This window comes from Lynx canadensis, chromosome A3, assembly GCF_007474595.2.
Source record: "Lynx canadensis isolate LIC74 chromosome A3, mLynCan4.pri.v2, whole genome shotgun sequence".
In the NCBI taxonomy this organism is placed as follows: domain Eukaryota; kingdom Metazoa; phylum Chordata; class Mammalia; order Carnivora; family Felidae; genus Lynx; species Lynx canadensis.
The window spans coordinates 105,213,201-105,501,558 of NC_044305.1; the positions used below are offsets into that span (position 1 = coordinate 105,213,201).

The 288,358-nt window shown below is 40.7% G+C and overlaps 2 protein-coding genes and 1 long non-coding RNA gene across 11 annotated transcripts in view; all 3 read right to left on the minus strand.

Annotated features, from left to right (window-relative positions):
* Nucleotides 1–11,841: 11,841 nt before the first annotated feature.
* Nucleotides 11,842–173,554, minus strand: EML4 (EMAP like 4). Of its 9 annotated transcripts, none has more exons than XM_030311215.1 (25): nt 173,293–173,554; nt 104,298–104,480; nt 89,887–89,904; nt 86,500–86,629; nt 82,707–82,880; nt 80,690–80,818; nt 80,165–80,190; nt 79,928–79,960; nt 66,495–66,618; nt 64,391–64,540; nt 63,141–63,210; nt 61,923–62,033; nt 61,102–61,197; nt 56,053–56,187; nt 55,806–55,941; nt 44,431–44,582; nt 42,364–42,489; nt 41,926–42,057; nt 41,156–41,223; nt 30,545–30,633; nt 29,116–29,213; nt 18,835–18,922; nt 18,226–18,324; nt 15,483–15,613; nt 11,842–14,622 (listed from the first exon to the last, which is right to left on the minus strand). In XM_030311215.1, exons 1-25 carry the CDS (start codon nt 173,315–173,317, stop codon nt 14,149–14,151), a joined length of 2,997 nt encoding a protein of 998 aa, XP_030167075.1. In that variant the 5' UTR covers nt 173,318–173,554; the 3' UTR covers nt 11,842–14,148. The 9 variants fall into 9 exon arrangements, with proteins under 9 accessions (XP_030167075.1, XP_030167072.1, XP_030167078.1 ...); XM_030311212.1 differs by lacking the exon at nt 173,293–173,554 and adding an exon at nt 114,249–114,330; XM_030311218.1 differs by lacking the exon at nt 173,293–173,554 and adding an exon at nt 95,643–95,716 and having other exon boundaries at nt 104,298–104,377.
* A 65,359-nt stretch (nt 173,555–238,913) lies between these two features.
* On the minus strand, nt 238,914–241,715 carry LOC116738008. Its single transcript, XR_004343479.1, has 3 exons — nt 241,665–241,715; nt 240,383–240,473; nt 238,914–239,354 (listed from the first exon to the last, which is right to left on the minus strand). It is a non-coding gene; the product is annotated as an uncharacterized LOC116738008 (long non-coding RNA).
* Nucleotides 241,716–282,567: 40,852 nt separating this feature from the next.
* The window catches only part of PKDCC (protein kinase domain containing, cytoplasmic), a 9,885-nt gene continuing 4,094 nt past the window's right edge, over nt 282,568–288,358 (minus strand). Inside the window, exons 2-7 of the mRNA XM_030311224.1 lie at nt 287,463–287,585; nt 286,599–286,870; nt 285,866–285,945; nt 285,502–285,609; nt 283,727–283,900; nt 282,568–283,506 (exon numbers count right to left, since the gene is read on the minus strand). Of these exons, the coding sequence (XP_030167084.1) occupies nt 283,418–283,506; nt 283,727–283,900; nt 285,502–285,609; nt 285,866–285,945; nt 286,599–286,870; nt 287,463–287,585 (846 nt within the window). The 3' untranslated portion in view covers nt 282,568–283,417. The remainder of the gene's footprint in view (nt 283,507–283,726; nt 283,901–285,501; nt 285,610–285,865; nt 285,946–286,598; nt 286,871–287,462; nt 287,586–288,358) is intronic.

The following is a 288,358-nucleotide window of genomic DNA, read 5'->3' on the forward strand; positions in this document are numbered from 1 at the left end:
CTCATTGTAATGATTTTGAGGTTCATCTATGTTGTGGCATGTGTCAAAACTTCATTCCTTTTCATGGCTGAATAATGTTTCATTGTATAGACACCCCACATTTTGTTTATCTGTTCATCAGTTGATGGATTTGGGTTATTTCCACTTTTGACTACTATGAATATGCTTAGCTGGAAGTTGATATACAGGTTTTTGAACAGGCCTATGTTTTCATTTCTGTTGGGTACATGCCTAGGATATACCTAGGAGTGGAATTGCTGGGTCATATGGTAACTCCGTGTTTATTTTTTTGAAGAATTGCCAGACTTCCTAAATCAGCTTTATCATTTTACATTTCTTCCAGCAGTGCTAGTTGACTTTTGTTTTTAGTTTCAGGATCCATTCAAGGATCACACATTGTCTTTTATTGTCATGTCCCTTTAGTCTTTTTTGATCCAGAGTAGCCCCAGTGCCCTTCATCAAAGAGTTTGAAGAGTTCAGGGCAGTGTTTTGCAGAACATCCTTCAACTTGGATTTGTCTTACTTTATGATTGGGTTTAAGTTAAAACATTTTTGTCAGGAATTCTTCATATACGATGTATTCTTACTATATCAAGTGGCACTCGATACCAGTTTGTCCCATTATTGGCAATTTGAAGTTAGGATAACTTAATTCAGCTGTTGTCAGATTTCTCCCTTATAAGATACCCTTTCCCTTTGTAACTAGTAAGTAATCTATGGGGTGGTAGTTGAGACTGGGAATATCCTGTCCTCGGCAGTGTTGTACCCAGTATAGGAGTCCTTGGTGATTCTTGACTGAATCATTTATTCCTTAAGGTGGTTGTAAAAAAGTGATTCTGTAGTCTGTCATTCCTTCTACACTGTTGACATTTTCCTGTGAAGCTGGGTTACCCCCACTCCTTTAAGAAGCTTTAGTGTAATTTCCTCATTCACTATAATAACCATCCCTGTCATTAATCATTCCAATGCTTAAATTCAGCCCAGACTTTGCTTCTGTGTCCTTTTGACATGCCCCATCCGTGTTTGTGTGTTTTCTGTACGTTCTGACGCACAAGATGCTTTCTATGCTTACCTTGTTTTTTTCTCTACCCTAGTTTCCTCTGTTTACTTTCAGATATGTTCTATTTTTATATATGGATGCATTTTCCTTCTCTGCCTGTTTTATTTTTGCCTAAATGGTACTATACATTCCTACTAGTCAGTCATAGTCTGGAACTTGTTCTCTGCCTCATTTTTCTGAATTATATTCTATTTTATGAACACACCATAGTTTATTTAGCTAGTCTCCTTTTGATGGGTATTTAGTCTTAAGTTTTTTGCTTTTATAAACACTGCTTTAATATATAACCTTTCCATCTCATTTTACATATTGTTGAATGTATTTGTAGGATAATTTCTAAAAGTGAGACTGTAAGGCAAAGGGGATGTGTGTTTCCAATTTTGATAGCTACTCCTTACTAACAGAATAGTGCTGGTGTTTGTTCCTGTTTAGCTGTGATGAGGGTGCCTGTTCCTCCTCCCTTTTGCCAACAAAATGCTGTATCAAATTTTGTCTTTGCCATCCTGGTAAGTGGTAACGTTTCTTTGGTTTACATTGTCTTTCTATTATAATGAGTGATGTTGAGTATCTTTCTTTTATTTAAAATTTATTTTTAATTTTTAAAATCCTTTTTTTTTTTTTAAGGTTGTTTATTTTGAGAGAGAAATCAGGGGAGGGGCGGAGAGAGGAGTGAGAGAATCCTAAGCAGGCTCCTTGCTGTCCACACAGAGCCCGATGTGGGGCTTGAACTCACAAACCATGAGATCATGACCTGAGCAGCCATCAAGGGTCAGACACTTAACCGACTGAGCCACCCAGGTGCCCCTTATTTTTAAGTAATGTCTATACACAGCGTGGGGCTTGAACTACCAATCTGAGATCAAGAGTTGCATGCTCCACAGCTGAGCCAGCCAGGTGCCCCTAAAATCCTTTCATTTTTCAAGTTGTTTTATTTCTTTTTTTTGTCAACTATCTTTTCGGATACTTTGCCCACATATGTCCAGGTGCTCTTTGATAATGCTGTAAATGTCATTGGTCCATGTGGCTGACTTCTCTGGAACAGACTCTGTTGACCTCTGTGTGAGCCAAACCTCTTCTGATCATCAGTCCCAGAAATTTATTAAAACCAGCCGGTGCAGAAAGAGGGATTTCCTAGAACCCCAGTGGAGCTGGGCCTCACAAAGACTTGCTTTTGGGATCACGGTGCGTGATGTTTCTGTCACTGTTGGCTATGTAGCTTTTTCTTTCTCTGTTTCTCGTTTGTTGTACATGGTAGGAAATGTCTAGTTGTCCAGTCACCGGAAACCAGCCTCAAGTTTCAGTAGAGAGAATATCTTTGGCTCCTTCTGGAGCTTCCCAGGGTGGGGACGGGTGGGATGGGTCATTCGCCTTTTCTGCCTTGGCAGCTGTCACTTGCATAAGCTTCAATTGGGAATCCTGACCTCTGTGTGGTAGCAGGGTGCAGGGGGTGCTGTGCTGGCTCAGGAGGTGCTGGATGCGTGGACTGAGGACAGATGCTGCTTTTGCTCAGGGTCTGGAGTCCGTTAGAACCGCTTTCCAAGGGAGTTGCTACAAAAACTAATGGAAAGGGCCAGCAGAGTGTCTGGGAATGGCGTTTTCTCTTTTTCTCTGAGTTCTGACAAAGCCCTCCTGGGACATCATGCCTTCCCTTGTCCTGACCTTGGCCATGACCTTGAGCTTTGTCATGGTCTCATGGGTGGACCTCAGGGCCAAAGCGATGGCGCTTCACACGTCCCAACACATACACACTGGCAGAATTTGCCAAGCGTAAATAGCGCATTCCAGTGGAAGTGCCGGCCCAGGCTGCGGGACGTGCTGGCGCCCCCTCCTGGTCGGCAGCGGGAAGGCCTGGGAAGGCCGACCCGGAGAGCTCGAGGTTGGGGCTGGGCTGCGGCGCGGGCTGCCGGCTTAGAGGGGGTTCCTGAGGGCCCGTCACGCGCTTCAGCCGCCCCGGGAGCGGGGAGATGTGGGAGCAGGGCAGGTAGGCAGGAGCAGAGCGGGGCTTGGGCAGGGGTCCGCCGTCCGCAGCATCTGTGGGGAAAAGCTGAGGAAGGAGGCAGCTTGGTCGCTCGGCTCAGCGCAAGCCCCTCTCCTCAGGCGCTGGCAGAGGTTACGGAATTGCCTTGCCACCAGAGAGGGTGGGCAAGAAGATGGCGTTCCAGAACCCGTTACTACCTGCCAGTCTCCAGGCCCGTCTCCTGCTCCCCCACAGCTCCTCTGCTCAGGCCACAGAACCTCCGTGTTAGACACCAGATTAATTTGAAAATTGAGTTGCAGCTGGATGAGTTGATGTCAACTTCAAAGTTCAGTGGTGTTTAATTAAAGCCATCCAGAGACGAAACCCGCTCCCAGGAAATTATTCTGACCGAATAATTAAAGAGAATAAAGGTTAGATTTGTATTTCTGGCTGAGTCTGTGTTGCATTCGGCATCTCCAAAACATGAATTCCATTAACCTTTCGTGAACCAACATTAAATTGCTTTCAATTAGTTGTCATTCTAATTAAAGTAGAGTCGCACAGAAGAGCCTTTGTTTATGCTCGGTGTCTGTTCCCTTTTCTCCTCTGGAATTACGTCCTCTTGAAGAAACGGTCATTTGGAAAATTGTTTGTAACTTTGTGTCTGCCCGTCCCTCCTTCAGTCAGGACCTATTCATTGAACGTCTGGAAGAATCGGGGAGGCGGGCCATGGCCGCAGGCTGGGGTAAGTCTTCACTGCTGTGGCTGGTTGAGGTGACTTGCAGATATGTGTCCCGTGGCTTCGGGAGACCAGGTTGAGGAATGGTTAAGTAGTCTGCCCAGCCTGGGAAGTCGGTCTGCCCAGGAGGGCTTGTGGGTTGGGAGGGGCGTGCGCTTGCTGCCATTAAACACAGAAGGGGTGGGGGGTAGGGGGGGAGGCGCCTGGGCGGCTCTGTTGATTAGGTGTGTCTGACTCTTGATTTTGGCCCAGGTTGTGATCTCACAGTTTGTGAGATTGAGCCCCGCGTCCGGCTCTGCACTGACGGTGTGCAGCCTGCTTGGGATTCTGTCTCTCTCTCTCCCTCCCTCCCTCCCTCTCTCTCTCTGTTTCTCCCCTGCTCACTGTCTGTCTCAAAAATAAAGAAAAACAGGGCGGGGTGCCTGGCTGGCTCCGTTGGTAGAGTGAGTTGACCCTTCATCTTGGGGTTGTGAGTTCGAATCCCACGTTTGGTGTGGAGATTACTTGAAAAATAAAATCTTAAAACAGAAGAGACAGCTTGACTCTACTTGCGAAGACAGTCATACCTCAGGCTTTGTCCCCAAGAGCCGCTCAGGCCTGGGGTTTCTTAGTGCTGCTGGTCACCCCCCCTCCCCCCGGCTTCTGAGCTGGCTCTGCGAATCTTGTTCTTTTCTTTCCTGGTTCCGTTGCTCCCTGGGCTGTCTCCGGCTCTTCACGAGTTTTATGTGTTTTTTTTTGTTTTTTTTTTTTTTAACGTTTATTTATTAGTGAGAGACAGAGAGACACAGAGCATGAGCAGGGGAAGAGTAGAAAGAGGGGGAGACACAGAATCCGAAGCAGGCTCCAGGCTCTGAGCTGTCAGCACAGAGCCCGACGCGGGGCTCGAACTCAACGGACCGGGAGATCATGACCTGAGCCGAAGTCGGACGCTTAACCGACCAAGCCACCCAGGCGCCCCACGAGTTTTATGTTCTTAACCTTACGGGCCATCAGGTACCCTGTTGTCCTTTCCCACAAGACTTTGCCGTGAGCAGGTCTGGGCTTATTTGAGGATAGATAAGACACCCTGCTCCCCTGTCAGCCCGATCTTTACCATCACTAACCCTCAGCACAGACTGTTCCTTCTCTAATTGCTGTGTGCCAGATTCTGTGTGGGGCAGGAGAGACCAGAGAGGGGTGACCCTGTCTCTGGTCTCCAGAGTTCACGGAATGATGAGCACAAGCAACGTGCGACAGAACATCTGGAGGCGGAGTCAGGGCGCAGGGTGCGGGGAGGAGCAGCGGGGACGGAGGGGCCACCGTGTAAATTGCGTAGTGCATTGCAGGTGGGGAAGGACGTTGGCCTGAGGGACGAGCACGTGCTGATGTGTGAGAGCGTCTTGCATGTGCGTGACGAGGTGGGGAGACAGGAATGTTAGAATCCGTGACTGAAGAGGGAGGCTCGGGCCAGCTCATGAACGACCCTGGCGTGCGTGTGTGGGTGCGTGTGAGAGCGAGAGAAAGGTTCTGTTGATGACTTCTGGGCGGGTGGAGGTACAAGATGGCGGGTAAACAGCAAGGCATGTTTTGTTAGGGAAAAATGGATGGTCTGTGAGGCCTCTAGGCAAAGAATTCCGATAGGCAGTTGGGTCTGGAGATAGAAATTGGAGAGTGAGGGGCGCCTGGGTGTCTTGGCTAAGTGGCCGACTTGCGCTCAGGTCATGATCTCATGGGTTCGAGCCCCATGTCGGGCTCTGTGCTGACGACTCGGAGCCTGGAGCCTGCTTTGGATTCTGTGTCTCCCTCTCTGCCCCTCCTCAGCTCGTGCTTGCTCTCTGGCTCTCAAAAAATGAATGAAAATGTTAAAATTCAAAAGAGAAGAAAAGAAATTGGAGAGAGAGCGGGATTCAGGGGCAGTGGTGTAAGTGAGGAGCCAGAATGGGGGAAACAGCACTATTTCCGGAGTGGGTGGGGAGGAGAGGGGCTTGTGGTGGCTTGAGGGGCATAGGGGGAGCATGGACACGTTATATGGAAGAAGCCAGACACAGAACATAGCATGTGATTCCACGTATATAAATGTCAAAACCAGGCGAAACTAACCCGTGGTGATAGAGGTCGGCCTTGTGAAGAACATTCCGTGTCTTCATGTGGGTGAGTACACGTATGTGCGCACATAGACCGATACGCTAAGATCTGGGCGCCCTACTGTAAGTTACACCTAAACAACAGTCTTACGGAAAAAAAAAAAAAGATGGAAGTGTAGGGAAGGAAAAATAATTTTCTTTCCCCTCTTCTGACTTCTTGGCCGAGACCCCTGTCATAAAAGATTAACAAGAGAAAAGAGTTTAATAACATGTTTACCTCGTGCGTACATCATGGGAGATGCCCGGGGGGCAGTGACTCATCCCCTGAGGTGGCTTAGAGCTCGGGCTTCAATAGCTCTCGGGAGGGAAAGGGGAAGGCAGGCCTCGGAGGGGGAAGAAGACGGTTTTTGAGGAAGGTGAAAGGGCCCTTGGAAGAACGGCTTGTGACAAAGCTTGTGAGCATGTGGCGCCCCGCTTCTAGTCTCCTCTCCTGTGGTAATGGCTGAAGACCCTCCCAGGGAGGGGATCTGTGACAGTCGAGTTCCTTTGGGAGCATCTGTCTTGAGGCAGGAAGGGGGTTCAGAGAAAGGCTCTCCCTGCATCTGCTGGTTTCCGAGTGCCTCCAGCCCGAAGGCATCACTCTACCAGAGTGGCATATTTTTGGGTGGCGGGTTTTCTGCTACACTTCGGAAGGAAGATGGAAGGAAGGGAGGAAGGAGGGAGGAAGACGGAGGGAAGAAGGAAGCCTGGAGCCTGTGGTGTCGGGAGAGGGTGGATATTCAAGGAAGAATGAGGGCCGGTGTCGCTCACGCCGAGAGGTGCGGCCACGGGCTGGCTCTGTAGGGCGGCGTGCGCGTGACCGTGTCCTCGGAAGCCTCCCTGCCAGCCCTCCCGTGTTCACTAGCGTGTGCTCCTCGCGCTGTCGAACGGGGGGCATAGAACAGACTCTGACGTGGAATCCGAGCAGGGAGGGGGCACGATCCTCAGGTCACAGCCGTACCCGAGGAGTCTCCCGTGCTCTTGTCCGTAGCTCCCACCAGTGCGAACGGCCACGTCTGTGGCTCCCTGCGTGCCCTCCCCGCCGATACCCTGTGTTTAAATTTGATAACGTTTAATTTAAAAAGGTGATTAATGACTGTAATTTAATTTAAAAGAACTGTCTTCTATTTTAATGTGTGGGTTTCCCATAGAAACCACTTCAGCTTCGGCGGCCCTCCATGGCGGCTTTATTAAGGGAGCCATCTGCAGGCTTTCCTGGCTTTCCTGACAATCTGTCGTGCTGTTCCCCGCTTCCAGTGCAAACACTGTTCATTGTGTGGGAGGCTCCAGCCGGCCGTCGGGAGGGGACAGCCTTCCCTCCCCGTGCGAGTAGCACAGCTGGGCTCTTTCTCTCCTGTTCTGTGGATGCTGGGCCTTCACCGGGCAGGTAGGGGCAGAGCCCGAAGCTCGCCGGGTGGGCCTCCCCCGTGCCTCGGATGCTGTGCGTGGGTCTGGCCCTCACTGATGGCACCTAAACTTACCTAAGCCCACAGTGAAAAATGGCTTTCTCATCTCAGCTTTGTTTTCTCTGTCAGATTCCTCACTTGCCCAGAGGCAGGGCCGACCCGTGGTGCCACGAGAACCGGATTGGATCTTCCCGATGCTCCAGGGTCCTGTGAGGGCTGAGTCTTAACACAGTTCCTCCAGGAGGGAGGGGACTCTTGGCTCAGCCCCGAATTAATTCATCTTCTAAATGGAAATGTCAAAGCCTGGCAAACATTCCTGCTAATGATTCTGGTGAGGGGGTATTCACGGGCAGCAAACAGTAGGCCACGTGAAAATGGATTTTGCCCGGGAAGCCGGGCTCTGTCTCTCTCAAGGGAGAAACCCTGATAACCTAATCTCAATTCTGCAGCGGTTTCTGGAGGGCCGCCTAAGGAGTGGAATTTTTTTTCCTTGTCATTTCATTAGTTCTGAATAAGGGAAGGTGATTCAGCTCCGGGCCCGAGGGCAGGAAGCAGCAGCAGGGTCGCTTCAGGAGAGGGTTTCCGAGAAAGGGAGTTTCCAGATCCGAAGAAGCTGGTGAGAAACCAGGAGGGAGGGGTACCGAGTGGCCCAGCCAAGCGGGAGGACACCAGAGGGCCATCTTCCCTCCGTGCCTGTCATCCGAGGGGCGCACCGCCCCGTGGATCCCCAGCGCCCCCAGGTCGCCTCTTGCCCCCTCCCCCCCACTCCATGGCAGATGCCGTCTCCACCTTGCCTGGGACGAGCTAGGAATTCTCCCACAGACCCTGGGAGCCAAGCGCCCCTGACAAGCAGCCTGTCCCTTGGCAATTACTAACCAGTTGTCTGTAGTTTGGTCATTTCAAGAATGTTATAGACATGGAAATACAGTTGATAAGCTTTCAAGATTGGTTTTTTCACTATGAATAACGAATACTCTTAGGTTTCTTCTAAATTTTCACGTATCGATGGTTCTTTTATTTATTAAGTAGTCAATTTAGAGGAAATGCATGTGTGTGGGGGGAGGGGCAGAGGGAGAGAATCCCAAGGAGGCTCCGCCCTTGCCAGTACCGAGTCCGAGACTCACAAACTGAGATGGTGACCTGAGCCGAAATCAAGAGTCAGGTGTTTAACCGCCTGAGCTATCCAGGTGCCCCAACATCATTTTTTATTAAACATAAAAATTTCACCTTTTGGCTGTTGTTAGAGAATTTAAGCAATGGGTGGGTGGTTGCAGTAAATGACCAACCCAAGATTCCGTGGTGAAGGATACTCGTCACGTTTCAGATCATATACTGTTTATAGCATGCAGTTAAGTTTTCTAACTTGGGGGGAAGCCGACTTGGCTATATACGAATCCTAGACTATCCCACCTTTCTTGGTTACGTGCGCCGCGAGGGCAGGGCCGGGTCAGTCTGGCCGTCGGATTCCCTGCTGATCCCGGCACAGCTCCTTGCACGAGGCAGGTGGTGACCAACACCTGGTGCGTGGACGACTCCTTCGGATGTGGTGCCACACACACGTCCCAGGTAGCCCGCTGGCTACCACTTGGAAGGTGCTGGCGGCAGAGGACGTTTTTATCGCAGGGAGACGAGTCTATAGAATCAAGAGGACCCGCCTTGTCCAGACACCCGACTCAGGTTAACTGAACTAGTGTTCGGCGGTTGACATGGTAAGAGAATGCCGGCTTCTGGTTTCCCTGCTCCCAACCAGGTTTCCAAGTCAGCCCGGCCCGGTGTTGGCTAACTGGGCGTCACTGTGCGAGGCAGGCTCCGAGGACCTTTCCCGAGCGCTGTGGCCCGGTGGCTGTGTGAACATCCAGAATGAAGCGGGAAGATCAGGTATGAAGGCTTGGCTTTTTACTGAAAGGTTATTTTTCCCACCTGGGACCATTTCTTCTGGTACCCTCTGTGTTTGCCGTTCCTGTTGTGAGATCTGGGGAAAGTAAACTGTGCCAGGAGTTGAAATCTGCCTCTGGAGCCGGTTTTGTGTCATCCCACTAAGATGTTTGGCCATCAGCACCGTGATTATGCGTATTCATCTCTGTGTCGATGGGCGGCTCCCTAGGAAGATCTATTTTCAGGACCACATGTTTACATTGCTGAGGGACAGGAGGTGCAAGATCAAAGCCCCGTGGCCGAGCAGCCGAGCGGGACCTGCCGTGGGATGGGGAATGGGGACAGAGTCGAGAATGCACTTGGCTAATGACAGAAGTTGCTACGCTCCTTTTTGGGTGTAATGGAAATTGCCCAAAGGTTGGAAAATGAGGGAGCAGCGTCGCCACACAAACAGGTTTAAACTGAACACTAGGGACGGAGGACACATGTGCCTGACTCTGGCCAAAGGCGGCAGGAAGAGCAGGCAGTTGCCGGCTGCAGGTGCAGCTGCAGGATGGTGTAAGGGCCTGGAAGCTTCTCTGCCCTGCGCTCTGGTTACAGGGGCGGCGGGAGAGGGCACCTGTGCATGAGAAGGGTCCCTTCACCTTTGTGACTCTCTTCGCAGCCCTGTGCTGTCTTCTCCGGGTCTGATTGCTTCCTGTGGTTTTTCCTTCTGCTGCTCGAAATGCTTGCTATTCGTTTAACCTAGTTCATCCTTTGTATTAACGGCGACTAAATGGTCACTCTGGAGGCCGGAGGACCTGGCTTCCAGCCTTGGCTCAGCCACCTGCTAGTAGTGTGACCTGACTTCTCTGTTCCTCAAGTTGCCTTGTGTGTAGAATGGAGAGAATGGAGTTTAGGATTGTTGGAAGAACTGAATGAGTTAACACACGGAAAGCACGTGTCATCTGAGGTGCCAGCTGTTACCGTGGAACAGCAATTAGGTATGTGGCGGGACCGGATTTTAGCCACGGAGCATTTGTTTTTTGTTTTTGCCCGTTTCCTGTTTTCGTCCTCTGAGATACAGAAGTAGCACCAGGAAGTTTTTTCTGCCATATTTCAGGATTGGTTAAAAACCACCACCACAAAAACGTGTTCGGTTCAGTAAGCCACGGTCTCCCGAGGATGTCACCCAGGGATGCAGAAGTGAAACAAGCTGACGTTTCCAGAGACGGTGAGACTTTTTTCCGTTTGGGATTCTCTTTATTCTTTTGCCTTCTTTATATCAGAGCATTAAGGGTTATCGTAGGGATTTAGTAACGCACGTAGAGTAGAAATTCAGGTTTTCTTTGGAATAGGTGAACCGGTTAGCACAGAAAGTGTAACATTATGTATGACCCCGTGAAGAGAGCAGGAGCTGCCTCTTTACAAAGAGTTACATCTGTGTTTTTGGGAAAAATGCCTGAGACCTTTCTGTGGTCGAGGACTCCAGTCCTGGGCGTCCCAGGCCAAGGCGGCTTCTCCAGCAGGGACAGGCTTCCGTGCTGGCGACAGACGGGCAGCGGCTTCCCCCACTCACTCCCGCAGCCAAGTCGGAGATGGACACAGGCTCCCAACCTAGGCTGTTTCCCTAGCCCCTTGGCCGATTCTCCCAAGATTTACCCTCCTTCTCTCCTCCTCCCTCCCTGTTCCTAAAGCATGTCTGTCTCCTAGTTTGAGTAGCAGAGGCGCAAGCTTTGAGGTTACAAAACATGAAGTCCTGGCCGGTATCGAAGTCTGGGAACACGGGCCACTTCCCAGTCTCCCAGCTCTTCTCCTCGCCCGCAGGGAACACTCCCGGCACGTGAGGGCCAGGGTGATGGGACCTCGCTGGGCCACACAGGTGCCCCGCCGGCAGCTCTCCTTGCCCCAAGTCCTACGTGTCTGCTCTTCAGGCCTGTCAAGAACAGAAACGTGTTCTTGAACTCTGTTTCAGTGCCAGCTCTAAGCTGGAAACCTAATTCCTTCTAGAAGTTATACCAGCACCTCGGTGTGCTCAGAATCCAATGCATCATCATTTCCCCCTTTGGGATCCCCTTATGTGATTGAGAGGAAAAAATCACATTGTTCAGTGAGTTTGCTCAGATGTGTCAGCCCTTCTGTCTCCGAATCGGTAAGTAATCCCTACCCCACAGTAGCCCCTCAGGGGTTCGTGTCTGTGGGCGGTTGCGAACACAAGATTCAGGGTCAGCGCGGATGAATGAGGGAACGATGAAAACCCCATCATCTCCGTGCCTTTAAAATGGAGGACGGTATGGAATGCTCCCGATCTGACTTTTCAGAGAGAAAAAGTCGTAGCAGCCAGCGTATGGTTGTGGCATACAGAGGCTCTGGGTCCCTGCACAACACAGGGGGACCGGTGACAGCCGGGGCCGCGGCGCCCTCCCGAGCGCGAGGCCTTCACAAGGGCTGAAGCGGGGCGGCGGTGATGGGAGTCCGTCCGGCAGGTAGCCAGGATCACCAGGGTTATCCGGTGTTAAATGTGAGAAAGCGTAGTCGTGAAATAAATGAAAATGAAGCTACTCGCCTGTTCAGTGGGAGCATAAATGAGAAGGAATTTCCTCTAACATAACGAGATGGGAGTTCGTTCCCACCAGGATGGTTGTGTCCACAAGCGGTGGTCAGCTGATGGCTGGACAGCGTGGAGACGAGCAGCACAAGCAAAGAAGAGTCAAGACACAGGAAACATTTTGATTATTTTATTTCATAATCTTCAAAATCTTCTGCCATGAGACAGGAATGCATGATAGAAATGGCTCAACATCTTCACATGAAACACTTGGATTCATTTTCATTCACAAGTTTTTCTAAAAACATCTACAAGTTCATAATCCCACCCACCTGCAACCATTATCACAGATTTAATTGACCATTAAACAGTAGTTGCCAGCAAGAGAGCTGGAACGCTTCTGCGCATTAGTAGTGTCTTTTGAAACTACCACCCAAGAGTATCACCGTCATAAATCTCATTGTACACAGCAACCGCAACGGTGACTGGTGTCCCAGGCACACTCCCTGCTGATCGGAGAGAGCTGTATCTCCCAGGTAAAGAAATGCTTTTTCTTCTAGAACTACTTGTTCATCTCAGTATTTTTCTTGCAGGGAAGGAGCACATGCTGATCTTGATGATTCAGTTACGCTAATAGGCAAGTATATATGCCTGGCATTTATTGATGCTCTCTGATAATTATGTACAGAACATACTGAAAAGTGGATTGCTTGGAATCTAGGTCTCTTCTTTTGAAGAGAACTCCTTTGAGGTTTTTTTTTTGAACTGTAAACAAAAGGAAAGAGATATACGTGGACATATACCTATACACATAGAGATATACACTGAGTATTTTCAATGTGGTGTATATCTTCTATAGATACACACAGAGTGTCTACACTCACCCCTTCACACATACCCACACCCTTACATACAGCATGTGAATATAAATGTTGTGAGTGTCCTTGGGAGTTCACTGGAGTTTGTATATTAATTACCAAATGGTGATGAAATACCTGATTTGTATTACTCCTGAGAAGATACTAGAAGGGAATGACAGTTCTGATGCACTTTGGAATGGCACAATCACGTAAACACTTGCATACTTATACTTAAGACTTCTGAACTCATTCAAAGTTTCTAAACATGGTCTAACAAAAAAAAAAAAACAACAAAAAACAAAAGAACAATTCAGCAAGTTAAAAAATAAAACAGTATTTTATAATCAATGTATAAACAAATATATAGGAAATGCGTATTTGTCAGTAATTATTTTTATAGTAGGAAACATGTACTTAAGAAAAACATAGTTATCTGACAAAACTTAAAACAAAAACAAAACAAAACCCCCCTACTATCCAATGCATAACACACGCGTTGCCCATGACAGCAGAGGGCAGCCGCGTCAGAACTGCAAGGCCTTGCAGCAACTCTACCAGAGAAAAATGAGCATATGTAGCAAGTCTGTTAAGTATGCAGTTTATAAAAAATGACTGTGACTGTTATATTTCTATAAAAAAGAATTTGTAATTTGCTGAGTGTCTTATCCCTCAATGTAATCTGTATAAAAGTTACAATAAAACCAATGAATTTCAAGCACCGATTCAAACTTACTGTATTTGTATTTCTCCTGTTATGAAAGAGACAAATTATGAGGAAGGCTAAGTTCAAATTAGCCAAGTAATTATTACAGTTTTATAGGCATGCGGTTTTTTCTTCCATTCATGTGGATGCCAAACATTACAAAATGTTTCGGCCAGTAAAGGAATCCTTGGAGGAACCCATTATTTCTGAGAATTAATGGTTTAATATACATTAAAAGCTCTTTAACAAACCACTGCTTTCTTAGTTTTCAGATACAACAGGTCTGCACACAAGAAATCAAGGGACTGTTCCTCATCACGACTTAGAAAGGCAGCATCTGGACGCCTACCGCTAGTGGAAGCAAACGGCGCTAGGACTCAAGGCAACACCATCGCTTGTGGCAAGACTGAAGTTTTAACTAAAAAATTTCCACTAGACAATTGGGGTGGGAGGATAGCTCAGTAAGAGAGCGTTTTTTTCTTCCTGATTTCTTTTTCTGCATCAGGGAAAAAAAAGTAGCACGGTCTGAGCCAGTAGATGAGTAACAGTGTTTGTGATGCCTCTGGTTGTTCCTGAAGAAGACTTGTTCAGATAACAAGGGGTTGATTTCAAATCCATACAACTGCTGTTTTTGTTTCCAGTATTTACATCACACCACTTACATACATGGTCATTTCTGAGACATTAATGTTTCTGTCTCTCTTGCTATTAAGAGTTTGGTTAATTTTCAACACACACCAAACAACCGTCATGGTCGGCTGCATTTGAGACTGAAGGTAAGACCACTGAAAACAGATCGTGTGGAAACGCAAATCGCAATCAGTAGTGATCTGCGTCGCTTCCCAGCCTGTTATCTGAACTCTGTCACAAGATCACATGCAGCTGAAGGAGGAGAGCGAATCGCGCTGAAGCCCTGGTGTTAAGACAGGGGTGGGGGGCCTTGCCGGTCCTCGGTAAGAACAGATTCACTCTGCTCCTTGCTTATCTCACTGGACGGGTCCTCAAAAATAGGCTCACCGAGGTCCTCGCTGCCCCCTTCACTCTGTTCCTCGATGTGGTCTTCGCTGGGCTCCATGGTCTGTTCCAGGCTGTTCTCCAGAAGTGTGGGAGAATTGCTTATTCTACTTTCGTCTTCAGCTGCCTCATTTAAGGGCTGGGAAGGAGGCGGTGTGGGAGTATCAGACTGCATGACACTTTCAATGGAAGAGAGGGGGGCTTTGGTCAGAGTACCATCGGCTACGATCTCATTTTGAGGCAAAGATAACTTTTCTACAAGTTTCCACTGGATGATGCTCATGTCTTTTCCACCAGTTGAAATCAGGTGACTGTCACTGTGTGTAAAACTGACATTGGTGACATGGCTGCTGTGGGCGCTGTACTTGTGACTGGGAGCCTGTGTGAAACAAATCAGACCAGAAAATTAGCCTCATTCTTTACATGCCTCCTTACAGCAATGAAAGGGACTAGGTAAGGGAAGTAATTCAGTTTCTGAAACAGTAATTCAGACCAAAGCCACAGTCATCAAATCTGAGGAACAGGACTAGCAGCAATTTCCTTTCAATACCTACTTATACGGGAGAAACAAAACAGAATAACTGGACACACATCCATACTGTCAGACCATATATTTTAAAAAATAACGGTCTGTCTCTTCTGGATATCAGTTTGGTATACTTACCAGACATTAGCAGCTTTTCCGCTGAGATGGCTAAGGGAGAACTTACTAGGCGGGCAGGACTGTAGTTGATTTAGAAAAATGGCCCCACTGGTCTTATGTATTTATTTTTAATATTTTTTTATTGGAGAGGGGCAGAGGGAGAGAGAAATATCTTAAGCAGGGTCCATGCTCAGCATGGAGCCCAACACAGGGCTCGATCCCATTACCCTGGGATTGTGACCTGAGCCAAAATCATGAGCTGGGATGTTCAACCGACTAAGCCACCCGGGCACCCTGACCCCGTAGCTTTATGATGGTGATCATATGTGTAACAAAGTGTGTTAGTAGGTTTAGGAGACATTAAACCAGTTAAAAAATTATTTAAAAAGCAGATGATAAACAATAATAAAACACCAGCTTGACCTTAAAAGGAGCAGGGCCTGCCTGGACACTTACAAGGGGCACTGTTGTCCCTCTGTGCACCTCAGCAGCACGGGTAGTAATGAGTAACTCTGCACATATCTTCTCATCACTGACACAAAATTAGCCTGCAACAAAAGGCCCTACAACACTAGTTTTCATTATATTGATTTTACCTTTGCTTTGGAGCAGGGATATTGAAACAGATGGACTTTGCAGAAGTCGTCAGCAACAGCGATCACCTTCCTGTTGTGGGATCGCACCAGTGCATTGATATCTGTCCCATCGGATCCTTCTGGCCAGACACCTTTGATACGGAAACACAGTGGTGGAGGAAAATTAGTCTAAAATATAACTGTGATACTACATAGGCTTATTTAATTTTAGAATCTTACTTTCATCTGTGTTCAAACTCTTAGCTGCTAACATTTTCCTTACAAATTTCTTAGTAGTGCAATACCTCTTTTAAAGGATGAAGTTTTACCCGAAATCTAATAATAAAATTAAACCAAAAATAGCCTCAAAATGGAAAATGTAAAGACACAAAAGTACTCACTAGTAACCAGCAGGTGGCACTCATTTGTTTTAGTTTAACTCACCTCTGCAAATAAGCTCTTCCTTTCTAAAGTTTCTAGTTGGAGGGGAAATTCTCAGTTGTGTGGTGAGGTACGGAAAGAAAGCCATAGCATTAGTTCTTCCAAGGAGACTCTGGGGAAACTGTGTAAAATGCACACACTCCTTCTCTGCTGTTCCCTTCAGGTGGACACTTGAAGAGAACCTCGAAGAGTCTACCATGCTGCCCCACAGAATTTTCCTATAACTATGATTTATGTCCAGAGACATTACAAATTTAATTATTCTGAATCATTATGAGGCACTGGTGATCATGTCAATGTAATTAGCACAAAACTCTATTAGACTAGATGGAACTTATGGAATGTATAAGGGCTGAGATGCTGGCCTCCTATGGTTCAGTGCTATTCTAAAGAACAAATAAGTTTTCGGTAAATTTGCTGAGTCAAAACACTTTTTTTATTTAAAAAAAAAAGTTTTTTAATGTTTATTTTTGAGACAGAGACAGAGCATGAGCGGAGGAGGGGCAGAGAGAGAGGGAGACACAGAATCCAAAGCAGGCTCCAGGCTCTGAGCTGTCAGCACAGAGCCCGACGTGAGGCTCAAACTCACAAGCCGTGAGATCATGACCTGAGCCACCCAGGTGCCCCTAAAACACTTCTTAACTGACACCTCTTACTAAGTAAATGAGTATTGTTTCATTAGAATAACAAGGTACGGGGGTGCCTGAGTGCCTCAGTCAGTTAAATGACCGACTTCAGCTCAGGTCATGGTCTCGCGGCTCGTGAGTTTGAGCCCCGCGTCGGGCTCTGTGCTGACAGCTCAGGGTCTGGAGCCTGCTTCAGATTCTGTGACTCTGTCTCTTCCCCTGCCCCACTTGTGCTCTGTCTCTCTCAAAAATAAATGAACATTAAAAAAAATTTTTTTTTAAATAACTAGGTAAATTACCAGCCATTGGCTACTGCTTCAGTTTCACCCAGAGTAATGAAACTGTATGTGGACTAGTCCGGATTATTTTTTAAATTTCTCGCTAGTCTAGGCACTCTCCTCCATCTCTATAGCAGTTGTGTTTACTTTTTTTGAGAGAGAGCACGCAAGTGGAGGGACCAAGGGGGTGGGGGTGGGGGGAGAGAATCCCAAGCAGGCTCCATGCCCAGCTCGGAGACTGACATGGGGCTTGATCTCATGACCCTGGGATCATGACCTGAGCTGAAACTGAGAGGCGGATGCTTAACCAACTGAGCCACCTGGGTGCCCCTGCACTCCAAATTTTATCTTTAAATAATATCTACTAAAAATGCCTTTATACTTCAAATGGTGGGGGGACACCTGGACATTCATATGCAAAAGAGTAAGAACTGCTAACAAGGATGTGGGGAAACAGAACCCTCGTACATCACTGGTGGGAATGTAAATGGTGCAGCCGCTTCAGGAAAACAGTCTGGCATTCTCCAAAAGGTTAAACACAAGGTTACCATTTGACCCTTGAATCCCACTCCTAGATATATACTCCAGGGAAACGAAGACATGCCGATACGAAAGCTTGCACATGCTTGTTTGCAGCAGCATTATTTACAACAGCTGAAAAGCAGAAACAACTCAAGAGTCCATCAACTGATAAATGGACAAGCAAAATGTGCATGCATATTGCATGCAACGGGATATTGTTCAGCCATAAAACAAAGTGCTCATACAGGTTACAATGTGGATGAAACCTGAAAATGGTCTATAGCAAAGAAACCTGTTTCAATGCGTCACACATCGTGTGACTGCATTTATACGAATTACTGAATAGGCAGAGGTCATTAGAGAAAAAGCAGATGAGTGGCTGCTGGGGGCAGAGGAAGGGGGAGAGGTGGGGAGTGATTGCCAATGGGTAGAGGGTTTCTTTCTGGGGTGAGGAAAATGTTCTACAAGCAGACAGTGCTGATGGCCACACAACTCTGAATATCCTAAAACCACTGTACTGTATACTTTAAATAGATGAATTATGTAGCATGTGAATCATAGCTCAATAAAGCTACTTTAAAAATTTACAAATTTAAAAAATTCAGTTTTTACTTGGAGGAAAAACATGGGAAGACAATCTGTGCTATTATTGTAAATTTTTTTTCCTTTTAATTGTCTTTCATATTTATTGAGGACCAAAAGTCTGCTGGACTCTGCAGAGAACACACTTCACAATGGTTCAATCGTAATACACTTAATTTCTCTGAGTCTGGCATCAGTAGCGACAACACTGAAGAACATATGCAGACTACTTTTCACTTAGCAATTTAACCAAGTAAGTATTATACATAAAAACCCCACAAACTACCTTTTCCTCATCAGGTGTCATGTTCTTACCAAAGACTTGAAAGCCTAGGACGCAGGTATATGTCGTCCAATCGATGTCCTTACAATCTGATCGATTCCTGATTAGTTTGCAGCCACTTGGAATGTCCCCTTTAAATTTAGAAACAGGAAGTATAATCATAGTGCCTGTGTACAAATGTATCTGAAAGTGCATCTTGATTCAAACTAGCCACGTTTACTTGTATTTATAATCCACACACTGAAAAACATTAAGACACATTTAAAAAGGAAAAGAAAGTGCTCACTTTACCGTTCATAGAACCACAAACTTGTTCCCCACTGAAATTGTTCTTGCTTCTTTAAGAAGCGTAAATGCCTATCCATTATACTCTTTCCTGTCTCCAGGAAAAGTTGTTAAATACAAAACTGTGTGAGAGCAGCAATCTCCCTGAGTAATTTCTTAAGGCTACATATCTACATATTTAAATTAATTAATTCATTACTTTCTGGGAGAAGTGAACCACATTTGAGAGTCTCATTCCTTAGCTCAGAGTAACATGTGCTTTGTCGAATCAGAGAGGCCAGCACGCACTCTCTGCACAGCCTGTTCATCTGTGCCCGACAGACCCATCTCAGCCATATCTAGTCGTTCATACTTACAGTACAATATCTCATAGTCTCCTGAGTTAGACATTATATATTTATTGTCTGGGGACCAGTCAAGGTGTGTGATATAGCTGGAATGTCCCTAGAGAAAAACAGAGCGACGATTAGGAAAGCATTCAGTGTTTTGAAGAAGTCGTTTAATAGTCAGCCAATACTTTCTCTGTGTAGCCATTCATCTGGAATTCCTAAAGTACAGAGAGGAGTATCAGAGCCTCTAGAACTGAACAGGGCTCACAACAGGTCTTTAGTTCTTTCTCACCATCTCTCACTGGCAACTGAAGAGGCAGGTATTTAAGAGTCTCATGCTCGGGGCGCCTGGGTGGCGCAGTCGGTTAAGCGTCCGACTTCAGCCAGGTCACGATCTCGCGGTCCGTGAGTTCGAGCCCCGCGTCGGGCTCTGGGCTGATGGCTCAGAGCCTGGAGCCTGTTTCCGACTCTGTGACTCCCTCTCTCTCTGCCCCTCCCCCGTTCATGCTCTGTCTCTCTCTGTCCCAAAAATAAATAAACGTTGGAAAAAAAAAAAAAAAAAAAAGAGTCTCATGCTCTACTGACTGAGCTAGCCGGGCGCCCCAAGAGGCAGGTATTTAAAGATGCCAGTGATACATGAAGAGTTGTGACGGAACTCTGGAAGACAGAGATCTCACCACAGTGGAAACATGTGGAAACACTTGGAACTTGGGAATATGCTGTTGGCCTTTCCACGCAGATAGCAGCCACAAGCACCGACTACTTGTGTCAGACTTCCAAGAATGAGGAGTCTCTTAAACTTGTGCCTTAAAGGATACTTCACAGATAAACATATCCTCACGCCTTATTTCAAGTCACTGGTGTCCCCATTTAGAGGGACTTCATTTATGAGAATGAAGTAATGGTTCCAGGAGCTGCTGCTTAGTATCCACGGTACACCCCAGAGGCTGGGGAATATGGCACACGTATATGGGCGTATGGAGGGTTCCTAGAAAAACTCTCAAAGAGTATTTCTGGGGAAAACTCACCCAACATGTACTCCTTCAGAACAAGTGGGTCCAATCTAACTCCTTAAGCAGTGATTTTTTTTTTTTTTTAATTTATTCATTCTGAGAAAGTGAGCTTGGGGAGAGGGGCAGAGAGAGGAGAGAAAAGATCCCAAGCAAGCTCTGTACTGTGCTGTCAGCACAGAGTGTGATGTGGGGCTCGAACCCCTGAACCATGAGATCGTGACCTGAGCCAGAATCAAGAGTCAGATGCTTAACTGACCGAGCCACCCAGGTGCCCCAAGACCGTGATCTTTTTCTGCTCTGGTTTTACTAACACTGTGGGAATTAAGACAAAAAAACTACTAAATGCTGTATTTTGTTGGCTTCCTATGTAAGCATCTGATGATTTCTAAGATAAATCACACACAGGTCTTAACGGTTTGCCAAAGTCAATGGAGACTCAAAAGCACTTTTATCTCCTACCATCTGTGGTAAAACATATTTAATTTCTATTGTACTTTTGGAATTACTAGCTTTCTGCACCCATGATTTTATTTTTTAAGTTAAAAAATCCAAAATAACTTAGGCACAGCTTTTAATGTTTCACACAAAACATTCTAATTACTCCATTATCCTCCTGAAGTCTAACGACACCTGCCTGGAGCTAAGATCTCCTTCACAGTGCTGTATGGCAAGTATACATATTTATACATTTAAATGAATTTAAATTATGGGAATTTGAGAACTGTGAAGCTCCTGAACTCACCAGAGACGAGGAGGTATACTGGAAAACAGGTTTGGAATCACTTGCTAAGCACAACGCAGATCTACCAACTTAACAAGAAATCAATTTTCAGAGCCCGAAAGACCCATGTGGTTACTGGATATTTTCTGAATATGGCAGAAGGATGGGGTTCACACAAATCCTCTTCCTGGCGCACACGAGTCTGATGGCACTGGTCTCTGGTGTCAGGAGAAGCCATGCTTCTCAGATAAGAAAACTACATGAAGGACTGATCTCACTAGATTACCCAGGCAAAGTGCAGTCCCCCAAGAAGCATTCACATTAACGTAGAAGTGTTTAAAAATATCATCTGCATCTCTGTGAAAATGCTTTAATAACATTATTTAGAAGAGCATCAATATAATAACATTATTTAGAAGAGCATCAACTGGGTGGCTCAGTTGGGTGAGGGTCCAACTTCGACTCAGGTCATGATCTCATAATCTGTGGGTTCAAGCTCCATGTCAGGTTTTGTGATGGCAGTGCAGAGCCTGCTTCAGATTCTCAGTCTCCCTCTCTCTCTGCCCCCCGCCCCCACCACTTGCGCTCACACGCTCTAACATAAAAAAAAAAAAGAAAAAAGCATTGTATGTATACATAATATTTAAGTAGCTCCATCCGTATTGGACACATAACATATTTAGAAGGTCAGTATAAAGTATTCTCAAAAAGGACTCCTGAGTAGCAAAAGTACCCAAATAAAGGAAAGACCCTGGGGAAGTTATCAATTCATACCAGAAAAACAAAGTGAGTATTTTCTCCCTCATATGGATTCCAATAAATAAAGAAAAGATTAAATGCAACTGTTTGGCATCTGTAATGTTACCTTCCCATACGCCACCTCAGAGTGTCCTTGCCCCACCCAACTCATAGGCCATGGAAGGTACAGGCACAGCTTGGGGGAGGGTAGCTTCAAATACCACCCCAAGGGCGCACACACAGTTGGGAGCAAATCTAGTACACTTGTGGGGTGCCTGGGAGGCTCAGCTGGTTCAGCGTCTGACTCTGCACTGGAGTCTGCATGGAGCCTGCTTAGGAAGATCCCTCCTCCCCTACTCGCTCTCAAAAAAATAAATTTTTTTTTTTCTTTTACTATACTTCCTTGAAAAGAAACAGTAAAGTATTTTCTAAGCTGGAATTTTCATTACTGCTATTAAATAATCACAGTAATAATCACAAGTGATGGAACCCAAGACGACTACTCTGAAAAAAATCAGAGATATTTTAGCTACATCTTTGTCAACGAGAAGACCATCTACATCAGTGGCTTGCAACCCTGGCTATATATTAAAAATTATATGGGGAGTTTTTAAAAAAAGTTCCAAGGCCTAGAGTTAGGGATCTCACCTTTTCCTTGTAAGTAGGTACCAGGCATGACTCCCCCTTATCATCTAGAGCAGTGCTAACGGAACTTTCTGTAGTAATGAAAACGTGTGGACATACACGGTCCAGTGCAGCAGCAACTAGCCACCTGTGGCTTCTGAGTACTTGAAATATGGCTAGTGCTCCCAGGGAAATGAATTGTATTTAATTTCATGAATGGAAAGTTGTAGTTAGTAGCTGTGATATTGGAAAATGCAGAGAACAGTCCATTCTTACCCTACTGATATGAAATATCTCTTATCTAGTAAATTTCGATACAAACAGATACCTGTTTCTGAACTTTCTTTTCTGCTCCATTAGTCTGCCTATCTCCAGTCAACTGTTAATAGTTTTGTGGTATGTGGAAAATTTCAGATCAACTTTAAAACCATTTTATCAAGCTCATAAATAACATGTTGAAAATTTAAATAAGGGGGTGCCTGAGTGGCTCTGTCAGTTAAGTGTCTGACTCTTGATTTGGGCTCAGGTCATGATCTCACAGTTCAGGAGTTCGAGCCCCATGTCAGGCTCTGCACTAAGAGTGTGGAACCTGCTTGGGATTCTCCCCCTCCCTCTCTCTCTGACCTTCCCCAGCTTGTGCTTTCTCTCTCTCAAAATAAACAAACTTAAAAAAATATTTAGGACTGCATCAAATTTAGACAATAATTTGTAGAGAACAGCTATTTTTATCAAATCTTTTGATCCAGAAACATGTTGTAACTATTTTTTCAGCCATGTTTCCTGTGCTTTACTTTGCTAGGTTTATTCTCAAAGCATCTACAGTTCTGGTTGCTATTGCAAACAGGATTTTTCCCCCATCAAAGTTCTGATGTACTTTTGCTGGTTTGAGGGAAAATTATTATTACTATTTTAGTTTTATTTATTTAATTAGTCTCTACACCCCATATAGGGATTGAACTCAAAGACCCCAAGATCAATAGTTGCATGCTCTTCTGACTGAGCCAGCCAAGAGCCCTGAGCGAAAGTTATTCTTTATAGAATAGGCTGCTAGCTCCTATACAATCCAATTCTGCCACCCTTTTGTTAAGAGCCCACCTAAAACACTGGATTTCCCAATTTCTTTTGCAGCTAGAGGTGGTGCAGAAATCACTGAGTGGGGCTTCTAGGGAAACTTTAAGAGAACTGATGTACGAGGAGCAGTGTCTTTTCCCTTTGCTCTGATCCTCTCCTCCTGGAACTAGATCTGATGACTGGAGAATGGCAGAATACAAAGAAAGGAAGATCCTATGTCCCTGATGACTTTTGTTTAAATAGTAACACATCCCTCATTTTGTTACTGCAATATATCCTGTTACACGAACACTGAATCCTAATCCCATACTGGATTAGTTTCTTGGAGATTTTTTTTTAATGTTCATTTATTTAGAGAGGGAGAGAGTATGAGTGGGGGAGGGGCAGAGAGAGGGGAGGGGTGACAGACAGAAATCCAAGCAGGGTCCGCGCTGTCAGCATAGAGCATGATGTGTGGCTTGATCTCATGAACCATGAGATCATGAGCCGAAATCAACAGGACGCTTAACCAACTGAGCCACCCAGGTGCCCCGTTTTCTTGGAGATTTCTAAGCAGACTGTTAAAGACTGTTTTATGCTTCTCTTTTTGATGTATATTTTCAATTACCAAAATCCTGGCAAAAAGGACCTTACTTTTACCAGCATTTCTTTCCTATCAGGACAGACGTTGTAATAGTACACCACTGCACCTTCAATATATTACATTTTCTTTTTTTTTCCCAAGGTTTTTTATTTATTTTTGGGACAGAGAGAGACAGAGCATGAACGGGGGAGGGGCAGAGAGAGAGGGAGACACAGAATCGGAAACAGTCTCCAGGCTCTGAGCCATCAGCCCAGAGCCTGACGCGGGGCTCGAACTCACGGACCGCGAGATCGTGACCTGGCTGAAGTCGGACGCTTAACCGACTGCGCCACCCAGGCGCCCCAATATATTACATTTTCTACGCTAAGGTCTCAGAATGTGTTAAATCCTTTTACCAAGAATTGGAGTCAAAGACAACGCCAGTGTGCTGGCACTCAGGGGCAGAATAAAAGCATCTTAATCCCTGGGGGCCTGGGTGGCTCAGTCGGTTAAGTGCCTGTCTTTGGCTCAGGTCATGATCTTGCGATTCATGACCGCGAGCCCCATGTCAGGCTCTCTGCTGTCAATGCAGAGCCTGCTTCAGATCCTCTGTCTCCCTCACTCTGCTCCTTCTCCAGCCTCTCTCTCTCAAATAGAAATAAACATAAATAAAATTTAGAAAATTTTCAAAAAAAGAAAAAAGAGGCATCATAAAAAAAAGCATCCCACTGCAAACAGAGTAGAAACTTTAGGTTGGTCAGAACACTTAAACTCTTTCAAGGAAAATACACAATTATCCACAATTAGAAAACTATTTTTGAACTTTCATAGATTCATATTAAATGCTGAAAGACACCCTTATGTAACACCCGGGGTTGTCTCATCTAGTTACTGAGAACAATGCTGCTGCTGATGGCACCCAACACTGAGCAGAGAACATTCTATGCACAGGGCATACACGGTCAACTCTCAATCTTCCAGGAGCCTGCAGGAGGACGCCCACTTAGCAGATGAGCAAGTCCAGGAGGCAAAGAGAGGTTACATAACTTTTCTGAAGTCACTATTATGAGAAACAATTGGTGGAGCCAAAGTTTAAGCCCAGGTCAGAGACGTCTGGACCAAATGAAACACAGCATTTAAATCATGCTTATCTTTTACTCATTTCTCTAACAGTGAAGATGAGCAGAAAGTAATTTAAAAGTAGCATTTCAGAAAAAGAATTTATAAGTAAGGACTTTTTCAGTACATTTTCAAAATAGCAGAGGAAAAGCTGAGGTAAAGAAACATTGTATGGAAAGCAACAAAACTATAAAACCTCACAATCCTCAAAGGTATTTCAGATAACCAACCAGCAGTCTTCAAATTCTTCTAAGCTATAAAATCAAGAGAAGCCCCATATACAAAGCAAAGAAAATCAGATCCATACTAGCCCGGCCCAGCCCCACCCCCAAACCCTGGGGCTTTGCAGAAATTAAAAAGAGCTTCTGAATCCAAAGCCTTTTTATAAACTTTTCCATAGCAGCAGTTACAAAATCAAACTGCTTATACAGTGAATATATGATATAACCATGAACCCCTGAATCCCACAGGTTAGTCAGACCACTTTTTCTAGTCTGTATTAAACACTAAGAAGATGGATGCTTTCACGGGAAGTAAAGAAAGACAAAAGGTCATTCTAAATTATACGATCTGAGTGAGAGGCACAAAATGCCACAGATCTGGTCAAGTAGGCCCAGGGTGTGTGCTAGAGGGGATGTGGAGAACCCAAGGGCAGCAGGAAGATGGTGCGCTCCCAGGGGCAAACGCGGGAAGTGAGATGGCAGACAGGCCACAGAAGAGAAAATGAAAGGCTGCCACACAGAAACAGTATGGAGGGATGACTCCATTCCTTTTTTTTTTTTTTTTTTTAATGTTTATTTTTGAAAGAGCAGGGAAGAGAGCAAGCGTGGGGAAGAGGCAGAGAGAGGGGGGACAGAGGATCCGAAGTGGGCCCTACGCTGACAGCAGAGAGCCCGGTGTGGGGCTTGAACCGTGAGATCAAGACCTGAGCCAAAGTGGGACGCTTAACTGACTGAACCACCCCAGAGCCCCAGGATGACTCCATTCTATGTCTCTTCCTCTCTATCCCTCAGCCAGCCCAGAGAGGTCAGGCTCATGGAGAGAAGATCATTTCTTGGAAGATCACTAGGGTTCCTTCAAAGAGAAGTTCCAAGACCACATGTGTAGAAACAAACTTGAGGCGTTTGAGGGGGAATATCTGCTACATAACAGCATGTAAATTTCAATGAAATGGAAGAATAAATTTTGTGTGTTTATGGAAACTACAGTGGGAATTAAACTTTAGAAATGACATCAAATAAGTCAAGGCAGAAAAGAGCAAAGAAACAAGAGCCCTAATAGGTCCAAGGCCAGCAAGTCTAGAGTACAACCTGACCACGCGTATGAATCTGTCCACAGCAAGTGCTGTGCAGGTGGTGGCGGCAGGGTGGTCAGCACGTAAACAGAGCCGCAGAGGCAAATGTGGACAGTACCACCTAAGGTCTAGGGTAGAGGGACCTGAACCAGGACCACTTCCAGGGGAAGCTACTGACCTACTGGGGATCGAGGTGCCAGGCTTGCTCACTTCCTCATGATACTCTGGTTACACATGCAATTTTTGTCTAAAGGGAAGTACTGGCTGGAGGATGTGCATGTCCTGTTCCCTTGGCATTTATAGATCTTATTTTAAATGAATAAACTAGCATTCTGATTACGAGTTGGTTTCCTGAGGCCTGCTTATGGAGAGGAAAGCTGGTTGGCCAGAGGAAACTAGGATTCAGTCCCTTATCAGTTATAGCTCTTGTAAATTGGTATTTTACACAGGAGAACCTGTGTGATATAAGTCCATGTCTCTAAAAGGGTCTTGTTTTGTTTTTTTAGCTTATTACAGTGAGCAAGGCCTTGGCCTGTCACAACCTTGTCAAGCAAGCCACCGATGAGGGACTCACACATCATCAGTTAGCTGCCTTTTACTGAGACATGCTCCTTGGTGTTCTTGGTACCAGTCATCTTCTCATCTGACATTTCCACAAAAAGTGATGCCATCAAGAGGGACAGGCTCCAACTGCTTGCTTAAATTCATTAGAGAGACATTCTCTAAAAATTCTAAATAAATAGGCTTCTGCAGCTATGCTGGTTACTTAAAATATTGACTAGTAATAGGAAAATATTGGAATTGAAATAGAAAACAGCATTTGTATCTGCAACCGTGAATAGTTCCTAATCTTCACAACAATCCTATATAGTAGGAACTATTAAAATGTCCAATTTTAAGATAATAAAATCAAGATTTAAAGAAGTTAACTAACTGGCCTAAAGTCAAATCTATGACCGGCAAAACCAGCATTAGCTCGGTTCTGTCTGTCCTCTACCCTAACAGACACCAGATAAAAGCGGTCAACATGAAACTGTAACACCAGCTGGTGGAAGCAGACAGCAAGGAGAAGTGACAGCTGGAAGCAAAGTACAAAACACAAGATAATTAGAAAAGCAGAATAGCTGAGCCTCTCATTACAGGCTCAAACAGCACTATCAACTTTAACAGTTCCGAAGGAGATCTCAAAATAATATTTTCAAATGCTTTCAAGATAAAAGCTGCTTAACTGGAGAAGGCTAAGTCTCATGCAATTGAGACATTTCTCAACACTCTCAAGGTCATTCTCAGGACAATGAGACAAATACTGAAAAACCCGAGGCATTATCATTACAGTGGAAAGTCTGCCGTACTAAGAGAGGAGAAGAGGGCTCCGGCCCCAAGTTTGCCACCATGTCAAGATGCAACCAAGGCCAAGTCCTTTATCTTTTCTGAAACTCAGTCTCTTTATCAGTAAAATGAGGGCTGAGCCAAGTGTGTGCTACAAGGCTGCCTGGAAAATTTTATGATTCCACCATTAAATTATAATTGATATACTCTGTTTACTAAGACATGGACTTTTTTAAAAGGTTGAGGTAAAAAATAATTAAAAACTTGGTGCCTGGTGGGGTAAACCTCAGTAACCGAAAATTCCTTTCAGCGGAGCATTTCACTTACTCATGTGGTGCAAAGAGGCATTACTGTACTATTCCACATCACGAAGATAATAAATCAATTAAAAGAGATTTTAATAGATTACTGGGTAATGATTCATAATTGTTGTCAAGGCAAAAAAAATAATTTTGGATAAATTCTAAAACTTTGAGGTTGCTTGTAGACTGTTTATAGGCTGGTTTTAGGTGCACATACACAAAATAAATAAACAAGCCTCTTCTCTGACTAGTAAATGGGTTTTGCTCATGTACATGCTTCTAAAAACAAATTCTTTTATTTCTCTCCCTAAAACTATTTTGGATCTGTGCTGCCACTAATCACTAATTCATCAGTTTTCTAGCCCTAATTTCCTAACACACACACCATGCTACCTCATTTTCTATAAAAATAATAGTTACCACATACTGAGTAACCTATTATTTGCCAAGCACTATTTGAAATACTTCATATGTATTAACTTATTTTAATCCAGTGAAGTAGAAAACTGCTATTATCCTCATTTTTATAGATGAGAAAATTGAAACAGAAGGTTTAAGTAACTTGCCCAAGGTCACACTAGCTTGTAAGTGGTGAAATAAGAATTCAAATTCAGGTAGTTTGATCCCAAACATGTGCCCTTGACACTATAGTATACTACCTGCCTTTCTTATCCTGCCCTCAGCTCAAATGTATACTTTTTGAAGAAACAAAAATCTCATATTCCTGGTGTCCAGAACATTTCTTAAATTAGCAGAACACTGTCAATAAGGTAAGTACTCAGTATGTCCACAGAATTAAATCGAATCTTTACCTTACAATGATAACCTACTCAATCAGGACAACAAATTGAAGGAAATATGCTTCTGTTAACTCTCTTAATAAATTACTTTCAGTGGTAAGAGAGGTGACACAGGAAACTGCAGGGTGTTGGGGGTGGGCAAGAATGTGGGACACCGGGATTAAAAGTGAGATTACCCTTTCATTTCTGACTTACTCCATTTTCAAGAAGTGTTATTATTCTAAGGGTTTCCTATGGACACAGCTGTGGTTTAAGAAATTGCCTTAAATCGAGTCAAAAAGAAGTATTAAACTCCCATCAAAAGGAGAAATTTTTTTTTTTTTTTTTTTGAGATGGGGGCGGGGAGGGCTGGGAGAGAGAGAGAGAGAAATTGAACATGCAAGCAAAGGAGGGGGCAGAGGGAGAGGGGGAGAATCTTAAGCATGTTCCATGCTCAGCACAGAGCCCAACACGGAGCTCGATCTCATTACTGAGATCATGACCTGAGATGAAATCAAGAGTTGGATGCTTAACCGACTGAGCCAGGAACCCCAAAAGAAGAAGTATTTCTAAAGCACACAGGAAACTGCAGTATTTTGCTGTCAAGTAATCTTCATTTTCACAGAGTGAGATTAAAGTTTAAAGCAGTGAAAGATAGAAAATAATGGAAACATCAATGTAAACATTTAACTTTTTAACAGAAGTAAAATTTTCCAGCAATTTTCCAGCTTAGTTTATTTTACTTCAACCACTTACAGTGCACTTTCCATATCTGCTATATTTTCTTCCATTTTCTGAGACTACATAGAGGTAAATGAAGTTGTCATGAGATCCTACAGCCAGGAGGGTGCCATCTAGAATGAGACAGGAAAAAGTGTTAACTAGAGAAATGTACTGATGGATTCATTTGCTGCTACTTTATTGGACCTGTATTAAATGCTATTTTAAAAATGTTGCTAAATCTCATGAATTTAACTGGTATTTGGTATTTGATGAATAAATCCTTCCATCACTAAGCGCACTTGAACAACAGTCAAATTTTCAGAGAACTCACAGGCCCTGGACCCTAGCCTCATCTTCTTCTAGGTAGCTACAATATGGCCCCAGGAAGGTTAACCTGTCTTATGGATCTAGGTACCCAGTACTCACAAGCCGAGGGTACAATTGCTCATTTCAGTGGAGCATACATGACTTCTCTAACTATAGTCTCTTGGGAATGGACTATATTCTCTTCTTTCATGGTCTCTTCTATTGTTCTTACCACTTAACAGATGGTCAATAAAGTCTAACTGACCTTTGGATTTTTAACTACTACACTTGCAGTAATTTGTTAGTAGAGACTAAAAAACCAAACAGAATACCTTTTCTGCCTTAAGATAACTTGCCAGGCTTATAGCTTGAAGCAAATACTTTTCCTTCCACGTTCAACTCAGAGAACAGTATTCTGTGGTTCCTTTGAAACAACTTAGAAGCAATCAAAAAAATCCTTTGGATCCCACACTGATCCAACAACTACTGGAACAGATTTTCAAATATAAGCAAAAGTCACTCACACTAACTCCAGGGAAGAATATGAATCAAAACCATATTAATAATGGGGAAAAGGAATTGGACTACTGTGAGAACATAATTAACATTTTGAATAAGGTGTAAAGAATTATTCAAATAAGGCTAAATGAATTTATCAAATTCTTATAATGAGCTGAGTATTTTATCTAAGTAACAAAACCAATCATTACTATGTAGCCAGTAATAATGTAACTAGATTTTAAAGAACCTGAATAGGTTCTATCACAGTGTATTTTGAACATTACTATAATTTCTATTTTCTTACATATAAAAAAAGGTTGCTAAATAGATGTAACAGTCAGTCTAATACCTATCCAAAATTCTAAGTATGTGTGTAATTCCCCTAAAATGGGATTTGACTGTACTATATTCTGCTTTCAATTGCAAAAGCAGTTGTAACAGTTTGTTCTAAATTTGCTTGATGATTTATAATGTTGTTTAACTTTAGAAGTTCTTTTGCAGTCTCCTGCAGAATTTAATCTGATACTGGGGGAAACATATTCAATACTTAACAAGTCTAGAGAGTAGGAAAAAAAATAGTTAGTTTTATTGGAAGTGAAAAAATGCACTTTCAGAGAAATGCTGTGAATGCCAGGATGGGGGTCAATCTGCCTACCTACTGAGTAGCGCATCACAGAGAGCTGTTCATTCCCATCTGTGTGGATAGAAACTAGATCTCTGGTTTCTGCATCCAGAACAAACCACCTATTAAGAAGTAAAAATCAAAATTTTCTTCAGATGTCAGCACTTAAAGAAAAAAAAATTGCTTTTTTCCCTTTTAAAAAACTTTAACGAATTTTAACAATGCCCTGAAGTATGACATGATGACATGTGTCCTTCTAATGAAGGATGAACTCATTTGCAGAGTATTGCTAAATACAATATAAATATGTGGGCCTAGGCATGTTCTCATTTCTATTTAGGTATTCATTGAATGCCAACTGTGTCTCTTTGCTAGGCACCATCTAACCACAAAGTTAAGATGACAGGATTAATTTTTTTCAAGATTATACTCGAGATGGGGAAGAAGAAAAGAGCCAATTGAAACAAAGAACAATTAAGTGCCAATCTCAGTGATGGTGACCATATACAACAGAGGAACTCACAGAATGGAAGTGAATGATAGAGGACACAGAAAAACCTTTAGGAAGGATGTAGGATTGGTTGAGCTGAATGCTGCGGGAAAGAGGTACAGGCAGTTCAAGCAGGAAGAGTGACAGCTGCACAGCTATGGAGATGGGAAGGAGCACAGACAGTATGAAGGTGGGAGGGGAAGGCAGAGGGCCATTCATTTGGTGTGATTTCAAATGAATCACCAGGGGGCGCTCTGACCTTCCAATACCTTCATACATGCACACAGCTCAATTCTTTCAAAAATAGTTTTTCATTCACATTTACAGGAAAAGTCAAAATGTAAAAGCTTTTTGGAGGTTAAATAATGACTTAAATTCCACTATATAATAAATGACTTATCAAACCTTTCTCTAAGAGCACTTGAAGGAGGGGGATGTGTTTCAGAAAAGCATGGCAAGATATGAGGTATAAAGCAAAGACTGGGAACTAAGGACAGACAACTAGAGACTGGGTAAGTGAGAGGAGGGCAGGGTACAGACAGCACACACAGCTAGTTGGAGGAATTTAGAGTTGGGCATTGCCTGGCTCATATCAGTCACTAAATACATATATGGAGAATGAATAAACAAGTATAACATAACTCTTGAACATGACAAAAGACAAGTTTTAGCAAGGAAAAAAGCAACAAGTTTTGTTTTTAAGATGGAAAAATTCACCACTAAAATCAGCCAATATAGAAATCATAATGACAGTTCCTTACAATTTTGAAGTCTTAAAACTAAAACCTGGAAAGAGACCATTTCCCCTTCAGATAAAAGAAATACATTTTTTTAAATATGAAATTTATTGTCAAATTGGTTTCCATACAACACCCAGGGCTCATCCCAACAGGTGCCCTCCTCAATGCCCATCACCCACCCCCCATCAACCCTCAGTTTTATTCTCAGTTTTTAAGAGTCTCTTATGGTTTGGCTCTCTCCCTCTCTAACTTTGAGTGCGTTTGAGTAGCTTGTGAACTAAGGGTGCAAGCTTCTAGGTAGCTAGCCTAATTTATAAGTTTGGATAAGAGAAATAGCTTCTATTTATGAATACTTATGGCCAAAATTAGGAAACTGACTCTGAAGCTCTATGCTGCAAGTTTGCTGATCATTTCCATTTCAAAAGGTGTGTAACTTTACTGCAACTAGACAGTACCCACAGATTATAGGTTTCTTCTGAGAATGTAATTCATTAATCAATTTTTTAAAAAGACTGATTTAGTTATTGAGAGAGAGAGAGAAGAGAAAGAAAGAACACGCTTACGCACAAGCAGGAGAGGGGCATAGAGAGAGAGAGAGGGAGAGAGAGAGAGAATCCCAAGCAGGCTCCACACTGTCAGCAAGGAAGGAGCCCAATGTGGGACTTGAACTCACGAACCATGAGATCATGGCCTGAGCTGAAATCAAGAGTAGGATGTTTAACTGACTGAGCCACCCAGGCGCCCCCTCATTAATCAATTTTTATAGCTACCACCGTGAAACTCATCTGAGCCAAGAAATGCCAAAGGTGAAGCCAAGTGAATTGCCTTTTCAGAGTAAGGGCACAAAATATTCCAACTCAGACTGAGCAGACAGACCTAAAGAACAATGAGATGACAACACTACACTGTAGGTATCAGGTTTCAAGTTTTTAATGAGTTTATGGAAACTTTATTATACTTTCTCAGGCATTTGAAAAATTGCCATTCTTTATTTGGAGAGCCCCAACTACTGTTTTAAGACTGTTTCCAAGTCAGTTTAAACTTCCTAGGAAAACTGCAAATAATTTTCTCTTTTTGTAATTCCCTTAAAAGGTAGTGAAAACAAAACAAAACAAAAACAAAAACCCAGAATGTCTGTTGGTGTAAGATGTAGAAACCTAAAGCTCTGCGTTGTTTACTGATTAGAGATGGTAGCGATCCAAAATAAAATAAAAACCCTGCCTACGTTTTCTATTTCTTTAATTATATACCAAAAGTTAATTAATCTGCTTTAGGCAAGTAATTCAACAACTTTGCTATAGAAAGAATCCAACTTCCAATAGGACCTTAGCAATAATTTTAAAGCTCTTACCCTTTCCATTACATGAATTATGTTCTAGCTTTCAGAAAAGACTTTTGGGCCCAGGACCTCTGTTTCTAATAAATGTACACAGAAGATGAGAAATTCTATAGCGAAGGGAATTTTCAAGAAATATTTACGTTTTCACTGTGCTGAACTGTATGTATTTTTATTCCAGTACGGAATATATACACTGGAACCAAGCTTCTGCTTTAAGATAATTTGGAATCATTATTGGGACTTTTACGTCCTGTAGGACCTAATGGATCCTTCTAAATGTATCACAGACTGGAAATCTTTGGTCATACACTTAATCTGACTTGTGGTCAAGTACCAAAATGTAGTACCATCATTTATCTTTTTAAAAAGATACTATATTGATGTCTTTAGTGGCAAGAAAAGAATCAAGATTTTAGAGATGGACAGTATCGTATTTTAAAATCCCTAAATGAATATATACGTTCCTAATAAGAGTTAAAAAAATATTCATGCTCATATAAAGTGTGTCCTCTGGGTGGCAGGTTTGTAACCCACCCCCCCATGCCCTGCGCTGTCCCCCTCCTTCTTTATGATCTTCTACTTATAAGAATAGGAATATGGCTTTTATAATCAGAAAAATGTAAAGCCACAAAACAGGGGGAAGAGAAGCCCAATTCAACCTTCTTATTTTACAAATAAAAAACAACGACATGCTCTGATTTCAAAACATCTGACCAGTTATCAACCAACCAGTCAGGTGACAGAGCCTCTGACCCTTGGGCTTTTCACTAATATCACACAAGGGAAGGAGATGATGCATGGAAAGTGCTCTATGTCTTTGAGATACACTAACATTCAGAGATCCAGAGAAAAAAGGAGTTAGCAAAGGAGGCAGAATAGTTTATAATCTAATTGAGGAGACAGAATGAGTTCATAAAGTGGTAAATATTTGGAAGTTATACAAGTTATAAGGTTTATGAAGTCTCAGAGCAGGGTGTAGTCACTGTGGAGATGGGTGCTCTAGGATTTCATTGTACCAAATGTGGCAAGAAACAGACAGGTGGAGAGCACTAGACAAGAAACTACAAAAAGGGCTGGCATGTTTATAAAGGACAACAACTTGACCATGCTGGCTAGAGTGCTGCGGGAAAGATTTTTAATGAGCTTTAAAGGCCAGGCTAACAAGCTTAGGGGCTCCTGGGTGGCTCAGTCGGTTGAATGCCCGACTTCAGCTCAGGCCATGATCTCATGGTCTGTGGGTTCGAGCCCCACATCAGGCTCTGTGCTGACAGCGCAGAGCCTGGAGCTGCTTCAGATTCTGTGTCTCCCTCTCTCTCTGCCCCTCCCCCACTCATTCTCTCTGTCTCTCTGTCTCTCTCTGTCCCTTTCCCACTCATATTATCTCTTTCATTCTCTTCCATTCTCTCTCTCTCTCAAAAATAAATATTAAAAAAAATTTTTTTTAAAGGCCAGGCTAACAAGTTTGGATTCCACTGTTTAGGTATCAAGAAGAACTTAGTTATTAGCTACATTGCTAGCTTGCCAAAGTTATAGTCACCATCAAATTTGAGGAGCTGAGCCAGATCACTTAAGTCTCTCCAGGTCAAAGGTTTTATGATTCCAGGTCAACTAAATTCTTTACCCATCTAGTAACCAGGCTCACTTTCCCAGCTTGCTTCCTTGTCAAAGCTGTCACTATCACTGTAGACCAGAAGAAATTCTGGCATCTTCTCTGAAGTCATTTCTCTGAGTCTGTCCACTCTCCTTTCCATCCGTATATGTTATACATTACTATGTATAGTACATTACTATGTATAGAACATACTTGTTCTATATACTGACTCAATTTTGTGGATTCCTTTCTTTGAAACAATTTTCAACTTTAATCCTTGCTTTTTATTCTCCTTATCATCACTTCAGGTCTACTGATTTCTCTAATTCTGTGGGTCTCACCTCCATTTACCAGCCTATAAAATGACTGTGGCAAAAACTCACTCTTTAAATACTGTATGTTGGTTTGGAAATAGAACCCAAGACCAGAGTAAAGTTCTGTGAAAGTTACTTGGAGAATTTTGAGTTGACATAGACCTGACATCCTGATGGGATGGTATCTGTGGTTCCTCTGAGGTCCAGAGGTGGTATAAAGATTAAGTGCCTTTGAAAAACTGGTTTCAAAAAACAGGAAGGGGAAGGATAGTCAACTGGGGTCTTGGAAAAATCAAGCAGAATGTATTTTTACCAATAATTTAGAGATTATAAACTTCCAAATTCATAATAGTTCAGGTTTACATTTATTGTTAGTTCTATGAAAAACTTTAAATCCCATCAAGAAACCCAAATTTTAGGGGTGCCTGGGTGGCTCAGTCAGTTAAATGACCTATTCTTGGTTTGGGCTCAGGTCACGATCTCACAGGTTTGGGAGATTGAGCCCCATGTTGGGCTCTGCACTGAGAGCTTGAAGCCTGCTTGGGATTCTCTCTCTTCCTCTCTTGCTGGTCCTGCCCTGCTCATGTGTGCTTTCTGGCTCTCTCTCTCAAAAAATAAATGAACTTAAAAAAACTAAAAGAAGAAACCCAAATTTAAAAAAATGAGAAAATGAGACAGTGTGGTAAATACACAGTGGAATATTCAACTGCCATAAAGAATGAGACCTTACCATCTGCAACAACACGGATGGACCTAGAGGACATAACATTGTGTGAATTAAGTCAATCAATGAAAGACAAATACCATATGAATTCACTCATGTTGAATTTAAGAAATGAAGCAAACGGGCAAAGGGAAAAATGAGAGGGGCAAACCAAAAAACAGACTCTTAACTACAGAGAGCAAACTGATGGTTACCAGAGGGTAGGTGGGTGAGGGGGTGGGTGAAATAGGTGATGGGGATTAGAGTGCACTTGTTGTGATGAGCACTGGGTGTTGCATGGAAGTGTTGAATCACTACATACGTTGTACACCTGAAACTAAATGTTTTTTTAAATTTTTATTTTATTTTTTTGAGGGAGAAAGAGAGCATGAGCAGGAGAGGGGTAGAGAGGGAGGAAACACAGAATTGAAGCAGGCTTCAGGCTCTGAGCTATTCAAGCACGTGGGGCTCGAACTCACGAACTGTGAGACGATGACCTGAGCTGAAGTCGGGCACTTAACCGACTGAGCCACCCAGGCGCCCCCACCTGAAACTAATACTACACTGTATATTACCTAACTGGAATTTAAAATAAAAACAAACATTTTTGGAAGAAACTGAAGACCTCCATAAATGGAAAAACATCTGTTCATAAATTAAAAGACTTAGTATTGTTAAGATATTGACATTCCCCAAACTGACCTACTGAAAAAAATTCCTATCAAAATGCCAGCTAGCTTCTTTGTAGAAATGGATAAAACTGATCTTAAAATCCATGTGGAAATTCAAAGGATCCTGAATAGCCAAAACAACCTCAAGAAAACAAAACAAAAAAGCAAACCCCCCCCCCAAAGTTGGAGGTTGGAGGACTCACATTTCCTAACTTCAAAATTTACTACAAAGCTACAATAATCAAGGCTGTGGTACTGCCACAAGGATGGACATATAGACCAATGGAATAGTATTTGGAATCCAGATGGAAACAAATACATTTATTCAACTGACTTTCGACAAGAGCATCAATACCATTCAGTGGGGAAATGTTGCTGTAACAACTGGATACCCACATGCAATAGAATGAAGGTGGAGATCTGCCTTACACCATATGCGAAGATTAACTCAAGATGAATCAAGAGACCTAAAGGTAAGAGCTAAAACTCGAAAGTTCCTAGGATAAAACAATGGAGTAAATCCTTATGACAAAGAAACAAGAGAAAGAATAGATGAATTGGACTATATAAAACTTTAAAACTTCTGTGTCATAAATGTTACCATCAAGAAAGTAAAAAGACAATCCTTGGAACAAGAGCAAATATTTGCAAATCATATATCTGATAAGGTACTAAATCCAGAATATATGAAGGATCCTTACAACTCAACAATAGAAAGACAAACCAATTCAAAGATGGGCACAGGATGTGAATAGACATTTCTCTAAAGAGGCTATACAAGTCAAAACCATAACAAAAAAGCATTTCACATCCACTATGATGGCTATAATCAAAATACAATGACAAAAGCTGGAGGTTAGGTGGGGAAACTGGATCCCTCATACTTTGCTGGTGGAATTGTAAAATGACGTAGCTACTGTGGAAAACAAGTTGGTTGTTCATCAAAATGTTAAACACAGAGTTATCACATGGCCCAGCAACTCTATTCCTTACTATATGCTCAAGAGAGCTGAAAACATATGTCCACACAGAAACTTGTATATGAACGTTTATAGCAGCAGTATTCATACTAGCCAAAGAGTGGAAATAAGTTAAATATCTACCAACTACCTGATGAAGGTATATCCTACAACAGAATATTACTTGGCCACAAATAATATAATAATACTTTAAATGGGTGACTTTTATGATATATGAGTTATATATACCTCAATAAAGCTGTTAAAAAGGATCCTTATTATGTGAGGATTAGCACATTAAGGAAGAACTATGTCCCCTTAGGGGTATGCACTTTTGTTTCCCTTAGAAATTGTAACAGTAATACATTATTTAAAAAATTTTTGTTTAATGTTTTATTTTTGAGAGAGAGAGAGAGAGCGCGAGCAAGTGGGGGGAGGGCATAGAGAGAGGGAGACACAGAATCCGAAGCAGGCTCCAGGCTCTGAGCTGTCTGCACAGAGCCTGACGTGGGGCTCAAACTCATGAACCGTGAGACCATGACCTGAGACTAAGTGGGATGCTTAACCGAATGAGCCACCCAGGCACCCCAGTTATATACATTGCTTTAAATCATAATTTTATTTATCACTATAATAATTTATCTACACTTGTGCTTACTTCTTGATTCCAAGAAGTAGATTTCTAGATTTGGACACGAAAAGATCTTTAAAGATTTTGCTAGTCACTTTCTCTGGATCATACACGTGTTGCATTATATTAAAAAAAAAAAAATTCCTTGCCCTAAGTGTATGACTTTTTTTTTTTTTTTTTTCAGGGTGAGGGGTCAGTGATCATAATCTGATCTGGCTACACTGAGGAATTTTCAGTTTAGACACTACAGCCAGGTAGTCACAGACCCAGGTAAAAAATAAAAATAAAAGAGAAAGTTCTCCAGGAATCAACAGAATCTAACTAGATGCGAAACCAAAGACAGGAATAACATACAGAATGAACATGCATAATGACATTTCTCTTAGATTCTAAATAATCTCCAGTTTTTATTTAGTTATCCCATCACTCTCATTTATAAGGTGTTTTCTACTCACACCTCCAAGAGGAAATGATTGACTTTAGTTTATGTCACTTAAATTAAGTGAGTGACTTTTCATTTTAAGCTGGTTAATGACGACTTTGCAGCTATATAAATCTTAGAAAATAACTTTAGTGTATTTAAATCAGATTAGTTTTTCCTTAAAAATTGGGGCTCTGTATATATTGTGCACGCGCACACACACACACCCGGCTCCATTCATTGAATGAAGTGCTGTGTCTCAATGACTCAAATCCCTTTACCCCTTGCACTCTATTCAGTGTTTAATTTCTTTGTATAAATAGTAAATGTTTCTAAAATCTGTCAGCCAGTGATTTAACCTTCAAAGGTAAACTTTCCTTACAATACTTCTAAGTAATGCTACAAACACCATAAGCATGTGTCAAGGAGCATTGATGGAGTAGTGGAAAGAGATCAGCTTTGGAACCATATGGAACCTGAGTTCAAATCCTAGCTCAATTTCAAGTGATAAGCTCTATGGGTCTTGGTTTCCTGTCTGTGCAATGGAGATACTAATAAATATTTTGTTGCACTCTTGTGAAAATTTAAAGAAATATATAAAAATAATTTAGTACAAGGTCTTAGCTTCAGCATTTGTTGACATTTGTTCAGCTGCCCAAAAAATCTGAAGTGAACTCCTTTGTGGTTTTCTGAAAACGAGTTTAATACTTTCTAGCTCAGGTTGTTTCTTATGTGCCTAAGACTTTTTTGTAAAACAAAAAATAATTTCCGTCAAATCCTACAAAGTGACCTGCCATATACCTAAGTTGAAGTAATAATCTAATACCAACATGCATTTTGGAGAAATCTGAGATAGTAAAGCTGTCTATATTTGCAAGTTTCACTTAATCTCCCTCCCTAGCACCCTAATTCTAAAATACAATTATTTCAGAATCAGTCAAATAGCATCTCTAGTACATATCCATGTTTCACAGTTTATCATTGGAGATGTTTTTCCATGATTCTGAAAGTTTTGTAGTGCTATAAAGGAGAAGAAACTTGAATGTTTTGACTTTCTAGAGGTGTTAATTTGTATCCAACAACCAAAGGGGGAAAACTTGCTATAAAAAAAAAACAACAAAAAACTCCAGATGACTAACTTTAGAATTAAATGAACTGGCTGATTTGAAATGTTTATCATATAAACAAAAGTGTTTGTATAAGTGTGTTCAAGATAGTTTCACCTCATCAGAAATCAGCATTCCACATTTCCTATCGGTTTAACTTTTGGAAATTTACTTCATATTTTTCTTCTGCCTTTTTATTTTTTATTTATTTATTTAAAAAATTTTTTTTTTCAAAGTTTATTTATTTTTGGGACAGAGAGAGACAGAGCATGAACGGGGGAGGGGCAGAGAGAGAGGGAGACACAGAATCGGAAACAGGCTCCAGGCTCTGAGATATCCGCCCAGAGCCTGACGCGGGGCTCGAACTCACGGACCGCGAGATCGTGACCTGGCTGAAGTCGGACGCTTAACCGACTGCGCCACCCAGGCGCCCCTCTTCTGCCTTTTTAATAAAGAAATTAAGTTAGTTGTGATGAGGGCTTCTTACTAGCAGAAGCAATAAAAAGGACTCAAGAATATACAGATAATAAATACATGTTACTTATTAAGGTTATTAATGACAGGTACTATGTAAGGTCTGTAAAGACAAGTAATTAGTAACAATTTCAGGAAATAAACCTTTATTATCTATCTGTGTAACATTAAAAAAAGACAGGATGGGGGCGTCTGGGTGGCTCAGTCGGTTGGGCGTCTGACTTCAGCTCGGGTCACGATCTCGCAGTCCGTGAGTTCGAGCCCCGCATCGGGCTCTGGGCTGATGGCTCGGAGCCTGGAGCCTGTTTCCGATTCTGTGTCTCCCTCTCTCTCTGCCCCTCCCCCGTTCATGCTCTGTCTCTCTCTGTTTCAAAAATAAATAAACGTTAAAAAAAAAAAATTAAAAAAAAAAAGGATGACAAAAGTTATAGAGCAATTTATAAAAGCTCAATTGGGTTATTTCAGTTTCAAATCCCTTTCCTTAAAAAAAAAATGAGTAAAGGGGTGCCTGGGTGGCTCAGTCGGTTAAGCATCCAACTTAGGCTCAGGTCATTATCTCAGTTTGTGAGTTTGAGCCCCTCGTCAGGCTCTGACAGGTCAGAGCCTGGACCCTGCTTTGGATTATGTGTCTCCCTCTCTCTGCTCCTACCCCACTTGCATTTTCTCTCTCTCTCAAAAATAAATAAACCAAAAAAAAAAAAAAAAAAGAGATGACAAATTTTCTGACACCATAAAAAGTTCCACCAAGGAGAGTCAAGTCAGCAGAATTACTACTTTCTCAATGAAGCCTATCCTAACCACTCTATCATTTTGCACTGCACCCTCTCCCAATCCCTCTTAATATACTCAGTGCCCCACCCCTACCTTCATGGCTTTTAACATTTTCTAACTTAATTCGTTATAATATTTATTTTTTATTCTGCCTCCACCCACACATAGTAAAACATGGGCTCCAAAGGGGCAGGGATTTTTGTTTTGCACACTGAAGTAGTCTGAATGCCCACAGGAGTGTCCAACAAATGGTAGGTGCTCAAGAAATAATTACGGAATGATTGAATGAGGATACATAGCAGGTAAGAGCAACACGCATATTCATATGCCACTTAAGAGATTAATTCTCTAGATCAGATTGAGAACATTCCTGAATAAGTTAATCATCCCACCACTTCAGATTACTCAGCTCACATTTCCCTTCAAGACCCTACCTGCCTGAGTGCGTTCCTATGGCCACCACTGTGCCACTTGGATGAAAATCTGCACAGTGTCCTGGTTCCTAGAAGAGAGACAGACAGCTGTTGGGGAGTACATGAGAAAGTCTCCCTAGATCTATGGGATAGTGGCAAAGACATCTGAAAATAACTGGTTTCATATAATCACAGAATTCCGATCAACTTTATTGTAGCCAATGAAAAATATCACATGGATATGAGGTAAAAGAATTTCAGAGCAGGAAGGGTATGTGGGCAAAGTGGTGAGGGAAAAGGACAGCCAGCTTGTGGCTAGGCAGTGTAACAATAAGGATAATAACAACAAACATGTATACAGTTCCTTAGTCTGCAAAGAACGTGTATACACACTTAGGCTAGAAAAGGTGGATGTCTGGGTGGGGTAGGGAGAAAATACAGTGAGAGATCAACTCAAAAAGCAGAAAGTAGAGTCTGTTAGTGAGCAGTGCTTACATAGAATCCAACTGCAACACCACCAGAGGCCCAAACATTTCTGTGACAATTAATGCTCCATAAATATGTGAAATTTTTTTGATTTTTCTGAAACTGACAGAAAAATTGAGCTTTTGCCCTAATTTGCTTCTTTAAAGTGGGTTCACATTACACTTTCATCCTTATTTCATCCCCTTTACTAAACTGTATAAATATACTTGGTTTTAACCAATGCTGAGTCCTTTTTCCTTTGCTGCTCCCAACTGCCGTTTGGGGAGTTTCTGTGGGGAGACTATAACACATTTTGTTTTACTCACATCTACAAGCCTGGTCCATTCCAGCCTGTGTTCTACTGAGTTCCACATGCACACCTGTCTGTCCTGAGCACATGTCAAGAGCAAATCTTTAAAGGGATGTGTGGCAAGACCCCAAAGCTCATCTGTATGACCCTGAAAATGAAATACACCCACTGTTATAAGAAACAAAGGGTATCATCAAAAATATTCAGTTAATGATTAAAATCATACATCAGGGAACCTGGGTGGCTCTGTTGGTTGAACATCCAACTTCAGCTCAAGTCATGATCTCATGGTTAGTGAGTTTGAGCCCCACATCGGGCTCTCTGCTGCCAGCGTGGAGCCTGCTTCAGATCCTCTGTCCCCCACCCTCTCCCCTCTTCCCGCCCCCTGCTGCTCATGAATGCGCTCTCTCTAAAATAAACATTTAGAAGAATTGGTTACAATCATACATCTTACCTGTACTTCTATTTGGAAGCCATCATTAAATGTTCCCCGTAAAATGAAGTTTCGTGATGTGCCTACTAAAAATTGATCTGCCTTTCCTTCTGCTACAGCTCTGATTGTTCCATACTGATCAGGAACCTAAAAGATAAATTTGTAAAGTCACCATAGATAATAACATGCATTAATTACTACCTGAAGACTGCATTTATAGCTGTAAGCAATTATGGGGTAATAAATGACAAAATTCCAAAACTGAAAGTCATATATGGTAATATTATACTAATAAGTTTATTTGTTCAATTACATTTTATTACACAGAAGTTATCATGCATTATTATCAACATTCTTTGCTTTAGTCAATTTTTAAAAAAAATATTTACTTTGAGAGGCAGAGAAAACGTGCACATGAGCATACGAGTTGGGGAGGGGTAGAGAGAGAGTGTGAGAGAGAACTCCAAGCAGGCTCTGCAATGTCAGTGAAGATTCCGACACAGGGCTCAATCCCACGATCATGACCTGAGCCGAAATCAAGAGTTGGACACTTAACTGAGCCACCCAGGCGCCCCTGCTTTAGTCAATTATTATATTTATATTTTATATGATCTCAAGAGTTAAGGGCTAGAAGTAGGGGAAAAAGGAAAAAGTTCTATTAGACCACATGAAAAGTGTGGTCTGGTGTTGTTATTTACCAGTTATGTTATTTTGGGTACATCATTTAGCTAGCCTAAGACGAATTTCTTTATCTGTAATATGGGGAAATAATAATATATGCCCTACCTATTCTTAATTGTTGTAAGAATAAAAATGTAAGAATAGCCCGTGTGAAATTTCTTTGTTAACTAAAAAGCAATATATTGTGAAGTGTTATAACTGTCCTTATAGGACTCCTTGGGAGATCAATCTCATATGTGTTACATGGTATATACTCTCACTGAATGGTGTATTAATAATAAGCCCAAGGAATGACCCTGAAATAATACAATTCTTTATAAAGGAGGACACGAATAATTGAATTCTAATGGTAATCCAAACTGATGGCGAGGGGAAGAATGAACTAGATGGTATAGCTTTTGATTACAAAGAATGTAAGTTATCTGTGAAAAAAAAAGAAAGAAATAGTAAAGGAAGTGACATTTCCCTGGTGAACTTAAGGTTGAGATAAAGGGAACCTTTCGACTTATCTTCTTGGAAATAAAACCAAGAGCAGTATTATCAGGATCCTCTTTTTTAGAAAACATTTTGTCTGGAAAACATGTTACATGTTGAAAACACTGAGCCTAAATTAAAAATTTAAATCACAAAAAAAATAGAACACTAAACTGAGTGAAATTTGCCCTTGCTTTGAAAATCACTGACCTATAAAATACTATTCTTAACCATTTCACATCCAGAGACAGACCTCAATTTAATTAGCAAACTTTCACTGAGCACATAATATCTGTGGATACACTTAGTCCATGATATGAAGCAGACACAAACTTAGATAACTAGCAATTATCATTAAGCCCGCTGTTTAAAATTACTTCCAATTTGTTTTAAATGTTTTATTTTATTTTTGAGATACAGAGAGAGGGAGGTGCAGAGAGAGAAGGGGACAGAGGATCTGAAGTGGGCTCTGTGCCAATAGCAGTGAGACCAATGTGGGACTTGAACTCATGAATTGTGAGATCATGACCTGAGCCAAAGTCAGACGCTTAACTGACTGAGCCATCAGGGCGCCCCTAAAGATTACTTTCAAGTTTTAAAATCAAACTGCTTATTTTGTATGCCTTGGAACTGGATAGTTTATTAGATGAATGTCTGAATTTTAAATATGCATGGTTATATTTTTGGATCACTATAAACTAATCTCAGAAATAAACAACTAGTTATTCTGACCAATATATTGTTTTTACTTTTTCAAATTATTAATGAATGGTCCTTTTTCCTTCTTCCTTTTTTTTTTTTTTTTTAAGACAATGAAATGACAAGAATGTGTACCAATTTCCCAGGAAAGTGTGTTATCTTAATGTGGGATGAAAGACATGCATTTAGAGGGCTTAATATTTTAAAATGTTCATGTTTCATTTTCATTCTTACCTCTATTTCTCTTTCAGGATTCAGATCATGATCCCACAGAATTATTTTTCGGTCTTTCCCTCCTCCAGTTAATAACATTCCATTTCTCATCTGACAAAGTGTGAACACACTCCCATCATGAGCTTTGATTTGTTTGCTGATCTGATAAACACCTAGTAAGATGAGAGTAAAAAAAAAAAAACACTAGTGATACATTTTCCATCAGAATTTAGTGTCTTTTTGGAAGAAAACTTTATAGAGTGAATAATCAAAAGTTCCTACTTTTGCATTTATGTCAGTATTTAGTTACTCTGAAAACATTTCAAAATAATTCTTACAAAAAGATAAGCTAAAGTAGTGATAACTCTACAGACAACACAGGATATCTTAGCCTCAGAACTTACTATGTCTTATAATCATTCTGTATGGTAGTTACGGTATTACTCTTCTGATTTTAGGGCTGAGGACACCACATAGCTAGTGACAAAGCTGTGACAAGCACTCCAGTCTTTACTCACCGTTCCTTTAACTTTCCCCAAAAGTCTTCATTTCCTGCTGAGGTAACAGCCATAACATTTAACAACCACTGTTGATATGGAAGCCTTCTGCTCTGCCTTTACTTTACTTGCTATGAAATGGAGGACTGAGAAAGATACTGGGGCAGAAGTGGGCACTGGCAGCCTAGAGCTGTGGCTTTTGATCAACTAAAGAAGTATTTTTAATATATTTTTTTAAGTTTATTTTGAGAGAGAGAGAGAGAATGAGAGAGCGAGCATGAGAAGGGAAGGGGCAGAGGGAGAGAGAAAATCCCAAGCAAACTCCACACTGTCAGTGCAGAGTCTGATGCAGGGGTTCCAACCCATGAACTATGAGATCATGACTTGCACGGAAATCAAGAATTGGATGCTCAACCAACTGAGCCACCCAGGTGCCCCGAGGAGTATTTAAAAATTTTTTTTAAAAAATTTTACAGAGAGAATGAGAGCACACATCAGGGAAAAGGGGCAGAGGGAGAGAATCTTAAGCAGGCTCAACACTCACACAGAGCCTGATGTGGGGCTTGATCCCACGACCCTGGAATCATGACCTGAGCTGAAATCAAGAGTTGGATGCTCAACGGGCTGAGCCATCCAGGTGCCCTCAACTAGAGAAGCATTTTAAAAACCGGTCCAGTTGTACTAATATGATGGCTGAATGACAGCCCAGCTTTCTCATATCTCTACGGAACTTTACATATACCCAGGGAGGGAGAGGGCAGGTCCATAAAAAAATATTTAAGTAAAGTCCATGTGGAGATTAACAAACAAATTATGTACATACATACAACTGGCCCCTGAATAACAAAGGATTTAGGTGTGCCAACCCCTTGTGCAGTTCAAAATCTTGTGTATAGATTTTGGCCTTCCAAAAACTTAACTAATAGCCTATTGCTGACCAGAAACCTTGCTGATGATACCAACAGTCGATTAACATGTATTTTGCATGCTGTATAAATTACATACTGTACTCTTCCAATAAAGTAAGCTAGAAAAAATATTAAAGCCATAAGAAAATACATTTATAGTACTATACTGTAAAAATGTGTAGGGGCGCCTGGGTGGCTCAGTAGCTTAAGCATCCGACTCTTGATTTAGGTTCAGGTCATGATCTGACAGTTTGTGGGATCCAGCCCTGGGTTGGGCTCTGCACTGACGGCATGCAGCCTGCTTGGGATTTTCTTTCACCCTCTCTCTCGCCACCCCCCAACCCCCACCCCCAAGGGCTCTCTCTCTCTCAAAATAAACTTTAAAAGAAAAAAAAAATACCAGGGCGCCTGGGTGGCTCAGTCAGTTGAGTGTCCAACTTCGGCTCAGGTCAAGATCTCACAGCTCCTGAGTTCAAGCCCCACGTTGGGCTCTGTGCTGATAGCTCAGAGCCTGGAGCATACTTCAGATTCTAGGTCTCTGTCTCTCACTTCCCCTCCCCTGCTCGTGCTCTGTCTCTCAAAAATAAACATTAAAAAAAAAAAAAAATCTGCACATAAGTGGACCCATGCAATTCAAAACCCATGTTGTTCAAGGGTCAATTATGTATGTATGTATTATATATATGTAATCAGATATATGTGTGTGTGTGTGTATACACACACACACACACACATATATATATCAGATCCTTTTTAAATTAATTAATTAAATTTTAAATAGGCTCCATGCCTACCATGGGGCTTGAAGCCATGAACCCGAGATCAAGAGTGTCATGCTCCACCTAGTGAGCTAGCCTGGTGCCCCTCAGATCCTCTTTCTTAAGGGTGAGGGTAAGATTTTAGTATTCAAACTATAACCAGTTCATTTCCTGAGACCTTCTCTTTGGTATTCATGATATGTTAACTCAGAGAAGCTAGTGAGGCTATCTGGTTAGTGAGGTTATCTGGCTAGTGAGGCTAGGAGAGCAAGAGTAAAGCTCTTAGGAAGATATCTTGTAGAATTAGTAAGTAGGTTACAAATGGGAAGGTAGAGCCTTGTTTAAATATGGCCCAAATCAGTCAACAGATCTTAAATCGCTTGGAAAAATGAAAAAAATTACAAGTTTAAAAATTATTCTGTGGGGGCGCCTGGGTGGCTCAGTCGGTTAAGCGTCCGACTTCAGCTCAGGTCATGATCTCACGGTCTGTGAGTTCGAGCCCCACGTTGGGCTCTGTGCTGACAGCTCAGAGCCTGGAGCCTGTTTCAGATTCTGTGTGTCCCTCTCTCTCTCTCTCTCTGACCCTCCCCCATTCATGCTCTATCTCGCTCTGTCTCAAAAATTAATAAAAAACGTTAAAAAATTAAAAAAAAAATTATTCAGTGGGAGAAATGGGTGAAGGTGGTTAAAAGGTACAAACTTCCAGTTAGAAGACAAAGAAGTTCTTGGAAGTTAACACACAACATGGTGACTACAGTTAAGAATACTGTATTGTATATTTGAAAGTTGTTAAGAGAGTAGATTTTTTTTTTTTTAAGTTTATTTTGAGAGAGAGAGAGAGAGAGAGAGAAGGGGGTGGGGAGGAGCAGAGTGAAAGAGAGAATCCCATGCAGGCTCTCTACACTGTAAGTGCAGAGCCCAATGCAGGGCTTGAACTTACGAACTGCGAGATCATGACCTGAGCTGAAATCAAGAGTCGAACGCCTAAACAAGTGAGTCACCCAAGCACCCCTAAGAGAGTAGATCTTAAAAGCTCTCATCAAAAGAGAAAAATCTGTAACTATGTGAGGTGCTGGACGTAAACAAAACTTACTGTGATAGTCACTGTGCAATATAAACATAAATCAAATCATTGTTATATATCTTAAATGTATACAAAATCATATCCCAATTATACCTCAATAAAACTGAAAAAAAGTGTTAATTTTCTAAATTGTTCAACTGAAAAATGGATAAACACAATATGTACATTTATAATGTAATATTATTCAGCCACAAAAAGAATGAGGTATTGATATGTGCCACGACATAGATGAATCTTGAAAACATTAAGGGTCTAATAAAAGAAGCCAGTCACAAAGGACCATATACTGTATGACTCCATTTATGTGAAATGTCCAAAGGAGGCAAATCCCTAGAGACCAAAAGCTGACGAATGGTTGCTACAGGCTGTTGGGAGGGAGAAATAGCAAATGACTGCTAATGGACCCAGTGTTTGTTTTTGGGGTGATGAAATGTTCTGAAATTAGATAGTGGTGATGGTTGTATGACTCCATGAGTGTACTAAAAATCAAGTGTACATTTTAAAAGGGTGAGTTTTATGGTATGTGAACTTAATAAATCTCAATAAAGCTGTCATTGAGATTGTTCATTTTTACTTATCTATTTGAGCTGCCACTGTATTTAAGAAATTAACTGAAATTTGTAGGGCTTTGGTATCCTTTAAAAAAATGTTGCAGCTGGCTCTAAAAATTACTCAGTGTGAGGATGCTAGTGGTACAGATACTTAATAAAAAAGTGTATTTGGCAGGGAGCAAGGAAATGGCTTCCCTGATTTGGAGTAGAGCTTGCTTGAATCAGCAGAGCTGGGGGCAGAACTCCAACAAACTTTTATTCATGTCAACTGCCTCAGTGCACATCAACATTCATCACCTAAAAATACTTTAAACACTGAACACTACAACTGTGTCCAGCAGGATAGCCAGCCAATTATTTATCATGGCTCTGATGTGACCAAGAAAGAAAGGACATCTGAGAGATGTAAATTTTTTGAGTATTGTTGGATTTGGGCATTAAGACAAAAAAAAAAAAAAAAAAAAAAAAAAAAAGCAAAGGGCTTATTTTCTCATGCATGGTCAAATAACAAGAGTAGTCTGAAAGTACCATGGTACCATGCAAGAAATTAAAAAAAAACACAGAGATGTGGAATTTCATGGATCTCCATCAGAATGTAGAAATATGCAATACAGTTTTTTTTTTAATTCAGTCTTCCATACTTCCAAACACCACATAAACCTCATTAAACACTTAAGATCTTCCTAGAATGATGGAATGTTAGAAAACAGAAAATAAACCTGAGGAACAAATGCTTCATCAAGAATAAAAATATCTAAGTAGCATAAACTCCATGAAATTTTCACTTTCTACCTCCTACCCCAGGAGAGTTATTTCCTGAGAAGGACCTAATATTAGCTGAGCTAAAGTTTCTGTGTTTCAAATTTATACAAATTACCAAAGCTCCCTTTAGACAGTATTTACTGAGAAAACACATTTTCAGTCAGGGCGCCTGGGTGGCTCAGTCAGTTGAGCGTCTGACTCTTGATTTCGGCTCAGGCCATGATCTCATGGTCAGTGAGAATGAACCCTGCATCAGGCTCTGTATTCACAGGGCAGAGCCTGCCTGGGATTCTCTTTCTCCCTCTCTCTCTGCCCCTCCCCTGTGCACTCTCTCTCTCTCTCTTTCTCTCTCTCTCATACACACACACACTCTCTCTCTCTCTCTCTCTCTCTCAATAAATAAATAAATAATAAACATAAAAAAAAAAAGGCCCAAATTATCAAAGATTTCTTTCTCATGGGCCTGTATTTCTGACATTCCAATTTAAGCCAAATAATTTTTGAAATACCTACCAAGAAAAATAATTATCCTTGAATTTAAAAACCTACTGTACCTTCAGGTATTTAATTTCAAATCTCCCCTTTCTTGTCATCTCTAACAGAAACAAAGTTTCCTTAAAAAGCAGTTTACCTTGACTGCCAAATATGGATAGTCTCAAGGGCTTTCTGTGCCTGTTTAAGAACTATGGAATCAAATGTTAGGGAGACTTTGAAACTTATGTTATATTCTTAGCAACTGGGCAAATATGTCCATGTTGATAATTTGGAGCATGTAAAATGGTGTTTCTTAAAGAAATCCGGCAAAGATTTAAGAAAAATGGACATTTTAATGACCTTGTAGATATTCTCAACTTCCCCTCCCCCCATTTAAAACTTATGAATTATTTCATAGAAGAAAAATCTGAACTTTTTCATATACGTTGGAAATAACAATTACTTTGTACCCAACATGAGAAATACACCCATGTTTCTGTTGTTGTACCCAACAACAGAAAATAACGAAATAGCCTAAGTGGTGATCAGCACTTAGGTGATCAGCGTACACACACATACACATATACAAAGGAATAAAAAAAGAAGATAATCCTGCCATTTGTAACAACATGGATGAACCCTGAGGGCATTATGCTTAGTGAAATTAGACACAGAAAGACAAATACTATATGATTTCACTTACAAATAAAATCTAAAAAAATGAACTAACAGAAACAGGTGGTGGCGGGGGAAATGGGTGACAACGGTCAAAAGGTAGAAATATCTAGTTATTAGATAAATAAATTCTGGGGATGTAACATACAGCATGGTGACTATAATTAACAATACTACATTGTACATTTGAAAGATGCTGAGAGTAGATCTTAAAAGTTCTCATCACAAGAAAAAAAACTGCGAAGCGATGGATATTAACTAAACATTTATGGTAATCATTTGGCATATACATTATGCTGTACACTTTAAAAATTTTTTTTTTCAACGTTTATTTATTTTTGGGACAGAGAGAGACAGAGCACGAGCAGGGGAGGGGCAGAGAGAGAGGGAGACACAGAATCGGAAACAGGCTCCAGGCTCCGAGCCATCAGCCCAGAGCCCGACGCGGGGCTCGAACTCACGGACCGCGAGATCGTGACCTGGCTGAAGTCGGACGCTTAACCGACTGCGCCACCCAGGCGCCCCATATGCTGTACACTTTAAACTGTGCAATGTTATATGTCAATTATAGCTCAATAAAATCAGGAAAAAAATAGAAAATTCTAATTACTTTGAAGATTTCTGTTAATTTAAGGTAAGGAAAAAATGGTTTGGAAGCAAGAAGAAAATATACAAAGAGCTTATGAAGTATAAATACAGTTTTGGTTTGTTTGCTATTAGTAGAGTAAAAAATTAGCTATGGAATTATACTTCAACCATCCAAAATAAAGGGATGAATGTCCCTTTATCAGACACGTTATCAGAGTACACTCAGATCCGGTTGAAAAGACTGCCACGGATGCAGAAACGTCATATTAGGGAATATGCAAAATGGATCAATCTACTGAAATTTTTGGCAAGAATTTAAAAATGGAAACTTTGAGTGTTCACTGCACTCATCAAATCCTTCCTAGCCATACTTACAGAACTGAAACCCTCAAATGTAAAGGAAGGAACAAAATTCTCAACAAGTTTGCCCATAATGGGATCAGTCATATGGCAGAGGACAACATAGTCCATTTTATATGCCCAGCAATTTACAAAGATTAGATTTCCTGTTTCCTGTATGTTCACATGCAGATTTTTGGAAAAAAGCCCAAGCCACAAGTTTTTTAGACAAAAAACAAAATAAAAACAACCTCTCCCTGCCTCCCACTTCTACACACATTAAGGCTAATGAAGGGTACATTTATACCCAAATTCTGCTTAGTGTCAGAGGATAACATGTCACTGTTTTGGTAGACACTGCTGTTCCTTGCATTTCTAATACTGAACAAACGTGCCCAGGAAAAAGAAATCAGAGATAAGTGGGAAAGGTAGCTGATTAATATCACTGTTCTTTTTTTTTCTTTAAAGTTTGCGAGAGAGAGCATGCTTGCGCACACGTGAGCAGGGTAGGGGCAGAGAGAGAGAATCCCAAGCAGACTCTGTGCTGTCAGTGCGAAGCTGGTCGCAGGGCTCGAACTCAACCCTGAGATCATGACCTGAGCCAAAATCAAGAGTTGGGCACTTAGCCTATGGAAACCGCCCAGGTGCCCCCGCCTACCATTCTTTTTTCTTAAGAATCCGTAATCCACTGCTATCCTTATTGTGAGTTTTGAACCTGAATTGGACAAAACAAGCTAAAGAATGCATGGCCAATGATTGAGATCTGGATCACTGGTAGTAAAATTTAAGGATTGACAACTATCCAAGTCACCTGCCAAACTTAAAAATTCAGTTGAATGAATATGGAGAACACTACTGTAGTACATCTCCAAAAAAATATAGTTTAAAATCTGCGCAATCATAGAAACCTGCAGTGCTATAGTCAAATTCCCCATTTCCATGAAAATAGTGCTTTCATCTGTACCACTCAACTTTTATTCCTACACTAACACCCAAAGGTAAGAGTAAAGTCATTTCCTTAATAAAATGTTTAACAAATACTTTTCAAACAGCTAGTAACAGCTGCCAGACATTATCTGAATCCTGGGAAAGTCAGACTTATTAGGGAAGACAGACATGTAAATTAGGACTTTCCTTCTGAGCAGAGAAACAAGGATCCCCTTATTCCTACGTTATTTGTGGTGATTTCCACGGTCTGATGCAGAGACTCCAGAGAGACAAAGGGAAGTTGTTTCAGCGTGTTTAAGGTGAGGGGGATGAATAAGAGAAACCAGGGCATGCTGCTCTCCCAATCCCCAGGGGAAATGTCTCAGGCACCCCAAGTTGGTTCCCTGTCAACCCCTACCTCTCTTCTTGTGGATTCTCAGACTCTGATTGGTATAGCTAGTTTTCTTTCTGCAGTTACCACCTGTTACTGCTAATAAATAAATAATCTCTCTCTGCTCCCAGCCCACTGATTTTAGAACAACATCTCTAATTTTTCTTATAAACTTCTACTCTGAAGGAAGCATGATAGTCTGGATATTTTTTCAGCTTTTTCTTAATAGTAAAAAAAAAGGGGGGGTGTTGAAAAAGGTTATTTTCAATGTTGCTCTTGTAATTTTTTTCACCTACCAGAGAAAAGGGCAAAGTGGACCTACGTGGTACAAATGGGGCTTAAAAATTTATCTTTATTTCTGAGAAAAATCAATTTGAGGTAAAGCTAAAGAAATGCCAAAGCCCATTATGGGGGCTGGGAAGAGGGGCTGTAGTGAGAAAAAGAAGGGGACCAAACTATGAGTTTATTCTCCCCCCCTCCCATTTTATAATATGGCCATGCATATTAAAAAAAAATTTTTTTTAAACATTTATATTTATTTTTGAGAGACAGAGAGAGAGCATGAGCAGGGGGAGGGGCAGAGAGAGAGGGAGACAGAATCCAAAGCAGGTTCCAGGCTCCAAGCTATCAGCACAGAGCCTGATGTGGGGCTTGAACTCACAAACTGTGAGATCATGACCTGAGCCGAAGTTGGACGCTTAACCAACTGAGCCACCCAGATGTCCCTGTTTCTTTCTTTGTTTTTTTTTTTTTTATGGTATTTTTAATTTTTTTTCAAGTTTTTAAAAAATTTATTAGTTTTTAAAATTTACATTCAAGTAGTTATCATATAGTGTAACAATGATTTCAGGAGTAGATCCCTTAATGCTCCTTACCCATTTAGCCCATTCCTCCTCCCACAACTCCACCACTAACCCTGTTTGTTCTCCATATTTAAGAGTGTCTTATGTTTTGTCCCCATTTTTATATTATTTTTGCTTCCCTTCCCTTATGTTCATCTGTCTTGTATCTTAAAGTCCTCATATAAGTGAAGTCATATGATATTTGTCTTTCTCTAATTTCGCTTAGCATAATACCATCTAGTTCTATCCAGGTAGTTGCAAATGGCAAGATTTCATTCTTTTTGATTAACATGGCCATATACACTACCCTCACAGGACCCAGCGCAAGGGAGACTGAACCCTCTAGTCTGTTGCTATGTTGAGAAAAGCAGAGGAGAAAGGTAGGAAATGTGCCACAAATGTAGTAATTGGGACAATCATTCTTTATTACTACACTATAAAGAGCTGCTAGTCATGAGCTGTTAAGATCTTTGGAAACAGCCTTTCAAGAGTTGATAAGGATAGTTTTAATCACTAATTGTTTAGAAAATAATATCTCTAAGTTCACAGGGTTTTGGTTTTATTATTATTTGTTATAGTAAATCTACTATCCACAGAAAAGACAAAGGTTTTAGCTGGATCTCAATTCCAACAAATAGAACTCTGAAGTAATGGAGTCTGACTATGTGATACTTTTACATGACATTACTATTGTTCTTTTTGTATCCATTAAAAACAGAAACTTCAGGGGTGCCTGGATGGCTCAGCTGGTTAAGTGTCCGACTCTTGGTTCTGACTCAGGTCATGACCTTGTGGCTTCATGGGACTGGGCATGTACTGACAATGTAGGGCCTGCTTGGGATTCTCTCTCCCCTTCTCTCTCTGCCTCTCCTCTGCTCACACTGTCCCTTTAAAAACGTCAAGTCTTTAACAAAGTCACCTTTACTGAGAGCAATGTCATCCTGCATGACCCCCCCCACCCCCCATTTACCCACATAGAATATCTCAGCTTCTAAAGCTCCAGTCTCAGAATGAATGGAAGCTCTTGCTCTTTTTCAAGGATAATTCTTCCTCCTATACCTAATCCAGGTATTCTCCTGTCTCTAAGAGTTTTAGTTTCCTCCTTGTCACTGGCAATTCCCATTTTACTTCAGGTTTTAGGCACCCTTCAAAAGACTACTGACTGACTCAGTAACTCTCTACTTCCCATTCCATTTTCACCTTGGATTCTCAAAATTCTCCATTTTCAAACTGGCCATTCTATACTTAGCTGTTTTGGGGCCTTAATCTAAGTTCTGTTGATACTGTAAACCACTAATGGTTGTTTCTTAGTTTTGATTCTTGATAGCACTGATACTCCTAGAAACTCCTCCCTTCTTTGGGGGCACTAAATAAACAGTTCTATCTTGTTAACTTTTTCTTTTTTAAATTTTTTTTTTTATATTTATTTATTTTTGAGAGACAGAGAGAGACATAGCACAAGTCGGGGAGGGGCAGAGAGAGAAGGAGACACAGAATCTGAAGCAGGCCCCAAGCTCCAAGCCATCAGCACAGAACCCGATGTCAGGGATCAAACCCACAAACTGTGAGATAATGACCTGAGCCGAAGTTGGATGCTTAACTGACTGAGCCACCCACGTGCCCCAACTTTTTTCTTTTTACATCTTATTTCTCACCAGGGTCTTTTCTGGTATCTAACTGGGGGATAAAGACCATCAGCCTCACAACTCGTCTCTCATGGTCAACTCAACCAGTTTTAAGGATTCTTTTTTGGTTACAAAAAAATCTGTACCTTAATCCTTAAATTTTTAATTACTTAGACTGTATTAATTAAACTGATAGTAGGAATTATAAAACACTACTCTTTTTTAAAATCAAATTTCCTTCGGGGTGCCTGGGTGGCTCAGTCAGTTGAGCATCCAACTTCGGCTCAGGTCATGATCACGGTTTGTGAGTTCAAGCCCCACGTTGGGCTCTGTGCTGACACCTTGGAGCCTGGAGCCTGCTATGGATTCTGTGTCTCCCTCTCTCTCTGCCCCACCCCCACTTGTGCTCTGTCTTTCTCTGTCTCTCAAAAATAAGTAAATGTAAAAAAAACAATTAAAAAAAATCAAATTTCCCTCAAGTTGGCTATTTCTCATCTTTGTTAACACTTGTACACGACAAATTTATTCACATTATCCTGGATGCCTCACATTCATATCCATCTTTCTGCCTCTGCTTGCACTGTTTCCCTAAACTGGGATCAATGTTCCATATCTTTTGAAGTTTTGTATCATTATGGCTTAACTTAAATACCATTTCTTCTGTGAAGCCTTCACAAAACACTAAAGATCAGGATGATTTCTCTCTCAATCTTTGTACTCTTTAAATTAGTATATATCTTTATCATCTCTAATTACTTTGTATTAACCTCCTAGAAGGAAAGGTTCAATATAGTCAAACGTAGGTTATATACAGTCATGAATAGCTGTGTAAACAATTTAACTTTAAAAAACAGATCATGAAAAACGTTAAAAACAAAATGCATGTTGATGACTCTGCTGGTCTGAGTAAGAGCCGGCCTACAACAGCAAGACGTACACATTAAAAGTGAGGACTTCAGTGTGAGAATACTGTACCTTTAGGCCCTTTCCCTGGTGTCGGTTCTACAGTAGTTTTGCTCCATATAAGTATGACTCCACCTGAGTCACCAGTAAGAACATCTCCGTTTCCCAAGAATGCTAAACACTGCACAAATTTTGGTTTTTCATATTTCTACAATGAAACAATGAGAATTTTCAGTTTTTCCTTTGGCATGATGACTATGTTTACTAAACAATAAAAATTAAAAGTTTTATAATGAAGTTTTAACATTCTGATCCTTACCCCAAAAATTCCCTGTTTTCTTGTTAGTGAATTACCACTCCAGGTCCAGAAAAAAATATGAGATTTACCACATGTTATGATGGTATTTGCGTCTGTTGGATGGAATTCCACAGCCAAAACAACTTCATTTGTTGTCTGTGGATAAGAAATAAAGCTTTAGATGAAGTGTATATCCTTATCTCCAGCAAGTACCAATTATAGCTACTGACAATTGAAGACTAGGAAACATTTTGAGATAATGCCTTTTCTATTAAGATCAATTTTCCTGGAAAATTTTAATAGATTTTTAGAATAATGATTTAAATTTGATATCCTCACACTAGTGTATCATCTTTTATGCTATTTATATATAATAACTCTGCATTAGGAAGACATATGAATTAGTTTTAGATTATTTTAATTTCCTGCACATTCAGGGAAAAGTATAATAATAGTAGCAAATCAAGAGCCATGTACATTCTATCTTAAAGACAGATTGCCATTCTGATTAAAAAAAAAGTCTTATCTTTCTTTGTACTATTATTATTGACCATTCAAGAAAATATTACTGATTTAGAGATTCGTCATGAGGTTGAAGGCTTAAAAAGTAGACACAGAATAGTCACTACAGATTCCTATAGAAATGAAAAAACAAAAAAGAAAGAATTTTTATGCTCTTTCTAGAAAGGACAAGATTTAAAAGAACTGGAGTGAAAAAGGAAGAAAACAGGCAGGAGAGGCACAAAGGAATTACAAATGTAGTGTTTTCACAAAATTACTGAATTGAGGATACTTAAAAAATTGTTTTTAACGTTAATTTTTTTTTTAATTTTTTTTCAACGTTTATTTATTTTTTTGGGGGACAGAGAGAGACAGAGCATGAACGGGGGAGGGGCAGAGAGAGAGGGAGACACAGAATCGGAAGCAGGCTCCAGGCTCCGAGCCATCAGCCCAGAGCCTGACGCGGGGCTCGAACTCACGGACCGGGAGATCGTGACCTGGCTGAAGTCGGACGCTTAACCGACTGCGCCACCCAGGCGCCCCTTTAACGTTAATTTTTGAGAGAGAGAACGAGTGAGCAAGTGTGGGGGAGGGGCAGAGAGAGAACGAGCGAGAGAGCGAGCGAGAGAGAGAGGGAAACAGAAGATCTGAAGCAGGCTCTGTGCTGACAGCAGAGAGCCTGACGTGGGGCTCGAACCCACAAACCATGAGACCATGATCTGAGCTGAAGTTGGACGCTTAACTGACTAGGCCACCCAGGCGCCCAGAGGTTTTATATATATGTGTTTTTTTTTTCCTTTTTTTAATGTTTTTACTTAGTTTTTTGAGAGGGAGTGTGAGCAGGGGAGGAGCAGAGAGAGAGGGAGACACAGATTCTGAAGTAGGCTCTAGGCTCTGAGCTGTCAGCACAGAGCCCGACACAGGGCTCAAACCCACAAACTGAGATTATGACCTGAGCTGAAGTCAGGCGCTCAACTGACTTAGCCACCCAGGCGCCCCTGCATTTTAATAATTAAACAGCCCTTAGTTTTCACTTGGATAAAATAAAAACTAGTTGACAGTTGAATCTCATGCCAAATGGATTAACTGACGGTTATAAAGCTAACTACAAATATTTCCAGTATACAAACCCATTATGCTAGTGGTAAGATATCAAGACATGATTTGAAATAATCTATGAAATTAAATCACTTTGGGTATGAGTGTAGCATAATAGAATATTTTACTTGGATTTTTATTGTTGTATATTTTATATACATATATAAAATATATATATTATATATATATATATACACATACATACACACATTAAAGTACACAAATCCTAAGTGCATAGCTTGATAAATTTTCACAAATCGAACACATCTCTGCATAGAAGAAAAAGAACATTATTACTAACATCGCACAAACACCTTAGATCCCTTTAGAAAAGGGGACACTATCCCCTCCCTCTGTTCAAGCAGCTATGATCCTGATTTGTGGCAGCACAGATTACTTTGCTTTATTTAAATGGAATCGCACAGAATATACTCCTTCGTGTCTGGCCCTGTTTTATCTACATTACATTCATGAGATTTACTTCATATTGGTGCATATATTGTAATTTTTTCCTCCTCATTACTGTATTGTATTCTTTTATATGTAAAGACCACGTTATTGATTTATCCATCCTCCTACTAACTGGCATTTGGGTAACTTCCTTTTTTTTTTTGTTTTTTGCTACCATTATTTTTGATTACTTGTCTTTTGGTCAACACATGTATATACTTCTGTTGGATTTATACCAAGGAGTGGAACAGGATGGTAGAGGGTATGCACATGTGTATGTTCAAACTTAGAAGGTAATGCCAAACAGTTTTCCAAAATGGCTGTGTCAATTTCTATGTCCAACATACAGGAGTGTATGCGAGTTCTGGTTAATTTACACCCTCATCAACTTTAGTTATTTTTGTCCACTCTCATCCCTTCATATTTCCACATACACTTAGCTTGTCAACATCCATGAAAATCATGCTGAGATTTTTGACTATGTTGAAAGTACAGATCAGGGGCACCTGGGTGGCTCAGTCGGCTAAGGGTCTGACTTCGGCTCAGGTCATGATCTCACAGCTCATGAGTTCGAGCCCCGTGTCGGGCTCTGTGCTGACAGCTCAGAGCCTGGAGCCTGCTTCGGATTCTGTGTTTCCCTCTCTCTCTGCCCCACCCCTGCTTGAGCTGTTTTTCTCTGTCTCTCAAAAAATGAATAAATGTTAAAAAAATGTTAAAATGTTTAAAAAATTAAAAAAAGAGAAAGTACAGATCAGAAATAAATTTTTAAAAAGTACAGATCAATATGCAGAGAAGTAACAATTTGTATATCCACGATTATTGTATATTCTATCCACGATTATTGTATATTCCTCCATTTATTTAGGTCTTCCTTAATTTCTGTCAATAAGGTTTTGAAGTTGCCTTATTGAATTTCAAACTTCTATAAATTAACTAGGTATGTACCAGTTCCCAAATTTTTGTGACTTAACAAAAATAGAGCTTACCTACAGTGGAAGAGAATAAGGTCAACACACAAGGGAAAGAGGAGAGACAAGAGAGTCAGTGATCCGGTCCCTGAATCAAGTAATTCCTGAGATAAAATTCCCCTCTGACTTTTATTAGAGGTTTTCTTTTTCTCCCTAAACATGAATAAATTCTCTTTAAGTTATCTTTAGTTGTTTTTCAGTCACTTGCACTGGAAAGAGCTCTAATACAGACATCTGGGACAGACCTTAGGGAACTTCAGTGTGAGAAGCAAGGGGAAAAGAGTTTCTAGCTTGCACAAATAGCTGGAATGTGGTGTTAATCACGGAGAGGCGAAAACTGTTTGGGGTCTAAGGGGGATGACTGGTGCACATTGGGACATGTTGATTTTGACTTGCAGGACAGGACACTCAAATAAATGAGAGAGATCTGGGCTACAGTTAACTGATCCGGGACACAGTAGACAGTAACTAAGGCCATGAGAGAATACATGATACCAGTGGAGGACACAGGATATAACTCTGAAGAATACCAACATTTAAGGTCTTGGAAAGGAGAACACAGAGTGGCCAGTAGGAGGAAAACCACAAGACATCATCTGATAGCCTTTACTACAAAGGATCAAACGCACACATTTTACTTCGGTATAACATCCTTATGTTTCAATGTTAAATTACTCTAAATGATGGCTGAAAGACAATCTATATCTTCATTTATGTTTTTCAAGGTTTGAGGTTTCTGGACATGTTATATTCTTTTCAATTAAAATCAAATCTACTCTATTTTTTTCAAAAGATTAACTCACACTATTTAAAAGAATCTCTTTTTGGTCAACAAGCTGAAAGCTTTAGCTTATACCAAACAAAACTGCTGAGAGAGAGAGTGCTCAACTAAAAAGGAATGTGATGTTATTTAAGAGTACAGCAAATATGTCATAGGCTTTTTTTAGTCATCCTGTCACTCTGAATCCCTCTGAAAGCCTGTCAGAAGGAGGCCATTTCGACCCATATTTGCAGCATTAACCTTATATTCTTCTCTTACAAGTTATAGCCAGATCCACACAAAGGGATCAACCCTATTCTATAGCAATTATAAATACTATAGCAGTTTATGTAATAATCCCATACATGTATTAAAACCAAAAAACTTATCCTTACATATGCTTTTCGGTTATGTCAGTTATATTCCAAAGGATGAATTTTTCCTTTAGATTTTTAATGCTTTAAAGATTGAATAAATGACAAATTTTGTTAAAGAGAAACCAGATAGCGTAGTCAGAGTTAATTTTGAGATTAGACATCCATCTACTTTGGCATTTCAGTAGCACAATATGCCTGAAGTATCACTGAAATTTGGTTGAAGTTGCTTGACTATTTTATCTTAAGAATACTTTGGGGTGCCTGGGTGGCTCAGTCAGTTAAGCATCGACTCCTGGTTTTGGCTCAGGTTCATGATCTCAAGGTTCGTGAGTTCAAGCCCTGCGTTGGGCTCTGCGCTGTCATGGCAGAGCCTGCTTTGGATTCTCTCTCTCTGCCCCTCCCCTGGTCTTTCTTTCTTTCTCTCAAAATAAAGAATACTGGGGTGCCTGGGTGGCTCAGTTGGTTGAGCATCCAACTATTGCTTTTGGCTCAGGTCATGATCTCACCGTTTGTGGGATCGAGCCCCATGTCGGGCTCTGCACTGACAGCATGGAGCCTACTTGGGATTCTCTCTCACCCTCTCTCTCTGCTCCTCCCCTGCTTGAGCACTCCCTCTCTCTAAATAAATAAATAAATAAATAAACATTAAAGAAAAAAGAATACTTTAAGAACTGATCTCAGAATCTATAGATAACTATCACAGAAAGTATAAATAGGTGTTGTTAAAAAAAAAAAAAAGAATACTTTAAGAATGGTATTCCTAATACCATAAAATGACGACAAATCAATAAATCTAATGAATATGGCCAACTGGTATGCTCTTGCAACTTAAGGATATGCAGTATACATCCAAGGATCTGAAAAAAAATAATGTATTCTAAAAAATAATACTCAATTAAAATTTATTTTGATTTACCTTTATTTCTGCTCCCTTTGATTTTTTCTGCCAATCCCAAACAGTAAGCATATGCTCATTGGAGTCATCAATAACACATAAATGAACACCTGAATCCTAAAGAAAAGTCAATTCAAGGCATTTAAAACTTTTCAGATAAGGGTGACTTTCTAAGAAGAAATACCGTATTATTAAAACTGGCAACATTAATATAATCCCAAACCCTTTAAACTTGAAAAGGATATAAACTTGAAATAAAATGATTATACTATTTACTGACTGTATTTTCTTCAGAAATATAATGAAGATTCTTTTTAAAAATACTTCCTGTTTTTAATCTTGTTTCCAAGGTTAACTTCCACTTACTATATAGTTACTTGTATTATTCAAACAGCAATTTAGCTTTCCATGATATACCTGACTTACATTAACACAGATAAATAGGATAAATAAAATGTAAATAACTTCTTTTCTAGGAGAACTGGCCAGCTTTCATGTCAGTAAATTTTTTAAATAAAATAAGATTTCCATGATTCAAGCTGAAGCAAAAGCATATCTTACTTCTTATTTCAACTGGACCATGCTATACATATATTCCTCTAACAATTTCCTGCTATTACACTGGAATCCTAGTTCAAAACAGAACAAAAGTATAACTAAGTATAACAACCTGTATCCCATTTAAACCAGAGTACTTTAGTACCTAGGTTAAAATGCTGGCCACTGCTAAGCAACAGCTAACAATTCAGAGTTATCACTTTCTATGAACACAGACACAGACACAAAATTGAGCTTGACTTCTTTACTGCAGCTTGCTTACTTCCTTAAAAATTGTTACTTACTGCTTTTGAAAAATCCAGGCATCCTACTCCACGCTCAAAGGTCCCAAGTCCAATAATTTGCAGAGTGGATAAACTAACTGAATCCCACACTCTGACATGGGGTTGCAGAGGCTGCAAAAACAAGGGGAAAAATACAATAGCAAGACTAACTGGTATTCAGGTGGATGCAAGTAAATACTACCATCACACAGAACTGCATTCCATCTTTCAAAAGCAGTGGGTCTGGACAAACATCTAATAATAAAATAGCTACTACATTTAGACATGACCCCAAAGAATCTTGAGCAGATATTTTCTTCTCATACCATGAAAACAAGAAAATAACAACAGTGATAACAGTAGCAGCAAATGATTTAGTATTTACTATGTCACACACTATTCTAAGTACATCGCATGTATTGATTCATTTAATCCCATAAACTATGTACTGTTATAATTACCATTTAACCAGATGAGGAAACTTAGATTTGAATAACTTGCCCAAAGTTATACAGCTATTAGAAGGTGGAGTTAGGAGTCTAACCAAGGCCAATTTGCTCTGGATACTCTGCTTTTAACATTACCTTCATTTCTAGGAAAATAATACTTTTTTTCTATAAGTGTCCAATACATTGCTAACCAAACAGTTCTTAAATAGAATTTGGAACTGGAAGGGGCCTTAGAAGTCATCCATTATAACCATTCTGACTCCTTTTCTCTAAATAAACTGAAGCCAGGGAATGTCATGGGTACAGTCACACACACGTTAATCAATCATCAATAATATTCACTGCTGATCCTTACAAATAAGGGATTTATTATATAAGCCAATTTAATAATACTGAATAGGAACTGACATTTTTAAAGTGTTATCAGTTCTAGTCATATATAAAGTCAAGAGGTCCATCAACATAGTGAAAATGTGGCACCTTCTGGCAAACACTGATAAGTTATGCTATGTTAAAAAAAAAAAATCAACAAGCTTACAAGTCCTCCCAATTTTACAAGTAAATAGTTTCCTTAGGGAGAACACTTATTTTTAGAGAAAAATATTAAGTAGTATGATTCTGTTTTTTGGAATCTTCTTACATTCTACTATTTTTTCCCTGCTTATACTAGAAATCCCTTAGCTGCCAAATTTTAAAAGAATGAAATAAATGAGCTGCGGTTAAAATTCCTATCAACTCCATTCTAATGACAATGTCACTGATACAGCATGCAGAACCCTATGCCACTCACCCTTCCATCTTTATCCACTCCAGCAATCTGTCCAGTTGCGATCCTAATTTTGTCAGGATGTATAGCAAGGCTAAAAAGCAGTATTAACAACAGTTTTAAATATGGGAAACATTTCAAGTAGCTGAAAGTATGCCTTAGTATCAACATTTATCAATTTTCAAACATTTTTAATCATTAAAAAAATTCTCATTGTGACCTGTTTTCTTTAGCAAATCAAATAAACATCAATCATCTAGAAGATGTTTTTTCCTAAGTTTTCGGCTGCACTTTTTCTTTCTTTGTTAAATTAAACAAATTAACGGAGCCCTAAATTTGAAGAAAACACATATTCACAATTACAGGGTAAGTTAAAATGTCTTCATCTGTTCCAGCTCCTTTCTAGTCCTGCACACAGGCACGCATACTCAGACGGTTTTATTACGGGGAAGGTGCAGTCGTGCACTGTGCAAACTCTGTGTCAACATCAGCATATTCCCCTTTTGTGACATCATCCGTATGCATCTTATTAACAGCTCTTCTACCATTTCTACTTTTCTACAAAGGAACACAATGAACATCTTCACATAGTACCTCCAACCTTTTAATTAGCTCTTAATGCTGAACCCTTAGGTCAGATGTGGGGCATGAAAATTTTAAGACTGAAAACTGTGTAGCATACATGCCCACATTCTTCATGATCAACATACGAGTGACTAGCAAAGTTTTTTTTTTTTTAAAGATGTCTTCCTGTCCATATTTAGACTCCTTTCTATATCTTGCAACCAAAGGGTAAGCTTATTAAGAATGTAAATTTTTTGGGGCGCCTGGGTGGCGCAGTCGGTTAAGCGTCCGACTTCAGCCAGGTCATGATCTCACGGTCCGTGAGTTCGAGCCCCGCGTCGGGCTCTGGGCTGATGGCTCGGAGCCTGGAGCCTGTTTCCGATTCTGTGTCTCCCTCTCTCTCTGCCCCTCCCCCGTTCATGCTCTGTCTCTGTCCCAAAAATAAATAAAAACGTTGAAGAAAGAATGTAAATTTTTTGCTCTTATGTACTGCTCATTCCTTTCCAGAAGAGTAGTATCAATTAAAATTGTCTTAAGAAAAGATTCCACTACCGCTTCCCCATATTAAAGTGCTTTTTAAAATATATCTACACAATACCCATAATATCCTTAAGATCTGAGCTCTCCAGAAGAAATCATTTCTGAAAAACCCAAATTATAAAGAAATGCAAAAATGACAAAGAAAAACACAAGTATTAAATGATACCAACCATTTCACACAGTCTGTGTGACCCAGGTAGTGTCGCTGAGTTCTCTCCTCATAATTAAACAGTACTACTACTGATGCTATGAAATACACTATTTCTCCGGTAGGAAGAAGGTAAACATTAGCACGGCAGTCCTTTCCTCGGTAACCATATCTTAAACAGGAGTCAAGGTTTTTAATAAATATTATTTTTAAGGTGTAAAGTTTTTCATGGATCCCTAAGGGAATCAGGAAAGTATAAAGAAAACCGGAATGCATCATCAGAACTAAGAAACTCAAGTCCTGCCACTAGCCAGGGTGCAACCCTGAGTTTTTAATGTGCACAAAACTTAGTTCCCTCATTCCGCAAATACATACTGAGTTCTGAACATGTGGCAGGCACAGAGCAGTACACTTCTGAACAAAATGAATGGACACCTGGGTCCCTGGAGCTTAGCTCTGGCAATGATGACAAAAACAGACACTAAATATATCATTAGAAATTGTGGAAAGACAAGGGAAAAAATAGTGGTCGTTTCCTTAAGTGAGAATACCTATTTTCACAATTAAACTAAACAAGGAACACCTAATTTAAATGGAGAGAAAGTGAAGAGAGGGATCAAAAGAAGGGTGGAGAAAATGACATTTATGCTTGACTGAAATAATGAGTGAGACAGGAGTACTTGGGTGGCTCAGTTGGTTAAGTGTCCAACTCTTGATTTCGGCTCAGATCATGATCTCACGGTTTGTGAGTTCAAGCCCTGCATCGAACTCTGTGCTGATAGCACTGAGCCTGCTTGGGATTCTGTCTCCCTCTCTCTCTGCCCTGCTTGCTAGGTCGGTCGGTCTGTCTGTCTGTCTCTCAAAATAAGTAAAAATAAACTAAAAGAAAAATGAGTAAGACAGCCAGGCACAGTTTGGTAGTGTTTATTAAAAAGTCGTAGAGGGCTCACTTCGGCAGCACACATACTAAAAAGTTGTACAGATGGTGCCTGGGTGGCTCAGTCGGTTAAGCATCTGACTTCAGCTCAGGTCATGATCTCATGGTTCGTGGGTTCAAGTCCCGCGTCGGGCTCTGTGCAGACAGCTCAGAGCCTGGAACCTGCTTCAGATTCTGTGTCTCCCTCTCTCTCTGCCTCTCTCCCATTTGCACTCTGTCTCTCTCTCAAAAATAAACAAACATTAAAAAAAAAAAAAGTTGTACAGAATTATGGGATTGGTGAGTTTTCCAAAGCTAATTTGTGTGGAAAGGAGGGAATGAATCAAAGGGCAGGGGAAGTGGGTACAGAATGGAGGCAAAAAGTTGAGTTCAAACTACTGACTCCATTCTGCTTCGTGGACTTTCTCAAAGGTTCTGAGAGAAAAATTTCTAAGTGAAATTAAGAGAGCTCTTTTATATAGTCATTTTTTACCAAGTCTGGCTGACAGGTTAATTCTGGAATTAGAATCACCTTGTTAATTTGATGTCTTTATATAAAATAATTTACATTATTTCACAGGTTACAAAATGCTTAACTGATGTTTTCTTATTTAATTCTTACAAAAGCTCAGTGAAGTAGGAGTTATTAACTTGTAAGTGAAGTAAGGTTCACTGGGGCTGGTGGGGCTGATTCTTCTAATTCCATTCCAATGTCTTCTCTACCACATCGCAAATACCTACCATGTTGTTCGTAGAACACTGTTTGCCCTATCCAAAATTATTATAATTTGGGTGGTTTTAAATTGCTATTGGCAAAATACACGTAATATGTGGAGGATGAGAGGTAACATTTTTCTACTTTCTCAAGTGGTTGCTATACTCATCACACTTTTCTTGTATAAAGAGAATTTTTTTAATAGTTTAATTATTCGAGAGAGCAGGTGTGCGTGCTTGTGAACACGAGCGGAGGAGCTGCAGGGAGAGAGTGAGAACGCAAGCAGATGCTGCGCTGTCAGCGCAGAGCCTGATGCAGGGTTAATCTCACGAATGATGAGATCAACACCTGAGCTGAAATCAAGAGTTGAACGCTCAATCAAGTAAGTCACTGGGACCCCCGTCGTACAACAACAATTTTGACAGAGGTTAGGTAAACTAATTTTTCTTAAACTGAAGACAAAGTGAACACATTTGCTGTCACAGCAGAGGATACACCCACTCCAGTTTCAGCTTCTCAGGAGGCAGTTCTGTTCTGATGTCGTCATAGTTTTCAACATCAGAAGGAATGAACATTGTAATTGGCCGACCTCGCATAAACATTTTAACATATTCTCCTTCTGTTGAAACATAAGACAAAAAAATTAAGTCAGTTTTGTGAATAACCATAGAAAAGTGGATTTTTAAGGTGATATAGTAAGAGCAAGACAAAAATAGCTAGTACAGAGTTTTATTCTTATACGTAATCATTTTTATATAAAGACTTTGTCTAAAACATTGTAGGGAAAAAATACCAGTCGTTTCCTGAAGTGAGAATACCTATTTTCACAATTAAACTAAACAAGGAGGTCAGGAAGGTTGAGGTAGAAAAATGCAGAAAAAAAAAAAAAATTATGATGGAAGTTTTTCCGACAGTTGAAAAGAAGAAAAAGATTATCAGGGCAGATGACAACCGTATCTACCAGACTACCTGATCAACCTAATGATGTTTAATGCCATACAAAAAACATGGCCTGAGAATATACCATAATGAGAGGAGTCACACAGCCTCCCAAGTCAGGATACAGAGAGAAGACAAGAGCTCTGCTATTCACAGTGAGTACAGCTGGAAAGAAGACCAACTTCCCTCACTGCAGGACTGTGCCTACAATCAGGGCTGGGCCTAAACAATTAAATTCAATTACAATATGCTAACATTTTTAAATTCAATTACAATATGCTAACATTTTTAAATTCAATTACAATATGCTAACATTTTTAAAAGGCAGTGCTACGAAACAGTTTTCTAATTAGCAGTATAGGTTCTAAAACATCTTTACATAGACCAAATAGTTGTTTATAAGATCTGCAACAATCTAAAACTAAAAATGTTAGACAAGTCTAGAATAAATAATATTTGTTGCGAATCTTTTACAAAAGGAAACAAAACTTCACTAAACAGATGAGTTTGTTCCTTAAAAACAATGAACACCCCTCCTTGGCCCAGCATTCCAATGACCTACATCTAGGTAAGTTTAATAAATGTTGACAATGATTGTGAAATGGCTACAAGAGAACCTGAATGGGAAGATGAAAGTAAGGGATTCAGTATAAAAGCCTAGGAAATGTCTAGCACCTACCAACTTGTTTGGCTTGCTATGAAAAAACAGCATTAGAAACAGACTGCACATGTGGTCATCAACCTGAGGCTGATACAACTCTAGGACCTCTAATAATGACCTAAGCTACTAAGTAGAAGAGTACATAATAATTCAATAGTTTATATGATGCAAACCATGGAAGAAGGAAAGATAAATTACTTGATGAACGTCTGCAAGTATTTCTTCAGAGTCAGATTAAACAACTGTGTTATGGGTGAGAAGTTCAAGTTATTTTTATTATTATTACTCACTTGTGCTTGGCCTCATGGATTGATCTAAGAACAGGCTAAGACCTCCCACGCCACAGTTTTCACACCACATAATGTAGGTCTTTATTACTTCTGAATCTAAGAGTGGGCTCTGCTTCCTGATGATTTTTAGCACAGCTGGACTCTGATGAGAACTAAATGATTACCAGCTGCGACTATTTCTCTTCTGCAATCGTATTTATCTGTGTCTCCTTGTCCTTTTTTGTATAGTTTATTTTCTTATAGGTATCAATTTGTTATATAATTTTCCCTCAAAGTTTTTTTTTTTTTTTTTAAAGAATATAAATTTAAAAATTTTTTTTTTTCAACGTTTATTTATTTTTGGGACAGAGAGAGACAGAGCATGAACGGGGGAGGGGCAGAGAGAGAGGGAGACACAGAATCGGAAACAGGCTCCAGGCTCTGAGCCATCAGCCCAGAGCCCGACGCGGGGCTCGAACTCACGGACCGCGAGATCGTGACCTGGCTGAAGTCGGACTCTTAACCGACTGCGCCACCCAGGCGCCCCAAGAATATAAATTTTTAGAGGTAGATATCCTGTCCCTTGGAATTTCCCCTAGGATCTTTGATCAGGGGTATATATCATAAATGCTTTCTGAATGAAAAAACAAAACAATTAGTAGATAATTCTATCACCACCTAGAAGAGATCCCATGTCCAGGGAAGGGAATGGGTTAGGGATAATAGTATCAAAGAAAATAAAAGCTCTCTTTTACGAAGAGAGAAAGCTAAGAATACCATATTGATTCTTCTGTCAGTTATTATTTATCAATTATTCCTTTAGCAGCACAAACAACTAAGTAAAAGCAAAGGAACTATCTAGTGCTTGTCAACTTTTCTAATATAAAAATGGCAATACACGTCAGGATGAAAGTGCTTTCCCTTTCTGGAAATTGGCAGTATATATGTTGGAGGCCAAGTATGTCATCTAGGAACCATAAACAATTCCTGAGACTGAGGGACACAATACATTATAGTGGAAAGAACATGAGCTCTGGAAAAAGACTGATTGAGATCTGTGTTCCAGCTTTACCACTTTCTAGTTGTGTGACTTCGGCCTCATTTTCTTTCCTTTTTTTTTTAAAGTTTTTTTTTTTCTTAACGTTTATTTATTACTGAGAGACAGAGAGAGACAGAGCATAAGCATGGAAGGGGCAGAGAGAGGAGGAGACACAGAACCTGAAGCAGGCTCTAGGCTCTGAGCTGTCAGCACAGAGCCCAAAGCGGGACTCGAACTTACAGACTGTGAGATCATGACCTGGGCAAAGTCGGACACTTAACTGAGCCACCCAGGTGCCCCTGGCCTCATTTTCTTATTATATAAAATGATACTATGATTTACCACCTGTGATTATGATCAATTAAATAAGACTTCACACTGTAAAGGATAATATGAGGTCCTCAACAAATATTTATTCCCTTCCCTTTGAGAAGGATTTGAGACCATTCTGAATACTGTCTAGGAACTGCTTATATGATTTAACACACTGGAATATCTCTTCATAAGCCTTAAAATGACTGTCCACAGAATAGTATGTATAGGCAAATAAGCTAGAATTCTGATTCTATCATGTACCTTTTTGTAATGTTTATTTTGAGAGAGAGAGAGAGAGAGAGAGAGAGAGAGAGAGAGAGAGAGAGAATGAACGAATATGAGCAGGGGAGGGGCAAAGAAGAGAGGGTGAGAGAATCTCAAGCAGACTCCACACTCAGTGCAGAGTCCAATGTGGGGTTCGAACTCACGACCTCAAGATCATGACCTGAGCTGAAATCTAGAGTCAGATGCTTAAATGAGTCACTCAGATGCCCCTGCTACTGGAACATTTTAAATTACATATGTGTTATACATTATGTTTCTATTGGATAGTACTTTTCAGACAGTAGTAAGGTCCTCAGGTTGGTCCACAGAAGTCCAAGTACCTGACAATACAGCTTACTTATAATCCAAATAATAGAAGCTTGAGCTCTGGATCCCAAGAGTAGGAAATCAGAGAGTACAAAAGAAGAGGAAGATGTTTCTGCTCTACTATCTTCGGGAAGAGTGAATGCTAGGCAGAAATTTGAAACACTGGATGTTAACACTTCCTTTCTTTGTCCTTCTCACTGCTGGCACTTCCCCTTCTGTCTGCTTAAGTCTTGTTAATTTAATCTTCTACTTTAGCATCTCCCCTAGGCTAGCCTATCCTGCAGCTGTCCTATCTTGCAAAGTGCTCCAAATTGCAAAATGATCTTAATCCAAACTTTTTGGGATAGTTATCTAAGGTGTTCTGAAAAAGCAGTATTGCTGAAATGATTCATACAGATACAAATAACTGGTTATTAAAGTTACTTATATATTAAATGAACCCTACCACCAACATGGGGCTTGAACTCAAGACCTCAAGATCAAAAGAGTTGCATGCTCTACCAAATGAGCTAGCCAGGTGCCCCAAAGTTACTCATTTATTTAAAACATACTTATTAAAATTTATTAACCTTTCATAGACTAATAGTAAAAGGCAAAAGTGAACAAGGAAGTTAGTAGTGGCATACTCTGCTCCTCGATCAGTTCCCCTAAGTGTTTTCCTACAGCTTGCTCTCTTTTTGGACTTAGAGATTAAAAAAAAAAAAAAAAAAAAGAACAACAGAAAGGCTTTCAAAGGCAACAGCAGAGCTTCGGGCTTTGGACAATGACTGTACTTATTTGTATAATGAGTACTGCCTACAGAAAGCCTCTGAACATCTAGAATGCTTACAGTTTAACACATCTTTCTCCCCAAAGTTTCCATTTTAGAAATCCACTTTTATTTGTATTTTATTATTATTTTTTTTTTTAATTTTTTTTTTTTCAACGTTTATTTATTTTTGGGACAGAGAGAGACAGAGCATGAATGGGGGAGGGGCAGAGAGAGAGGGAGACACAGAATCGGAAACAGGCTCCAGGCTCTGAGCCATCAGCCCAGAGCCTGACGCGGGGCTCGAACTCACGGACCGCGAGATCGTGACCTGGCTGAAGTCGGACGCTTAACCGACTGCGCCACCCAGGCGCCCCTGTATTTTATTATTTTTTTAATAGTTTACTTATTTAGAGAGAGAGAGAGAGAGACAGAGCATGAGCTGAGGAGGGGCATAGAGAGAGGGAGGAAGAGAATCCCAAGCAGGCTCTGAGCTGTCAGTGCAGAGCCCAACATGGGGCTCAAACTCATGAACCGTGAGATCATGACCTGAGCTGAAATCAAAAGTCAGATGCTCAACTGATTGAGCCGCCCAGGCACCCCTCACTTTTATTTGCATTTTACTATCTTTAGAACCAAAGAGCCCCCCCTACTAACCCAAATCTGGAATCTGAAATTCATATTTAACTATAATGTAGGAGAGTGTGATGCTATCTAATTCCAGCAAACAGAAAATTGGAAAATCTTTACTTAGTTTGAGCTTTTTCTGTATAACAGTTGTATTCCCCAAAACCATAAAGCTCCAGAACAGGTGATAAACAAGAGGCTAGAAATACTGACTATGCTTTTATAGTAGAAAGTGACAAAGAGCATTTTGGGTAGGCTAAAATCTTTCCTTAAAAAGAATTTATTCTCTAGAGATATCAAGTCCTAGTTAATTATTCAGTTACACTATAGTAATAACTTAATATTTTAAAATTCCAATGAAACAGTGTGATCTTTAAAACTCTTTGGACTTTGAATAGGGAACCTGATTTGTACAATAAAGTCTAAACCTTTTCAAAGGTTTAGCTGTCAAAACAGATAAAATTAGATTCCTAAATAAAAAAGGGGGGTGTGGATTTAGAAGGATATAATGTAACCCTCCTATTTTGCAGATTTAAAAATTCTTAGTTGGGGTGCTTGCCAAGTATTACGTATTACTGTATTATGTGTTATGTTTTACTTGCTAGGACAAGAACTCAGATTTGAAAAATGTGACCAAGTAGTAAAATGTTACCTTAATTTTCTTTGTTCAGACTTACTGGCTAGTAAATTTTATGGAATTCTTTTTTTTTTTTTAATTTTTTAATTTTTAACGTTTATTTATTTTTGAGACACAGAGAGACAGAGCATGAATGGGGGAGGGTCAGAGAGAGAGGGAGACACAGAATCTGAAACAGGCCCCAGGCTCTGAGCTGTCAGCACAGAGCCCGATGCGGGGCTCGAACTCAGACTGTGAGATCATGACCCGAGCTGAAGTCGGATGCTCACCCGACTGAGCCACCCAGGCGCCCCTGGAATTTTTAATGACATGGAGGTAGCAAGGTGAAGTGAGGGTGCACAATGAAAATATAGAAGAAGTGAACCCAGCCTTTTAGGAGCTTACAACAGAGACATAACCAAGTCTTATTTAACTGTGAATCAACTCATATACTAATTACAGTAATAAGCCCACTTGTAGTTAGTTTCTTGAATCTAAACCTCCTTTAATCAGATTTCTCTTTGATATTTTGTTTGCAACTATGATTGTCATTAAAATCACTTCAAGATAATCAGATATGGGTGTTTGCTTAAGCATTTTGGATCATTTTTTACTATCTGAAAAAGGCGTTCTTTGGCAAAAGATGGGAAAGAAGTCTAGTTCAACAATATAGGACACATAAAACTTCTAAAAGACTTGTTGCTGTATTGCTGAAAACTTTTTTTTTAATGTTTATTTTTGAGAGTGCACCAGCGAGCACGTGTGGGGGAGGGGCAGAGGATCTGAAGCCGGCTCTGTGCTGAAAGCAGAGAGACTGATGCGGGGCTCGATCTCACAAACCGTGAGAGTTGGGCACTTAACGGACTAAGCCACCAAGGCACCCTGAAAGCTTTTCTGAACTAAGCAAAATAGGACTGTATTTTAAAAAACTCCCTCAAATCTCTCATTTATATCCTTAGGAAGTTATTTTAAGCATGAAATTAAGGTTTTTTTCATTTTATCTGAATATACCAAGTTAGAATTTTTTTAAAAATAAGAAATTCAGAAAAAATAAGATATTCAAAAGAGAAACTTCAGATATCAAAATATTTACCCCTCTAACTCCTTTTCAATTAACCATAGCAGGAAGCGAACCAGGAGGCCCCAAGGAAACAATAAAAACCTGTATATGAAATTCTACTTAAACAGAATTAAGGAGAGGTTTCAACTTTACCTTTAATGTTGTATTTCTTTAAAAAACAACCTGAGCTGGGGCACCTGGGGAGCTGAGTTGGTTAAGTAACAGACTCCTGATTTCAGCTCAAGTCATGATCTCCTGGCTGTAAGGCTCTGCACTGTCAGCAAGGAGCCTGCTTGGGATTCTCCAGGTGACCCTACCTTGCTAGTGTGTGTGCTCTCTCTCTCTCTCAAAATAAACAAATATTGAAACAAACAAACAAATAAATAATACCTGAATCAAAGCAAAATAAAGATTTAAGAAATCTGAGTCCTTTGTATACGGATGCTTGCTATAGTATTTGTATGTATTTTTAGAAAGATTAAAATATTTCACCATCTTAAAAAAGTTTTAAAAGCTTTATTAAAGGAAATAGTCAACAGAATATTTCTGGTAAAACTGTTCTGTGGAGAACCAATTAGAAGTACAGTTCAGGAACATGGCATGTGATTTGCTACGATTCTTCCTGCAATCTCAGTATGTGTCACTGATAAATTATATCTCTTGCTTGCTAAGCCTAATCACAAGTTCCAGAATTCTTTTCAAAGTGCTTCAGGAAAACAGTAACAAGTGAGAGAGTAAGAAACACATATAGAGCTTAACTGCCATTTCTCGACAGAATGGATTTCTAACCGTGCTATCTCAGTTCACCGACATGCTTGAAGAATGGAGACTTTTCTGGTTAACTGCATTTTCTAGTCTAGACTTTTATTCATTCATTCATTCATTTATTTATTTATTTATTTTAACATTATTTATCTTTGAGAGAGAGACAGTGGGGGGGGGGGGGGAGGAACAGACAGAGAGCGAGACACAGAATCCAAAGCAGGCTCCAGGCTCTGAGCTGTCACCACAGAGCCTGACACTGTGCTTAAACCTAGGAACCATGCATGAGATTGACCTGAGCTGAAGTCGGACACTTAACTGACTGACGCCACCCAGGCATCCTTAGTTTAGACTCTTTAAAAAGCTTATGCCTGGGGGTTGTGAAAATACAATATGGATGAAAAGTCTTTAACCAGAATAAAATAAATATGCACAAGACTATTATGTTCTGTTACGAAAAGTCTTATTCTCCATTTCCAAAAGTGGCAGGTTGGGATGTTTTTCTCAGCTGAAAATAAGGAAAGAGGATGTCAAGAACAAATATTCTCTTTTATAATTATTTTTTTTAATGTTTGTTTATTTTTGAGAGAGAAAGAGAGACAGAGCATGAGCGAGGAGGGGCAGAGAGAGAGGGAGACACAGAATCTGAAGCAGGCTCCAGGCTCTGAGCTGTCAGCACAGAGCCCGATGCGAGGCTCGAACTCACAGAGTGTGAGATCCTGACCTGAGCCAAAGTCGGTCGCTTAACCGACTGAGCCACCCAGTTCTTAAAAGTTGGGATTGTTTAGGGGTGCCTGGGTGGCTCAGTTGGTTAAGTGTCCGACTTCGGCTCAGGTCATGATCTCGCGGTTTGTGAGTTCGAGCCCCGTGTCAGGCTCTGTGATGACAGCTCGGAGCCTGGAGCTTGATTCAGATTCTGTGTCTCCTCTCTCTGTCCCTCCCCCGCTTGTGCTCGGTCTCTATCAAAAAATAAATAAATGTAAGAAAAAAAGAAGTTGGAATTGTTTATATTAAAAATAATAACTGGACAGTCTTTAAACATTTTAATCTAGAAGACTGTTAACAGCAACATCAAGAAATAAGATCTCTGCTTCACAGGACTCAAGGAATCTTTAACAAAGAAAAGGTTCTCCTGTCTGGTTTCCTTTTAAAATATCGAGAATACCTGGAAAAATCTCAGACCTAGGGTTCCAAGTAATGTTTATGCCGCCTACTTAAAATAAGCCAGTATCTAAATTTCAGAAGTGAGTATATTTTTTGGAAATGCAATGTTTGGTTTCCTGCCCTTTGTGCCTATTTACACTGGAACAGACTTAAAGCTAGCACTCTTCTTCCAAATTCTGGAATTGCAAAGTTTTGGATACCACCTTAACAAGGATAAATTCTATCTGTGGCTTAACTAAGGGTTTTTGGCTTATTGGGTTTGTTTCAAACGGCACACCCTCTCAGCAGGTGACAATACACTCCCTCCCTCTTAGTAGGTAACATAACATAAGACAGTGTCAGCGGAACACTGCTATCCTATATATTCGTATAGATAAATTTTAGCTGTTCTTTCAGACACAATGCTCAGTTTACACAGGTGTGATAAGGTTTTAGGACAGACCATGCCCAGAACCAACAAGTCAGAAAACAACACATGGCATGAACAAAAGCACCTACACTGAAACTCTTTAAAGGGTAGATTGAAAGCAAGTTAGTTAAGGTTGGGGGTGGGGAGCTGTCCTCCATTTTCTGTTTGTTGCAAGAAAGAGCTTTAAAAAGTTATTAAAGAAGACTGTTAGCAACATCTAGTCTAAGCCTTACTATATGTGAGGAAACTGAGGTCCAAGACATAGGAAAACTTTATTATCAGATGAATAATGTTTCGCTTCTTTCCATAATTTCCTTTGGCAAATTCCTAACTCACATTCATAATTTCAGTCATTTAGTATATGGATTCTTTAACTTAAAAAAAATTATTTTTAATGTTTATTTTTTAGAGAGAGAGACAAGAATGTGAGTGGGGGAGGGAAGAACAAAGAGGGGGACACAGAATCCCAGGCAGGCCCCAGGCTCTGTGCTGTCAGTATAGAGCTTGACATGAGGCTCAAACCCGTGAACCATGAGATCATGACCTGAGCTGAAGTTGGGTGCTCAACCAACTGAGCCACCCAGGCACCCCAATTCTTTAACCTTTTTTATGGTGCAGGTCATTTCACCCCTAACCAGGACTCATGTTTAATATTCTTGCACTTTTTCTGCTATAACACTTCCTTTTCTAAGTGAGGTGCCTAATGAAGCTTCTGCTACTTATCTGCTCATTACATATCTCAGTATGTATTACCTCCTGACACGTTATTTTTTTCTTATCATGTAGAATTTAAGTGCCACAGAGCACAGAAACTGTAACTGCTATATCCCCAAGTGCCTAAGGATAGGATCTGTCAAAATAAGCACTCAATAAATATTTGTTAAATGAGTGAATGTTTAAAATGTGTATCTGATAAAGAATAAAGAAATGTATCAGAACTATAATAGCTGTTAAAATGACAAGATTACTCCATTTTCCTTCCTTTTCCCAATTTTGTAAATGAGTTTATTATTTTCAGATTATCTGAATAACTGTTTTTGCTACACCAAATTATTGAAGGGTTTTAGATACATATTTCAAAATGACTTTTAAAGTAGTTTTCATCTGCAGTCATTTTTAGACAGATAACTAGCAAGAAATAGTTACTTTTCAATTCCCTAAGATATTGTAATAACTGTTCTCCCATCTAAACACACCTGTAATCAGGACCCTACCGCATTGATTTGGTAGTTAAGCAAGAATGAATCTAAGCTTAGAGCAGTGAGGCAGCACTATGAAAGGAAGTAAGAGTGTGATCTGGTGACTGATAAGTTCCCTTTTCCTCAATTAAGCAGGTATCTCCCCAGTAAGTGGATCTGAGTCATTCAAGTTCTCAACATGATCAGACTTAACTATGTGCTAATTCTAAACAGCATTAAGTTATGTGGTATCCTGGCCTTATGAAGCCTTAATTCACTTCAAATAGATTTGGACTCCAGTCCCCCAAAATAATTTCCATCCAAGTAATTGGAGTTTCCCTAGAAAATAGTGGTAGAAAAAATATTCATCACTTCTGCCCCAGTCACTCATTTATTTAACAATATTTATGGAGCTCCAGGCACTAGGCTAGTCACTGAGAATCTCTAAATAATTTACAAAAGGTGTTTATAGTCCCCTAAGTTAGCTCAAAAGACTTTCTCACCAATAACTTATTGAATGAATGGCACTGTATTAGAACCTATCTGCTACACCTAACAACGAATAACCCTATAGGAAAACTTAGTCACAGTCTAACTTGATGTGCTAAGTCTGTGGAGCAGAATCCAACAGAACTAGTGAGAAAAGTGACTTACATTTCAGGGATTTGAGTGAATGAACTGAGTAAGAGCCTCTTTTGGGTGGTATAACCTATCCTACCTCCCACACCTAGCCTCAGACTATCCTGGGTACATCCCGTTCCATTCCATCTCCTACTCCTTTCAACTACAGTTCTCTTCCTTCTGCTTGAGTGCTGATCGAAATATGCAGTTTAATAGCTCTTCTCGTACTCTACTATGGCTGAAGGACACAGGTCTTTCAGGTCAAGCTTTTCTCTGCTACCACTCACCTAATGTACCAAATGTAAATAGTCTTCTTCCCAAATCAAAGCAGATGGCTTGGAGCAAGTCACACTTGTCATTGTCAAAACATAGCTAAAGAAATTAATAAATCACATTTTTAAAAGATTGTCCAAAAATGATAGGTATTTTGGATTAATACCTAAAGTACAAGAAAATGTGCTGTAAAATATGCCATGCAAAATGAATGCAAACTTTAAAAATATACCTACAGCTTATATCAAATGAAGATCATCTATTTAATGGTTATCTTTTCATCTCACTACACATATTTATTTAAGTGCAAGATTTAGACTGTCAGACTCATATATATATATATATATATATATATATATATATATATATATATATAAATAACTGAAATTTACCTTGTACTATGTGCCAGATACTACACTTTACCTTTAATGTTTGTATGAACTCTTTGAAGGTTTATTATGGTCCCAACAAGAAAACAAAGACTTAGGAAGGCAAAAAAATGTGCTCAAGGTCACATAGCTAAGTAAATGGTGAAACCAGTCTCTGGACTTCAAAATACACGTTTTAACATTGATACTACATTGCTAGCTACGCATCTCTACAAGTAAATTGTCTTACAGAAACTGAATTCCAAAACTTTTATTCTTTTCCACACCTCTCCTTCTTCTCCTCCTCCTCAAATGTTCATTTTAGTAGATACCCCTTACCTAGTTGCTCAAGCTAGCCTTCATAGATTCCCATTGTTCCTTACCTCCTATACCCTACCTATCTTACCTCTTAAACCATCTAGATTCCATCTACTTCTTTCTATAGGCTCTGTCTCAATCACAGTCAGGCCTCAACTACCTCACAGGCTGCAGCACAAAAGTTCTCTATGAAGGGACACTCCAGTGATAGAGTCTATATCCAGACAAAATATAACTGATTGAAGTGGAAAAGTAATAGACTCAAATTCCAAAAATAAGGCTAAATGCAAGAAACGCTTGACATTAATAAATTCCAACATCTGGGACAATCTTTTTGAGCTAAAATTCTTGTAACAAAATTTATTTTTCTATCTCCTTTTCTAGCTTTTCATTCCATCCTTCTTCCTAGACACTGGCTAAAACCCTGCTTAGTGATGCTTCTGTGGCAAAATCCTTACCTCTTAAGTATATTTATTTGCCTGCTTACCTGAATGGCTTTGAAAACGGTCACCAACACAAACCAATCACCTATATACTAATCTTATGTTCTTTTTTCCTTCCAAAGAACATTCTACAACATAAGAAAATGGCAGGCAGCTCTAGGAGGATTTTATAAAATCTGAGCTTTTTAGCAAAACATTGTAATAATAATAGCGCCTTTTTACAGTTACAATGTTTTCTGTTTTTAAAGCACTTTCATATACATTATTTCATTCTTCAGCAGTCATGTTAAGTAAGCCTTAGAGATATTATCTTCAGATCAGAAAACTACACAGAGACATTGTCATTTTGTCTAGATCACAAGGCTATTATGCAGAAGAGCCAAGACCAAATTCTAAACAGAGACTCTCCACTCACAGCTCTTTCCACTAGTTATCACTACCTCTATTTTTAAAAAAATGTTTGATATATAGTAAGAATTGTCTTTATAAATTAAATTTCATTTTTTTCCTTAAAGTATTTCAACCATTACTTAAGCTATACTTATTTCTAAAGAGGAAGAAAGTATGACCTAACATAGAATAATGACAGCAAAAATCAACTTCATTTAGAATTTTTATGCAAAAACAAATGATCCAAAGAAGATTACAAATAAACATTTCTTTTCTTATTAAAATCAAAAACAGGAAAAATCCATAGCAATCAAGTTAATCTCTAACAAAAATTTTAACCACCTTGTATCTGGTTAATGCAATAGCCCAGAAAATAAAGATAACTATGACACATAGAAATGAGCTGTAATGCCCCTCACCCGTTCATGCTCTGTCTCTCTCTGTCCCAAAAATAAATAAACGTTAAAAAAAAAAAAAAAATTAAAAAAAAAAAAAAAAAAAGAAATGAGCTGTAAAAAGCATGCACAGAAAGAACATGCTTTCATTTAGAACAGCATGCTTCAATTAAATTTGCAGGCAATCTAAGGAGAATGTAAAACTGATGTAACAGAACTTACCTACCTTGCAATTAAATTGAATACACATTTACGGAAAGTCTGCTCTCCTTTTTTGGTCAGAACAAGCCAACAACAGCAAGTAGCCAGAAATTACAATTAATATAAAAGAAAAATTCAAGAGGAAATGGATTTGCTAGACTCATTATATATTCAGTCTTAGCTTCAAGAAATGAGTGAGTATTTGCAATGAGGCTGGCAAGACAGGAAATTGAGTTAAAACTGATCAATCTTTTAAATGGCTTTTCTAAGTACAACTTTTATTTTTTTAAAAAAAGGGGAAAATTCTCTTTAGTATTTTATGCCTCTTTGTAATGATGTGTTTATTTCTACTGTTGACCTTGAATCTTCAGAGCTCCCAGAAATAAGATGGATTTTTGGAAAAGTAGTTGGATTCACTAGTCCCAATTACGTACTTCTGTCATTAAGAGGAAAGTCAGAGAGTATAAATAATGAAAAGCCAAATAAGAGATCCAGGAAGAAATTAACTTAGGAGGCGACCAACTGTGTAGCTTATTCTTACCTTGGTTGCTTTTTTCACGGGTTGACATTTTTGCTGGTTGAGACAAAAATGACATATCTTACAATAAAAACTGGGCATTTTCTTAAATGACTATAATAAACATACTTCTCTTTGATTATTATGAGCTGATAAGGTACACTGAATGAAAATAAGTCAATACTCTTAATAATTAGCAAAAACTTAACTGGTGTAGAAAAGCAAGAGAAATACTTTCTTTGAAAAGGATTTTTAATTTACCTTGGTTGATGATGACATCTTTATGCCTACAAAAAAAGAAGACAATCAAAGGACATTTACGTTATAATTTTACTTGGCTTACCATTAGAATCACCTAAAGAAATTGTTAAAAGTTTCAATGCTTAGGCCACACCCAAGATAAATCTTTAGAAATGAAATTCAGACAACATTATTTTAACAAGTCTGTCATTGGTCTCAACTATTAATATATATACTGTTTTATAAGACAATGAATATTCCATAAGATCATCTAAACAGTGAAAGTACAGAAAGAACTTCAAAAAATATTCAAATCTTAGGGGATTAGAGACATTAATTATTTGAGTAGGGAACACAAACAGGAAGATATAGCTGTCTTTCTTTTTTGGAAACACTTAAAAGAAAAAAATACACTTAGAAGAAAAAAAGATACACATTATAATATAGATTTTTAAAAAATGATCCCAAAACAGACATATAATTGGACATGCGAGCATGACAGTCACATAATTAATTTTCAGATAACTGAGAAAGTATAATACTTACTTATCTGTATTTTTTATAACTTTTGATATTAATTTTGATGTTGAAACTGCTCTCAATAATTTATTACGACTCTCATCTGAATTTTCCCATGAATTATGTGACTTTTCAGTTGTCAGTGGTCGTTTTATGCTGGAAGAAACATATTAATTTCTTAGAGAAAAATTCTTTGAGTAGCAATGACATGTAATTGACAGCTTAAACAGAACATAAAAGCAGCAATTAACATTTCCTTAAAGCTAATCCAGAAAAGAGAAGGAAGGATTAGTTGAAAGGTTCCGCCTGGATGAGTGCAGGAGTTAAACAAGGCATTTACCAAGTCTGTTTGTAATTCTCGCTAGAACAAGTATTACTTGATTAAAAAATCAATCTGTACTTTTTTTTGAATAGGAAAAAAACCTATATGCTTAAATCCCTGAGTAAAATATTTCTCATAATTTGTGAAACTGTGTGAGTTTGTGAAAATAACCTGTACTTTTTCAAAGTCATTGCAAGGCTGCTGTTTTCATCTTTTATATCATTGTGTAATTCATTATATATGGTACAAATGACAATTTGTAAGTAAAATGTAGGACTAAAGGTAAAACTCTTGTGACATTCTTTATAGACAATGATCAGAAATAAACATGACTTAACACAAAAAATGTATCATCAACACTGATTCCATGTATTTATAAATGAAATTTTTGAATTATAAATGATATTTTGGTTGCATTGCTAACTATCCTACCACTCATCCAGTCTCCAATACTTCTGGCAATAGTATATCCAAAGAGCAATTTAGAATGGCAAGCACATTTCCACGAGACCTAAGAAGCTGAAAAAAAGATCTGGGACAAAGAAGATACCAAGTCAAATCAGAACCTTAAAGAGATTGATTATAAAAAAGCCACCTTTAATCACACACAATCCAAAGTCATGTAACATTAATAAACTATATCCAAGAAGAACTCCACATGACACCAGGCAAAAAAATTACAAACCATTTAGATAGCAATAAGAATCTGCGTGAGACACACAGACAAAGCAGTTTTTAAAAGTTAAACATGCATCAATCAAATGAAGACTGTTTTGTTTTCCCAAATTTCCATTAGGGATTTGAGACAGAATTATTAAACTGAGCAAATAAAAATACATTATAAATCTTTTAGGAATGGTTGTCATTTATCTTACTAAAATATTTTCCTCGCTAGTTCTGGGAATGGTGTAATATTTTCCTAAGATTTCCAAGCAGAAGTATGATGATAAAATATATCTATACCTAATCATAAAGCTTGGACCTGCATTTCTAAAACAGGCAAACTTCATTAAGTTGGTCTAAATATTTGATTACAAGGCAGCTGTAGCACTAAACTCCCAGCATGCAGGTTTAGATCCCCAATTTAGGCTCACACACATTGTTAGAATGTCTCTCCCTTCTCCCCCTCTCATAACTTTAAAATATTAATTATTACAGACACAGAGAGAAGCCCTCAAGCAAGCCTTTAGCATAGAAAAGACCAGATGAAATGATTTCTCTACTCAAGCAAGAACTTATCCTCCCAAAACCCAAAACTGAAACTGAGATGCAGTCAAAATGAAGAGCCATTTGCTGAGAAGGGCCCTTGCAAGTTCAAGGTTGTAATGATGCCAAAATATGATGAGGATAATTACATGGCAATTTTCTGCCATGGTTATAAATTTATGCATAGTTTATATAAATTTTTAACATTTTGTAATTTTATTGTAAAAATATTGTTTGGTTTCAAAGTAAGTTATTGTAGCCTTCCTTTCATCAAATTGTTTATAACTTAGAGATTTTTTTTTTCCAGTTTTAACTGAGAAATTTTGACCTTAAATCTTCACTCCCCAATAAGCTAAAATACAGATTTTAACAACAAAGAAGGGGCGGGGGGGGGGGGGGACGGGGAGCCACTAGGCTTTTCTATTGGAATCCATGGATAGCCAACATTTCTCAAGTCACAGAATTCAGGTATCATTACAACCATTCCCTAGCTCTGTACTCGGGGACAGTTAAAACCTTTTGGTGGGAGTAGAATTCTTGCTTTCTTGAGTTTGTCTGTGTATTTGGAGAGGCTGTGAAGAGGGCTGGGGAGAAGGTGATGCTCGAATTTGTGGACTTTGATCATTAGAATGAGATTCCTCTTTTTTTTCTCTCTGTCCTTGTGGTTTTTCTTTCTTTTTTTCTGTACCACTGTAAAATAAAGTATAACATGGAACAACACATATTTAAACAAATAGAAGATATATCAAGCGATGGAAAAAGTGGTTATTATATAATTCAAAATGCTAAATTATACAGCTAATATAATTTACACTCCTTTCATATAATGATGAAAATATTTCCTTGAAAGTTCTGGAAGCTATTAAAAATCTTCAGTGAAGAATTTATAAGAAAATCCTATGAAGATTGTCCCTTGAGACCAAAATAGCCCAATGCATTTTGCCATCTTGGAAGATTTGGGGAAGAGCAGCAGCTCTCTTAGCTGACTTCAACTTACCCAAATCAGAGCATCAATGACACTTTCCATTTCCTCTGTAAAACATACTGAATGATGTGCAAGACACTCTAAATGCTATGTTTAGTAGATTATGTTCTAATTCCCATTTCTTCTGTGTATTTCTCCTCCTGCTTAGTTGAGTTTTGAATTTACCAGTTGATCCCCCCACGAATCCAGAGCCTGGTTATGCCAGTTGAACTTGTTATTTTAATTATGTAAATTAATTAAATACAAAGAAAACTGACAAAATATACATAGAAAAGAAAACTGTAATTTCCACAAAAACGAAGTTGAATGCTCTGGAAAGACTCCATAGAAATCAGTTAGTAAAAGAAACTGCTATTAAATTTTATGTAGGTGAGAAAATTAAAAAAAGGTTGAGGAAAAAAATCATAAGGTGGGGGGAGCGCCTGGGTGGCTCAGTCGGTTAAGCTGTTAAGTGTACAACTTCGGCTCAGGTCATGATCTCATGGTTCATAGGTTAGATCCCAGTGTCAGGCTCTGTGCTGACAGCTAGGAGCCTGGAGCCTGCTTTGTTTGGATTCTGTGTCTCCCTCTCTCTCTGCCCCTCCCCCGCTCGCACGGTAGCTCTCTCTCAAAAAATTTAACATTAAAAAAAAAAAAAAAAAGACAGGTTGTTTTGCAAGAGTTTTAAATTTCTTACTCTGTCTTAAAATTGAAACTAACAATTACAAAAAATAATTTATGGGTGTATTTTATGCAAGATAGTCAACAAGGAATCTAATCAGACACGCAATTAGAAAGAGTGTGGGAGGCTCGGCCTTTCATAAAAAAATTGACAAATATATGTCAATATATGACAAATATATGTCAATATATTTACAGTTAAAATATTTAAGATATTTATGTATAAATTCTTGTGCTTCTGCACTTTGACTCTTGATTAATGAAGCACACTCCATTTCTAATCACTGGATAAGAGTCCTTATATTGCACATTTTTGACAATATTACAAACCAGATGGAATCAAGATCTGAATTCCATGGTTAAAAAGGTAGAAAACCATCAACTGTCTACAGTTCTTAATCAAAAGACAGTTTAGAATTTGACTATAAGGTGCATAAATCCACAAGGAGGTACGTTAAGAATATATTAAACAAATATATATAATATATACAATTTATTACAGAGTAATAGTTAAAATGTTAAAATACAATTTTAAAATGACATTTAATTTGATTTAGTTTTGATACCTTCTGACCGCAGACTGGCCCCCAACTTTCTACTTCATGTTCAGTTTTTAAAAGTTTGGGCTGAGAAATACAGTTCTACATCAAAAATACCAGAGTAACTTTGAAATTTAAAACTGATTTAGAAATTCTTTCTTGTTGGTCTTCAAACATTCAAATCCTGAATGTACAGGACACTAGTTATGTGGGCCCAATACAACCTAAAAGAGATTTTCCTCCTGAGTATTTAAAAGCAAAATACAGAGCCTCTGCACCATAAAGTGACAAACTCAGCTAGTCTTAAGATTACCGAGTTACTATTGTGCATAGTACTGATCACTGTGCAGGACCAGTTACATAAGAAAACGGGCTGAATCCAAACCACTACTAAAAACAAGGAAGTTTATTAAAAATATTAAAATTTCCACTATGCATTTATAACTTGTCCTTTTCTCCTAAAAGGGAAGCATAGATAATACATTTTGGCATGTCTGGAGGAGAAAGTCTGGATTCCAAAATGACAATGACTTCAAAGACTGAATTCTACAAGGGGCTTTTAAAAGGCCTAAAAGATCAGGGCCCCTGGCTGGCTCAGTCAGTGCAGCATGCAACTCTTGATCGAGTTTCAAACCCCACATTGGGTACAGAGATTACTTAAAAATAAAAAATATTTAATAAATAAGTAAACAAATAACCTAAAGATCTTGTTATTTCTTTACTATTCCTGTAGCCAAATGTTTGGTTAGCATCTATAAATCCACACTGATGAGTAACTTGTCACTGGCATTAGTTCATTAAGGCAACCATTATCTATCAGTACATTTTAAATATTATTCCATTACTTAAGGTTTTTCCTTAGTTATTCCTTGAAGAGAACAGTTGTAAGATTATGTAGTTGATCTCTTATGGTCTCTCCAAACTCTATGTGGGATAATCTGCTAGGAATTACACAAAAGTGCAAAAATTCTGTAAGCAATTTTATTGAAACAACAGATTAATTCATTGATGAAAAGAACATATAGAATGTAAATCTGTAGTTCACCGAAACTTTTTAGCAATATTTCCACTGCCCTTCTACCTACCATCCCCTAACACACACACACACACACACACACAAAACATAGTACTATATAGTATATATACTATTTGTACATAATACAAAGTATTATGCCTTTTTTTTATAGCATGGTTAAAGAATAAAAGTTATAATAGTGTTCAACCTCCCACAAATGTATATATATGGAAGATTCTATTTCTCCTTTAAAAACTGCTGTATAGGGGCGCCTCAGCACCCCTGGGTGGCTCAGTCGGTTGAGCATCCGACTTCAGCCCAGGTCATGATCTCGCAGTCCGTGGGTTCGAGCCCCGCATCGGGCTCTGTGCTGACAGCTCGGAGCTCGGAGTCCGGAGCCTGTTTCAGATTCTGTGTCTCCCTCTCTCTCTGACCCTGCCCTGTTCATGCTCTGTCTCTCTCTGTCTCAAAAATAAACAAACATTAAAAAAAAAAAAATTAAAAAAAAAAAATAAATAAAAAAATAAAAACTGCTGTATCAAATGTATTCCTTATATAAGCACAGAAAATGTGCTTATATAATTAAATATAGTGATGCTTATCTCATCAACAAATGCTTGTTAAAAAGAAACAAAACCACGGGCGCCTGGATGGCTCAGCTGGTTAAGCATCTGATTCTTGATTTCAGCTCAGGTCACAATCTCATGGTTCCTGAGTTCCAGGAACCTGTTTGTGATTCTCTCTCTACCCCTCCCGCCCCCCTCCCACTAGCATGTGTGTGTGTGCGTGTGCGTGTGTGTGCATGCTTGCACACTCTCTCTTTCTCAAAATAAATAAATTAAAAAAAAATAAAAAGAAACAAACCAAACCAGGAAATGAAAACACTTTCTTTAGTAGGAACCAAAAGTTACCTCACACAACTCGATAGGTTACATGAATGTAAACTAACTGGGTGGGCTGGGTGGGTGTCTACATTCAGAGTTAAAGAATTCAAAGGACATGCTCACTTTAATTCCATACAGTCCTATTTCATTTTTTTTTTCAAAAGTAGAATTATCATATTCAGACAATTTTGCAATGGTAGCTTTTCTTTCCCTTACAAATGGATACCTTTTAGCAGCAGATGAAAGAGTTTCTTTCCTTGCAATTGCGACAGAGCTGGTGTGGCTTGGCTTTCTGTTTGCACCACTCCCGTTGGTTATACAGGACATAGAAATAGCTTCTCGAAGGCCTGGCTGGCCTAAAAGTGGTTAAGAAAAAATTTACATTAAACTTCAAAATATTTCTCAAAAACTGGGAACTTAAAAATTAAGTCCATTAAAATGTGTTTAGAACTAAGTAAGCAGACTGCTTCCTCTGGTAAGCAGAATACAGTATATTTGTCTCAAAACTTAATCTCATCAAATGGATCTATAAAAAGGCCATGCTAAATTGCTACAATGTAGCTAGACTTATTCTCTAGCTAAATAGTTTGCACCCCACACACAGCAGCTTTAAAAAACACCATTCAAAGTTGTGCTTCAGGTAAACCACAAATCTCTACATCATTGATTTTCAGAAATCACTCAGGTTCTACTGAAATCAAATTATTCAGAAATTCTAGAACCATAAATGTTAAGTCTTACAATGTTATTCCATACAAATAAAGCATAAATGTATAAAGCAACCTCTGCTTTCTTAATTTATATTGTAGAAGGACTGGAATAAATATGTGATGAGTATGATCGCTTCTCGGCCTTTTGGCTAAGATCAAGTGTAATATGTGATGAGTATGGGTAAACAGGAGACCTATTTCCTAGAAAAAGTTTCAAATATAATAATGTACAGTAACCCCCAAATTATGCTAATATCACTGGTCATCAAATCTACCACTAGTCTGTCAAACTGGCGACTTCTTGTTGATTTGACCGTTATTTTTTTTTTGATTGTGGCAAAATATAACAAGATTTACCATTTTAAGCATTTAAAAAAGGGTACAATTCAGTGGCATTTAGCATATTTACTACACTGTGCAATCATATTCAATTCCAGAACATTTTGATCACCCCAAACAGAAACCCTGTACTCACTGAGCATTCACTTCCCATTCCTTTCTTCCTCCCCTCAGCCCATGTCAAAGGTTAATTTGCATCATCTCTTTGTATCTGCCTCTTCTGAATATTTCATATACATGGAACCATACAATATGTGCTCTTTTGTGTCTGGCTTATTTTACTTAGCACAGTGTGTTCAAGGTTCATCCATGTGGCAGCATGTATGAGTACTTTATTATTTTTTATGGATGAGTAACACTCCATCGTATGAATATATCACATCTTGTTTATCCATTCATCTGTTGATGGATAATTGGGTAGTTTCAATCTTCAGGCTAATGTGAATTGTATTGCCATAAACCTTTTTATACAAGTTTTCATTTGAACATCTATTTTCAATTCTTTGGGATATATAACTTAGGAGTAGAACTGCTGGGTCACATGGTTATTTTAACTTAATGAGGAACTAATAAGACAGCAGATGCACAATTTTACAATCCCACCATCAATGTATTATTTCACCACATCCTTGCTAACGCTTATTTTCAGTTTTTTTTTTTTTAAATTATAGCCATCTCGGGGCGCCTGGGTGGCGCAGTCGGTTAAACGTCCGACTTCAGCCAGGTCACGATCTCGCGGTCCGTGAGTTCGAGCCCCGCGTCAGGCTCTGGGCTGATGGCTCAGAGCCTGGAGCCTGTTTCCGATTCTGTGTCTCCCTCTCTCTCTGCCCCTCCCCTGTTCATGCTCTGTCTCTCTCTGTCCCAAAAATAAATAAACGTTGAAAAAAAAAATAAAAAAAAATTAAATAAATAAATAAATTATAGCCATCTCAGTTAATATTAAGTGCTATTTCACTGTGGTTTTGATTTACATTTCTCTAATGATGAGAGTATCTTCAGCTTGTTGGCCATTTGTGTTTCTTTAGAGAAATATCTATTCAAGTCCTTTGCCCATTTTTCAACAGAACAATATTATGTAAATTGTTCATAATGCACTCTTACAATTCTTTTATTTCTGAAAGGTTCCCACTTTCATTTCTGATTTTAGCAATTTTTTGGGTGGGGGAGGGTCAGAGAAAGAGGGAAAGAGAGAATCCTAAGCAGGCTCTATACTCAGCACAGAGCCTGACATGGGGCTTGATCTCAAAAAACCTGTGAAATCATGACCGGAGCTGAAATCAAGAGTGGAATGCTTAACCGGTGGAAGTGCCCAGGTGCCCCTCTGATTTCAGCAATTTTTTTTTTTTTAATGTTTATTTATTTTTGAGAGAAAGAAGGAGAAAGAGAGACAGAGACAGAGACAGAGACAGACTCGGGGAGAGGCAGAGAGAGGGAGGGAGACACAAAATCTGAAGCAGGCTCCAGGCTTTGAGCTGTCAGCACAGAGCCTGATGCGGGGCTCGAACCACGAATCGGACTGTGAGATCATGACATGAGCTAAAGTCAGACACTTAACCAACTGAGTCACCCAAGTACCCCAAATTTAGCAATTTAAAGCTTCCCTTTTTTTTTCAGTCTACCTAAAATCTTGCCAAGTTTGTTGATCTTTTAAAACACCAACTTTTGGTTGCATTGGTTCGCTGTTTTTCTGTTCTCTATTTCATTTATCTTTAACCTTTATTATTTCTTTCCCTTTGCTAGTGTTGGGTTTGGTATTTTTCTGTTTCCTTAAAATTAGGTTACTAAATTGAAATCTTTTTTTTTAATGTTTTATTTATTTTTGAGAGAGAAAGACACAGAGTGTGAACAGAGGAGGGGCAAAGGGAGAGGGAGACACAGAATCCAAAGCGGGCTCCAGGCTCTGAGCTGTCAGCACAGAGCCCAACGTGGGGCTTGAACTCACGAATGGTGAGATCAGACCTGAGCCGAAGTTGGACACTTAACTGACTGAGCCACCCAGGTGCCCCAAATTGAAATCTTTTTCAACACAGGCATTTACAACTACAAATTTTCCTCTGAGCACTGCTTTTGCTATATCAACAGCTGGTTTTGAAATGCAGTAAAACCTTGGTTTGTGAGCATAATTCATTCTGGAAACATGCTTGTAATCCAAAGCACTTGTATATCAAAGCAAATTTCCCCAAAGAAATAATGGAAACTGAGATGATTTGTTCCACAACCCCAAAATATTCATTTAAAAATGATAACACAGGGGCGCCTGGGTGGCGCAGTCGGTTAAACGTCCGACTTCAGCCAGGTCACGATCTCACGGTCTGGGAGTTCGAGCCCCGCGTCAGGCTCTGGGCTGATGGCTCAGAGCCTGGAGCCTGTTTCCGATTCTGTGTCTCCCTCTCTCTCTGCCCCTCCCCGTTCATGCTCTGTCTCTCTCTGTCGCAAAAATAAATAAACGTTGAAAAAAAAAAATTAAAAAAAAAAAAAAATAATAAAAATGATAACACAGTAATATAATACAAAATAATAACTACAAAATATGAAGAAGAATAAACAAATTAACCTGCACTTACCTTTGAAAATCTTCATGGCTGGTGTGAGGGAGACAAGAGAGAGAAGGGTTATTGTGTAGGATGACTTTCACTCTCACCAATGTAACCAGTGCTATCTCTTGGCTCAATAGAACCTTTTTCTACATGGGGGCCATTGTATATGCTCGTACGGATGCTGACTACAGTATTAACAAAACTCTTGTCATACATTGTGTTTAATGTAACTGGCAATAAGGCAGGAGAGGAAAAGGGTCTATGTCTGCAGGCAGCCTGACCTAGAATGAAGCAAAGCATTCCTGAGCTTACTCTTGTATGGAAAAGCAAAGGATTGTCTATAGGCACGTTGAAGGGACAAAAACTACACTAGTGCCAGTTGTGGGCACCTTCCAATGTTCTGAAAAATCACTGATTTCTGAGAAACACCACAGCCTGAGACCAGGCATGGGACACAATCACCCACAACCCCAGAGAGAGAGAGAGAGAGAGAGAGAGAGAGAGAGAGAGAGAGAGAGAGCGCGCTTGAGCGTGTGTGCCATTGGCTCAGTTGTGATCATGTGGTATTCGGTGTCACGTACTACCTGTACTGTAGGACGTGACTCATTTTTCAAGGTAAAATTTATTAGAAATGTTTACTCATCTGGGGCGCCTGGGTGGCTCAGTCAGTTGAGTGTCCGACTTCGGCTCAGGTCATGATCTCACAGCTCGTGAGTTCGGAGCCCCGCGTTGGGCTCCGTGCTGACAGTTCGGAGCCTGGAGCCTGCTTCGGATTCTGTGTCTCCCTCTCTCTCTGCCCCTAACCCACTCACATCCTGTCTCTGTCTCTCTCAAAGGTAAATAAACGTTACAAATTTTTTTTTAAATAAAAAAAATAAAGAAATGTTTACTCATCTTGCGCAACACTCGTAGAATAACTTACTCGCAATGCAAGGTTTAGTGTATAATTTTTTGTTTTTTGTTACACACTAAAAAATCCCCATTAACCACTACATAACACACACACACACATACACACACACACACACACACACACACACACACACACACACACACAGAGTCTGCAATCTACTTTCTTCTACTTTCTATGCTCTCTTTCAATGTCCCAAACCTTGTCTCAAAAAGGAGATCATGGGAATGCAAGCTGGTGCAGCCATTCTGGAAAACAGTATGGAGGTTCCTCCAAAAACTAAAAATAGAACTACCCTATGACCCAACAATTGCTCTACTAGGCATTTATCCATGGGATACAGGTGTGCTGTTTCGAAGGGACACATGCACCCCCATGATTATAGCAGCACTATCAACAATAGCCAAAGTATGGAAAGAGCCCAAATGTCCATCAATGGATGAATGGATAAAGAAAATGTGGTATATACATACAATGGAGTATTACTCGGCAATCAAAAAGAATGAAATCTTGCCATTTGCAACTATGTGGATGGAACTGGAGGGTATTATGCTAAGTGAAATTAGTCAGAGAAAGACAAAAATCATATGACTTCACTCCTATGAGGACTTTAAGAGACGAAACAGATGAACATAAGGGAAGGGAAACAAAAATAATATAAAAACAGGGAGGGGGACAACACAGAAGAGACTCATAAATATGGAGAACAAATTGAGGGTTACTGGAGGGGTTGTGGGAGGGGGGATGGGCTAAATGGGTAAGGGGCACTAAGGAATCTACTCCTGAAATCACTATTGCACTATATGCTAACTAATTTGGATGTAAATTTTAAAAAAATAACAAACAAAATTAAAAAATAAATAAATAAAGGGGTTCTGGAGATGATAAAATGATATGTAAATGTGATTTCATGTTGCTCATTTATGAAAATTTTTCAAAAGTTAACAGCACAAATCAAAGTTTGATTATTGTTGAAACCAAAAAAACAACAAAAGAAATCAGGAGATCAACCACACCCATTAGGTGATTACACTATAGCTATTACATCAAAAACAAAAAAACGCAAGTGTTGCAAAGAATGTGAAGAAACTGGAATCCTTGCGTATTTCTGATAGGAATGCAACTCAACCTTCTGCAATCTATCATCTAACCACTTCACAGAAATTTTTCTTGCCAATATCACCAACGGTTCTTTGTCACTAAATTCAAAGGATGCTTTCCAGTCCTTATCTTGCTTAGCTTTCCCTCACCAACTAATACTGCTGACCATTCAGGCAAGGACGGTATTCAGGCAGGAACAATGTCCTTAGTTTCTAGGACACTGCCTTTGCCTGAATTTTGTCTTAACTCTCTGACCATTTTTTCTCACTCTCGTTTGCTGGATCTTCTTTTCCTGCTTACATTTTTTTACTCCCACCCACTCATGGTATAAACCAGAAAACAGGAAATTAGCTTTGATTCTTCCATTTCCATACAGCCAACAATTAATAGGTGACTAAGTCCTTTGCTGCTTCTACAACTTCTTTTTGTTTTATTTTTCCCTGGTTTTAATTGAGACATAACTGGTATACAGTAAGTTGTACATGTATAAAGTGTACAATTTACTAAGTTTTGACATACATATATGTCTGTGAAACAATCACCACAATCAACACAGTGAACATAACCATCATCCTCAAAAGTGTCCTTGTGTCCTATAATCCACCTCTCCCTCCCTCAACTTTGGACTCCAAGCAACCACCACTCTACTTCCTAATCACTACAGGTTAGTTCACATTTTCTAGCATTTTATATAAATGGAATAATACAATGTATATCTTTCTTGCCTGATGTTTTAAATTCAGCATAATTATGCTAAGTTTCATCTGAGCTGATAAGTGCATCAACAGATTATTCCTTTTTATAACCCAATACTATTCCATTACATGGATATATCACAATACTTTTATTCATTTACCTGTAGACAGTGGGGTTGTTTTCATATTTTTGTATTACAAATAAAGCTACAAAGAACATAAGTGTACAAGTCTTTGTGGGATACATGCTTTCATTTCTTAAAGGTAAATACCTGGGTTGTATGGTACCTGAATATTTAGCTTTTTAAGAAACTGCCAAATTGTTTTCCAAAGTGGTTGCACCATTTTACATTCCTACCTGCACTGTATAAAAGTTCCAGTTGTTCTGCATCCTTGCAAATACTTGGAACGACCAGTCTTTTTCATTTTAGCCACCTTGCTGAGCATGTAGTGGCATCTCACTGTGGTTTTCATCTGCATTTCCTTAATGTCTAAAAGTACTGAGTATCTTTTTATGTGCTTGACATTCATATATCTTTGTTAGTCATGTGTACGTTTATATATTTTGCCTATTTTTTAAATGGGCTGTCTTCTAGATAAAAGTTTTTTGAGAGATATGTGTTGAAACTATTTTTTCCCGTTTTGTAGCTTGCCTTTTTATTTTCAAAAATCTCTGGAAGAACAAGATTTTTAAATTTTGATGCTCAATTAATGGCTTTCTCCCTTATTATTTGTACTTGTTTGTGTCCTATTTATAACATTCTTTCCAAACCCAAGGTCATTAAAGGTTCCCCCTGTATTTTCTTACAGAAATTTTATGGATTTAGCTCTTATGCTGAGGTCTATGATCCATTTTGTTCATTTTTGTATGGTGTGAGATAACAGTCAAGGCGGGTTTGTTTTTTTGTTTTGTTTTGGCTTATGACCAAAATCTTGAATTCAATTTTTCCTCCTATCCTTTCTTATACCTAATCTTTAACATTTGTTCTGCTACTTGGAATGTTCTTCACCTGGAAGGCTCATCCTCACCTTTTAAATTTCAGCTGAACAGCACTTCGTCAAAGACGGCTTTTATGATCATCTTACTCTCTTACTACCCCCTTTTATTTCCTTTGCAGTCCTTATCCCCATTTATAATTATGTGTAACTCTATTTGGAAACCTTACTTGTTTTGTGCTTCTTGTATGTATCCCTGTGATTTATACTGTGCTTGGCACACAGAAAGCACCTGATCAGTATCTGAAGACTAAATGAATGCAACTTTACCACGACTGCCTCAAATTTCTGTTCTGGATTATGTTCAGTTTTAGCTCTATTCTCCCTACTTGTTATATTACCCTTCTCTTAAGGCATTGTCAACACTGCATCAGAATCCTCTTTCTGAAACATGCTGTATGTCTTTGAATTTGATATGCCATCAATAGTAACATGCACCATCATCTCGAATGCCCTATAAGGATGTGCTGCTTGTGAGAACTGTAGGCACAATCAATTGTAAGAAACAGGTGCTGTAATTTCAGAGATGTTAAAATGCAAGAAATATAGGGATTTCAGAATTAATGAATTTCTGTAAATCAACCTGTCGCTCCTCAGTTTAAAATCCCTAAATGGTTCTCCAGTGCCCTCCGGATAAGAACTAAATTCCTCAGAAAGGCATAAGAAAACCTTTCACCAAGGGCCCTATCTAACAGTCTAGGTTCATTTCTTAACACTCCCAACCTCACACCTCATGCTTCAGTTTCCTCTGAATTCCTTAACTAAGTACTTTTACTCCTTTGTGCTTTTGCGCCTGGATTGTCCTTTCTGGCATATGCTAGTCATCCCTGCTTGCCTAAATTAACACATATTCATCATCCATCTACCCATGGGTTTACAAAAGACTTAAAAGCCTTGTTTTACAAAAGAGTAAAAGGCAGTTACTGGCATCAAGGAGTTCAACATCTTGCAAGAGAATCACACTGGCAATGAAAATATGTGGTAAGTACAGTAACAGTGATATGAACAGAGTATGAACAAGTACAAAGGAAAGACACATAACTCTATAAAGATGATTAGGAGCACAGAACTCAAAAAAGATTTCCTAGAAGAAATGCAGAACAAAGTGTTAAGCCAAGTAAAAGATAGGTGATAAGATACTTGGAGCTTACTCTAGTATGTGCAAAGAAACAGACTATAATAGCAAAGTGGGGTGTGTGTGAGTGCATGGAAGAGAGGAGGCAGACAAAAAGCTCTTTGTGTGGTGAGAATGTGAAACAAGAGACAGCAGAGTCCAGATGGGAGAGGTAAACAGCAGTTAGATTATGGAGACTCTATCTACAGAGGATAGAGATCACTAAAAGGGTTTGAGCTGGAAAAAAGGAGTTAGTTCAATTTACATTTTAGAGAAAACCCTCTAGTGGCTACGTGAAGAGCAGATTTTAGGGTAGTGATCCAAGCATAGATGATGGAGATATGAAATAAGAGCCTGGTAGCATGAATGCAGGGGAGGAGTCAGTTTTAAGAAGTGTTTAGAAGACTTAAAGAATAAGGAGTTCAATTTGGGGACATTGTACATTTACGAATTCTGAAGGACACACAAACAGAACAATCTAGTAAGATAGACAATTCACGGGGCGCCTGGGTGGCGCAGTCGGTTAAGCGTCCGACTTCAGCCAGGTCACGATCTCGCGGTCCGCGAGTTCGAGCCCCGCGTCGGGCTCTGGGCTGATGGCTCGGAGCCTGGAGCCTGTTTCCGATTCTGTGTCTCCCTCTCTCTCTGCCCCTCCCCCGTTCATGCTCTGTCTCTCTCTGTCCCAAAAATAAATAAAAGTTGAAAAAAAAAAAAAAAGAAAAAAAAAAGATAGACAATTCTGAAGTGCTGAAGCCTAGATCTGGGAACAATTTGGGAACTGGTACTAATAAGTGGCTATTAAAATCATGAAGGTAGATGAGTGCTGATGTCACCTCCTGCAAGGAACCTTCAACTCTGGTTTAATTAAGTATTTATCCTAGGTGCTCCCACAGCACCCTGAATTTACCTTTTTAATACGAATTACCTATAATTTTGTAATACTGACCTATCTGTCTTCTCAGTTTACCTGAGGTCCTTTGGGGGCAAAGTCCGTGTTTTTTATTTCTTTAATCTCCACCACCTAAAACAGTGCCTCGTTCACTGAAAAGATGAAGGAAACAGACACTGTCAATACAGTAAATGGTGTGGAGTAATATTAATTATCAAGTGCTTGCCAGGTGCTAGGCATTGTCCTAGGTACTTCATAAGTGGAATATCCTTTAACCTTACCCATAATCCTGAAAGGGATTTATTATTATCATCCCAATTTTACTGATGAAGAAATTGGAGAGATTATTAACATGCTCAAGGTTCTATTGCGGTAAGCAGTGAAATCAACATTTGAGTCCAGGCAGAAGGAGTAGTTAAGTAAGGAGAAAGAAATAATTCGCCTAACGTAGAGTGACATTTTAAGCAGTGCCAGGATAACACACAGAAACTTACCAGAGGGAGTAGGGGGAAAGGAAATTCTAAGCAGACAATAGTACTAAATCATCAAGGACCCCAGATACTAATGTAAACAGCAAGAGGGGCGCCTGGGTGTCTCAGTAGGTTAAGCATCCAACTTCAGCTTAGGTCATGATCTCACAGTTTGTGGGTTCAAGCCCCACATCGGGTTCTCTGCTATCAGTACAGAGCCTGCTTCAGATCCTCTGTTCCCCTCTCTCTGCCCTTCCACTGCTAGTGTTTTCTCTCGCAAAAATAAACATTAAAAATAATATAAATAAATAAATAGCAAGAAAAGGCCAAAAGAAGGTTTTCATGGTCGCCTTTAATCCTACAGTTTAATTTGAAATAGCTCTTGGTACTGGGAATCCTTAGCATTTGGATGAAAGAGTAAATCATCTCCAAAGGTAGAGGCAATGCATTAAGTAAAGCAGAGGCAGGAAACAAAAAGGAACTGTGGGTGAATGCTTGTTTTTCAGTTGAGAAGTCTAAAGTGTATTCTTTGAAATTCAGAATATTAGGAACTTAACTGGAAGAATGGAACATAAAAATGATTATTGAAGTTACACAGATCCATGACTGGAATGCACCCTTAGTGCTGTGTGTGTGTGCATATATGTATATATGTGTATGCACACACACACATCCCTCTCCTCTATGGCTTAGACATTATAAAGTCTGAGCCATGATCTCAAAGATTAGCCTACAGGACTGGAAGCAGCAGGAACCTCTCCTTTTTTACAAAAGTATAAGTAGTTCTATTTCTGAGCAGGAACCTGGCTGAAATAGAAATTTAGGCTAAAAGTCTATAAACCAGGAAGGTATTTAGTTTTAATTAGAGTAGAAACCATCATTAATGCCAGCTGAAGGCCAACAATAATTTTTATACTTTATGATGCCATAAGAATACTAACCATATGTTTTATATTCCTTGATGACACACCCAAGCATAGGACCTTTCTGATAACTTAGCCTGACAGTTCCTAAATACTAATGACTATACTATACACTAGACTCACACAGTAATCACTAGAAACTGTTCCATATTCAAAATCACAAAATCTAAAATCCTGGCTACCCTAATCCCTAATATTCTCTTAATCTTGGATCTATCCCAATCCCCTCTCTAAACCAGTTTTTTTTTTTTTTAACCACAACTTCCTGCTTCTAAAACTTTCTACTCTCCACGTTCAATTTAACAAGTACTTACTGAGTCATCCCAAGGCTAGCTGTTAGTAATAAACTGTCCCTGCCTTCAAATAGATTATAATCTAGCACGAACATCAAATATACATACCAAAACAGACTTTTAAAACTTTTTAAATGATTCCAAGAAGAAACAAAGAAATAGAAATATTGTCAGGAAATAGTTTGAACCTTAAAAGATGGAAAAATATGGCGGGCACCTGGATGGCTCAGTTGGTTAAGTGTCCAACTGTTGATTTCAACTCAAGTCATGATTTCTCGGTACGTGGAATTGAGCCCTTTGTTGGGCTCTGCGCTGACAGGGCAGAGCCTGTTTGGGATTCTCTCTCAAAATAAATAAACATTAAAAAAAAAAAAAAAAGATGGGAAAATTTTTGATCAGAAGAAGGATAGGGGCGCCTGGGTGGCGCAGTCGGTTAAGCGTCCGACTTCAGCCAGGTCACGATCTCGCGGTCCGTGAGTTCGAGCCCCGCGTCAGGCTCTGGGCTGATGGCTCGGAGCCTGGAGCCTGTTTCCGATTCTGTGTCTCCCTCTCTCTCTGCCCCTCCCCCGTTCATGCTCTGTCTCTCTCTGTCCCAAAAAAATAAATAAACGTTGAAAAAAAAAATTTAAAATAAAAAAAGAAGAAGGATAAAGATGGTCCTTGGAGGAAGAACTCTAGCTGACACTCAAAATTTTTAATTTATCTCAGATTCTCTATCATATGCCCCACAGCTCCAACTGCAGACCTCTTCCACTCTCTTTGTATTTTCAAGCTCCTTTCCTTTTGTCTCACAGGAAGGTGTACTTCAGTCCTTTCAACTCCTAATGGTCACTAGTTTTTTGAAAGTATATTTTGAGTTGAAATGACCAAAGATAGATTTGACTTTCATACAGAAATGGAACTCTAGATTTCTGGAAACGGTAACTGTTGCCTGGTCTGAGGCAATATCTACTCATATACTTCTATATGCAAAGTGCATCTTAGAAGTCTTTGATCTGTTGTCAAATAATAAAACACTTCCATCTCCTACCACAATCACCAGTCACTTTGGCCCAAGGGACCACCAAGGAAATTCACTTTCCAACCAGATTAGTATGATTTACTTATCAACATCATTTACAGCAAACTTATGACAATTTCTGTGTTTTCCCAAATGTTATCTGGAGTAAGAGGCAATGATACAGACCTGTGCCTGTACGTTATCCCAGTTTCTACACAATTAGGATTGTTTTTTTTAAGAAAACAGATACTCTTTACATTTCAATTTTGCCTCTGGGCTCTCTCATTTCTCAAATGTCATCTGCAATGCTTGATACTTTTGGTTTACCAGCAGTTTCCTGGTGTAAAATGACTGATTCTCATCTTCAGATAAATTTGACTCCTTTGCTTATATACCATTGTATACTAACAGCTTGTCTTCACATAATGCCACTGGACTGTATTCTCAAATTACATTCATTTGGTCACCCTGAGAGGTCTTAATGGGTTTCCCAGGCACCAGCTGTGACATAATTTGTCTTCCTGGCAGCTAATCTTGCCAAAGTGTTCCCTGGGCCTTCCCGTTTGTTCCAAAATACAGGTAATTTTTTTTTTCCTTTTGGCAGGAACTCCGTTACAACTGCTACATATATTATGAACATATGCCGTCAAAAGGAAAAAATTCTCCAACAGAAGAGAAGGTATATGAGAACCTTAAATGACTGGCTACCTTAAAAACTACTGGGGGGTGGAGGGGACGCCTGGGTGGCTCAGTTGGTTGAGCGTCAGACTTTGGGTCAGGTCATGATCTCTTGGTTTGTGAGTTTGAGCCCCACATCAGGCTCTGTGCTGATGGCTCAGAGCCTGGTGCCTGCTTCAGATTCTGTGTCTCCCCATCTCCTGGCCCCTCCCATGCTCATGTTCTGTCTCTGTCTCTCAATAATAAATAAATGTTAAAAAAAAATTAAAAAAAAAAAAAAACTACTGGGAAAATTTCTACCTTAGTTAAGTGTCGAGCATAATATACCAAAGAAAAAAATGGGGCTTAGCTTTTAATACTGCTGGCACATGAGAAGGAATAAACTAACAGAAGAGTACTAAAAATACTGAAATGACTAGTTAGGTGTGCTTCTGACTTAGACATCTACTGAATGGTAATATTACTACGAAGTGACACCGTAGAATGTCATTAAACCAGCAGCATACACAACATTTAGTTTTAGTCACACCTAAAGCTATGTCCCCCCCGTATCACCACCATCTAGCAAAATTAGTTGAATTTATCAATAAGGAAGTTAGCCTATACTTTTAACCACAGTTTCATAAAGAGCTTTCACACTTATTTATCCAACAGGGGGTTAGCCTTACTTCTAAAGAAAAATCCTCTAAAAAAGTGTAGCTATCTAAGCAAATGATAGTGAGTATTCTCCTATCAGTAATTTATGTGAAAGTGAATACAATAAATTCTAATTTCACAGAGGACTAAAAAACAATTCATACAGAAGATAAAATTTTCCACAGTATCAGAAATTACTTTTTCAATAAAGAAAAAATATACAAGGGGCCCCTGGGTGGTTCAGTGGGTTAAGTGTCGGACTTCAGCTCAGGTCATGATCTCATGGTTCGTTGAGTTTGAGCCCCACGTCAGGTCCATGCTGACATCTCAGAGCCTAGAACCTGCTTTGTATTCTGTGTCTCCCTCTCTCTGTCCCTCCCCTGCTCGGGCTCTGTCTCTCTCTCTCTCTCAAAAATAAACAAACATTAAAAAAAAATTAAAAATATATACAAAATTCCCACAAAATAATTTTATTCTTTAAAAAGAGCATTTTATGAAAAACTTCATTTATTATAAAATACTTTGCTTAAAATGATCATTACAAATATTCATAATATAAATCCTGTTTAATATCAAAACTGACAGTTGATCTTTATTAGGCTATATACAAACGTCAATAGTGAAGAATCACCTAATATTTTCCCAATAATTTCTATTGTATATTATAAACTCCACGATAAAGCTGTTTAGAATTTCCAATAATAAATTTAAAGCCTTTAAATACATATTTCTCTAAGTATCAATATTGGCAAACAAAAATTAGTCAAGCAAATTTTTCCAATAAAAGGAACCAGAGTAATTCTTAACAATGAATTATGCTCATCTCTAAAATAATATCTCCCCAAATTGTTATATAATCAACTCCCCCTTTAATCTATTTTATAGACAGCATTTCAAAGCCTGCATCTAACTAAGTAACTTAAAGAATAATCACTAGTAGGCTACCTGGGTGGTTCAGGTGGTTGAGTGCTGACTTCGGTTCAGGTCATGATCTCACGGCTTGTGGTTTGAGCCTTGCGTTGGGCTTTGTGCTGACAGCTCAGAGCCTGGAGCCTACTTTGGATTCTGTGTCTCCCTCTCTCTCTGCCCCTCCCCCATTCACACTCTGTATCTCTCTCTCAAAAATAAACATAAAAATTTTTTTAAAAGTCAAAAAAAAGAAAAAAAGAATAATCACTAGTGGACCCCATTTCAGAATGTAACCATGTTGGCACATTGTAAGAAGAGCAGTCATAGTAAGCTTATAAAGTACAATTAGTGGAAAGGAGCTCCCTATCTAATTAATAAGGTTATTAATAAGGATTAGGAGTTGATAGTATGTGGGGGAAAAAAAGTTCCAATGTAGCAGCTGCAGATGGCTCTGTAACTCCAGAACTAGGTTAAGTCGTCACTAAAGAGCCTTAAATAAATCTGATCCTAAATTCACTTCAGAGACAAAAGGAATTATGAGTAAGGACAACTAAACAAAGACTAGAAAGAGTAACTTACAGAAAGTATGTCCCTGGAGAATAGGAACTACAGCTATTTAATTTTATTTGTATTTTATGACATTGGAACAGGTAAGTACGAAGTAACTGATGCATCATACAAAATTTACCACTGTCTATCAAATTTTTAAAAAGCAGTCTTTAAATTTCTCTATAAATGGGTGCCTGGGTGGCTCAGTTGGTTGAGCATCCGACTTCAGCTCAGGTCATGATCTCACACTCCGTGAGTTTGAGCCCGCGTTGGGCTCTGGGCTGACAGCTCAGAGCCTGGAGCCCACTTCAGATTCTGTGTCTCCCCCTCTCTCTGCCCCTCCCCTGCTCATGCTCTGTCTCTGTCTCAAAAATAAATAAAAAAACATTAAAAAAATTTTTTTTTAATTTCTCCATAAATATTTTTTACTCAAATATCTTGGGAAATAAAAAAATCAGAAAAAAGTGTTTAAATTTTTCTCAACACAAAATTATAACGTACTGTTGTTTTAGCATAATAAAAAAATTCTCAATGTTTTCTAACTAGTATGACCTATTTAAAATAAGCTTTCTTTTTTAAAAAAATCTTTTTAACGTTTATTTATTTTTGAAAGAGAGAGCGAGTGAGCTGGAGAGGGGCAGAGCGAGGGAGACACAGAATCTGAAGCAGGCTCCAGGCTGTGAGCTGTCAGCACAGAGCACCTGGGGCTCAAACTCACGAACCATGAGATCATGACCTGAGCAGAAGTTAGACGCTAAACCGACTGAGCCACCCAGGCACCCCTGAAACAAGCTTTCAAAAATATTGTGGATAATAACCAAACACTGTACCATTTTCTCTTTCAGAATTTAAAATATTTATACAGTCAGAAGCTGAGGTTACATGTCAATTATAAATGGTAAGTGTGTTCTTTCTCTACACCAAGTTCACCTTCCCGTTAAAGCCCACACACACTAACTGATCTGGCTCCTCATTCTACTCTAACAACTCCAGAATCCTCTTATTAAAATCAATTTATAACCAAATAAAGTTCTTCCTGGCTTGATTTTGGCAGTCCTCAAAGCTGGTTCTCAAAAAAATTTAAGGACTGCAATATAACATTATTAGCCAAAGTGGTTTCTATGAAATCTTTTGGCAAACTTTCCAGTCCCTTATCCCTTGTCACTGACACATTTATCTTACTAACCACTAATGGAGCAGATCAACCCAGCCACCTGTCTAAGTCTCCACTATTAACTACCCAGGCCTAGAGTGTTTGAAGGTGGGAAGTATAAGAATGGGAATCACATTGTGTGTGTACACACACACACACACACACACACACACACACATATCACATCTTCTTTACCCATTCATTTATTAAAAATACAGCATAGGGAAGGGAATATAGTCATTAATACTGTAATAATGTAAGGTATGATAATGTATGGGAACTATCATGGAGAGCACTGACTAAACAGAATTGTTGAATCATGATACTGTACACTTGAAACTAACGTAACACTGTATGTTAACTATACACTTCAATAATAAAAATTAAAAATAACTTAAAAAAAAAAAAAGAATGGGAACCACACAATCAGAATGCACCACTTCAATGTTTTCAAGGTGACTCAGCACTTCCTTCGTATGTCTATGGTCTCCTATTCTCTAGTCGTTCCAATTACCCCTTTTTTCACCGGTAGGAACTGTCTTACCTTCTTAGAAAGCATCACTGTCTCCTGAGGAAAAGTGGTAAGGAATCGAAGTTCCAGCCCTGACAACTGTGAATATTTAGTGACCCCCACCCACATAGTTTTAGCTCTTTTCAGTCTATCCCAGAAGAAGGAGTCTTCTAAGACCAATAGTTTCTTACCTGTGCTACAGTTCTTGTCCAAACTCTCAGGAAACCTGCCTCATCAATTCCCACTCCCTATTCATGTCGGCATTAATATCTTCCTCCATGCTGTCTTTTGTCCTCAACTTATCTTTATCCTCAAGTCTATAACATCTTAAACAATAAAAATTAAATTAAAGCTGACCTTCAATTTAACATCTTCCTCTAGTTACTACCATCTTTCTTCCCTCAGGCCTATTTTTTGAAGAGTGACTATAGTTGCTACTCCCAATTCCACAATTCTCGTCAACTGTAATCTGATTTGCAATCCTACCACTCCACTACAATTGCTTGTGGAGGTTTCTAGTAACCTCATAAATGCCAAATCCAAGGGTCACCTCTCAGTCTTTGTTTTATTCAATCTCTTTGTAGCATCTGGCAACATGAATCACTTTTTCTTTGCTGAAATACTAGAGCTCCCAAGAGAACTATCCTGAGCCTCGTTCTCATTTTACATCCTCTTCCTATGGCTCCAACTATTATCCATAAGCTGAATATTCCCAAATTCTTCCTGCTAGCCAAGATTAACATGAACACTAGACCTATAATTCAGCTATCTATGTGTCTACCTCCACACCATATAACTTCAAACTCAACATTCAGAAACTGAATTCATAAATATCCTCACTTTGCCCATTGCCAAAATGGGGGATAGTTAGGCCTATGTCCACCTACTCTATCAAAAAAATCATAAGATATATGAAATAATAGATTCAGTTGCTTAACATAAAAGAATTTAAAATTCTTTCTGGGTGGTTGGAGGAAGGGAAAGGCCACACAAGATCTGCTCCAAACTCAGAATAATAGCATTCTAATGACTGTTTCTCTCAACCTGTGAAAACCCTTAATATCTAGAAGTTAAAATTAACACGGTACTGGGGTTGGTAATAAGTTTCAGAGCTTAAATTCTTCAGAACTTTTCTCACTAATGACCACAGAAGGCTTAGAATAAGATTGTTTGAACTATGACTTTTATCATTTCTGTAATGGTAAGAGGAATGACTCAAAAAGTACATGGGTGCCTATCTACTATGTTCAAGATACAATGCTAATTAATTACTATGGGAGACACAAAAAGAAGATTCAATTCCTGTCCTCAGTAAATTTGTTATCTAGTTGGAAAATACTAAATTCACACAAATACTATGACATAAAAGCTGTATGTACAATCAGTGGTATTACAAAAATATTCCTACTTAAAATAATAAATAGTAAACTTTCAGAATTTCTTGGGAATGAAAAAAAAAAGGCAATGTAACAAACTATAGTTACAGCTAATCCAAAAGACAAACTATAGTTTTATATTCTTGGTTTAATGTCACTGATAAAATACACAAGTTTTACACATTATTGCAAAGTAAGCTGCAAAAAGCAAGACTTTTCCTACTTTAACAATTACCTTTACTTGGAACTGATTTTTTCACTGAGGCTACATGATCTTCGGAGATTGCAAGACGCCTCAAAACATCAGCCAAAGCTGCCTTTAGCACGGTGATTTCATCTTCTTGTTGTTGAACTCGTAACTCAAGAGCTGAGAGGCGATCTTGAACATCGGAAGTACTTGCAGCAGAAATACTATCATCTATAAAATGAAGAAGATGGGTTGTTTTTTTTTTTTAAGTAAACTGTTCAAGAAAGAATCTAACAACAAATAAAGAGATTTATTCAGGGGTGCCTGGGTGGCTCAGACGGTTGAGCTTCTGACTCTTGATTTTGGCTTAGGTCATGATCTCACAGTCATGGGTACAGGCCCTGAATTGGGCTCTGTGCTGACAGCATGGAGCCTGCTTGGGATTCTCTCTCTCAAAATAAACAAACAAACATTTAAAAAAACAAAAAAACAAAAAAGATTCTCCCTTTCCCCGTCTCTCCCCACCCTCCCACTCACTCTCATGCTCTTAAAAAACAACAAACAAACAAAGGAACATAAAGAAGATCTATTCAGGTAAGTCTTTTAAAAGATGACAAAAATTGGGGGGAAAAAACAAACCCATCATTTTTACACAGATTAACTTCTGTAAGTATTTTCCATAGCTATTTGAATGAATTAAAAATAGTAAAAGTTAATATATCTGACATAAAACTACAATTATGAAAATTTTCCCCATGGTCAAATTTTCCCCATTATTATACTATAACCTTAACTAGTTTTTTCATCAAAATTTTCTCTAAATAGATCACTTTGGAGACTTCTGGAAACTTGCAAGATAGTCAACTATCCAAAGTATCCTTTAAACTATCACATCATTATCCTACTTCTCTTTTTTTTTAAAAAAATTTTTTTTTCAACGTTTATTTATTTTTGGGACAGAGAGAGACAGAGCATGAACAGGGGAGGGGCAGAGAGAGAGGGAGACACAGAATCGGTAACAGGCTCCAGGCTCTGAGTCATCAGCCCAGAGCCCGACGTGGGGCTCGAACTCACGGACCGCGAGATCGTGACCTGGCTGAAGTCGGACGCTTAACCGACTGCGCCACCCAGGCGCCCCATTATCCTACTTCTCTATGAAAATAAAAAAGGAGTACAAATCACTTCACAGTTTTGCTTTATGTATAAGACTGCGAACCACTCACCTTCAGCATCAATGATCAGAAAGCACTCTTTATTTCTGTCTTTACTATTATACTCCCCAAATGCCACAAGATATTGCTATATATTCTTGTTTTTTCTTACCCGAGTCCCAACTCTTGAAAAAGAAGTGTGGTTTCTATAAAGCACACAGCTAATACTTATTTGTTAGGTATATAACAACAACAACAAAAAGACTAAATAAACTTTAACTATAACATAGCAATTACAAACTACTTCCAAAGCTATGTAACTTTAGAGCACACTGTTAACAGTTGGTCAGTCAGAACCCAAACATATAGAAAGATCAATAGCTGTTGGCTAATGCACCAGAAGCATGAAAATTCAGATTCTTACAAGAAGTATGGTTTGGACCAGAGTTTTATAAACTGGGTCAGTTATTCACACAATAAAGGCATAGTGTGCCATTTTTCTCCTACTGAGAGAATGTGTTATCCATCTTCTTAAAAAGACAATTTAACTCAAAGTTTGAGTTAAAACAATTCAGCATTTAAAAAGCAAGGCTATCACCACTTTGTTATGGAGCCGTAAACAATATTTATGTTTAAGATCACATATGCCAACAGACCTCTCAGGTATACATATGTACTCTCTTCTTTTTTGTTTTTTTTAATTTTTTAAACGTTATTTTTGTGAGAGAGAGAGAGAGAGAGAGAGAGACAGAGCGCAAGAAGGAAGAAGGGGAGGGACAAAGAGAGAGGGAGACACAGAATCAGATGCAGGCTCCAGGCTCTGAGCTGTCAGCAGAGAGGCCGACATGGGGCTCGAACCCATGAACGGTGAGATCATAACTTGAGTCGAAGTCAGACGCTTAACGGACTAAACCACCCAGGCACCCCATACTCTCTTCTGCTTTTAGAGGTATTTCATGCACAATCTTTGAGAAGTACCAGTATAGAATGAAAATTTATCTTCAATTTAGACTTTAATAACGATTAATTGTATAATCTTAGGCAAATTCTCTGAACCTCAATTTCTTCATCTTTAAACAGGTTATGAGGAAGGTGCCTAAACATGTTTGATACCCAACAAATGTTAGGATACAACAGAAAAGTACAATAGTTGTAATTTGAGTGCTTCGGGTGCATTTGTTACATAAAAGGAGTTCTGTCAAACTGAGATGCTTAAGAAAAGGACTAGTAAGAACAATTCAGTCTCTCACTTTAGAAATTTTAATATTTGAGGCCTCTTTCATTTCCACAGTGGCCCAGCTGAATTCTAGCTGACCCACACGCTTCGTGCGTTCTATTATGTCACTATGATTTTTGTCTGCCCAGAATGCCTTCTTATTTTCCTTCTTCTGGTTGGAAGAAAAGCACCTCTTCTCTTTTGTGGAACTCTACCATTTTCTGAAGTCCCATTAGGGCTGTTAATCAATGATGTCTCATTCTCCCCTCTACCACCCTGCACTATTAATAGGTTAACCATACAAAATGGCCTTTCAAGTTGGTAAAAAATATTTACTGGCAATTTCATATGGTTTAATCTACTACTACTTACAGGAGTGGTTGTCAGATGTGGGCTAGGCCAAATGGAATCCTCCCAAGTTTCCCAGAGGCAGAGCTGTAGTCCATCCTTCTTCCTGGTTTGCTAACTAAGGACACAGACCTAGGGCCATTAGTGACAGAGAGTCTTAACCGCCCTGAGATGCAGTTCTAGTCTCTGAAATCCAGGACCTTCCATTCTCAGAGTTGCTCTAATATTCCTCCTAGCTAATTATATCTACTAATAAATTCCCTTTTTGCAAGCCATTTCTTGTAAGCCAAAGGTCCTGATGAAGACAGTAAATAATATGGATGTGCCATTCTACACTGTTCTCAATTTATGAAGGATGAGTTATATAATTAAATTGCAATCACAAACAACATATTTATGTGATTTTTATAAATACATGATCTTAATTATTTTGGGAAGGCAGCAGAGCCTGGTGGAAAGACTATCAGACTATAAGGTCAAGGTTATACAGCATTTTACTACTGACATGGTACTAAGTTTTCATTTTTGTCAAGTCATTTAACTTTTCTAAACTTTTTTTTCTTAGTGACTGAGGTTTTTATTATGTGAAACGTGAAATGAAGGGTGGTTCAGCTTGTAAAAATCCTACCATGACCTGCTAGATACTGTGATAAGACACAAGGACAATTTTTCAAAGGGCATAACAAATACAAGGTTAACTATTAACAATGTCCTGCGTTTATATTGTACCTTTCATATTATTGCCTTATCCCCCTCCTCACACTATCTATATTTGATATTTGAGGAAATAGCTCAAGAAGTTAAATAGCCTTGCCCAAGGTCACCAAATCAGTCTTGATACCTGAGACTCAAACACAGGACTCTTGGCTCACAATTTAAGTGCCCCTTTAGTGTATTTCATGTTACATTCTTAACAATAATCACAGGAGGACCAAAAAAATGTATTTTTTTTTCCCACAAAGCTACTAAAGAGTTATAACTACTGAGTGATATAATCACGTTTTTGTTTGAAAAAGGTAATTTTGGGGGCGCCTGGGCGGCTCAGTCAGTTAAGCATCCAACTCTTGATTTCCGCTCAGTTCATGATCTTGTGGTTTTTGAGTTTGAGCCCTGTGTCAGGCTCTGTACTGACAGCTCAGAGCCTGGAGCCTGCTTTGGATTCTGTGTCGTCGTCCTCTCTCTCTGACCCTCCCCCGTTCACACTTGGTGTCTCTCTCTCTCAGAAATAAACATTAAAAAAATTAAAAATACATAAATAAAACAAAGCTTCATATTTATATATGTATATATTGTACACATAGAAAAAAGTCTAGAGGGATACACATCAAACTGGTGACTGGGTTATTTCTGATTAGGAGAATGAGATTGGAAGAGAGGAGTAAAAAGTAATTTTTGCTTTTCAGTGTAAGTATTTCTATATTACCTGAAATTCACCATAAAAATGTATAATATGTTAATCTTTTTTTAAGTTTACTTATTTTGAGGCAGGAAGGGTTGTTGTCTTTAACACAGCCTCTTTTCTAGCCTTTGTAATCAATGAGTAAAAATTTGCATTAATTGCCTTATCTAGCATGTTTTTAAAAAATTTTTTTTAACATTTATTTATTTTTGAGACAGAGAGAGAGCATAAACGGGGGAGGGGCAGAAAGAGAGGGAGACACAGAATCGGAAGCAGGCTCCAGGCTCTGAGCCATCAGCCCAGAGCCTGATGCGGGGCTCGAACTCACGGACCGCGAGATTGTGACCTGAGCTGAAGTTGGACGCTTAACTGACTGAGCCACCCAGGTGCCCCTTCTAGCATGTTTTTTAATAAAATTGGAATACTGTGCATGGAACAAACTTGCTTTAAGAAATCAAGCTCCAGAAGCAATGCATTTTAGCTTAAGATTAAGTAACATATAGGGGTGCCTGGGTGCCTCAGTCGGTTAAGCGTCCGACTCTCAATTTCAGCTCAGGTCATGATCTCAGTTTGAGACCCACGTAGGGCTCTGTGCTGACAGCGCAGAGCCTGCTTGGGGTTCTCTCTCTGCCCCACTTGCTTTCTCTCTCTCTCTCTCTCCCTCTCCCTCTCTCCTACCGTTTTACAGATAAATAAACTAAGACTCTAGGTACTCAAGTGAATTACTCTTGGTCAAACAGCAAACTGGGGTTAGAATTGCTCCCTGAGATGACTCTAAAAAATCCACTGCTCTTCTCTATTTTGAAAACTTTGTTCTTTTTTCTCTCATGATCTAATGCACCACACTCTCTCTCCTTCACAAGACATATGTGTTCAGTAAATAGAATATATCTACTTTCTGGGAGCTTTTTACACTTCCTTTTCCTAATGTAAGTATACATTAGCTCCTTTTCCTTATACCACAATAAGCTCTCATTTCTTTGTTCCTTTTCAAGATAGTTTCTAGCCTTAAAAGTTACTACAAATGAATCCTCAAGGGTTGTTAAACTCATTGGGGGGGAAGGGTTGAGGGAGGTGAATGGAGAGAGAACGGAGGTCTATAAACCTCTTATCTATCAGTCTACTCTTATTTGTTGGCATAAGTCTCTTTTATTAGTGGTGTAAGCAAATTTATATGTAACTAGTAGACTTCAATATTCAATATTATAGTGTTAAAACTACAATGATAGCTGTTCATTATGCTTTTACTACAATGAATCAGTTAATTTGGCTTCTGAGTTATTCAGAAATACATTACCTTTGCAGAGATAAACATATTCTATTCTAAATATCCAAAAGTTGGCAATCCAGCAACACATCAGAATGAGACATGCCTATATATTCTAGTACCTTTTCAATGCTAATGATTTTGTGTAAATCTTTCTAAAGTAAAATACTTTCTTGCCTTCTTGACTAAGACATACAATTCTAATTTAGCCACTTCTCGATGGCTCAATCTTCATTGAGAATACTAATTACTTTGTGCTACAAGTACTGTGACAGAATGATGCACTAGAGGCTATTATATTTCTAATTAAATAACTCAAAGTATTACATTTTCAAATTTCTAATCTTTCTTGATACCTTTTCTGCTTCACTATTTGCAGTTAGGATTAACTATGGCTGTCTATAGCAACATTCTTTCCCAATCTAACTTCCTAAATTATGGGATACTGGATAACCAAGCTTTTTGTTTATAAGAAAATAATCTTTGAAATTACAACTTCTTCTATTTAAAAAATTATATTAGAATGTATATTATATACACATGCATTATATATATGATTTATACAATCTAAACAGAAAGGGAGGAAAAAAAAAGCAGCCTTGGACCTAATAATAGTGTCACTGGAGACCCAGAGGAAGAGAAAAAGATTCTAGCTGATAAAAATATGTAAATAATGACTAAACTTTCCAAGTTAGATTAAAATTTACAAATTCATTAAAATTAAGTATATAATGAAGTTATTATCTCCACCACACACAAAAATAAAATCCAAGTAAATTAAAGGATTAAAGATAAAATTATAAAACCTTTAGTAAGTAAGAGAGAATATCTTCATATTTTGGAAGTGAAGGAGAGGTTCCTAAATGAGACACAGAAAGCACTACCCATAAAAGTAAAGACTGATACTTATCTACATTAGAATTCAGAATGTATGCACACTAAAAGACACGATAAAGAGAAAAAGCAATTTACAAACTGGGAGAAGATAGTTTTAACACCTATAACTGGTAATGAATTATTATCCTGAATAAAGAATTCCTGCAAACTGGTAACAGAAAAATTGGTAAAAATCTCGACTAAGCATCACAAAAAGGAACAAATGGCCAATGAACATATGAAATGAGGCTCAAGCACCTCATTAATAATTTTGGAAAGCAGGGGCACCTGGGTGGCTCAATTGGTTAAGTGTCCAACATCAGCTCAGGTCATGATTTCACAGTTTGTGAGTTCAAGCCCTGCATCAGGCTCTGTGCTGACAGCTCAGAGCGTGGAGCCTGCTTCAGATTCTGTCTGTCTGTCTGTCTGTCTGTCTCTCTCTGCCCCTCCCCCACTCACACTGTTTTTTCTCTCTCTCTCAAAAATAAGCATTTAAAATAATAAGAATAAATAATAATTTTGGAAAGGAAAATTAAAACCATATAAAATACTATTTTATACTCACCAAACTGGCAAAACATTCAAAGTGTGACAATATCAAGTGTTCCCAGGGATACAGAGTAATGTGAACTCTCCTACATTATTGCTAGGAGATATAAACTGTTTCAATGACTTTGTGGGGGGGGGGGGGGGACCCAACCATGGCATCATCTGGTAAAACTGAAGATGCATACATCTTATGACTCAGCAAGTTCACTTCTAGGTGTATATACCCTATCCTACAGCAGGACTGGCAAGCGTTTTCTGTTAAAGAGCTAGATAAATATTTTAGCTTTGCAGACCATAGAGCCCCTGTAGCAATTCCTCAGATCTGCCTTTATAATACAAAAAACAGCTATATATAAATATGTAAATGATTGGGTATGGCTATGTTCCAATAAAACTTTACAAAACAGGTTATCTACCAGGTATTCCCAGTCTCTGCTCTTGCACACATATACCAAGAGGCATGTTCAAGAATGTTCACAACAGCATAGTTCAAAATAGAAACACTGGAAAAAAATCTAAATGTTCATCAACTGTAAAATGGGCAAATAAACTGTGATACAAACATTCAACAGAATAATACCGAGTGGTAATGCAACATCATGTATGAGTCCAAGGAATATACTGATAAGCATAAAAGGCAAGTCAGATAAACTTTATAAAAATTCAAAAAACACAAAAATAAGTAACATATTATTTAGAATAAAACTATAAAGAGAATAATATACACAAAATTTGTGACAATAGTTACTTCTGGTGACAGAGGGCAAGGGCTAGTATAGGGAGGCATCCACAGATAACATAACATCTGTATCATAAAAAAAAAAAAGAATTTTGGAGATGAGTAATTATGGTTGGTTTCCTCATTTCATTTTTTGGAGAACCATCTTTGCACATTAAATTTTCCAAAACAGATAAAAAGTGGAGTTGTACTTCCAAAAAACTCTGAGGTTTTATGTCATAAAAACAACTAAATAAGATGGTTTTTATGACAGTTTGAGGCTAATGGTAGGACCCTTAATTATTACCTATAAATCTCTGGGGGAAAAAATAGTTCATTTCAGAGAAGTATATTATTCAGTACACAATACCATTCAAAGAACAAATATTAAAAAATGTTTTTAAATGGTCTATGATCTCCCCTTGTTAAAAACACTTATGTTAAGGCACTGGCAGGATTTACTGGGTAGAAAGACAATGCAAATTGGAAGATTAGAGGAGCTAGTAAGGATGAAGAAACATGAGAAAATAGTAACAATACCATGCATTGTTTACAGCTGAAAAAAATATGGCACTAGCTTAAAGGACTATAAATAGGCAACTGATTAAATGGTTGCACTATGGTATACTATGTACTCTTAAAAAGGATGATGTATATTTATAATCATAAACAAGTTTATTAAGAGTGACCACATACTATGAAATAAAAAATATATAGACAAAAAATTTGCAAGGCAACAATTACCATGTATTTTGTGTAGAACTGTATATCTACAGGTATACATGTACATACAGATATAGAGACACTAGAGGTAGGTCTCAGAGAAGTGGGATTTCTGAGGATTTTTGCTGCCTTATACTCTTTTAAATGAATTTTCTGTGCGCACGTGCGTGCACGCACACACACACAATTCTGTGTAAATAAAATTTAAATTATTTTCTCAGGAAAAAAAAGCAAAGTTAATTTAGGCTGTGATGTAGAATTTTCAATGCAAATTTGGTTAATTTATAGATTTTTATGCTTTATAAGAACAGAACCCCCTCATGAGAAGTTTCATGGGGCTGGGAAGAGGATCTGGAAGAAACAATTTTGGCCAATGAAAGCATTTCTGTAAAAAGTATGAATATAAATGAGACTCAAAAAGAATATTCTCAGGCTAAGAAGAGACACAAAAATCAATACAATACATTCAAAGGAAGAGCTGGTCTTTAAAAATTATTTGTTTATAACACAAAACGCAATTACAAATGATTTGCCACGTTAGTAAATTCATATCAGAAGGAATTTAGCAACTTAAATGATTTTTTTGTTTTGTTCTAAATTGGAATTGGTTGTCTTCAAATATTGCATAAAGACAGAAATACTTAAGGACTATATCAAGAAGTAATGCACTATGTGTTCTACAACAGCTAAAATTTATTTGTGGAAATAAACCAAAGAAAATACATTCTAAAAACACAGCCGCTCATAGGAAGATATATTTATATTTATGCAGAAATTAAGGTTTCCTATTTATCATAATATTCTATTTCAAAAGTCACATTTTTCTCTCAAAGTTTTAATTAAGTAAGGCATTTAAATTGCTAAAACCTTGGATATTTTATTTTGCTAGTAAATGACAATATCAATTACCTCCAGTTAGCAATATGATTCTATGAAAGTAAGACTGGCTTCTGGCTTCAATGAAATAACACAAATAATGTTGCTTATTTTCCATTTTTAAAACTAAGTGTTTTTCCTTGTAATACAGTCTTACTAAAAATTCATCTACTAGCATAAAAGAGAAACTGTGTTAAGTAAAAAAACAAAAGAAAAACAAAGCAAAACACACACACACACACACACACACACACACACAAACACACACACACCCCGAAAAATATTTTTGCTACAGTACTCTGAGCATGGTGGCTGGTCCCAGGGACAGACTTTACTTCTTTACTTATTCTATCACCAGGATTAATTCACAATTAAAATGGCTCCCCCCCCCAACTCTTACTTAATTTAACAAAAAAAGAATTAAAAACAGATAATTCTGCTTTTGATGAAATTTTCTGGTTAGACTTCATAGAAGCAAACATCAAGCTTAATTACATAATTTATGATTTGCTATTATTTTAGAGAGGCATTTTTGAATTATTTTCCATTAAAAGCTGCTGTTTTAATTTTTTCCCTCAAGAATAGTGTAATGGCCATCCTTTGTGGGGGGCAGGGAAAGAACAAGTTGAGCAAAGCCCACTCTGCCCTCACAAAAGGATTATATTTATTTACATAGTGGGTTCAGTCTTAAATACTTTGTAAAAGTATGTAAGCAAATATTTATGCCATTACTGACACATATATTTAAAGAGAGGAGGGGGGCGGGGGGGGGGTGAAGAACGGATCTAGGTTCACTCCCAGTCCTCAGACTTCTTTTGTCATGAGTAAAGTCTGTGAGACAGGTTTTGAATTCGCGGGAAAGGAAAGATACGTTACCAGTGCAGAAGTTCGTAAGTGTAGAGGAAACACACACTGAAGCGAGACCAGGCAAGCTGTCTTCCATTCTTGCCACCTACGTTACAAGCAATATAAACCAGTTCTGTCTACGTTTCCTGCTGCCTTCCCAGATAGTTCCAGAGCAAATCCCAGCTCTCTAAATCTCACGACATACTTTACATTCTGAGGAAATCCTCCCGGTCCAGATGGCCTACCACAAAGCACTTCTATGTTGGCACAAATAAAAATTTCTTAAGATAGCTCTTCTCCTGTCCCTTTGCTCTCTGAAGTAAAGTTTTCTACTTATTTATAAAGAGAGACAAAGACACTGAAGGAGAGAGAGCAAACAGAGCATGCAGCCAAAAGGGGGTAAAGATACAGACAAAAAACTTTGGCTGCTTTGGGGAGTGGCTAAACTCCAGGCATAGGCAGAAACACATGAATTAATACACCACATGAATGAATATTCATTACAATAATTTGGTTGTCCTCAGACTTCTCTGATCTTCTTTTAATTGATTAAGCATAAGGTGCAACTGCTTCAAATACAAAACTCAGTTTTTGCCTTTTGAAACTGAAACACAAAATATACTCAACAGTTTCTATAAGTAACACAGTTAAAGCCCCCAAAGTATTTTCCTCTACTAGGAAATAAAAAAATTAAGAATGTGTGTGCAAAGTGGCAAATCTCATTTCCTTTTTTCCTTTTTGTTTTGAATAAAATAAAATCCACCGTTACTTTAAAGAAACTAAAAGAATTATCACTTTTCAATCATTTTTGAAATTTTAGTGTTAAAACTAACATGGCTGATTCATTATAAGCATTGTACTTAAGTGAGATGAATGTACAATGAGAACAGTCATTTTTCTTAATTCACTTAATTTCCCAAATTACTGTAAAATAGTACAACTGCACGAGTAATAAACAATTTTTAATGCTTATTTATTTTGAGACAGAGCGAGCAAGCAAGCGAGCATGAGCAGAGGAGGGGCAGAGGAGAGAGAATCCCAAGCAGACTGTGAGCTGTGAGCACCTTGATCCCACAAACTGGGAGATCATGACCTGAGCCCAATCAAGAGTCTACAATGCACTGAACTGTGACCATGAGGTAGTGAAGATGGAAGGGGGAAATAAATGGGTGAGGGGTGGAGACAATGTTGCGGAAGGATGATGATGGGGTTTTTGCTCCAGATAGAAGGGCAATATATTTTCAGGGTTTGGGGAAAAAAATCAACAACAGAGTGATGTGTACTAATATGAAAGGACATACAGGAAAACTCTAGTTAAAGAAGATGTGAAGGGCTAAAATAGAAAATACAGCCCAGGGGTTCCTGCCTGGCTCAGTCAGAAGACCATGGGACTCTTGATCTTGGGGTTGCGAGTTCCAGCCCCACACGTGGTGTAGAGATTACTTAAATAAATAAAACTTAAAAAGAAAGGAAGAAAGAAAATACAGCCCAAAGAATGAGCCTTGAAAAGGGACACTGTTTTATCTAAGAAGAAAGAGGATGAAAGCAGGCACAGATGTTTGTTTTTATACCAAAATTTTTAATCTGTAAAGTAGGAGACAAGGTTGCCTGCTAAAAAGAGCTGGTTAAAGAGAGCTGAGTGTGGAATGTCTATACCATCTGACACATCATATTGCAGGATATTGTTAATTATCTTTTAATAAAGTTACATTCTAAATTCCTAACTAGATTGCAAAGTCCTCTAGGGGAGAAGCTATTTCGTTTTATTTTTCTCTACACCTGGAAAACACCATTAGCACTGGTAACTCTCCAAACACTGGTTGATTTATTGTGGACACACTGTAGAATCAGCAGCAAAGACAGGACTAAACAAGGGGCAAGATAGAGACCCCTTTTACCTTAGTGACATGCAGAGTACTGGGGTCGCTTTAGAAGAACAGAACCCCCACATGAAAAGTTTCATGGGGCTGGGGAAAGGATCTGGAAGAAACAATTTTAGCCGATGACTGATGGAAAAGACAGGTTATCTCTCATTGCCCTAAATATTTCTTCCTTTTTTGGCTTCTTCTTTCTCTGAATATCCCCTTTTCCTCTTTTGTTCCTGGACTTTGAGATTCTGTCTCTCCCTGCCTTTCTTCCCCTTCTTCCCCTCTCTCTGTCACAATATGCCCATTAAGTATATTTTTGTTATTGCTGTCACAGTTTTAGAGATTTAGCCCAATCAAGAGGTTAGATATTTTTGCACTAAAAGGCCTCAACCCAGGACTACAGACAACTTATTTCACTAATTTTTTTGTTATGAATAAATAAGCTAAAATGCCTATATCTCTCCATTAAAACAAACAACCCACTCTCTTCCCCTTACTGATTCCTTAGACAAACTCAATGCTTTCTTTATGTATTTAGTCCTAAACTTACTCATTCGCAGTTTCTCTCTCCCTCTTCTCCCTGCCCCCCCTACCCCTCCTGGTGAATCATCAGTCCTTGGCAGAAAATATAGTACCTATCTTGCTTTAAGAAAAATATTCTACCATGTATGTTTTTATTAACAAAATTGTTCTTAGAATATAAAGTTCATGTGTAACCAAAATTTTATTTAGTATATATACAGTGGTTAAGAATATAGTGCTGAATTTAGACTACCTGGATTCAAAAACTGGCTCACCATTTACTAATTGTATAACTCTGGTCAAGTTTCTTAACTTCTCCACACCTCTGTTTCTTCATCTTTAAAATGAGTCTAAGAGTACCTAACATATAAAATCAAAGAGAATTTAATTAGATAAAAATCATTAAAAAACACTTAAAAATGACAGCAAAAATAGTGAAAGTCTTATGAATGTTAGCTATTACTAAAATAATTACTAAGATTCTAAAATAAAGGCCTGGTAAACCCACACCTAAATTGACTAAATTCTTAATGTTCAGTAAGATCTGCAGGGTCAGGCACCTAGGCAGTAAAGATTTACTGGAACAGTCTCTGAAAAGTCAGCAGAAAGAGATGCTACATTATTTTACTAATTACTTATTCACCAAATTCCATTTCATCATCAGAATGTTAAACTGGGGGATGCCTGGGTGGCTTAGTCGGTTAAGTGTCCAACTTTGACTCGGGTCATTTGGTTTGGGAGTTCAAGCCCCACATCAGGCTCTCAGCTGTCAGTGTGGAGCCTGCTTCGGGCTCTCTGTTTCCCTCTCTCTCTGCCCCTGCCCCACTCTGTCTCTCAAAAATAAACAAACACTTAAAAAAAAAAAAAGCTAAATTGGAATTAGCAGATTAACATTTAATGAATAATTATATGCCATTCATTGGATAAGATAGTCTCCAAACCTAAAAAGCATGGATGAGTGGGGGAGAAAGAAATGTAAACAAAGTGTAATACAACAATTGTCCTGATAGATTTATACAGAAAATAGTGAGACTCAAAAAAGAAAATCAGTCAATTTTTAATGGGAGGGAAAAATGAAAGTTTGGTCTCTGGAACAAGTTATTTAAATAAAATATTGATGAGAATTTTCAGAAAAATTTAGAAAAGCAATGCAACTGGAGAGCTATGTAAACCTATAAAACATCAGGCAAAAATATAACTTTTTTTAAAGCATTTTTTAAAGTTTATTTATTTTGAGAGAAAGAGAGAAAGAAAGACATCCCAAACAGGCGTCACACTATCAGCACAGAACCCAAAGTGGAGCTCAATCTCACGAACCTCGAGATCACGACCTGAGCTGGTTAGATGCTTGACCAACTGAGTCAACCAGGTGCCCCCCCCCCAAAATAGAACTTCTAAATAATAAGTTTACAGATATAACCCAAACAATATGATTCTAAGTACTAAATATTAAAATGTTATATAAGCTGTAAGTATACACTTTTGTCTATTTTAAAAACAAGTAGCATTATTGCTTTAAAAAATAACACAGATTTTTAGATTTCTGAAAAATACTTATTCATCCTAAATTTTATTGAGTAACTAGTTTCTCAGGCACCTATGTTAACTCCTAAGGACCCAAATTCAAATTCAGTTCTTCCTACTTCAAAAAGGAAAAAAAAATTTAAAGGCACAATTTGGAAAAAAATATTTGGAATCATACAAGAAATATGTAAATATATCAATAAGAAAAGACGTCGACCTGATCAAAAAATGTGAAAGAGATGAATAGGTAAACTTCTGTTTATATGGAAGGTGGGAAGATGGATCATCCTTACTAGTAATTAGGAACATACAAATTAAAATCACAGGCTACTATTTCATATCCATTAAATAAACAAAAGTTGTAAATTCTGGCAACACTAAATGTTGGCATCAGAACTTCCGTATGTTTTGAAGAGAAGTGTACATTAAAAAGCTACACTGAAGGAATAATCCAGCAAGATTCACTAAATATTAAGATCTACTTACTGAGCAATCCAGCAACACTAGTCTCAAAAATAGGTCAAGGACTTGAATAGACATTTCTCCAAAGATACACGAACTGCCAGTAAGTACATGAAAGTACTTTCTCCACAAGTGGAGAAAGAATCCTCGTGCGTTGCTGGTGGAAATGCAAAATTATGTAGCCACTGCATAATACGTCCTGGTGGTTCCTCAAAAAGTTAAACATGTGATCCAGCAATTCCACTTACAGGAATTGAAAGCAGGGACTCAAACATATACTTGTACCCCAGTGTTTAACAGTAACATCATTCACAACAGTGAACAGGTGGAAACCACCCAAATGTCTATCCACAGATGAATGGACAAAATGTGTATATACATACAATGGAGTATGATCCAACCTTAAAAAATAAAATGCGGACACATGCTACAATATGGGTGAGTCTTGAAAATATTATGCTAAATAAAATAAACCAGATACAATGCTGGTGAGAATGTAAATGGTACAACCACTTTGGAAAATATTCTGGCAGTTCTTCAAAAAGTTAAACATAGGGGCGCCTGGGTGGCGCAGTCGGTTAAGCGTCCGACTTCAGCCAGGTCACGATCTCGCGGTCCGTGAGTTCGAGCCCCGCGTCAGGCTCTGGGCTGATGGCTCAGAGCCTGGAGCCTGCTTCCGATTCTGTGTCTCCCTCTCTCTCTGCCCCTCCCCCGTTCCCGTTCATGCTCTGTCTCTCTCTGTCCCAAAAATAAATAAAAAAAAAAAAAAAAAAAAAAAAAAGTTAAACATAGATTACTATAAGACCCAGCAATTCTCTCCTAGGTATACACCTAACAGAAATGAAAACATGTCTACGTAAAAACTTACACATGAATGTTCACAGCAGCATTATGTATGAGAGTCAAAAAGCAGAATAACCCAAATGTGCATCAAATAATGGATATCATTCATGTGGTATATCCAAACAATGGATTATTCAACTATAGAAAGGAATGGGGTACTGATACATACTACAATATGGATGCATCAGGAAAACATGCCAAGTTAAAGAAAGATGCCAGTCACAAAGAGGACTTGTTGTATGATTCCATTTATAGGAGATGTCCACAAGGGGCAAATGTGTAACAGAAAGCAGATTAGTGGTTACCTAGGGTCTGCAGGAGGAATGGAGAGCAACTGCTAAAGAAGACAATTTCTTCTCTGGGTGTTGAGAGTAGTCTAGAACTGATAGTGGTACAAGTTACACAACCCTATGAATATACTAAAAACAAGTGAATTGAGTATTTCAAATGTGTGAACTGTATGGTATACGAATTATATCTCAAACAAGCTGTTGCCAAAACAACAGCAAACTCCTCATTTAATAAGCAACAAAAACTTCCATAATTTAAAATGTAAATTCACTTAGAAGTCTTAAGTAGAATTTAAATTTTCCCAAAAGTATAAATGATGGCAGAAGACAACTGGGGCATAACTGTGTATCTGAAAAGGGCAGATCACCTAAAAGAATAACCTAAATAAGGGTACAAATGAGGGAGAAGAGAAAAGGTGGAGTTGTAAGGACAATTTCACCTTTTTCATAATGTAGCCTAGAGCCAGCATTGCTTAATAAACTATTAATCTGTATTTACTCAATTGTCCAAAGAATAAAAATGTAATGACCTTTGTAACCAAAGATCTTGTTTACTGTATCTAGATGTGTTTTAGGATTTTTTCACATACTGTGAGAGATATGGGCTAAGTAGGACCAAATCTCTCACATAGTACTCTTGTAATAGGAATAGGTGCAGACTTAAAAAAAAAAAAAAAAAAAAAAAAAAAGGTTACTTCCTATAAGTAAGGAGAGGAAAGATAATTGGCTAGAGTAAAATCTGCAGTTGTGACTGCTGGCATTTAAGATCTGTTCAAAAGCAAAAAGAAAACAAATTGTTGAGATGATTAAACCTTACCCTGCTGAAAGCATGTCTTTACAATTACAAATGACTTAGCCTCTTCAGTCAGCAGGACAGAAAATTAAAAACAATTTTTACTGTTCCTATGGGCTAAATAAAAATATGAGAGCAAACAGTAGCTAGGATGTTAGGACACAGGCAGTTGTACTGGTACATTTGTGAACTGCTACAAACTTTCTTAAAAGTAATCTGGTAATAGCTATTTAAAATTACACACACACTCTTTGATCCAACAATGTATGTAGTAAGGAGAGAAGGGACTATATAAACAAGACTTAAAGGTCTATCAAAATGAGAACAGGTGAACGAAATGGCTCCTAAATATGAAATATTATACACTATTAAAAGAATGTATCATATGTCTATCAATGTGGTGTGAAGGTTATCCATGGGAGATACATTAAGTGAAAAAAGCTAGTTGCCAGTAAGCAACAGATAATGCACAGCCATTGTACACACAGTGTTATTTTATGTCCTGTTTTTGAAACAAACAACAAAACCTGTTCATGTAGAACAGGGGTCAGCAAACTTTTTCTGTAAAGGACCAAAGAGTAAATATTTTAGGCTTTGCAATGTCAAAAGAACTCTGTCCCAACTATTGCACTCTATTGTAGCAACATGTCTACAAACGAGCTTGGCTATGTTCCAATAAAACTTAATAGACACTGAAGTTAGAATCTCATATAACTTTCATGGGTCATGAAATATTCTGTTGATTTTTTTCAACCATTTAAAAATATAAAAACACACTCTTGGCTCACAGGATGTACAGATACAGTGGATTTGGCACGAGGGCCATATTTTGTCTACCTCTACCACAGAAGGATACAAACTAAACTATTAACAAGGGTTATCTTGTACAAAGTTTGATTTGTTAAAATGTGCAAGTACATATTTATAATTTACAAATACATAATTTTTAAAGTATCTCTTCTAAGACAGGAATCAGTTTTACTGACAAAGTAAATTTTATTAATAAGGCTGAGACCGGCCTCCATAATCAGAATTGGCAGTGTATTAATTTTATGACTTTATTTCTCCATGGCTACAGAAAGAGAATAAGAAGGAGACAATAAGCAAAATAACTTTAAATTTTTGTTTAGTGCCAAATTAGAGAATCCAGCATTTTATTGTCCTTCTTGCTGCACAATCTTTGCTTATGTATAGTGAAGGTTCTCAAGCTGGTAGATATGATACAGAAAAGACTACTCAGACTTCTAGGTGAGGGCAGATAGGTTTACATTTTCAGAAAACCTCTCCTATTTCCACATAAAGAATATTTTTTAATAAAATCACCAACACATTGTATCCCAAGGATTTGATATTGTTGAATAAGGAACTGAGAGACAGGAAAAAAAGTTATTTTCTAAGCTTTTACCATATGTCCAACACTTTATTAGGTATATGGTAGGATATAAAAGTGATGTAGGTTAAGACGTGGTCCTCTCAAAGAACTTTCAAAGATGCAAAAATCCTAAAAAAGAATTAGCAAACCAAAAGCAGTAACATATAAAAAAGATAATAAATCACAACCAAGTTGACTTTATTGAAGAAACTTACATTAACAGAAAAAAATCATTAATTTCAAACAAAAGGCATTTCATGAAATTTAAAATCCTTCAAAACAAAAACATTAAATACTATGAATAGAAGGGAACATCCTTAGTCTGATAACAAAGGCATTCAGCAGATCACATTTTCTGCATTTCTCTCTTGCACTAGCTGGATACATGCATACATAAACATAGATGTGTTCTTATACTATGACGGACAGACATTCCTTTCAGCAAAAAGCAGGGTCTGTGCTCCCTTTCTCTTGCATCTGGTTGGGGGCTTGTGACTGCTCCAATCAGAGTATAGCAAAAGTAATGCTTATATGACTTCTGAGACTAGGCTGTAAAAAGGATACAGCTTCTTTTCTCTTGTTTGGGAATGTTTGCTTTAGGAGAAACCAACCACCATGCTGTGAAGAAGCTCACACTAGGCCACATGGCGGAGACCACCTCTCCACAGGTGGAAAGGAAAGGAGGCTCCCTGCAAAGAGCCAGCATCAACAATCAGACATATGAGTAAATGAGTCTTCAGATGGTTCCTCTCTCCCTCTGCCTTTGCATCTTGCAGCCAAGGCTTCAGACAACACAGAATAGAGATAAGCCTTCCATGGTGTGCCCTACTTAAATTCCTAATCCACAAAAACAATGATCATAATAAATGGTTGCTCTATGCTATTAAAAATTTTTTTAATGTTTATTTTTTGAGAGAGTGCAAGCGGGGGAGGGGCAGAGAGAGGGGACCCAACAGTAGCAAGCCCTCTGTGGGGCTCAACCAACCCAGCCACCCATACACCCCATAGGCCATTAAAATTTTCTTAAATGAGGGGTGCCTGGGTGGCTCCATTGGTTGAGTGTAGGACTTCAGCTCAGGTCATGATCTCGTGGTTTCTGGGTTTGAGCCCCATGTCAGGCTCCATGCTGACAGTGCAGTGTCTGCTTGGAATTCTCTTTTGCTCTCTCTTCTTCTCTCTCTGCCCCTCCCCCCACCCGTGCTTTCTCTCTCAAAATATACTTAAAACTTCTTTTCTTAAATGTGTGTTTATCTATTTGGGGGGGTGGGGAGAGGGAGACAGAGTATTCCAAGCAGGTTCTGTGCTATCAGCACAGAGCCCATTGTGGGGCTACATCTCATGAACCATGAGATCATGACCTGAGTCGAAATCAAGAGTCGGATGCTTAACCAACTGAGCCACCCAGGCATCCCATATGCCATTAAATTTTTAATTGATTATGCAGCCATAGTAAGTGCAACAGGCAAACAACAAAAATTAAAAAATGACACCATCATATTTAATGTTGGAAATACTGAAAGCTTTCCTTTTGAGGTAGGGAACAAAATAAACAAGGATACCTACTCCCACCACTTCTCTTTTATACTGCAGTCCTACTCAGTTCAGTAAGACAAGAGAAATAAATTAGACATTAGAAAAGAATAAAACTATCATTCACAGACAACATGATTATGTATATAAAAATACCAAAAATATATAGACAGCTGATTAGAATTAATAGCGAGCTTAGCAAGGTTGATGGATACAGGTCAATACACAAAATCAACTATATTACTCTATCCTAGAAACAAACAGAAAAACAGTGGCTTTAAAGAATATCATTTACAGGAATACTAAAAAAATACCTAGTAATAAAAATAATAAAATGACGTTCAAGACTTCTGCACATAAAACTAGTAAATGTTGTTGAGAGAAATTAAATACCTAAATAATTGGATAAATATACCAAATTCATGGATTGAAGACTCAATGAAAACATGCCACTTTTACCCTGATTTGGAAATTTAATGCAGTATGGAAAAAATTTCAACACTTTGTGTGTGTTCATGCACGCATGTGTTCCTGTGGATGGAATTTGGTAAGCTTATTCTGAAGTTTACACAGAAAAGCAAAAAGTCAAGAATAAGTAAAACCCTCATGAACAAAAGGAAAAATGTAGGTGCACTTGCTCTACTACATAGCAAGACTTATTATGAAACTACAGTAATTAAGACAAAGGTAGACAAATAAACCCATAGAACTGAAAAGAGACTCCAAAATTAAGCACACTCATATACAGACCAAAGGTGGTACTTTGGAGAGCTGGGGAAACAAGATCCATGCCAATAAATAATGCTGGGTCAGGTGGATCTGCATATGGGGGAGGGGAGGGAATAAAACTTGACCCTTACCTCAGAGCATATACAAAAGTCAATTCCAGATCTAACTGTGAAAGACAAAACAATAAAGCTTTCAGAAGACAGTTAAACAGATACGGAAATCACTATTGATAAGGGAAAAGATTAATATCGGGACCAACCTTAAAACTGAGAATGTCCATTATAAAAAGACACTATTAAAAGTGAAAGGGCATGCCAGAATAGGAGAAAGCAGTTGGAACATAACTGACAAAGGGCTCATATCCTGAATATACAGAGAATACTTATAAATCAACCAGAAAGACAGTTGTCCGATACAAAAATGAATAAAAGAGTTGAACAGGAACTTTAAAAAAGAGGACACCCAATTGGCCAATAAATATGTGAAAAGATGCTCAACCTTATTGGTATTCAAGAAAACGCAATTTGAAACCATAATAAAATACCACTACACACTCATTGGGTGGCTTAAATTAAAAAGACTAACAATACCTAGTGTTGGTGAAGATGTAGAACAACGCAAACTCTTAGAACTGCTGATGGAACTATATACTAGTACAGCCAGTATGGAAAACTATTTGGCATCACTATTAAAGTGGGATATGGGGCGCCTGGGTGGCGCAGTCGGTTAAGCGTCCGACTTCAGCCAGGTCACGATCTCGCGGTCCGTGAGTTTGAGCCCCGCGTCAGGCTCTGGGCTGATGGCTCGGAGCCTGGAGCCTGTTTCCGATTCTGTGTCTCCCTCTGTCTCTGCCCCTCCCCCGTTCATGCTCTGTCTCTCTCTGTCCCAAAAATAAAAATAAAAAAAAAAAAAAAGTGGGATAAACACATTCCCTACAACTCAGCATTCCAATCCTAGGATTATACTCAACAGAAATATGTGTACCAAAAAATATGTACAGGAATCAGAGCAGTATTATCTGTAACAGTCAGACACTGGAAACAAATCAAATCCATCAATATTAGAACAGACAAATAAACTGTGGCATATTCATATAACACAGTATCATTCAGCAAGGATGCTGAACGAACCACAGCTACACAACATGAATGACTCTCAAACAGTACTGAGCAAAAGAAACCAAACACAAAAGAGTGTATGTTTTAAGATTCCACTTACATAAACCAGGTAAAACTACACAATATTGTCAAAAATTAAGATAGCAGTTATTTTTGGAGATATTGGGGGGGGTAATAATTGGGAGAAGAGGAAAGGTGTAGGGTGTTCTGGGGTATTGGGTATGCTCTCTTTCTTTTTACCTGGATTATGATTACATGTATTAAGTGTCAATAAAAGGTTTTTAAATGTGGAGCTCACACCCTCAATATATGTAAATTCTTTATACATGTATTACTCTGCTAATATGTTATGAACATTATAAAACATGTAAAAAATAGAAATCTGGAAAGTATGGATAAAAATAAGCATCTTAGATGTCCTGCTAATTACAGCATCAGTTTCATACTTTCATTAGAGTTTGGTGTATGTATGTGTGCTGGAAAATAGCATTTTCATTTCTTTCAAGTGAAGGAAGTATTTTAATCTTGATGTTATAACTTTTTATTACTTTCACAAACATTGCCTTATTTTCCCACTTGGACTTAATCACCAAGATGCTTATAATATTTAAATTTTATGCAGGCCTAGAGTGGTGAATAGTAAGACCTGACAAACTACTTTTTGCTTTTTCTATCATTAGCTAATATTTTAAGGCACAATATATATATTTAGGGAAAGAATCAAACATATTTCAAACAAGTCACCTGAGTAATTTTGACTTTGGAGAGATGACTTCTTATCAAACCTGACTGGATCACTAATTTTAAACCTATAATGTGTCTGAAAAACAACTTGAACAAAAATATAAAACGGTCTGTGCCATTTTCTTCTTCTCCTCTGCTTATTGACATCTCTTAAATCTCTCGTTTCTTCAAAGAAATCTTTTTTAAGACACTTATCTATTTTATGAGAATCAGATAATACATAAACATACTTAACAAAGTACAAGTAAATGGCAATATGATGCAACACACGGAGAGCGAATGGGAGAGAGCTCCACTGTAAATTCCTGCGTGGGACTCCCACTCCTTAGGTGACAGAGGACAAACTGACAGACTGACGAAGCATGTGAATCGTTCTATCAGATATTGGTACGGCTTAATTTCTTTCCTCTATCTTAGGTCTAAAAGTAAATACAAAAATTCTGATATTTTTTTTCCCCGCATCAGCAATAAATCATTTTACACACTTCACTCTGAAGAATACTGTCTTGGAGGGCAGCCAGGGAGTGGCCAGATCAAATTTGCAATTTAAGCAGCTCATCCCCTGGTGGTTACGTGGAGGATGGATTTAAGGCAAAGAAACTGCTTGAGAGAGATAAGACTAGAAGGAAGCAACAGATAAGAAGTTGTGAGACCTGTTCAGGTTAGAGGTAATGGTAGCGTAAACAAGGCAGTGGCAACATAAATATGGCAAACTATGTATTTGATATGGACAACTGATACTTTTTCAGTTATACGGGTGACATGTGCATTATATGTAAATAAGGTCATTTTTATAGAACTCTGATGATTTGAATGATCTAGAACATACAGTATGAGTGAAAATAAAATGACTATTCAAAAGAAGCTTCAAAACATATTTTCATGACATCCCTCACCACCGCCCGCCCCCCCCCCCCCCACATACACACAAACTGCCACCTCTAAACTCTTCTTATAATAGAAATTACGAAGCAGGCTATCCCTGGCCACAAAGAAGTTTAAAATGCTCCTGTACCAAAACAAAGCAAAAATCCAAACACATAAACACAGATTTGATTTTTTAAAAAACTTTATGTTACATGAAATCTGTTATTTTTTAATTTGGGAAAACTAAAAGAAAAATCAAAGATAAAAACTAAAGCAAGTTAGGGATGCCTGGGTGGCTCAGTTGGTTAAGTGTCTGACTTCATTCAGGTCATGATATCACTGCTCGTGAGTTTGAGTCCCATTTCGGCTCTCTGCTGTCAGCACAGAGCGCGCTGTGGATCCTCTGTCACGTTCCCCCCCCATCCTCCCCCCCTCCCCTGCTCTCTCTCTAAACTAAATAAAAACATTTAAAAAAATTATTAAAAAAAAAAACTAAGTTAAAGATTTGCAGAACTTGGAAATTTATAAAGGAGGCCTTTTGAAAAGCTTTTCATCTATTTCCTTATGAAAATGGTCTCTTCAACAAATGGGGTTGCTGCTGTAATTAATCAATTCAAGATCTACAACTAAACTTCTTGGCTTCAGAATTCACCTAATTCACTGTGAGTTCCTTATTGACAAGAGCCATCACTGTTTAAATGATGTCACTGATCATTTAAACGTTGTGTCTCAGGTAATTTTTAGGAAAATACATACAAACATTACCCAATTGCATTATACCTATATTAAAGGTTTTTGGGTTTTTTTTTTTGTTTTTTTTTTTTAAGTTTTCATTGACTGAAAAAAACAAAGGCAAAACCATTACCATTCTACTGGTTGAAATCCAAAACTCAAATATTCTTATTGTCAAAGTAAAGCATCCTCAAAATTTAAAAGAGCACCCATGTACTTCTAGTATGGAGTTTTATTGTGCTATTTAGACAGGAAACAAGTGTGAGAGGCTGACACCAAGTAAATATGATATGGCAAACTTAAATCTCCTTTCCTGTACCCTTCTACTCTCTTCAGATCAACTCAGGAGGATCCACATAAATGAGAGATACAAGTAGTAATTCTTAAGTGTAGAATACATGGGATATCCTAAAGCCCACTCTGCAAGAGGATGATACAATCTGGATCTCCCCAGATCTGGCTCAAACCCATAAAATCATCCCAGGATCAACTTAACATTCTAGGAATTTTCTAAAAATCGGATGAATAGAGCCCAGATCAAATTCCTCACGTCTTCCCCAAAGTAAATCTACATTTTCAAAAGTCAGATCAAGCCCAGATCATTTTTTCTGCATTCATTTTGCTATAATATTTGTTGATAGAGCTGATACTTGGACATATGCTCCCACCAATGTAGCAATCAAGCAATGTAGTTCAAGTTACCTAACTGCTCATTAAGACCATGAATATATGCACACACAAACATGACCAAATGTCCAGAAGCGTATTTTAAGAATCCCCAGAGTGCATCTTTTTCATGGGCAGAAAGCTCTGTTTAGGTCTGTATTATGTAAATAACTTAATTCAAGCACAGTAAAGCCTAAAAGATAAATGTTAGGTTTCAGGTATCTAAAGTTACTATATGAAAAATAGTAACCATCTGTTTCCACAGAGGCCAAACAAGATGAAATATACTCACTATACAACATGAAGAATGTAGGCTAGATGGGATTTTTTTTTCTACAATAAAGGTTAATTCTAGGAAGAATGAATCTTGACAATCAAGAACTGCTTTCTCTGAAAAATCTATTAATAAAACAAGAGACTCAACTAACTGCCTTGATGGATTAAGTATAATTCTCTATCACTGTAGAAGGACTCAAAAACTATCTTCTGTAAGACTCTGTATCCCTACAATTAGAGAATTCAATTTGTTTGACCAGCTAATTATGCTCCAGCTAGGAGAAAAATTTGCAACCACCACTTATGTAAGTATACATTATATCAGCAAGTGGTAGTGCACTGGCTACTGCTTTTTAGAATCCAAAGGAATTACACAGCAAAGAGGAATAAAAATCAGAGTAAATATATAACACACATACCTAGTCTTTCTACTTGACATCAAAGGTTTCTCATATGCTTAAACTTGTAGGTAAACTTTAAATAGGAAGTTTACTCAACTCAACTCTGAGAATATCTGTCAAAATACTGGTAAAAAATGAAAATTTACTTAACAAAAATGTTTCATCACAATTGAATGTAACTTTTTCCCTAACTTCCTAATCTGTTCCTGATACAGAACTAAAGTCAATCTTTATTCCTTTCAACTTCTTTCTCTGCAGTTTTAACTAAGGTTGTGTGAATCAGAGGGATGGGGTAATGAACTTTTCATATAACCAATTTCAGGCAATAAGCAATAACATGTGACTGGGTTCAATAGCTTTCCTCAATTGGGAAGCAACTTACTTGCCCATGGTTAAAAACAGTGGTCCTGTCATTCAATTAAATATCAAATACTCATTAATTATCAGGCTATTATATAATAATCTGAACACTTCACATGTTTTAAAAAAGATTTTTAAACTATATACACTAGCAATTATTGCAAAAATATATGAAATAAAAAATAACAGGAAATATATTAATAGTTGTGCTTATGCTGGGGTTGTGGATGACTTTTTATAATTACCAAAAAAAAAAAAAATTCTCTTTTTCCTCTGAAGATCTTAGTGAGACTATTAGGAGTGAGAGTTGTGAAAACTGGGGCACCTGGGTGGTTCAGTCAGTTGGGCATCTGACTTCGGCTCAGGTCATAATCTCGCAGTCCGTGAGTTCAAGTCCCACATGGGGCTCTGTGCTGACAGCTCAGAGCCTGGAGCCTGCTTTGGATTCTATGTCTCCCTCTCTCTCTGCCCCTAGCCCACTCACACTCTGTCTCTCTCAAAAATAAATAAGTATTAAAGAAAAGGGGGGGGGCGCCTGAGTGGCTCAGTCTTGTAAAGCGTCCAACTTAGGCTCAGGTCACGATCTCACAGTTCATTGGTTCAAGCCCTGCGTTGGGCTCTTTGCTGACAGCTTGGAGCCTGGAGCCTACTTCAGATTCTGTGTCTTCCTCGCTCTCTGCCCCTCCCCTGCTCACATTCTGTCTCTCTCTCTCTCAAAAATAAACCATTAAAAAATATTTAAAAAGGAAGAGTTGTGAAAAACTAAACCAAAGTGTGACTGGATAGGTGACATTATATAAAGCAGGTTGAAAAGGTCCACGCAGGGAACTTCTCAGATAAGATATGCTAATAGGAATTCTTTACATTTTCTGACTATCCTTTAAGGTAAAAGGATCAGAAAGAAAATTAATTTAAATCTGTATCTGATTACCTGCAACTTACTTTTAAGTTTATCAGAAAATAAGACACTGATGATGGATAAACATGGGAAAACCCAATTATAGCAAAATGTTAATTACAGAATCTAAGTGGTGGATAAATATGTGTTCACTGTAAATTCTTTCTTCTTTTCTGTATATTAAATGTTTTTCATAATAAAACAGAAAAACTATCTGAGGTAGACACTTCTACAGGAAAACATAAATTGCAGAGTACTCTGGAAGTTTTGTAGGGAAATAAAAATATTATAGTAGCAGAGTTTTATGAAAATCAGCTTGAATATATGATTTGAATACCATTCTGTTAAAAAAATTTAATTTTTATATATACTATTTGAAGTTACAGATTCTTAGATCATGTAGCATGGCGAGTCTTCAAAGTTGACTCCCCTCCCCCTGCAGTAATCATGCCCTTGGGGAGCCCTGTCCTTTGAATTTGGGCTGGCTCTGTGACTTGCTTTTGACCAAGAGCAGCTGCATAGCTTCCAAGACTAAATAGTAAGTCTTGCAGATTCTAAAATTCTGGTGGTTTCTTTCTTTAAAAGTACTGAGATGCCATTTAACAAGTCTGATGACTCTAAACCACCATGCTGGAGAGGCCACCTATAGGTGCTTAGTTTGACAGTCCTAGCTAAGCCCAGCCTGCCAGCCATCCAGACATGTACCAGACATGTAAATAAAACTGTCTGACCTTCCAGTTGAGTATCACCAAGTGACCTCAATGGAGAAGAACTGCCTGATTAAGCTCTGCCCAAATTTCTGACCCACATTAATGTGAAATATAATATGACTGTTGTTTTAAGCCACTAAATTTTGAGGAGTTTTAAAAAACCAGAATAGATAAATAAGGCACCTTAAACAATAATTATTTAGTCCAAATTCTTCATTTTATAAACTGATCCATTCTCAATGAACTGAAAAATAAAAAAGAACTCTAAACTCTGGCTTAGGAGGAAAGGTTAAAAAGATAAAAGAAAAGGCTAAATAGGAATTATCTCTGCCTAGCTATTCAAATACACAAACTCCAGTGTATATTAAAAACTCAGCTAAGCAACAAGTAATACACATTATATCAAACACCCATTAAAGTTTAAGACCATTTCTTAAAGCATTACTGTTTTACGTTTTGTGTGATATTTATAGAAGTGTTAGATATAATTTTTGCTATTTAAATTCATACTCAATCTATTCCCTGACATTGTTAATGATCTGCAACTCCCTCCTAAGTTGTTGCCTTATTAAATAGTAGAGAATGAACTGAATCTAAATGAGAAAATGTTATAAGCCTCTAAAGTTTGGTTTTCATTTACTTGGTGGGAAAATTTTTAGGGATCACAAACTTGGGTATTACCTATCACTTAACACAATACTTGATACAGGCAAAAAACCAAAGTTCTAGGACTACACACACAATAGACACTTGATAAACACTGATGGAGTAAATATTTTAAAAATCCTGTATTCAGCTTATAAATTATAATTGTGTGAGACAACCTTAAATTGGCACACCTAAATAACAACATAGTTATCAATACCCCTAAATATATATTAGTTTTAAGAAAAGGCAAAAACACCTTCTAACTAGTTGTAAGAATTAAAACTAATTTTTACATCTGTCCTAGAACTAAAAATTTAGAAGGTATTAAATTACTGCCCTTATTAATCTTCTATTTCCTTTATATGTATGTTTCTAGAATTTCTGCATGCTATTAAAATGATCAAACTATTCCTTTCTTCCAGTAAAGGCAGCAAGAGAAAAGTGAGTCATTAGGCTACTTTGACTAAACTGAAGCACCCATTTGTATATAAAAGTATAAATAGGAAAGATTCAATTTCCTGGAGATTAAAAAGCTACCACAATTTCTTAACTTTAATGTAGTTCAATTTATCTTTTTTTTTCTTTTATGATACGTCTAACAGGAGACCAGATAAATCAATTATGTATTTATACAAAGGAATTTCATATAGCAATGGAAATGAACAAACTACAGCTCTAAAAATCTTGCAAATATAATGCTGAGCAAAAGAAGCCAGACACAAGAGCCATACGGAATGATTTCAAAAACAGTCAAAAGTAATCTACACTGTTAGATGTCAAGATGGTTTCCCTTAGGGGAGGAGGAGGAATAACTTAGAGTCACTAAAGGCTTCTAGAATTCTGGTAATGTTTTGTAATCTGTGATGTGTTTTCATCTGTATACTTTATGTATGCTGTACTTCAATTAAAAGTTTACATTAAAATGGGAGGGTGCCTGGGTGGCTCGGTCAGTAGAGCGGTCTGACTCTTGGTTTTGGCTCAGGTCATCATCTCATGGTGTGTGGGATCAAGCCTCACATCAGGATCCATGCTAACAGCATGGAGCCTGCTTGGGATTCTCTGCCCTACCCCCCCCCCACCCCCCGCTTTCCACCTCATCCCCTGCTTGTACCCTCTCTCAAAATAAATAAACTTTTTAAAAAGTTTACATTAAGATGGGAGAAGGAAAATAAGATTTTAATATTTTTACACCTGAAGAAGAGGTATTCCACCACTTTAGTCATGGTATTTTCCAATATGCTCATTTGTTTGCACAACCATGACACAAAATGATACAATTTATAGAAGGTGGCTTGAAGATCACATAAGCCAAATGAGAATGCAGAACGTGACTTCCAAGGTCACATAAGACAAGGCAGCACCAGGACTAGAAAAGAGCTCCAAACTCCTATTCTAGTGCTTTACTACTACACAATACTATCAACTCCTCTTTCTCTAGTAGGTACTTTTAAAGTTATCTTGCAGATACACTGTCCTATTCCCAAACCCTGAACAGTACAGTGGTATGATGTTGCCCAAAAAGAAACACTTGAAAATTGTTATGAAGACACAGAAATGAAGGAAAAAAATAATAATCTGTCTTACTATGGTATATACAAATACAGTAAATGTATCTGTCAACTTCATATCACTGTATCTGTTACTGTTTAGAAAAAAAGTTCTAATGGAAAGAAAATTAAGATGAAACTTTACCAGTGACTTATTAGGGAGGAGATATTAGGGAGGAGATCTAAAAATGCCCCCCCCCAATAGTCTCAAACATTTATAAAATATTCTGATTTCTTATAATAAAACATACATAGCATAAATATATAGTAAATATTTTAATATATACTGCAGAGTCTATTTTTTAATATATTTCCCTTCCTTCTCTTTAAAATGCTGGAAGTAGTTATATAAAAATTATAAATGGTTATTGAAAGGTAAATTTGGAAATATAGTATTTAATTCATTAAAAGTGACTTTAAATATATACTACTACAATTTTCAAACACCATATATTACTCTGTAAACAAAATATGCAATAAATTAAAATTTTTTCATTAAGAAATTAAAACCACAACAAAACATTACAATCTTAATAGATGATCAAAAAAGCCCCAAAGTAGTCAGGTACCATGATAACTAAGGAAAGCCATTATGTATGTTTACATACCATTTTTAAGTGGGTTACTATATGTCTGGGAAGAAAATAACTACTGTTTGCTGCCAGTCTGTTTATATCACCCACCAGGGGAAAGGGTAAGTCTTACCCTAGTCAGAACACTGGCAACACATTACTAAGGTATTAGGAACAAAGTTATACAACTTAAATTTCATTGTTTCAATGAGAAACCTCCTTGGAAAGATAAAGATTTCAATGTCTCTATTAACATTTAATTTGAATAGCCAAGTCCTTTAATAATTAGAACTAACCCCTTTAGGCATGTCATACATAAAGCAATGACTTTCAACTTTGTTACAAAAGACAAAGGGAATTTATCCATTGGTTCAGATATTTTCAAATTACTCCAGTATATAACAGTGTAAGATTCTATCCAAGCCAATTTCCTCACTGTTCTGAAGATATTGCTGACTTTGTTGCCTGAAATGACTTCACCCACCTTTAGGACCCCACCATAGGTCTCACCTCCAGAAAGTTCTTCCTTTCATTCAACAATGAACCTTTTCTTCCTTAACTCTTGTAAGCCTCACCTCTCTCATTTAGTACTTAATATCTAGCGGTATATTATGGGCTTTTTTCAACTGTTCTTACAGACTGTTAACCAAATACAACTGTAAGTCTCTTCATGATAGATGATATTTCATACTCTTCAATCTCCCACAGTACCTACTATGGTAGGTAAACCAAGCACATTATAGACATCCTAATAAGTGTTGAATACGAAAAAATAGTTGTACTGTAGTTGTGGGGAAAAAGCAGCACTGCTCTAATGTATGAAGTATATGAGAGTATGAAAGACAGAGTTTTACATGGCCTTCTTTTAATTACTTCAGGGAGAAAGTCTGTTTTTTAATACCTAACACCATCCCAATATTTAAACATAATTCAATTTTAAGATAAATTTAAGAATTTTCCTTAACATAATTTTCTATCTATTGAGGGATACAAAATTTTATTTTAAAATAAGCTTATCTAAATCTAGGTCATTTTGTAGTGTAGAGAGAAAAGACATTCTCAAAAAAAAAAAAATGATGGGGGTATGTCAAAAGGACAAAAGAGCCACTTAAAAGAGCTCTCAATGGCCAAAGTTGAAATAATCTAAGCAACAAAATTAAGTAGTAATGGATTACAACCCAAAGTATAAAATACTCAGGAGTCCGTACCGATACAAATGACTAACTATACTAAGTTACGCAGGAGAAAGGACAAATCTCCTAGACAGAAGAATTCCAAATAAATTATGCAGATACACTGCCTTCAAGGAGGTAGAGCATAATTACTCCCCATTCCTTAAGTGTGGGTTGTACATAATGACTTCCTTCCGAAGAGTACAGTATGGAAGGGTGGAAAGGAATAATTTTACAGCAGAGATCTGACAAGCACTACCTGAGCCAGGTGACTGGGGTCAATATCAGGTTATAAATTACATTACTACTATGTACACATGTTCCCACATATATATGCAGCTACGTATGATGTTATGAAAATGGTACTTACATCTTTGTGGTCTTCCTCTCCCAACCTATAACCCTGGTCTAATCATGAGAAACAGCAGACAAATTCTAGTACAAGGACATCCCATAATATACCTAACCAATACTTCCCAAAACTGTCAAGGTCATCAAAAACAAGAAAAAACTGAGAAACTGTCACAGCCAAGAAAAGCCTAAGTAGACATGATAAATGGGTGTGATGTAGAATAGAAAAAGAACATTAGATTACTAACTAAAGAAACCTGATGGGCTTTAGTTAGTAATAATGTATCAATACTGATTTGTTCCTTGTAACAACTGTTACTAATATAAAATGTTGATAACAGGAAAAGCTGTGGGGAGAGTGGGGAAATGTGGAAACTCTTGTACTGTTCTATTTTTCTGTAAATTTAAAACTATTCTAATAGTCTACCAATTTAAAAAGGTCATTCTAAATAAGATTATTAAGTAAAATAGTACCAGGTGTGGAAGAATAGGAAAAATCATGAAGGTAGTACTCAAATGACTAAAGTCTGGAAAACGAACACTTACAAGGAAACATTTTGGAAAACACAAGGTTTTCACAAAGTCTCATCATACTAGTTACAGCATTTCCTCATCCATAAAATGGAAAGAATATACCTACACCACAAGACTGTTGTGAGGATTAAATCAGATCATGAATAACTGCTTTATAAATTGTATAGCTCTGTACAAATGTAAATCCTTTTAAGAAGGAATATAACACATACTTTTGGAAAAAAAGATGGATGTTGAAGGAAAGTTAAAGCACTATTCTGCTTTGTGGTATTTGTGTAAAAAAAAGCCACATAAAAACTAAGCATAAGTGTCTAAAATTACCGTTTTTAGCTATGTAGTCTTGAGTTGCCAAATAACTGCTTTTAATATTTTAGTGATTATATTTTTATTATTGTAATTTCTCACCTTTACAATCAAATCATAATAAAGATGTATTTTAAGTACTTAAAAAAAGGAGTAAGACCGAACTCTAGTGCCTAGGAACAGACACTTAGGAGATAAAACCATAAGGAAAAAAAGGAAGCGATTACAGTAGTTTCCACCTTATCCACAGTTTTGCTTTCTGCGGTTTCAGCTACCGCAGTCAAATATTGTCTGAAATATTTAATGGAAAATTCCAGAAATAAACAATTCATAAGTTTTAAATTATGCGCCATTCTGAGTAGCCTGATGAAAAATCAGGCCTTCCTACTTTGACCAGCCGGGAATGAGAATCATCCCCTTGACCAGCATATCCATGCTGTATATGGTACCCACCTATTAGTCACGTATAGTGAGTATGTATATACTAGAAAAAACATAGTATATATGTGTTTTGGCACTGTTCGTGGTTTCAGGAATCCCCAGGGATGCTTAGAACCTATCCCCTGCAGATAAAGAAGGACTACAGTACTACAAAGTCAGAGTCGAGAGATAATTTTGGAGGTAACAAACTGTGATTGGGGTGGGCATCAGGAAGGAGCTTCTGGTGTGGCTGACAGAATTCTATTTCTTGTTCTGGACTGAGGTTACAAGGGCGTTCACTTCATAATAATTTACTATGTGTAAATTTGTGTGTTTTTTCTGAATCTGTTTTAGTTTTATAATAAAAAGGCAAAAAAAAAAAAAAGAGAGAGAAAGGAAATTCCAAAATAAATACAGTGTGAAAAGAACACTTAACAATCTAAATACAAAATCTTAAAGAGAAATCTTAGTTCTTTTATTATAAAAATCAGTACCTCAAAAAATTCTGGTTCTAAATGATGTGAGACAAAACTACCTAAGTTTCGAAACAGGTATGAAAATGAATGTTTACCTCAAAATCTGAATCTCCACTCTATAATTTGCCAACCTTATATTCTTAAATCACTAACTCTCTACTCAGAAGATAAAATAAGACCTCCCTCCCAGGGTGAAAGGGAAGAATAAATGGAATAAATACAAACATGGGTTGAAAACCAAAATGTTAGACAAATGTAATTTGTATCTGTCCACTGAAGAAGAGATGAACCAGAAATCTGAATTGCCATCACAAAGCAGGCTCCTGCATGTTGTTCTCTGACTTCAGAAGGTGTCAAAGCTCATTTCCAAATACTGCCATTTTCAGAGGACTCTCCATTACAAGTCAGTACTGCAACATTTTGAGAGAGCACATGAACAGGGGAGGAGCAGGTAAGTGAGGGAGAGACAGAATCTTCAGCAGGCTCCAAGCCCAGGGTGGATGTCACAACCCTGATATCATGACCTGAGCCGAAATTAAGAGTCAGACACTTAACCAACTGAGCTATCCAGACACCCCTGTAGTGCAACATTTAAGTTAGGGAAAAGCTTCCTACAGAGAAGATAATACATGATTGTCTAACACATAGAACAACTGGAAAACTAATGAGTCATCAGGAAAGCAAAGGTGAATTCACATTTTATTTATATTATGCCAAACCTAGAGAAGTCATGTCAACTTCAACCAACCAGAACTGAGCCAGTAACCAGAAAATAACTACCAAAAAAAAAAAAAAAAAAAAAAAAGCTTTTAACAGTCAGAACTTAAACCACAAAGTTAGAAGTACTAAGTACAAAAATCACTTGTTTTCAGGAAGTTTCCCCTGGCTCTTGATTAGAACTGTGAATAAACCAAAGTAATCTGGTTTTCCAATTCGCAGAAAATGAAAGGCAATAAATTAAAAAGTGATTCAGGTGAAGCTAAGGTAAGCAAGAACAACTCATCAATAAGAAAACAACTATTTTTAAAAAGACAAAAAGTCAAAGAGCATAGGGTTCAAGATCATTCACTGTAGAGGCAAACAACCCGAAGACATTTCAATTACCTTAAAATTATTTATGTGAGGGGCACCTGAGCAACTCAGTTGGTTAAGCGTCTGACTCTTGATTTTGGCTCAAGTCATAATGTCATGGTTCGTGAGATCGAGCCTTGCCTTGGGCTCTGCACGGGCAGCGAGGAGCCTGTTTAGGATTCATTATCCCTCTCTCTCTCTGCCCCTCCTCTGCTCCCTCTCTCCCTCTCTCTCAAAATAAATAAACGTTAAAAAAAATTTTTAATTACTTATACGAAAATTAGGTATACCTGATATTATTTTATTACCATATATTTGGAGGTTGTACTGTATACATATATATAGTTACATATAGTACTTATAAAAGTTTTGGTCATGTTTGAATACTACTTATATAAAACTATACATGATATTATCAGATAGAGGAAGTGTTATATATCTGACTCCAAAAGTTACTTCATTTTAGAATGTGATCAGTAATCATGCTGACATATTTATACATTTTTACATAACTATATTGAAAAACGGTAATGAATAAATATATTACTAACGTGTATTGAACATTTATTCAGTGCTACATGCACTTAAACTCACTTAAACTTCACAAATTTAGAAATATTAGATAAAACCATATGAAACTACCAACACACAACTGTTTTTGACCTACAAAAAAGGTATTTAAATCATCTGCAGATAATTACAGATGGAGAAATTAACCAAAGAGAAGTTGGTTACATAACCAATAAACGGTAGGTTCAGAATTTGAACCCAGGCCTTTTTTTTTCCCCCCTTAAATTCCTGGAAGTAGGAATAGCCTCCCCAACCCCCACCCCCATCCAGTCCTCTTAATGATTTTGCCATTTAGTACCACGTAATAAATTCCTTTCTGTTCAAACTAGCTAGAAAAGATTCTGGGTTTCTGCAACTAAATGTGATACATAATTGTTCTAACTATTTTTCCCAAACATAATTCATTAACTAATCCATCCTCTTCCCATTAATTTGAAATGTGACCTTCATCATATGCCAAATACTTTATATATTTAAGTCTGTTCTTTTAAAAATATTTTCCCTGTTTATTCAACTGCCAACACCAAACTTTTTTGATTACTATAACTTTATAGTAATCGTTAGTATGTGTTTGGGTAAATGCCCAGGCCTGTCTCAATCACAGTTCTGTTCAAATTCACCAGTTGACTATTATAATTCACTGTGAGGATTCAAATTTTATTATTTGCTAAACTAAACAGAAGTTGATATCCCTCAAGTTAATGCAGGTAATGCCCTCAAATGTTTCTTATATTAAATAGCTCCACCATAGAAGAGCCCTTAGGCTCTGTTAAGAAAAAAACCACTTTATCCAAATGATCAAAGAAAACATGACAAATAATATAACAAATACCTAGCATGTGTCCCTCATATGATGCACTCTAAGGACACAATATCACTCAGTATACATGCCAAAAACACATATCCTAAATCTAATCATGATGAAGTATCAGATAAACCCAACTGACAGACATCCTACAAAATAAATGGCTGGTAATCTTCAAAAATGTTAATGTCATAAGAAGAACGAAAAAAAAAAGACTCAGGAATGGTTCAGTTCCAGATTAAAGAAAGTGAGAAGAATAAAGAAACATAAAAATTATAATTTAATGTTTATTTATTTGTGAGAGAGAGGGAGCACATGTGTACCCGCTGTGGGGGGAGGGGCAGAGACAGGGAAACAGGATCCGAAGCAGGCTCTGCACTGACAGCAGAGAGCCTGAGGTACAGCTCCAACTCACCAACTGTGAGATCATGACCTGAGCCTAACCGACTGAGCCACCTAGGCGCCCCAAGAAACATAAAAATTTAAATACAATGAATGGTCCTGGATTGGAACAGGGGGAAAAAAAAAAAAAGCCACACGGAACAAACTGGTGATAATATCCACAGATTCAAAAATATTACTGCACAAATGTTTATTTCCTGATTCTGATCACTGTTCTGTAGTTGTGTAAGTGAATACCCTTATAATTAAGAAATGTTCGGGGCGCCTGGGTGTCTCAGTCCGTTAAGCGTCCGACTTCGGCTCAGGTCACAATCTCACGGTCCGTGAGTTTGAGCCCCGCGTCAGGCTCTGTGCTGACCGCTCAGAGCCTGGAGCCTGTTTCAGATTCTGTGTCTCCCTCTCTCTCTGCCCCTCCCCTGTTCATGCTCTGTCTCTCTCTGTCTCAAAAATAAATAAACGTTAAAAAAAATTTTTTTTAAAGAAATGTTCATTGAAGTGTTTAGGGATAAAGGGACATTATATTTGCAACTTACTATCAAATGGTTCAGTAGGAAAAAGATGTGCGTAGAGAAAGAATGGTAAAGCATACATGGCACAATGTTAACAACTGTGAATCTGACTGAAGAATATTCAGTTCTTTTCCATATATTTGACATTGCTGCAAAATAAAAGTTAAAGAGAAAAAGAGAAAAAATGCATTTTAGAAAAAATTCTCATACACACAAACATGGAATTCATGAAGTTTTTACTTTTCTCCCAAGTTACCAAAAACAAGTACAAGATATGGTCTCTATTCTCTAGGAGTTTCCATTTAGCTGGAGTGACAAAAGCAAATACCCAATTTTTAATAAGGAACATCATAAAGCAGGAAAAGAGTAGTTATCAAATGAGTGACAGAAGCAATAAAGTGCTAGGAATTTAGAGGAAAAAAAGATCACAATGGACAAGAATGGTCCCACTGAAAGAAAAGACATTAGATTCAGGTCTTGAAGTCTAAGCAAAACCTGCCTAGACAGAAAAGAGAAAGAACATTCCAAAGTAGAATATCTGTAGATAAATGAATGAGTATAGAGATTGACTACACCGTCTGTTAACACGGGAGAATGAAAGTCAGGGCCAGAAAGGAAGGCTGGAGCCGAATCATGGAGAGCTCTGAATCCTACCCTAAAGAAAATTAGATTTCCTACTACAGGCAATAGCCAACCACTAAATGATTCTGACATATTATTATTAATACAAATAATTTCTACATTTCTGTCTACAATCTGATTCACTCAACAATTCCTAAAAAGAACCTTTCCTTTTGTGCTAATGAAACTTTTGCTTCCTCCATTTGAATGCCGGCTCATTCAGGGCTTACCAAACACAATTTAATACCAAACATTTATTAAATGCTTATTTGGGGTCAGGCAAGCCAGGGAAGCTGACTCAGCCCCAACCATACAGTCCCTATAAAGGACTATTTAATTCAACACCACTGACATCTATAACTGGTACTGGTCAAACAGAAATTAATTTAGTTTTATTTAGTATATATCTTTTCCTTATGAAATATTAAAATGTAAATATTTGCTCATAAACCTCATTATGTATATGAACAGATTTTTATTTTATTAGTGCTGATCTGTCAACACTAAAGTTTTCATAAAGCATTTTAATTCAGAATCACGTATCAGTGATCACATCTGGAAGTATTTTTTGTTGCACATAAGCCAAAGTTACACTGAATTCATACTACAGGGTCAAGTTTATAAATGACAAATTGTAATCTAAGATGCCAATTTTGTAAATTCTGCATGAATCATCTTTTTTGAGAACCCTTCATTATATTTCCAACACCCTTTCCCTCAGAAGAATCAAATTACCTCAGCACCTAATACACCAAAAGAAAAGGCCTAGAATCAAAGTAGTTTTTTTGATTATAGAACACAAAATAGCAATTTAATGGGAATGACTAAGAGTTGAATATTTATGATTTCTAAAAGCATAGGGTGTGGTAATAGGAAGAATTATAATATTAAAAGCTCTCATAATCTTAGCATTTCATGACTATCTGCCTAAAAGAACATTTACCTAGATTCATTGCTAACTTGTACCTGTACCTAACAAAACTAGATTACTGTAAAGGATCGTTAGAAGAATTCTCCATTTCTGTTATCCTTGGTGGGGAAAAGAACAATTATAGCAAGCCATTCTGCAGGAGTCAGCAAACTATTGCCCAGACGCCAATTCCAGTCCCACCACCTGTTTTTGTAGGACCAAAAAAACAAGAATTATTTTTTACATTTTTAAATAGCTGAAAAGCAAATTCAAAGGAGTATTTCAGGACACATGAAAATTATATAAAACCGTGCCCATACATAAAGTTTTATCAGAACACTGCCCCTCCCATTTTTCTAAGTATTGTGTAGCTGCTTTATTAAAACAAGAGTTGAGTAATTCTCCCAGAGACCATTTGGCCCACAAAGCCTAAAATATTTACTATCTGGCCATTTACAGAAAAGGTTTGCCAGTACCTGCCATACAGCACAGTAGATAAGAGATTAAGCCTTAGGCACTGAAATCAGACCAACCTAGATTCAAGATCTATATGTGCCACTAGTTACATAGCTTGTCCAGTCATTAAATGGCTTCAAAACTCAGATTTCTAATTTTTTTTTTTTTTTTTTTCAACGTTTATTTATTTTTGGGACAGAGAGAGACAGAGCATGAACGGGGGAGGGGCAGAGAGAGAGAGGGAGACACAGAATCAGAAACAGGCTCCAGGCTCTGAGCCATCAGCCCAGAGCCCGACGCGGGGCTCGAACTCACGGACCGCAAGATCGTGACCTGGCTGAAGTCGGACGCTTAACCGACTGCGCCACCCAGGCGCCCCCAGATTTCTAATTTTTTAAAAGACCGACAATAATAGTATCTACCTCAGAAGACTGTTTACAAGCATTGAAAAGGATAAACACATGTGAAGTGCTTAGCACTATACCTAATATATAGTAAACATAAATATTAGATGATGTTCTTACATTTTTATTATTATCACCATCACCAAGTTGTAGGGGAATCTTTCCTTATCAAACTGTTGGGGTCCAGGCCTTCTTCTTACTACATACGCAGCATAAAAGTATAGCACTTATCCTTGTTTTAATTTTTTCCCTCCTTAGCTCCAGGAAATAAAAGTCACACCAAAACATGCAGAAAAGACCTTTATAAAATACAGGGTGGCTACAGAAACAGATAAATATACATAAAAGTGGTTTATAATATTAATCTGTGATTCCAGACTTTATGGCCACCCTGTACAACTATTTCTATAGGCAATGATATCATTCATTATAATACAAATAAAATCTACATAATGTTCAAGTGAACTGTGTTATATTAACTTTAATTATAGTTATGTTAAGACATTTGGTTTGCTTAATAATGACAAGCCAAATTTATTCAAGTTCAGAAAAACTGTACTGTATATAATATATACTCAAAATGTTTTCAATTCAGATCCTATCGTAAACAAAAAAGAGACTACCATAGAAAGATAAATTATGTCTATTGGGCTATGAAGAAAAAAATAAACTTATCTTTATTTTATAATTTTTAAAAAATGTTTACTTTTTTGAGAGAGAGAGAGAGAGAGAGAAAGAGAGCGTGTGAGTGAGTAGGGGACGGGAAGAGGGGGAGACCCAGAACCTGAAGCAGGCTCCAGGCTCTGTTCTGTCAGCATAGAGCCCAATGCCAGGCTGAAACCCACAAACCATGAGATCATGACCTGAGCCAAAGTCAGACACTCAACCAACTGAGCCACCTGGGTGCCTGAAAAATAAACTTACCTTTAAATGATACTTATGGAAAGTGTTACATCATACTATTTTAAGTTTTTAAAGGTTTAATAGCCATAAGTTCAACTTCAAAAACTAAGTTAAAAACTGACATACACTGAGCCTAGCTATATGTCACTGAGCAAGTTATTTAACACAAGACTTAGTTTCCTCATCTATAAAATGGGGATACTAACTTCTTCATAAGCTTACTGTGAGAATTAAATGAGTCAATACATAGAACTTGGAACAGAACCTGATACATAGTTGTGCTCAATATATGTTAGTTACTACAATTATATATTCATTTAATCAAATTGCTACATTTTTATGGAAATGCTTTCAAAGTTACAATTCCTAGCTAGCCTGTGGCCAAGAAAAACAACCTGAAAATTAGCACAAATCACAAAATGTTCAGAAATTCAACTCTACTGATGGAAATTAGAATACAGGTATTCCACAGGGCACCTGGGTAGCTTTAGTCAGTTAAGCGTCTGATTTTGGCTCAGGTCATGATCTCACGGTTCATGAGTTCGAGCCCCACGTCGGGCTCTGTGCTGACATCTCAGACTGGAGCCTGCTTCAGATTCTGTATCTCCCTCTCTCCCTGCCCCTCCCCTGCTCACACTGTATCTCTCTCTCTTTCTCTCTCTCAAAAAATGATAAACATTAAAAAAAAAATACAGGTATTCTTCACTTAAAAGGAAATTTACATGGACTTCAAATTTTAAACTAAGTCATAAACCTAAAGACCCTGGTCTTCCAAACTTGGGAATTTAGGGAAGCACTACATACCACTGCCATGTTGCTGTTGCAGTCAATAATTAGAGGATGCAATGCACTTCCTTCATCTGGACCATCCCTAGGGAAACACACCAGGCAATCCATGGAGAAAAGGGGTGGCAAAGACCTGGACTAAAAGACTACACAGTGGTAGTTTGTGGGTGGGCCACCATTTCCTGCCTGTTTCCCCTACACTTCCCTGCAAAGCACTGGAAATTTCAGTCTTTTGCTTTATATGCTATTTTCTCCCACAAAAGACTGAATAACAGACATGCCAATATTATTATATGAGTGTCTGCAAAAACACTAAAAATGCCAAAAAAAGATTTAAAATGATCCTTTAGGTATGGACTTAGAAATGCTGTGATATTTAGAGCCAAACTGATGAACTTGAGGATTACTGTCTCCACAAAGAAAGTCTGAGTCTGAATTAGAGACACAATTTCTGAAACTACCTTTTCAACTAGGAGAATTCAAGCAAAAAATATATGACCAGCAAATAAGAATACGTATTTGAATAAACAAATTAAATTTGCCTTGACAACCACAAATTAACACTTATCCACATAAGCATTTACACTGAATTCACAAAAGATTATCATTTCTAGCTAAGTGTATAGCAAAGGTCACAAGCAGTTACCTTTGAAATACTTACTTCCCTACTCATGTCTACACAGTACTAATATTTCTATTCTAAATACTGGCAACCGTATTTTTCCCACCCATTGTTCATCCTATTAAGAAATGATACTCTATCAAAATTGTTTGAGACTGGCACAAAAGGTGTTCTGTGTAATAGTTATCACCATTTTATAGAAAATGGCCTCCTTCCATGCTTCCACAACAACACAGATGACTTTTGTTTCCCTAACACATTCACCATGTGACTAGTCAATGACAGACCTTGGATTCCCATAAGCTTGGCTCGTCCTCTTTCCCACCCCTCCTCTCTCCTGAAAGGTTACCTTCCTTTCCGATGCTTTTCACTATGTCCTTTGCAATGCTGCTTTTCTTTTATAAACAAACTCTGCTAGACCCCTTACAGGACCTCACTCTACTTATCTTTCTCTATACCTCTCATACAACAGACTAGGAGATACCAGCATTTTATCTTTTTCCTGTTGTGGCACACATATGATTACTCTGAAAGTCTCCTGTTACAACTTTCCTCCTTTACTTGTAATTAGGCTCTATCTAACTAACTTTCATTACTATCATCCACCAACTTCCCCATCACTCCCCAACTTACAAAGAATTTTAATGTCTGTTTTACTACACCTCCCTTGCCTTTTTGGTCATCAATAATCTGAGTGACTTTCACATCCATATGAACGACCTATAGCTGCTCTCCTCCTTAAAGAGAAGATTACCCAACTACAACGGTCTTCATATCCAATATACTCAAATAATCTACTTCCGTGACCACTCTGGACCTTACCATCCAAAACAGTTAAACATCTGAAATCTTAAAATTCATTACTGTGGCCTATAACCACCAGTTCTTATCCTTCAGCTCTTTCACTTTTTTTTAACCTCATGGAACTTTGGTGTTACGCTCCTCCATTTCCTCCCTACCTATAAGCTTTCTCTTGGCTTCAATCCTTTCCCTATCCAGCCCAGGCACCCAGGATACATCCTTTCAACCACTCTCACCACATTACCTTCAGCTTTTGGTCCCTAGGTCTTTTCACACTATTCTCCTAAGTTTTGTCCTTCCATTACTAGCATACTGCAGAGAGAGTAGGCATGGGGGGTACACCTCACAGAGGTCACCACAAAATCCACAGCCACCAAACTCATCTGAGTCTCTACATTTCCCAAGTAAACTCCTCATTAACCTCAGTATTTCAGATCTTCACAATTCCCTTCCAGCTTTCAACTCCACCACTTCTCGTACTTTAGGAATGTGTCCTCACTTCGGGCACCTGGGTAGCTCAGTCGGTTGAGCGTCCAACTCTTGATTTCAGCTCAGGTCATGATGCCAGGGTCATGGGATCAAGCCCTGCATCAGGCTCCATGCTGAGCGTGGGGTCTGCTTAAGACTCTCTCTTTCTCCCTCTGCCCCTCTCCCCTGGTCATATGCTTCCTCTCTCTCTCTCAAAAGAAGAAAGAAAAAAAAGTTAAAAAAAAAAAAAAAGTGCCCTTATCTCCTCTTTCAAAAAGAAAATAGTAGACTTCAGGAACAATACTCTCAATATAGCATCCTTACATCCTTTTCTCCAAACTCAATGAAACAGTCATTTCCTTGGTTAAATACTAATCCTCTCCCAGTGCTCTGTAGTACACTCCTACTACTATCTTGTAGGGACCTTATGTCCATTAAATACATGTCCTGTCTGTCTCACATCTAACCTATCTACTGGTTATTTGCTCTCAGCATATAAATATATGCACATCTCTATCAACTTAAAGAATTCATGCCCTGGGGCGCCTGGGTGGCCCAGTCGGTTAAGCGTCCGACTTCAGCCAGGTCACGATCTCGCGGTCCGTGAGTTCGAGCCCCGCGTCAGGCTCTGGGCGGATATCTCAGAGCCTGGAGCCTGTTTCCGATTCTGTGTCTCCCTCTCTCTCTGCCCCTCTCATGCTCTGTCTCTCTCTGTCCCAAAAATAAATAAACGTTGAAAAAAAAATTAAAAAAAATAAAAAATGAAAAAAGAATTCATGCTCAATTTTAAGTCAGACCCCTCCACTAGCTCCCAGAAGAAAGCTCTGGTAGGAGTAAGCTACAGTTGTTGTTTTGACATTTTCATTTTCCGTTCACCACCTACCTTGTAGCAAAATGGTCTCTATAATTCCACTGAAGTCACTAATAGCCTAATTTAATCCTCACACCAACCCTATAAACTAGATATAAGCTTTATCCTCATTTTACAAATGAGGCACAGAACATCAAATAACCTGAGGACATAAACTAGTAATTGTGAGAGCCAGGATTTATACTCAGGCACTGTGACTCTCTCTAGAGCCCAGATTCTTAACCACTATCCTAATATAAGTACATATAACATATATTCAAATTATAAGAACATATATTATTCCTCTAATTCAATCTTACAAATCTTGGGTAGAAGGGGTGGGGGGGGGGTCGGGAATAAGCACATCTTGAATTACTTCCAGAAATGTAATGTTGTTGATAACTAAAAATACACTTAATGGCTTAAATGACATTTATTCACCATTCTGATATATTTTCACTGGATTCTTCTAAAGTGCCACGAAATTATTACTTACAAATCTTTGTTTTTTAAGGTAAAATATATTTCCTAGATACTAAAAGTACTTATTGAAAAGACCTACAATTTGTATTGAATTTACACTATACACCTTCCTTTCTAAAGTCTGTTTTTAATTTACTGCTGGGAATTTTCATTAAAAAAATACATTATTTTGTTAAGTAGATGTCTTAAATATATCTTTGCAAACAGAACACTGGCAAAAGAGGACTTATTATTTTATTGCCTATGTTTATCTCTTTTGGGTTTTCTTCACCATAAATCATTTTTCTATTAATAAGTTACAAAGACCCAATTTACTTTCTTAAGCCAACATTTACTTAGATTCTTGTAGCATGGCTGCTTTACATTCTTGCACAGCTCTTTTCTAGAATTATTCTACAGCCTACAAGAACAGTGTATATAATAAGTGAAATTTATTTTTTTTAAAGTAGACAGGCACTCTTATACTAATCTCTATAAAAAATGGGACTTCCCTTCTCTTTCCCACAGGGCCAGTTACAGAAAACTTTTCCAGTTTCTCTGTACTCCACAAACTTATGCTTCTTCTTGGGGAGGAGAGGAGTAGGAGCTTCTAATTTGATGGGTTAAGAATCCAAATTCTTCTTTGGACCAAATTTTTAACAAGGAATGCAGTTACTGCATAGAAAATAGTCTTCTTTCCCTTTCTCACTCTTGCTCTTCCTCAGGCTTTCAGGGAGGCTGATAACCTGGTGTGTAAAGCAGGCCTGTAATCCTCCAGCCAGCTGCCAGGTAAATGTATGCACAATAAGCACAGCCGACTGAACTCTCCCCACAGGCAAGTCCCATATTCTAGGATTTGTTAGAGACAGCAGCCAACTCCCAACTAGTCCAGAGATCTATGCTATGTTCTCAAATACCAGCATTATCAGAAAGCCTAAATTTTAGAAAGGGACAGGGGTATGTGCCTTAATGCTGTGTCCCTTACTTATCTCTTAGCACCTGGAGAGAGGAGAGCTAAATGATTGGCACCCCTAACCTAAATGTTTACCATAAGCTAGTGTCAGCACTACAACAACCTACACTGAATTAAGTGCTAAATACTCTGTTATATACCCTTCTAATCCTGATCATGCAATGTAAATATTTTTATCCAAATTTACTAATGAGAAAACTAAGACTAACTTGTCCAAGCTTCCAAAGCTAGCAAATTTTGTAAGTAAGGTTCAATCTCAAATCTGATTCCAAAATTCTCAATTACAATACTCGACTTAATGAAAATAAAATATTCCATCTAAATGTAGTCAAAGTATGGTATGAAATATCACCACTATCTAAACAGTCTTCAAAGACACATTTGTCTGCCACAAAAAAGGAATAACCTATCCTATAAAATCCGGTTAATGAAATACTAGGTTCCATAGAGAATTCAGTTACTGAAAAATAATTAACTTTAATAACACTTGGTGCAATAAAGATTGAGGGAAAAAAATGTACAATGACCTAATGCTCCATTTCCGTCCAGGCTTCCTGTAGTAAATGTATGATGTTGCAATAAAGCTCTTTGAAAAATGAATCATCTTGAACCAAACATAATCAACAAGATAATGATTAACCAAAGGCTGGCACAAATTCTACCAGAGTAATATAATGCAAACTCAGCCTCTTAAAAGATAACTCATGTTTAATGCTGGTATCTCAAAAATGTAAGCCAATGATTAGGTCTATGTAATATATCTATATACTAACACAAATCTATGTAGATCTACATTTAAATTTTTCCTGTCTTAAATTTTTATAATTATCATAATTTACTCACAAAACCTAACAAATGGGCTTTATGGTGTCATAGCTACATTGCCCACTCTGCACAAAACTCCAGAAAATTATTTCCTAATGTTTACTACAATGAATATATTTCTGCTTATTTTAGGAAGTCATAAAAACTGGGCATGACACATTAGGCACCTATATTACTATGAACACTGTATCCTTTAAAAAATGTAACAATGTACTGTCTTTCACACAAAATTAAATTGGTGAATTATCACGTCCCATATGCTCTATGTTTTATTTGGTAGCACAATGGAGTTATCCTATGCCCTTTTACTTGAGAACAATACAAATCTACTAAATAGATAACACAGGTTAGAAAAAACTGGGTAAATTAACTGGATGGCCACAAAACAAGGCTAAGTTAGCTGGATCCTGAACCTGTAATTCTGACCTCAGAAGCACAGTTTCTATAACCAATGAGCTAGCCAACCATGTAACTACTTGGAGAACTAATTATTTTATAATGTAATATTCAAAACTTAATTGGGAAGTAAAGCAAAGTCTTTAACAAACACTGCTGCTTGTTAAGAAAAAAAAAAAAAAAAGGGGCGCCTGGGTGGCTCAGTCGGTTAAGCGGCCGACTTCAGCTCAGGTCATGATCTCACGGTCCATGAGTTCAAGCCCCGCGTTGGGCTCTGTGCTGACAGCTCGGAGCCCGGAGCCTGTTTCAGATTCTGTGTCTCCCTCTCTCTGACCCTCCCCCATTCATGCTCTGTCTCTGTCTTAAAAATAAATAAACGTTAAAAAAAAAAAAAAAAAAAGGAACTTTAACCCTTATCTCATACCACATACAGAAATTAATTTGAAACAGTATACTTAAAAGTAAAAGCACTAGCCACAGGAAACAAAAGATAAATTAGACTTAATAAAAATTTTTGAATTAGTATTAATCAAAAGACAGCATTAAGAAAATAACTGGGCAAGCTGCAACCTGGAGGAAAATATTAATGGCACATATAGCTGGCAAAGGATTTATATTCACAGTACATAAGTTCAACAAATCAACAATAAAAATATAAATAATCCAATAAAAATTTTTAGTGAAAAATAACTGAAAAAATACAAATATATTTATATTTTGTATTTAAAAGGACTTGATTTTCTTCACCAGATACTATAAGATATTGCAGTTTTAAATAAACCATTCACATTAGAAAAGTCTATGATAACCATCTTTATGTGTGTATTTATGTAGAGTATTAAAAAAAGATATTATAAACATTATTTAAAATGAGCACATAAATTGCCTTGAAAATGGTAACAGGGACATTCCAAAACCATTTGATGATAAAGATCAACACATTAAAAAGAAGAATGCATAGGGGAGCCTGGCTGGCTCAGCTGGTGGAGCATGCAACCCTTGATCTCAGGAGTTGTAAGTTCAAGCTCCATGGTAGGTGTACAGATTACTTAAAAATAAAATCTTAAAAAAAAAAAAAAAAAAAAGAATGCAAAGGGCCCCTGAGTGGCTCAGTTGGTTAAGCGACCAACTGATTTCAGCTGAAGTCATTATTTCACAGTTCATGAAATCCAGCTCCAAGTTGGGCTCTGCACTTCTTTGCCAACAGCTGACAGTGTGGAGCCTGCTTGGAATTCTCATTCTCTCTGTCTGCTCCTTTCTCTTTCTCAAATAAACATTAAAAAAAAGAATGCATATAATGACCCTTAACAGATAAACAACAAGCGTGAAAAAACGAAAAACAGTGTATATCAACAACGACCCTTTAAGAAATGTCAGAGATGTGGGGTGCGTGGGGTGGCTCCATTAGTTAAGCATCCAACTTCAGCACAGACCATGATCTCACAGTTTATGAGTTTGAGCCCCAGGTCAGGCTGGCTGCTGTCAGAATGGAGTCTGCTTCGGTTCCTCTGTCTCCCTCCCTCTCTGCCCCTCCCCTGCTCTCACTCTCTCTCTCAAAAACAAAAACCTCAAAATGGCAATCACCTTTGCCGAAGAGAGAAGAGAAGAGAAGAGAAGAGAAGAAAGAAAAGAAAAGAAAAGAAAAGAAAAGAAAAGAAAAGAAAAGAAAAGAAAAGAGAAAAGAAAAGAATCTCAGAGATGAGGGGCATCTGGGTGGTTTAGTTGGTTAAGCACTTGATTTCAGCTCAGGTCATGATCTCCTGGTTCCTAGGTTCAAGACCCGAATAGAGTTTGGTGCTAACATCACACAGCCAGGTTGGGATATACTCATTCTCATTCATTCTCTCTCTCTCTCTCTCTCCCTCTCTCCCTCCCGCTCATATTCTCTCTCTCTCTCAAAATAAATAAATACCCCCCCAAAAAAAGTCAGAGATGAAAGAACTTAAAAGAAATTAAATCATTTTAGTCTTTATGATAGCATTAGATTGCATTTGGCCCTAAGAAATAAAATTGCAACACCAATTTCTTTCCTAAGAAATGTTTCCACTCAGTCTAAACAATTACACAACAGATATAACTCCAAATACTTTTCCTCCTTTTATTCTTCATCCCCAAAACTTTTAGAAGTTTTTCCTTCAGCAGAGTAAATTGCATGCACATTATGTAGTATTTACTATGAAGCATGCTGTGATATAGCTAAAGACTAATGTTTAGCTAATGAATCCAACCAGCCAAACGTGTCAATTCCCACAGCTTCCCAGCCATACCCTCCACCATCTCAGAGCTTACAAAGCAATTGTTGGTTTCACCTATCACTTCTCTAGATTAGCAAAATCCTGAATGCTTTCTATACATGTACCAAGAATCTCAAGGTCTCCAGATAAGGACTAGAGAAAACTAAAAACAATGATAGTGGAATCAATTATTCTGAAAACTCTGAGACAACAGCAACTGCTTTCTAGGCTTTTGAATTCTAGTGGAAGCCAATTATTCTAGCAACACACACTCATTTTAATATGCAAAGTTTTGAAATGACCTTCCCGTATTTCTCATCCAGGCTTTCATGTTATAAAAGTGACAGGAGAGGACCAAGATCTTTGCCATAAAAGCACATTAGTGTTTGAGGGACTGGAAGTGGTCAGGAAACAATGCAAAGAGCACAGACTTTTTAGAAGAAGAGAGTAACTTCCACTGAGGTATAAGATCTAGACTCTTGAGGAGGAGACGCTCAAAAGTAGGGACTTTTAAAATTCAATTTGAGATGATGATAAAGCAAGCAAGGGGCAATGAAATTAGAGTGAAGAAAAGAGAAGTGAAGCTGATACAAATAGGCAAATAAAAAGAATATAAAATTAAATCCATAAATTAAACAATGATTGTAAACAGACTTGATGTGGTATTGCTTGTCCAACTCGTAACTCCCCCAAGTGGCCATGTGTTCTACCCTTTCCCTTCATTTGAGAAACTACTCAATCCCCCTCATATTATTCTAAACATTGGTCTCAACTGAAAACTGTTATCTTCCTACTTGATGACCTTGACCTTTCCATACACAATGATTAGTTGTGGGCTTGAAAACTGGATGTAGGGGTGCCTAGATGGCTCAGTCGGTTAAGCGTCCAGGCCTTGATTTCAGCTCAGGTCATGATCTCCCAGGTTGTGAGATCGAGCCCTGCATCAGTCTCTGAGCTGACCATGAGGAGCCTGCTTGGGATTCTCTCCCCATCTCTCTCTCTGCCCCTCCTCAGCTCTCACTCAAAAATAAGCAAACATTTTTTAAAAAGTTGGATGTAAGCAGGACCAAAATCCTTTCTTTGGATTTTTTTCAAGCTAGTGCCAAGAAAAGGAAACTGAGAAGGTTGTTCCAGAACTACTGGGATGACTCCTGACTCTGGAAAAGGCTTATTTCAAAGAACAAAGCCAATGTGTACAGAGAAATGAAAGAGAAAATCCTAATGTTAATGTATATCTGTCCTCAATTACGTACACAGTTACTGTTAAGAAATAATGAATATAAAGCCACTTTGTAAACTCTTTATCAGGGTTTATTCAGATTTGACAAATGTAATCATTTTAGTTTTTAATAAACTTAAATTGTGCATATGTATACACATATCAAGTACAAAACAAATGCATAGTAAGTTTGGGGGTTGGCAGACGATGGGTGGACAGCCAAATCTCATCTATTTTTGTAGGGCCTGTGCACTAAGAATTGTTTTGTTGTTGTTGTTTTTAATTTTGTTTTAATTTTTTTTTAATGTTCATTTTTATTTTTGAGAGAGAGAGACGGAGCGTAAGTGGGACAGGGGCAGAGAGAGAGACACACAAAATCTGAAGCAGGCTCCAGGCTCTGAGCTGTCAACACAGAGCCTGATGTGAGGCTCAAACTCATGAACCGTGAGATCATGACCTGGGCTGAAACCAGACACTTAACCAACTGAGCGACCTAGGCACCCCTTTACATTTTTTAAGGTTTGGGGGTAAAAAATCAACAACAGAATATTTTGCAGTATGTGAAAATTAAATGAAATTCAAGTTTCATTGTCCATGAAGTTTTATCAAAACACAAACACACCCATTTGTTAGACTGTCCATGGATGCTTTCATGCTACAACAGAATTAAGTAGTTGCCTTTAGGGAAATTTTGCCAACTCCTATACAACATGGTAAACACAGACACCAAAACCCTTAAAATGCTTGTTAGGAAGGTAGGATCGTAAGTAATCTCATATTGCCTCTACCTTTCCAGGCTGATATGTGATATTACTTTCTATAAAAAACTTTAAATTAAAAAAAAAAACAACCAACCTGGAAAAGGGCTGTAATAGCTTCTGATTTCCCTTCCTCCATTGTATAGTTCTTTCAGTTCATCTAAGTCTTTCCCACACCAAGTAAATAGCACCACCAAATAGACCAGGCTAACAAACTAGGAGTTAGTTATCCATGACTCATTCCTTCTCTTCATCCCTTACCATCCACCCACCAGCACACCCATAGGCTCTTGAAAATATATTCCAAATGCTACCACTTCTTTCGCCACTACCACCCAAACCCCAGTTGTCACCATCTTTCACCAATACTCCTTCAAGAACCTCCTACCTAAGACCTGAGGTTGCAGGGGTATGAGCGGGGAGGGACTTAAGGAGTAAGGTTTGGCAACAGAAGAAAATATAAACAACTCACACACACTCAAACAGTCTAAAATTTAAGTTTTATTATTCTTGTTCTCATTTTGGGAAGAATATCTCAAATCTTAAAACAGTTCTTCACCATCACCCCCCCCATTTATTTATTTACTTATAGGACTTATTTAGGACTATATTCTCTATGCTGTACCTTTCATCCCTGTGACTTATTCATTCTCTAACAGGAATAGTTCTTTAAAAAAAAATTTTTTTTAATGTTTATTTATTTTTGAGAGAGAGAGAGAGAGAGAGAGAGAGAGACAAAGCACGAGCTTTGAGTTCAGTCACCTACAGTCAATGATTTAATCAACTGTGCCTATGTAATAAATCTCCTTACGAACTCTAAATGATGGAATTCAGAGAGCTTCCAGTTGATGAACACATCAAATTGCTGGGAGGGTGACACCCTCAGAGGGCAAGGAAGCTCCTCCCCTCTTCCCACATGCCTTATCGGATACATCTCTTCCATTTGAATATTTCTGAGGTGTAGCTGTGTAATAAACCAATAATAGTAAACAAGGTGTTTTCCTGAGTTCTGTGGGCCAATCTAGCAAACTGTCAAACCCAAGGAGGGGGCCACAGGAATTACCCATTTATAACTGGTCAGTCAGAAGTATTTGAGACCCGGGCTGCCTGCATGGCTCAGTCAGTTAAGCATCCAACTTTTGATTTTGGCTCACGTCATGATCTCATGGTCCTGAGATCAAGCTCTGTATTGGGCTCAGCATGGAGTGAGGAACCTGCCTGGCATTCTCTCTCCCTCTCTCTCTGCCACTCTTCCCACTTATGCATGCATGCTCACTCGCTCTCTCTCTCTCTCTCAAAATAAATAAATAAACTTTAAAAAGAAGTACTTGAGGCCCAAACTTGTAACTGGCATCTGAAGTGGGAGGTAATCTTGTGGGACTGAAGCCTTAACCTGTAGGATCTGCACTAACTCTAGGTAGTGTCAGAATTTCCTGGTGTGGAAAACCCATACATCTAGTGTCAGAAGTGTTCTGAGTAATCAGTTTTCTTTCAGAACCTTTGTGATCTCGGATTAACCAAAATTCTGAAATAAGACAAAAAATACATACTATAAAAGAAAAAAAACAATGAAATGAACATCAAAATAAATTGCTAAGCTGGATTTTATCAAAATAACCGTTCACTCTTCAAAAGACACTGTTAAGTAAATGAAAAGTTGAGCCACAATCTGGAAGAAAATATCCGCAGAGACCATCCAATTTTTAAAAAATGAGCACCATATGGTGCACCTGGGTGGCTTAGTTGGTTAAGCGTCTGCTTTAGGAACAAGGTCATGGTCTCACAGTTTGTGAGTTTGAGTCCTGCATCAGGCTCTCTGCTGTCAGCACAGAGCCCGCTTCATATCCTCTATCCCCCTCTCTCTCTCTGCCCCTCCCCTGCTCACTGTTTCTCAATCTTAAAAATAAATAAATAACTTGGGGCGCCTGGGTGGCTCAGCTGGTTGGGCATCTGACTTCAGCTCAGGTCATGATCACGAGTTTGAGCCCCCACATGGGGCTCTGTGTTGACAACTCAGAGCCTGGACCTGCTTTGGATTCTGTATCTCTCTCCCTCTCTGCCCCTCCCTTGCACGTGTTCTGTCTCTCTCTCAAGAATAAACATTAAAAAAATAATAATAAATAAATAAACTTTAAAAAAATGAACACCATACATACAAATCCACAGAGGTGGAAAGTAGATTAGTGGTTGCAGGGGCTATGGGGACACACATATTCAAATGTTCATACCAACTTTATTCATAATAGCCCAAAACTGTAACAACTGAAATGTCCATCATCTGGTGAATGGAGAAACTAATTGGTGGTATATTCATATAATAAAGTGTTACTTAGCAATAAAAAGGAACAAATTACTAAACACACAACATGGATGAATCTCAAAAGCATTATGCTAGGTGAAAAGCACAAAAGACCAGACTGTAAGGTCACAGCTATATGAAATTCTAAAAAAAAATAAAATATAGCAATAGAAAGTAGATCAGTGGTTGCCAGTAACTGGAGGTAGAAGGCACCACTGCAAAGAAATATGAGAAAACATTCTGGAGTAATGGAAATGTTCTGTATCTTTTTAAAAAAATGTTTATTTCTTTAAAAAAAATTTTTTTAAACGTTTGTTTATTATTGAGAGACAGAGAGACACAGAGCATGAGCAGGGGAGGGGCTGAGAGATGGAGAGAGACAGAACCCAAAGCAGGCTCCAGGCTCTGAGCTGTCAGCACAGAGCCTGACGTGGGGCTTGAACTCACAAACCGCAAGATCATGACCTGAGCCGAAGTCGGACGCTTAACCAACTGAGCCACCCAGGCGCCCCCAAAAAATGTTTATTTCTAAGAGACACTGTGCATGCAAATGCAGGACAGGAGCGGGGGGAGAGTGTCAAGCAGGCTCCACACTGTCAGGGAAGAGGCCAATGTGGGGCTCGATTCCACAAACTGTGGGATCATGACCTGAGCCACATTCAAGAGTTGGGTGCTTGACCAACTGAACCACCCAAGTGCCCCAGCAATGTTCTATATCTTGACTGTTACAATGGATACACAACTATACAAATTTTTCAAGGCATAATTACTGTGCACTTAAAATTAGCACAGTTTATTGCAGGTAAAGCATAATTCAATAAAGCTGATTTTTAAAAAATGAAATCTCAAAACTACCCTTTATTCTTTTTCATTAAAATCAAGATATGATAATGAGGTGTTCTGTAATGTTTCAAAACAAATGACTGTGAGAATCTGCTATCAAGAATGTATCTTAGAGTCGCCTGGCTGGCTCAGGTGGTAGAGCATGTGCCTCTTGACCTCTGGGTTGTGAGTTCAAGTTCCACAATCGGTGTAGAGATTGCTTTAAAAAATGTATTTTATTTGATAACAAAAATGCCAAATTACCAAAGGAACAGAGTACGCTTAGTTTTGAAGAAGTACAATACTTTGACAAAATAACAGACTGGCTTATCTAGGATTACACAAAATGTCGGTGATAAGAGGTAGGAAGAGATTAATAAGCAGGGTAAGAAGACAATTCTCAACACCTTGCTCTAAAGACATTTTCTCATACAACTCATAGGAATGTATCTTTTTCTTATCTGTTGGTTTTCAAATTCCCTCATTTTCCTAGGGTGTATGGTTAAGTCTGTCAGTATCTTATGGCAAAAAAAGGGATATTGAAAGTATCCACAGAAGATTCCCCCCAAAAAGGTAGTAGAGTAAGGGTTGAAGATGAAAAGTTAAGTTGGAGCCAGGTGGCAGGGAAGGTTGGAGACCCAGCTAAAAGTTTATCTCACAGAAAATGGAAATGATAAAAAGTTTTTAAGCTGGGTAATAACAAAATGTTGATATACTGAAAGAATAATCTGGTGGCCATATGCAGGGTAAATCAGAGTATGAAAAGATCAAAAGCTAAAACATTCATTTGTAGACATCAAAACAATTGCCTAAAGTGGATCAGAACATTTAAAACCACATCAGTGGTTTTCAAACTACCGAAATGACTTCTTTGTTGTTGTCATGACAGAGTCATATCCCTGTGAGTTCTGTCCAAAAAAACATCTAATATCATCTTATAGGTGCTACTACCAAACAACTGTTCAGAGCACAGCAAACAGCCCAAACTGCTCTAAGTACCAAAGTAGGTGTTAAAGTCCGGAAAGAAAGAGGGCCAGAAGGTGAAAGAGGTGACCTCATCCTGATCACACAACCCACTGTTTGCCTCCACCATCACCACCACCCACAAACAGCTGTCTGGAGAGCTCAGCTGCATCCTGGGAATTCTCCTGAGTAAATACATAGGAGTCCTGAATCTAGGCTGATAAACAGACAAACCTATAGTAATTAACCTGGTAAAAAACTACATATAAGATTTTAAAGAAATACAATCAAAATTCTTCCACAAGAAAAAATGTTATAACTGAAAGAAATACATGTCCAAATACTAAAAAATACTATAGTAAACAATAAAATTTTAAATATGATGAAACAAAAAGACTAAGAATCTGAGAATGAACATCTAAAAAAGTATATATGTAAAATAAATAAATAAAAATAAAAAAGTATGTATGTCCAAATCCCTATCATAAGATCAGATGCCGAGGTATGATAACAAAGTAGCCTCAGTACAGTTGTCAATGTTTTACCTGATTTGTATCCCCACGATTACTTTTCTCTAAGCTTATCTGACACAACCAAACCCCACACAGGTTCTATCATTATCTATTCTATGAAAAAAGGATAGTATGTTTATAATTGACAATGCAGACATCAATGCTTATACAGGATCATTGACGTCCTACTGTAAATAATTTAATGAAAATTGTTTATCGTCTATCTCCCTTCACTATAATATAAGCTTCAATACAACAGGGGGTTTTGTTTCTTTTGTTCACTGACATATTCCCAGTATGAAAACAATTCCTGGTGTGTAGCAGTTGCTGAATAAATATTTGCTGATCTATTAGATTTTCATTTTGGGAGCTTTCAGTCACCAAAAAGCTTTCACAAATATTACTATAATCATCATCCCCATGTAAAGGTTGCAATAACAGGTTCAGTTTTGTTCGATTTACTTAAAAGTCACACTTAAGGTTTTTTATTTTTTAAGGGTATTTTTTAAAGTTTAAATTAAGATGTTTGTGTCCTTTAGAAAGTTATTAATTTACGTAAAGTGTCTGACATAGTTCCTAAATCACAGCTGAATAAATGTTAGTGTCTTTGCCTTGCTACCCTCTTTGAAAAAGTTATTCAACTGAACCAAATTTCTTGAAATGTAGTCTATAGAGTATAGCATCAATGACTGTTTCCTAAAGGAAGTATACTGAAGACTGTAGACTTAACTAACAATCACAGGATTCATACTCCAACAAAGACATAGAAAAACACAGGGCGCCTGGGTGTCTCAGTCGGTTAAACGACTGACTTTGACTCAGGTTATCATCTTGAGGTTCATGGGTCTGAGCCCTGTGAAGGCACCGTCAGCACGGAGCCTGCTTAAGATTCTCTCTCTCTCTCTCTCTGCACCTCCCCCACTTGCGCTTTCTCTCTATAAATAAATGTTTTAAATGTTTTAAAAAAAATTTTTTAAGAAGACAGAAAAGGCAAGTATCTTAGAAAACTACTTACACAGGTGACAGAGAATATAAGTCACAGAATTCACTGCTTTAAATTAGGATGATAACCAGGAGAACACAGTTGATAATGGTGGCATAGGTTGAAAATTGCAACCAAAGTGGTCTCTATTGGTAGGTAGCCTGTCATTTTCTCAGGTATATGGGAGGAGGACAAAAGAAAAAAAAAAAAAAAGTAAATATCATTCCTTTAAGCGATTTCCAAGAGCTGGAGTGCTACTATGTCCTGACCTCTATTTTTCTGCTTACACCCTAAACAAAGACATGCTTCTAAACACAAAACAAAACAAAACGAAACAAAACAAAACAATAAAAAGGCTGGATGGTGGAGGCTTAAAGGAGCCCTCCATGTTTCCAAAGCTTCCTATACTTCATCATCACAGTTCTTACTACTTTGTATTTTAAAAGCCTACATTATAAGCTCCATAGGGCTCTGTTTATATCTGGAAGAGTGCTGAGCACATACCAAGCATTCAATAAATATTTCCTGAATAAATATGGCCTGAATCCCCAACAGAATTAAAAGCTTCATGAGAGCAGGGATTTCAAGTGTCTCATTCACCAATTTTCCAATGCACTTAGCCCAGAGTGTGATCCAAAGAAGCTAATCAAATTCTATTTACTTAATGAATGTGTTTATGACCAGAAAACAAAAAATAAAATAAAATAAAAAAGTAGTCTACATGAGACACAAACCCACATACTGAGCCATTATAGTATGCACTAGTGAACCAAAATGAAGAGTTTCACAGTGTGTGTTTCAGCATGCATATAATCATTGAATCTTATTCACAAAAATTTCAGGAAGTCAAATATTAATTACTTTCCCAATCATCTTGCTTTACTCTAAACTTTGTTCCCCAGTACTTTACTGCAAATAATCCACAAACTAGATCCTAAAATTTCAGAAATGGTTGTTTATGTCAAAAACATATCCACACTAATTATAACTGGAGAGACTAAAGAAATAAAATGAATGCCAAGAGGTACTCAAAGCAGTCAAAGAAAATCAAAGGCTATGCCTCAACTAAACTGAAAACAGGATATCCTTCAAAGTTAAAAAAAAAAAAAAAAAAACCTACTCACTCACCAACAGGATTCAGTTATGACACTTTTCTGGAACAAATGGCTCAAAGAAAACTGCAAACAAATTTTGTCATTTGCTCTAATATGTCACTTACACATCAGCATTCCACTATCACTTAAAGATCAGCAAAAGGTAGTGATATCGAGACCAGCATGCAAGAGTAGAAGATGGTTTAAGGAAAAACGTAAGATATCAACACTAAACAGTTTTGTTTTAAAAAGGGAAGTCATCTCAACTTTAGGAAGTCATCAATTTTGGAAAGTCAGAAAAAATACATTCTCTGGAAAAAAATTAAAAAGGAAAAAGAAGTGCATTCTCATGGAATATGACAAAAATAATACAGCATAATTTGACTCCATAGTACACTAATATCTCACTGAGCCAGAGATTTATCTTAGAAAAAAAAAAAGATAATATTAACAAAAGAAAATACTGGAAGTATAAACAGTCTACAATTCAAAACATATATATACAGGGGCACCTGGGTGGCTCAGTCGATTAAGCGGCCGACTTCGGCTCAGGTCATGATCTTGTGGTTCAGGTGTTTGAGCCCTGCATAGGGCTCTGTGCTGACAGCTGAGAGCCAGGAGCCTGCTTCAGATTCTGTGTCTACCTCTCTGTCTGCCCCTCCCCCACTCATTCATTTTTCTCTCTCTCCCTCTCTCTCTCTCTCAAAAACAAACATTAAAAAAAATTTTTAACATATATGTATACTTATCTGAACCCTATGTTTTAAATATACCTATATATATAAAATCAAGTTTGTGAACTAAAAACCTCATGCATTTTATTCAGGTCCTCATTCAGAAGTCTATTATTTTCCTCTGAAAAACATGTGGTATCCTGTTATTCAAATAACACCAACATTAGCAATATTTATTAAGTATGATCTTATCCCTGTAGGTGCTATACCATGCAATTTCAATAGGCATAGGCCTTGATCTTTAGATTCCTCTTTTTTTAAGATTCAAAACAATCCTTACACATAAGTCAAACCAGCTTTGTTATCTGGCTTCCTAGACCACAGCAAATTTAAAATTGGGAATCAAAAGAAAGGCTAGACTGGAAACAGTAACCAATCCGGTAACAATGAGCACCTCTAGAGCCTAGAGTACCATTTCGTGTCCAAAGGAATGATGTTTAGAGAAATAGCTGACTGCAGAAATTGGAGCAAGAAGTATAAAAGAAAGTTTGAACACGGTCACATCAGAAAGCAAGGAAACCAGCAAAGACCACTAGAATTAGGACTCAGGAGTCGATCTAAAGATGCTTCTACAGGTCAATCATGGGAAAATCTGAGCATTAAAAAAAAGATTAATGGCAACATGCTGAAACACATAAAATATGTAAAAATCCATAACTTTCAATTTAAATATACAGAACACAAAGAAACATGCTTAAAAAACATCAAACAATATACAATCAGCACTTATATTAAACTCTACAGAACAAAAGGTCTAGTTTAACAAATTGCAAAGGAAAGAGAAAAAGGAAAGGGAAATACATATTAAAAGACTTAAGAAACACAGCAACCAAATGCAATATATGGATCTTGTTTAAATCCTGATTTAAAAAAACCACTGTAAAATGACACTTCTGAGACAATCAGGATATGTGACTGGATATCTGATATTAAGAAATTACTGTCAAATTTAAGGTCCAATAATGAAAGAAGAGTCACAAACTCAAATATTATGGGTGAGATTTCATAATAATACAATAAAGCACATTGATGCTAGCTGATAAGCAACAGCAAAGAAGACAGTTATAATTATGTAGAGTCATTTAGGATATGGAACAAACAGTGCTACACAAAAGCTCTTGAAGGCACCGCTGTGTTACAGCAAAGAACCATGACTGACGCTCATAATAACCACCATCAGTCATCAAGAATAAGTTAAATTATGCTCTAGACACACAGCTTAAGGAGATCAGATGTCCAAATAATGAATACAATGCATTAAAGTTTATATTTATACCTGCTGAGAAGGAAAGACTGATCACAATTTTGTAAAGGAAAAAAACATGGTTGATTTTGCTGCTTAAATATATTTTCTTTCACCCAACCCCCCTAACATACACAGCACCTAACAGTACTTTGCTCCAAGATAATTGCCGACTGTTGAAACACAGTAATAGTAATACTACAGAATAGTAATGAATATAATCCTGACTTCCCACTAACAAATATTTTCAAATTAATTTACATTAATGACCTAGTCTATGGTTTGACACAATTTTTAGGTGTAAGATAAAACACTATGCAGTTACAAATTACTAAAAAACATAAAAAATGTTAGCTAACTAAAGACTCAATTCAAACTCTCATCTGAACCCTATTTAAAATTATATAAAATAGATATGCATGTTGTTATGGGTTGAATTTTATGTCCACATCATCTCATTATGTCAAAAAGCAAGAAAGTCCTCAAAAGAATGATGGGAACATATCAAAAGAATGCAGAAGCTAGCATGAATGGGCATCCACTAGCCAAAATGGGGCCAATGTGAGCATCAAAATAAATAATGGATTAGAACCCATTGAAAAAAATAGGATACCTGAGTCCATACAGAGATAAATAAACCAATAAACTGAAAGTCCAATGAGGAACAGAATATTTACAAAGTTTCAAAGCACCTCCTACAAAATACTTACTAATAACAACAAAAAAAATTTAAGTACTTTTACAGTGCAGAAGCCAGGTAGAGACAACACCTGAATCAAATGATCAAAGTGGCCATCAGTAATAGTACATTTCAAAGATATGCACCACGTGACAGGATGCAATGAAACAAAACACAGTTTTTCACCTTTGTGGCATTTGTGCCAAGGATACGGGACTTGAATTGAATCAGGAGGAAACGTCAAATTAAGGAACATTCTACAAAACAACAGACCTGTAATCTTATAAAGTATCAAGATCATAAAACCCAAGAAAAGACTAGACAACTAGAAGACTAAAGAGACATGACAACTAAATGCAATATTTGATTCTGAACTGGATCTTTTTGCTATAAAAGACATTATTAAGACAATTAGCAAAATTTGAATGGGTCTGAGGATTAGATAGTAGTAATGTATCAATATTAATTTCCTACTTTTCTTAGCTGTAGAATGGTTATGTAGGAGAATGACTTTGTTTATAGTATGTATATAAAGTTATATATAAAAAAATTTTTTTAATGTTTATTCATTTTTGAGAGAGAGAGCGTGCGCGAGTGGGGGAAGGGCAAAGAGAGAGAGAGAGAGAGAGAGAGAGAGAGAGAGAGAGAGAGAGAGAGAGAATCTGAAGTAGGCTGCAGGCTCCAAGCTGTCAGCACAGAGCCCAACATGGGGCTCGAACCCACAAGCTATGAAATCATGACCTGAACTGAAGTCAGACACTCAACCAACCCAGGTGCCCCTAAAGTTATATATAATTAAGTTCAACAACTAAATTCTCAAAATGTTATGAGCATGAAGACCGACACCCCCACCACCTCTTGGGCTAGAGTAATGTTGCAAATACATGCCTACAGAGGTCAGGCAATAAAGTAAATACCTGAAACAAGCTAGGTGTAAGGTAAGGACTGAGGCTGCTTATCTGACATACCACTTCGTGCATATATAGATCATGTGGAATGCAAGCCCACAGGGGCAAGATCATTCCATTTTTTTCAAGAGAAACCAGAGACCCAGATTTTTATGTGAAATTTCCCAATTTTTAAAACACTCAAAAGTGCCAAACAAAACATGTCTGTCGGCTAAATTTGAACCACAGCTGCCTCAGGCCCAAAGGCATGTTTCTCAAACTGAGACCTAGGGATAAAAGGAAACCACATGATATACATGGAACATATTCTTACAGCCACAGTTTTATCCCATGAGTTTGCCTGGAATTTTCAGAGAGAGGAGACATTTCTATACTTTTAAAATGCTGTATTATGGAATTTAATTGCAAAGTTCATATGATTTTTTAGTAATTTCAAACTTACAGAAAAGCTATAAGAACAAGAATAACACAAAAAACAGCCATACAGCTTTTACCAATTTCACCTATTGTTAACATTTTACTCATCTTTATTTGCACATGAGCCTCCTCCCTCCTTGCATATACATATACGTGATTATGCACATGCATTACAAATACAGATATACATATAAAAAACACACATACATATTACGTAACTTTTTCTGAACCATTTGAGAATAACTTACATATACCATGGCTCTTTATCCTTAAAAACTTCTGTGTTTCCTAAGAAAAAAAAATACTCCCTTCCATAACCTTAGGAGAGTGAAAACCTGCAGTAAAGGTTTTTATCTAATCTGCCATCTGCAGTCCAATTTTATCTTATCTACCATCCATAGTCCAATTTTGCCAAATGATCCAATGATACCCTTTATAGCATTTTCCCTTCTACTGTAAGATCCAGTCTAGGATCACATATTGCAATAGCTGTCATGTCTCTCCACTCTCCTTTAATCTGAACATTCCACAGCCTTTCTTTGTATAATTAAAAAAACAAACAAAAAACCCACAAAACCAGTCTTTCCACCATTTAAAAAAAAATAGGATGCTTCCCAATTCAGAGTTCACTCAAGATTAGATTCAGGTTATCCATTCGTGGATGGAGAACTACATAAACGATTTGTTCTCAGGACATTATATTCAGAGGCACAAGATGTCCACTAGTGCTATTCATTTTGATCACATGCTTAAGGTAGTGTCTGATTTCACCACAGTATAGAGTTACTATTTTTCCCCCTTTGAAATTAAAGGGCAATATATGGGGAGATATTTAAGACTATGCAAAACAACCTGCTCCTCATCAAATATCGCCTTAGATTTAGTTATCTATCAATGATTGGCTATACTCCCAGATCCCTCAGGTGTAGTGCTCACTTCCTCTACTTTAGGAGCATCAGTACAATGGTTTAAGTGCAAGACTAGAATATTAGGCCGAGCTTCTAGGAAAAAAATGTATTTGAGCCATGCCTTAAAGACCGAATATACATTTTTTTTTCTTTAGAGAGAGAGAGAGAGACAGAGAAGGAGAGAGAATCTTAAGGCAGGCTCCACGCTCACTCCCTGCAGAGCCTGACATGGGGCTCAATCCCACAACCCTGGGATCATGACCTGAGCTAAAATCAAGAGTCAGACACTCAACTGACTGAGCCGCCTAGGCACACCCCGCCACCAAAGACTGGATAGATTTCGAATATCTACTGAGGTGGAGAACCAGTCAAGACACAAACAACTTCATCAGGAAAGCTAAAAAAACACAACATGGTGAATCCTTCTGCAAAGTAAAAAATATACCCTAGCCTAACAGTTTTATAAAACCATATTTCTACATACTGAGTTTGCCTGAATTACACTGATTCTAGAACTATAGATATATTTTACTGCTATTGATACTAACTATATTCCAATCATTATATTCAGATCCTAAAAACTTTTGGAAAACAGAGCACACAGTTCATTACAACCACTTCTGATGTTCATCCAACTTTTCATATGGATGTCAACCTTCTCACCTAGTCTCTCGAAGATCAGGATCAGCCACTAAAAGTATATATTTCATCTGACTGTGACCCATAGTAAGAAATAAATTTTACACTGCAACCTACGGCAAACATACACAACCGAAATTAAAAGCTTCTTGAAGCAATATCATGTGAAGCATTGATATCTTATAATCTTTTTTTTTTCCTCCTCCTCCTTCTTTTTCTTCTCAATGTTGGTCTTGATCCCAAATAAATTTCTAAGTCCATAATTATAAGTCATGCACAAGACCTACATTTGAAAAACACTACCCTAGCGGTGCCTGGCTGATTCAGTGGGTTAAGCGGCTGAGGCTCAGGTCATGATCTTGCAGTTTGTGAGTTCAAGGCTGGTGTCGGGGCTCTGTGCTGACAGCTCAGCTTCAGATTCTGTGTGTGTGTGTGTGTGTGTGTGTGTCTCTGCCCCCCCCCCCACGCTCTCTCTCTCTCTCTCAAAAAATAAACAAATATTAAAAAAAAAATTTTTTTTTAAAGAAAGAAAAACGCTACCCTAGAACCTGGCATGGAGTTCTTTACCAGATTAGACTCCCAACAAAGTCTAGGACAAAGTTTTCACTCACTTCAGGTGAAACAAGAAAAATAAGAACATAATGAGTGATTTTTTAAAGGACTCTATTCTGAGATTGTATATAATTTTTTCATCTTCAAAAGCTCTTTCTTTTATGAAACAATGGTGAAAGTGAAGGTTGTAAGTTGTCCATTATATACTGGTCCCCTAATTTTTTCCCCACATTTTGCTGGATCATAAAATCTCCAATGTTGTGCTGTGAGCTTTCAGAGACACACAAGAGTGTTAGTCTTCAACGGGTTTATAATTTGGCTGGAGAAACTAATAATAATTCTAAGGCTCGTCATAATTATTTCTACCTTATAAGAAACATCCCGTGATAAGTGCCCTAAGAATGCTCTTAGGATAAAAGTTCAGTACTTTGGGCTGGGAATGAATGAAAGGGAACAAACAAGGAAAGGCATTTAGAAAGGAAACAGTATTTGAGTTGGGGCTTGAAGGGTACTGAGAAATAGTCACAGGGATGAAAAAGCACCAAAATTTGGGGAACAAGACACAGGTCATCTTTGGCCAGAGCTTAAGACTGTACAAGGAGATAATGGAGGACCCAGAGAACAAGGCTAACTTGTTTGAATTCGGTCATCAGGGCAATGAAGCGGAGAGAGTGAATGGCACAATCATAGCACTGCCTTAGGAATATTAACCTGAAGCCCCTCTCCTCCGACCCCATATCAAATAAACTGGACAAGGTGGAAATTCTTTAGGCTATGCAATAATCCAAACATGGAATAATTAAGTATTTGAACTGTAGCTGGGGAAAAGGAAAGTAAGGGATGAGAAAAGGGGACAAGAATTGAAAAGTCCCAGAAGACATTTTAATGTGGCAGGCAAAAATGGCAAGGGATCAAACATGGTTCTGATATTTCAAGGCTGGATGACACAGACAATGGATAATAAGGAAAAGAAGCTGATTTAGAGGAAGAGGAGTTCAGATTCAGGATATGTTAGATGCAGGAGTAGGTTATAAAAAGTTAGTAGTAGGGTACAGAAAAGAATATTGAACTCCATCAGAAAAATTAGAGTTCAGGGCACTTGGGTGGCTCAGTTAAGTGTCCCATTCTTGGTTTAGGTTCAGATCATAATCTCACAGTTTGTGAGTTTGAGCCCTGAGATTGGCTCCATGCTGCGAGTATGGAGCCTGATTGGGATTCTCTCTCCCGGCTCTCTACCCTCCCCCACTTGCACTTTCTCTCAAAATAAACTTTAAAAAAAAGAAAAAGAAAAATCGGAGTTCAAGTGGAAAAAAATGGTCAGTATCCAAAAAAAGCAAAAAAACAAAAACACAACAAAACTGGATCTATAGTATGATTTTAACTGTGTAAAAAATTAGGCATAGAGGGGTGCCTGGGTGGCTCAGTCAGTTAAGCGTCTGACTTCAGCTCAGGTCATGATCCTGCGGTCCGTAAGTCCAAGCCCCGCACTGGCTCTGTGCTGACAGCCCAGATCCTGAAGCCTGCTTCAGATTCTGTGTCTCCCTCTCTCTCTGACCCTCCCTGCTCGCTCTTGCTCTCTGTCTCTCAAAAATAAATAAACATTAAAAAAAAATTAGGCATAGAAAAAGACTAAAAACAAGTATATCAACATGTTAACATCGGCTGCATACAGATGAGCTAAAGGAAAGATCATTTATTTTTTCTTTCTTCTTTGTATTGTGTTTTCACTGGATATAAATTCAACAAATTAGCCACCCCCCAAAAAAAAGTAAGAAAGGAAAAAGAAACACCTGGATTCAAATAGTCTCTTTTTTAAAAAATCACAAATTCTCTGAACCTGTTTCCTCATCTATAAAAGGAGAATAATTTCTTCTCTCCCAAGATTAGTGTGAAGATTAAGTGAGATAAAGTACTTGTAAATTATAAAGCAATATGCAATGTTAAGACATTATAATAGTCTGAGAGAGCTAAAACTACAGGACAAGAGATCATACACAGATACAGAAATAAACTCCAGATTTGAGAATCTTCCATACTGAGGTTATAGCTGAAGTGGATTACTTCCTTAGACCTATTAAAAGTCTTAGAACCTACCCATTTCAAAATAAAAATGTTCTCAAATTTCTTAGGAATACTGAAGTTTTACATGCTATAGAAATAGACTCATAGACATAAAATTAAGACAATACTTTTCCTACATGTTACTCAAACATAAGGTGGAAAAGACCTAGTAATTTCACTCCCTGTATTTGGAGAGCTAAATAAATTATTTCATTGTCTTAAAAAGCCAGGCTCTATAGAGGTACATTCAGCAATCTCCACATGTTCTGTCTCGGAAGTTACATGCTTTATACATAGCACAGCATTCTAAATGGTGTTTCTCCTCTCTAGTCCCATTTCTGGTCCTTCCTCATGCTTAAACATCTCTGGGTATCTATTTAAAACCAGAGAGTAAACTCCTAAAGGACAAGAAGCATGTCTTATATTTGTCCTTCCCATAAGAACAACCAAGTACAGTACTGGTCACAAAACAGGTACTAACCCACATGCATACTAAGAAATACTCTAAGCTCATGTCACAGATGTTGTAGTAACCATGTAAGAGTTACTATTCATTGCTTATATAACTTAAGCCTATTTTAAGCCCTTCAAGAGACAACTAATAAATAAAAAGTTCCCCAAGTAATATTGTATGAGAAACATTTTTATGTGAATAAACAGTGCTTAAGACTAGATTAATACTTAAAAATCACATACTGCATCGTTTCTTTAAGAGTATATATGAGATGAAAATAGTTCTAATATTGTGATGTTAAGATTGTTTTCTTAAAATATTTAATAAATGGAAGCACACTATTGTTTGTTCATATACCCTGTACCAAAATGTAACATTTCTTACAGATACTAACCCTACAATTTCATTTACTGACGTTTTTATTTTTAAAAACTTTTGAGTTTTGTTTTTTAACCTTTGGAGCAGAAAGTTAAAACTGATATGGTTAACTACAGGCTTTTTTTTTTTTTTTTAAAGTATAAGCACTGACAAACCCCTAGGCTAATTCCAAGATAAAAGTCTTAAAATTAAAACCTTTGTGAGGTGCCTGAGTGTTTCAGTTGGTTCAACATACGACTTCGGCTCAGGTCATGATCTCACGGTTCGTGGGTTCAAGCCCCATGTTGGGCTCTGTGCTGACGGCTGAGAGCCTGGAACCTGCTTCGGATTCTGTGTCTCCCTCTCTTTCTGCCCCTCCCCTGCTCATGCTCTGTCTCTCTCTCAAAAATGAATTAAACATTAAAAAAAAAAATACTTTTGTTATGAAAAAGAGATGCTAAAAAAGACTAAGGATGAAATGCGCCTAAGTAAGTCTGGGCGCGGGGTGGGAGGGTTAAGTGGGTGTGTGTGTGTAGTAATTTGAAGGCAGGATATCAAGATAGATTGTTCAGGGTACTTCAGCCCCAACCTTATTTTTTTTTTAAATTGTTTCCAAAGTAGCTGCCTTTTTAAATTACCATAGTCTGTGAACTAAAAGATTCTATGCCTAAGGGAAATTCCAGAGTACAAGCACCTGCCAGCCAAACTGCCTAAAATTCAGTGGCGGCAGAGATTAAAAGCATCCTTTACTTTTTATGTAAAACAAAAAGTAATACAACAGTGTATAATTTCAATGAGACACATATAACATAACCAATCCCCTAACACTGCTCTCAACAATTTCAAAAACCACTACACAGTTTTAATTGCCATTGTACATCTTATAAAATGCATATAATAGTGTTTTCCTTATCTAAACACTCAACCATTATGGGTACAGTTTGAATTTTAAGATTTCCACTTTACAAATGGATCTTATTATTCAGCAGAAGACTGCCTTAAATAATCAGCTTCTCTGGAATCATTCTGTTTATAAAGCACCTAACTTTTCTGCTTATATAAGTGTAGTTTTCTCACATTTTTTTTTCAAGAACCCATCTGGTATACAAAAGGAGATATACATGTATACCTCCTTGAGAATAAATAAATGCTTTCAATACTTGTGGCCCCAGAGGAACTTCACGTTTTGAATTGTTTAGTTTAAAAAAAAAAAAGTTTTAAACATCTTCTAGAATACAAGTGCTTGCCTTTACATTCATGGCTCTCTTAATGATAAAATAAAGATCAATGTAAGCTCTAGACTAAATGAACTGCAGGGAACAGAAACAAGCAATTTGGCAAGAGCTAAGCAAAGCTCTGTTTAAAGACTACCAGTAAAATATACCAGCATTACCCCTCCCCCACCCCTCATCCCTTAGAGGTTTCAATTAAGATGGGGCCTAGTTTTACTCTTACAAGGGGGACAGAAAGAGAAAGCACAGAGCTCCTGTTGAAAACTAGCTTCATCAGGAGCAGCTTCAGAAATACTTCCAGGAACCATTTCTTTCCTTCTCTGTTGACAGAGGTTCCTCTCTTTAGAGAGAGGCATCTCCCCTGCAGCTGATCAACACCATATCTAAAGAAAAGTCTCATCCACTCAAGGACGGCATCAAATGAATACAAAAAATATCTACCGTTGGGGTCCGCTATAAAACTCTTTATGAAAAGTGAAGCCCCAACAACGGTTCATCTTCATAGTCCAATCTCTCATATCAGTTGCCTCATGAATTGGATAAGAAGGGATAAAGTTATTTAACAAGGCGTATCTACTGTTTCAAAATAAACTTAAGTGCCCCCAATTGGTAAGAAAGACTCCCTCAAAACACTACAGAAAATGAAGCCTTGGCAAGCCTTCCACAAGTCCTTGGAATCAAAAAGAAAAGAAATAAAAGTGGATTTCTACTGAGTAGTCACCCACCATTCCTAAAAGCTGAGGAGCCGACAATGCAGCGATATGTCAGTCCCACAACATCTCCCACTATGCTCAATTTTTGCCCTAGTATACGATCACTTCTTTGTGAACATATAGGACAAGTCTTTCAGTCATGATAAGCGAATAAATGCACCCATGAAGCTTAAAAAAAAAAAAATTAAAAAGCAGTGAAAAATTGATGCCTCTTTAAAAGGAGTCAAGAATGAAACAACCTCACTATGTAAGGAATTATAAGACATCAAAGGTTAGATAATGGGCAACAGGTGCCTTTGGGAGGAAAGAGAAACACTCAGTTGTCTCCTATTTTAGGATTTCCACTCTCACAGCACTCTAGTGTGTGTTTTTCTTTTCTTCCCATAGAGGGTCAGGGCCAAAATTAGGGTTTTTACTATTTAATACCAGTAATGGGTTCAATGCTCTTCGACTTTTTTACTTTAGATTTAAAAAATTCATCTAATCCCAACATGGCTGAATAAAGTATGGCCTATGGCCAGATCATGCACTGATCCATGAACACTCACCAACCAGGGATTTATTATCAAGAAATGCAAAAGAAAGGCTTCTGAAGACAAACTACCTCCACATAAAACACTGAAAATATAAATCCAGCAGCAGGTATCACATAACTGCAGAATCCGCCAAAGCAGAAACTGTTTCTCTCACCATCCTAACAGTTGAGCTCAATCTTTACAGTAACCAGATTCCAATGGCCTCAAAGAATAGTAATTCCAGACACAGATTATAGGGCAGTTGAGTACCAGCCTCTAGTTCTGATTCCCTTAGTTACAAAATTTACTACCTTTATTCTGGTGAAAGGGAACACTGGAAGGATACTGCAGCCTACTTAATAACCTCTTCCATTCCACAAAGACAACATATTCCAAAAATGGAGAATCCTTTCTTTCCCTGACAGAGGCCCCCTTTCCTATGGATTCACTGGGCAGGATTACTTCTCCCCAGCATGCTCGCAGAGCCAGAAAATACTTCTGCTTTCACTCTTCTTTTAAAGAGGGTCCCCCAACACAGATGCACCTCTTCCTTTCCTGTATTAAGCAAATGATGCTTCAGTGCTTCTAGTTCTCTCCACCACTGCAAAATGTTCAGAGAAGTGGAAGGAGAGAAGGGAAGTTGTCAGACACCGAAAGATACTTAAAAGCAGCCTCCAAATTTAAAGTGAAGACTGAGGGGGGGGGGGTGCCCTCTTCCTGAAGAGGGAATGGGGGTCCGTACCCTAAAAAGGGACGCTCTGCGTGGGTGAGGGGTGCCTCCACTCTGAAAGAGAGTTCAGTATGTGGAAAGGGGGAGGAATGTTGTGCCCTGAAGCGAGGTCAGGGTTTCAGAAAGGGGTGCTCCAACCCTGAAGATGGGTTTGTGGGGGGAGCCGTGAGTGTATGGGAGGGGTGTACCAGTTACTGGGGGGGGCCTCTCTGAGAGAGGGGGTTTCCACTTTGGGGAAGGAGGGCCCAGCACTGAAGGGGACGCTGGGAGGAAGGGAGGGTCTTGCTGGGGAGGGCTGGGCATGGGGGAGGGGAGGGGTTCTGAGTCCACCAGAGCCAGTAGAGGGGCGGCAGCCTCGAGGGGAACATGTGCAGTGGAACTACTACCATCCCCAGGGGCAGGGTGGAGAGCAGGGCCTGGGCTGTGTTTGGACAGAACAAGGCTCCCACCCTGCGCAGAAGCCGGAGGAGTCCCCAGCCGTACTCACCGAGGCTGCCGGCGAAACCGTCCATCTTGCGGGGAAAGAGCCGGGCTCGGGGCTCAGCGGGGCGGGCACTTCATTCAGCGGACCGACAGACTGGCCAACGCTGAGCCTGACCCGCTCACTCTCTAGGTCGCCCGGCTCGACTCCTAGCCCCCGCCTCCGTCGTCCGTCGGTCCGTCCGCCCCGGGACAGTCAGCCGCGGCCACCCGGGCCACTTCTCCGTCAGGTTGAGAGCCGCACCGCTCCGCCGCCTGCCCGGCCTCCCTCCCAGGCAGCAGCCGGGAACGCCGCGCCGCGCCCCGCCCCCGCGCCCGCGCGCAGCGGTAGCTCCGCCCCCGCGCACGGCGTCACGCTTCCGACTCCGCCTCCCACGTGACAACACGGAGGCGGGGGCTTGTCGACCCTTCCCTCTCACCTTGCTTCGGCCTCGGGTTCCTGCCTCCTGGAGCCGGAATAGTGGCTGCGCTTGCGCAGTGGTCCTGCCGAGGGCGTAGGACTTGGGTCTTGAAGCTGGTTACGAATAGGTGGAGATAAGGGGTGGCCTCAGGCCTGAGATTCTCAGGAGCATCGAGGGACTCCCTCTCGTAGCCCCCAGGGAGCCTGAGGAGTACCCCTGGAGCCCAAGTCTAGAACCCCTTGGACAAAAGATGGTCACCCCGTGGGTCCTAAGAGGACACCAAAGAGGCAACCAAGATGCGGGAGGATTCCCTTCCTCGGGTTCTCCCTCTGTCCCAGTAGGGGATATATGGGGCAAGTGTTCCTAACTCAAGGCCACCACCAATGCTAGGGCTCAAGACAAATTGGAGACAAGGAATGTTAGTGCTGGACAAGACCCTTGCCTCCTTTTCAGGGAGGACACTGAGCCTTAGAAAGGACGTGATCGGCCCAAGGTCATGGAGCCTGGTCGAAGCAGAGCTAGAACTCAGACTTCCTTACTTCCCCTGATGTTCTTTGCACCAGAGTTGCAAAGCAACCCCTTACAGGGCATAACATAGGACTGCCTACTAATGAACTCTAACAAAGGGTTTTAGTAAAGTAAGCCTGAGTTCTCAGCCCAATTCCATGTGACTCAGTAGGTGAGCGTCAAGTCTCTAAACTTATTTGGGATTCACTTTATTCATTTGCAAAGGGAAGGACTGGACTTGTAACCAAATGATGTACACAACCTTCATCGTCCTCCTGTCTCCCCTGCTCACCCTGTTCTTCATCCTTCTAAAGACCTTCCAGTGGTTTCCAAAGTTCCTCTTGGGACTTGGTTGTGTGGATCAGAGTAATAAAGAGAACTGTGAGGTGCTCATCAACTAAATTAATGTATACAGTAATTAAGAGCTGAGATAGGGAGGAATTAGAGTCATTCTAGACAGGTTGCGGGTGAAAGGGACAGCCTGAAGAAGGGAGATGAGAAAAAGGAGGTTAGCAACTACCATAATGAGAGGGACTTAGAATTAGATGGTTAAAAGGATTGTTAAACATTTTGTTTCTGTATTGCAGCATACTTCTCCCCCCAGCCCTCGGGGATGCCTCTTTCAAAATCCCCCCTAAAAATCCTCCCTAAATTACTTTTCATGTCCCTTTTGGATATCAGACCTGTATGTCTTCTGAATATCATACCACGTAGAGACAGGCCATTAGGCAGCCAAGATTAGTTGAGGTTACAGACTAAATGGTATCCAGAGTTTCCTCCTGTTTCAAAATTAAATTATTTACCTACTATGGGCATATTTATATCTGTAAGTTCCTATTAAGCCTAACCACTTAATGTTTGAGAAGCCCCAGTTCTGACAGCTGGTCTTCTGTGTCTGCAAGCTACACTCTCTGCCTTAGGTCAATTAAAAGAATAAGAACTTCCAGTGATATACTAGTATACAGATATATATTTTTTAATTCAGAGAAGGAGTCACCTTTTGTGCAGCCCGAAGCTTTTACTATTGGTGGGGCCATTCTAAGAAAAAAAAAAAAAAATATATATATATATATATATATATATATATTCATATATATGTATACATAAATGTATAAAATTAGGTTAAATGGAGTATTTATTTAGAGAAAAATCACAACAGATTACACATTTTAAGAAGCCTACAAATACTACAAATCTTACAAAATCAAGAAATATAACATTTAATTGCTGGACGTTAACTCCAGTTTGTTTTTTACTAAATTTCTCGGTTGCATACTCTGATTATTTCTTCATATGACAACGATTCTTTTTTCTTAATAGATATCTTTTACAGGGATCCTGCTATATAACAGGTTTTATATCCAGATGTTTTATACACCTAACCCTATTCCAGTGTTACACCAGGTCCATGAGATCAGTGTTATGAACATGACAGTTCTTTTTAAATAACTTTTTAAGAGAGGATAAAAAAGATAATTTAGTTTTTCCTCTAGCATGGTTTGTCAAAGTTGTCTTATTATTGGGATGTAGTTGGAATGCATAAAAAACCACTTTGCACACATAGTACAGGTTGTTTCTAGTATTGATGCAGGAATTCTGATGAATTCTATTTCATGCAATTCCCATTTTAAAAAATAAAATAAGTAGGGGTGCCTGGGGGCTCAGTCAGTTGAGCGTCTGACTTTGGCTCAGGCCATGATCTCACAGTTTTAAGTTCGAGCCCCGCATCGGACTTGCTGCTGTCAGCACAGAACCTGCTTTGGATCCTTTGTCCCCCTCTCTCTCTCTGCCCCTCTCCCACTCATTCCCTCTGTCTCTGTCTCTCTCTCAAAGATGAATAAATATTTAAAAAATAATAATTTAAAAGAAAAAAGAAAATAAATAAAATGTATGGTGAATTTTAAATTATGCATACTGTATTATTGAGTATATATTCCTGACTGAACTTCTATTTTATTTGACATCAATGAGAACCAAATATATATCATGTATATAATTATTAGAAGAATATCCCCTGGGCTAACTTCTGGCTTTTTATGTTTCAAACCTTATTTCTCCCACAAGACCCACACACTTTCAGTGCTAGTCATATGTTCATAGTATATTATGATCCCTAGTCCTACCACCTCCATGACAGGATGCTGGGCAAATCAGTGCAATGGCCCATAGGAATATTCCTGGAATCTATTGCTAAACAAAGGCAGCCAGCAATAATTTAATTAAATGTGACTGTAACCCACGTAAGTATGTCTCATTAAGCCTGACATTAAACGTATCTTCAACTCGGCTTTCTCTTAGCCATATACCGAAACTATCTGAGGCCACTCCAACACCACCTGACATAAAGGGAAATGTGACAAAGGAGAGATTGTAGTGGAAAGACACTTTCCCAGGGCCTTGAAAAAGCCTTGGGAGAGACCTCTAGAGCTTAAGTTTCGTTAACTTCATGATAAATCAGCCTCTGTTTCAGTTACCTTTATTTTTATAAAATTAGCCCATGTTCATCTGAACTAGTGAAGCAACCCCCCAAAATATATATATATATATTTATAATTATATATATTTTTTAATATTTATATATATATATGGGCAAAGACAGGAAAAATGAAATAATGCTCATTCAGAAAAAGGACAACTGGGAGGAGAAATATAGTGACCATTTGTCTACAGTAATTTCAGATTTCTGGGATAAGCATGATGCTTACATAACCAGAATGCTGGGATAAGCATTATGAAGGGTAAGGCAAGTTCCTCACTTAAATCTTACTCTTCTTTCCAAGGAATTTCCTTGTTCGTTATACTCCATGGCCTCTGGCTTTGCTATTCTGTGAGAGGGTGTTGAGGAACACACCTTCCTCACAGGCTGTTCGGCTCACTTCTTCCTGGTGCAAATATGAGATCCAAAGGTTATTTCCGACTCAAATAATCAAAGGATTTCTTTGAGAACATGATTCCCTCAAAAACTTGGTAGGCTTCTGATCTGTTTTCTTCCAGTCAGCAACATGTGCCAGTAACCACACCCATACTTCTTTTCTACACATAATTCTCAAGTATGATTTATGTTTTTCCTTTCCTTTCCCAGTTCCTCTGTCTCTGAGTTTAATGGGGGTGGGGGCTAATTCAAGCCATTAGACTTGGATGAGAAGACCACACTCTTTTTTTTTTTTTTTTTTTAATGCTTACTTATTTTTGAGAGAGGGAGAGAGACAGAGACAGAGCACGGGCAGGGAAGGGACAGAGAGAGAGGGAGACACAGAATCCAAAGCAAACTCCGGGCTCTGAGCTGTCAGCACAGAGCCTGACATGGGGCTCGAACCCACAAACCATGAGATCATGACCTGAGCCAAAGTCAGACGCTTAACAGACTGAGCCACCCAGGCACTTGAGAAGACCACACTCTTAATCAAACCATTGCTGTAGACTGGATCTAAATGGACCTTTGCTGCTCAAAGGTTTTTAACATTTTGTTTCTTATCTGGGTATCCAGAAGTAGTCAGCTTTCTAATCTTCTAGCTTCCAAATTTCTGAACTTCTCTCAGTCTCTTTTATTTCCGTTTCCAAATCAGCCAATTCTTGCTTGAGTTTTTCTCTTTCTTGTGTGATACTTCACTAACGATAGCAAATAGTAGCCAACACACATTACTACTCTAGCTCTTTCCAAAAAAACTTCCTCTAGAGCTATAGGCTTACTAGGCAAGTAGTGTGCTACCTTCTGAGCTGCACAGGCAACAGTTGTAGCAAATCTTTTGCCATGACATAACAAAGTTGTCAGGTAATTCTACCTCCACTAGTTGTTTACACACCATCTCCAAGCTAATTATGAATTCAAGGTCACATGTTTTAGTTATTTTTTTTTCCTTCTGCATCATTCAACTTCAAGGTTTCTTTTTCTGTGTGAGTCAGGATAAGCTAACTGCTATTACAAACAATCCCCAAATTTCTGTTAGCTTAATATAATCAAATGTTTTCACTTTTATCACTATCCAATGCAGACCATTGGGGGACTCTGCTCCATGAAGTCACTCAAGGACCCAGGCTTCTATCTTGGACTGTACTTTTTCCAGCTAGTGAATGGGAGTAGTAGTGGAACAACATAGAGGATCAATCAGGAAGCTTGGAAGCCCTGGAAGTATGCCTGTCACTTTTACCCACACTCCATGGGCCACATCTTAGGTGCATGAGCACACTTAACTGCAAGGGAGGCTGGGAAGTACAGCCTAACTTTGTAAGCAGAAGGAAAAGAGAAACATTCTGGTGACAGCTAGCCAAAGAGTTCCTGCCATACTTATCTTCATAGCTCTTATCAGAGTTATACTTTTTCATTTACTTCCATGATTATTCAATAAATGCCTCACCCATTATATTATATAGCACAGGGAGAGTTTTTATTTTTTTTACGTTTATTTATTTTTGATAGACAGAGAGAGACAGAGCACAAGTGGGGGAAGGACAGAGAGAGAAGGAGACACAGAATCCATAGCAGGCTCCAGCTCTGAGGTGTCAGCACAGAGCCCGATGCGGGGCTCAAACCCACAAACCGCGAGATTATGACCTGAGCCAAAGTCGGACGCTTAACCGAATGAGCCACCCAGGCGCCCCAGGAGAGCTTTTAGAATATAGGAGAGGTAGTGCATCCCCGTGGAGATGAGTACAGATTCTGGAATCATACTTCTTAGACTAAAATCCCAATGCTACCACTTGGTAGGTATGCAACAATCTCTCTGTGCCTCAGTTTTTTCATCTGTGAAATGAAGATGATACCATTTCTAATTCTTAGAGTAATTGAGAAGATACAATTATATAATACATGTAAAGCGCTTAGCACAGGGCCCACTATGTTGTAAGTACATGGTATTAGCTGCTGTTATTATTATAAGTGGGCTTGTGTTGTGTCTGTTTTTGCTTAAACTGTTATACTCAGGGCCTATTACAGAGAAGCTGGTCAATAAATATTTATTAATATTGGACAAACATAGAAGAACTCTGAAAACTAGTCAATCTGAATACATTATTTCAACAACCAATGCCCAACTGTTTTAAAGCAGCCAGTATTAATTTTTCTGTTTTATATTTATCAAATTAGATCTGACAAACTCTGCCATAACAAAATGGAAGATTGAACGTAAATCCTTCAAAATGAAAATTTAGCTGGACATTATCATCAAACACACATAACAACCCAAATATACTATATAATTACCAACTACTGGATAGGCATTTAGATTCTTCAAAGGATTTATCTTCAGATTATTTTCTTTTTTTAAATTTATTTATTTTTGAGACACACACACACACACACACACACACACAAAGAGAGAGCAGGGGAGGGGCAGAAAGAGGGGGACAGAGGATCTTAAGTGGGCTCCACACTGACAGCAGAGAGCCCGATGTGGGGCTCAGACTCATGAACCATGAGATCATGACCTGAGCCGAAGTTGGATGCTTAATCGCCTGAGCCATCCAGGTGCCCCTTCAGATTATTTTCAGTACAGAACTCCCCTCCCCCTCACTTTCAGCCCCTCAAGTGCAATTTAATTCAGGCAAATGTAAAATATACGCCATTTTTCAGGAGGCCAATTATTGCAAAAGGCCAACTATAGCTATGTCAAATAATACAAGTTTAAAACATTCTCTTCATACATAGAAGCTTGACTCTGCATCGTTACCTTCCCCTCTATGTCAAAAAGAGTTTATGGCTGAAGCAGTTTCACAATACTTTTAAAGACATACAACACCTATTGTCAAAGATTTGAAGAAAAATGAAAGATTTACATACTGATTTGTTTGTTTTGCTCTAATTAGCCAGATGACCTTGAAAGGTAACTATAAACTCTCTTGGCTTCTTGACTTTTGTTTTCTCAGTGTCAGTCTAAGAATACATTGTTTGAGGTCCCCTGTGTCGTTGGTGTGGATCCAACAGCTCTCCAAGGAGTCGCATTGCACGGGGGTTGAGTTGACTGTTCCTGTGACTGTAAACCCCTAAGACCACACTTGAGGGTTTACGGAGGGTTTTCTGTTTGTGCCTTGGGTTTTTCACTCCACTTTGTTTTGGTACCTTAACTCCATTTACAGCCAAATCAGTTTCATGATGTTTATAAAACTTTTTCTGACACCAAGTGGAGGAAAGGAACGGAGGGAAAAAATATTTTTACAAAGTAATAACATTTAAAACTGAGCAGTTTAAATGTGGCTGTTTTTACCTATCTGTTCTTGTTCAAAAGTGGGACATTCCCAGGAAGAGGAAGGTTCTACTTGATTCCTTAAGTGGCCAAAAGCCCCAGCCCAGAATACGCCTCCTACGCCCGAATTCTTGCAATATTATTTCCCAGTTGGTTGAGGCCAAGGCAAAAAGACATCCTTTTAATGGTTGGACAGGATCAGGTACTTAAATGATTTCATGTCAGTGTTTTCTTTATTGTTTTACAGTAAAACAACCTTTAGGGAAAAAAAAGTGTCAGTCAAGAATAATGAAGTGTTTTTTGTGTTGTTTTTAGTTTTTAAAAGTATGTTGGGTTTTCCACTCCATTTATTTCATTGTCTTGATGTTATTTTATTTTATTATTTTTATTTTATTTTATTTTTTTAATGTTTATTTATTTTTGAGAGAGAGCGCACAAGCTGGGGAGGGACAGAGAGAGAAGGAGACACAGAATCTGAAGCAGGCTCCAGGCTCTGAGCTGTCAGCACCTCCAACGGAGGGGGCTTGAAGCCATGAACCATGAGATCATGACCTGAGCCAAAGCTGGAAGCTTAAATGGCTGAGCCACCCCGGCACCCCTATTTTATTATTAAAATTTTTTTTCCTGTTTATTTATTTTGAGGGGGGGGGAGACAGAGCACAAGCAGGGGAGGGGCAGAGACAGAGGAAGAGAGAGAATCCCAAGTAGGCTCTGCACTGTCAGTGCTCGATCCTGCAAACCGCAAGGTCACAGCCTGAGCTGAAATCAAGAGCCGGGCATTTAACCAACTGAGCCACCCAGGCACCCCTTGTTGTCCTAATGTTATTTTAAAGACTAAACCCAATAGTCAAGGAATTGTATAGATTGCCCACATGAACATAAGTATTATAGAGGAAAAAAAAAAACTTAAAAGTTTTCCTTTTGGAAAAAAGAGCGAGCTTCTATGTTTAACATAAGCAGCGTGTGAAAGAGTTCCAAAATCTGTAAGAGGCTAAATGGCAGTGTTGTTCGGGTTCTAACCATAAAGCATGCCCAGGGATAACTTTAAGATTATTGCAAGGGAAAAAAACAAAGAGTGTTGGAGGAGATACCCCAAATTGTTAAACAGTAATTGCCTCTAGGAAATAACATTGGGTGGGGTAAGGCAAAGGTAGAGAGAGATACAAGGGATTTGACTTCTATATTATTTTAATAACATCCTAAATGTGTTCATTTTTACAAATCATTAAAGATGCAAAAACAAAAAGAAAATATGTTGCAGCGCATATTAATTCACACATTCACCCGCAAACTGTATCTGCAGAGACTGGTTTAAAATATCATGCTTATTAAATAACTGTTTTACTAATCTTGGCATGATTGCTATCTTTCACCTAAGACTTTCCAGACTTACTGACCTCAGAAGAGAATCAAGCAATTAGCAGTCCTGTAAATTCTTGGCAAGAGCTTATGTGAATGAAATCTATCCTGCGGGGATCGCCAAACTTGCCTCACTGAGGGGGTTTGCTGTGTGGATACAAGAGTGAGTGAACGGACGTGGACACACGTTAATGTTGATTGCTCTGATGGTGCCATTCACAACTGGCAGAGAGAAGAGACCCAGCCTGGGCTGTGGAGTTAAATTTTCCTGGTGCCAACCGAGCATTTATACCATGAAGTGGGGCTTAAAACTTTTTGAGATTGTAGAACCAGCTTCAAAATTTCTATGTGCTAGGGCTTCACCACATTTCTCGGATGTTGGGCCAACCTTAGACATGACAACCAATAATTTTCATCTGTCCACCAAAACTGTACACTTTTTCCCCCACAAGGAATTCATAGCAGCCTCTCACAAAATTGAAATTCTGCAGGGAAATACTTTAAAAGAGCAATGTTATAGTGGAGAGCAGCCAATCGGGGAAATTCAACTCTCAAAATTAATAACACAGGAAGTTCTCTACTTGCAAGTAAAATATTTCCAAAAGGTCATTTGTAAGTCAGCTGTTTGAAATCAGGAACAATGCTATAAATGATGGTTAGATTGCCAGCCCCCAAAACATGTAGAATACTGATCCCAACCTGCCTGCATTAAAACCACATTGATGGCAACTGACTTAAGGTTTTGAATCAGACAGGTCTGTAATTGAATATTGCCCAGCATAAGCATCTGTGAGTTGATGTTGCAACCTAGATGCAAATTATTAACAACACCATTCTGACTTTCAAAGAGCTTTTGAATGCCCTAGGAGATATGTTTTATTACCCTCACTTTTCAGACCAAAAAAAGGAGCCTCAGGAGCATACAATTAGAATGTGGGAAAATCAGGGTTTGAACCCATGTCAATCTGCATCTGAAGGTCAAGCATTTTCACCACCCCAGTTGCCTCGTGGTCTCCTTGGGATTCTTGTTGTGAAGATCCTTGGATGCCAGGCTGAGACATCTATCAACAATGTAGTTTTAGCAGCAAGCGATATGATCAAAGTGTTGTCACAGAAAAATTAACCTGTGGGTGGATAAATTGGAGGAGGCATTGAAAGTGGGGCATGCAATTAGGAGGCTGTTGCAGTGGAGAGGTAGCTGCAGAAAGGTCCAAGAAGAAAAGAGTGTGAAGGAAAACAACAAATCAATGCACAATAAACAAAACCCTTACAGACCTGGATGACTGCCTCGGAAGCTGAGGGAGAGGTGGAGTAAAGGAGATTACTGAGGTGCAGTTCCTAGTGATGGATAGAATGATGTCAGCATTAAATGCAAGTGGCAACTTAAAGAAATGAGGTGATTCTAAAAAATAAAAAATGATTGTTAATTGCATTTTTTTCTTGGCTTGTGTCAGAATCCCTTTCCTTTTATGGGAGGCTGAAGAGAATTAGAGGTCATTTTTGGCATGACTTAGACCAACTAGAAGCCCAAGCTCGGCTTTTTAAATTGGGGGGAATAATACAAAAGCTAGCAGTTAGGCACCACACTGAAAGTTAGGTTGAGAAATCGAAGTCCAGCCCTGATCGTGGGGGAGGCAGGGGAAACGGGGGGACAGCCAGCTCCAAGGTAGCGTCCTCAACAGACTCCTCCTGTGGGGTGAATTTGGCGGTGCTCTCTGTGCCCTAGACTGCCTGGGTTCCTGCCCGTTTTCCATGCTTGGTCCTCTGGCTTCCCTGTTGGCCCAGTGAGCCACCTGATATCCTCCCGGTGAATTCATTTTCTGTGTAACTTAGCCAAAGTGGGTTTCTGTTGTTTGCAATTGAGAACCCTGAGTGGTACAAACATTGCCTTTACTTTTAAACATACTGTGCTAGCATCATGCCCACACCCCCAGATGGAAGCCTCCAGCACACGGCTCAAAATGTGGGGTTAGAGTTAAGGAGATGGCTGGGTCTGGGAATATAGATTCAGGATATTTCTAAAGAGAGCCAAAGATTTAAGCCATGAGGAATCATCAAGGGAAAATATCTGAGAGAGAGAGAAAATGAAATAAGCAGAGTGTAGGATTGAGGGACCACCAAAATTTACTTAGGAGGCAAGAGAAGGAATCTGAGAAAAAAACAGTAACAGTTGTAGGAAACAAATTAAAAATAGTGCCATATCACAGAACCCAAAGGAGCCAAGGCTTAAAAAAAATGATGGGAATCAGGCGGTACTAAATACTACAGAGTCCAAGGAAGATGAGAACTGAGAAAGGGTCATTGGTTATAGTGATTAGAAGGTCACTGGTCTTTAGAGAGCTGTTTCATCATGATGCTGGGAAAAGATATCAGGTTGTAGGGGGGTGAAGTGAAGACTGAGAGGGTAGTGTGAAAGCAGAAGGAGAAAATAGAGGCTATAGTTTAAAGAAGTTTGGGGTACCTGGGGGGGCTTCATCCGTTGAGCATCCGACTTCGGCTCAGGTCATAATCTCAAGGTTCATGAGTTCAAACCCTGCATCGGGCTCTCTGCTGTCAGCGCAGAGCCCACTTTGGATCAACTGTCCTCCCCTCTTTCTGCCCCAGCCCAGTGCGCTCTCTCTCTCTCAAAAATAAATGAAACGTTTAAAGAAGTTTGGCAGGATTTTGTCTGTCTTCTTCACCGCTGTTAGTCCCAGTTCCTAGAAAGGTACTGTGGCAAGTGCTCAATAAATATTTGTTCAGTGAAAAAAGAAGAGCAAAAGCAGAAAATTAACTTGAACTGAAGAATGGCAAAGGGGCCCCTTTGTAGCATTGCGGGTACCTGAGTTTGCTAGCAAGCCAGGGTTATCAAGTCCTCCCTCCCCCTTCCTCCTTCAGCCGGAGAACCTGATTTCCTAGACTCTCCACTAGTTACCTATTAGCTGCTCCTTCCCCACCCCACACCACTATCCCCAGTACTCCACTACTCAGTCTCTTTGTATGATAAGCTAATATACGTACCATTCCTTACAAAACAATTTCTCATCCACATTAATTTACTATTGTCCTCAGAAAACACTATTTCTTTGACTGATTTATGTCCCACTGAGGTAAGTCTAATATTCTTTATCCATATTTATTCCCATACCACAGTAGAACCTCAAGAAGCTGTTACAATGACCTGATAAAACTAAGTCTGGGGGCGCCTGGGTGGCTCATTCGGTTGAGTGTCCGACTTCGGTTCGGGTCATGATCTCACCATTTGTTGAGTTCCAGCCCTGCGTTGGGCTCTGTGCTGACAGCTCAGAGCCCGGAGCCTGCTTCAGATTCTGTGCCCAGCCACCCCCCCCCAACCCCATCCCACTCGCATTCTGTGTCTGTCTCTCTCAAAAATAAATAAACATTAAAAAAAAAAAAAAAACCAACTAAGTCTGAGTAACTAGAAACTTAATTTCAGGTATACCATCAGATGAGACCACAATTGCATATTTTTACATATTCACTACTCTTTAAAACCCCAAAATTTAGGGGCACCTGGGTGGCTCAGTCGGTTGAGCGTCTGACTTCGGCTCAGGTCATGATCTCACAGCTCGTGAGTTCGAGCCCCGCATCGGGCTCTGTGCTGACAGCTCAGAGCCTGGAGCCTGCTTCGGATTCTGTGTCTCCCTCTCTCTCTGCCCCAACCCACTCACATTCTGTCTCTGTCTCTCTCAAAAATAAACATTAAAAAATTAAAAAAAATAAAAATAAAAATAAAACCCCAAAATTTAAACCCAGGACCAAATGACCAAGTAAAATATCAAAACGTTGTAAACAAATCTTATAAAAGCATAAAGGTAAAAAGGCCTCTGATTTAAAACTGTGATTTAAAATAAAATAAATCTTTTATTTTTAATTTTTATTTTAAATTATTCTCTCTCCAAATGTCAGAAGTCTATGAGTAAAGAACACGTACTTTAAAAATAAATTGTAGGGGTGCCTGGCTGGCTCAGTCGGTGGAGCCTGCAACTCTTGATCTCAGGGTTGTAAGTTCAAGCCCCATGTTGGGTGTACAGATTACCTTAAAAAAATAAAATCTTTTTTTTTGTTGTTTTTGAGAGAGAGAGAGAGAGCACCGGCAAGTAGGGGAGAGAGACAGAGGGAGAGAGAGAGAATCCCAAGCAGGCTCCACACTCAGAGTGGAGCCTGATGTGGGGCTCAATCTCACGACCCTGTGATCATGACCTGAGCTGAAATCAAGAGTCAGACGCTCAACTGACTGAGCCACCCCAGGCACATCCCAAAAATAAAATCTTAAAAAATAAAAAAATAAAAAAAATTGAAAAAAATACATTGTGACTAGAAGTGTAAGAAGTCTAAGTGGTTCTTAAATACAATGAAACACTTGGACTATAATAAGAAGATTAAAGACCTGGAGGTTTCCCGCCCCTAGATTATGGTCCTTCATGGATATAATTAAAGTACATCAAGGTTTTCCAATGCATTTGAGAAGCAGTTTCCTTTTTGCCTACAGACTTAAGGGAGGCGGTCTTTGAGTGCCTATTATAGGTCCATCAGAGGAGTAAACAGATGGGTATTACTGCACTAATTTGCCTTTAGGCAGTCAGAAATTATTTTTAGAGAAAGACAGGAAGAAATATAATATGAATAATTTGCTTTTGATCATGTCATTCCCTTTAGTTTCTTTTCTTGACAATTTTATGTGCGTGTACATGCAAACACAATGCATGTGTGTGCACGTATGTGTGCCTCTGTGTAGGTGGTCAAGAAGCTTTTTGTATCTTTCTTCACTCTCCTCCTAGTCTAAAGCTTGGCTTTGCCTCACTGGGTGCTTGATCAAGGTGTGAATGGTCTGTAAGAGCAGAGCATTTCCAGTTGCATAGGCCAATGATGGTCATCATCAATGTCCGCCCAGCACACAATCCATGGCGTAAGATGGGCCACTCTCACACCAAAGCAAGAAGCTGTTCTTGTGGGAGAGCCCCTGGGGAGCTTACCAGGGCCAGGGGCATGGGAAAAGCATCTTCTCATCAGTGTGGAGCAATTGCCAGTCTCAGTCATCCAGGATTTTGCACAGAAGCAGGCTCACCAAGTTGTCCTAACTGCAGTTCAAGAAATGTAGGCACAACTAAGGACAGGAGCAAACATTGCACAGACAAAGAAATACAAATCACCAATAATTCTCTATAAGAACAAGAACTTTTGACAAGTACAAATGAAAGGGATACCATTTGGCAGAAATCAAATTGGGAAAAAAGTTTTTTTTAAGTTTATTTATTTATTTTGAGAGAGAGAGGGAGAGCATGCATGTGCACAAGCCGGGGAAGGGCAGAGAAAGAGAGAGAGAGAGAGAGAGAGAGAGAGAGAGAGAGAGAGAGAGAGAGAATCCCAAGCAGGTTCCATGCTATCAGTGCAGAGCCTGATGCAGGACTCAAACCCACAAACCATGAGATCATGACCTGAGCTGAAATCAAGAGTTGGACGCTTAACCAACTGAGCCACCCAGGTGTCCCCAATTTTTTTTTCTAATACTATTTAGTGTAGATGAAGAGGAAGGTAAACAGGTAGTCTTACATAATGTTAGTAGTTGTGTAAAATTGTCAACAGTTTTGGAAAGCATGTAGTAGCATTTATCAAAAGCCCTAAAATGTGATTACCTTTAACTCAGCAACTTCCCTTTGAAGTATTAGTCCAAAGGAAATGATCAGAGCTATGTACCAGGAGGTATCTACCAAGAAGTCTCCTCACAATTTTATTTTTGAATGCTGCAAAATCAAAAACAACCTACAACGAGAAAAGAGGAGATTACAAAATAATACTAATACTGTATGATCTCAGGATCATAAAAGAGATGATTATATGTATATAGATGTATGGACAAAAGGTTGAAAAAATATCTACAAGAATGTTAACAGTGGTGGGGCACCCGAGTTGCTCAGTCAGTTAAGTGCTCAACTCTTGATTTCAGCTCAGGTCATGATCTCACAGTTCAGGGGATCAAGCTCCACGTTGGGCTCTGCACTGACAGCACAGAGACTTCTTGGGATTCTCTCTCTCCCTCTCTGTCTCACTGCCCTTCCCCTGCTCATGGGTACACCCTTACTCTCTCTCTCTCAAAAATAAATAAATAGGGGCATCTGGGTGGCTCAGTCGGTTGAGCGTCTGACTTCGGCTCAGGTCATGATCTCGTGGTTTGTGAGTTCGAGCCCTGCATCGGGCTCTGTGCTGACAGCTCAGAGCCTGGAGCCTGCCTCAGATTCTGTGTCTCGCTCTCTCTCTGCCCCTCCCCTGCTCATGCTCTGTCTCTCTCTGTCTCAAAAATAAATTAAAAAACATTTAAGAAAATAAATAAATAAACATTAAAAAAAAAGAATGTTAACTGTTACTCTCTGAGTTTTGGGATTATGAGTGATTTTTATTTTATTCTTTGTACTTTTTTCTATCTCTATAACGCACGTGATTACTTTGGCAGTCAGCAACAGTATTGTTAAAAACAAATAAAAGGAAATGTCCAGCACTAGCCCAGGTTCTTTTATGATTTAATTATAATTCAGGAGACACAGGGGCACCTGGGTGGCTCAATTAAATGTCCAACTTTGGCTCAGGTCATGATCTCACTGTTAGTGAGTTCAAGCCCTGAATCAGGCTCTGCACTGTCGGTGTGGAGCCTGCTTGGGATTCTCTCTCTCCCTCTCTCTCTCTTTGTCCCTACGCTGCTTGAGTACTCTCTTTCTCAAAAATAAAATAAAACATAAAAAAAAATAATTCAGGAGATACAACTAAACTTCTTGCTTAGTTTTCATATCTGCTCAGTGGAGGAATTGTAATGTCAAGTGTTCAAAGTGCAGAACAAGAGTTCTAGTTACTTCCAAAGAACTACTTCCCATGAATTGAGGAAGTCAGAGAAATTGAACAGCTTGCATAGATGTCTTCCTTGATCTACACTTCCTTATTTGGGAGCAGGGTCAGCAACAGGGTAGATGTTTCCTAGTGGACTGCTCTCTACACATTCCTGCCTACCTGGGGTGCTAGGAACCTTCAGCTGCTCACAGTGACCCTTGAATTGAGGGGTGCACTTAAGGAAGAGACAGGAGAGAGCTGGTGGGAACACATCATTTGTAATGTTTCTCTTAAAGCAATGACATCAAATCCTTCCTGAAACTCTTCATGTTCTCATGGACAACATTAGATATGGCAATCTGGTCCTGTAAGTGATCTCCACGCCCAGTCACATTTTCCCATCAATATTTCCCACAATGATATTTAAAGTCTTGGTCACTATGAGTATATTATGTAAGACCAAGTAGGCATTTACCTAGAGCCACCTATAGGGGTAAACTTGAGAGAATTGGAGACAAGATTTTCCCTCAATCATGCCACCAGAAGATGGATTATTTCACATTGCCTTCAAAGTATAAAGGAGAGAATTAAGAAGTTCCCTTTAAGGGAAGCTAGTGAGTTCTCTTGTAGGGAATATTGATGTTTCCTCAGCCAACTCTGCTAAAGAAAGACTATCATGAAGGTAAAGAAAGACAATTCTTTTGACATGGACATTGAGACATATTTTCTTGGTGAAATGCCTTGGTAACAAGCAAATGCCTTCTTGTATTTGTCATGTTCACCATCTTTAAATGAGCACAGCTAAACCCCCGAATGTGCAAGTTACTCTACAAACATATAGTGAAATGGACATTCATATAATTCTGGAACTATGGGGGCATGGTAGTTATGGAGTCCTTCTGGGTATGATCTTTCCAGTGGGCAATTTGTCAGTTTCTATTAAAAACCTAAAACTGTTTGTACCATTTGCCACAGAAAATACAGTTCTGAGAACTTACCTGAGAAATAATCTTTTAATGTACAAAAAAGACTACATAAGAATGTTTGCTGCAGTATTATTTACAAAAGTGAAAAACTAAAAGAAGTCCAATAATTGGAATTAGTTAAATAAATCACAGCATAATCACACCATAGGGTACTAAGAGGCCATTATTTGTTATATTCTTATTATGTACTTGAATAATATTTAGGGATACTAAGAAAGATCCATGATACGAAGTGGGAAAAGTATACACTATAAACCCAACGTAGATACATATTGTATACACACAACACACATTTATTTTATATATATATATATATATATATATATATATATATATATATACAGAGAGAGAGAGACAGAGAGACAGAGATTCTCCAGATTTCCCAATTTTACTAGTTTACCTTCTTTTCACATATCATAATTCTACTCTCCATCTTCTAGGACTGCAGGAAGTCCAATCCTCTCTCCAGGTATTTCTGAGAACCTCCAGCAAGCGTTTACATATTCCACAATCTATGTGGGTTTCCACTGGTCACCTGCTCTCCAATCACCCCTGGATATCTCATAATGGCTTTTCCAGCTGGCTGTCACGCTCTAATCTACCTTACCATGAAATGGGAAAATCTTTCTATTTCCCCAGACACAGCTAACATAAGGCTGCAATTTCAACAAACTTTGTGAAGTCTTGAGGATTACATAAGGGAATTACAATGCAGAAAAATAAAACTTAAAGGTGGATATCAGATATCATTGCTTCTAAAGTTTCCCTGTACAGCCCTTTCCAGGGGCTCCCTCTGAGCAGTCCCTCCCTTTAGCTCTCAGCCTGCCACTGTGGCATTGGAATGTGCCCCACCCTCCTGGATGGGGCTCTCATCTGGTACTCTTGACCCAAGTCCTGGGGCCCCAACTTCTTATTTCTGACCATCAACAGAGGAAATGAGATATTGCAATAATCTGGACAGAGGTCTACCTGCCCCCAATAAAAAGTGACTCTGTGTTATTAAACAGAAGCCTCAGCATCTCCATCTAAAACATCTGCATTTGCATTACTCCACTGGAAACAACCAGTTGCCACTTCTTTTGGAACCATAAGAACATAAAAACAGTTGTCACTAAAGACAAAGTCCATCTTCCATCCTTAGCACATTTAAGAAAAAATTTTAGAAATCTAGAATGCAGTTTCAGATGCATAATAACCAATGAACAGTAAACAAGTTCTCACTGTGTGTCAGGTACCACCCCAAGCACTAAGCATATATGAACTCCTTAATCTTCCTGAGACTCCTCTATGGCAAGTGCCATCGTTAATATCTCCACGTGGGTGGAGACATTAAGACAGAGAGCAGTTAAAAAATTTGCCCCAAATCCCAGAGCCAGAAAGTGGTGAAGCAAGACTATAGTTAGGGAGGCTCATTCTAGAGATTTAGCCACTTTCACCTACTATATTGTATTACCTCACAGGGCCGGGGGAAGGGAAGACATGAAAAGTAAAGGAAGAAAGAAAATGGTGACTTGATTTTTTCCCCCCCAAATTGCCTGAAAGGAACTTTACTTTTAGAATTCGGAACTAAAATGTATCTGTATCATTTATTTCCGTATCAATATCCATCTCCATATGTGTATCTATGCATGTGTTGGGGACAGAAACAAAAAGCCACTGTAGGCATTGCAACTTCATCTCCATAGTTCACACTGACCCCTCCTACTTGGCCATTGTGGTAGACATGCTCAGTTGACTGAACTCGTAGGAGACTACCAACACTCTTTTCTTACCTACAGATTTGAAATTGGAATTGAGAGTCAGCCAGTCAATCTGGGATAGTCTCTTATACAGAGGACATATATAGTCAGAATAAGTTAACTGCTATGACAAACAATCTCCAAATTTCAGGAGCTTTAGTTTGTTTCTCTGCAATATCACAGTTTCAATGTAGGTAGATGGAGATGGGGAAATGGCATGCTCCACAAATTTTATCAAGCACACAGGCTCCTTCCATCTAGTGGCTCATCTATTCTCTAAGGCTTTAGTCACAGGAAGAGGGAGGGGGGTATAGAGTTGGGTTTTTTAGTTGGTCAGGCCTGGAAAACTCACTTCTGCCCCCATTCCAAAGGCCATAACTCATCACATGATCCCATCTAAGTGCAAAGAATACTGGGAAATGTAGTCCAGTTGTATGCCCAGAAAGAAAACCTAGGTGATCGTCAAGTTAGTCTCTGTCATGACATACAAGTTTTGAACTACAGAATTCACAGTCTGTCTGCTATATGCATGAAAAAGCTAAGAAAGCTGATTTGTAGAGAGACAAGAATGAAGCAAATGTCCACAGGGAAGAAGATGACAGTGAGGGGGAGAGAGAGAAAGAGAGAGAGAGGGAACTATATGGGTTTCTGGCTTTCTACCTTGTGACACTCCTTTTTTTGTTTCACTTTATTCTGTTTTTGTATATATATAATCTTTGTACTAATAGTTTTATTAAGATAGAATTCACAACTCATAAAATTAAGTCTTTTAAATTATACAATTGGTGGCTTTTAGTATACTCAGAGTACTGCAACCATCATCACTATCTAATTCCAGAACTTTTTTATCCCCTACAAAAGAAACTTTAGGCGTGCCTGACTTGGTCATTTGGTGGAGCATGCAACTCTTGATCTCGGGGTCATGGGTTTGAGCCCCACGCTGGGTACAGAGATTATTTAAAAACAAAATCTTGGGGCACCTGTGTGGCTGAGTTGGTTGAGCGTTCGACTTCAGCTCAGGTCATGATCTTGTGGTTCATGGGTTCAAGCCCCACGTTAGGCTCTGTGCTGACAGCTCAGAGCCTGAAGCCTGCTTCGGATTCTGTGTCTCTCTCCCTGCCTCTCCCTCCCCACTTGTGCTCTGTCTCTCTCTCTCTCTCAAAAATGAATAAACATTAAAAATTTTTTAATTAAAAAAAAAATAAAATAAAATCTTAAAAAAAAAAAAAGAAACTCCAGGCCCATTAGCATTCCCCACTCTGCCCAGCCCCTAGCAACCACTATACTACTTTCCATCTATGGATTTGCCTATTCTAGCCGTTTACCATAAATGGAATCATACAGTATGTGACCTTTTGTGTCTAGCTTCTTTCACTTATTCAGGGTTCAGCCATGTTGTTTGTATCGAACTTCACTGTTTTTTATGACTAAATAACATTCCATTGCAGGGATGTATCAATTTATTTATCCATTCATCATTTGGCGGGTATCTAAGCTTCTTCCCACTTTTTGCCTATTATGAATAATGCTGCTATAAACATTGGTGTACAAATTTTTGTGTGCACATACCTTTCCATAGGAGGGGAATTGCTGGGTCATATGGTAACAGCCCTATGGATTAACACTTTGAGGAACTGACACTAGTTTTTAAAAAATTCTGGCTGCCCTTGAACTACTTAAGCGTCCTTCGCATGAATACATGAATTCTTTTTTTTCTTCTTCATCTTTAATCAACTTGAGTTAGTTGCAGTTAATATTATTTGCAACCTCAAGAGCCTTATACTCCTGTTGCTTCTGGTTTAAACTTTTCCTGATTCCTCATCCCCTTTATTTTGGCTCTCTTTTTGCCTGCCTTTTTGATAATGCTTTAGTTTAGTTTTTTTTGGCTACAAGTATCAGGCACTCATTCCAGTTAGCTCAAGTATAAGAATGTTAAGAAAAATACATGATAAGATAATGGGAGTTTTCAGAAACCCAAGATCAGGAACCATGATGGGCTGGCTTCAGAGAAACTAGTGGTAAAAGCTAGTGCTCAATTTCAAGTGGCGGTACAGACTTCACCCATAGAATATAAGTGTTCACAGCATTTAATAACTAGAAATATAGTTCAACCATACTCCTTTCTAACTAACTGGTAGTATCCGTCTTTGCTTTCATGCCACCTCTCTGAGAAAGGGACTCTGATTCTCCCAGCGTCTCTCACTCTCTCTTTTTTTAAAGTTTATTTATTTATTTGGAGAGAGAGACAGCCGGGGAGGGGCGGAGAGCGTGGGAGAGAGATAGAGAGAGAGAGAGAGAGAGAGAGAATCCCAAGCAGACTCCACACCGTCAGTGCAGAGCCTGATGTGGGGCTTGAACTCATGACCTATAAGATCATGACCTGAGCCAAAATCAAGAGTCAGGATGCTCAACCAACCGAACCACCCTAGCGTCCCAACCCAGTGTCTCTTTTCATACCAGTTACAGGTCAAGGAAATCTAGCCAATCTATGGATGGACTGTCCTTGAATCAGGTGCCCACTTCTTGTCCAATCAGCCATGAGAACAGACTGCTGGATCACACGTATAAAACATGACTGTTAGGCCTACCTTTTTTTTTTTTTTTTCTTAGCAGGGACTAGGGGCTAGGGCAGTTTCCGCTAGATGATACCGGTGTGGGAGGGCATGGTGATTGATTGATCTTTTTATGTGTGGTTGGTATTTTTAATGAAAAATGGATCACTTCTTTTCCAATAAACTTCTACCTTTGGTCTTAGCAATTCTGCCAGGATACAGTTCTTTGTATCTAATGTCCAGCTTTATGCATTGTAATTAAGGGTAAGATGAGTCCATGGACCCATCCCAAGACTCAGGTCCTCCCTGTGGAAGGAGTTGGATTAGGCATGGGTGATAGAGACATCCTGTCCTCTTGACTGATGTGAAGACTAAAGGGGTAGAAAGGAGTCCCTGAGAAGCCCCTATTTCCTGTTCCCATTAGAGCTCCCCCCATTCTCTATCTTCCACCCTACTTCCTAAAATGGTATGGGCCAGAGCCACAGCCAAGGCTCAAAGAGAATAGCGAGTTGTCCGCAATTGTCAGGTTGACACTCAACATGTCACAGCTGGAACAGAACAGGAAGCTCCTTGAGTCAAAACTTAAGCATTGGGATGGGTAGAAATCTGGCCTTAACTACTTTCTTTCTATAAGGACAGAATCCGGAGATAGAAGTTTATTTATGAAAGGAAAATGCAGGTTTTAGTATGTTAGAATGAGCGATAACTTCTGAAATGAAAACTTAAACTCTTATCAGTAAAACAGGAACTTTCTAGAATATAAATTACAAGTGTATGTATACATACTTCTTCCTTAACAAAGCAAAAAATTTAAAAACCTATTCAGTTTTAGGAAGTCTTCCATTTAAAAAGATATACTGATTTCTAAAGAGGGTAGGCCCATAGTCTGTCCTAATTTTATTTATTGTTCCTTGTCTGTATTTTTTTAATATGCTTCCATGGGTTTGCCAGATTGTCTGGACATGCACCAAAAGAAATATCTTACCCATATCTTTAAGGAAAAAGGCATTTAGTATACACATATCTAAAAGCTAAAGTAGCTTGAGGGTTGGGATGGGGGCAGGGATGGAGGACACAGGAGGCAGGGTTTCATTTTTTACTAGCAAGCTTTTGACCAGACTTTCTGAACCTCAGCATGTTAGGAATTTGGGTTGGCCAGGTCAGTTGTGAAAGACTCATATGCTGCAGGAATGGGAAAAAGAAAAGATTATTTGCATGAGGTTTGCACTACCTAATTGGATACGTACTGTTCCGTAACAGGGCATAACACAAACATGTTTGTTTATTTTAAGGCCATCTGCTGACTTGCATTGTGAGTTTGCTCAGTGGGCCAGGGTGGCACAGAGAGGCAGAGTCGAGAGCTCTGACCTGGGGCCTCTAAAGGCAAGTGCTGGTATCATCCCTTGAAGGGCTTTCTCAACACTGGATGGTTATTGTCAGAACAATCCTTAGTAAGGCTGGCTCTTGGTAGTTTCAGAACTCTCCTTGATGTAGCAATCATGTTGCCCTTTTAGAGCACTTGTATATTCCTAAGTATATTCCAAAGAGGTCGAGTTCCCATTCACAATATGGCCGTAAAATGTGACAAGATGAGGTTCAGGGTCTTATTGAAGTGATGCCATGGATTTTAGAACAAAGAAGAGAGGTGTAGAGTGTGGACAGAGAGGTCAAGAGTATGGACTTGGGAGCCAGCCAGCCTGGGTTGGAATCCTATCCCTTCTTTTCCTAGTCCTGGTCTTGGGTAAGTTACTTAACCTCTCTGTGCCTCGATTTCCCAATCTGTAATATGGGGATTAGTTAGCCCCTACTTTAGTTGCATCATAATGAGTATTAAATGAGTTAACATTTGGAAGGTGATTAGGGCATTGTGTAACAGGTAGTAAGTGCTATACATGTTTGGTAAGTAGAAGTCAAATATACTGATGGCTGGTGAAGCTTGTGTTGATTAGCACCAGAACTGTCTATCCTCAGATGAGAAAAGACTGCATGCTGGAAGCAACCCAAATTAGGACACATATAAACAAGTTACAGTGTGGTTGTACCATGAAACAACATACTAGCCATTTTTAAAATGAAGTATATCTCTATATACTGCTGTGGAATAATCCTTAAGAGGTATTGTTAAGGGACAGAGAAGTCCCCATACAACACATGTGGGAATAATTATGAGATTTAGCACTTACTGAATATTTTCTATGCATCAAACACTGTTTTAAAAGCTTCGTATGTATTAACTCATCTCATTTCTGTGCAAGGAAGGTACTCGCTTTTCCCCCATTGTGGAGATGATGAGATAACGGAGTCTCAGAGAGGCTATGTAATTTGTCTAAGATCACCCAGCGAGTAGATATATGAAGTGGGATTTGAATTCAGATGGTCTTGTTCCAGAATCCATTTATTAATCACCATGTTAAACTACTCTTCCAATGGCATATGCATGCAAATGAAACTATATACATATAAAGATAAATACATATGAAAAACAAAACAAAACAAGGCCTGGAAGTGTAGACACTAACCATAAACTCCTAAGGAGAGGAGTAGGGTTGAATGGGGTCAGAGGGAAGCAGATGCGAAGGAGAAGGGGGACTTTCACTTCTTATGACATACACTTGTATTTTATTTGAATTATTTAATGTAGTTAAAATGTGAATTCATATACTGCTTTTGGACTTAAAATACTTATTAAAATAAACGAATTAATTTTATTTAACAAACAATTATGAAGGACTTAACTCTATACCAGGCAGTGCTCTTAGTGCTTTACAAATTGAATAACTTAGTTCTTAAAAATCTCCATTTTGCAGATGAGGAAACCTAGGTACTTCTCACACAGTGAGTAAGAGGCCAAGTTGGGATTTGAACCCATGGAGTCTGGCTACAGATTCTGTACTCTTAGTCACTCTACTAGATATGTATACATGTGCGAGCTGAGCCCTGGACCAATGCTTCTTTGCACATTTTCAAATGCTAGGCAGGCTACTACCCACTCTATGTCATGGGGAACACCTTTAGTCAGGTGGTCAGACTGCAATCACACAAACAGGGCCTTGGATTCCATTGCTACTAGTTACTGGCTTTGTGACCTTGGGCTACTTACTTAACAATGTTGATCTCAGTATCTTCAACTGTAAGATGGAGATAATAATAGTCACTATCTCATAAGGTCAAAAAACATTAACATATATAAAGTGCTTAGTGCAGAATCTGGCACACGACAAGAAATAGCTCAATGTTAATTGTTGCCATTATAATTATTAGTTTGTTATCTTACTACCTCTTTCCCAAGGAGGCTTTTTCTCCCATCTGTACTTGGGACACAAAGGCCCATACCTTTGATCCAGCCCTTATACGACAAGGGGTTTACCCACTGATGTGCTTGCAAAAAAGTACACCCAGGTATACGTATAAAGATGTTCACTTAGGTGTGGTTTGTTTAAGCATCAGCTGGAACCATCTAAACATTCATCATTAGGAAACGTTAAATACATTTTGCTATATCCAAATAAGAAACAATATTTGGGGACCCTAGGTAGGCCCGGTGAACAGCAGTCTTCTTCCCTGCTTGGGTTCTGAACAAATTGAAAAATAAAACAAAGGACCTGAAGATGAAGGCCTAACTATCTCTGATAAAAGGCAAAGTGGGATGTAGGACCATATGTAATCTCACATTAAGTGGCAGACGTTTCATACCATTGAAACCCAGAGTTGAGCAGCCATTCACCCAGTTCTGCCTACTTCTACAGGAGCCAAAGGCACACTCTTTACAGGTAACTCAGTGCTCAGAAGAAAGGGCAGAGTTGAACCTAACATGTCGAGGTTATTCTTCCAAACTCATGAGTCAGATAAGTCACTCTGGTCTCAGGGAGTAGAAGAACTAAAGGGACAGAAAGGGGGCAGGAATTATATTGAGTGCCCCTCATTTGGAAGGCACATTCTTTTTGTTTATGTTTATGTTTATTTTATGTTTATTTATTTTTGAGAGAGAGAGAGAAAGAGAGAAAGACTGTGAGTGAGGGAGGGCTAGCGAGAGAGGGAGACACAGAATCCAAAGCAGGTGTCAGGGTCTGAGCTGTCAGCACAGAGGGGTTCGAACCTACGAACCGTGAGATCATGACCTGAGCTGAAGTCGGACGCTTAACTGACTGAGCCACCCGGGCGCCATTGGAAGGCACATTCTAACAAAGACTCTGCAGACATTAAAAGAAGGGAGTAGATCTGCAGTGCACATGTGGAAAGAGCTCTCAGGCAGCTTTTAGCTGAAAAAAGCAAAATGCAGAATAAGGATAGTAAGACCTCTTTTATGTAAAATTTTATTAAAAGGCATACATAAATATGGAGTAACAAGAATAACAAAAAATAGTATAGTTCTATTTTGGGGGAGGGACTTGGGCAGAATAGGGAGTTTTTATTCTTCCTTTTATACCTTTTAATTATTTTATTTTTTATTAAACAATTTTTTTTAATTTGGAAGGTTTTTTTTTTAAGTTTTTTATTAATTATTTTGAGAGAGACAGAGACAGTGCAAGTGGGGAAGGGCAGAAAGAGGAGACAGAGAATCCCAAGCAGTCTCCACACTGTCAGGATGGAGCCCGAAGCAGGGCTCGAATCCACAAAACCGTGAGATCATGACCTGAGCTGAATCCAAAAGTCAGATGATTAACCGACTGAGCCACCCAGGTACCCCTTCCTTTTATACCTTTTAAAAATTGTTTTAATTTTCTGCTCATGCATTTATCACTTTTGAATATTTTTAATGTTTATTTATTCTTGAGAGAGAGACAGACAGACAGAGCATGAGTGGGGAAGAGGCAGAGTGAGAGAGGGACACAGAATCTGAAGCGGGTTCCAGGCTTTGAGCTGTCAGCACAGAGGCCTATGCGGGGCTTGAACTCACCAGGCGTGAAATCATGACCTGAGCCGAAGTCCGTCGCTTAACCAACCAAGCCACCCAGGTGCCCCGCATTTATGACTTTTATTATTTTTTTAAGCTATTTTTTTTGACATTTATTTATTTTTGAGAAACAGAGTGAGACAAAGCGTGAGTGGGGGAGGGGCAGAGAGAGAAGGAGACACAGAGTCTGAAGCAGGCTCTAGGCTCTGAGCAAGCGGTCAGCATAGAGCCTGATACAGGGCTCAAACCCACAAGCTGTGAGATCATGACCTGAGCCGAAGTTGGATGCTCAACCGACTGAGCCACCCAGGCGCCCCTATTATTATGATTTTTTAATGCTATTGGGGTTGTCTGGGCTGTGGGATTCATGGCCATTATTGTTTTCATCTTTATACTACCCTGCAAAAATAAGTTATCATGCATATTATTTAAAAAAATAAAAACAAGGGGCGCTTGGGTGGCTCAGTGGGTTAAGCATCCGACTTCAGCGTTAAGTCATGATCTCACAGTTCGTGGGTTTGAGCCCTGTGTCGGGCATTGTGCTGACAGCTAGGAGCCTGGAGCCTTTTTTGGGTTCTGTGTCTCCCTCTCTCCGCCTCTCCCCTGCTTGCACTCTGTGTGTGTGTGTGTGTGTGTGTGTGTGTGTCTCAAAAATAAATAAACATTAAAAAATAATAAAAATAGTAAAAAATAAAAACAATAAAAACAAGACAGCATTAAAAAAAAGTGCCTTCTAACTTCAGGAGTCCTAATGAGCTATAATCAGAGAGACGCCAGACTAGTCAAAATTGGAAGAAAGAGCTATAATCACAGGAAAAAAACCTCTCTCCACAACTTGAAGTATCCCAGAAAAAGCAGCAGTAATGACAGCAGGCTGACTTCAGGAAAAGCAGAGACAAGAGGAGTTGTGGCAGGGCCTGCGGGGGCCAGCACGGGCGATAATGTAAAATTATGTCGGAAAACAAAAACTGCCACGAGGACCCAGGGACCCCAAGAAAGAGAGAGACAGAAACCGCCACGTAGGGCCCGGGGACCCCAAGAAAGAGACCAAAGGGGCTGAGGTGTAAAATAAACCAGAAGGAACTTAGGGTAAATGCTAAGTGGCTTATGACTCACGGTCTGACGGCCCTCAGGACTTGAGTGGCCTTGGAGAAACCGGGTCATAGTTGTATAACCAAGGCACCGTGCCTGAGAAACACCATGGATGGTTGACTTTCTTGCTGCAGCCTCAGGTAATCAAAATGAGGTCAGTGTGACAGACCCACAGCCGGGCCAGGTAGGCACCTCAATCAAGTATTTCATCTCTCCCTCTGCCTGCCAAAGCGCTGGCAGAGAGGAGCATCATTACAGGAAGGCATGCATGTGGCCTAATTACTTGTCACAGTCCTCTGTCCACTAGACTAGGCCCTGTGAGAGAATTCCAAGGAATTGACTTTCATGGGGACGAAATGCAGTAATTCATGTTGCAATCCTGCGCAAGTCCCTGAACAGATACGTTAAGACCCAAATTCCTTACAGCAGCTTTGATTTACCACACCCTTCACGTTCCAAGCAGAGCTCTGAGTGCGGCTGCCCACGTGAAGCCATTTCTCGCTGTTCTCTGGCAGTTAAGTGCTCAAGAAGAAAGATGTTTCTTCAACTTCCTTTGGTTCTCACAAAACGAAAGCAGCCGTTACATAATCAAGCCCGTGAAAGGCTCCATGGGTTAAGAAGTCCCCGACGTTTTTCCCTGCCTTCGGTGATTTTCTCTGTTTAAAGTATTCAGAAACAGTGAAAGTTCACGAAGAAAAAACATCTCCAGCAGGAAGATGAGTGAGAGTTAGTCAGCACCAAAACTCACTCATATGTCCATGAGGTTGTAACTTAATCTTGACAACATAGTCTTTCCTGGAAGAGATTCGAACAGCGATTTATCATTTTATAATTTGTGGTTTAAATGTGAGCTATAAACCAAGCAGATGTATTGGTTTGAGGCACTTTTGATTCCTTTTAAATCCCCAGGAGGCAGGAAGCCGGCTTCAAACTTGAGGCCCCAGGCTCTTGGGCTTTCACAGAGAGAGAGCAAAGGACAAGGTTTCTGTATTCAATCTCTTTCCTTAGGAAATGTATGGAATGCACGCCTTTGTTTGTTTTAGACTGGGGTGGGGGGGAGGAGCACTTTGATAGCTGGAGCCATGAGCTGGCCCCCTCATATCTTTGGAGGGTGAGTTTTCATATGTTCCAGGGTCCCCTGGGAATGAGAAGCTGGAAGCCTGAGAGGGGGGAAATGGGTGGAGAAAGGGGAAGCAAGGGGGAAGGGAGGAGTGCCGGAGATAACTGCTGACTTCACACTTCTCCACCGGGGCCTGCCCTGCCTACCTCTGTTGACATCAAAGCCCTTTGCGTCTGCTCAGTCAGCCCTGCTGGCCGCCAGTGGGAGAGAAGGAATTGGCTGTGAGCCCTAGAACAAAATTAAGAACAAAATTTCTGAAATTCACTTTGCCTTCAAAAAAAAAAAAAAAGATTTTCAGCTCTGGGTGGTAGTTGTGGGGTCGCCCCACCCTGGGATTCAAAGCATCCACCAGGGACAGAAGGCAGCTTTTACAGAGTTGTCTCCAGAAACTTGAGCGGCTTCCCAAGGTGTCTCACTGGTTCTACAGCAGTGTTGGCTGTCTGTGGGCCCATGGGTGTGGCTTTCGAAATCATGTTGGGGCGCCTGGATTTGGGAAGACATGCCTTCTCTCCTCTCCTCGGAGCAACGTAGTGCATCAGATTTTTGCTGGCAGCTGAGCTCCTGTGTCTGTTGCCATTCTTTCTCCTCCCTGTTCCCCTTGCTGGGATTTACTTGTTTTCCTTCCCCTCTGTCTTTTCCCTGCAGTCCTCTTGCCCGTTCCCCAGAAGGAAGCACAGCAACGAAGGTGGCCATCCTGTCTGCTGTCACTGATGACTTACCATTCTAATCCTAGGTTGGAAAGCATCACAGCACCCTCACGGCGCAAGAACAGTGGTCACAGATCCCACAGGTTAAAACCCAGCTCTACAACAGAGCTTTAGAAGGTATATACGCGTGCATGATATTTCACGATTCTCTCTGCCGCTAGCGCCAGACGGTATTGGAAGTGTTAGCTTTAACCGTCTTCTACTGTTCAAGGTGAATTTAAAGATGAGCGTGGCCTAGAAAGTGGGTGCCGTGGAAGTCCAGCTCCAGTAGCAAACCTGAGCACTGCATGCGGTTGAGAAGGTTCTGGTTGCAGATCACAGTTACAGATGGAAGGATGCCTGGTGCTCTTCCTCTTCTAACTTTATCACTGCTGGCCCTAGGTCCTGGCTCGAGAAAAGTTCTTAGAGGAGTCTGACCTAGGCTTTTCTGGCACACGGTCACACTGCAGGCTGTCTGTGCCTGCTGTGTCCAGCTTTGTGATTGGACAGAAGGGCGTATTGAAAAAGAACACGTGATACTTGTCCTTAAGGGAAATCACAGAGAGGTCACATTTTGAGATAGGAAATTGGTGAACGAGATAGTCCAAACCCTCTATTTTAAAACCAGGGACTTTTAAACTGGGCAATGAAAGCTTAGACCAAGTTAGTTAAGCGATTTACCTAAGGTAAGGCTGCATTGGTTAATGCCACAAACAAGAATTAGAATCAGAGACAGTTTGTAGCAAATGCATCCTGTGGATCCAAATCTAGATCTAAGTGCCACTTAAAACCAGCATACTACAACAGACGTCCTGAAGTTCTTTATATGGTTAAGGTAGCTGAAGGGGAAACCTGCCCTTGGTTTTCTAGATTCAAACTTAACTCTACCCGCCCCCACCCCCACCCCCATTCCGCCCGTTCTGGGGTTTCAACCAAGTACTGTCAACACATTTGAAATTGATTCAAAATTCTTTTTGGAGAGCCATGTCCGTTCGGCTTGCAGGCACTGTTGGGGCCCCCTTCCAAGAAGAAACAGGCCGGGCATTCTCTCTGGGCTAGACCCAAGTCAGGCTCTGCCTGCCTGGGAGTGTGTCGTCTGTCTGTCTTTGACAGTCTGATGGCTGAAGGTCCGGGCTCCTGCTCTTCAGTCAACACAACCAAATATCTGCAGTGTTGGCTCGACTCACAGGCCTGAATCTTCAGCTCTCACAGAGTTGAGACAAATTCTTTTTTTAAAGAGACATGAAGGATATATTAAGCTTCTCTTGCCTGAATTCTCTTCCCCAGACTTCCCTCAACACCCTTTTGCTACTATTTATTTCTCGGTATCCAGTATGACCTAGGTACTAGGGAAAACAAGGCAGACGTGGCCCATACCCTCACGGGATTTTTAAGTGCCATGGGTAATCACTGTAAAACCAACTTCGGTTGAAAAATAACACATGATGGACAGCCCACAGCCTTCTGTCTCTTTAATCCTGCATCCACCCCACCTGACAAAGTGAGGGATCTAATATTCACGTTCTTCGGAGTTCTGCTGGCTCACTTCCCAGCTGCGGTCAAATTCTCTGCATGCTTATTCCTCCTTTTCTGGATTACTTGTGGAATTGCCAGGAGGGCAGAGACATGAAGAATGCAGGCAGTGAGAAAAAAAAAAAAAAAAGCATCTGCAAACGATTGACTGAACCCAGTTGTAGTTGGACAGAGTCAGGGCTCTCAGTTGCAAGCAACAGAGACCAACACTGACTGATCTAAGCGGAAGAGGAATTCGTTGGAAGGCTATGGAGTAACTCACAGAATCACAGAGAAGGCCGGAGAAACAGGCTCAGAAAACACAGGGACCGGGACCTCAGGGACACATCCCAGGTCACAGGCGCAGTCGCAGCACAAAAAGATGAGGATACCACTGTGGCTGCTGCCTGGTGATTCACCACGGCTCAGGCTGCTCTCACCTTCAGCCCTGGACACTGGATACCACCATGAGCACCATTGCCCTGGGAGCCTTGATATTTTTGTTGCCCTGCAGCCTCCCTGGGAAGGATTCTCCCTGTCCCTGTTTGCTGGTACCAGTAACTTCTGATTCCATCAGAAGCAGGTGCATCTTATTGGCCAGGTCCCACCTTGTGTCCACGTCCTAGCTGCAAAGGAGACTGGAGGAGAGAGCATCTGGCCCTTGGGGCTCTTAGGGTACCAAGATTCACAAGGTGATAAATGTCCTAAGCTTGGGAGAGGAGTTCAGACGCTGGGTAGCGAAAAATGACCCGACTAGCCCCCCTTCCTCTAATCCCAAGTGAAGGGGAGGGATCAATATTGCTGGCCTCCCAGAGAGTTGGTAATGAATCCAGTATACACATTCCAGCACTAAGGGCAGTATCCATTGACCTGAGAGGCAGGCCACGTAGGAGGGAGCAAAGCCAGCACAACCAGTTGATCTCCTGTCAGGGAAGGAGGAAATGACTTCTCCCAGGCTGTCTCTCTCCCTTCAGCTTTAGTGGGGAGAGGAGAGGGAGTGGAGGGGAGGCTTCCTGCTGGCTCAAGCAGCTCTCCACCTGCACCTAGATTAGCTCTGTCTACCCTAGCTATCCTGTTTGTGCCAGTAGGAAGGAAATTGCAGCTGCCACCATCTAAGAACAAAAGACCAGGGGTACCTGGGGGGCTCAGTTGGTTGAGTGTCTGACTTTGGCTCAGCTCAGGATCTCATGGTCTCTCTGGAGACTGCTTCGGATTCTGTGTCTTCCATCCCTGTCTCTGGCCCTCCCCAGCTGGTGCTCACACTCTGTCTCTCTTTCAAAAATAAATAAACATTAAAAAAAAAATTAAAAGCAAAAGACCAAAGCCTGTGTCAAGAAGAGTTTTACCTGTGGCTTTGACTTCTCATCCCAGACCTGTTATTTAGTCTTTTGATAATCTGTGGATCTTGACATACGGTGATTCATTTTGGTTTTGTCACCGTTAGCCACCAGGCGCAGGAACTGGTGCATCTGAGATGGGGACGAGTAGGTAGGGAGGGGGGACATGTGTGCTAATCAGCAAGCCTTCAAAGCTCCAGGCCACAGTTTCCTCTCCCCGATGTTGTGCAGCCCAGGGCGGAGGGAGCTTAATCTATGGTTTATTTATTGTTTGTTTTAGTCTCCCACCCATTAGGGAGTTGGTTAAAAAAAAAAAAAAAAAAGCCCCAAATAAAACCAAAAAAAGGAAACTCTTTTTTTGAGTCATCTAATTATTTGTTCCCTGCCTTTAAAAGAGAGGGAAATGAATCCCCAAATGTAGCAGTCATTAAAGGATGATATGCGTGGTCAGGCAGGGTCTCAAAGCCATTTCCAGGATCCTGCCCTGGGGTGGGCCCATGGTGACACACTGTTTTCCTTTATCCTTTTCCTGGGGATGTGGCTGGGAAGTACCTTCTGGGCAGGGTGGGTAATTCCAACTGTGTGATTCTAGTTTGCAGGGAGTAAGGTCTTGTGGGAAGGCCTCTTTTCCTCTACCCCTTACGATAAGCCTAGTTTCTACAGCATCCCTACCTTTTCCTTAAGGCTGTCAGAAGCTACTAGGGGAGCCACACATAAAAACTTCATAAAAGCTCTGGGCAATTGAAAACTTCCCAGTGCCCCTTTATTAATCAGATCACTGGAAACCAATACATTTAGAATCTGTTAGCTTAGCTCCTTGTAAAAACGCTTTCACTGAGCCAAGGTTCAATAGCATAGTCCTAAATTTCTTACAAAGTGAACATAAGAGATAGGGGGAAAAAAAAAAAGCTCAAGGGAAGACATTATCCATTATGTTTCTCAGAATCTGTCTTTTAAAGATCCATGTAATAAATTTAAAATTTAGCCTGAGGAAAAACATTATGTTTCCTCATGAGCTGATATTGCTTCCTTTTTTTCAGAAAATAAGAGTGATGTAACCAATTGCGTTTCCCTTTTTGCTTTGACTGTCAGGGAGTCCAGACTTCAATTTAATATCCATTTACAAAATTATCTTATCTCCGGTTCCTGTTCTTCTCTTTCCTCTCTGTGGTTTCTCATCTCCCATTTTATCTTTACTTTAACTGCCTCACCTATTTGTGCATTTGATTTCAGCTACATCAGAGTTTTTAAAGGAGGCAAAGTATAACAAACAGCAAAGTCAACCAACAAATCAGTAACATGATCAAAGTCACCCAGAACTCGATCTCACTTTTCTGATGTCCCCAGGCTAGTGGGAGAGACTAACTCACAGGCTCGAACACATGCAACTATTATGGGAATATGTTCAAGTATTAAATTAGAAGAATAAAGGTTTTAGGGATTGAGGAGACAGATCAGTGAGGACCGGAGCAGTCGAGAAAGGCCTCCTGAAGGAGGCAATAATTATTGTAAGCATTGAAGGCTTGGATTCATTTCATTGGACCTGCTGTATGATTTGGTTGGACTATAGGAGGCATTGGTGCAAGTACCTGGGACTTTGTCTGGGGGGCACTTTGAACTTCTCTGAGCGACCAGTGCATTGCTTTCTAGGGAGAAACTATGTGAAGGTAATGGGGTCAATGCTCAGTAAAAGGGTGAAATGGGTGGGACTGGTCTGGGTGCTATTGGCATTTTAGATGGGACACTTCTTCATTGGAATTGCCTGCTGCAGTATGTTTGGCATCCTGGTTCACACCCATTACATGCCAGTAGCCATCCCCAGTTTTGGGGACAGCCCCAAATGTCTGCACACTTTCCCTACGCCTCCTGGAGGGCAGTAACCACCCACGTGAGACCTACCACTCCCTCAGATACCCAAGAGTCTCCTCTTTTTAGCCTGCCATCCTCAGCTAGGCTTTCCAGATTTGCAAATAAAATAGAGAACTCCCAGTTAAATTTGAATTTCAGATAAATAACAAAATAAGTTTTTAGCATACGTATGTCTCAAATATTGCATTATTTGTCACTTATCTGAGATTCAAAAAATTTTTTAAGTTTATTTATTTTGAGAGAGAGAGAGAAAGAGACAGAGAGTGAGGGAGAGAGAATATCTCTTACACCGTGACCTCGTGACCTGATGGAAACCAAGAGTCAGACACTCAACTGACTGAACCACCCAGGCACCCCTGAAATTCAAATTTAACTGAAGGTCCTTATTTTATCTGGAAGCCCTACTTACAGTCTATCACCACCACATACAAACCTGCCTCCGGAAAATTCTAACTGGGTTGATCAGTGCTCTGTGTGCTGAACCATCCCCTTCTTCTTCCTTGTGAGACCCATCTGTTCTGCATTCCAGTTCCTCATGTTCGTTCTCTGTTCTAATCTGAGGGGACAAATCAGATTTGTCCACTTTTAATCAGATGAACCAATTCTTAATATGTAGGCTAGTTATCCCAACCACATGACATCTTTTAAAAAAAAATTACATACACATTTTTATTAAATGAAAAAAAAATCTATGGAGCAAAAATGTATTTGGAATCAGTTATGATATACACATCATTCAAAATTACATCCCGTATTTTTTGCAACCAGATAACATCACAGCCTGGTTAAAGTACACACCAGACTCCAGAAGGCCCTCAACTTGAATGGTGGTGGGGAGGACAGATGGGGAGGTAAGAACCACTCTTAGGGCTTACAACTGATGCCACAGGACCCTAAAATTTCCGTGACTCCCAACTTTGCCTGTGCCATGGAGAGCTTTAAACATGGCTGATGTCTGGTCCTACCCTCAGAGACTCTGAGTGAATTATTCCAGGGTGGAGCTTGGGCAGAGGCATTTTTTAAAACCCCCCTCACTTCCCATGGTTCTAACACGCAGCCAAGGTTGAGAATCATTTGTCTACTTTCTGAAAAAAGAGGGAGGAAAGCGCAAGACAGGGGATGAGAGGGAAAGAGAGAATGAGATCTGGTTTCAGGTGCTCTGCTTGGCATTGGTCACTGAGGGGATTTAGAAGAGTCAAGAGACAAACATATTCCACTCAAGCCAGGGGGAAAAAAGTTCAAGAAAATAATATACTCCGAATGTGTTCCATTTCGAGCAAAACAGATGTGAAAAAGAACTTTTGAAGAACCCAGAGAATGCTCCATTTTGTGCCAGACACTGTCCTTAGAGATGTCCCAGTTTACAAAAAGGCCAAAAAAAAAAAAAAAAAAAGTCCCCTAGAGAGAGTCCCCTTTTTCTTTGCTACCCAGTGATTTGACCAATACTAGCATCAGGTTTAGAACCCAGGCTGCTCACATGCATGCCCTTGCTGGGGCTGGATAAGGAGCAAGCTTCTGACGTCACCATTGGGCACCTCAGAGAGAGAGGCTCCTCTCTCGGTTCTGGTGGGCTGTGAGCCCAGGGTGTCTGTCAGTCCCTGTGTTATCGCACACGCTGGCCTCGCCTTTAACAAGTAGGTCAGCACAGACATGGCTCCGGCCTCCACCAAGAGGTGCTTGCCGCTGGCAGGAAGCTGCTTCTGCAGAATTAAAAACCATCAGAGTTGATCAAAGGAAGTGCAGGGTAGGCTGGCGGGCGGGCCAGATCCTAATCTCTGCTTGCTGGCCTCACACATCACTGCACATGAGTCACCCCGCTGAGCTCAGCGGACATGCTGTTTGGATTAGGCTTTTACAGGCAAGGTTTGCCAAGCTCGCCTTTGCCGGCTCGGCTCGCTGCACAGAACAGCCGAGAGGTGAAGAAGGAAGGTGGGGATGTGGGTTAGATGTGGCTGCCCGGGTGCCAGGGAGGAGGCGGTTGGCTCCCCAGGTACCCATGATTGTGGCACCAGGGAGAGGTTGTGACGCCTCAGCCCACCTTCCCGGCTCGGCATGCCGAACCCCGTCATGAGCAACAGAGCCCACACCAGGCCCACACATCCTTCCTCTCTTGCCAACTCTCCAATTAAGATGTCCCATTACAGGACACACATTTTGCCTTCACTCAATCATTTGCCTCTCAACGAGCAGGAATTCCTTTTCTCAAAAGCAGGCAAACACTTCACCACTCAGGCATCTCGCTCAAAAGCAGTGGAGTCCAGCAAAAAAGGGAGGGAAGTCAGAAAATAAAAATTCCTAAATTAAGAGCCAACCCATAAAAGCAGGGCTTCCCCTGGTGCCTGGCCGGTGTGACATCACCATGAATTACTCAATGAAAATGGTGTCAGAGTAGCAGCTCGATTATATGTGGAAAATATCCTCAAGAAACAGAATTCTGCAGGAACGAAGTAGGGGTAGAAAAATCCCACCCTGCACTTAGGTCTTCTTAAGACGCCTCTACCGGGCTGATTTCCCTGGGCTGAGAGCAGGGGGAGATTCTCTTCGGTGCAGCACCTGGCAGGACCTGGGTGCTCGGGAGCTGTGGAAGATATAACCCAGTGGTTTGCTTTGCTTCCTTCTGTGGAAGCAATGGTAGGAACAAGACCAAAATCCTTTGTTTCAGATTCTGCCAAGTTTTGCTTCTGTGCATGGTAACTTGGGAAGAGGCAGCCCCCGTTATTTTGGAAGCCAAGGATTTTTGGCTTGTAGTCTCTGCTGGGATTCTCTTTAGAGTATTTTAGACTCTCATTTATTAAAGGCATCTAAATGGAGGTGGAAGTCCTTGACACTTTGAAAATAAATGTTGCCACCAATCCCTACACCACTGTGGACTCTAAACCACAGATTTTCAAACTTACCATTGTTCACTTGGCTGTAATTTTTTTTTTTTATGAAATTTATTGACAAATTGGTTTCCATACAACACCCAGTGCTCATCCCAAAAGGTGCCCTCCTCAATACCCATCACCCACCCTCCCCTCCCTCCCACCCCCCATCAACCCTCAGTTTGTTCTCAGTTTTTAACAGTCTCTTATGCTTTGGCTCTCTCCCACTCTAACCTCTTTTTTTTTTTTTTCCTTCCCCTCCCCCATGGGTTCCTGTTAAGTTTCTCAGGATCCACATAAGAGTGAAACCATATGGTATCTGTCTTTCTCTGTATGGCTTATTTCACTTAGCATTACACTCTCCAGTTCCATCCACGTTGCTACAAAGGGCCATATTTCATTTTTTCTCATTGCCACATAGTACTCCATTGTGTATATATACCACAATTTCTTTATCCATTCATCACACTTGGCTGTAATTTAAAGAGTAGTTCTTGTTCCTGGCTTCAGGTTTCTTCTAGTCTACTTTTCATTCTCAGAGTAATCAAATTTGCCCAAGAATCCTGTCTTTCCTTTCCTCTATTACCTTTACTTTTTATTTTAATTTTTTAAAATGTTTTTATTTATTTTCGAAGGAGAGAGAGAGAGAGCATGAGCAGGGGAGCAGAGAGAGAGGGAGACACAGAATCCGAAGCAGGATCCAGGCTCCGAGCTGCCAGCACAGAGCCCCATGCGGGGCTCAAACTCAAGAACTGTGAGATCATGACCTGAGCCGAAGTCAGACGCTTAACCGATTGAGCCACCCAGGTGCCCCTACTTTTTATTTTATTTTTAAAAAATGTTTATTTAGTTTTGAGAGAGAGAGAGACAGAGCGTGAGCTGGGGAAAGGGAGAGAGAGAGGGAGACACAGAATCCAAAATAGGCTCCAGGCTCTGAGCTGTCAGCACAGAGCCTGACATGGGGCTCGAACTTGGAACGGTGAGATCATGACCTAGGTCGAAGTTGGACGCTTAACCGACTGAGCCACCCAGGCGCCCCTATTTATTTATTTTCTAATGTTTATTTATTTTTGAGAGAGAGAGAGAGAGAGAGACAGAGCATGAGCGGGGTAGGGGCAGAGAGAGGGAGACCCAGAATCTGAAGCAGACTCTGGGCTCCAAGCTATCAGCACAGAGCCCAATGCAGGGCTCGAACCCACGAACCGCGAGATCATGACCTGAGCCAAATTTGGACGCTTAACTGACTGAGCCATCCAGCCGCCACTATTATCTTCACTTTAAAGTTTTCCACTTTAATGGAAAGATACCACCTTGGGTAGCCTTCCAGTTATTAAGGCACCGTGCAGCAATATAACACAGTTATTGGGGTCTGCCGGCCAGAAAGCCTACATGCATTTGAGCCCTGGCTCTGCCACCAACTAGCAGAGTGACCTTAGAGCAATTTTCTTAACCCCTTGTGATCTCAATTTCCTCATCTGTAAAATATGGGTAGGTGAGGTGACTCATTGGTGAGGACTAATGAGCTAATGCAACCTAGTAAAGTCCCCGGCACCAAGTAAACACATGATAATATATTATTATTTATATTACAATAATTACTCTGCAACCAGCGCTATATAGCTAATGGCAGTAAGCTTAATTGGAATCAACAGCTTACAATTCTTCCTTCTGCAATTCTCAATGCCCAGAGAGTTAATATTTGCTTTAATCGAAAGTATTTGCTTGATGATACCTGTGTATTATTTGTTTTAAAAAGAGCATAAGAGAGGAGGGGAGGATCCTTTTAAGTAACCAAAAGTATGTACTTACCCTTGGGGGTTCCTTCTATAACTGGAAGAGGAAAAGACTTATAACTCTTCAGGGTTTGCTGTGGATGGGGGCCAGAGTGTGCAGCTTCACTTTCTAGTAGAGTCTGTTAGTAGACACAGCCCTGGGTAGGAATTTCGTGTGGCTTAATGTATCAAAAAAGCACATCTACAAGCTTCTACCAGTTCTCTGGGTAGCAGGGCTTGATGGTAGCCATTGGAGGCCTTTCTGTTTAGAAAGGCACAGGGATGGTATATTTCTGGTGCACAAGTAGGCCCTAGACACAGTCTATAGGAAGAGGCTGAGAACTGGCACTGCTCTGTGTAACAGAAAGTAAAGGCCTATCTCTATTAGTTGGGCAGAATATGTTACCTTTAGGAAGACAGCCTCCTTAATGTGGATTTAGACTGAGACTGTCGGTTTATCTTTGGTGTGTATGTGTGATCGAAGAGTACTCGCAGGAGATCAGAAGACCAGCGGAAGAATGACGAGGGGTATCTTAACTTTGTGTTGACAGAGGGACCCCGAAGAGAACAAGAACTGGGGAAATGAAGCCTTCCGTGGATTATTCTGGAAATCATCCAGCTACATGGCATGATCCTTCATGGAGTAACTCAGACTTTGAGAAATATATTGTTGTGGGTTATTTGTATCTTACAGATGATCCTATTTGGGGTACTGGGTAAGGGGTGGGTGGACCTTGTTGGGTGGGAATATTATGAAAGGGAAGTTGCATTAAAATGTAAGCCCTGTGATAGCTTGTATTATATTCTGTCCTAGAACAGTTCATGGGACATAGTAGGTACTCAGTAAATGTTTACCGATTGAATGAATTTCATCATGGAGAAGAGAACGGTGGGCTTACAGAGGAAAAGAGGAAAAAGAGGATGGGCCCTGGACTGGTCAGCAGTGCAAGGAGATAGGGGATGACCATGAAGGGACCTTGTTAAAGTGTTTTTTTTTTTTTTTCTTCCATTGGGCTCTGGGAACAATCACATGTAATATCCAGCTTTTCCCCCCTTGTACTTATCTCCAAACTTACAATGAAGTGGTTTCTATACATGTATTAGAGGTAGAGAATCAAGGGCAAGATAACAAAGGCAAGTGTGGTTTGCCTGCAGCATCCCTTGCACAGTTTTCTGTTGCTGGTGTAATAAATTACCACGAACTTAATGGCTTAAAAATCCCACAAATTTATGATCTTACTGTCTGGAGGTCAGAAGACCTAAAGTCAAGGTGTTGGTAGGGCTGTGTTCCTTTTTGAGACTCTAAGCTAGAATCTGTTTTCTTACCCTTTTCAGCTTCTAAAGATTGCCCGCGTCCCTCACCCCTTCCTCGCTTCCCTCTGACCTCTGCTTCCATCCCCACATCTCCTTCTCTGACTCTTCCTCTCCTGCCTTCTTCTCTCCCTTATAAGGACACTTGTGATTGCACCGTGTTCACCAATATAATCTCCCCATCTCAAAGTCCTTAACTTAATCACATCTGCAAAGTCCTTTGCCACGTAAGGTAACGCATTCACAGGTTCCAGGATACGGGAGTTCTTCGGGGCCATTATTTTGTCTACTGCATCCCGGAGGCCACTGTCGGTGTCACATTGAGGGAGAAGGGCAGCAGCCTCAGAGCATACGCCAGGACCCCCACTGAAGGGAGCAAAGACCCTGGCTGAGCAGGTGAAAGCAGAGGAACAGGCTGAAGCCTGGACTGGCTTTGGAGTTGAGACACCAACTCCCCTTGTGCAAATACACTGGAAGGAAAGCGATTCTTGGTAACAAAGGCAGAAAGACAGATTCAGACAGCACTCAGGTTACAGCTCTTTTCCAGTTTGAGGGTTAAGAATTTGAGACAATTTGTAAGGTGCAGTGCCTGGTTTCTAGCAGGTGTGCAAATCAGTAAGAGCCATCTGTTATTAATACCAGAAGGAGAGGGGTCAGGGGACTTCCAGAGCCCCAGGTGCCTGGGGAGGAAGGTCTATGTCCGTGACCACGGGGAAACAGGAAGAAGACCTATCAGGAGGGAATAAGGTATGAGGCAGGTGTGCAGACGTAGAGTTTCAACTGCTCTTTATCTTAACTTCTTCCCACACGAGCTAGGAGGAAGCATCTGGCCAGTTCTTTAATGAAACTTGGAACTCACTGCTATAGTCAAGAAGGAAATATTTTTGTGGTTTTTCTGTGGGGGAAGAAAGTAATAAATCTTTCTGTTGTTGAAGGAACACCTTTCAGTGGTGTAGTTCTGAGAGGGATATATTATTCTTAAAGTGTACGTGCTTGAAAGTTTGTTAGAGTCAGGCCATTGGGAAGCTTCACGCAGACTCTGAAGGGCAGGGACAAAGTATGAGCTGGTGGTCACAAGCTCTATAGAAGACAGACACAAGGAATACAGATTTAAGAAATAGACATTCCTATTAGAACAGCTAGGGTTTTAGGGGGAGTTTAACTCTGTAAAGCTCATCTGTATCTCCCCACGGATTTCCTATGGGGTTCCTCTTCAGCAATGGAATATTCATGATCAGTGCCGCTCTGATGAATTGGGTGTGGTGGCAGAAGGGGATGAGACTGGGGACCCCTGGCTGGCTCAGTGGGAGGAGCATGTGACTCTTGATCTCGAGGTTGTGAGTTCAAGCACCATGTTGGGTGTAGAGATCACGGCCAACAAAAAAAAAAAAAAAAAAAGAAGACGACAAGATCTTGTTCTTGGGGAGACTGTTCATTCAACACAGATATGTTGAGCTCTTGTTGTATACGTGGCACTGTCCCAGGTTGAGGAGACACGGTAGTGGTCAAAATAGACCACAAATAATCAATATGTATCAGGTTGTGATAAGGGGAAACAAGGCAGAAGGAAGGGGTTGCGAGTGGCAGTGGATGCGTGTTATCTGATATAGGTTGTAGGGAAGGCCTCTCTGATAATGGGGGCTTGTGCAGAGACCTGAAAGAGGTGCAGGTGGCAAAGGGGCAAGTCACATAGACATCTGAAGCGTGGCCCAGAAGGAGGAACATTTATCAAACCATGTGAGAACAACTCAGTTTCTAGTGGGCACTATAAACAGCGCTGGCTTGTCCCCCTCCTTCGGGATCCCCCTCCCCCACAGCTGCAGCTCCTGGCGGTTCCTCGGTATCACTTGCCCCAATCTTCAGCCACAGTTGCCCGGCCCTGAAAAGGGCATCCTGCCCAAACTGGGACAATCAGAGCCTGAGACGGATGCTGTGGTAGCAATCTCGTATAAAGTGATGAGAGCCGGAGAAGGGCAATAACAAGGGGGGACTCAGCAGTGTGCTGCCTGCCTATGCTGGCTGACCTGGGGTTTTGAGTATAGGAGACTTCAATTAGCAGTATGGGATTAGCAAACAGCAAATAGCAGTGTGGGATCTTCATGACTGAGAGTGGGTTTATCAGTCTTTGAGCCAAAGACCGCCTCCCCCCCCAACCATGTCTATGCCTAGGCAGTCCCGACTTTTACTGAGGTAAGCCAACCCAATGTAGCTACTCTGCCTAAACCTCCTGAGTATAGACATATAGATTAGATGCAGGTCTGCAAAGGAACAGAATATAGTAAACAGAAATACTTGTACTGAGATGGCTTTTGCGTGAAGCAACATTTCCCCTGTATTCCCGATGCATACATGAGAAGTAGAAATGTAATGTGGATTTTTCATAACTATTTTGCTCTTTTTTAAGTTTATTTATTTTTGAGAGAGAGACAGACAAACAGAGCACAAGCAGGGGAGGGGCAGAGAGAGAGGGAGACACAGAATCTGAAGCAGGCTCCAGGCTCTGAGCTGTCAGCACAGAGCCCAATGTGGGGCTTGAACTTCGAGATCATAACCTGAGCCGAAGTTGGATGCTTAACCAACTGAGCCACCCAGGCGCCCCTGTTTTGCTCCTTTCTAAGGTGTTACCTTTTCAAAAAGCCTGGGCGTTTCTATCCTGACAATGTCAATTCAAATGGTAGGTGTAAGGCAGTTAAAAAAAAAAAAAGGCCAGTTTTCAAATGAGGAAGCAATGCCCTTCTAATACCCTGAATATCCAGGGGGGATGGAGCAAGTCAGGCTCTGACAAGCCTCTTGTTCCAAGCTTTGCCATCTCCTGGACTACAGCCTCTCCACAACTCACCCTGAGCTGGCTGAGCAGTTTTCTTCATGAGTAAAATGCAAATAGCAATGTTCTTCAGGCCAGGGCATTTGTTTCTCCTGAGGAGTTCGTGAATTTCCAAGGTGTTTCTCTGCTGAGCTGAGATTTCATGAAATAAACTGTCAAGAATCTTACTGTAGCATCTTGCACCAAATACTAAATGCCTAACAAATATCAGTAGTTACAAAATAAATACCAGTGCATATAGAGGTCATGTCATAAATCAAAGTCCTTGTTAGAAATGTATGTTGAAGTATTTACGACACTGTGTCTGGCATTTGCTTTTAAAAATTTTTGTAGAGGGGCGCCTGGGTGGCTCAGTTGGGTAAGCATCTGACTTTGGCTCAGGTCATGATCTCATGGTTCGTGGGTTTGAGCCCTGCGTCGGGCTCTGTGCTGACAGCTAGGAGCCTGGAGCCTGCTTCTGATTCTGTGTCTCCCTCTCTCTCTGCCCCTCCCCTGCTCACACTCTGTCTCTCTCTTTCAAAAATAAATAAATGTAAAAAAAAAAAAAATTAAAAAAATTCTTGTAAAAAAAGAAAAATGTACATATTTGTGGGGGTATAGGAGTGGGGTGGGGTGACAGATGAAGCAAGATTGGCACATATGGAGATTGTTCAAGCTGGGTGGTGGGGACATGGGAGTTTATTATTCCATTCCCTTTTGCTTTGTGCGTGTCTGAAAGTTTTCATGATTAAAAAGTTAAAAAAGGAAAAAAAAAGATGTCACTGTCTGACCCACTGTTTCCCCTCTTGACCATGTTGTTACATAATATCAGCAGGGGTCCTAATGTGGGGAATTTGATTATGGGAGTTTTCACAGCATGACTTCAACAAAGAGAAAAAAATGTGATGGATTATTTCTGGAGAGTGGAGCAGTCAGGGTTTCCAAGAAAAGTGATGTTGAAATGGATAATGAGGATTCTCTGCTCTGTGATGCAGGCTGCCGGGCTCCAGTCAAACACTCTGGGAAATTGTTGAAGGTGATGGTGTGGCCCCTGCAGCCCCGCACTTCCTTGTGCAACGGAGGCAAGATCCCCGTAGTGCATGAAGTTTCGGTTAGTCCCTCATTGGGATTTACTCATACTTTATACCCAGGGCTGTAGCTGGGACCATGTGGTAGCTGCAGGTCAGTCCTCTACCCTGGCTCTCTGAGCTTCGGTGTCTTCCAGGGGTGATGTAGAGGGAGGTGTGTGCGGTGCAATAGGCAGCTTGCAGCCAGTGTCCAGCATTCTCGTAGACATTCCCACTAAGCCCAGAAAGGACTGGAATGCAACTCGGGGAAGTTCTCTCCTCTCGTCCTGTCACTGGGCCTGGAGGGTGGGGTGGAAATCGGCTTTTGGGCAACCACACCCAGCTCCCTATCCACTCTGGCCAGAGACTTCACATCTTCAACAGCTGCTGTCTGTGTTTGGCTTTCAACTCGGCTGCCTCGACCCAGCTCCCAGAGACCAGTTTGCAGGGCACAACTGTGACACTGGCGTTCCAATCATACCTGATCCGCACCCCCTCCCCAATGCTCTCCTGCCACACACATTGTGTGCCCTCATTTCATTTCTAAGGCAGGGTTTATCTCAGGAGGTGATATTTGCCCCATGGTTTTGTTGTGGAGTTTCTTAAGACTTATTCCAAAGCTTGTCACTTAAAATGTGGGAGGAGAGGCACCTGGGTGTCTCAGTTGGTTGAGTCTCTGACTTTGGCTCAGGCCGTGATCTTGCGGTTTGTGCGTTTAAGCCCCGCATGGGGCTCACTGCTGTCAGTGCAGAGCCTGCTTTGGATCCTCTGTCCCTCTCTCTGCCACTCCCCTGCTCACACTCTCTCTCAAAAATAAATAAACATTTTTTAAAATTGTGGGAAGAGTCGGTTCATTTTTTTTTTAAAGTGGCCTTCAGTGGAATAAAGAATAAACTAATGGACATACATTCATCTTGTATTACTTGGACCACTCTGTGGGATAAGACTGCCATAAGTGATGCTTTAGAAGTATCATGGACCTTCTATGTCATAATTAATTTTATAAATCAAGATATGGCATGGGCTATGAACTTTGTGGTACTGTCTTTTTTTTAAGGGCTTATCACCCCTTAAAATCATTCAACTCCTTCCATATAGCAATAGCAGGCCTAGAAACTTCTACAAAGGAAATAATTAAAAAGAAGAAGAGAGGATGGGGCACCTGGGTGGCTCAGTCGGTTAAGCGACTGACTCTTGATTTCAGCTCAGGTCATGATCTCACAGTTCGTGGGTTTAAGCCCCATGTCAGGCTCTCTGCTGATGGCACAGAACTTGCTTGGGATCCTCTCTCTTCTCTCTCTCTGCCTCTCCCCCTGCTCATGCACTCTCTCTTTCTTTCAAAATAAATAAACATTAAAAAAAACCTAAAAAATTTTAAAACAAAGAAAGGAAATTTTTATATATACTTAGGTTTTTATGCGATAATCACTTATAATGGTGCAAACTGGAAACAAGTTGATGTATAGCAGCAGGGGAATGGTTAAGCAAATTATGGTATGCCTACGGAAAACCATGCAGCCACACAAAATGCTAATTAGAAAGACTATACAAGGACAATGAAAAATGTTGGTTAAGTGATGTTAAACAAGAAAGTAGAACACAGAAATTATATGAACTTTATATTATAATGTAAAATATTTCTGTATCTGAACAAAGACTGGAAGGAAATTTGGGAGAAGAGAAAGTGGCTAAGTGGTGGAAAAATGAGTGATGTTTTTCTTTTTAAACACCTTTAGTGTTGTAGACTTGTTTTGGTAACAAATAATCTTAAAAAAAAAAAAATACCCAAGCTCCCTAACTTGTTGTGGTTGTCTTTCACTTTGGGTAATAACTGAGAAAACATTCAGAACATAGAGGAAGTCACATTAGCAACTACCACGTCTTGAGTTTAGATTGTGACTTACTGATAATGACAGGAGTCAGGTAAGGGGATCTGAAGGTAACAGATACAGAAAATAGGTCCAAGAAGGCAGTTTTGGGTAAAGGATTTGTATAGTTGAATATTTTATGCGAAGGAACAAACTCACATTGATTCATTAGTCTCTACTGAAGCTGACATACCTATGAAGGAGAAAGAGAGAGAGAGAGAGAGAGCAAGTGCGCATCAAAGAGGCATCTCATTAGTCTTTCTCTTCATCTCTCTGGAATGCACCCTCTAAAACATTAATGTTTGTTTGTTTGTCTGTTTGTTTGTTTTTGGCTGATCTTTTCCCTGGAGGTAGCCAAGAAACTTACCTGGAGGAATGATTCAAATCATTCCTGATTTTAAATATTAATCCTTGGCCAACATAATTAATCATAGTGTAACAGCACTTGGAAGCACTCAAACAAAACAGCCTTTACACATAGGAGATGCATCCACTCCAAACTGCTCTTCCCTCATAATCTTGCCCCAAACTTGTGTGGGTGGCTTGGGGCAAAGGCTGGTCCCTGGCTGTCAATGTCATGTATTAATGGAGTGAAGCAGGCTGAGAGTCTGCAGCCTGAGGAGGTTTTTGGAGAAGAGCCTGTATGTCAGGGTTAATTACAGCCTGGTTTAAATCTTAGCTTGTGGATGGACCATGAAAAAGGCAGATTGATGACTACTGTGTGGTCAGATGACCCTAGATACTTTTATCTTTCAAGAGGAAAAAGAAAAACCTTAGAATCATCTCCAGGGCACAGACACTGTGGTAGGTCCAGTGCAAATTATAAGCTTTGGGTTAGACGTGGCTCCTGCCCACAACCTAGAAGAGTGTATTAGAGGGACAGAATCAAAATACAAATAGAATTCAAGTCAATAAACATGCCTCACAGAATAAAATACAAGTAGCTCAAAGCAATAAACTTTGAGTTAGGAAACCTGTGTTTAAATCCCAATTAGGCTCTCTGATTAACTGTGTCATCCTGGATAAGTATCTGAAACTTAATTTCATTTTCAAAATGGGAATGAATAATGCCTACCTCAAAGGTATTAAGTAAGATAATGCATTGAAGAATCTGTTAAATCCATAATGTGGACTGCATAAGTCAGTGGTTCTCAAAGTTGGCTGCACACTGGAATCACTCAGAAGTTAAAAAAAAAAAAAAATACTAATGCCTGAATCACACTCTCAGAGATTCTGAATTAATTGGTATCAAATGTGGATTTGGTAGTGAGATGTTTAGAAGTGTAGAGGAGAAAGAAACAAACCCACAATTACAATTGAACATTTTAATACCCTTGTCTCAATAATTGATAGGAAATAAGTAAGGATATAAGAGACTTGAGCAATACCATAAACCAAAGTGACTTACTTGACATTTTAAGAACACTTCGCTTAACATCAGAATACACATTCTCTTCAAGGGCACACAGAAAACTTTTCTAGATCATATTCTAGGGTGTAAGATAAGTCTTAAGAAATTTTAAAATAGGGGTGCCTGGGTGGCTCAGTCGGTTGAGCATCTGACTTCAGCTCAGGTCATGATCTCACAGTCCGTGAGTTTGAGCCCCGCATTGGAGGCTCTGTGCTGACAGCTCAGAGCCTGGAGCCTGCTTTGGATTCTGTGTCTCCCTCTCTCTCTGCCCCTCCCCCGCTCACACTCTGTATCTTTCTCTCTCTCAAAAATAAACAAACATTAAAAAAATAAGGAAATTTAAAATATTCAAATCAGACAAAGTGTGTTCTTTGACCACAGTGGAATTAAGCTAGATAGTAAAAACAAAAAGATATCTGAGAAATATCCAAGTATTTATAAATTTACAAGTTTACATAATTCTAAATAACCCATGGATCAAAGAAGAAATCAAAAAGGAAATTAGGAGATATCTGCAACTAAAGGAAAACACATGTCAAAATGTGTAAGATTCAGCCCAAACATGCATTTACAGGAAAATTTATCACACTATACACTTATATTAGCAAAGAAGGAAGGTCTCAAACCAATGATCTGAGATTCTACCCTCAGCAACTAGAAAAAGAACAAATTAAATCTAAACCAAGCAGAAGAATGTAAATAATAAACATGAAGAAGTCAGAGAATTAGAACAGAGAAAAACAATAGAGAAAAATCAATGAAACCCAAAGCTGTTTCTTTGAGAAGATCAATCAAATTGATAGACCTGTAGCCAGACACATTAGGAAGAGAAAGGATAGAAATTACTTGTATTAGGAATGAGAGAGGTGATATCATTACAGACTCTACAGATATTAAAAGTATTATAAGAGAATATTAAGAACAACTTCATGCCAATAAACTTTATCAACTTAGAGAAGATGGAAAAATTATTTGGGAACTGCAAATTACCACAGCTTTTTCATGAAGAAATAGATAACCTGGATAGTTCTACATCTACCAGATAAATCGTATTAGTAGTTAAAAATCTCCCCACATAGAGAATTTCAGTTCTAGATAGTGAATTCTATCAAATATTTAAGGAAGAAATAATACTGATTCTACACACAAACACTTAACAGACATATATCCCATCTCATTCTAGGAGACCCAGCATTACTCTGATACCAAAACCAAACAAAAATATTATAAAAGAAAACTAGAAAGCAATATTCCTCATTAGTACAGATGCAAAAATTCTTAAAATTTTTTTTTTTATTTTTTAAGTAATCTCTTCCCCCAGTGTGAGGCTCAGACTCATGACCCCAAGATCAAGAGTCACATGCTCTATTAACTGAGCCAGCCAGGTGCCCCCAGATGCAAAAATTCTTAAGCAAATTTTATCAGATAGAATCTAACAATACATTAAAAAGAATAATTGGGGGGGTTACCCCAGGAATGCAAGTTTGGTTTGATATTTTAAAATCAATTTAATTCACTATATTAACATATGAATATCTTATATTTGTATATAATTAAAAGAAAAACCATGTGAGTATCCTAATAGAACCAGAAAAAGGATTTGACAGAATCTAAGATCCATTTCTGATTAAAAAAAAAAAAAGCAACTCTCAGCAAAAAGGGGAACTTCTTAACTCAGGAAAGGGCGTCCATGAAAAACATAAAGCTAACATCATGTTAACATTAATGGGAAAGACTGGTTGCTTTTCCTCTAAAACAGGAACAAAGCAAGCTTGTCCATTGTCATTACTTCTATTCAACATTGTACTTCTTCTAGCTAGTGCAATAAGACAAGATAAAAAATAAAAGGAATCCAGATTAGACAAGAAGAAGTAAACTGTCTTTATTCTCAGATCACATCATTATCTATGTAGAAAATTCTATGGAATCAAAAATAGCTACAGAACTAATAAGTGAGTTTAGTGAGCCTGCAGGATACAAGATCAATACTAAAAATCAACTGTGTTTCTAAATAGTTTAAGAACCCATGAGGAATTGAAATTATATAAATATTAGCATTCATAAGAACATAAAAAATCAAATACTTGGAAACAAACCTCACGAAAGGAGTGCAAAACCTGTACACTGAAAAAACATTGCTAAGAGAAGTAAAAGAAGACTAAATATATGGACAGATTTATTGTGTTCATGGATTTTAAGAGTCAATATTGCTAAGATGTCAATTCACCTCAAAGAGGCCTATAGATTCAATGCAATCTCAGTCAAAACCTTATTAGGCTTTTTATTTTTATTTATTTATTTATTTATTTTTTCAACATTTATTTATTTTTGGGACAGAGAGAGACAGAGCATGAACGGGGGAGGGGCAGAGAGAGAGGGAGACACAGAATCGGAAACAGGCTCCAGGCTCTGAGCCATCAGCCCAGAGCCCGACGCGGGGCTCGAACTCACAGACCGCGAGATCGTGACCTGGCTGAAGTCGGACGCTTAACCGACTGCGCCACCCAGGCGCCCCTTATTAGGCTTTTTAAACACAGAAATTGATAAACTTATTCAAATTTATTTTCCTTTGAAGAAGAATAGAGTTAGATTTCAAGACTAATAACAAAGCTACAGTAATAAAGACAATGTGATATTAGTATGAAGATAGATCAATGGGACAGAATAGAGAATTTAGAGTAGACCCATAAGTATATAGTCAATTGACTTTCAACAAAGATGCAAAGGCAATTCAGTAGAGAAAGACCAATCTTTTCAATAAATGGTGCTGTAGCTATTGGATATCCATAAGCAAAAAAGTGAAAAATCATTCCAAACCTAGCATCACATATAAAAATGAACTCAAAGTAGATCATGGACCTAATATAAAATCTAAATTATAAAACTTCTGGAAAAAATATAGCACAAAATCTTTGTGATCTTGGGTTAGGTAAAAATTGCTCAGCTATATCACCAAAAGCACAATCCATGAGAGAAAGTTAATAAATTGGACTTCATCAAAATTAAGAACTTCTCTTTGAAAGACATTGTTAAGGGAACAAAAGGATTGGGAGAAAATATCTGTGAATTATATATCTGACAAAGGACTTATATACAAATTATATAAAGAGCTCTGAAAACTCAACAGTTAAGAAAATAAAACAAAATGTAATATTAAAAATGAGGAAAAGATTTGAAAGACTCCACCAAAGAAGAAATAGGGATGACAAATACACACATGAAAAGATTCTCATCATCAGTAGTCATTGGAAGTGTAAGCTAATACCATAATGGAGATACTATTAACTAATACCATAATGGAGATACCATTACACATCTACTAGAATGGCTAAAATAAAAAATACTGACCATACCAACTGCTGGAGAGGATGTGGAATAACTGGAATTCTTATACATTGCTAGTGGACAAGTAAAATGGTACAACCACAATGAGAAACAGTTTGGCAGATTATTTTATTTTATTTATTATTTATTTATTTATTTATTTATTTATTTATTTATTTATTTTAGAGAGGGAGTGTATGTGAGCTGGGGAGAGGGGCAGAGGGAGAGGAAGAGAGAGAGAATCTCAAGCAGGCTCCACACTCAGTGTAGAGCCCACTGCAGGGCTTGATCCCATGACCCTGGGATCATGATGTGAGCCAAAATCAAGAGTGGGACACTGAACCAACTGAGCCACTCAGATGCCCTAGCAGCTTCTTTTAATGTTAAATATATGCTTGCCACACCCACTTCTAGGCATTTACCTAAAGAAGTAAAATCTTGGGGTGCCTGGGTGACTCAGTCGGTTGAGCATCTGACTTCAGCTTAGGTCATGATCTCAGGGTTTGTGGATTCAAGCCTCATGTCAGGCTCTGTGCTGACAGCTCAGAGCCTGGAGCCTGCTTCAGATTCTGTTTCCCTCTCTCTCTGCCTCTCTCTGTCTCTCAAAAATAAATTTTAAAAATGTTAAAAATTTTTTTAAGGAAGTAAAAACTTAAATACTCATACCTGTACATGAAAGCTGACAGCAGTGTCATTCATGATTGTCTAAAGTTGGAAACAACCCAAACGTCCTTCAGTGGTGAATGGTTAGACAATCTGTGGTACATCCATGCACGGAATATTACTCAGAAATAAAAAGGTCAACTATTGAAACACACAACAACATGGATGAATCTCAGAATAATTATGCCACATGAAAGAAGTCAGACCCAAAAACAAAACAAAACAAAACACCTCAAAAGGCAGGGTTCCATTTATGTAAAATTCTAGAAAATGCAAACTCAGATATAGTGGCAGAAAAGTAAGTTGTTGCAGGATGGGGGGAGGGATTATCAAGGGGCACAAGTAATTTTGGGGGTGATTGGCTTGCTTGTGGTGACAGCTTCACAGGTATATAACATATATCAAAATTTATCCAATTATACACTTTAAGTATGTGCAGATTACTGTATGTTATTTAAACCTCAAGAAAGCTGTTTAAAAAAACATAATCCAGGTGACTTATGTACAGCTAAGTCTGAGGACCATTGGAACACATATACAACTATCCTAAGTCTTCCGCCTTTGGCTTAGAGGTTGGGCTACCATTAGCCCGCAGAGAGTTTTCTGTTTTCCAGATTCCAGACAGTTACAAATCTGAAAACCATAGGATAGCTACAGAATGAGCATACAAGTCATCACATAGATTCATTTTAGTAGTTCCAGAGCCTTCAGCTTAAGCTACAAGGAAGTACTAGATAAAAATTACTAATCTGAAATGAAATATAGCAAGATACTCAAGCCTTTAAACTTCCAGGGCTATAAATCACCCATAGCGCAGAGATGATTTTGGAACTGGTAATTTGATGAAATTGCTCCTCCCATCTCTCACAGACTCAGCTACTGAACTACCCTTACTTTATTAGAGGTTGTTATTTGAACCCATTCCATTTTCTGCTTCTCTTTCCTTTGACCCAATCTGCAGGGCTTCCAAGAATAGGTACTTGAATGTACTGAAGAAGTTGCTTTGTTATGCTATGCAAGACTTCCTTAAATGAGTATATTTCCCCTTCCTCTCGATGACTCAACTAGAACAAACTATAAAGGACCTGAAATTGGCTGAATGAGACTAGTCTATCTGCTGTGCCCAGTTTGCTCAGAGGCAGCGAAATGACCTACTGTAACATATTTTGACCTTCAATGTGCATATGAATCACCTGGGGGCCTGTCAAAATGCAGATTCTGAGTCAGTAAGATTGGGGTTGGACCCAAGATTCTGCATTTCTAACCAGCTTCTCCCTGGGAAGGCCAATGCTGCTAGTTGGGTTGGAAGACAAATGACCTTTCAAAGTCTTTTCATCCCTAGTACACTATGGAGCAATAATGATCCTAATAGGGAAGAGGTCATTCAAGTCAGAAGGAGGAACAAAGTATTAGCATTGCCTTTGATGACGCTCATCCAGTTATGAACCCCCTGCATTAAATGTTTATACATCCAGTAAGAGTAAGAATGCATTTGTTGTGATTAGCTCAGAAGGTTTACAAAATGTTGTTGATTGAATTTTCTTACCTTTTCCTGCAATGGATTACAGTAGATAGAATGAATGGTTTTTGTAGGTTATAGTTAGTTAACCCAAGATAAGCCACTTTATCATTTCTGCATCGAATCACCTCTTGTGTGTGCTCCCCTCCCCCGCTTCTTACAAAGGATACATAATAGGGAGGTATGAAACTTGAACGTTTAGTATACTACACAGCTGATGTTTTTAGTTCTTATGACAAATGGGCTGGTTTCGCTCTTAGATAGTGAGAGGATTATATTGCATGTCCTGAATTTTCCTCTTTTGGAGGCAAAGACAGTTCTGGTAACAGCAGCAGTTGCTTCTAATGATTTAGAGTTAGAGCAAAATCCGTTGGAAAGAATTGCAGGACAGTTTTGAGGCATGGTCATGAATCTTCCTAGGGAAGCTGGCTGCAGCCCTTGGGTGGGTCTTTCTCACCCACTACTTACTTTCTTCCCCCTCTGCTTTGTACATCAAATTGCATGATTTTTTTCCAAAGCAAATTCTTGATTTTTGGAAAGGAACAGAGTAGTTTAGTTTTGCCTAAAACTGACACATTTAAACAAACACGTCTCAAATATATGCGAACTTACAATTTCAACAAAGTGTCCTTGATGTGCTTAAAATCAGGCCAGTCTATATTTTCATGAAAATTCTTATTATGGGTAATTTTCCATCTCAGTTTACCTTGCTATTTAAATGAGTTCATCGTGATTTTCAATGAAAAGAAAAACTGAGAAAAATGCATCCATAAAAGCTGAGAGTAAATCCATATTCATAGCTCTGTATTCCTTGTCCAGGATTCCTTATTAACTGATTACAAGAGCAATTTTCTGTCTTTCAAGTCCGTTTCTGCAGAAGAATTTGAATCACCACTGGAATGAATGTGGTAACGGGAGTAGTTCTGTCAACAATATGTGACACGAGGGAGGGGAGGAGAGAAGCGGGGCTGTCTGGACGATGGTTTTGGATGGGGTTTGGGATTTTTTGTTGTTGCCAGAAAACTCAAAGTTCAAAGAGAGTAGAAAAGCATATTGATTAGCTCTGGACTGGTCAAAGACTAGATTTATATCTGAGTTTAACTAATGTTTTACACATGGTCTCCTTTGTGTTTAAAAGATGTTGTACCCGGGTTATTTAAAGACTAGGGCCAGCTGAAAGCAATTCCTCTTCTTGTCTTCTCTCCTCCAAATCATGATCATTTAATAGGCAGTTAAATATTAAGTCCCTAGAAACAAAAGAAAGTGGGACCGGCCCAAATGACCTGTGATCTCTGAAGTCCCCATTGGTGCCACAAGATGTCCATGGCATATTTTTCTCCCCAAACACCCTATCCCAGAGGCCATGTTCATGGAGATATCTGGAGAACCAAAAGCTGACCCACTTTCCTCTGTGCCAATTCATCTTCCTTTTCCCAGTTTATCAAAGAGATTTGAATCTTCTGATGACAAATTTCAGCCCCAATCAGTTAATTTTCATTAAAAAATTATGTTGCTAACATTATTGAGGTTATTATGCTAAGCACTTTGCATACATGAAGTATTTAATTCTCACAATACCCATTCTACAGATGAGAAACCTGAGGCTCAGGCAGGTTACCCAATTTGTTCAAGTCCTCAAGGCCAGAATCCAAAAGACAGAAAACTTGACCCCAGAACATGTGCTCTTAACCACTGTGCTATCCTGCTTCCCTCATCTGCAGATTCCTTCAGGACCCGGGAACTGAAGGAGTTTGGGAAAGGGACAGGGATGAAACAGCTTTAAAACTTCATAGTCGTCCATCCATTCAACAGTAGCCTGTTCCTGCTCAACTCTTCCAGAAGTAGACTTTTTATTTTTTTTAATCTTTATTTATTTTTGAGAGGGGGGGGAGAGAGAGAGAGAGAGAGAGAGAGAAAGAGAGAGAGATCATAAGTGGAGGAGGGGCAGAGAGAGAGAGAGAGCACATCCCAAGCAGACTCTGTGTCGTCAGCCCAGAGCCTGACTTGGGGCTTGAGCTCATGAACCTTGAGATCATGACCTGAGCCAAAATCAAGAGTCAGGCGCTTAACTGACTAAGCCACCCAGAGACCCCCAGAAGTATACTTTCAATTAAAGGTCACAGTGTCACTCCACAGCAGACACCTTTCCCTGGTAAGTGACCTCCTAACTAATTCCCTCCACACTGGGTAAGTCTCCTGCAGCTACGTTTCTATTTTATTTTATTTTATTTTATTTTATTTTATTTTATTTTATTTTATTTTATTTTATTTTATTTTATTTTTTAAAGTTTATTTATTATTGAGAGACAAAGAGACAGAGCACGAGCATGGGAGGGGCAGAGAGAGGGACATAGAATCTGAAGCAGGCTCTAGGCTCTGAGCTGTCAGCACAGAGTCCGACGTGGGGCTCGAACTCACAAACTGCGAGATCATGACCTGAGCCGAAGTCGAATGCATAACCGACTGAGCCACCCAGGCGCCCCATCTATGTTTCTATTTTAAAACCTGTCCCCCGAGTCAGAGTGATGAGTCCCAAGCTGGGTCAACAAGATTCCTTCCATTGGAAATCTGAAACTGGGAAGGAGGGAGAATTAGTTTCCTATGGGTCTGGAACCACTATATGCAAAGCTAGTGTAACATGCAAACTCAGGAAAGCCATTTTCTTCCACAAATGAGAGAGAGGAGAGAGGAGGGAAGGAGTGGGAGAAGAGGAGAGAAGGAGAGAGGAGAGAGATAGAATATAAAGAACATGAAGCAGGCACACAGAGAAGCTGAGACCAGATAGGGAACTTTTTGCCAGCTTTCCAGTACTCAGATCCAATTCTTAATGAAGCATCCCGATTTCCCTAAGAATACTTCCCTTTTACTTAAGCTGGTCCAAGTTGGTTTCTGTCCCTGGTAATCAAAATCCTGATTAATATTTACTCAAACTCCTATAAGATCCAGGGATTCTGACACTTCTGTATCACCCCAGAGTCCAACAAAAGACTGTGCATACAATTAATGTTTCGTTCTCCATTCTTTGCCCCATTGTACTTCAACCCTCTCCACTTATCTTGAATCTTAATTCAGTTATCTAATTGTATTGTCTGAATCCAGGCTCTTTTCTCTCTGTTTACCTTACATTCTACCATGTGATCAATCTTCCAAAATTTGTTTTCCCCCATGTATTGCTTTCCAGCTCAAAAATCTCCAGGGGCTCACTAGCCCCTAATTGTGCTTCGTGAAACACCAGAGATGTTCCATGATAAAAACAGTTCTGTGGCTAAAGACTCTTGGGATATCTGATTTCCCTCTCTCGACTTTGACACATACATAAGCATATTAAAGGCTTTGCGAAGCTCTGCTTATAAATCATCTACACCACCACCAAAAAACGAAAACAAAACCAAAAACATAACTCAGCTTGAATTGGTTTGATTTAATGTTTCCTTTCTTGGTGTAATACTGATGGTACAAGGGGAAATACCTACGGACTCTTTTTGGCTGTCTGCTTATGTCCCCCATATATGAATTCTCTGATTTGATTGGTCATTTCTCCCTCAGCTGCAGCCAGATGCGCCCATGCTTTGTCCCCTCTGTGCCTCTGGCACAGTGTCCCCTCTGTGTGGAATGCTCCTCGCTCACTCCACCTCCAAGCTTCATCTCGATGGAGTTTTCTCAAATCACCCAATTCCACATTGTGCCCATACTTTCCTCACCTCTGAAGGGCCTTGTGATTTGAACCAGTTAGCATTTAGTCGCACAACTCTTTCAAATTATATATTTATCAACCCAAGAAGCCTACAAGTTTCTCAAAGGCAGAGATGACATCTTTTCTTCTATAATATCCAGCTCAGGACTAGCACAAAAAGAAATATATATATTTGTCCTTACTGAAAAAAAAATATATATATATCTGTCCTTACTGAAAAATATTGCAGTTTATGTGAATGACATCAATGGTTGCAGGTATAGGCGCGTTTATAAAACCATTTAACTCATGGCATTCAGCGTACCACTAAATGGCAATCATTTTTTTAAAAGATTTTATTTTTAAGTAATCTCTGCACCCAATGTGGGGCTCAAACCCACAACCACAAGATCAAGAGTCACATGCTCTACACAGTGAGCCAACCAGGCACCCCTACATGGCAATAATTTTAACACTAATCGTTATTTTAAGGAGAAGACCAGCAAAACTTACTTTTTTGAACAAAAACAATGATTCATCTGATAAAGATATATTGATATAAATATAAAATAAAACATGTTTTATATAAAAATAAAATAGATATAATATGAAAATACTAGTATATTCCAGTTCCATTCATTGCCTCGCAACAAATTATAACCTTAGAATAAATTTTAGATTGGAACTATAGATGGTTGGATTTGGGTAGTCCTCTGATTTTACAGATGAGGAAACAAAGATTAAGAATTGGGGCTCAATCATGCAGCAAGGCTTGGAGAAGCAGGAACCAGATTGGGGTGGGGGGCGGCTCCTGGTTTGGAGCCCAGGGCTTGTTCCCACTGTTGTGCACTGTCCAGAAAGCCAAGTGTAGATTTTGAGAAGGGCAGTTAAGACACGTACTGGGAATAATGATGAAGAGGATAGGTATTTCGGTGTCTGTACCATTAGGGAAAGAGGGAGGCATGAGCCTGCAGAAAAGTATTTAAGGAGAGCTAGGACCAGGAAAACTGTAGGACACCAAGCCAACTCCCTTGCCTAGGACTCTTGTGAAAGGTAGCCTTTTCCAATGTAAAGGTCTGTGTGACATAGGTACAACTTTAGAACTTGAATTTCATCTTTCTGTGAAGGATATGCCTAACATTTGTTAGTGTGTACTCTGTACTTTGCTAGGTACTTTGTTCATGCCTTCTCCTTTGATTCTCACTCCATCCTGTGAGGCAACAATTCTCCATCTAAGATAATTCTAGAAAAATGAAGGAACTTACCCTTGGTTGCTTTCCAGGTAAGGGGTTTGTCCCTAGAACTTTTGCTTTTTTAAATTTTATTTTTAATTTTTTAAAATTTACATCCAAATTAGTTAGCATATAGTGCAACAATGATTTCAGGAGTAGATTCCTTAGTGCCCCTTACCCATTTAGCCCATCCCACCTCCCACAACCCTTCCAGCAACCCTCAGTTTGTTATCCATATTTATGAGTCTCTTCTGTGTTGTCCCTCTCCCTGGTTTTATATTATTTTTGCTTCCCTTCCCTTATGTTCATCTGTTTTATCTCTTAAAGTCCTCATAGGAGTGAAGTCGTATGATTTTTGTCTTTCTCTGACTGACTAATTTCACTTAGCATAATACCCTCTAGTTCCATCCACATAGTTGCAAATGGCAAGATTTCATTCTTTTTGATTGCCGAGTAATACTCCATTGTATGTATGTGTGTGTGTATATATATATATATATATATATACACCACATTCTCTTTATCCATTCATCCATCGATGGACATTTGGGCTCTTTCCATATGTTGGCTATTATTGATAGTGCTGCTATAAACATGGGGGTGCATGTGTCCCTTCGAAACAGCATACCTATATCCCTTGGATAAATGCCTAGTAGTGCAAATGCTGGGTCATAGGGTAGTTCTATGTTTAGTTTTTTGAGGAACCTCCATACTGTTTTCCAGAGTGGCTGCACCAGCTTGCATTCCCAAAAAAGAAATATTTTTAAGAATGATGCACTGAATGTTTTAGGCTAACTCCCTGACAGAGTGACTAACATTTTTTTCTCCATCTGCTCAAGAACAGCAAGGATGGTAAGGATGTTCAAAACCTAATGCCAGGCTTTCTCCAAAGAACACAAGGATGGCTGATTCCTTATGAAGAGTTACATCTGCCATAGCAAGGTTCTCTTAGGTATAGGATTTTATTTCATTTTTTTAAATGTTTATTTATTTTTGAGAGGCAGAGAAGAAATGTGAGTGGGGCAAGAGCAGAGAGAGAGATGGAGAGAGAGAATCCCAACCAGGCTCCTTGATGTCAACACAGAGCTCGACCCAGAGTTCGAACTCACAAACCTTGAGATCATGACCTGAGCCGAAATCAAGAGGTGGACGCTCAACCAACTGGGCCACCCAGGCGCTACCTTGGCATAGTATTTTAAAGGGATCCTTATTTGCTTGTAAGGGATGGATGTCAGCATGCTTGAAAACAGGGGTTGTACAAGATAACCCTGTCACAGTTAAGATTCCATGCTCAGAAACAGCCTAAATGCTCTTCCATATAAAACTGGTTAAATCTATAGAGCACAAAACCATAAATAGCTTTAACAAATCATATTGTCGAAGAATATTTAATGACTTGGGAAGATTTTTATGATATATTGTCAAGTGAGAAAAATTTCCAAAAAAGCATTATTCTATTTTTTTTTATAATTTGATTAAAAAATAATACTTATACATTGAAACAGCATTGGAAAGGTGAACTAACATGTTATCATCAGTTATATCTGGGTGGTGAGATCACAAGTATTGTTTTTTTAAATCCCTTCCTATATTTTCCTGGTTTTCTACATTGAATATATATTACTTTCGTAATCAGAAAAAAAATCATCCAAAATACAATTCCATAGTTTCTTTCTTTCCCCAGAATTTGCTTTCACATGAATATTTCAAGCCAGGTCCAGAAGTCCAGAGAATCCTTTCTATTTTGACTTTGTGCCTTAACCCCTTGTTGGGTGTGGTCAGCTTTCTTTTTATTTTTAATTTTTTTTTCAATGTTTATTTATTTCTGAGACAAAGAGAGAGAGCATGAGTCAGGGAGGGGCACAGAGAGAGGGAGACACAGAATCAGAAGCAGGCTCCAGGCTCTGACCTGTCAGCACAGAGTCCGATACGGGGCTCGAACCCACAGATCGCGAGATCATGACCTGAGCCGAAGTTGAACGTTTAACCGACTGAGCCACCCAGGCACCCCTCAGCTTTCTTTTTTGACTATGCATTGGGCTAATATAGGAATGTCTCAGAATTCACTGATACCTTAGGCACTGTTTGGGGTCAGCATCCAAGATGAATATAAGGAGCAGATACTGGGGTCAGCATCCAAGATGAATATAAGGAGCAGATACTGTCCCCAGACATATTCTGACTTCTCTTATTCCTTTCTCCCCGTCTCACTCTCTTTTCTCCTAGAAATAAAATGCTGATGGATACGGATGTTTAAACCACCTCCCCGGGGGCTAAAAAGAGACACGGAGGAGAAGCATAGGATCACACATTATCTCCACAAGAGTATAGCTTTATCTACTGCCTAAGATTCCAGTTCAGCTGCTCTGTTTCTGTGCTGATCAGAATAATAACCAGAAAGGGGGAAGACTTGGAAGGAGCCAGAGCAAGCCAGAAATGATTATGTTGGAAATGGAGAAAAGAAAAAGGTCAGGGAGGCAGGGAAAGTGCAAAAGAATCAAGAGCGCTCTCTCTCTCTCTCTCTCTCTCTCTCTCTCTCTCTCTCTGTGTGTGTGTGTGTGTGTGTGTGTGTGTGTGTGAGAGATGGAAGCGTAGAGGGTGGGGGAGGGGTATGAGCCGAGAGTGAAGAGGACAAAACAGGGCAGCTGTGAATGGAAAAAAGAGAGGCTACCTTGTATACTGAGAATATACTTACCTGCTTTGACTTTCTCTAATGAGATTGGGTAAATATTTAAACTGACTTAAATTGCATTTCTCTACAGGAGTGCAGTTTCTTCTCCTGTGTTTTTGTGCTTCCTCTGAACAACACAGGGTTCCTTATTGTACTTGGGTTACACAAACACGAATGTCTTCCCCATGAATGGAAGAATTCTATGGAGAAAATGACACAGGCTTACCCTATTTCAATGCCTATTGGCCACTCTCTTAGCACTAGGTAGCCTCCAACAACACACATATATTCTACATGATGAAAGGTGCAGCCGAGCAAGCCCCTGTTTGGGAAAGGCACTGCGTGCCTTTGAGTGCCTCCTGTGCATTGGGGTCTTGTTATTATGTCTGGTCAAGAGCCATCTTCTGGAGCTTCTGCCCAAAGTCTTTTGGAAACTACGGGATGCTTGGGTGTTGTTTAGGTATGTTTTGAGGCGAAGTCTCAAGGAAATTCTATTTCTCTTTAGGACAGGTAAAGCCTCCTGCCCCTGCCCCTACTCTGGCCTCAAGCCGCTGGGGCAGCAACACGGCTGATGCTCCAGTGTCTATAATCAAAATGCCTGGAGGATCTCAGAAGACACATTTAACTTAGTTTATCCTGAGTGCAGACTCCTTGCATAACACTGGCATCTTTTGAGAAAGGATATGTTGGCAGTTAGCCTCGAGGCTGCAATCCCTGAGGGAAAGGAAGGCATGGCCTCCAGAAGGCCTCTGTTAACAGTGGACATGGTGGGGGGCCAGACATGCAGAACTGTTAACCCGTCTGCATCCAATGATTGCAGAATTCTGATGAAATGGGCCCGGACACTGCACGAAACATCTGGTACTGCAATATCCTCTACTGAGAAGGCATTTAGGAGACCAGGAGAAGAGAGAGAAGTTTCTTTTCCAAAGACCTCACTCCTAGGATCCTCTGTTTTTACCTTTATTCCATCTGATGCCTCTCTGTCAAATTGTGTAAATGGCTCCTGTAAGGCTGGGAGAGCAGCTAAAAAGCAACTGTCCATGGATAGTAACTGGGTAAGTCAGTGTCATAGGCCTAGGCCTGTACTTACTCTATACATGCTAAGTAAATAAAGTCACTTTATTACCTACCATGTGGGAGATCTCATCTCTCTCTCTCTCTCTTTCTCTCCCTCTGTAATGATAAGCATGCAGTTTGGTTGTTCATTTCAACTGGACCTGACTTTGCTCTTAATCATGCATTGATAGGTTCAATTGCTCTTGCTAGTTCCATTCTCTTTTTTTGCTCTTGGCCTAGCCATTTCTGATGGCCAAGAAAATCAGTTCATCTCTGTTTGGATTCTTTTCATTCATTCATTCAAATGTATATATATAGTCTCCCTATCATACATCAGGCACTGTTCTAAGCATTTGGGATATATTTGTAAACAAAATAGACAAAGATTCCTGTGTGGTGGGGGAGGGAGATATAAATTACACAGTATGTTAGAAGGTAATAAGTGCCATGGGGACAAAAACCCAATGTTGTGTAGGTTAAGTGATCTGGAGTGTTGGGATACAGGGGAATGGGCAAGTTTCAGTATTAAACATGGTAGTTAGGGTACCTCATTGGAAAGGTAAGATATAAAGATTGAAGGAATGAGAAAGTTCATCAGGTAGATTTCTGGGGCAAGGGTGTTCAGGTAGAGGGTAGAGCTAGAGCAGAGACCTCAGTGTGGTAACATGAGTTACCCAGTGTGTTGAGGCACAGGAAGAGCAAGGAGGCTGGACTCCCAGGATGAGTGAAGGTGAGAGTATCAGGAGAGAAAGATGGAGAGGTAAGGGGTGAGTGGGTTAGGTAGATAATGCAAGACCCTCCTGGCTGTTGTAGAAACTTCGGTTTTTACACTGAGAGAAATGGGGAGTCACTGAAGAGTTACTCTAAAGAAATGGAGGGGGTGGCTACTGAAGGGTTTTGATTAGAGAAGTGCTATGATCTAAGGTATATTTTAAAGGGATCAGGCTGGGATGCCCGAGTGGCTCAGTTGGCTAAGCATTCAACTCTTGATTTTGGCTCAGGTCCTGATCTCACCGTTAGTAGTTCAGGCCCCTGTATCAGGCTCTGTGCTGAAAGCACAGAGCCTGCTTGGAATTCTTTCTCTCCCTCTCTCTGCGCCTCCCCTGCTTGTGTTCTCATGAGCGCTCGCTCTCACTCTCTCTCTCTCTCAAAAAAAAAATAAATAAATGTAAAACAAAATTAAAGGGGTCCATCTGGCTTCCATGTTGAAAATAATTGTATAAACAGGGACATTGACAGGAGGCTCCAGTAGTAATCCAGGTGACAGATAATGGTGACTTGGACTAATTTGGCAGCAGGTGGTGAGATGTAGTTGGATTCGGATATACTTTGAAGATAATTAATTCCTATCACGTCTGATGTGTGTGTAATAGGAAGTCAAGAGTGACTCGGTTTTGGTTGGGTCTGAGAACCTGTAAGAATAGAGTTACCATCAATTGTGATGGGAAAGGCTGCAGACAGATCACGTTTGGGGAAGCGTCTCATGAGTTCCATTTTGGACATCTTGAGTTTGGAGATATGGAGCAGACGGTTGGAAATGTGGGTCTGGACTTCAGAGGGGAGGTCTCAGCTGGAGATATGTGTGTCATGGGCATTTTGATAGTATTTAAAACTACATATCTGTATGAGATCAAAAGAGGTGGATAAAGAAGAATAGAAAGCTGAGGTCTGAGCCCTGGGTACTTCCCCATTTAGAGGTCAGGCAAAAGAGGTAGAATCAGAAAAAGAGATCGAGAAGGGAGGAGTAGTAAGGTAGGAAGAAAACCAAGAGAATGTGATGTCCTGGAAGCCCAGTGAAGAAAGTGCATCAAGGAGGAGAATGTAGAGAACTTTATTGGATGCTATTAATGGATAAAATGAGAACTGAGAATTGGCGACTGGATTTACTAACACGGAAGTCATGGTGACTTCGACAAGAACAATCTCTGTGGAGTGGTGGGGACATGAGCCTGATTTGGGGCTGGTTTAAGACAGGGATAGAGGAGAGGAGTTTGACAAGTAGATCATTCTTTGAGGAGTTTCATCTAAGGGGAGGCAAACAAATGGGACAGAGGCTGCCAAGGGAAATACGGCCATTAAAAGATGTTGTTTTTTAAGTTGGGAGGAACAATAGTATGCTTGTGTGCTGATGGAAATGGTCCAATAGAGAGTGACAATTTGGTTAAGAGAGAAAAAGAAGAGTTGCTAAAGTAATGTCCTTGAGTAAGTGAGATATAATGGTGGGAATCTGCAGAGTTCTCTTCTGGTTGCTTGTATTTTTCCAGTGGAAAAAAGAATCTAATTAGCAGCTGAGAGTGGGGATAGGAAGGACATGTTAAGGGTTTGAGAAAAGAAGGTGTGGAACTGTCATCTAGGAGTATAAGTGAGTGAATGGATCAGGGAAATATAAGTATGACCACTGGGCAGCATTAAGGACCCAATGGAGTTCCATCAGCATGGATTTAAAGTGAAATCAAGCTGTGTAGCCGTCTATTTTTCTCTAGCCACGTTTAGCTGCAGGTGTGGGGGTGTGGAGTAGTCAGAATTTGATTTCACTAGGTCTACTGTCATGCCAGGTGAGCATGACAAAGAAGCAAAGAATTGAGAGTGTATAGAAGGGGGCGGGGGTATAGTTATAATGACTGACCAGAAATTTACATTAGGTCAGGAGGGGAGTAAAAACATCAAAGGCATGGACCACAGTGAAGGCTGGTGGGCTCAACAGACTTGAGATTCTGGTGGGGTCAAAGGATGGTTGGGATCAGCACGAAAGACAGGAGGTTGGGGTCAGAGAGTGGGGTGCGTGAAATTGAGATTATGGAGGTGTTGCAGTTATGGATAATCATAACTCTGGGTTTAACAGAGGGAAAAATTATTGGAGAGAGGAGTTGAACAAACTGAGTGGCCTGAGTACTGGAAGGGTCATCTGTATCTACAGCAATTGCCAACAGTTAAGGTGGTATTGGAGGGGCGCCTGGGTGGCTCAGTCGGTTAAGCGTCCGACTTCAGTTCAGGTCATGATCTCACGGTTTGTGAGGGCGAGCCCCACATCGGGCTCTGTGCTGATCGTTCACAGCCTGGGGCCTGCTTCAGATTCTGTGTCTTCTCTCTCTGCCCCTCCCCTGCTCATGCTCTGTCTCTCAAAAATAAATAAACATTAAAAAAAAAAAAAAGATGCTATTGGAAAGAGTGACAGTGAACCGGGATCTAGAATAATTGAACAATAACCCCTGGGGGGCAAGAGAAGACAGTCGTGATTCATATTGTCTGATGACGTGAAATTCAATGTGAGGTGCAAGGGTTTACAGAGAAGGGAGAGAATACTCCTAAAAGTGACAATGAGGACCAAGCAGGACACCCATCTCACCTCCAGGCCTAGGATGAGGGCTGTGACAGAAAGACCAGGCCTCGCTTGGGAAGGCTGCCAGGCAGCAGGGAGTTCAGGGGAGACCCAGGTGTCCTGTAGGGAAAGAAGCAATGAGAATGATTAGAGAATTGGTTGAGGACAAGGGAGATTTTGCTAGCCATTGGTCATAAAATCTAGAGGCCACAGAGAAGAGTTTTGGGTGTTATGGAGGGTGAGAGAAGGCCACAGAATTGGGGAAAGACAGGGCCTGGTGGGGATAAGAGGTCTGGAAGCAAGGGGGGGAAGGGGACTTGGGAGCCAGGGAGATTTAAGAACTGACATAAACAGGGACAAGGAAACAGTGAGGTTAGTCCTATTGGATACACAGTAGACGACGGTAGCAAATCTGAGTGTTGGGGTTCAGGAGGGATTTCTGGGGCTCCTGATGATGGGGGAAGGTTAAGGAAGCTCTCTGAACAGAGTGTGCCCCTGTCCCAGCCTGGCAAGTTCCTCCACCCCCACTCTGTAATTTTTCACCTTTTCCGAATGCTGCACCCAGCAGTTACGACAATTCTGACTGCCATGTTGTCCACTGGTTTTGAAAGAAGTCAGATTTTCCTGTCTCTTGTTACTGAACTTCCTGTTTCTCTAAAAGCCCTAAAAGCACTTCATCACATCCACCCCTCTCCCTGTCCAAGAGTACACAGCCAGGGCTCTGCTGACACCTGTCACATGGGCTATTGCCAGAAAAAGTATGAGTTCAAACAGTCATAGACATGCAACCCTCCCAGATGGGCATTTGGGGAAGGACGAGGCAGCCCCGAGGTCTATCAGTCCACCTAAAGGCTATGTCATCCGTTCCCACATCTCCATACAAAACCTCTTTCCCTCTCTGTCTGCACAATAAACTGCTTTGGCAGGAAGAGCTTCCAAATTCAGGGAAGATGGTTTTCCCTCATGTGGTCCACGTTTCAGAGAACACATCTGCTCACCATCTTGGTGAATGAGATCGTGCTTCAGTCCCTGGCTGCCCAGGCCCCAGTTAATCACTTGGTCCCTGTCTTCATTCAGCTCCTCTTCTGGGCTTAGCTCTATCCTGGTCACAAGCCAGACCCATTCCTTTGGGCTCGCTCACAGCCTGAGTCGGCGGCCCTCTAATCATCTCCAGGGTTTGCTTCTGGATGTTACCCAAGGCACTTACAGAAGGAGGATTGGGGAAGGCAGCCCAGGATGCTAAAAAAAGCTTGGTGTTCGCTGAGTTAGAAGAAAGGATGAGCTCCTGAGAAATAGGTGATGTTTCTTTTGCACATCCATGACAGCTGTTTGAACAATTTCTCATCTTGTGGTCTTCTAGGACCCTAGAAATCTTCTCTGCTCTGCTCTGGGAGGGCCTAACACCTTGTCTGGGGAAGCCCCACTTTCTCTCCTACCCTCACCTTAATTTACCACAATGAATCTCCCTAATACTGTAAGTATGGTAAAATGTCCATACTGGTATGTGACCAACGAGGTTCAATAGTTACCTCTTTAGTGAATATTTGCATTTTAGTGAAGGAGATGAGGGTCAGCAAATTCAAACCCCAATGGGCCAGGCTGTAGCGGGGAAGACAGGATAGGAGAGCCCTGAAGGTGGGAGAAGTCAGAGTCCATGCCAGTGCAGGGAGAGATTTGGGGGAGAAGCTGAAAAAAAACCTAGATATTTCTGTGCAATCTTCCAATTTTAAATGTTTGGTAGTTAAATAAAAATACTAGGATGGGGCAGCTGGGTGGCTCCATTGGTTGAGTGTCCAACTCTTGGTTTCATGAGTTTGAGCCCAGAGTTGGGCTCTGTGCTGGCAGTTTGGAGCCTGCTTGGGATTCTCTCTCTCCCCCTCTCTCGCTCTCTCTCTCTCCCTCTCTCTCTCTGCCCTTCCCCCACTCATGCTGTCTCTTTCTCAAATAAAAAAAAAAAAAGCTACGAAAGTCAGACAAAATATGTCTTGGGCCAGTGGTCCAAAGTGAGTTACCAGTGACCTATATAAATTTAAACACACATCTGATTCTTTAACGGTTGATTTTTAGTAAAAAGGCCACTTGGGCCTCCATGTGGTCCTGAAATCACACAGGAAGGGCTGGTCCAGGGCTGACCCTGACCTTGTGACTTATATCCAGTCCATTTAGAATCGTGTTTCTATGGACAGTTTGTGCCTCCATTCACTGGGGTCTTGGAGTTGGTCCCCTGAGGCCACTCAGTTTAATGAGGTTGCACTCAGATCTGCTAGGTGCAGGTGAGTGTTGCAGGAATGTCTTCTTTGCTGTTAAAGGCAGTTAAAGACTGCGGTGGAGTTGTTTCCATTGATGGTCAGAAAGGCCATCAGAATTGATTATCCCCCAGCAGAAGTTCAAGTCATGACCAGTGGAGTCAGATCCCTGAGTTCAAACCTCTCTTCTGCCAGCTGGGTACCGGCTTCCTCATCTGTAAAATGGAGAATGAATAGTGACTTCTAAGTAGGATTTCTTGTTGAGATAGAGCTGGCAAAGCTTCCTTAGCATAGGGATTAAAGAGTATGCTCCCACATTGGAAGAGGAATTGTGACTACATTTTTAGAAGGATTACCTACTGTGTTCTAATGCGGCAATTTATTTAAAGTTATTTTTACAGCCGTATTTAAAAACTGATAGTTCAGATCCATTTCACGCATCATCTTCAAACCTGCTTTGCTCTTGCTAACCTCTCTCCAAGCCATCAGGTGTCTGAATTTCCGGGGGACATTTTTGGTGTCTGAGTCCCTGAGCCTTAGGTGTGAGAACTCTAATAACCTCTTCTCCAGTGAAGTCTCTTGCTATCCAACAGACTCTGCTTCAGTGAGCTGCACCCCACCAAGTCCCAGGCCCAGGAGACTGGCTTAGAAAGTCCCACTAAGCTCTTGGGAACCAGCCTGCTCGGAAAAGAGTCCCCTTTTCTAGTGGGACTTTATCCCCTCTTTGCTTCTTCTTTCCCCTCTTTTAAATCTACTCTGCTTCCAGCCTGTCCCCCCCTCACCGCCAACAAAAAGTGCTACCAAAAATTTAGAATCGAATCGTAAATTGTTAAATCTGATTCAGGTGGTTGCCTTCCAGCCAAAGGCACCATCTGGTCTACCTTGAAAGAGGAGTCAGACTTTCTTGAAGCCTGGTCCCAGCATGGGGTTCTTGTGAGAAGCCTTCTATACAAATACCAGAGGAGGGAGGAAGTGTCTAGGACTGGGAATTAGGGAGAGGTATCCTGGGTAGAGGGAAAACCCTTAGGTTGGGCAGTCATGGGGTCTCAGAGAGGGGAACCAATCAGGCTTCTGATACACATGCAGTCTGCCCTTCCCACCTCCGGGAGACCCGCCTACAGCGCCCCAGTGGCCCTGAAGTGCCAGGCTTAGAGAGGGGTGCTGGCAAGGGGCTGCCCAAGAGCTCAGTCTCCCGGCTGGACTAGGATATTTACAGCACCTGTGTTTCTGGGCCCGTCTCTACCTGGATTTATGCAGTCCGTGGCTGCAGCGTTTGTGAGGAATGAGGGGCGCACATCTTGCTGCAAGGGCTGTTCTTGGCCTTGGGACTCTGGCTGGAACGAAAGTTACAAAATCAAAACAAGGGGCCATCTGGGGGAACACCGAGACAGAGTGGCTCTTTCGTGCTGTGTCTGCAAATTGGTCGGGCTGGTGAAACCCGGGGCTTTCCGACCCACCTAGCGTTATATTTATGGCAGCTGTGGGCGTGGGTGAGGCAGGTGTGGGCGGCCGGGGAAGCGATCCCACCCTCCCAGTTGCTTGGGGCTGTTCCTCCAAAGGGTTAAAGCCTGAAAGAACGTTCTCTCTCTGGGGATCTGCACTTTGAAAGAGGAGCCTGGAGAACACGTGGTGGCCCATCCTCTGTTCCAGAACAGCAAAACTAGAGTCCAAGTCTGAAGGCCCGCACCTTCAACTTTCCCTAATCAGTATGTGTCTGGCTGCTCTCAGACTATAAGGACATAATTAAAACAAACAAACAAACAAACACAAAAAACAAAAAACTAAATAGCCGTCCTTTAAGCTTTTCAAGAACCAGAGGGCAAATAATCCATAGGAAGACTGCTTTGGGACCTTCAGGCATTCTGTACAGGCACGAGGGAGCAGTCTCGAGCAGGCTGGGCTGGCAGGCAGCCATCCACATGCCTACCTGTAAAGCCAGCCCTGACTGCTCCTTCTGCAAACTAGACTGGAATTAGAGGCCACAGGCAGGATGAGTAGGAAGATCTAGGAAAGCTAAGGGCAGTAGCGATACCCAGAGAAACAAAAACCTCGTTGACGTTTGTCCTGCAAGTCACTTTCCTCCCTTAACCTAAAGGCAGCACAAATGAGGAAGCACTATTGTTAGGGTCACCATTTCACAGATGGAAAAACCGAGGCTTAGAAGGGCTAACGGACTTGCCCGAAGGTGACGCAGCAAGTGCCAACTTCAGTTTCAAACTCAGATTCTGGGGACTCCAGAGGGCCGGCGGCGGGCTGGGAGGGGGCGCAGCGGGGAAACACAGAAGGCGAGAGAGCGGCCCCGCGGGGCGGGGAGAGGAGAGGAGAGGAACGGAACCGGGGGCGTCGCGCAGGCCCGGGCTGTTGGAACGGCTGGTTTGGTGGCCCGGGACAGGGGCGGCTGGCCGGGAATCCTGAGCGGGACAGCGGGGCCCGGGCAGCTGCCAGACGCGGCTGGTGACTGGCCTGCGCCGCCCGGCCCCAACCTCCCGGGCGCGCTGCGGTCGGGCAGCGAGCAGGCCACATACCGCGCGGCGCAGAGGAAATGGCTGGAATTCCTCCCGCGGCGCCTCGCTCGGGCTTGGGGCGGGCGGGGCGGGGCGGGGAGGGCGCCCGAGGGAGCGTGCGCAGGCGCTGCGGGGCGCAGGCAGGGGGCGGCTCGGCTCCCAGCCCCCGCACCGGCGGGGGCCCCTCCCCCGGGAGCGTCCCCGGAGCTCGTGAAGGGGCACGGGCTTGCTCCCCCAGAGACTCCCCGGGCCAGCCCAGCCTCCTGCCTCCTCGACCTGTCGGTGGCTCAGGTTGTCTGGGTAGGCCCTGTGGGGAGTGGTACTGCACCCCTGCTGATCGGCCATCGGGCCCCCAGCCTCTGGGGTGGCGCGCAACACAGCACACAGCTCGCACACGACGTGTGGGCCCCTGCGGAGGGGGGTGCTGAAGCTCTGCGCAGTGAGACCTCTGCACGTCCCAGCCTACCCTGTTTTTCAGAAAGCCCTGGCCTGATATCTGCAAATGTTCTAGGCCTGGCCTTCGGCGGCTTGCTGCGGAGGCCTCTCTTTACTACAGAGCGAGGCAGGAGTTGGCTTGGAAGGAGAGGCTGATCCCGCAGGAGAATGCAGGAGTCTGGGTGCTCTAGTATGAGGGCTGGGGGAGGAGTGCAGGGTGGTAGAGACAGCCTGAGCGGTGAATTGGCCTGAGTAATGAGGCTGCTTTCCAGAGTGTGGAGGCATGAGGGGATAGAAAACCTTCTTGGGGTCAGCCTAGCTTGGGAAAGCTCCCGTTCCACCCCTGGACAAGACCACAACATAAGTAGGGGGAGGGGAAGATTTGCATGGAGGACCATAGTTTGGGGCCCAGGTTAACCTCTGCTAGGAGGGTAGCTCCTGGGGGCTTGAACAGGGGCTGGTTGACTCAGGATCTGTCCAGTCAAGAATAGCATTTGGGGGCGCCTTGGGTGGCTCAGTCTGTTGAGCATCCGACTTCGGCTCAGGTCATGATCTCACCGGGTCGTGATCTCACACAGCTTTGCGCTGACGGTGGGAGCCAGCTTGGATTCTCTCCCTCTCTCTCTTGCCCCGCCCCTATTTGCGTACATGCGTACTCTCTATTATTCAATGAGTAATAGTTAAAAAAAAGAGGGGGCTCAGCATCCAGCTCTTGATTTCAACTCAGAGCATGATCTCACAGTGAGTTTGAACCCCTCATCAGGCTCCGTGCTGACCCTGTGGAGCCTGCTTGGGATTCTGTCTTCCTCTCTGCCCCTCCCCCGCTTTATGCATGTTCTCTCTTTCTCGAAATAAATAAACTTTAAAAAAGTAGAAGAACTTTTGAAGAGCTTCTGGCCCTTTACTGGAAACTCATTATGGAGGACTTCTGTGTTTATAGCCAGCAGACTGTTTCATCACCCTGAGGCTACTCTCTTCCTTTCTCCGGCTGGTGAGTCCCACCTGGGCTTTCAGCTCCCATACCCTCTCCGTGAATACTTCCTTGACCCTCCACTGTATTCTATTCCCCCAGATTGCTTCCACTGCATACATAATTTCATCTCTCACACAGGCTTGTGAATAATTTGTTTATAAATGTATCTCCCCAGTTAGATAACACCTCCACAAGGTCAATGACTGATTGAATCTTAGTATTTTTGTGGACTTCACTGTCTAGTGTGGTGCTTGCCTTATAGTAAAGACACTATTTAAATGTTTGTTGAATGAATGAATGAATGAATGAGAGAAAGAGGAAGGAATTGGGTGCGCATAGTACAAACAGAAGCAGAGATCAAAGAAAAGCGGGCCTGATGAGGATTCTGCTAGAAAGCTCTAATCTTTGCTTCCTTCATATGGAGAGAATACTATCTAGGTCCTGTTCTGTCCTCTCTCACCTGCACCCCTCAGGTGTGCCCAGTCCAGAGGGCCTGACACCATTACTTATCCCAAATCTCTCTGACCTTCATACTGTGATCCTAACCTTTATCCTAATGCCCAGTCTCACTCTCTTACCCTGGCTTTAGCCTCTGGGTTTGGCTTTGTCCAGATGTGCCCGTTTCCATCTCCTACCCTTCTCCATCTCCCCATCCAGTACTTCCCATGCTGGCCCTCCTCATTTCTCTGCCCAGGGCCCGGGAGGGTCTGATTCCACATAAAGTGGTACTGTCCGCCTTTTCAAAGGTTTGGAGCACAGAAGGTGGTGCCCTGGCCCAAGGCTGGGAGCAGGGATTGGTGGTGACTTTGCTTGCCTTGGGAGTGGAATGGCTTCAAGTGTGGAAGCAGGACAGTGACAGAGTTCCCCAGACTGACCCACATCACTTCTGAGTCCAAGTTACCAGCTTAATTTCTACCCTCTCCAAGGGGCTTCTGAGAAGCCAGACTGAGATCTGGGGAGGGACTCTTCTGCAAGGTCCTGGAAGGAAGTAGGAGCCAGAGGTAGGCCTGTCCTAACGCTCCTGCCCCTCTTCAGGCATGTGTGGTGGGTGGCACTGTAACTGGGGAGGAGAAGGGGATGAGGTATCATTTCCAAGGCCGCCCCTGGACACTCACCCATGAGGAGCAGGCCCAGGAAGCCTTGGCAGACCCTTAATACAGACACAGGCAGACAGAAACATAGACAGCTCACAATGACAGTATCAATTCTGGGAATTTTGGAAGTCAAAACCCCTACATTTTTCACAAGAAAAAGGAACAGATTTTGGCATCTTTGCTCCAGAAACAGGAACTGACCAAGACAGTGACCTCTGATAATCACTTCTCATCTCAGTGCTCAGAAGGGTTCCCTAAGCCCATCTGTTTTCTCCCCAGAGTTCTATGGACCAGGAATCCCCGGGTTTTATGGGACAGTACGGGAGGAAGGGAAAGGAAAGGGAGATAGGCATGATGGAGGGAAGAAGGGAAGGTATTTATTTATTTGTATTTATATTTATTCATTTTTGAGAGAGAGAGAGAGAGAGAGAGAGAGAGAGAGAGAGAGAGAGGAAGGGGAGGGGCAGAGAGAGAGGAGCGCGGTGAATCCAAACCTGGCTCTGCGCTGACAGCAGCGAGCCTGATGTGGGGCTCGAACTCATGAACCGTGAGATCATAACCTGAACTGAAGTCAGATGTTCATTTGACAGAGCCACCCAGGTGTCCCGAAGGGGAGATATTTTTGAAGTGGTGTGCCTTTGAGGACTGAGGAAGCCAGGAGCCTGATAGAGATGGGGTTGGGGCCAGAAAGCACCTCATAGGTGCTCAGTGTTTTTTCATCTCCTCATGGACAGAGCATCCATATTGTGTGTCCCTTAGAGCTCATGGTTCTTTGGACCTGTATTCTCATAGCACTGAAGTATAGCAAACACCCTTAGCTGTATTACCTCCTCTGCATTGATTGAGGACCTACTACATGTCAAACAAGTTGCTGGGTACTGAGTGACTAAGAGACAGCTTTCTCCATTCCAGAACCTAGAGCTGAGTAGAAGGAGTTGGCATTCAAATAAGAGAGCATTAAGAGAATGAAGCTGACAATAACCATTGCCAAGAGAGAAGGGAGAGGCTGCATCAGGTTGGGGTGGAGTACGAAAAACCTTAAGAAGTTGGCATTTGAGAGCATTTGAGTGACCTTGAAAGGAAAACGGGCATTAGCCATGTAGAGGTGGGGAAGGAGTTCCTTCCAGGGCAGGAAGGAAGTGCATCAGCAAAGGCACAGGGGAGGTCAGGTGCTAGTGCATCCGAGGCACTTAGAGCATAGGGCAAAAGTGGGTACAGAGGAGTATTAGAAGAAATGGCTGGAGTAGGAGGTGGGGTCCACTTTGTAGAGGGTCCCGAATGCCAGACTGAGGTCCATGAGATTTCTCAGAGGACCATGAGGAGGACTTGACCGGCAATGGCATGACATCATTCTGCTGGCAGCTCAGAAAGAAGTGAGGTGGTGGGAAGGGCTGGGGAGAGAAGGGGAAGCAGCCAGACCCCGTGCGTGGATAACTCAACCAGACCACTAGAGTGTTTTCTATTCCCAGCTCCTCATCTGTGCAGCTGACCTGAAATTGGTTCCATTGAGTAGATCTTTGCTGGGGACGGGTTTGCGCCGTAAAAGTCGGAGCCTCAGTTCTCCTATGAGAGCAAACTGAGTATTGAAGGTGGCTTCTCTGTTCCTGTGTGAAAAGGCCAGAGTGGTAATCACTGTGGGCAATCAGAGGCTTCCTCCTTGTGGACAGGCCAGTGAGCAGTGCCTGTGCTAACATGGGGAAGGGTAAGACGTTGGGGGTAGCCCAGATCTGGGGGAGAGACAGTCTTCTGAAGCAGCTGGGTTGGAGAGGGGTCTGGAAGGAGGTACTAGGGGCCATAGGGCACTGGGTGGTGGTCTCTGGGCAAAAAGTTCTCTGAATAGACCCAGCTGGTCCCCCTGCTGGGTCTGGGGCTCTATCCTTCACAGAACACTTCTCACATGGGGTGAGAAGGAACTTTCTCAGCAATAGGCAGAGAGAATTGTATTGGTCGTGTATTTTTAAAAACGTTTTAATCTATTTTTGAGAGAAAGAGAGAGAGAGAGGCAGAGAGAGGGGGGTACAGAGGGTCCAAGGCAAGCTCTACACCGATAGCAGAGAGCCTGATGCGGGGCTTGAACTCATGAACCATGAGATCATGACCTGAGCTGACCTTCTCTCCTTTCCCTGGCTCCCCCAACCCACCCCCCACCATCTCCTACTTCTCCCTTGGAGCATGTTAGCATTTCATTAATTCATTCTATGCATATTTATGATTTCAACCTGCCAGGTTCTGTACTAGACATGGGAACACAATGGTGAACAATGCTAATGATGGAAACAGATAAAGGCCCTAGAAGGGCCTGGAGATCTCTCCATGGCCTGATGAGGTCTGAGATGCTACTTGGCTGGAAGAGGCAGAACTGTCCTTGCCAGTTATGATTTTGTGGCGCCATCTGCTGGTCACATGGAGACACGTAGACAGGGTTAGGTGTAAATCTCCCCCCGAAGAAATAGACTATTAAAATAAAGAGGGTATTGAGGAGGGCACCTTTTGGGATGAGCACTGGGTGTTGTATGGAAACCAATTTGACAATAAATTTCATATATTGAAAAAAAATAAAATAAAATAAAGAATGTGACACAGCTACGTACATACCTAAAACATACACGTGTTCACAAATATACATATAAACAAAACACGTAGTCGCAGGTAGAAATTCAGTTATCTAGCACAGTTCTTTACTTTTGGAGTCCAATAAGTACAGTGGACCCTTGAACACTACGGTGGGGTGGGGGGAGTCAGGGTTAGGGATTCCTACGTGTGCAGTTGAAAATCTGCATATTACCTTTGACCCCCCCCCCCCCCCCCAAATCTTACCTTAATAATAGCCTACTGTTGACTGGAAGCTTTACCATTAACATGAATGGTCGATGAACACATATTTTGTATATGTGTATATATTATATTCTTACAATAAAGTAAGCTAGAGAAAGAAAATTTTATTAAGAAAATCAGAGAAGAGGAACACACGGGTGGCTCAATCAGTTAAGCGTCCCACTCTTTTTTTTTTTTTTAAGTTTATTTATTTACTTCGAGAGACAGCGAATGAGCAGAGAATGGGCAGAGAGAGAGAAGGAGAGAGAGAATCCCAGGCAGGCTCCGCACTGCCAGTACAGAGCCCCTTTTGGGACTGGAACTCACGAACCCTGAGATCATGACCTGAGCTGAAATCAAGAGTCGGACGCTTAACCAACTGAGCGACCCAGGCACCCCAAGTGTCCTACTCTTGATTTCAGCTCAGGTCATGATCTCACAGAGGGGAAATCAAGTCCCCTGCGGGGCTTTCTGCTGTGTAGAGCCTGCTTAAGATTCTCTCTCTCTCTCTCTCTCTCTCTTTCTCTCCCTCTGCCCCTTTACTCTCCTCGTACTCTGTCTTTCAAAAAAAAAAAAAAAGAAGAAGAGAAAATACACTTAACAGTACTGTACTATAATTTAAAATTTTTTAATGTTTTATTTATTTATTTATTTATTTTAATGTTTATTTATTTTTGAGACAGAGAGAGACAGAGCATGAACAGGGGAGGGGCAGAGAGAGAGGGAGACACAGAATCGGAAGCAGGCTCCAGGCTCTGAGCTGTCAGCACAGAGCCTGATGTGGGGCTTGAACTTACGGACCGCAAGATCATGACCTGAGCTGAAGTCAGTTGCTCAACTGACTGAGCCACTCAGACGCCCAGTACTGTACTGTATTTAAAAAAATTGTTTTAAATGTCTATTTATTTTTGAGAAAGGGGAGGGAGAGAGAGAGAGGCAGAGAGAAGGAAACAGAATCCAAATGCAGTCTCCAGGCTCTGAGCTGTCAGCACAGAGCCTGACGTGGGGCTCGAACTCACGAGCTGTGAGATCATGATCTGAGCCGAAGTTGGACACTTAACTGACTGAGCCACCCAGGCATCCCAGTACTGTACTGTATTTATAGCAAAAAAATCCACTTGTAAGTGGACCCTCACAGTTCAAACCTGTGCTGTTCAAGGATCAACAGTATTTGCTAGTCTACAAAATAAAATCCAAATTCTTCAGCTAAGCTTTCTTTCAGGCTTATTCTTTGCTCCCCTTTCTTGCCAATTGGCTGAGTGCTCCATCATCACTTGCCTCCTACCTATATTCCTTCCCTGCCCCCTCTTATTAATTCGTTAAGACCAAGGTCAAATGCCATCTTCCCCCCTTACCTTTCTAAGATGATGACTTTCTCAGACAAATAAAGAAACTGATCCCATTCACAATTGCACCAAGAAGCATAAAATACCTAGGAATAAATCTAACCAAAGACGTACAAGATCTGTATGCTGAAAACTATAGAAAGCTTATGAAGGAAATTGAAGAAGATACAAAGAAATGGAAAAACATTCCGTGCTCATGGGTTGGAAGAATAAATATTGTTAAAATGTCAATACTACCCAAAGCTATCTACACATTCAATGCAATCCCAATCAAAATTGCACCAGCATTCTTCTCGAAGCTAGAACAAGCAATCCTAAAATTCGTATGGAACCACAAAAGGCCCCGAATAGCCAAAGTAATTTTGAAGAAGAAGACCAAAGCAGGAGGCATCACAATCCCAGAATTTAGCCTCTACTACAAAGCTGTAATCATCAAGACAGCATGGTATTGGCACAAAAACAGACACATAGACCAATGGAATAGAATAGAAACCCCAGAACTAGACCCACAAACGGATGGCCAACTAATCTTTGACAAAGCAGGAAAGAATATCCAATGGAAAAAAGACAGTCTCTTTAACAAATGGTGCTGGGAGAACTGGACGGCAACATGCAGAAGAATGAAACTAGACCACTTTCTCACACCATTCACAAAAATAAACTCAAAATGGATAAAGGACCTGAATGTGAGACAGGAAACCATCAAAACCCTAGAGGAGAAAGCAGGAAAAGACCTCTCTGACCTCAGCCGCAGCAATTTCTTACTTGACACATCCCCAAAGGCAAGGGAATTAAAAGCAAAAATGAACTATCGGGACCTCATGAAGATAAAAAGCTTCTGCACAGCCAAGGAAACAATCAACAAAACTAAAAGGCAACCAACAGAATGGGAAAAGATATTGCAAATGACATATCGGACAAAGGGCTAGTATCCAAAATCTATAAAGAGCTCACCAAACTCCACACCCAAAAAACAAATAATCCAGTGAAGAAATGGGCAGAAAACATGAATAGACACTTCTCTAAAGAAGACATCCAGATGACCAACAGGCACATGAAAAGATGCTCAACGTCGCTCCTCATCAGGAAAATACAAATCAAAACCACACTCAGATATCAGCTCACGCCAGTCAGAGTGGCCAAAATGAACAAATCAGGAGACTATAGATGCTGGCGAGGATGTGGAGAAACGGGAACCCTCTTGCACTGTTGGTGGGAATGCAAATTGGTGCAGCCACTCTGGAAAACAGTGTGGAGGTTCCTCAAAAAATTAAAAATAGACCTAGTCTATGACCCAGCAATAGCACTGTTAGGAATTTACTCAAGGGATACAGGAGTACTGATGCATAGGGGCACTTGTACCCCAATGTTTATAGCAGCACTCTCAACAATAGCCAAATTGTGGAAAGAGCCTAAATGTCCATCAACTGATGAATGGATAAAGAAATTGTGGTTTATATACACAATGGAGTACTACGTGGCAATGAGAAAGAATGAAATATGGCCCTTTGTAGCAACGTGGATGGAACTGGAGAGTGTGATGCTAAGTGAAATAAGCCATACAGAGAAAGACAGATACGGTATGTTTTCACTTTTATGTGGATCCTGAGAAACTTAACAGAAACCCATGGGGGAGGGGAAGGAAAAAAAAATGAGGTTAGAGTGGGAGAGAGCCAAAGCATAAGAGACTCTTAAAAACTGAAAACAAACTGAGGGTTGATGGGGGGTGGGAGGGAGGGAAGGGTAGGTGATGGGCATTGAAGAGGGCATCTTTTGGGATGAGCACTGGGTGTTGTATGGAAACCAATTTGGCAATAAATTTCATATATTAAAAAAAAAGATAATGACTTTCTCTTCTGAACTTCCATAACTTTATATTATTTATCATTTCACTGACTTGCATTTTAGCTATGAGGACATGTGTTTTCTCCTTTTCTACTCTGTAAACTCCTCCAGGGTACTTGACTTGTGCTTGACTCATGTTTGTGTTCCCCCATAGTGCCCGGCACATTGCTTTGCACAAAGCTGGGGCTCAGTAAGTGTTTGCTGAGTGAATGAGTGACACAGTCACAGACACAGAGGAAAACAAAGGTAGTACACAGAAATGCAGCTCTATTCACATAAATTTCTTTATCCTTGCAAAAATGATACACATTTACATGAAAACACAGATATGTGAGTAGACAGGTTGTTTACTTTAAGCCCTTTGTTATTTCTGCTGTCTTCATTCAATCCAGATCTCCATCCCACCATCCCACTGACTGACAGCAACATATTCTTTTCTTTCTTTCTTTCTTTCTTTCTTTCTTTCTTTCTTTCTTTCTTTCTTTCTCTTTCTTCTTTTTCTCCCTTCCTTTTTTAAGAGAGAGAGAGGGCACAAGTGAGCAAGGGAGAGAAAGAGAGAATCGCAGGAGGGGCAAGAGAGAGACAGACAGAGAAGTGGGGGGTCACCTGAAGTTGGGCTCAAACTCACGAACTGTGAGATCATGACCTGAGCCTAAGTCAGATGCTTAATGACTGAGCCATCCAGGAGCCCTGACAGCAATAAGCTCTTAACTCCTCTCCATTTCTAGTTCTTTCCTTTCCACTTTTCCATGGTCCTCAAGCTGTACTTTCCTAAAACCCCTCTTTGATGATATTATTCTTTAGCTCAAGAACTCCAGCAGTTCCTGTTGCCTAGCATGATAAAATCTGGAAAAAAAACTCAGTTCTTTCTTTTCTGCTCTCTCTTCAGGTAAGGGAGTCAGTTATAACCAGCGAGAAAGGAGTGGAAGTGGTTTCTGGGACAGTTTGTCATTACCTATTAAAAGAGAGAATTGTAGTTGGTGCCACTTGTCCTCCTTCCTTACTGCTTTGAATGTGGTTACAAAGGAGCTGCAGCAGCCACTTTGCAACCATGAGGAAAAAACAAACAAACAGGCTATTGCTCCTGACCCCACTGAGTAGGTGAACAAATGCTGCTGTTTCTAGATTCCTTGTTTATATGAAGAAAACAAAACAAAAACACCTGTTTGTTTAAGCCACTGCAAGTCATGTTTTTTGTTATTCTCATCTGGATGTAATCCTAATTCATGATTTTTAAATATACCCTTTCCTTCAGTACCCACAGGATAAAGTTGGATTTCCTTAACCTGGTAGTTTTAATTTTTAAATTTTTAAAAATTTTTAAATTTTTAAAAGTTTATTTATTTTTTAAGTAATCTCTGTGCCCAACATAGGGCTCGAACTCATGACCCCAAGATCCAGAGTTACATATTCTTCCAAGTGAGCCAGTCAGGTGCCCCAACCTGGTATTTTTTTTAATGTTTATTTATTTTTAAGAAAGAGAGATGGAGAGAGAGAGAGAGAGAGAGAGAGAGAGAGACAGCACAAGCGGGGGATGGGCAGAGAGAGAGGGAGACACAGAATCCGAAGCAGGCTCCAGGCTCTGAGCTGTTAGCACAGAGCTGGACGTGGGGCTGGAACCCACAAACTGCGAGATCATGGCCTGAGCCAAGGTCAGACGCTTCACCAACTGAGCCAGGATGAGAAAAAGCAGACATAGGATGAGCAAAGGAAAGAGCTTTCCAGGCAGAAGGAGTAGCGTCCACAAAGGTCCTGAGGCAGAGTACTCATGATCTGGCTCCATTCTACTCATCCAGCCAGAATTTCCAGTATTTCCAATATTCTTTCCATGGCTACACACTAGCCTAAGCCTCTAGCCTCTCTTGTCTGGTCAATTTCAGTAACTTCCCAATTCATCTCCTTGCTCCTGCTATTCATTTCCCCTAATCCATTCTCCTCACTGCAGCCAGAGATCTTTTTAAAATAATTCAAATCAAATGTCTTTTCTATGCTTAAATCCCTTCAGTGGTTTTTTATTACTCTTTGACTCAAGCCCAAACTCTTCAATAAAACCCAAACTTCTACAAGGATCTGCAGGGTGCAGATCAGTGGTCCTTGACCCCAGACTCACATTAGAATTACCTAGGCAAAAATGAACTATTGGGCCCTCATCAAAATAAAAAGCTTCTGCACAGTGAAGGAAACAATCAGCAAAACTAAAAAGCAACCAACGGAATGGAAGAAGATATTTACAAATGACATATCAGATAAAGGGTTAGTATCCAAAATCTATAAAGAACTTATCAAACTCAACACCCAAAAAGCAAATAATCCAGTGAAGAAACGGGCAAAAGACATGAATAGACACTTCTCCAAAGAAGACATCCAGATGGCTAACAGACACATGAAAAAATGCTCAACATCACTCATCATCAGGGAAATGCAAATCAAAACCACAGTGAGATACCACTTCACACCTGTCAGAATGGCTAACATTAACAACTCAGGCAACAACAGATGTTGGCAAGGATGCGGAGACAGAGGACCTCTTTTGCACTGCTGGTAGGAATGAAAAATGGTGCAGCCACTCTGGAAAACAGTATGGAGGTTCCTCAAAAAACTAAAAATAGAACTACCCTACGACCCAACAATTGCACTACTAGGCATTTATTCAAGGGATACAGGTGTGCTGTTTTGAAGGGATACATGCACCCCCATGTTTATAGCAGCACTATCAACAATAGACAAAGTATGGAAAGAGCCCAAATGTCCACTGATGAATGAATGGTTAAAGAAGATGTGGTATATATATACAATGGAGTATTACTCGGCAACCAAAAAGAATGAAATCTTGACATTTCCAACTACGTGGATGGAACTGGAGGGTATTATGCTAAGTGAAATTGGTCAATCAAAAATCATATGACTTCACTCCTATGAGGACTTTAAGAGATAAAACAGATGAACATAAGGGAAGGGAAACAAAAATAATATAAAAACAGGGAGGGGGACAAAACAGAAGAGACTCTTAAATATAGAGAACAAACAGAGGGTTACTGGAGGGGTTGTGGGAGGGGGGATGGGCTAAATGGGTAAGGGGCACGAAGGAATCTACTCCTGAAATCATTGTTGCACTATATGCTAACTAACTTGGATGTAAATTTAAAAAAAATTACTTAGGATTATTATTTTATTTTATTTTATTTTATTTTATTTTATTTTATTTTATTATTTTATTTTAGAATTACCTAGGAATATTTTCAAAATGATCAGTGGTTGGGGTGCCTCGGTGGCTCAGTCAGTTAAGCATCTGACTCTTGTTTTTGGCTCAGGTGGTGATCTTGTGGCTCGTGAGATTGAGTCCCGCATTGGGCTTTGTGCTGCTGGCACAGGGCCTGCTTGGAATTTTGTCTCCCTTTCTCTCTGTCCCTCCTCTGCTTTCTCTCTATCTCTCTCAAAATAAATAAAGATAAGCTTAAAAATAAAAATGATCAGTGGCTGAGCTCCACTTTTACACATTCTGATCTAATATGTATGGGATGGGGTCTGGGGCACAGACATTTTTACAAATTCCTAAGTAGATGCAGAAGTACGGTCAGGGTTTAGAACCTCTGATTTTGTCCTTGACTGTCCACCCTCACCTAGCGCCAGGCACACATATGGCTCCCTCTGCTTTAACTGTGTTGGTCTTTTTTTAATTCTCCCAACAAGCCAAACTCTTTTTGGCTTCAGGACTTTTGTGGATGCTGTTCCCTCTGCCTGGAAAGCTCTTTCTCTTGCTCATCCTGTGTCTGCTTGGTTTTTCCATCCTTCAGGCTCAATCTAAATATATCCTGTTCAGAGAGGCCTCCCTTAACCATTTCATTTAAAATTGTCACCCTTGTCATTTTCTTGTTGTAATTTCTTTCTTCCTTTTTTAAAATTTCTTTTTTTAATGTTTATTTTTTTGAGACAGAGACAGAGCGTGAGCAGGGGAGGGGCAGAGAGAGAGGGAGACACAGAATCCAAAGCAGGCTTCAGGCTCTGCACTGTCAGCACAGAGCCCAATGTGGGGCTCGAACCCACAAACCGTGATATCGTGACCTGAGCCAAAGTCAGATGCTTAACTGACTGAGCCACACAGGCACCCCAGCATTTAGATTATTTTTAAGTAACTCAACTATCTGCCCCCACCCCGAGTCTCATTAGTCTTCAAAGAAAGAACAAAATTCAGCCACTTAACAATGTAACATTCACATTGTGCAGGAGGATCCAAAAAAATTTACTAGCGTACTAAGAGGAAGGAAAATATTACCATTACCTGAGAGAAAATTAATGATTATCATACAAGGACTTTAAAAGAGCTATTATAAAGATGTTCAGGGATTTAAAGGAAAACAAGAACATAATGAGAAGAGAAATATAAAATCTAAAAATGAACCAAAGTATCAAATTTTCTAGAACTTAAAAATATAATATCCAGAGTGAAAAATGCACTAAATGGGCCCAACAGCACATAGATTAGAAGTTGCAGAAGAAAGTATCTATGAATGTGCAAACACAGCAACTCTCCCAGCTGAAGCCCCCAGAAACCCATTGCCCTGTGGGATAATATCAGCATTCTAATACATATGTGATTAGAGTTCCAGAAGGTGAGAAAAGAGTGAATGTGTCAGAAACATACTGGAAAAAAGGTCTGAAAAATGTCCACATTTGATGGAAGCTAAAAACTAAAATATCCAAGAATCTCAATGAACACCCAACCTGGATAAATACGAAGAAAACCATACCAAGATGCCTCATATCATTGCTACAATATAATCATGAAAAGAAAAATTGGAAAAGCTTCCAGAAGAAAAAGACATATTACATATAGAAACCAAAGGTAGGAATGAACACTAACTTCTCATCAGAAACAGTGAAAGCCAGAAGAGAGAAGAATGATGTTTTTAAAGTTCTATCAGAAAAAAAAAAAAAAAATCAACCTAGAATTCCATATCCAGCAAAAAATATCCTCCAAAGTGAAAAGATCATTCAAAATCCTTCAAATGAATTGAAAATAAAGGAATCCCCCCCCCAAAACCCCAAACTTGAGAGAACTCAACACTGGCATAATTCACTACATGAAATGTTAAAGGAAATCCTTCAAATTGAAGGAAAATGATAGCAGATGGAAACTTTAACAGAGAGGGATGAATGATCAAAGCTGACAAAAGAAGAAATAAAAACATGAATAGCTCTACATCTATGAAAGAAACTGCACTTATAATTTAAAAATTCTTTCCACAAAGAATACCCCCACACCAGGTTTTTCTGGTGAACAGGTAAAGAAAAAAATAATACCGATGTATCACAGACATTTTCAGAAAACAGGAGAGAAAACATTTGTCAACTCATTTTATGAGATTAAAGGAGAGGTTGACAAATATTTTAGACTGTTTTAGGCTACTGCTCTTTGTCCTCTGTGTCCTTCTCCTCCCTCCTCTCTTCCTTTTTCACAATCCTTTACAATTGTAAAAGCCATTCTTAGTTTACAGTCTATAAAAAAACTGGCAAGGGTCAGACTAGTCCTCTGGGCCTCAGTCTGCCACCCACTGGGCTAAACCACTAGTAAACTACACAGATTTTACTAAGGACTTTGGTAAGGTGGTAGAGAAGAGAGGTATATCTCATACCAAACAGCAACAACCTAGTAAATACTCCCATCAGACACTTAATGTCCAAATATTTTGGGGTTTTCTAGGTATCTTTTTGTTATTAATTTCTGGTTTAACTTCAGTTTGGCCAGAGAACATGCTTTATGTAATTTCAAGTCTCTAAAATTTTTGAGGTTTGTTTTATGTCCCTCTGATGGTCTATCTTAGTCAATGATTCATGCACACTTGAAAGGAATGTGGATTTTGCTGTTGTTGGGTGGAGTGCTCTATAAATTCAGTTAGATCAAGTTCGTTGATAGTGATGTTTAGATTGTTTATATCCTTACTGATTTTCTGTCTACTTGTTTTATAACTTAATTACAGTCTCCAACTGTATGGATTAATCTATTTCTCCTTCCAGTCCTGTCAGTTTTTGCCTCATGTATTTGGAAGCCCTGTTGTTAGGTGCTTACAAATTTAAGATTATTATGCCTTCTTGGTGAACTGACCCCTTAATCATTAAATAAAATCCTTCTTTATCCTTGGTAATATTTGTTGTATTAAAGTTGACTTTGCCTGATGCTAACCTAGCCACCATACTTTTTTGGATGAGTGTTTACACAGTATAACTTTCACTATCTTTTTACTTTTAACCTATGTATATCTTTATATTAAAACGGGTTTCTTGTAGGCAACATATAGTTAGATCTTGCTATTTTATCCCACATGACAGTCACTGTCTTTTAATCTGATTGTTTATACCGTTTAGACCATTCACATGGATTTAAATTTAACATCGTGCCAGTTGTTTTCTGTTTGTTTTGTCTGTTCCTTTTTGATTTTTTTTCTTTTTTTCTGCCTGGTTTGGACTAAGAGTTTGTTACCATTTGATTTTGTCTCCATCATTGTTATCACTCATACCTTAAAAAATTTCATGTTGCCCACTGGTTTAAATTGCGTGTATTTAATGAATCACAATTTCAGGTTGTCCTAAGATTTAAAGTAAACATATTTAATTACTCACAGTCTATCTCCACGTGATATCATATAGCTACATCTATCGTGTAAGAACCTTACGTTGGTCTAATCCCTATGCTTTCCTTCCGACTTCTAAGCTACTGTCATTCATTTCACTTTTATGCTATAAACCCATAACATTTTTTACTGCCATTCTGGCTTAGACAGTCATTTATCTTTTAGAGTAATTAGAAATTTAAGAAAATCTTTTGTCTTTACTTTGATTTTAACTTTTTTCTGGAGATCTAATTTCTGTTTGATACCATAATCATTTTCCCTGGAGAACTTGCTTTAACATTTCACATAAGAGAGACCTACTTATATTTTATTCTCTTAGGTAGTGTTTGAAAAAATTTTTATTACCCTTTCAATTTGGAAAAATATTCCACTGTGTATGAAACTCTGGGATGACTTTTTTTTTTTCTTTCAGCATTTTAAATACATCAGTCCTTTCTCTTCCAGCTTTCATGATCTCTGATGAGAGGGCTACTGCAATTCTTATCTTTGTTCCTCTTCTTACAAAGCTGCCTCTCCTTAGTGGCTCTTCCTTGCAGTCTCTGCCTTCCCTCCACTTCCCTGAGCAATTGTGCTCTGGCCCCCAAAATGCACACCCCACCAGTTAAACAAAAGTCTGTCTCCTTAGAGCGAACTTGAACACCCATTCTTTGTCACTTGAGCATCTGTTGTTGCCCATAGTGGCCTGACTCCTGCCACCCTTGCCTATATCTTCATTCAAACATCTTCTAGAATATTCTTTCTGACCATATTTAGTACTCTCCCTGAGAGGAGTTCTGAGAAATGCAGTTTTTTCCATTCTGTTACACACGTATGTGATGTAGACCCAGTGATGAGATCTGAAGGTTCATTGCCCAGCATACAGGATGGTTTGATATAGTTTTTGCCTTCTCTTTTCATCCTTCAAGTGTTTTCCTGTCAAGGATTCAATTTTTTAAGGTTTATTTATTTATTTTGAGAGAGAGAGAGAGAGAGAGAGAGAGAGAGAATCCCAAGAAGACTCCATGCTGTCAGCACAGAGCCTGTGACAATGTAGGGCTCGATCCCACAAATTGTGAGATCATGACCTGAGCCAAAATCAAGAGTTGGATGCTCAACCAACTGAGCCACCCAGGTGCCCTGTTTTTAGTTGTTTTTATTAGAGAAAGAGCTCTGAGTCTGTGTGTGGTTCAACCTGGCAGAGTTATTTTATTAATTCATCCATCTTTCTTTTAGTCTGATTTATCTTGTTTTATTTATTTGTATTAATAATTTAAGATCCTTTCCACTTACCTAGGCTACCTATTTACAGTAAGTATCCCCTGAGAGACTGAATCTATATCCCTGTGGTAAGAATTACAGGACATGTGGATGGAATACTGTGGGCTTCCTGGGAGAACAGTGAGGAAAAATTTGGAATCAACTGTCAGGACCAAACTGAATGAAAAACGTAGGGGACGAGGCTGTGGGCAGTCTTTCTTTCTGTCTTGGTACTGATCGCTCCTGGGGGTGGGGTGCTGACGGACCTTGAGGCTGGGAAGGATTTAGATGTGGGGTACAAATTCAGAGAGCTGCTCCAGAAGGGAGCTATAAGGTGGCATTAGAGGGTGGTATTCTATGTCCTTCAACTTTGCCCTGGGGGAACATTTTTAAAGTTATTGAACAGAAGGGTCTATAGTGAAATGGAAAGAACCAGGCCACCCTTTGGAAAATTAACACAAAGAGCCAAGCACACTGAGGGAGACTTTTCTCCACCTCGGCAAGAACTGCAGCATCAGAACAGTGCTATCTTGGGTCCCCCGGGCTCCAGCAGAGAGTGCTATTGTGGGAGCAGGAGGAAATCTTTCATTACTTGTGAGCTGTCTACTGGGGAACAGCGTTCTGATGCTCAGAGGTACTCCAGTGTCCTTAGCGGAACACCCTGGCCATCACAGCTTCAGTATTTCCATATAGAATGGTTTAGGGGCTAGAGTGGGGAGTTGCAGAGGGACATAAGGCTGGGTTGGCTTAGCGAATGCACTGTGTGCTCGGCTGGCGTGCTTATATGAGATAGTTTTGTGGGCACTCCCACTTTCCTTCACCCAACTGCAATAATGAAAATAAAACACGCTACACGGAAATGCAAAAAGACAAGTACAAACCTATATAAGTATTGTTATTAACTCAATTTATAGGGCGGCTGTGTTCCTGCGAACCAATCCTTTCAATGTTCAACTCTCCCTTAACATTTCATATGCACAGTGCCTTGGGAGGTAGCAAAGAGAAAATCATTACCCTAGTTCCTAGCTGGGGATGAGGAACTCCATGGTGAAAGCTGTGTAATTAAAGAATCTAAGCTCCCTTAGGGGAGCTGCCTAGCTTATCTGTTGCCGATTCTCTAGTGTCTATAGTAGTACTTAGCGCAAGTACGGGTGCAGCAAATATTTCTTGAACGAGCAAAGCTGTAGTGATTCATGCTCTAAAGCAACTAATCCTCTATGTTGCAGATGAAGTTCCATTTTCTCTGCTTCATAAGCTTGGTTTTAATGTTGGACTTTGAAAAAAGTCTGGACCCCTGTAACGTGAGCCGAGGGATGTTGGTTTTAGGGGGAAAAATAGAGGAGAGGAAGGGGAGGAAGAGGGTAAGTGCAGAAGAATGCACTCACCTGTTAAGGAAAAGTCATAGAAATAAGTTATGTATCCCCAACAGCCCTGCCAGCACCCACTTTCCAGAAAAGGTCAATCCAATTTCACCAAAAAATAGGTAGCATCTTTGCTCTATGTAATGGTGAGAGAGTCTCAATTAAGACCCCTCCCCCCCCATCCTATTTCTGTACCTGTTTTGGTCAAAGTTCCAAGTGAAACCTCAGATGAGAAATTTTCATATGGCAACCATAACATCAGGGATGTTTGTGTATTCCCCCTTTCCCTGGACTAGTTGCTTCCCAGGATGAAGAATTGAGTTCAAAGTTAAGGAGAAGTGGGGCTGAGCCCAGCCTGAGGCAGGCCGGTCTGGGTGACCATGAATGCGAAAAAGCTTCAGACTTGATGGAGGCTTACTGGACTGATGAAGGCACAATCCAGCACAGGGCCTGCATGATCTCTGTTTTCTAGTCTCTTCTTGCTCTATTTCGGAGGCAGAGTGGAAAGCTGAGACTGATTTCTGTCTGGCTGGGGCTGGGCTGCAAGCTGAGGGACAGCCGTCTTAGGCCGCGAGGTTGAACAAGGCAGGATGCTGGCCTCTTCTCAGTGTATTTCTCCCTTTTGGCCACCAGATGGCGATACCTCCCTCCAAACAGAACCAGAGTCGCCGGATTCTTGACACAAAATTGTTACTTCTTCTGAGGACGTACAGCTGCCCTGAAGAATTTGGGGAGGGGGGCTTGGCCACCCTGACTACTACAGAGTTGTTTGTCCAATCAACATTTACTGAGAACTTGCTATGTGTCCAGCCCGGGACTATGTGTGCCAGTGGGGTGGAGGGTGGGGGTACAAGAAGTGGAGAGCCCACAAGGCTTCTCCTTCCGTGGCTCTTAACAGCCTAGTAAGGGAGGCAGGAATTCAGCAAATAATTACAAAACAATGAACTCATTTCAACTCTGGCAGGTGTTATAAATGATAAATATAAGGTGTTATTGGGAGCATATTCAGAGGAAGAATTTGATCCTATTTGGGCCGTCAGGAAAGCCTGCTCTGTTAATGAACCACTGTGTATCCTTACACACCCCTTCACATACCCTGACACATGGACTATCACACACTCCATTTTATTCCCATTTTATCGTTTATGGATCCCCCAAAGCATCTCTTCATACAATCCCGTCATGGACTCCACTGCAATTCCAGACGCCATTTACCCGCTACGCCTTCCTCACGTAACCTTGAACAAATCCCTTCACACTTCCTTCCCAGCCTCGACCATGACCCTGTTGTACATCCCACCACTCGTCCTTTGGAATACTTCATTAAAAACCCTCAAAAGACCCTGGTCTTACTCATCTTTGCCTCCCACAGTACTAGACAGGTAATATGTTCTTGGAAATACTTGGCAAGCCAAAGACCAGATGGCTTGATACCCTATATCACATACTCTATCACAGGCCTGTCATGGCTCTTGTCACAGAGTCAGGGTCTCAGCCCCCAGACTGGAAAGGCTCAGGCCTCTGTTGCCTTCTTCCTTTAGGAGGGGGCTGAGAAGGAAGGTGTTCATCTCTGGATGCTTCCTTGTCTCCCTCAAGTCACATCAGGCCAGACGGGCCCCCTCCCTCCATAAGGAAGGTACTGTTGAGCACAGGCTGGGTCCTGCAGTCTGACTTGGTCTTTGGCACCCACACCCATTAATGGTCACCCTTTTACCTCCTCCTCAGAGCACACCGGGCTCCTGATTATGGGTCTGCCGACTATGTTCCCAATCTGAGGTTTCCCTTTCCCTCCTTCTCTAAAGGTCCAGAGAGCACAGAAGGGAGCATCTGGGGGGCTGAAAAGTGGTCTCGGGGAACCATCCGGTTCAACCCCCTCCTCTCCCCCAAGCTCCCTCTCCTTTCCCTGCCCCTTCCTGTTTATCTATTCTTTCTTTTGGGAATGTAAACACACGGTTGCCTTACTTAACGAGTGAGAGCTGTGAGAAGACAGAAAGACCAAGTCTAAATGTCATGTAGCAAGTGAGGAAACCAAGGTCCAGAGAGCAGAAGTCATTTGCCCACAGTGGTCAGGGCAGTGGTCGGGGCACAGCCAGATCCCCCACACTGCATGCAGTGTCCTTCTAGAGACGACCACCCCTTAAGCAGCGTCTTTGTGTGCATTAGCTGAGAAATGCTACTTCCGTTAGGAAGGCACGTCCGAAGCAAACCACTCTAGAGATTGCATTTCAAGATTGATAGACATGGCTTTTGCATTATCTGCTGTTTCAGATTAGCTATGCTGTGGCTTCATTCTTTAGTGCTGATATTGGGGGTGGGAGGAATAGAGAGTGGGGGCTGGGGAGCCAATGTTGAGTCCCTCTCGCAGGCCTCAGGCTCCAGCCTGCGAGACAAGGCCCGAGAAGGACAGGGTGATCCATCCTATATTTTCAGTCCGTCAGGAGATTTCATTGTTTAAACAAACATTTCAGCGAAGCCATCCAGCTGGGCAGTGATTTATGGCTCTGGCTGCAGTTTTTCCCCAACAAAGATAAACAATCGTACAACTCTTGGGACCGGAGCTGGGACTCCTGGTTCTAATAACTTGGAGCTGGCCGGACCACGCCAGCCATCGCCTGGTCTGGGGTTTGGTTAGGATCTGTTCACACTGGTCCTGCGGCTAAGCCACAAACCTTGGGGGACCATGTTGTGTTTGGAAGCTAGACCCATTGCCTACAGGGCAGGAGAGAGTGGCAGGCAGGAGAGAAATGGCTCAGGGTTGAGGCTTCAGGCCCATCCCCCTCTTCCAGGAGGGCAGCCGCGTTCTGCATTCTGCACAGTGGATATTTGGTGGTTTTGGTCGATAGCGTCTGTTCTTCCTTCTTTTGGTAACATTATGTCAGTTTCCTTTTGCGGAACTGTTTCTGGATGTATACCACGCCCATGTGCTCCTAGAATCCAATCAACCCTCGGCACTGAGAGTGGGTATGTGGTCAGGCCCTGCCTATCAGGGTGATACATTGCTGTGGCCATAGTGATTGGCTCTATATGGACATCTAACCCACTAAAAAAAAGCAGGGCAATGAGACCTCTGCTGAGGTTGCTAGGAAGGAGGCAGATACCTTTTTTCTTTGGACCTGAATTTGAGATGAGGTGCAAGTACCAGAGGCCAATAGAGCTGTTGCTACCATCTTGCCTCCACAGGGGACAGCCTCTCTGATAACAGAGCCAACACGCAGGAAGTGAGGCTAAGAGGGGAGAGCGAGGAGAGAGACCTGCTTCTCCACCCCAGGAGCCCCTTTCTTGTTTAACGGTATCCTTTCACTTGTAACTGAAAGATTAACCCATACCCATCATCTGATTAACCAATACCTAGCATCATGAGACCAGCTAGGGAAGGCAGCTCCAGCAGCCTCCAGCCCAGCTGCTAGGATGTGATGGTTTAGCCAGAGAATAGTAACTCCTTGGTCACCACTCCACCACCGCCACTGCCCCCCTCCCCACCTCCGTCAATCTGATTACTTGTGTCTACAATTTATTTCAACAAAAGGTTAAGGAAATGGGCGGATGCAGGGATGAAGCTCCCATTTCCCCTGGAGTTCTTGGTTTATTTAGGACAGATTGAGATGTGTGTCTCAGGAAAAGAACAAACAAAGTGCCTTTGACTGTGCAAAGGAAGAAAAGCTCGCATCTGATAATTGGGGACCTGTGGAGACTGTGTGGGGAAAAGGTGTTTGGGATGAGTTTTGAAAGATGAGGAGAATTTAGGTAGGCAGAGATGGGCAGAAGGCTTTACAAAGAGGAAATAATGTGATGAAAATCAGGGAGGGGGGAAAGACTATTAGGGGAACATCAAAAAGTGGAGTTGGACTGGAAGGTAGGAGACATTTAGGGGAATCAGCAGCTGGCAAAGTAAATTGTTAATCTAGACAGATGCCTCTAATGAGAAGCTTGTTTTTAGTTCATGTGGTGGTGGCGAGTTACTTAGCACTGTTGAGCAGGGCTGTGCCCTGATTGGACTTTCTCTTGACTATAGATGGGAGAGGGAGAGACTAAATGTGGAAAAGCCACTGAGGAAGTATTAGGAGATCACCTTGACTCATTCATAGGACAGGGAGAGAGTGAGGGAGGAAAGGCAGGGAGTGAAAACAGGAAGTTGCTCTAGTTGCTATTCCATTCTTACTCTAAGAAGTGTGAGATTCCTGGAGCACAGCTTAAAGCCCAAAGTCATTAAAGGGAAGGTTGACATATTTAACTACATACAACTTTAAAATTTCAAAAATGCCATAAAATCAAGACGAGGAAAAACTGGGAAAAAATATTTGCCACACATGACACAGGGTTAATCTCCTAAATATATATAAAGATCTTTTATATTTCAGAAATAAAAAAAATTACAAAAAATGGAAAAATGTACAAAGGACATCAATAGACATTTCATAGGAAAAAACAAGTCATTAAACATATGAAAATATAATAAGGATAAATAACACATACATAGAGTTTTACATTCACTTATGCATTTTATTTTCAAAATAACTATATGAAAAATGTATTATTATCATGATACCCTTTTATTTTTTTGATGAGAAACCAAAAAGATAGGTTAAGTAAATTACCAAAGTCACCCAATTGATAAACGACTGGGTCGGGATTTGAACCCAAGGAATCAAGGACAAGATTTTGTCTTCTCAAGCTTTATGTTACCCTTCTTGCTCAATACCACCTATCCTAAAAGAAATTCAAATTAAAAATGTATCAAAACATCATTCTTTGTACCAGACTGACAAAGATAAAAAAGTTTGGTGGATGATTGGGAAAACTGGGAGGAAACCAACACTTTTGCATTTTGTTGGTAGAAGTGTGAACAGGAACAATCATTTTGGAGGCAATTTGGCAATATGTGTGAAAGTTTTAAACACACATTTGCTTTGACCTAGAAATTGCATTTCTAGCATTCTTCTAACAGATGTACAAAGGGAAACACACAGAGATATTTACTGTACCATGTTCATAATAACAAAAGACTGGAAACAAGCTAAATATCCATTAATAGAGAATTTGGCGCATGGGTTATGGTACCTCCATAAAGCTGATAAGAATAATAAGTCCTATCTATATGTACATTATGGAACCCTCTCTAAGATATATTCAATGAAAAAGGCAAGGAGGAGAACAAGGTGTGGAGTATGCCACACAGCATACGCATCTCCATTTATGCTCACTGAGGAACAGTGTTGGCCTCTGGGGAAGGGAGCTGGGTGTCTCGGATAGGGATAAGAGGGAGCAAGTTTTTTCATTATACATGTTTTGGTATTGTTGAAAAACATTTCTTAACATGTTCAGGGATCATCTTTTCAAAGATGAAAATTTACAATGAAATATAGTACTGCATGGAACAAAAACCACAAGGGAGGATGTGATTTCCATTTCACTCATTGTCCAGCTTGTCACCTGCCTTGTTCCAATAGGAAGGAAAAGTGGGCTGTGCTGTAGGGTTGCACACAGAACTGAAGAACGGGGAGCCAGGGCTCGGGAGTTTGGTGATCTTTACCAGGGAAAAGATATCTTTCCAGATGGGCATTATTTTAAGATAGGAAACATGTAAATTCTCTCTCTCTCCTTTTAAAAAAAAATATTTTTTTATGTTTATTTTTGAGAGTGAGAGAGACAGAGCACAAGCAGGGGAGGGGCAGAGAGAGAGGGAGACACAGAATCCAAAGCAGACTCCAAGCTCTGAGCTGTCAGCACAGAGCCCGACGTGGGGCTCGAACCCACAGACCACGAGATCATGACCTGACCCTAAGTCGGACACTCAACCCACTGAGCCACCCAGGCACCCCCCCTCTCTCCTTTTTTAATGTTCCACATATCAGAATTTATCTCCTTTCTTCTTTAAAAAAAAAAAAAAACACAAAAAGAATTAAAGTCCCCTTTGAAAAATTCCAATCTATTCCAGATGAACTTAGGAGAAAATGATTTTGCTCATGCCTAGGCAGAGTGGTGCAGCCATAGTGGGAACCAGAGAGACTCTGGGCCCAGGGGTTGGCAAGCACCCATAAGCCACTCCTTTCTCACCTCCCAGAGTGGTTCTTCACAAGCCTTCTTTGTGCACCCTTCACAAGGTGCTCTGTCTTCAAGGTGGCCAGTTTGATACTCTACAGGGGGCTTATGGAGGGTCTGAGCTAGGTTGAAGCAAGTAGATGGGGTAAGAGACACGGAGGACACTTTAGTGTGGGATGTAGGGACTTTTGGGATTTTACAGAAAGGGGGAGGAGAAAGAGAAGAAGGCCCAAGTCGCTGAAGCCCAGAAAGCAAAAACAGTACAAAAACAAGGCTAGGAAGGTGCATTTTATAAGCAACACTGCAAAGAACATCTTTGCAGACTTCTTGGTGCACTTGTTCAATTCTTTCTTTAGAATAAAGTTGTAAGGAAAAAAAAGAATAAAGCTGTAGAAGTGGACCATCTGGGTCAAAGTTTATGTGTATGTGAAATTTCAATTCACATCAACAAATTGCACTCCAGCAAGATTTTTATCAATCTCACCCAGGCAGTGTATGAGTTTCCCTCTGTCCCTACACCTTTTGTCAATCATTGCAGAGAGATTTTGAAGCAGAAGGATGAGAATTTGATGGAGTTAGTATCAGACATTCATTCTTCTTCTCAATAAGAGACAAGGTCCTGGCCCGAGCTCAGAAGGAGGGGCTCAGGGGCAAGACTGGGGCTCAAGGAGAGTGGAGGAAGTGAGAAGGATCAAAGTGAGATGGCTCAGAGCAACTGTTGGGGGAAAAATTTTAATTTTTTTGTTTTTAATTTTTTTAATGTTCATTGTGTGTGTGTGTGAGATAGAGCATGAGCCGGGGAGGCGCAGAAAGTGAGGGAGACGCAGAATCTGAAGCAGGCTCCAGGCTCTGAGCTGTCAGCATGGAGCCTGTTGCGGGGCTCGATCCCATGAACCGTGAGATCATGACCTGAGCCGCAGCTGGACGCCTAACCGACTGAGCCACTAAGGTGCCCCTGTTTTTAATTTTAAAAAGAGAATTGGGTGGACAATTCAATTTAACTCTAAAAACATTAATTTAGTGTCTACTAGGTGTGCCAACTACAAGGCACGCAAAAATGAGTAGGGCTCGGGTCCCCATCCCAAGATGCTCCTGTCCGAGAGCAGGTATCGACCCGTTAGTCGAGAATCACAATGCAGCATGAAACTGGGCTGATAGAAGCAAAGGTTGCAGATGTAACACCGAAGAAAGAGTAACCACTCTATGAGGTGGAGCCATGCTCTGAGGGAACGCTTAGCAGGGAAGCCAGGTCTGAGTCCAAGTTTTAAGGGTGGGTGAAAATCCTTACTTAGATGCCTGCCACCTAGCGTGTGCTCAATCCCCTCCATGTGTGTTGTAATTGAGGTAGGTTAGTTTAACCCTCTTCCAGCTCGTGAGCGGTGAGGGAGGTTTTGAGCTGCTTCATAGGGGGTTTGTAGGGGGATGGTGATGGTAGTGGAAGGTGAGGCCCTGACTTCCCTCTCTTGAAGATTCAGGTGTGTTGTAATTGAGGTAGGTTAGTTTAACCCTCTTCCAGCTCGTGAGCGGTGAGGGAGGTTTTGAGCTGCTTCATAGGGGGTTTGTAGGGGGATGGTGATGGTAGTGGAAGGTGAGGCCCTGACTTCCCTCTCTTGAAGATTCAGGTGTCCTGGGACAAGGTGGGGCTGGGGGCAGTAATCTGGATGTGGAGAGATCACAGTATGGACCTCGGTACCAGATGCTGTGGAAAGAATAGCCATTGGTGGGTCCATCAGGAAAGACAGCCATGGGGTCCCTGGTGCTGGTGATGGCCAGTGCCCAGGATTCTGGGGCCAGCAGTGTCCCTTACAGAGACCCTTTGCTGACATGGTCTTCATCTGGTCTGCGTGGGCTCTTCAGGCCAGGGGTTTACTGGCCTCTCTCTTCTCATTACCTTCCCTCCTTCTCCTCCCCTCGCTGTCTCAGAGGAATCTTCACTGTTTATTTTTGGGGAGTGTAGAGGAAGGGTGGAGAGGAGCCCTGCTCTCATTCAAGATGTTTCTCCTAAATAGTTTCATCTTGCCCAGGCTTCAAAGCTTGTATTTTTCCTTTTCTCCCTGTCACATCCTTGCTTGAGGCAGAAGCGGTCCAGCCGCTTCATTGTGAATTGGGGTGAGGCAGCAGGGAGTTTCTGAGAGGAAAAGAATTGGTCATTATCTCCAGAATATTTCCTGCTGCGTTTTAGTAGGTGGTCCTGAGGCCACCACACACCTGGTAGCCCGGGATGCTACCTGCAAGTAAAGTAGTAAATGACAATTGCCTGGGGACCCATCTTGCAACCAAGACCTCCAAAGTGGCAATTTATATTAGCAAAATGAAAATAGACATCATGCTGTGTGGACTAAGCATGGCCTGGGTTCCACTGCAAGCTTTCGTTTTCCCAAGGAGCAGTGGCGGCCGTCGGTGGGAGACTCAGGCTTAGGACCCCACTGTGGTTACACGCCCCGGCCTCAGTGCCTTGGGTCTTGGTCACTTGGTTTTGCCTGCGCTGTCTGCCCCCTTCAGGGGGGGATGAATCTGGGGGGAGTTGGTGTCATAAGAAGCAGGACCATGTCATCAGGAACATCATAGGGAAGGAGTGTCATGTTAGCCTGGGATCCCAGACCTCACCCATTTTGTCCAGTTGACATAGAGGAAACTCCATCCCTGGCCAAACTGCAACTTGTGTCAGCCTCGGTCCACCTGCTGACTTGTTTTCCTCCTTGGGCTGCTGTCCCTGAAGGGATTTCAGGGGAGAGGACAGTATGACCCACAGCTGGGGGAGGCACTCACAGGGCACGAGAGGAACTCACGGGAGGCAGAGCGCGAGGAGAGGGAGAATAAGGGCTGTGAAAAGCCTCTGAGCAGAGAGGGGGGCTGATGAAAATTACAAAGTCTGATAATCTTCCACCTTCACAACTCTTCATCTGAAGCATGAAATTTAATCAGATGTTTAAAGATCCTGAAGAAACAAATGAACAAACACAAGAGCAGAAAATGGCATCTGGGGGCAGGTGCAGCATCTGTATTATTATTACAGTGAAGACAGATATCGGAGCTGGCTGTGAGATCGGTTTTGGAAATCCTGTTATGTTGCTATGGGTAAACAAGCCCTGGGGAAAAATTGCTTTTCATTTCCTGAGATAGGAAGGGTAGGAACGGGATGGGAGGAAGTGGTCATGAATCTCTGGAGACAGCCGTATCCGCGCCCTCATCAGCCAGGGAGAAGTCAGGTTGAAACCAGATGGCAAATATTTCAACACAAAGGACATCCGCCAGTGAGAGGGCATGTCCTGGGTCACGGGGTCCACCTGTCTGGTGCCAACATGCCAGTGGTCAGGGATGGCCACTGAACTCCTACTGTGCGCTCAGTCTGTACTGTTGTGGCACACAGCATAGGTCGTTCACATTGTATTCCAAATGAATGCCATTTCCTGGAGCAGGTCCCAGTTATTATTGTTGTATGACAAATCGCCATAAAACTTAGCTTTTAGAAGCAACACTTTACGATTATTTTTCACGTTTTTGTGAGTTGGCTAAGGCTCCGTTGGGTGGTTCTCATTGGGGTTTCTCATATGGTTTCAGTCAGATGTCTCTGGCACTGTAGTGCGTCAGTGAGGCTGAGTGATCCAGATGGTTCACTCAGTTGACACTGTTGACAATGGCTGTCCACTTGGGGTTCAGCCAGGGGCCGTTGACTTACACGTGGCTTCTCCATGTGACTTGGGTGTCTCTTATAGTTTGATGGCTACTGAGAGGGAGTGTCCGAAAAGCAAATGTTTGAGGGGCCCCAGCAGAATTTGCCAGGCTTCTTATGACCTCGTCTTGAAAGTTTAAGAATGTCATTTCCACTGTCAAGTCCAGGTTCAAGGGAAAGGAATTAGACTCCACCGTTGAATGTGAGGATGGCACGTGGGCATAGGGAGGTAAGGAATCGATGGTGGGATGTTTGGAGACAAGCTACTGCTCATGCCACGGAAGACCACTCAGAAGAGTCCTGTGCTTGGTTTAATTATCTGTCATCGTCATTTTGAAATTTTTAGTGATTTGTAACAAGGAGCCCCTATTTTTATTTATTGTTTTATTTATTTATTTATGCACATATAAATCGATTTGCATTTTTAATTTTTTTTACGTTTTATTTATTTTTGAGACAGGGAGAGACAGAGCATGAACAGGGGAGGGTCAGAGAGAGGGAGACACAGAATCTGAAACAGGCTCCAGGCTCTGAGCTGTCAGCACAGAGCCCGACGTGGGGCTCGAACTCACGGACCGCGAGATCATGACCTGAGCCGAAGTTGGCCGCTTAACCGACTGAGCCACACAGGCGCCCCCAATTTGCATTTTTATATACCAGCAAGGAACAATCCAAAAATAAAGTGAAGAAAAACAATTCTCTTCATAATAGCATCAAATAGAATAAAATACTTAAGAATAAACTTAACAAAAACCTTTTTTAAAATTTTCTTTAAAAAATTTTTTAATGTTTATTTTTGAGAGACAGAGAGAGAGAGAGAGCATGGATTGGGGAGGGGCAGAGAGAGAGGGAGACAGAATCTGAAGCAGGTTTCAGGCTCTGAGCTGTCAGCACAGAGCCCAACGCGGGGCTCAAACTCACGAACTGTGAGATCATGACCTGAGCCGAAGTTGGACGCTTAATCGACTGAGCCACCCAGGCGCCCCTAATTTTCTTTTTTTAAAGTTTTTTTTCAATTTATTTATTTTGAGAGACACAGAGAGAGATTGAGAGGGAGAGAGAGAGAGAGAGAGAGAGAGAGAGAAAGAATGAGTAGGGGAGAGGCAGATTGACAATCCCAAGCAGGTTCTATGCTATCTGTCAGTGTGGAGCCTGATGCAGGGCTTGACGCAGGAACTGAGAATATGACCTGAGCCGAAACCGAGTTGGACACTCAACAGACTGAGCCATCCAGGCACCCCAGGAGCCTACTATTTTCATTTTGCAGCAGGCCTTGCAAATTAGGTAGCCGGGCCCGTCTAGGACCCATTGTGAAGTATTTGTGCGGTGTGGTGAGGGGTGGGGCTTGTGCTGGGCTCTGTGCCTATGGAGAACTTAGAAGTGGGGACACAAGACTTATGGAAAACACTGAAGCTAGTAAATGACAATGTCTCAGCAGAAGTTAGGCTGTGATTGCCAACGAGGGCCAAGGTGGGGTGGAGAGGATCCTTCCATTTTGCATGTTGGCTTGGGCTCATGCTCAGACTCTCAACCCATGTTGGGCAAAGCCTTCCTTCTCTCCCTGGAATTTTAGAAATGTCCTCTTACTCTCCCCACCCTACCTCTTCTCTTACCCTGATTCTTAGAACCTTTGTGCTGAAGGTCTTGTAGGGAGGGGCTATCCACATGAGGACTGGCTCCTAGGGTGGGGGTAGAAGGGAAGGGGAGACTCAGAGGCACATGAGCCTAATGCCCAGCTCAGGCTGAAGATCTTGAATGAGTCGCTGGAAGATGCCTGAAGGTAGCTGGGCCAAATGTGGTCAGGGTTTCTGGGAGGAGATGGAAGGATAGGAGGAGGCGGCTCACTGGTCTCCCTTAGGAAGCATGCTGAGTTCTCTGGTGCCCTGGACAATGCCTCCCTCAGCCAGATGCCTCACTATTTGGCAAGGCACAAGGCATGCCTTTTTTCCAGGGTAGGAAATGGCTCAAAGCACCCCCCTAGTGCATAGACTGAACCCAGCCCCTAATTAGAGCACAAAGCCAGACAGCCCCTGAGGGAGGGCACCACCTCTTTACAAACAATGCCCAGTTTCCTTCAGGGATATTTTCCTGCTGTGATGAATGTGCAAAATAACCTTCTGTTTGTGCATGTTAACAGGGCATCAGAAGCCGATGACCCATTTCTATCTTTGTGAGGCTGAGAGGTCTAAGGATGGTGCTGCTTCTTGGGAAGGTGGTGATAGTATTTCCCCAAAACAGAGACACTTACAGCTGGCCCATCCAAGGCCTAGTGGGCCATTGTTCTTGGCTGGTGCTGGTCAACTGCCTGTTCACTCTCACATTGGTTCCTTGACCTTGGTGGGCTGTTCCGTAAGAACTGCATTTCCCAGTCTCTTTGCCTTTTGGCTTCCAGGTAAGCCCATTCAATGAGGGGGGCAGCGTGGCCTGGCAGAAGATTAGAAGACGGTAAGAGGGGGAAAGGTGGGGTATTTCTTTCTGCTTCCTTTGGTGTCTTTGGCAGAATGTAAATCAATCTTTGCATGGCTCCAGCTCACATCAATGACCCTTCTTTCTGTGGTTGCAGTTCCCTCCGGACAGCCTTGGCTTTGACCCTAGTAACCCCACTTTCTCACTTTGCTTTCTCCCTCTGGCCCCAGAGCAGAAGTGGGTTCTTGCTGTTGCTCCTGTCTGGATTGTCTTATCATTCCTATGTGGCTTCTTAGCTCTTTATCCCCAGTGTAACCTCTTTTCTCTATTACGTTTCCTCTGACTGATATCACTGGTCATCTGTCTTTTATGTACCCGGGAAGTCCCAGAGGTGAGGAAGGGTCCTGTGACCTGGCTCCGGGTGGAGTCTGCAGAGCTTAGCTCCAGGTGGAACCAAATATTATGCATACAGGCAACTGTATTCTAAACCTGAGAGCAAACTGAGAAGGCAGTTGGTCTGCTCCCACCGAGTTCAGGTCACTAGCACTCCTTGGACCACCTTGCTAAGGAAGAAGAGGCCCAGCCATGGCAGGTAAAGGGATAGTATGGCTGATGTACACAGAGGCTGGGGTGGGGGTGGGGATGCTCTAGTGACTGCTTTCTGCCCTCATGAGGCCCTCTGATGGGGTGCTCACTTTCATTGTTTGTGCTTTCATGCTTTGGAAGCTAGCAACTAAGGGTACGTGTGTGGGTTGAGAAGCAGTATGAATATGTGTGTGTGTGTGTGTGTGTGTGTGTGTGTGTATGTAAGGCTTAGGGGCTAATGTGGATGTGCAGTGTGAATTATACTGGCTTGCAAAGATGAATATGGATTAGGTTCCCATATCTGCAAGGATTATGGGTCTAGCATAGGTGAACCTCAAGCGTGGCTCCCAAGGTCACTTGGTCTCCAAGACCAAGTCTTAAGCGTCATTGGTAAGACATGGGTCCAGAACAGAGTTTATGAAACTGTTGTTAGCTGGGCCTAAGAAAGAGACACGTGGGAGCCGAACCCAAAGCAGGGGTTATGGGGACCTTCACCTTCCTTCCTTTGTTGGGGTCTAGCTTCCTCCAGATGTATTTACCACTACAGGTCCCTCCACTGGGCCTACAGCAGAGGCCTATGGCCAAGTCACTTGCCAGATGGCAGTCAGGGGAGCTGTTAGTCCCTGATGGGCTGGGCTTTTCATTAAAAAAAACCTGACCCTATCTATTTTGGTTCTTCCTTATCAGCAAGTAGGATCTGGGGGAGAAAACATAGGCAAAGGGGTAAGAATCAGGAAAACCGGTGTAGTACCTGGACAGAGGAAGAGAGAGAGAGAAGTTACACCATGATGACCTTCAGCGTCTCTCTCCTGCACCTTCATCATGGGAACAGCACAGTCTCAGGCCTGCCCTGATTGCTTTGCTGATTAGCCCGGCCTGGGCCCAGGGGTCAGGAGTCAGGCTAGACCACAGTAGAACCTACTCCACGAAGTCTTTCTCCCCTTCTCCAGGCTGGAGGCCAAGTTCTAACAATGCCACTCCCTCCCCCCACCCCTGCCCCACCTTTTTTTTTTTTCCTCAGCCCGCAGCCTTGTCTTGCTAATCTGTCCATCCTTCTAGGCCCAGGGCCCTGCTTTGTTCACTCTGGCCTCTTCCCTCACTAGAATCAGTCTTTGGTGGGTCCTGGAATCTGCTGACAGACCTTCCTGATGCTGCGTGCCTGCTTAGATTTTGGAACACCCCTCTGGAATTGCCCATTGCTGTGGCCCATCTGCTGGTAGGGACACCCTGTTACCAAATGCTGGAAGATCTGCCATCCCCTCCCCAGCCGCTGACTGGTGCTGAGCGGCCACCTGTTGTCTGTTTCCACACCCTTGCACACTGCATTCTGCCTGTCACTCTGGACGTCTGCCCAGCAGCTGCAGCTGAGGCTGTCCTGCCAGCACCTTCCCCAGCCCGATGGGTGGTCCTGTCCAGTCCTGGCCCTCCCAGTCTGCCTCATCTGCTACACGCACTGAGCCACATCTGGCTGAATATATTGCTGGAGTAGCCTGGATGGGCCTGGATACACTGACCCCCGGAAAGATGGGCATTGTCCCTCAGGACCTCTTGGAGAGGGTCAGGTCTGGAACCCAATAGCACAAGACAATAATGATGATAACCGCTAATGTTTACTGAGGACTTACGAAGTGACAGGCTCAATGATTTACCAACTTTATGAATGCCTCACAACTACCCTGTAAAATAAGTATTATTATACTCCCTTTTCTCAATGAAGAAAGCAATGCTACATGATATAGATGATTCCATGTTAAGGTCCCACAGGGCATGATTTATGGAGCTAGGATTATGCACTTCTGCTTTTTGGTCCTGCTTTCTGGGCACGAGGAAGACAGAAGAAGAAGAGAAGGTGTTTTCAGCCTTTAGGTTACTAAGGCCCAAGAAAGCAGAAGGGAGGAGGATAGACTGGACAGGTCTATCCGTAGGACAGGATGGACAAATGAGTAGACTCTCCTTCCTTGTCCAGATAACCGTGGCACAAGCTGATGTGGGATCAGGAACTTTCCTTCAAAGGGTAGAGATTGTGGGTAACTGCTTGCCACGTCTTTGGAAGACTTTGGCCCCCAGTGGGAAAAACCCGTATTTGCTCTGGCTTCTGCCACCAGTTTCTTGTATTGGGAACACAAGATCCCATGAGTCCTACTGGACCCTGCAAACTGTGATGGAGATTGGCAACAGGGTTACAGCTGCAAAATGGATCAGGCTTTGTGGGGTCCCCAGGTTAGTCTTGGGGTCCTACCATCATCACAATTGCCCAAAGTGTGATTTTCAGATAGTCCAACTCATTCAAAAGGAAATTCTGCCTTTTGGTTTTGCCAAAGAGGGAGATGTTTCAAAGGGGACTCTGTGGTGAGGAGTCCCATTCTGAGGGTGCCGTGAGGGCCAGTGGAGCCCAGGCATGATCTGAGTGACACAGGTGAGCCTCACACGGTGGGGCCACGTGTGCCACTGCCTCCGCTCTGGAACCTGCAGGGTCCTCCATGCCTGGAATAGTCAGGATCTGCTGACTTGGCAAAATGGAGGTGGGGCTTGGTCCACATCTGGAGGGGAGAGGGAAGGAGCCCCCAGTTACTGGGCCGTGGAGGGGCTTGCCAGCTTTGCCCACAGCCCTGGGCTTCCCTTTCTTTCCCCTCAACCACAAGAACAGTGTAATTCTCCTCACGTTAAAAGTAAACATCTGGCAGCATCTGCAGCGCTCAAAATAAACCAAGAACTAATAGGAGGCGTTTGCAACCACAACAGGTCCTGGATAGGGAAGGAAGGGATGGTTCACTATGTAAAAGCCAGAGCTGGCTATTTACGGAGCCTCAACTCATTTGTTTCTTGACCGGTGGTTAATGAGTTGATCAGTCAGTGCACAAGCTCCTAGAAGGTCCTGCCGGTGTAGTTTGTTTGCTGTGGCTCCCAAGGCAGCAAGGACATCACGTTAAAACCTCGTGAGGCCAGATGGTCCAAGGTGTAGTAAAGGCTGGGAATGATGGTTTCCTGAAGCGTTAGCTGCCCCTTGCTGCAAGTCCAGGGTCAACTATCCAAGGACCTGTGAATAGTGGGAAAATAGTGGCGCAACCCTGTGGGGTCACTGCAGGAAACAGGGCTATTTTGCAGAAATGGAGCTCGCCTGGGCCCCTTTATGAGCGGTCAGAAGCAGATGCCAGTGTGGAAGCAGGTAGGACCCCTCCATGGTCAGCTGTGGTGCCAAGAGGAGCTCCCAGGATTGAGAGGGTGGGGGAAGCAGAGGGAGTGGAGACAGAGCAGAAGAGGGGGCTACATCTTGGGTCAACCCTCTGAAGCCTGTAACTGGTGTTGGGGCAGCGGTATTGGAAGAAACAGCAATAAACACACTGACTGCTCGAGTCTGATCGACAAGCTGGAAACAGCCTGGGCCTGGCTGGCACCATCTGACAGCTGTGAGGGGCTCAGGGATGAAATCGGGCATCAAATCCACTCCTCACGGCACACTGAGTATAAGCGACAGACGGAAAAACAGATTAATATTAAAAATGTCACCAGCTTTCACGGTTGGGCGAGAGAAACACTTCCAACTAGGGACAGATTTGCAAGACTTCATAATCCTGAGGACTAATATCCTTCATCACCCTCATCAAACAGCCAGAAGTGGTGCAGGGCTCACTGAAGAAGAAAGAGTGAGCGGGAGAACATGGGGAAGGTTGGGATGCCTAAATGCTCGGAAATGAGGCAGTTGGCTATAACTTCAGAAATGGGTTTTATGCTGGAGGTCACAAACTGGCTGCCAGCTGGCTGAATCCAGCTTGTAGACATGAACTAGGTGGCCCACAAATGTCTTTATTTTTGAGTTTGAACTAGAGGCCAAAATACACAAATCACGAGAATCACACACACACACACACACACACACACACACACACACACACAACTCTGATTCTCTTGAAATACCTATGGGCTCAGGCCTGAGTTCTCCAGATGGCATCAGGCACCACAGGCCTCCTTCCTGCTGGCTTCTACAGTCATTTGTGATTCTAACTCCTGTATTAAGCCATCAAGTACTTTTTATGGATCAGGGGGTTAGCAGGGCTGACTTTCCAAAAGTCCAAGTTAAATGAAGCTTATATAACAAAATGGGAGAGAGATTTTGGTCTTCCTTTAGGTGACAAGATCGAGCTACTCCTTTAATTGATTGAAACAATCATCTAATCAAAATCATTTTTTATTAAACAACAACATGCAAGAGAAGTTTATTAAAAAAATGCTGTTTAGTTTGTCACCCTTACAAAATTTTTAGCTGTGTGTATTTCTTCCAGTCTTTTCACATGATTTTTTACACAGTTGCATACATGGGTTAGCATCCCGCTTTTCACACCGAACACTGTAATGTACATATTTTATCACATTGCTATATAATCCTCATTTTTTGTTATTCTACATAATGTTTCAAGGAACATCTGCATGTATTTGGGTCTTTTTTTTTTTTTTTGTATTTTGAAGTATTTGCTCAGAATATATTTTCAGAAGTAGCATCAGTGGGTTATATAATAACTTGCATATTAAAGAGTTAACCTGTAAATTCCTATCCCCAAAGTACCCTGTATAAATCTCTTCATCTCAGCAAATTGTTGGAGAGGCTGTAGGAAAAAAAAAGTCATTTCAGCATATGTGATAGGATTGTGGGTAATTTAAAAAAAAAATTCAGCATGTGAAGTCCATTCCGGGAATAGCACTATCTTGAGACCCAAGTCAAATAGTACTAAATGTACTAAGCAGAGGCCTATGTTTAAAGAAGAAACTCATTTGCTCTTAATAACTGCAAAATTCCGCATAGCTCAATGAGGGAGTCAGAATACTCCACAGAGAGAGCATCAAAGTCTGGTTCAAAAAGATATGGGAGGCCAAGATACAAGACAAACTGTCTTTCCCCATTAAAGCATCTTTGTGCCCTAAGTACAATAGTCATTTCTTAGAACAAGGGCTCCTTTTAAAATTTTTTATTGATGGGAGAAAAAAAAATGACTAAGCAAGACCAGAGCATTTAAAGGTATCTTATACCCTATAAACAACCTAAAGAGGGGCATAAACAAGGTGATATGTCATAAAATGAAATGTGATACAGATAATCTTACCACTATCTTCTGTATGGGTTCAGATGACTAACAGTGCCCGAAATCTCCAAGTAATGGAAAGGAAGCACACTGTGTATTTTATTTTCATTTTGCTTACACATCTTTCCCCAAATAAATGAGGGGATTGACGTTATGGGAGGGGAGGACAAAATGAGAGCCTTTTCTAGAGATGGACCTCCTTGCCGAAGAACTGAAGGGTGCCAGAGGGGCTTCTGGGAAATGGCCCACAAGTTTTGTTTCCACGCCGGGCATGTCGGCAGCACCTCTCAGGGCAGGATTACAGAGCACTTGAGCGAACTCCACCTCCTGTGGAAAGGCAGCCTGACTTTGGTGAGGAGAAATCGTGCCTCCCTAATCTACTAGAGCTCTTTGAAGGGCCAAATAAGTGTATGGATAAGGAGGGAAACAGTAGACACACTCTATTTACACTTTTAAGGAGCTTCTGACAGGCTCCATACCAAAGCCTATTGAGTCGCCATGGGAATGGGGGGAATGTCTGGTGACAATAGGGAACCGGCTTAGAGATAAGAAATACGGAGTAACGATAAATAGGCCTTTCTTTGGATGGAAACATGTTGACAGTGAGGCTCCTGGTGGGGAATTGAGGCTCCTGAGGGAGATGAGGTTAACTTGGCTCTTAGTGATTTGAGATGTGACCACCAGCCCTCTGCTTTCACAAGCGACATGTGGAAATTGGCTTCATTGCCCTGTAGTCACAGCTCGTATATTACCGTGGTGAATTTGTGACATCTCTAGTGATGTTTTGGTGACATCTCTAGTGATACTGTGGGCCCTGAAAGGCAGGGGCATGTCTGATATTTCAGTATTCACTATGATGATTAGCACTTAAATATTCTGTGGCTTGAGCAGTTGAGAGAGGAGTGAGTGTACATTGAAATTGCCTGGCTCGCCAATGATGCTGAGCTCTTCCATGTGGGGAGATGTCAACCAAAAACTGTAAGCTGCAGGGAGACACAGGACACTCGTGCATAGTCTGATGTTCACCGTGGGCAAGGGTCAGTTGGGTAAAGCATTAAGTGAAAAATAATTCAAATTGCACTGTAACTGTTTTTACTCTAAATGGCACAGAGAGTCCATGTAAATGTGTGTTGAATTATATGTCAGTTTAGAGAATAATAGTAAAAATTGTGCTTTTGAGGATGACAGATTTAAAGCTCTCAGTGACAGCCCAAGAAAGGGTTTTGGGTCACTACAATCCAGGGCTTCTTAACCTAGTTTTCATCATTGCCCTCTCCCTTGCCAAGTACTCTTGTGGATACTTAAAAAAAATTTTTTTTAATGTTTATTTTTGAGAGAAAGACAAGAAGAGACAGAGCATGAGTGGGGGAGGGGCAGAGAGGGAGAGACGGAGACACAGAATCCAAAGCAGGCGCCAGGCTCTGGCTGTCAGCACAGAGCCCGTCGCGAGGCTCGAACTCACGAACCGTGAGATCATGACCTAAGCTGAAGTCAGATGCTTAACTCACTGAGCCACCCAGGTGCTCCTCTTTATGGATACTTTTATCCTAATTGCACCACCCCCATGGGATTTTAATAGCATAGTGTCTATCTGGGAGGGTCACCAGTCACTGGGATATCTGAGATTTTTTTTCATGTTCCAAGAGCCAAGTCTTGTCTCCTTGGGGATGATCACAGCCCTCAGGACAATGCATGCTCTAGAGGACTCCCTGACAATTACAGACCTCACACCAAGGTCCCTCTGGCTTCAGGTGGGTTTGACTGATGGAGAGCATCACAGGAGATGGGGATTTAGAGGGGGCGGGGAGGAGGGTAACAAGAGCGTACCTGGTCTTCTGGCTCCCTCCTTGTGAGGTCACCCTGCCTGGCCATGTCCTTTGGTCACTTGACTCCTTCCAGGTTCTCCTCTGAGGTCTGGTAGCAGATTATACTCCCTTCCCTTGGGTAGAGTTGGTAACACCTCTACTGCTATTAGCCCCAGCTTACAGCCCTATCCCTTAGGGTTCCCCTGTACCCACACATTTGTCAATATATCTTATGTTCAGTGTGTTCTCCATTTCCTGTTGGGACCCTGAATGATAGAGGGGGGAGGTCTTGTAACTACATCTCAGGAGAAACACTCTGGAGCTGAAAGGAGACCAGTAGAGGGTAGGTGAGTGATTGGGGGTGAGGGACTACATAGGATGGGGGGAGAAGGACAAGGGATCACAGTCTTAAAAAAGGAGGCTGAGATGGGTCTTGTTCTGATTTATGGAATGGGGTGGGAGAATGAACTCCTTGTACATGGTCGTTAAGGATCCTCTAGAACTTGAGAGGTAATTTTCAGAAATATCGTGGTCTGTCCCCTTCACATAGATGGGACTTAGGTAGCACTTTCTCCACCTGATGGTGCAGTATTGGCCTGGATTCACAAAGAAGCAAACAGAGGAAATAAAAGTCCCTGTGACCGACCACAAAGGGGTCCTTAAAAAAGGTCAGGTTCTTTGGGGGCATCCTCACCCTTTGGGGATGAGCCAGAGAGGCAGACCTGGTCTCCTTAAGTTGCCTTTTGGGTTTTCTGTCAAAGGCAGTCGTGGGTCTGGGAACCCTTCCCAGTGGAAGTGCAGGTCTGAGTGCATCAATGATCTGGGTTCAGGGGGACGCTGTGCTCCCCCGTGAGACAGAGGGTGGAGGGGAAAGAATACGGGCTTTCGGAGGCTTGCATCCTGGGTCTTCATCTGGGCCACCACCCGTTTCAGAGTTGCCATGGGGATTAAATGAGAAAGCGCATATAAGGCAGCCTGGCCCTCTTCCTAGCGGACTGAATAGTCTCATGCTCTGAGCCTACCAAGTCTTTTGCTGGCTCTGCCCCTTGGAACAGAGAGCAACCAGGCTTTACATGCTTTGGGCTCCAGAAGCCAAAGAGTGAAAGCAAGAAGCCGTTGTCATGGATGGCGGGCGGGTGGGCACATTATCCTGAGGCCTCCTAATCCCATTTTCTGCTTTCATGTTAATCCTTTTCCTCCTGTCTGCCACACACTCAACTCCCAGGGCACTGACCCGGAGAGCCCGGCTCCACCTCCTCCAGGCCATGGCAGGGTTCCCTGTTGGGGGTGCTGGAGGTGGGGTGTGGGGAGAGTCTGGCTGTGCCTTGGTCCTCCCCTGTCCACTCTTCCAGGCCAGGTCATTGATGAATGCCGAGGGCTCAGCTCGCTCAGAGCAGTGACAGGTCAGTTAGTATTTCCTAAACACTTAACTGCTGACACTGGCTAAGACCCTCACTTGCATAATTTCATTCAGTCCCTATAACACTCCTGTGAAGCAGATATTATTGATCTGAAATTTGTAGGTGAGGAGATGGGAGGCTCAGGGAGTTGTCACAGCCCAGATCACACGAAGAGCAAAACACAGGACTGGCCAACATTCCTCCAGAGCCTCTCGGGGGACCAGTGGCAACATGACCCCCTCTCATGTTGCTTCCTACTTCCCCAGCCCTGGAAAGGACCCACCTCTGGCTTCCCTCCTCTGGGACTGCCACCTGCAGCTTTGGTTGGGTGAATGTATTTCTTCAGCGCACGAGGCCTGGGTATCTTTGGCCGCGCAGCGGAGTGGAAAGAACATAGACTTTGGGGAGAGGGAGTGTGGTTCTGGCTTCCACAGGAAGGGGACAAGATGTACCCAGGAACTGAACGTTTTCCAGGGAGACAGGTGGCTACATGTGAGTGGCCATCTGTGGGGGAGGGATGATTTTGCCTCAGGCTTTTTACTCCCTGTCCTCTTCCTTTCAGGGCACTCTATCACCTCTCCATTCCCAGCTGCAAATGCCCTTTTCTCTGCTCTGCAGGACTGAGCCTGGCCATTTTTGCCCCAGATATCTAGGTTCTGAGGCAAGGCTCGCTCACTGGGGAAGAAGCAATCCACCATCCCCTCAGCCGCCTGTGCCCCACTCTTTCTAAAACAGTTTAATGTGCTCTGGACCTCCAACTGGAGTGATAATCGTACCCTGCTGAGGATAGGCCTGCCCCTCTCCCCCAGCCACCTCCAGAAACTTCTAGAGTCTAGAAGGCAGTTCTCGGTTCATCTTCAGCCTGCTCTTTCTCACTGAGCCACACAGTTCCCTGTGGGCCTCTCTGCTGACTGTAATCAAGGTCTTTGCTTCTCTCTGGACTGCACAGAACCTGCAGATTTTCCTGTCCCAGCCCCATGACACCTGCTTGGTCCCAGCTTAGCAACGTGGTTCCTTCTGTCCTCAGAGCTCCATGCACTGGTTGGCAGCTGGAGAATAACAGAGAAAGTGTAAATCTAACACTGGATGGCAGGGGCAGGCTAGATGTGTTGTAGCACATGAGTTCCGTTGAGGAAAGGGGTGTGGAGACTGAGGAAAGCTGAGGTCCTTTGTGGAAGGGTAGGGCCTGAGGGTGGCAAGCACGGCTGGGACCTGTCTTGGTTGAGACATGGTGTGAGATACTGTGGTGGCTCTGACCCTCCCCGCAATCACCAAGTCCAGGTAGACAGAGGCAAGATGTGGCCCGTGTGGGTTAGGCATGGTGGTAGTGAGGTGCAACCCTGAGGGTCTGTGCAGCATCCACGGTTAGGATTCTAGAACTAACACGGACTCCTCAATCCCCTAGAACTATACAGGGACGTCTTGTACCTGAGAACTTACAACAATGACATCTGTTGAATAGAACCTGGGTTCTGAGTTAAAGTTTGGTCATTCTTTTCAAAACCCTCAAAGGTTTGTGTGCTTGAAAATATTCTAGAAGCAGAACGGTGTGTATGTAGGAGGGAAGGTGCAGGATTTCAAGTTAGAAAATACGTATCTCTGCTGGGCTCCCTGTGGCCTCCGTGTGACCTTGAACACTTAGGTCCTTATTTTCCCTCTGGGCTTCCACCGCTTGAGTCTTCCCCTCCTAGACCCTCCGGCCTAAAACCCAGGAAGAGGGGGCTGGTCTTTCCATAGACCTTCCTTTCTTCCCACTTTCCATATATTTCATGCTTGGGGAAAGGCTCTGAAAAAAAATTGCCCATTAGCTTGTGGTGGGCGGTGGTGAGGATGATGAGGCCAAACCTTGTATGGGGCAAAGGCGACCTGACGGCAGGTTGCTTGGGAGTCCCCTGACGTGGCTGACATCACGCCATTAGGACATCAGTCCTCTGGGTAAAAGCTTTGCATGGAAGAAGCCGGTGTGTATTAAAGCGTGAACCTCCCTGTAGGAAGAAGTCTCTCATGTCTCTTGTCCGGACATGGATATGGAGGGCCAAGGAGGGAGGTGGGCACCATGGGAGAGGGACCTGAAAACACGTTTTGCCAACTGCAGTGTTTGCCACAAAGATTTCACTCCTCCAGAGGTCATCCCCCATGACCTCCTGCCCCCATTTCCCCCAAACACCAAAGACGATAAGTGAGAATGAGTAAGTCAGCCCAAGAAACTGTGGCTTGGGAAGAATCCTTGCCAGGAAACGTCATTTATTAATTGACTGATTTTTTTCCTTTTTCTTTTTTTTTCTTTTTTTTACAAAAATAAACATTTTAACGAACAAGAAATACAAAAGCTTCTGGATATACAAACTCCAGGAGGGGGGAGAGGCTGGTTTTGGCTGCTTGGCGGCTTTCACTGAAAGCAAATGAGGCAGAAAGGCCCCGGCCCCACCCCCACCCCAGGTCCTGGCTCAAACCGCAACCTGCTCCTTGACCCTGTGTCTTGGCTCATACCATGTGTGTGCTCCTCTGTCCCCGCCCCTGCGCTGGCCTGCGGGTGCCCCCGGTTGAGCGGCCGGAGGCGGCCTCCCCAGGTACGGAGTTTCCCACATCCCAGAGCATCGCCATCCGGAGCTCGGCTGAGAGAACACCCCGTGACCGATTGTCCCCACGCAGCCCCTGCCAGATTGCGGCAGGCAGCAGCAGCAGCAGCAGCAGCAGCAGCAGCAGCAGGGGCTCTGGCTACATTCTCATACCATGAACACAGTGATGGGGCTGCCCACAGAACTGTCCCAGCCAGGGGCAGAGGCCCCCGCGGGGACACCAGCCTGAGCCTCGCTGGCAGCCCAGAGGGTTGCAGAGCCGGTCAGCCCCCCGTGATTCCTGGCCTGGGGCCAGCAGTCCCATACCTAGACCGGTAAACTCACATTTTAACATTTGGCATTATTGCACGTTGTCCTGGTCGCCTCACTGGGGGGTGTCAGCCTCGTCTGCAGGGCTTTGCAGGTGACATATGAAAGTCACTCCCTCCCTCCACAGGCGAGCCCAGCTGGCGGGGGCTGCTCTGCCGCCAGCTGGGCCCTCAGGTCAGCGAGGCCCTCACATATGTGGTCTTGTTGGGATCGGGGACCATGTGGCTCCATCCTGTCTTGAAAAATACCAGCTGCCGACCTGGGGGCAGAGGTGAGACGTAACAGGACTGTTTCTCTCCCTGCAGGCGGGGCCAGTCTCCCTAATGTGACTGCCCAGAGGATACACACACTTGTCCCTCATCATCTCGGCCTTCTCGTCTTCTCATCAAACCTGGCTTCTGATGGGGGACCGCTACCTGTCAGTTTCTTCCAGGGAGCTCCAGTCACCTCCCTCCGGGTGTCCTTTCCCACTGGCTCACCTGTCCAGGTGGTCTGGTTGGTGACCACAAAGGCCTGGCACTGGGCATGGCTCTCACAGACGTCCACGGCCTCAGCCACGTTGAACACTGAAAGGAGACAGCTTCCGTGGTGGTAGGAGGGCCAGCAGCGGTAGTCTTCCTGGGGGATGGTGCTGCCTGGGAGGCGCTGGTACTCTGTGGGTTGGGGACAGAGCTCAGATGAGAACTCTGTGTCTCTAGGCATGAGGGCACTGGGGCCGCTTTATGAACAGGGCTAAGACTCATTTCCTAACGGAAAGCTGAAAGCTGAAATCTAGCCCTAGCGTGGAGATGATGAAGGCAGCTACCACTGGGGGACTGGGCTGACCACCCAGTAAAGGCAAAGGTGAGATTCAGTTTCTGGGAGACACACAGCTCCCAAATCTAAGAGTGCACAGTGGGTTCAGACAGCACATGATGGTGGGCACATCGTGGGATAAACACACACAGAGCTGGAGATCAGGACATTTTAGACATTTAGAGCCGAGCTTCTCAAACTTCAGTGTGCCTGTGAATCTCCAGTGAACCTGGTTAAAGTGCAGATCCCGACTGAGAAGGTCTGGAGCGAGGCTTAGGATTGGGCACTTCTAACCAGCTTCTGGTGCTGCTGGTCTGCAGACGGCACTTTGGAGTAGTGAGAGTTTAGAGCACCCCTTGGTCCTACTTCCTCCTGGCTTTGGGCAGAGAGGTTAGGCAAGCTCCTGAGGGAGGGGACAGTTAGAGGTTTCTGAGCTTAAGGGGAGGTTTCTGAGCTTAAGGGGAATGCAAATGAACGTGGAACACAGCAATGACAACTTCAGTGTCTGGGAGGGGGCTGGAGGACAAATCTTCCCATTAGCGGAAAGAGCCCCCAAATGCTCTGAGAGCTCCTCAATCAGGAAGCTGCTTAGTTGCAGGCCGCCTGTTCACCTGAGTCCTTTCTGCTGCTAGGGGAGCCTCAGCTCTGCACTGATAATGCAGAGGCCCTGGGCCTCTGGCCACCCCGCCCTCCTGCCTCCTTCTTCTCCCAGGGACTAGACCAAAGTCCAGGGCTGGCTGTGATTTATAGCCCCATAAACGGCGTCCTCAGGGACAGAGCCAGCCATTGTTCACCTCGTTAAACTTTATTTACAGGGCTAACGAGGGCTCCCCCACCCCTAAGACTGGCCAGAGCTCCTTGAATACAGAGGCTGCCCACTCCTGGCCCCCCTGCCAACCATGATAAACCCCAGGGCCTCAGCGGAGGGACTATAGCAGTGGCTAGAATTCTCTGCCCGGAATTCTTGGGCTTCTTGACTCGTTTTGCTAAGGAGCCCCAACCACCTCCAGCCACCTTTCTCACCCCCAGAAGGGTAGAGGAAGGAAAGAGAAGCAAACATATATTGTATTCCAGCTGTGTTATAGGAACCAGGTTAATTGCTTGCACACACTTCCCCTGGCATTTATTCCCCAGAAGTAGTTTGTGAGGCACGTAATAAACCCAATTCACAGATGAGCAAAGTGGGCTTGAGGTGTAGGTAATCTGCTCAAAGTCACACAGTCAGTACATAGTGGGGTCTGGAGCCACCCGGAGAAGGGGTATCAGGGCCCACCTCCCCAGGTCAAGGCAGAATGACCACTCAGCCAGAGAGGACACCTCCAAGTAAAGGCTAAACAGTCAGTGGTCTCCCCAAGTGTGCCTTAGAAGGATGAGCCGCTTAGCCCAGTGAGGGCGACCACTCACCCTCCCACCTGTTCCCCACCTCCCCAGCCCCTGGAGCCCTGTTGGAGCCACTCACCAGCTCTGCCGCCTGCCGTGGCATTCTGTAGGTACTGCCCGCTCTGGTACAGGTGTAGCACTTTCTCCAGCTGGGCCAGAGTCTCGTCTACTCCCCAGGTGAGCTCTCCTGCAGAGTGCAGTGTGGCTATGAGAGGGTACATGGGCTTCCACTCCTCCCTGAGGTGGCAACCAGCTGCCTTTCCCTCTCTCCCTCTGAAGCCTGGGCCCACATGACCAGCGTACTGGTAAGGGGGTTTGATACAGAATGCCACTTTGGGAAACGATGGTTTCTGGACTATGTGCTGTCCTGGGTCATTCTTGTCTCCATGCCTGCTGGGGGAGGGGCAGGGTGATGGGACGCGGAAGGGCCCTGGAGAGCTCACCTGTGGCATTGACAATGCTGTCCAGCAGAGGTCGTAGTGAGGGTGGGGCACTGTGGGGCAGGAGGTATGTGAAGAAAAACCTGGGACGGAGAGAAACAAGGGGCTCAGTGGTCCAGCCTTGGAGGACGCATCTTTCCTCTGCCCCAACTTGGGACAGAACCCTAATCGGGCTGGGGAGCCTGATCCCTCAGGCCTAGGCATAACCCCAGAGTGTACCAAGGAGTCTGCTCGGACTCAGGGTAGGGATCTGGGCATATGCTAAGGCCAAAATTTGACTTTACATGAAACTGAAAGCTGAGGTCTGTTTCCCTCATCCATCCCCAGGACTTCCCCACCACCCAGTCCCATCTTACCCCATGAGCTGATCGCTGTCAGAGCAGCCCCATAGCTGGGGCCCAGTGAGGAGCTTCCAGAGGTGAAGGACCAGGGGAGAAAGGGGGAACACGGATCCCACCAGCCCTAGACTCCACTGTGACACTATTTTAAGAAGTCTCCAGCTGCCACCCCCCAACCCAGATTCTCCTTGGAGCTATTTTTAGCATCATCATCAGGAGCCTGAATGTTCCCTTCTTGAGTGGGTGGAAGACTTTCCCCGCCGCTGCTGCTCTGTTGGTCAAGGCCGAGCCTCCCTGCCCTGGCTGGCCTCCTGGAGCCCACGCTGGCTCTCCCCTCGCCACACCCTCCGGGGCCTACTCTCCCTCCCTGGCCTTCCTGAGTGGGAAGTGGAGGTCACCTGTAGGCATTGTAGAGGTTGCGCTTCTCATTCATGCCCTCGCACCAGCCCTGGGCTGAGCAGGGCAGGGTGAAGTTCCTGGCTGGAAACTCCAGTATGCAGTCTGTGCTGCTTGTACATGGTGTCTCCTCCACGCGTGCGTCGTCCAGATCCGTTACCTTCAGCTCCCCATCCACCAGCACAAACTGTCGGGGGCGGAAGTCCAGCAGAGTGACGGAGCCCAGCGGGGAGTGGGCCAGGTGGTGGAGGAGGCGGCCCAGGCTCAGGCAGATCTGAGAGGTAGACACAAGGCTGCTCATCATGTCTCTCCTGGGAAAGCACCTGGGGGGCTCCAGGGCTCACCCCTTTGGGGTTCTGGACTTAGCTTGGGGTGGAGGGGTTGGCTTTTCTCTTAAAGGCTCCAGTGCTTACTAAGGGCTGAGGGTCAGGGCCCTAACAGAGCAAGCCAGTGATTTTTCTATTAATCCAGGCTGGCCTGACCCTGACCATGGGCGGCACATAAGCTTGTGGGTAACGGATCTCCTCCCTGAAGCTGCATCTTGAATGTGGTTTTAGTTCAGTGTGTGGAAACAGAGGGAGGGTCAAGCTGACCTTAAGGTCTTTTCTAGTCCTTTGCAGCCAGGCTACGTGTGTGTGTGTGTGTGTGTGTGTGTGTGTGTGTGTAAGGGGGCAGGAGTACAAAAACGTCAGGATCCTCTAGGTCTTGCTTCTTTTTTTAACCCTTTGGCTGATGGCCGAGTCAGCTTTGCTCCAACTTTCCCTCCTTTTAGATGGAGGAGGAGTCAAGCTGCTCTGGAGGGCTGGCCTTCTAAGGGAAAACCGTCCCAGCGAGGAACCCAGGGCCCGGCCCTCCTCCCTGCTTACTCGGAAACGGTCCTCCCAGGAAGTCTGCAGCAGCTGGATCATCTCCACAGGGGCACCCAGCTCCGTGATGGTAGTCAGGGTGTCTGGGATGTCCTCGCTGTCCTGGTAGCAGTAGCCATAGAGCTAGGGGAGGTCCAGGGCAGGTCATTAGGTCACAGGGTCGGGGTGGGGACAGAGAAGGGCTGGGCTGTCAGATGCCCCCTCCCTGTGCACTACCGACCCCCTACCCCCATCCCTAGGCTGTTGTTGCAGCTCAGGCCAGAAGAGACCAGCATCGACAGCATTGCCTGAGAAGTCTGCCCTCTGTCCCTGCAGCCAGAGTTCCTGCTGATTACATCAGCCTCTTACCTCCCGCCTCCCAGGTAAATGGGCAGGTCTGGACACCATGTGTCAACCATGTGCCAGGCACTGTGCTAAATGTTTTACATGCCTAACTCCATTCTTATAATTACACAGACATAGTAGGTACTATTATTAGTCTCCAATTTACAGGTGAGGAAACCAACTCAGAGAGGTTAAGTTCCTTGCATAACATCACACAGCTGATAAATGCAGGAGCTAGGATTCAAATTTACGTCACTCGAATTCTAAGAATATCATCCGTTAATCAACAAGCCAGCAAATTGGTATTATACCTCTGCCTCTGCTCCAATCCTTCTCTATTCTTTATCATTTCTACTTGGGGGCAGCTTCATTCTTTTCTCAGCTCTGGTCTTGTGGGAGGTAAAACAAGCTCCCTCGGGATTGGGAACAAGCAGTAGGTAAGAACAAAGTGTCCAAGGGGCACATCCTTGGCGTGTTTTTCATATGTTGGTGGTGAGGGGGAGGCGGTGGTCACACCCACCAATGGGAAGAGTAGTAAGGGAAGGTTTCTGGGGAAGATCAGTTCTTTGGGG

Bases quoted from the DNA above. Each gene is read 5' to 3' on its own strand.
- EML4 (XM_030311212.1), bottom strand. From the start codon at position 114,315: ATGGAAGACAGCTTGCCTGGTCTCGCTTCAGTGTGTGTTTCCTCTACA. The intron at 66,619-79,927 runs GTAAGAATAAGC...ATGTTTCAACAG, and splicing joins CCGTGAAAAAAGCAACCAAG to AAGGAGAATATGTTAAAATG. The intron at 64,541-66,494 runs GTATCCTCTGCT...CTCCTGTTTAAG, and splicing joins AAGCTGAAACTGGAGTGGGT to ATATGGTTACCGAGGAAAGG.